The 226439-nt window shown below is 37.2% G+C and overlaps 2 protein-coding genes and 1 pseudogene across 10 annotated transcripts; 1 reads left to right on the top strand and 2 right to left on the bottom strand.

Annotated features, from left to right (window-relative positions):
- Positions 1 to 7829: 7829 nt before the first annotated feature.
- SLC25A16 (solute carrier family 25 member 16) lies at positions 7830 to 61671 on the bottom strand. Of its 6 annotated transcripts, none has more exons than XM_073240942.1 (9): positions 61412 to 61671; positions 54868 to 54960; positions 49916 to 50049; positions 48934 to 48997; positions 17573 to 17694; positions 17256 to 17322; positions 13183 to 13345; positions 10295 to 10363; positions 7830 to 8960 (listed from the first exon to the last, which is right to left on the bottom strand). In XM_073240942.1, the coding sequence occupies exons 1-9, from the start codon at positions 61533 to 61535 to the stop codon at positions 8804 to 8806; spliced, it is 993 nt and encodes a 330-aa protein (XP_073097043.1). In that variant the 5' UTR covers positions 61536 to 61671; the 3' UTR covers positions 7830 to 8803. The 6 variants fall into 6 exon arrangements, with proteins under 6 accessions (XP_073097043.1, XP_073097046.1, XP_073097044.1 ...); XM_073240945.1 differs by lacking the exon at positions 61412 to 61671 and adding an exon at positions 55044 to 55416; XM_073240943.1 differs by lacking the exons at positions 17256 to 17322; positions 17573 to 17694.
- Positions 61672 to 73316: 11645 nt separating this feature from the next.
- On the top strand, positions 73317 to 201120 carry TET1 (tet methylcytosine dioxygenase 1). 4 transcript variants are annotated; one of them, XM_037002899.2, is made up of 13 exons: positions 73317 to 73710; positions 80556 to 82570; positions 114070 to 114123; positions 148749 to 151065; positions 154525 to 154615; positions 155159 to 155252; positions 180060 to 180271; positions 184408 to 184558; positions 184870 to 184956; positions 188352 to 188441; positions 190145 to 190282; positions 192649 to 192997; positions 197432 to 201120. In XM_037002899.2, the coding sequence occupies exons 2-13, from the start codon at positions 80678 to 80680 to the stop codon at positions 198439 to 198441; spliced, it is 6486 nt and encodes a 2161-aa protein (XP_036858794.2). In that variant the 5' UTR covers positions 73317 to 73710; positions 80556 to 80677; the 3' UTR covers positions 198442 to 201120. The 4 variants fall into 4 exon arrangements, with proteins under 4 accessions (XP_036858794.2, XP_073097042.1, XP_073097041.1 ...); XM_073240941.1 differs by lacking the exons at positions 73317 to 73710; positions 80556 to 82570 and adding an exon at positions 113317 to 113529; XM_073240940.1 differs by lacking the exons at positions 73317 to 73710; positions 80556 to 82570 and adding an exon at positions 113548 to 113847.
- Positions 181530 to 182319, bottom strand: LOC140850524 (small ribosomal subunit protein eS8 pseudogene; annotated as a pseudogene).
- Positions 201121 to 226439: the final 25319 nt, after the last annotated feature.

The following is a 226439-nucleotide window of genomic DNA, read 5'->3' as shown; positions in this document are numbered from 1 at the left end:
CAGTCACTGTCCATCAGCGTAGTAAGATGCTATAGAATCACTACTTGTCTTCTCTGTATATACTGCCTTTCCCAGGTCCCACCCACTGACATGTGTGCTAATCATAATGCCCCATTTTTCCCCTTACCTCTTCCTTCCCACACACCCACCCCAGTCCCTTTCCCTTTGGTAACTGTTAGTCCATTCTTCAGTTCTGTGAGTCTACTGATGTTTTTTTCCTTCAGTTTTTGCTTTGTTCTTATACTCCACATATGAGTAAAATCATTTGGTATGTGTCTTTCTCTGCCTGGTTATTTCACTGAGCATGATACCCTCTAGCTCCATTCATGTTGTTGCAAACAATGGGATTTGTTTTCTTCTTATGGCTGAATAGTATTCAATTGTGTATATGTACCACATCTTCTTTATCCATTCATCTACCGATGGACACTTAGGTTGCTTCCATTTCTTGGCTACTGTAGATAGTGCTGCGATAAACATAGGGGTGCATCTGTCTATTTCAAACTGGACTTCTGTATTCTTAGGGTAAATTTCTAGAAGTGGAATTCCTGGGTCAAATGGTATTTCTATTTTTATTTTTTATTTAATTTAGTATCATTAATCTACAATTACATGAGGAATATTATGTTTACTAGGCTACCCCCTTCACCAAGTCCCCTCCACAAATTCCATTTCAGTCACTGTCCATCAGCATATTAAGATGCCGTAGAATTACTACTTCCCTTTTCTGTGTTGCACAGCCCTCCCCGTGCCTCCCCCCACATTATACATGCTAATTGTAATCCCCCTTTCTTTTACCCCACCCTTATCCCTCCCTTCCCACCCATCTTTCCCAGTCCCTTTCCCTTTGGTAACTGTTAATCCATTCTAAGGTTCTGTGATTCTGCTGCTGTTTTGTTCCTTCAGTTTTTTTTCTTTGTTCTTATGCTCCACATATGAGTGAAATCATTTGGTACTTGTCTTTCTCTGCCTGGCTTATTTTATTGAGCATAATACCCTCTGGCTCCATCCATATTGTTGCAAATGGTAGGATTTGTTTTCTTCTTATGGCTGAATAATACTCCATTGTGTATATGTACCACATCTTCTTTATCCATTCATCTACTGATGGACACTTAGGTTGCTTCCATTTCTTGGCTATTATAAATAGTGCTGCAATAAACATAGGGGTGCATATGTCTTTTTCAAACTGGGCTGCTGTAGTCTTAGGGTAAATTCCTAGAAGTGGAATTCCTGGGTCAAATGGTATTTCTATTTTGAGCTTTTTGAAGAACCTCCATATTGCTTTCCACAATGGTTGAAGTAATTTACATTCTCACCAGCAGTGTAGGAGGGTTCCCCTTTCTCCACAACCTCACCAACATTTGTTGTTTTTTGTCTTTTGGATGGTGGGAATCCTTACTGATGTGAGGTGATATCTCACTGTTGTTTTAATTTGCATTTCTCTGATGACTAGCGATGTGGAGCATCTTTTCATGTGCTTGTTGGCCATCTGAATTTCTTCTTTGGAAAACTGTCTGTTCAGCTCCTCTGCCCATTTTTTAATTGGTTTATTTGCTTTTTGTTTGTTGAGGTGCGTTAGCTCTTTATATATTTTGGATGTCAATCCTGTATCAGATCTGTCATTTATGAATATTTTCTCTCATACTGTAGGACGTTTTTTTGTTCTATTGATGATGTCCTTTTCTGAACAGAAGCTTTTCAGCTTGATATAGTCCCATTTGTTCATTTTTGCTTTTGTTTCCCTTGCCTGGGGAGATATCTTCATGAAGAAGTCACTCATGTTTATGTCCAAGAGATTTTTGCCTATTTTTTTTTCTAAGAGTTTTATGGTTTCATGACTTACATTCAGGTCTTTGAGTCATTTCAAGTTTAGTTTTTTGTATGGCATTAAACAATAATCCAATTTCATTCTCTTGCATGTAGCTGTCCAGTTTTGCCAACACCAACTGTTGAAGAGGCTGTCATTTCCCCACTGTATGTCCATGGCTCCTTTATCGTATATTAATTGACCATATATGCTTGGGTTAATATCTGAACTCTCTATTCTGTTCCCCTGGTCTGTGGCTCTGTTCTTGTGCCAGTACCAAATTGTCTTGATTACTGTGGCTTTGTACTAGAGCTTGAAATTGGAAAGTAAAATCCCCCCCTTGCTTTATTCTTCCTTCTCAGGACTGCTTTGGCTATTTGGGATCTTTTGTGGTTCCATATGAATTTTTGAACTATTTGTTCCAGTTCGTTGAAGAATGCTGTTGGTAATTTGATAGGGATTGCATTGAATCTGTAGATTGCTTAGGGCAGGATGACCATTTTGACTATACTAATTCTTCCTAGCCAAGAGCATGGGATGAGTTTCCATTTGTTAGTGTCCTCTTTAATTTCTCTTAAGAGTGTTTTGTAGTTTTCAGGTATAGGTCTTTCACTTCCTTGGTTAGGTTTATTCCTAGGTATTTTATTCTTTTTGATGCAATTGTGAATGGAATTACTTTCCTAATTTCTCTTTCTGCTAGTTCATTGTCAGTGTATAGGAAAGCAACAGATTTCTGTATATTAATTTTGTATCCTGCTACTTTGCTGAATTCAGATATTAGTTCTAGTAGTTTTGGAATGGATTTTTTAGGTTTTTTTATGTACAATATCATGTCATCTGCAAATAGCGACAGTTTGACTTCTTTTTTAGGAATCTGGATTCCTTGTATTTCATTGTTTTGTCTGATAGCTGTGGCTAGGACCTCCAGTACTATGTTGAATAGAAGTGGGGAGAGTGGGGATCCCTGTCTTGTTCCCAATCTTAGAGGAAAAGCTTTCAGGTTCTTGCTAGTAAGTATGATGTTGGCTGTGGGTTTGTCATATATGGCCTTTATTATGTTGAGGTACATGCCCTCTGTACCCATTTTTTTAGAGTTTTTATCATTAATGGATGTTGAATTTTGTCAAATGCTTTTTCAGCATCTATGGCAATGATAATGTGGTTTTTGTCCTTCTTTTTGTTGATGTGGTGGATGATGTTGATGGATTTTTGAATGCTGTACCATCCTTGTATCCTTGGAGTAAATCCTACTTTATCATGATGGATCATCTTTTTTTTTTTTATCTATTTTTACTTCTGTTTAGTAATATTTTATTGAGTATTTTTGCATCTATGTTCATCAGAGATATTGGTCTGTAATTTCCTTTTTTGTGGTGTCTTTGCCTGGTTTTGGTATTGATGCTGGCCTCATAGAATGAGTTTAGAAGTAGTTCCTCTTCTACTCTTTCGAAAACGTTAAGGAGAATGGGTATTAGCTCTCCAGTAAATGTTTGATAAAATTCAGCAGTGCAGCCGTCTGGTTCAGGAGTTTTGTGTTTAGGTAGTTTTTTGATTACCGGTTCAATTTCGTTGCTGGTAAATTGGTCTGTTCAGATTTCCACCACCCTACTCACGCCACGATCTTGAGCCCCTCCCTGCCAGTTGCATTTCTGTGATTCGTTTTTATAATGAATCGATGCTGAATATTGCCAAGTGCTTGTTCTGCTTCTATGAAGTATCATGTGGTTTTTCTCCTTCATGCTGTCACTACTAGAAATTACACTGTTGACTTTTGATTGTTAAGCAGATTTTGCCAATCCTTTGACAAACCCAACTTGGTCATGATATAATAAAGTTTTTATGTACTGGTGAATTTGATTTACTAATACGTAGTTAAGAATTTTTCCATCTTTGCTCTTGAAGAATTCTGATCCAAATTTTAATTATAACTTTGTCAAGTTTAGGTATCAAAGTTATACTAGCATCATAAAATGAGTTGGGAAGTGCTGTCTGTCTTCTATTTCTGAAAGTTTGTACAAGATTCTTTCTTAGATGTCGAACACTTAACTGTCAGAGCCTGGAGTTTCTTTGTGGAAGGATTTTTTAAATTAAGTTCTATTTCTTTAATTGGCTATGCAAATTTTGTTGCTTCTATGTCAGTTTTGACTGTGATTTTCAAGGCATCTATTCATTTCATCTAAATTGTTAAATTCCTTGACAAAGAGTTATTAAGAAATCTCTTATCTTTTTAATATCCATAGGCTCTATAGTGATATCCTGTTTTTCATTCTTGATATTGGTAACTTATGTTCTTTCTATTTTAGTTATCAGTCTAGCTAGCAAATAACCAATTTTGTTGATCTTTTCAAAGAATCCATCTTTGGGTTTGTTATTTTGTGTTTTTTATTTTGTTGTTATACGTTTTAACTGCAAACCACTGCTGATAAAGCAGAATTACTTCTGTAAAAACAGAATCAGACAATTTTATTCTCCTGCTGAAAATCTTCCAGGGCTTCCCATTGAGTTTAGAACAAAAGACCAAACCATTACCGTATCCTACAGAGTCCTACATGATCTGGTCCTTATCTCCTTCTCCAACTCCATTTGTTGTTCCTTCTTTATTTGCAATGCTTCATTCACACTGGCCTTATGACAATTCTTATGTTAACCCAAGCTTTTTCCTGTTTCACATGGGCCATTCTTCTCCCACAACTCTGCATGGTTGTTTCATTTTTAACCTCCATGTACCAGTTTAAAGTAGTGTACACATTCTTGGTCATTCTAAACTAGCCCCCTGTATAGCCCACAATTATTCTCTATCCTGTAATCTATTTACTTCCATAATAAGCACTTTCTACAAACGGTAATCATTTTTATTTGACATATTGACCTGTTAGAGTTTAATCTGAACAGGATACTACTCTATTGAAGTATAGCATCATGACTAGCATACTATGCTGTAAGTTTAGAGTAGCTGAATTTGAATCCTAGATCTACCACTTACTGTGCGAAGTTGGGCAAGTTGCTTGATATCCCACATCAAAAGTGCGTAAAACAAAGCATGGAACATGTAAGTCCTCAAAATATAAATGACATTATTTATCATTGATTTCCAGTGTCTCACACAGTATCTGGTATTCAAAGAATGGATGTGAGAAACTGTGTAAAGTGTACATTGCTGCATAAATATGTCAGATATCATTGGCCCAACTCTGCAAAGCAATGCATTACTCATATAATATAGGTTTTATTATTTGCCATTCATCTTGGCTCAAATTAGCAACAAGACACTTCTGTGAAACAAGCCAAATGATTTTCTTTCTAAGTTGCTCTTTCCATGGATTATGTGTGCCTCATTTCTCTGTACTAGAACATGTCTCCAAAAACAGGGACTTAGCCTTCATTCTTCTCATCAGTAAACATTACTGAGCAGCTATTATGGTGACACAGACTGTGCTTCTTATAGGGGATGACAGCATGGCTCTGCCCTTAAAAGAACCTATGGGGGGCAGAGTAAGGGGCATAGGTAAACAGGCAGTTGCCATAAACTATGGTACATACTCTATTAGGGAAATAACCAGTGTTAGATGTTATTGCACATGCAAATTGTATTGTAAATACAGCTAATGACCTCCCAAGGCAAGCTCCCCCATAGTGTTTATATAATGCCTGGCACATAATGTTGCTGAATAAATGGATGTTGAGTACCCTGGGGGTGAATAGGGTAAGATGTTATTATATATCCACTAACCTTTCCACCTCCACAGAGGCAATCATTGACAGTTAGGAGTGGTACCTCACTTTTCAATCCTTAGACTAGACCACTGTCCCATTCTACATGCAGAGGGATATACCCGCTGACAGGCAGGAAAAGAGTGACAGCAGAGATCAAAACAGAAACAAACTGTCAATCTTCAATGGATGATAACCCAGCAAGATGCACTTAGGCTACTAATCTGAAGTAAATCAGATATAAATAGTCATTATTTAAAATATTCTTCTGTTCTGACTGCTTATGTTTAGTATAACAATTGCTTTAATAATGTTAAAAGAGAATTGTCAAAATATAAATAAAACTTTCTTTTTCTATAGTATAGTTGATATACAATATTATATTGGTTTCAAGTATACGATATAGTGATTTATTATCTATATAATTAAATCTTCATTCAACTAGTGTAGAAACTGTCAACATAGAAAAATGTTATAGAACTATTGACTATATTGTCTATGCTGTACTTTCAGCCCCATGTCTAATTTATATTATGATAGAGATTTTGTCCTTTTTTAATCCCTTCACCTATTTCATCCTCCTACCCTAACCCCTCCCACATGGCAACCACCAGTCACTTTTCAGTGTCTATGAATCTACTGCTATTTTGTTAATTTGTTTTGTCTTTAGATTCCACATGTATGTAAAATAGTATGGTATTTGTCTTTCTCTGCCTGGCTTATTTCACTGAGCATAATATCCTTTAAGTCCATCCATGTTGTTGGAAATGGCAGGATTTTTCTTTTTATGGATGAATATTACATTATATATATGTACCACATCTTCTTTATCCATTCATCTGTTGACAGACACTTTGGTTGTGTATCTTGGCAGTTTAAATAATGCAGCAATAAACAGAGGGGTGTGTATATCTTTTCAAATCAGAGATTTCATTTTCTTCAGGTACATTCCTAAAGTGGAATTACTGGGTCATGGCATTTATATTTTCAGTTTTTTGAGGAACCTCCATACTGCTTTCCATAGTGGCTGCACTGATTTACATTCCCAACAGGGTAGGAGGTTTCCCTTTTCTCCACATCCTCACCAACTTGTTATTCCTTGTCTTTTGCATGTGACGATTCTGACGGGAGTGAGGTGGTATCTCACTGTGATTTTGATTTGCATTTCCCTGATTAGTGATGCGGAGCAATTTTTCATGTGCCTGTTGGCCATCTGTAGTCTTCTTTGGAAAAATGTCTGTTCAGGTCCTCTGCCTATTTTTTAATTGAGTTATTTGTTTTTTCACTGTATTTGTTTTTTGAGTCATAAGAGTTTTTTATATATTTTGGATGTTAGCCCCTTATCAGATAAATCATTTACAAATATATTCCCCCACACAACAGGCTGCCTTTTTGTTTTGTTGATGGTTTATTTTGCTGTACAAAAGCTTCTTAGTTTGATGTAGTCCTACTTGTTTGTTTATTTTGCTTTTGTTCCCTTTGCCTGGGGAGATATATCCAGAAAAAAATTACTCATGCTTATGTTCAAGAGACTTTTACCTAGATTTTCTTCTAAGAGTTATTTAACTGTTAGCATATTAATGTAAATAATTATTAACTATTAATGTAAATAATTAAGAGGAATAATTGTCTATATGAATAAATTTTTAATACCCTGTGTATTCTATAACAGACATAGAATACAAATTTTTATTTAAAAAAATACAATTCTCTTTTAATGATACCATAACTGAGATACTTATTTTATACATTTAAATTATCTTGATATTCGATAACAATATTTAGCTACAGTGTAGGCCAGAAATGATAATATACAAAACAGTTTTATGAACACATGTATTTCTACCTGTGGATACACTTATAAATCATACAAAGATAATAAAATAAAGACTTTGAAAATGAAACCAGTTCATCTAATTTTTACCAAGGTATGACAAAATTTTTTTGTGCAAAAAAATAAAAATTGAAGCAGAAGTAACACTTTTAACTTAGTTTTCTAATATCTTCAATATCACATCAATTCAGATGTTAACTAGACTTATTGTGGTGAACATTTTGCAGTGTATATAAACATGGAATCATTACACTGTACATATGAAACTAAAATATAATGTTAAATGTCAATAACTATACCTCAACTTAAAAAAATGTACTATAAAGTTAAAGCAAATAAATGTTTGCATTGGCCCCCCCCAAAAAATCATGTCACTAGAAATCACTGTTTCTGAGGCCAACTATAATTGTTCCTCTCCCATTCTGTCATGCTTATAATCAAATATAAAGAGTATCCTTAACACAATAAATGGAATTCTTACATTTTAAACCATTTTAATATGAAAGATAGCAATTCAAATCATGTTTTACATTTCTATTTAAGCTTATATGCACTAGAATTATTTTATATGGAAGAACTAGTTGATGTATCATGACACAATACCTTAGAAATATTTGACATTCACATCTATATTAATGGATATTTTACAATCCATGTAGATACATTTTCTAGCATATACCAAATCACCTAACAAAAGCAAATCTATAATGTTAACCTGTTTTGAAAACAAAGATATTCAGTACTTCTTATTACTGACTTTGGGAAATACAATGACTTTTAAAAACACATTTAATGAGTCATAGAACCAAGTGATAACATTTAAGCAAACCTGAAAATTCTTTACTTATTGTTGAGTATCTACAAGGCTAATTTTCAAATACATTTATTTTATTCAAAAAATTAAATGAAAAAGTTTGTCCTATTATCCAGTGAAGCAGAATTGAGAGAAGAGAGACAATAAGAATCATCTTCATACTGGCCTCTAAGTTATGTTTTATATAACTTAAAAATTCAGTTTTCATCATTCTGCTGTAATACAACCAAGCCTGTTTATTACAATAATAACTAATGTTAGAGTCTTTGAAAACCATAATTACAATTAAAAGCTTGGAACAGCATGATAAAGCTAATGGTAACATCTTGAATCCCATTTTAAATCAGTTCTACTTCCAAGGAACATATTTTTAAAAAAATGGTTTCAGATAATCTAAATGATTACCCAGCATCAGCTTAGGGATTTTTTTCAGTGTTCTAAGGTATAACTTTTCGCATCAAAAAGCATAGTAAGCACTTTTGATTTCTTAAGAATAAAAAAATCAAGTACTAAAATACCAGTGTTTCCTGTGATAGGACAAATAGCCCCTTCAAGTAATGTTCCCCCCAAATCAAAGTAATATTTTATTTTTCCCTCTGAAGGTTTATGAAGGAAAACAAATCACAATTTTTTTTTAGTTGAGGTGAAAAAACTGCTTCATAAGTTCATATGTTGTAAATGCCACTGCTTGAGAGGGAATGCAGCGAATGTAGTTAAGAGATAAACCACGATATAATCCTTTCCGAATTCCATGTTGTCCATAGACATACTTCATAGTCTCCCACATGGTACTGAAAGACAAAGGTTAAATGATGACATCTTTATATCCACTCATAAAGAGCAATTTCAGGATCCATAACAGCATTTTTAAAAGAAGCTAAAATGCCATCTTGAATAGCTTTGGAAGGCATGTGTTAGAACAAGCTGAAAATTCACAATAAAAGAGCAATTCATTCCAAGTAAGGACAAACATCATGCACAGAATTACAGGGCTTGTGAAGAACAATATAATTTGTTTGTATTGTGTCTGTGACATTTACTGGCAACACTATTTCATAATAATGTTTGAAATATTGATGTAGTCATTTTAAAGGATGTCCTTCAAGCTTTCACTTCAGCTCAAGCTCTGTACTATAACTAGCACATGCTTATAGAACTAAAGCTTGGAGGGCTATCAGATTTCGGCAATAAAGACTTTCTTGTTTCAAACACTGTTCTTTCCTTTCAAACCAACATTTTGAGCCTAGACTTTCCCTTAATAGGCAATTTAGACTGAAATCGCCAAAAAATCTTTTGTGTGAATAAAGGCCATTCAAGGTCCTGAACATTCTCCTCTTCCCATGAGGGAAACATCACCAGTCAAACAGAATGGTTCTAAATCTCCACAGATTATAAAAAACTCTAGAGCTGTGCTGTACAATAATGGTAGCCACTAGCCACATATAGCTACTGAGCACTTGAAATGTGCCAAGTCCAAATTGAGATGTGTTGTGACTATAAAATAAACCCTGGATTTCAAATGCTTTGTGTTAAAAAAATAAAAAGGATGGAAATATTGAAATGTTGAAGTGATGATACTTTTGATACGTTAGGCTACATAAAAATATTTTAAAACAATTTCACCTGTTTCTTTTTGTACTTTATAGAAATGTGGCAACCAGAATATTTTAAGTTACCTAAGTGCTTACATTATATTTCTGTTTAACAGAGCTGCTCTAAAGTGAACTTTTTTTTTATTGAGGTATCACTGACATAAAATCTTACATTGGTTTCAAGTATACAACACGGTGGTCCAACAGTTACCCATATTATTAAATCCTCACCCCCTCTAGTGCAGTTACTATCTGTCAACAAACGAAGATGTTACAGAATCATTGGCTATATTCACCATGCTGTACTGTACTACTAGCCCCAAGACCAACTTATATTACGATTGAGAATTTAAAGTGAAATTTTTAATAGCAGGATTAGAATTTGATAAAGACCTTATAATATTACCAAAGTAAACTATGATAGATAAAACGGAGGATCCAGACTTACTGGTGAGACCACAGTCCTCTCTCCCTATTTATTTTAAACTTAACATTTCTTAAAGAAAAAGAACAATGACAAATGGAGAACTTACAGGCACTTCTCAAATTCTGGAAGAACAGTCCCTAATTGCATTCGTCGACGAGTTACATCAAATGGGTAGCTGAAAGAAAAAAAAGGCAGAACTTAAAAATGATTTTTAGTTTTCCACTCAACAATTATTGAATATAAAGCCCTATATTTGCTAGGAAATAGTGTGTTTCTATTCTCTGATGTTTTGCCTCCTCTGGGGAGTCAGAATATAAGTACATGAATAAAAATCAAATACCAGTACAGAGATCTCCTTGCCTTTGCTTATGTGGTTCCTTCAGGAGAGATGATTTCTTCTCTCCCATCATCACAATACCAAGTTCTATTCATTCCTCAAACCAGATTAAATACCATTTCCTGAAGAAACAAACTGGGTACTTTTCATTATTATAACCCTAAGACACAGTTTCCCAATTTTGGCACTATTGACATTTTGGGTTGATTAAATTCTTGGTTTATTAATTCCTGTGCACAGTAGGATATTTCAGTGCACCCCTGCCCCCTATCTACTAGAAGCCAGTAGCACACCCCCAGCTGTGGCAGCCAAAAATGTCTCCAGAAATAAATATGTCTACTGGAGGCAAAATCACCCCCAGTTGAGAATCACTACCTTATGACTATTCATCAAGTTCCCCTGTATATAGTAGACCAACAAAATTTCCCCGAAGGCTAAAATTAACAATACAGAGAATTGCATGTAGAGACCAGAGAAAGTTCTACATTTAAAAAATTGCCTGAAACAAAATATACAAAAGTAATCTCTTTAGAGGATCTGAACAGACACTTCCTCGAAGAAGATATTCAGATGGCCAACAAGCACATGAAAAGATGCTCCACATCGCTAGCCATCAGAGAAATGCAAACTAAAGCCACAATGAGATATCACCTCACACCAGTAAGGATCGCCACCATCCAAAAGACAAACAACAACAAATGTTGGCAAGGTTGTGGAGAAACGGGAACCCTCCTACACTGATGGTGGGAATGTAAATTAGTTCAAACATTGTGAAAAGCAGTATGGAGGTTCCTCAAAAAGCTCAAAATAGAAATACCATTTGACCCAGGAATCCCACTTCTAGGAATTTACCCTAAGAATGCAGCAGCCCAATTTGAAGAAGACATATGCACCCCTATGTTTATCGCAGCACTATTTACAATAGCCAAGAATTGGAAGCAAACTAAGTGTCCATCAGTAGATGAATGGATAAAGAAGATGTGGTACATATACACATGGAATATTATTCAGCCATAAGAAGAAAACAAATCCTACCATTTGCAACAACATGGATGGAGCCAGAGGGTATTATGCTCTGTGAAATAAGCCAGGCAGAGAAAGACAAGTACCAAATGACTTCACTCATCTGTGGAGTATAAGAACAGAGCAAAAACTGAAGGAACAAAACAGCAGCTGAATCACAGAACCCAAGAATGGACTAACAGTTACCAAAGGGGAAGGGACTGGGGAGGATGGGTGGGTAGGGATGGATAAGGGGGGGAGGGCGGTGGGAAAGAAAGGAGGTAGTATGATTAGTATGTATAATGTTGGAGGGGGCATGGGGAGGGCTGTGCAACACAGAGAAGACAAGTAGTGATTCTACAGCATCTTAATACACTGATGGACAGTGACTCTAATGGGGTTGTGGGGGGGACCTGGTGAAGGGGGAGCCTAGTAAACATAATGTTCCTCGTGTAATTGTAGATTAATGATACGAAAAAAAACCCCAAAAAACAAGGGGGTAGAACAATTCGAAGGAGGGGTAAAAGAACTGAGAAGAAGCCAGTGGATCTGTTAAGAGTCAATGCGTCTAGAATATAGTTTAAGGAAAGAAGTGGGAAAGAAAAAACAGATTTTAAGGCTCTAACTTGGAAATGAGTAATAAAATAAAGGAGCAGTAAAACCAAGAAGAGAATCAAAATAACTAGAAGTGATCATGTCTCTGCAAATGAACAAGGTTCCGCAGCCAGGTTTCTAAACGTAAATGACACACCTTTTCTTCTTTACCTTCAACCTAGTATGATCTGCTCCCCCATACAAACACACTAAATATGCTTTCACAAAGGTATTCCTTAATTGTAAAACCCAATGAACACCTTACTTTTCCAAACTTATCTTACTTTGACTTTTCTTTTCCTATTAGACACTCTTTTCTGAGTCTCTGTGACATGACTACTTCCTGCTGTCTTCCTTTTTTTCAGGATACTCTTCAGTAACAGAAAGCTTTTCTTCCTGTTCCTATGAAGTTCCTGCTTCTTAGTATTTCTAGCCTCTTTATCTCTATTCAGTCACTCTTGAAGCCACTTTTCCAATTACAATATAGTAATACAAGTATCTATGTTCCCACTACAACATATATTACTATATAACTCCACTGTATTGTTGCTGACTTAATTAGAATATAGGCTTCTTAAGGTAATAGCTCTGTTTTTCCTTTAGTGAGTATCCCAATGCCTAGTACACTACATGACACAAAGGAGGCCTTCAAGATTTAGTGCAAGAGAAGTTGTGCTTCCTTACATGCATGAGCATGCACACACACATGCACACATACATACACAAAGACACAAGTAAATGGCTCAAACTGCAGAAACTTCAGATAGGGTAATTAATGAAAAATATGGATGAAGACTATACTCAGTGTTTTTAGCTTTCTTTCTTTTAAATGAACCTGTAGGAAACTAGTGGGTTCAAATTTAGTTGTCAATTTGGCACATAGTTATTTATGATATGCTTAAAAGTGCAGCACATCTGGAAAAAATTTATTAAATTAATACTTATATTTTGCAAGAGATCCTATGTTTTAATAATCTATTAGAAAAAATAAAATAATTAAACAATGCTGAAAGTCAGGATTGGGTAACTGCGATTTGAATTAAGTTGATAAAGAAACTTACGATATTGTCTGTGCTATTGCTCCAGCGACACCACCACAAAGTAAGTTTATGTGGGTTTTCAAAACTAAGACATTAGGATTGTCTGATGAAGGTCTTCCAAGAAGGGTAGGAGCATAGGAAAGCCCAACACTCTTTAAGGTGCCAAAAGTAAAAAATGAAACACCTGAAAAACAAAACGTGAATTCACCACAGTGCTTCACAGAACATGAGCTGCAAAAAGACACTATTCTGACATAATAACCAATTAACTCAAGGAACTATACATTTCCTGATTTTTGATGTTTGGCTTAATCTAAGATAAAAAAATTTAATTACTGTTTAGTTTGGCTTAATCTAAGGTAAAAAGATTTAATTACTGTTTATAAATAACCTAAACACAACAAAATTACCATCTATAAAAAATTATAGTACTAGTTTTCACACACTTATAGTTTACTTCACTGAATAAAGGCAGAAGTTGAACATAATGCCACCTTATATTGTAATAGAATTAAGAGTGTTTCAAGGTTTCACATGAATAAAAATTAAATGAATTAAAATTAAATTCATGATTAATAATTACAAGTAAATATGACAACTTGTATTTATAATAACAATGACGGTGATATGTAAGATAGATGCAAAAAGTTCAAAAGTGACAAAGCATTCTTATTTTAACTAAGTTTTTAATTTTGTCTTTAAGGAAGAGTTGTAACCATAGAAACGTTATTAGCTCACAAGACATATGGCTCTAATGAATATTGAATTAAGTTATTGATAATATGTACCTGGTGCTTGCTGAACATTCACATGATTTTATAATAGACACATTAGAGTCATACATTAAAAAAATCAAGAATAGAAGTCAAGCATTCCTATCAACTAAGCATTACTTAAGTACCTTGCTACTAAATTTTAAAAACATATTTAAAATATTTCATGCTTAAGAACAAATAAGTACTAACTAAAATTCAGCCTAGGATAATACCTCAATATATGCATTTATTCTTTATACAAAACTTTTATAATCTTATAGTATTTTGAAATGATGATATATAATTTTAGAATATTCATACACTTTAATATTTGGTAAATCTAAGGACCTAATCTAAAAAACAGAAAAAGCTCACAAGGAAATTCATAGTAAATTAAACATAAATTTTAAAAAATTAGAAATGCCTAAATGATATGGAATGGTATTTACTGAAATATGACAAATTAATAAAAATGATGTTTGTGGATGATATTCAAAAATGTGAAAAGTATTCAGGAAATGGGAAAAACTATGAAATAAAATTATACAATTGTATAACCATGTAAAAATAAATTTTAAGAACTGAAAACCAAACACAAAATTAAGAAAACTAGAAAGAGAAGAAAATACAGCCAAAAAATTAAAGAGTTCTGCTTTCAGCATAATGACAATATAGGTATTCTGTGGGACTTTGATACTGTAAACCAACTGTATCTATTGCTGGGCTTGCGAAAAGGATGAGAAGAGTTCCCAGCACCAGCACCTCCCAAAAATATAAGCTGGGGCCCACTTGGAAGTTGTGGGCCCATGAGTGAAGTAGAATAATTCTACATACTGATGCCATTAGCAGTAAAGCCATAAAGATGGATCCTGCCATTGGGACTACAGATGATGGAATCACTGGGTCAGAAACTCAGAGATTAAGATCAAGAAATGAACTCATAATTAAAGGCCAAAGAGCACAGGAGGAGGAAAATAAATGTATATATTTGTAAAACAGTAAGGATTCAAAAAAATAGGCAAGCAAGGATAAAAATAACTAAAAAGAAAAGTTACAAGTAGAAACCAAATAGCAAGGTATAGAAACAAGTCCAATATATCAATCAACACAATAAATTAGTAAGTGGACTAATTAGCAATTAAAACATTGTACAGACTTGATTTTTTAAAATATCCAGCAAGATGATGATTACAGAAGAAATACTTAAAACATAAAGACATGAAAAGGTAGAAAATAAAAGGATGAAAAAAGATATACAAAGCAAATATTAATTTGGATTTCTCCAAAAAATAATTATGAGATAGGAAGGGGCAGGATTTGAACAGTACAATATACTAGATGACATTAAGACTTTTTAAAAGTTTTATGATGGTATGTGATTTATGCTTTAAAAAAAAGCACAGAGAGCTGAATACTGAAATATTGTGCATGAAATAAAGTGGATTTTTTTTTAAAACAATTTGGGATCAGGATAGAGGGAATAATTAGGTGAGACAAAACTAATGAGTTGGCCACTGTTGAAGCTAGGTAATGGGAAAAAGTGGTTTAGGTACACTATTGTCTACTTTTGAATGTGTCTGAAAATTTCCAAATTTTAAATAAAAACAAATAAATAAAATAACTAATGGGATAGAGCTAAAGCATTATTAGGAAAAAAATGCTTACATTTGGGGGGAAAAAATCCAAAGATTGAAAATTAATGAGGAAAGAATCCAACTGAAGAATAGATTTAGGAATGGAGATAATTAAGATACAAACAAAAATCAATGTAATGGAAAATAAAGGTAAACCAGAGAAGAGGAAGAAAGCCAAAATTGTTTCTTTGCAAAATCTGGTAACTGATAAAACAGACAAAAATGAAAAAGAGGGCATGCCAGAGAGGGAAGATGTAAAAAAACATGAAGAAATAAGGAAAGTCTTTCACCAAAAAAGTTGAAAACGAACCCAAAACAGTCAAGTTCACTATGTAAAGAAAGGTATGAATTACTAAAAATGGCTCACATGGACATAGAAAACCTACCACTTAAGAAATTAAACCAGTATTTAAAAATCCTCCCACAATGAAAACTTGCAAGAAACAGATAATTCTTATCTTATATAGATTCTTCCTGAGGATGGAAAATAAATACTCTTCAGCTCATTCTGTGACATCTATATAACTTTGATACCCAAACCACAAAAAGATATTAGAAGAAAAGAAAATTAAAGCTAATCTTGCTTATGAATACAGGTGTAAAAGTTCTAACAATTATCAAATTGAATCCAACAGGATATAGAAGTATCACTATGTCATAACCAATTTGGGGTGACAGTAAAACATTTATTAATATCAGTCATTATGTTAACAGATTAAAAGAGAAAACTATATAACTCCACTGTGATTTGAATTAAATTGATGAAGAAACTTACGATATTGTCTGTGTTATTGCTCCAGTGACACCACCACAAAGTAAGTTTATGTGGGCTTTCAAAACTAAGACATTATCATCTCAGTAAATGCAGAAGAGGGTATCTGATAAAATTCTACACCAATTCAGATAAAAATTCTTACCAAAACTTCTTCAACCTGATAAATGACATATACTATAGTAAACACTATGATAGATGAAGAAATATTAGAAACAGTCCCTTTAAAATCATTGATGAGCCAAAATGCCCAGTAACATCACTTCTCTTCACTACTGCACTGCATTGTAAGTCCTTAGCTATTACAGTAAGATAAGAAAAACATAGATGAATAAGGACATAAGGATGAGAATGGAAGTTAAGAAAAATGATATTATTTGCACAGGATGTCATGGCCCACACAGGAAACCCAAAGCATCTACAAGTAACATGGTGGCCAGCTATTAAACGGACAAGTAGGATAATGACTAGCTATAAGATCACATAAAAAAATTAAATTAAGCAATAAGCTAAATGCAATTTTCTAATGGACACAAGAGCTTATAAGGTACCTATGAATATATCTAGCAAAAATGTCCAAGAAATGTATGAAATTTCATTCAAAATCCCAACAAGGATTTTTGTGCAACATCAAAAACTGATTCAAAATAGCAAAATGTCTATAGTCCTTACATTGCTGAAAAAAAGAAGCATAAGGTAAAAGGACTTGTCCTACTAAATACAAGGACTTATTATAAAATTGTACCCTATTGTTTTAAGAAGCAGCACTGCAGATCACTGGGAAAAGGAAGGACGATATAATAAATGGTCAGATGGTTATTCATACAGAGGAAAAAGTAATTCCAGATGGATTAGGGCTTAAATATAAAATGCTAAACTTTAAAAATAATTTCTAGAAGAAAATAAAAAACTTTCTGCCAAATTTGAAAATACCTGCATATGGAGCCATTCCTAATATAGTAGGCATCAGGCCTCTGTAAAATCCAAGGAAACCGCCTTCCTTTTGAGTGAAGACAAATTAGAAGTGAGATTACATTGTGCTCATTATGATAAAACATCAAAAAATAAGAGCATATATTACAATGGAAAATTTATTCTGGGACACACCCTGAAACAAAGATGTGTTTTCATTACAATTACTATTAATGTTAATAATTATAAATAAAAGAATAATTATTTAGATAGCATTCAAAATATTTTCCTAAATATAAAAAGACACATTATAGACAAGAAAAGTAAATGTGAAATACCTTTGCATAAATTGTTCTGAATGCATGAATAATTCCTGTATAAGTGTGTTCTCCTTTCACCTGGAATGCTAGGCGTACTCTAACCATGTCAAGAGGGTAAGTACAGACAACTGCTGTCATACCTGAAAAGAAAGTAGAAACTAAAATATAAAAGGAATTTACATAAAGATATATATATATATATATATATATTTCCTATCATTAGTAGCAATCTCAAATTGTAGCAATGGTGAAAATTCAACGAAATCAGAGTGCTATTACTGATATAATTTTATCATTATAATCATTAGCTGAAAAACAAACTTGTGAGTAAAAGGTCAGTTTGAAATCTTTTCAAGTTCTTCCTACTGTGAGGTTATATTGTTAGCAGCAAAATAGTAAAGTGTAAGTGGATCATGAGTATTTTTTTTCTATTCCTTGTGTATTCCTAGTTAAGACACTGAAAGGAAAAACTATCTCCATAGCAGTAAGCAAGATATTTGACTTATTATTTGTTTTCTCTAATCCTAAAATGGAGAGATGCTTTACCTCTCTATAGAATTCTTATAAAAAATAAAATAGGGGGGGCAGAGCGAGGATGGCGGCGTGAGTAGAGCAGTGGAACTCTCCTCCCAAAACCACACAGAATTATGAAAATATAATAACGACAACTCTTCCTAAAATAGAGACCAGAGGACACAGGACAACATCCAGACCACATCCACACCTGCGAGAACCAGTGCCTCGCGAAGGGGGTAAGATACAAGCCCCAGCCAGTGGGACCCAAGCGCCCCTCCCCCTGGCTCCCAGTGGGTGGAAAGAAACCGGAGCAATTTTTTTTCTTTTTTGGCGAGTGTTTTTTGGAAGCCTTAAAGGGACAGGGACCCCAATACCAGGGAAACAGGGCAGTAAGACCGGTGAGCGGGCGCCTGAGACCGGCGCCTGAGGACAAAGAAAATTGTGCGTTTTTCCCTTTTTTTTTTGGTGAGTGCTTTTTGGAAGCCTTAAAGGGACAGGGACCCCAATACTAGGGAAACAGGGCAGCAAGACCGGTGAGCGGGGGCCTGAGACCGGCGCCTGAGGAAAAAGAAAATTGCACGCTTTTCCCTTTTTTATTGGCGAGTGCTTTTTGGAAGCCTTAAAGGGACAGGGACCCCGATACTAGGGAAACAGGGCAGCAAGACCGGTGAGCGGATGCCTGAGACCGGCGCCTGCGGACAAAGAAAATCACACGTTTTTTCCTTTTTTTTTTTTTTCCTCTTTCATTGTTGCTGTTGTTGTTTTGGTTTGGAGAGTGCTTTTTGGAAGTCTTAAAGGGGCAGGACAGGACACTTAGCCCAGAGGCAAGGAATCTGGGGATCTCGGGGCACACTAACCCCCTGGGCAACAGGGAGCACAGAGGCCCATTACGGAGATAAATAGCCTCTGGGCTGCTCCCCCTCCAACGGGCTCCACCATTTTGGAGGAGAAGCCCCAGCCAGGCCACGACCACAGCAACAGCAGAGATAAACTCCATAGCAAAGGGCAGGTAGCAGAAGCCCTGTCTGCGCACAGCTGACAAGCATAAGCCACTAGAGGTCGCTATTCTCCCAGAAGAGGAAGGCCACAAACCAACAAGAAGGAAAGCTCTTCCAGCGGTCACTCGTACCAGCTCTGCAAACTATCTCTATCACCATGAAAAGGCAAAACTACAGGCAGACAAAGATCACAGAGACAACACCTGAGAAGGAGACAGACCTAACCAGTCCTCCTGAAAAAGAATTCAAAATAAAAATCATGAACATGCTGACAGAGATGCAGAGAAAAATGCAAGAGCAATGGAATGAGATGCAGAGAAAAATGCAAGAGCAATGGGATGAAGTCTGGAGGGAGATCACAGATGTCAGGAAGGGATCACAGAAGTGAAACAATCCCTGGAAGGATTTATAAGCAGAATGGATAAGATGCAAGAGGCCATTGAAGGAATAGAAACCAGACAACAGGAACGTATAGAAGCTGACATAGAGAGAGATAAAAGGATCTCCAGGAATGAAACAACACTAAGAGAACTATGTGACCAATCCAAAAGGAATAATATTCATATTATAGGGGTACCAGAAGAAGAAGAAAGAAGAAAAGGGACAGAAAGTCCCTTTGAAGAAATAATTGCTAAAAACTTCCCCAAACTGGGGGAGGAAATAATCGAACAGACCACAGAAATACACAAAACCCCCAACAGAAAGAATCCAAGGAGGACAACACCAAGACACATAGTAATTAAAATGGTAAGGAACAAGGATAAGGAAAGAGTTTTAAAGGCAGATAGAGAGAAAAAGGTCACCTATAAAGGAAAACCCATCAGGCTAACATCAGACTTCTCGACAGAAACCCTACAGGCCAGAAGAGAATGGCATGATATATTTAGTGCAATGAAACAGAAGGGCCTTGAACCAAGGATACTGTATCCAGCACAACTATCATTTAAATATGATGGTGGGATTAAACAATTCCCAGACATGCAAAAGCTGAGGGAATTTGCTTCCCACAAACCACCTCTACAGGGTATCTTACAGGGACTGCTCTAGATGGGAGCACTCCTAAAAAGAGCACAGAACAAAACATACAACATATGAAGAATGGAGGAGGAAGAATAAGAAGGGAGAGAAGAAAAGAATCTCCAGACAGTGTACATAACAGCTCAATAAGCGAGCTAAGTTAGGCAGAAAGATACTAAAGAAGCTAACCTTGAACCTTTGGTAACCACGAATCTAAAGCCTGCAATGGCAATAAGTACATATCTCTCAATAGTCACCCTAAATGTAAATGGACTGAATGCACCAATCAAAAGACACAGAGTAATAGAATGGATAAAAAAGCGAGACCCATCTATATGCTGCTTACAAGAAACTCACCTCAAACCCAAAGACAAGCACAGACTACAAGTCAAAGTATGGAAAAACATATTTCAGGCAAACAACAGGGAGAAGAAAGCAGGGGTTGCAGTACTAATATCAGACAAAATAGACTTCAAAACAAAGAAAGTAACAAGAGATAAAGAAGGACACTACATAATGATAAAGGGCTCAGTCCAACAAGAGGATATAACCATTCTAAATATATATGCACCCAACACAAGAGCACCAGCATTTGTGAAACAAATACTAACAGAACTAAAGAGGGAAATAGACTGCAACGCATTCATCTTAGGAGACTTCAACACACCACTCACCCCAAAGGATAGATCCACCGGGCAGAAAATAAGTAAGGACACACAGGCACTGAACAACACACTAGAACAGATGGACCTAATAGACATCTATAGAGCTCTACATCCAAAAGCAACAGGATATACATTCTTCTCAAGTGCACATGGAACATTCTCCAGAATAGACCACATACTAGCTCACAAAAAGAGCCTCAGTAAATTCCAAAATATTGAAATTCTACCAACCAATTTTTCATACCACAAAGGTATAAAACTAGAAATAAATTCTACAAAGAAAACAAAAAGGCTCACAAACACATGGAGGCTTAACAACATGCTTCTAAATAATCAATGGATCAATGAACAAATCAAAATAGAGATGAAGGAATATATAGAAACAAATGACAACAACAACACAAAGCCCCAACTTCTGTGGGATGCAGCGAAAGCAGTCTTAAGAGGAAAGTATATAGCGATCCAGGCACACCTGAAGAAGGAAGAACAATCCCAAATGAATAGTCTAACATCACAACTATAGAAACTGGAAAAAGAAGAACAAATGAGGCCTAAAGTCAGCAGAAGGAGGGACATAATAAAGATCAGAGAAGAAATAAACAAAATTGAGAAGAATAAAACAATAGCAAAAATCAACGGAACCAAGAGCTGGTTCTTTGAGAAAATAAACAAAATAGATAAGCCTCTAGCCAAACTTATTAAGAGAAAAAGAGAATCAACACAAATCAACATAATCAGAAATGAGAATGCAAATATCACAACAGACTCCACAGAAATACAAAGAATTATTAAAGACTACTATGAAAACCTATATGCCAACAAGCTGGAAAACCTAGAAGAAATGGACAACTTCTTAGAAAAATACAACCTCCCAAGACTGACTAAGGAAGAAACACAAAAGTTAAACAAACCAATTACGAGCAAAGAAATTGAAACGGTAATCAAAAAACTACCCAAGAACAAAACCCCGGGGCCGGACGGATTTACCTCGGAACTTTATCAGACACACAGAGAAGACATAATACCCATTATCCTTAAAGTGTTCCAAAAAATAGAAGAGGAGGGAATACTCCCAAACTTATTCTATGAAGCCAACATCACCCTAATACCAAAACCAGGCAAAGACCCCACCAAAAAAGAAAATTACAGACCAATATCCCTGATGAATGTAGATGCAAAAATACTCAATAAAATATTAGCAAACAGAATTCAACAGTATATCAAAAGGATCATACACCATGACCAAGTGGGATTCATCCCAGAGATGCAAGGATGGTACAACATTCGAAAATCCATCAACATCATCCACCACATCAACAAAAAGAAAGACAAAAACCACATGATCATCTCCATAGATGCTGAAAAAGCATTTGACAAAATTCAACATCCATTCATGATAAAAACTCTCAGCAAAATGGGAATAGAGGGCAAGTACCTCAACATAATAAAGGCCATATATGATAAACCCACAGCCAGCATTATACTGAACAGGGAGAAGCTGAAAGCATTTCCTCTAAGATCGGGAACAAGACAGGGATGCCCACTCTCCCCATTGTTATTTAACATAGTACTGGAGGTCCTATCCACGGCAATCAGACAAAACAAAGAAATACAAGGAATCCAGATTGGTAAAGAAGAAGTTAAACTGTCACTATTTGCAGATGATATGATACTGTACATAAAAAACCCTAAAGACTCCACTCCAAAACTACTAGGACTGATATCGGAATACAGCAAAGTTGCAGGATACAAAATCAACACACAGAAATCTGCAGCTTTCCTATACACTAACAATGAACCAATAGAAAGAGAAACCAGGAAAACAATTCCATTCACAATTGCATCAAAAAGAATGAAATACCTAGGAATAAACCTAACCAACGAAGTGAAAGACTTATACTCTGAAAACTACAAGTCACTCTTAAGAGAAATTAAAGGGGACATTTACAAATGGAAACTCATCCCATGTTCATGGCTAGGAAGAATTAATATCGTCAAAATGGGTATCCTGCCTAAAGCAATATACAGATTCGATGCAATCCCTATCAAATTACCAGCAACATTCTTCAATGAATTGGAACAAATAATTCAAAAATTCATATGGAAACACCAAAGACCCTGAATAGCCAAAGCAATCCTGAGAAAGAAGAATAAAGTAGGGGGGATCTCACTCCCCAACTTCAAGCTCTACTACAAAGCCATAGTAATCAAGACAATTTGGTACTGGCACAAGAACAGAGCCACAGACCAGTGGAACAGATTAGAGACTCCAGAAATTAACCCAAACATATATGGTCAATTAATATTTGATAAAGGAGCCATGGACATAAAATGGCAAAATGACACTCTCTTCAACAGATGGTGCTGGCAAAACTGGACAGCTACATGTAGGAGAATGAAACTGGACCATTGTCTAACCCCATATACAAAGGTAAACTCAAAATGGATCAAAGACCTGAATGTAAGTCATGAAACCATTAAACTCTTGGAAAAAAACATAGGCAAAAACCTCTTAGACGTAAACATGAGTGACCTCTTCTTGAACATATCTCCCCGGGCAAGGAAAACAACACCAAAAATGAGCAAGTGGGACTACATTAAGCTGAAAAGCTTCTGTACAGCGAAAGACACCATCAATAGAACAAAAAGGAAACCTACAGTATGGGAGAATATATTTGAAAATGACAGATCCGATAAAGGCTTGACGTCCAGAATATATAAAGAGCTCACACGCCTCAACAAACAAAAAACAAATAACCCAATTAAAAAATGGGCAGAGGAACTGAACAGTTCTCTAAAAAAGAAATACAGATGGCCAACAGACACATGAAAAGATGCTCCACATCGCTAATTATCAGAGAAATGCAAATTAAAACTACAATGAGGTATCACCTCACACCAGTAAGGATAGCTGCCATCCAAAAGACGAACAACAAATGTTGGTGAGGCTGTGGAGAAAGGGGAACCCTCCTACACTGCTGGTGAGAATGTAAATTAGTTCAACCATTGTGGAAAGCAGTATGGAGGTTCATCAAAATGCTCAAAACAGACCTACCATTTGACCCAGGAATTCCACTCCTAGGAATTTACCCTAAGAACGCAGCAATCAAGTTTGAGAAAGACAGATGCACCCCTACGTTTATCGCAGCACTATTTACAATAGCCAAGAATTGGAAGCAACCTAAATGCCCATCGGTAGATGAGTGGATAAAGAAGATGTGGTACATATACACAATGGAATACTACTCAGCCATAAGAGGAAAAATCCTACCATTTGCAGCAACATGGATGGAGCTGGAGAGTATTATGCTCAGTGAAATAAGCCAAGCGGAGAAAGAGAAATACCAAATGATTTCACTCATCTGAGGAGTATAAGAACGAAGGAAAAACTGAAGGAACAAAACAGCAGTGGAATTACAGAACCCAAAAATGGACTAACAGGTACCAAAGAGAAAGGAACTGGGGAGGATGGGTGGGCAGGGGGGAGATAAGGGGGTGAAGAAGGGAAGTATTAAGATTAGCATGCATGGGGGGGAGGGAGAAAGGGGAGGGAGGGCTCTACAACACAGAGAGTACAAGTAGTGATTCTACATTTTGCTATGCTGATGGACAGTGACCGTAAGGTGGTTTTTAGGGGGACCTGATATAGGGGAGAGCATAGTAAACATAGTATTCTTCATGTAAGTGTAGATGAAAGATTAAAAAAAAAAAGGAAGAAAGAAAAGGGGGATTACTCCTTGATAGGATAAATCAATTGGTAAATCAAAGATTAATGCATGCTTTAAATTTCCTTAATTTTGATCACTTAAAGGGTGTCAGATGATCAGCTATGGAGGTACTCTTTTCTGATATTATTCCTTTCTCTTAATAAAAATAAATAAATAAATAAAAAGCAGTTCCTGTGTGCTGACCTCCAATGAGTTCTACACAGTGGTATAGAGGGCATGTCAAAGTGTGGGCAAAGGGTCTGTTTGTTTCTATGCAGAAGATCAAGGCCTAGCTTGGATACCCAGAAAATGAACTAAGATACGATGTGAGGAGGAGCTTCCGGCATCAGCACTCTCTGGAGGACTCGTGCCAGGGGATGATCATCAAAAAGCCTCCACAGGGATCCGGGCGATGCTGCGGTTGTGGCTGCGTCCACCCCACCGTTTCCTGGGCTTGCCATTGGAATGAGGAGGGAGATGTCTAGGCTGGCATGTTCATACAGTGAGACAATGAATTTGACCGGATCTGTACTGTTGTATCTCAATCAGGAGTTAGGAGGGGTGCAAGTTGTAGCGCTTCAAAATTCTATGACTATAGACTATCTACGGTTAAAAGAACATATGGGATGTGAACAGATCCCAGAAATGGGCTGCTTTAATTTGTCTGATCTCTCTCAGACTGTTCAAGTACAGTTGGACAATATTCATCATATCATAGACTAATTTTCACAAATGCCTAGGGTGCCTAACTGGTTTTCTTGGCTTCACTGGAGACGGCTGGTAATTATAGATTTGCTTTGTTTATGTCACCGTATTCCTATTATGTTAATATGTGTGCACAAGTTAGTTAGTAGTTTAAAACCTATACATACTTAAGGTACTCTACAAGAAGATATGTCAAAGAAATAATCAATCCTCCCATGTTTTCTTCCATATGCTACCTCTATAGCTTTTCTTCTTCCTTCCTAATTACAACTCTTAAATAGAATTTGTGCCTCATATCGAATTTACCGAGTATCATAATTCCTCCAGGTGGTAAAGATACCTCGAGACAAGTGCTGGGCATAGAAGCCACAGGGCATAAATCTGCAAAGAAGTAAAAAGCTAACCTTTTCAAACAATATGGCTTCTCTCTCACTTACCAACTTTACGTTTCCCTGTATGGCCCCGGAAGATGACTGGTTAGCCAGAGACGGGTAAGATTCCTCAAGGGAGGAACAACCTAAGACAGGCACAGTCGCAGGGGGGCCATCAGGTGAGAAATTGGGGAACAACAGTGGTGAAGCTTAGAACCTCACCCCCCCCTGTGTTGAGAGAAAGCTTCTGCATCCATGGATGTTTTATTGCCCTTGTCTGGCTCGGATTAGCACATAGTCTACAGGCACACACCTGATCATCTACAATTGCTCTCTTACAACACTAAACTATGTTTTCTACCTTTACCTTGCATCTACCTACCACTTCAGCAGTTTATTAAAAATAAAAATAATAATAATAATAAAGGGAGAAATGTGGGATCCATGTATAAATCAAGTATAAAAATCAAACGAATATTCATATTTGACCTGATTGTTTATAGTTCATAATGCGTGATCAGAACCGAAAGTTTCTGTGATGAATGCCCTTGTACTGTTCACCATGTAAGAACTTATTCAATATGTAAGAATTCGTTCACTATGTAAGAACTTGTTCGTTATGCTTCAGAAGATTGGAGACTGACAAGAACTAGGCTTGAGATGAATTAATGATTGTGCATTGAGCATTAACCCCCCTATACAGAATTTTATTTTTGTTAACAACCATTTGATCAATAAATATGAGAGATGCCCTCTGAAAAAATAAATAAATAAATAAATAAAATAAAATAGAACTTCATTTTTTATAAGAAAACTTCAAATCATTATTATTTTCTTTTTTAGAATTTAGGTTAATTTGTCATGAATAAACATAATAAAAATATAAATGTTCAAGTTCATAGAAACAATACATTTCAGAGATGAAATCTTCTGATAAGCAAATTTAGTACTAAGTTCTAGATTTTTATCAATATGATTTCAGATTTCAAACTGAGTTGTTTTTTAATTAAAAAAATCTATTTTTTGTAAAGTATCAAAGAAATTTTCAGTGTAGAAAAATTAGAAAATACAGTCTAAAAAATTAAATACACATACTCACCCTCTAGTAAGAACTACTTAAATAATTCAAATGTTTTGATGTGCACATTTACATACATGCACATATTTATAACTTGTAATAACATAATTCTATTTTGTAATCTATTTTTCTACTTTATATTGTGAACGTCTTTCCATGTGAGAAAAATATTACCTGGAAATACCATCATTTATTAAAACAATCCTATTGGACATTTAGATTGTGCCCATAATGTGCTATATGACATTGTAATTGCAAACAATGCTTTAGAATTGTTTCTGTGAATGTCCTTAGAATTCAGTATGTTTGTGTATCATTCCCATTATGGATAAATTCCAAAAATAGAATTCTTAGGTCAAAGGGTAAAACTTTTAATAGAAATTGTCCACCAGAAAGATTGTGCAAATTTATGTCATTAAATTATAAAAGAAGTCCTATTTCTTTGACTTTTCATAAGTATTACATGATTATTAGACAGTCAGAATATTCAATTATCAGATAATTCTCCCAACATTTGATGGTCAAAAAGCATTCTCTTGTGTTCTTTTGGCTTCTCATATGAGTTTCTTTTGCTTTCTTTTTTATTTAGCAAATACATAATTTCACATCCATTTTTGTCAGCCCAAACCTAACCCTATACTAACTTCCAGAGCTTCCATTAGTCCCCCCCAAAAAATATAAATCAATTTGCCATTCCTTATAAATGAATTGGAGAAGTATGTTCTTTACATTATTATCTAGGTATCTTTCATGGCATCTCTACCTGGGTAATTATAACATTATCTTAAATAACAACTAACAGTTCATATACAGGTAATATTTTAATGTAAACACATGCAGGACCACATGGTGCAACGATACAGCATCTGACTCCAAACACAAGCAACCCTTAGTTCTCTCAAGAATGATAAAAACTCACTTCCTTTAGAAAATGAGAGGGAAGTCAGTTTGAATATGTTAAGTAAGGCAATCTAATATTAATACAAGCAATGCTTTGGTTCAAAATTAGCCTAATGATGGTCAGAACAGGTTAGACTCATGGAAGAAAGGCTGATTTATGATCAGCATATCTACGGTTTAGCTGTAAGTGGTATTTTAAACTTTCCTTTTTTAGCCTGCCCACAGAAATTAAGACTGTGTACTACATGCCAACTGCACCATACCAGATACTTTACAAATACGACCTCTAATCTTCACATGCCAAACACCACCAACAATCCTACAAGGTGGACATCATTATTCCTGTTTTACAAATAAGAAAACTGAGACTCCAAGTAGTTAAGTTGACCATACTTATATAGTTTCTGTATCACAGAGTAGGATTTAGTGCTACGTTTTCTGATTCATACCGCAACGTATGCTGCTTTCCCTATTATTCCCAAATGTTAAACATTTGCTTAGTACTTTCTAAACTTAAATTTTTAGTTCAGCAATTCCATTAGCGTCCCCAGATCAGCCAGTTTGATTGTGAGCTCCTTATTTGAACTATTTGTTTTTAAACCATTTATTTTTGAACTATTTAATGTTTTTTGTTTTCTACTTACTGGAATTCAAACCAGCCATGTCTGGCATTCAAGGCAGTGACTTTTCCAAATGGCCTCTTATAAACTGAACTTAAACTGATATAGTACAAATGTGGTGTTCCTGAGGTTTGGCAATAACCTTAAAGTCACAGGAAATACCTTATTATCCAGATATTTATGAAACTATGTATCTTTGCAGGTTGGCTTAATTTTTTGCAGCTTGTGCTTAAGAGTTTGCAAGGAAAATTTTTTTTTAAAAATTAGGAGAGATTATCTATACATTAGCTCCACCCTTAATGGAATGATTAATATTAAAAAGTTTAATAAATATCAAAGAGAGTCAAAAGGCTAACCATTTTAAGGCTTGTTCATGCTGACACAATTTGATTAAACATCAGGTTTTGCTAGGATTTTCCCAACTATCCATTTTATTTCTACAACTTCCGTAAATTTTTACAACTCCTGTTTTTTTTTTTTCTCTTCCCTCATCTGGGTCACTTTGATCTTGCCTCTCCAATTTGCTCTCTCTGGTTCCATTTATTCCTCCTCTCCTTCTCACATGTTCCAAGTCTTCTAATTGTCTTCTTAAGGGCTTCAAGAGGCTTAATATGAAATAATTGAATTAACAAAGTGGTCAAACTGACAAATTGGTAGAAAATGACTATACCCAGAAATCTGTAAAGGCAAAGGACACATTAGCTTAAAAGTTGCAAGACCATGAGTGAGGCGAACAATTGGCATAACCTAATTATACATCAGAGAATTATAAAAAATAACATAACTGATTAGTAGAATGCTGAACTCATGATCGAGTTTTGCAGCTTTACAGCCAATTTATTTCCCCATGGTTTTACATGGTATATTTCTTTTAAATTTGAACAATCAAATCTTCCTAAAGAAAAACAACTGGGCCCCAAATGAAGTAAGTAATTTGTGCTAAGCCCATGTCACCACACCAAGGCTTAATACGTAACCTAATTGCAGTGTCAACCTTCACCAGAAATCTGGTCTTAACCAGGTCAGTCTGGAATTTTCTGGTCAGTACCAATGAGGTGATCTGCACATAGACCCATTCCATCCCCAAAAGGAAGATGAGGTAATGAGGTAACCCGCTCTTTCCTTATCCCTTCTCCACTCTGCTAAAAAGCTTGCCATTTCCCACAGTTCCTCGGAGTCCTTCCTCTTGCTGGGCCAGGTGCTGCCAGATTCACGAATCACTAAATAAAACCAATTTGATCTTTCAATGTACTCAGTTGAATTTTGTTACTTAACACAAGAATGTAAAAATTACAGAATTCTTGTTGTCATTGCTCAATATTCCTAAAAGCAATTTAATAACTTAAATATAATTTTAAACCTTGGAAAGTAGGGAGAGGATTCTTAATAATTTTGCAGTCTGATAAATCTTAAAAACCACTTAATGATTTTAAATGCTTATCATTGGAATGAGAGGAAAGTAAGGAATATTTTTCTGATAATCGTATTTTACCTTTCACTCTAGGTATAAAATTATGAAGCCCTCTACAGGGCTGGATTTAGGCTATATATTAAGCTCTAAGTACAAAAAAGATGATGTCTTGCATTGTTCAAACTAAAAACAATACTACACTGTGAAGTAAGCTTGAGGATATCCAACTAAGTTCTGATATTCTTCACAATAACTCTATCAATATTTTTTTAAGATACCAAATGTCCCTGCTTTGCTGGGGACCTAAGCATGTGTGTAGTCTACCTGTCTGTAATCCAGCACTAGCATTACTTTCTCGGTTTGGTAACTTTTCTCATTTCAGCGAATTTATTTTTTAAACTATTTATTTTTGACTTGTGGTCAAAACTGGTCAAGTGGTCAAAAGAGACTAAGTGTATGGAGTCTACAGTGAGTCTAATTGAGCTCAAATTAGACTCTTACCACTAACTAGCTGTGTGACCTTGAGCAAGTTAGTTAACCTAGGTTTCAATTTCATTACCTATAAAATGGACATCATAATAGTTACCTAAAATAAGGTTTTATGAAGATTAAGGGAGTTAATATATGTAAATGCTTAGAATAATCACTGATACATAGTAAATATTATATCTGAATGCTAGCTATTATTATTCTCCCACTCTATTTTCAAGCTGTTCATTTTTAACTCTTTCGAGAACTAAATTATCTGTCACCTATTTTTACCAAAACCCTTCCATTCCCTATCTCCCTTTTCCTGCAAATCAATGCTCAAGAATTCAAATAAAAAAGAAGCATAGTCAAAGGATTATTAGAGAGGAATATGTTACAAAGTAGGAACACAGCTTAACTGCTAGTAATGAGACTAACATATATATCTGTCATCCAGAAGGTGACTGGGATTTTCAATTCATAAAGATAATGACTCCCATTTTGACCCTTTTTCCACACTTAAACATTTCCTCCTTACTATTCTAACCAGCACTGCTTTACAAAAAGGGCAAAAAAGCCCTGCATGCGCAAATAAGGGAAATCAGAAACTACTTACCTCAAATAGTGGTGGTGATAGTTTTCCTGTTTCCCCATTTTACAACTACAATCCAATATAAAGAGCAGAATATCTTCACCTACCAGGAAGCAACAAGACTCAATCAAGCTGAGATGTGCTTGCAATTTTGTGTATGTGCAAACTTCTCTTTTCGTCCCTTCATTCCAGAAACTGAGGACTTAATGATGAATCCAAACTGAGACCATTTTTTCCCTATCTTTTCACCTGATTATTGTCTATCTAGTTTAGAATCCCAGGAATTGTGGTAACCCAAGAACATACTTTAATCAGCAATTAAATTTTACTGATTTGGAAAGATTAGAAGAGCTTGATATTACCTTCACTGTATGTTTAACTTAAAAAGAAAAAAAAAATCCTCTGGTTGCATGTATTTTTCTAACCACAATACAAAAGACAGATAATCCTTGGTCATTAAAACTTTGGAGATGATATTCTGAAAATACGGCAAATATGAATTTTTTTATTCTGCTAAAGCAAGAAGCATAAAAGACTTCTTAACAAAGGAACTAACACAACAAGGAGGAGGCAGTAAAGGGAAGAGAGGAATGGATATTAGAAACTGGATAATACAGTGATAGATTAAGAGAAGCATATCTGAATCACAATACAGGTAAGTCACAGGGAAGGCAGTACAGTGCAGAGAAAACAAGTAATGACTCTACAGAATCTTACTACACTGATAGTGGCTGCAATGGGTGGGGTATGGACTTGATAATATTGATGAATGTTGAAACCACAATATTCATGTAAAACCGTCATAAGATTGTGTATCAATGATACTTTAATTTAAAAAAATAGAGAGAAGCATATCCGGACCCCATCAATTAATCTACTTCCTCCCCAACTTCTAAGAGTATGGAAGTAGATTTTAGTTTGCACAGATGGCTTCCCTCCCAGCTCACCACCCTCTTTCTCCATCTAAGGCTACTACAGTGGGAACAGTATCCAGAATTCAAGTATATACCCAAAGAGATTAAAGTTCAACAACAAAAAATGGATAATTCTAAATAAATACATTAGACAAAAGAAAGGCTCCATGCATCATAACTACAAAAGCTAAGCCACAAATTTAAGGAAATTTGTCTAGAATAGGCATCCAAGGGAGTTCAATTCTACTACATCCTGTCCTTTGGAAACATCACTACTTCAAACCTGATGATTAAATATCACTTGTAAACTACTAAAATACATCTGTCTATATCATGATAACTGAAACTAGGCTCTTAGAGAAGATTCTATGGAGAGATAATTCAAATATGACATTTGGGAGCCACATTTGCAATCCCTATTACCCAAAAGAATAACTGTGTGTGAGTATGTATGCCTTTCGCTCAGTAGTCTCATGTGGAAATCAGAGGTCTCATGCTGCATGATGTAAGTCAAAGAGCCAAAGGGCTAGAGAGCAGAGGTCTGAACATCATGCCCACCCCACCACACATAAATCAGGACTACAATCTATTAACTAAAGAAAGTAAGTTCTAAATCCAAGAATTGGACTACCAACTCAGAAGAGCAATATCTCCAAATATATTGGAAATTTGGTGTTTCTGAATTCTGGATTGGGGCTCAGGTATCAAGTAGAGGTATCTGAGAAAGGTGCCTCCAAGCATCCTTGAGATTCTCAAAAGAACATGCATCCTGTTCTAATAACTACTGGGCAGTCATTCTCACTGCTCACGTTCAGCCCTCTGCCCTGATTCCTTGCTATGCATGCTATACTGGTTGTACAGTATTTTGAGTATTACCTCTCTTTAAACTAAAATTTTCCCTGTGTTAGACAAAAGGAGGAATAAGGAATTTAGGTGGCTGGCTCAAGAGCATGTAACAAATCACTGTCATGAGAAGTTCGATAACATTCTCTCATATTTATGGAGGTGCTCAGATCTTTCAGAATGTTTTCACAGCAAGTACCTCGGCCTTTCAGAGCAACCCAGAGAGAGAGGGAGTTGAGCAACAAAAAACAGTTTAACAAATGAGAAGTGAATCAGGGAAGGCTTGAATGATCTGCCCATGGTCAAAGAGAGACATGTAAAGGAGGCTAGTGAGTATCCCAGGAAGTGTACAGTCCATTCAACCTCTAGCCTTGAGCCAAAACACCAAACTGGAGTACACCAGGAAAAGGGCAGCAAGCAGAATTCAGCTTATCACTTCTAGTTTCTAACAAATATCTTCTTTTTCCTCTTTTCTGTATGCTGTCACTCTTAGTTCCATAAGAATTGGCAGAGCCAGACTGATTACAAACAATTAAAATATACAAAAGGCAAGAAGACCTTCCTTAAATATATTTAGCTATACAAACCTTGATCCTCAGTCTCTAGCTTCTCCTTTTTCTAGCTGGCTGAAATTCAACATGTACTGGATTGTAGTTGTAGGATGAGGGAAAAGGTTGAAGCCCAAAAAAGCTTTAAAATAAGCTCTGTTGAAATGACTGTGCAATACCATTTTTTATTTTGACAAACATAAAATTTCCAAACTTACATTGAAAGGCCACCAAGGTACAGGAGCAAAGATACTAAATAAAAAATAAAATTAAACAGCATGTTCATTTCAACTACTTAAAATCATAGAAACAAGATCTAAATTATAATTCCTTAAACATGGTAATAAAAATAGAAATATTGATAATGGAAGCACTACTCTTACCCATAATTGTTAACACTTAAAAAAATTTTTTTCTTAAAAAATTAAAATTTATAATTGAAGTTCCTCTTGTTTATTATTGTTTTCTAACATCTACTAAAATATTGATGTTAACATTCTTTTATTTCAGAAAAATGAAATTAAAAACACCATTTGAATGAACATGCTATTCAATAATCTAGTGCCAAGAAAAGGAAGTAATACAAATTCTTCAGGATTTAACTCATATTCATAATCCTACTTAATCTCTCCTACAACCTTCAAAGAAAGAATTTTGATCAGTCACTTGTAAAGTTAAGTATAAGAGATAAAATTAAAAACAAAATCATAAATTTTAAGAGTTAGAATTTTTATCAAATTTCTCCTGTAAAACAAAAATACCCACAGTATTTTTTTGTGGACTATATATTCACTGACTGAAGATTACATGTCAATTGCTCAGGTCTATGTACAGTACATAGCAAGCGATTGATACATGTTAGCTACTGTTACTCACTAGCACTGTCATGTCAGTGTAAAATACTGAAATATTTCTATGCCAGTTGGCAAACAGCTGTTTCTCCAACTTCCTAAGATCTCCCCCACCATGGCTCTGGTGGCCCTCCCACCACCACTATCACGACGACCACCACGTACTATTTCATGATCCAGTCACTAATAAGTTAATTAGAAGCTTTCAGAACCTATCCTATTTGTTAGTACCTCTATAGTTGGGTTGTTAAATATTTTGAATATTATTCCTGGTTAGTTTTACTACTTATTGAACGTAGGTCAGCCAGGTAGAAGTCAAGAAGAGCTAAATAAACCTTGGATAAGGCAAAACTATAGATAAGGACTATAAATCTAGATAGACAGGTAAGGCTGAAGAGTCATTGGTTTCAGAGTCTGAGGTAGATCTGGAAAATCCCCAACATCTGTCATACAAGACCAAGCCTGTCATCTCAACAACCAGAAGATCACTGACTATGGCCATAGTGTCTCCAACATCTCTCCAAGGTTTCTGTTGCTTTTTGAGCACTACCTGCTTAACATCTGTTCCCATTTTTCTCCCCACACCACAGATGTTACACCACAAATGTAGACCTCAAAGGCTTTAGAACTATTAGAATGCTAAACTGTGCATACTGAATAGCAGAGGCCCATCCGCTCAGAAAGGCCAAGTAATCCAGATGCTCTGGTCATCCATATGTCAGTAACAACCAAAGGATATTACAGAATCTTGGTTACAGAAACCTGACATCACTACGGCGTATGTAAGAATATAACTAAAGTAACAACCGAAAAAAAAATCAGCTGAAATCCTGCAACCACTGTGCAAACCCTGACAATTGAGATTTTGATATATTACCTTCTATTTTTGCTTATTCCCATTAGCAAAAATGAAAACTGTTAACATATTGGTTTATAACTTGCAAATCTTTTTCTCTATAAATATTTATATATTTACTCTTTTTTTCAATTTTTAATTTTTTGGGATAATTAATCTACTGTTACATGAGGAACATAATGCTTACTAGACTCCTCCCATCACCGAGTCCCCCGCACAAACCCCATTGCAGTCACTGTCCATCGGCGCAGCAAGATGCTGTAGAATCAGCACTTGTCTTTACTGTGCTGCACAGCCCTCCCCGTGCCCCCCCCACATTATACATGGTATACATGCTATTCGTAATGCCCCCTTTCTTCCCCCCTGCTTGTCCCTCCCTTCTGAGCCATCCTCCCCAGCCCCCCTTCCTTTGGCAACTGGTAGTCCATTCTTGGGTTCTGTGTTTCTGCTGTTGTTTTGCTCCTTCAGTTTTTTCTTTGTTCTTATACTACACATATGAGTGAAATCATTTGGTATTTGTCTTTCTCTGCCTGGCTTATTTTACTGAGCATAATACCCTCTAGCTCCATACATATCGTTGCAAACAGTAGGATTTGTTTTCTTCTTATGGCTGAATACTATTCCATTGTGTATATGTACCACATCTTCTTTATCCATTCATCTATTGATGGGCACTTAAGTTGCTTCCATTTCTTGGCTACTGTGAATAGTGCTGCAATAAACATAGGGGTGCATCTATCTTTTTCAAATTGGGCTGCTGCCTTCTTAGGGTAAATTCCTAGAAGTGGATTCCTGGGTAAAACGGTATTTCTATTTTGAGCTTTTTGAGGAACCTCGATACTGCTTTCCACAGTGGCTGAACAAGTTTACATTCCCACGAGCAGTGTAGGAGGGTTCCCATTTCTCCACAACCTCGCCAACATTTGTTGTTGTTTGTCTTTTGGATGCCGGCCATCCTAACTGGTGTGAGGTGATATCTTATTGTGCTTTTAATTTGCATTTCTCTGATGACTAGTGATGTGGAGCATCTTTTCATGTGTCTGAACTTCTTCTTTGGACAACTGTCTGTTCAGCTCCTCTGCCCATTTTTTAATTGGATTATTTGCTTTTTTGTTTGTTGAGGTATGTGAGCTCTTTATATATTTTGGATGTCAACCCTTTATCGGATCTGTCATTTATGAATATATTCTCCCATACTGTAGGACACCTTTTTGTTCTATAGATGGTGTCCTTTGCTGTACAGAAGCTTTTCAGCTTGATACAGTCCCACTTGTTCATTTTTGCTTTTGTTTCCCTCACCCAGGGAGATATGTTCATGAAGAAGTCACTCATGTTTATGTGCAAAAGATTTTTGCCTGTTTTTTTCCAAGAGTTTTATGGTTTCATGACTTGCATTCAGGTCTTTGATCCATTTCGAATTTACTTTTGTGTATGGGGTTAGACAATGATCCAGTTTCATTCTCTGACATGTAGCTGTCCAGTTTTGCCAACACCAACTGTTGAAGAGGCTGTCATTTCCCCATCGTATGTCCATGGTTCCTTTACCGTAAATTAATTGACGTATGTTTCGGTTAATCTCTGGAGTCTCTATTCTGTTCCACTGGTCTGTGGCTCTGTTCTTGTGCCAGTACCAAATTGTCTTGATTACTGTGACTTTGTAGTAGAGCTTGAAGTTGGGAAACGAGATCCCCCCAACTTTATTCCTCCTTCTCAGGATTGCTTTGGCTATTCGGGGTCTTTGGTGGTTCCATATGAATTTTAGAACTATTTGTTCCAGTTCATTGAAGAATGCTGTTGGTAATTTGATAGGGATTGCATTGAATCTGTGGATTGTTTTGGGCAGGATGGCCATTTTGACGATATTAATTCTTCCTAGCCAAGAGCATGGGATGAGCTTCCATTTGTTAGTGTCCTCTTTAATTTCTCTTAAGAGTGTCTTGTAGTTTTCAGGGTATAGGTCTTTCACTTCCTTGGTTAGGTTTATTCCTAGGTATTTTATTCTTTTTGATGCAATTGTGAATGGAACTGTTTTCCTGATTTCTCTTTCTGTTAATTCATAGTTAGTGTATAGGAAAGCCATAGATTTCTGTGTATTAATTTTGTATCCTGCAACTTTGCTGAATTCAGGTATTAGTTCCAGTAGTTTTAGAGTGGAGTCTTTAGGGTTTTTTAAGTATAATATCAATTAATCTGCAAACAGTGACAGTTTGACTACTTCCTTATCAATCTGGATACTTTGTATTTCTTTGTTTTGTCTGACTGCTGTGGCTAGGACCTCCAGTACTGTTGAATAACAGTGGGGTGAGTGGGCATCCCTGTCTTGTTCCCGATCTTAGAGGAAAAGCTTTCAGCTTCTCACTGTTCAGTATGATGTTGGCTCTGGGTTTATCATATATGGCCTTTATTATATTGAGGTACTTGCCCTCTATACCCATTTTGTTGAGGGTTTTTATCATGAATGGAAGTTGAATTTTGTCAAATGCTTTTTCAGTGTCTATGGAGACGATCATGTGATTTTGTCCTTCTTTTTGTTTATGTGGTGGATGATGTTGATGGATTTTTGAATGTTGTAACCATCCTTGCATCCCTGAGATGAATCCCACTTGATCATGATGTATGATCCTCTTAATGTAGTTTTGAATTCTGTTTGCTAATATTTTGTTGAGTATTTTGCATCTATGTACATCAGGGATATTGGTCTGTAATTTTCTTTTTTGGTGGGGTCTTTGCCTGGTTTTGGCATTAGAGTGATGCTGGCTTCCTAGAATGAGTTTGGAAGTATTCCCTCCTCTTCTATTTTTTGGAAAACTTTAAGGAGAATGGGTATTATGTCTTCTCTATGTCTGATAAAATTCAGAGATGAAACCATCTGGCCCAGGGGTTTTTTTGGTGGGTAGTTTTTGATTACCGCTTCAATTTCTTTGCTGGTAATTGGTCTGTTTAGATTTTCTGTTTCTTCCTTGGTCATTCTTGGAAGGTTGTATTTTTCTAGGATGTTGTCCATTTCTTCTAGGTTTTGCAGCTTGTTAGCATATAGATTTTCATAGTACTCTCTAATAATTTTTTGTATTTCTATGGGTTCGTCGTGATTTTTCCTTTCTGATTTCTGATTCTGTTGATATGTGTAGATTCTCTTTTTCTCTTAATAAGTCTGGCTAGGGATTTATCTATTTTATTTTCTCAAAGAACCAGCTCTTGGTTTCATTGATTTTTTTCTATTATTTTATTGTTCTCAATTTTATTTATTCCTTCTCTGATCTGTATTACATACCTCCTGTCAGCATGGTTACCACCTTTATTTTGAATTATTTTTTGGGGAGATTGGTTAAGTCTATCTCCCCAGGTCCTCTCTTGGGGCTTGTCTGGGTAATTTTGGACTGGACCAAATTCTTCTGCCCTTTCATGGTGTTAGAGGTAGCTGTAGGCAGGTAAGCGTGTGTGTCAGCTGGGAGAACAAAGTCCTTTCCTGCTTGCTTGTCACCTTGCCCTTCTCCACTGCCTGTATCGGTTACCTGCACTCCTGGAGCAGCCTCCGAGTTAATCCCCTAAGCTGCTCTGGGCGGGGTCTCCATATGAGTAGCGCAGAGCTCTCCAGGGAGTGGCAGGCACGCCAGGTGTGCTCTCCTACGAAAGTGGCGCCCCCGCTGGGCAGCTGTGTGCTGGCTGTGGCCTTTGGGTCTGGCCCAGGCGGCTGTGCGCCAGTCTGACATTCTGGGTGGCTGCTGGCCGTATAGCTACTCCTGGGCTGTTCCTGTGCTGTCGCCACCAGCTCCTGTGGGCCACACCCAGGCCCCTCTAGTGCCAGCTCTCCTGCTACTAGGCCGGTGTGTTGGGGTCTGCGCCAGTTGGGGGAACAACTGGCAGGCTGCTTATCACTGTGAGGGGCTTCAGAGCTGTGGGGCCGCCCAGGGGGTTAGATCACCTAGAGTTCCCCGGGATTCTCAGGTGCTGGGCTAAGTGTGCCGGGATGACTTCGTCCAGCTGTGAGGTCCCTGTCCCTTTAAGACTTGCAAAAAGCGCTCGCTTTTCTTTTGTCCCAGGGACACCGGTTGCTGGGACTCACTCACAGGTTTTGCTTTTCCATTTCTCTAATATCCAGTACACCATGCACCGTGTGTCTGCACTCCCAGTGTGAACTACCAGAGCTGGTTGTTTATCAGTCCTGACCCTTCACTCCCTCCCGGCTCTGACTCCTTTCTATCCACCGGGGGGCTGGGGTTGCATTTACTTTTTAAAAATTAAATATGACTTCTAATCTTGAACATTCTCTTTTGTAATTGCTTTCTTTTTACTTATGATATGAAATATTTTTTTGCAAATAAATACAATTGTACAAAAAATATATTAACATATATGTAAAAATCTCATATTTGGATTTTTTTAAAGACTGTTTTCTTGCTACATAATTAAATTACCTTTTGGTATGATAAAACTGCAGTGAGCATCCTTGTTGCTAAATACCACTGTGTACATCCTTATTTCTCTTAAATAAATTTACTGAATTTAGTATATGCTAGAGGTAGTGCTTAAAATCAGGAAAAGAGGATAAATTATTGAATAAACAATGTTGGCATAGCTGACTAGTCATTTGGAGAAAAGCTTTATTAAATCCCTACTACATTCTGTATATAGAAATAAATATTAAAAGGATCAATATGAAAGTTTTAGTAAAAAACATGACTAGCTATTTTTATCTTAGAATGGGGAAGACATTTTTAAAAACAACACAAATTTATGAACCCACAGAGAAAAAGACTAACCCATTTGGTTATGTAAAATTTTCTATATGTGGAGAAAAAACTTTTGATTTTTCTAAAAAATCATAAATAAGGGTAAAAGACAAATCTAAAACTTGGAAATAAAATATTAGCAACAGTTGACAGGAAAAAAAAAAGTCCTAATACCCATTTATAAAGATGAATTTTTTTGAGGTTTGTTTTTTTAGGAAAAAGTAAAGATTTTAAAAAATAGGAACAACTCGAGGGCGGAGCCAGGATGGCGGCGTGAGCAGAGCAGTGGAAATCTCCTCCCAAAAACACATAGAGCTATGAAAATATAACAAAGAAAAATCTTCCTAAAATAGAGACCACAGGACACAGGACAACATCCAGACCACATCCACACCTGCAAGAACCCAGCGCCTTGCGAAGGGGGTAAGATACAAGCCCCAGCCCAGCGGGACCCGAGCGCCCCTCCCCCCGGCTCCCGGCGGGTGGAAAGAAACCGGAGCGGTTTTTTTTTTTGGCGAGCGCTTTTTGGAAGCCTTAAAGGGACGGGCCCCCGTTGCTAGGGAGGCAGGGTGGCGGGACCGGTGAGCAGGTGCCTGGGACCGGCGCCTGAGGACAAAGAATACCCCGCGTTTCTCCCTGCGGGACCGGCGGGCGGGTGCCTGAGACCGGTGCCTGAGGACAGAGGAAATCGCGCGTTTTTCCCCTTTTTTTTTTCTCTTGTTGGCGAGCGCTTTTTGGAAGCCTTAAAGGGACAGGGACCCCAGTGCTAGGGAGGCAGAGTGGTGGGACTGGTGAGCGGGTGCCTGGGACCGGCGCCTGAGGACAAAGAATATCCCACGTTTTTCCCTGCGGGACCGGTGGGCGGATGCCTGAGACCAGCACTTGAGGACAGAGGAAATCGCGCGTTTTTCCCCCCTTTTTTTTCTCTTTTCTGCGAGTGCTTTTAGGAAGCCTAAAAGGGACAGGGACTCCGGTGCTAGGGAGGCAGGGCGGCGGGACTGGTGAGCGGGTGCCTGGGACCAGTGCCTGAGGACAAAGAATATCGAGCGTTCCTTCCCTGCGGGACCGGTGGGTGGGTGCTTTTTGGAAGCCTTGAAAGGACAGGGACCCTGGTGCTAGGGAGACAGGGCAGCAGGACCAGTGAGCGGGTGCCTGGGACCGGCACCTGAGGACAAAAGAAAAGAAAAAAAAAATCGCTTTTTTTTTCCTTTTTTTTTTTTCTTTCTTTCTGTTCCCTCTCTCATTGTTGCTGTTGTTGTTTTGGTTTGGAGAGTGCTTTTTGGAAGTCTTAAAGGGGCAGGACAGGTCACTTAGACCAGAGGCAGGGAATCTGGGGACCTCTGGGCACACTAACCCCCTGGGCAGCAGGGAGCAGAGACCCCTTACGGAGATAAATAGCCTCCTGGCTGCTCCCCCTCCAACGGGGCTCCACCATTTTGGAGGAACAGCCCCAGCCAGGCCAAGCCCACAGCAACACCGGAGATAAACCCCAAATCAACTGGGCAGGAAGCAGAAGCCCTGTCTGCGCACAGCTGCCCAGCACAAGCAACTAGAGGTCGCTATTCTCCCAGGAAAAGGCTACAAACCAACAAGAAGGGAAGCTCTTCCAGCGGTCACTTGTACCAGGTCTTCAAACTATCTCTATCACCATGAAAAGGCAAAACTACAGGCAGACAAAGATCACAGAGACAACACCTGAGAAGGAGACAGACCTAACTAGTCCTCCTGAAAAAGAATTCAAAATAAAAATCATGAACATGCTGACAGAGATGCAGAGAAAAATGCAAGAGCAATGGGATGAGATGCAGAGAAAAATGCAAGAGCAGTGGGATGAAGTCCGGAAGGAGATCACAGATGTCAGGAAAGAGATCACAGAAGTGAAACAATCCCTGGAAGGATTTATAAGCAGAATGGATAAGATGCAAGAGGCCATTGAAGGAATAGAAGACAGAGAACAGGAACGTAAAGAAGCTGACATAGAGAGAGATAAAAGGATCTCCAGGAATGAAACAACACTAAGAGAACTATGTGACCAATACAAAAGGAATAACATTCGTATTATAGGGATACCAGAAGAGGAAGAAAGAGGAAAAGGGATAGAAAGTGTCTTTGAAGAAATAATTGCTGAAAACTTCCCCAAACTGGGGGAGGAAATAATCGAACACACCATGGAATTACACAGAACCCCCAACAGAAAGGATCCAAGGAGGAAAACACCAAGACACATAGTAATTAAAATGGCAAGGATCAAGGACAAGGAAAGAGTTTTAAAGGCAGCTAGAGAGAAAAAGGTCACCTATAAAGGAAAACCCATCAGGCTAACAGCAGACTTCTCAACAGAAACCCTACAGGCCAGAAGAGAATGGCATGATATACTTAATGCAATGAAACAGAAGGGCCTTGAACCAAGGATACTGTATCCAGCACGACTATCATTTAAATATGATGGTGGGATTAAACAATTCCCAGACAAGCAAAAGCTGAGGGAATTTGTTTCCCACAAACCACCTCTACAGGGCATCCTACAGGGACTGCTCTAGATGGGAGCACCCCTAAAAAGAGCACAGAACAAAACACACAACATATGAAGAATGGAGGAGGAGGAATAAGAAGGGAGAGAAGAAAAGAATCTCCAGACAGTGTATATAACAGCTCAATAAGCGAGCTAAGTTAGGCAGTAAGATACTAAAGAAGCTAACCTTGAACCTTTGGTAACCACGAATCTAAAGCCTGAAATGGCAATAAGTACATATCTCTCAATAGTCACCCTAAATGTAAATGGACTTAATGCACCAATCAAAAGACATAGAGTAATAGAATGGATAAAAAAGCAAGACCCATCTATATGCTGCTTACAAGAAACTCACCTTAAACCCAAAGATAAGCATAGAGTAAAAGTCAAGGGATGGAAAAACATATTTCAGGCAAACAACAGTGAGAAGAAAGCAGGGATTGCAGTACTAATATCAGACAAAATAGACTTCAAAACAAAGAAAGTAACAAGAGATAAAGGCCACTACATAATGATAAAGGGCTCAGTCCAACAAGAGGATATAACCATTCTAAATATATATGCACCCAATACAGGAGCACCAGCATATGTGAAGCAAATACTAACAGAACTAAAGAGGGAAATAGACTGCAATGCATTCATTGTAGGAGACTTCAACACACCACTCACCCCAAAGGATAGATCCACCAGGCAGAAAATAAGTAAAGACACACAGGCACTGAACAACAAACTAGAACAGATGGAACTAATAGACATCTATAGAACTCTACATCCAAAAGCAACAGGATACACATTCTTCTCAAGTGCACATGGAACATTCTCCAGAATAGACCACATACTAGCTCACAAAAAGAGCCTCAGTAAATTCCAAAATATTGAAATTCTACCAACCAATTTTTCAGACCACAAAGGTATGAAAGTAGACATAAATTCTACAAAGAAAACAAAAAGACTCACAAACACATGGAGGCTTCACAACATGCTACTAAATAATCAATGGATCAATGAACAAATCAAAATAGAGATCAACGAATATATAGAAACAAATGACAACAACAACACTAAGCCCCAACTTCTGTGGGATGCAGCGAAAGCAGTCTTAAGAGGAAAGTATATAGCAATCCAGGCACACTTAAAGAAGGAAGAACAATCCCAAATGAATAGTCTAACATCACAATTATTAAAACTGGAAAAAGAAGAACAAATGAGGCCTAAAGTCAGCAGAAGGAGGGACATAATAAAGATCAGAGAAGAAATAAACAAAATTGAGAAGAATAAAACAATAGCAAAAATCAACGGAACCAAGAGCTGGTTCTTTGAGAAAATAAACAAAATAGATAAGCCTCTAGCCCAACTAATTAAGAGAAAAAGAGAGTCAACACAAATCAACATAATCAGAAATGAGAATGGAAAAATCACAACAGACTCCACAGAAATACAAAGAATTATTAAAGACTACTATGAAAACCTATATGCCAACAAGCTGGAAAACCTAGAAGAAATGGACAACTTCCTAGAAAAATACAACCTCCCAAGACTGACCGAGGAAGAAACACAAAAGTTAAACAAACCAATTACAAGCAAAGAAATTGAAACGGTAATCAAAAAACTACCCAAGAACAAAACCCCGGGGCCGGACGGATTTACCTCGGAATTTTATCAGACACACAGAGAAGACATAATACCCATTCTCCTTAAAGTGTTCCACAAAATAGAAGAAGAGGGAATACTCCCAAACTCCTTCTATGAGGCCAACATCACCCTAATACCAAAACCAGGCAAAGACCCCACCAAAAAAGAAAATTACAGACCAATATCCCTGATGAATGTAGATGCAAAAATACTCAATAAAATATTAGCAAACAGAATTCAACAGTATATCAAAAGGATCATACACCATGACCAAGTGGGGTTCATCCCAGGGATGCAAGGATGGTACAACATTCGAAACTCCATCAACATCATCCACCACATCAACAAAAAGAAAGACAAAAACCACATGATCATCTCCATAGATGCTGAAAAAGCATTTGACAAAATTCAACATCCATTCATGATTAAAACTCTCAGCAAAATGGGAATAGAGGGCAAGTACCTCAACATAATAAAGGCCATATATGATAAACCCACAGCCAGCATTATACTGAACAGCGAGAAGCTGAAAGCATTTCCACTGAGATCGGGAACCAGACAGGGATGCCCACTCTCCCCACTGTTATTTAACATAGTACTGGAGGTCCTAGCCACGGCAATCAGACAAAACAAAGAAATACAAGGAATCCAGATTGGTAAAGAAGAAGTTAAACTGTCACTATTTGCAGATGATATGATATTGTACATAAAAAACCCTAAAGACTCCACTCCAAAACTACTAGAACTGATATCGGAATACAGCAAAGTTGCAGGATACGAAATTAACACACAGAAATCTGTAGCTTTCCTATACACTAACAACGAATCAATAGAAAGAGAAATCAGGAAAACAATTCCATTCACCATTGCATCAAAAAGAATAAAATACCTAGGAATAAACCTAACCAAAGAAGTGAAAGACTTATACTCTGAAAACTACAAGTCACTCTTAAGAGAAATTAAAGGGGACACTAATAAATGGAAACTCATCCCATGCTCATGGCTAGGAAGAATTAATATCGTCAAAATGGCCATCCTGCCGAAAGCAATATACAGATTTGATGCAATCCCTCTCAAATTACCAGCAACATTCTTCAATGAATTGGAACAAATAATTCAAAAATTCATATGGAAACACCAAAGACCCCGAATACCCAAAGCAATCCTGAAAAAGAAGAATAAAGTAGGGGGGATCTCACTCCCCAACTTCAAGCTCTACTACAAAGCCATAGTAATCAAGACAATTTGGTACTGGCACAAGAACAGAGCCACAGACCAGTGGAACAGATTAGAGACCCCAGAAATTAACCCAAACATATATGGTCAATTAATATTTGATAAAGGAGCCATGGACATACAATGGCAAAATGACACTCTCTTCAACAGATGGTGCTGGCAAAACTGGACAGCTACATGTAGGAGAATGAAACTGGACCATTGTCTAACCCCATATACAAAGGTAAACTCAAAATGGATCAAAGACCTGAATGTAAGTCATGAAACCATTAAACTCTTGGAAAAAAACATAGGCAAAAACCTCTTAGACATAAACATGAGTGATCTCTTCTTGAACATATCTCCCCGGGCAAGGAAAACAACAGCAAAAATGAGCAAGTGGGATTACATTAAGCTGAAAAGCTTCTGTACAGCAAAAGACACCATCAATAGAACAAAAAGGAACCCTACAATATGGGAGAATTTTGAAAATGACAGATCCGATAAAGGCTTGACGTCCAGAATATATAAACAGCTCACACGCCTCAACAAACAAAAAACAAATAACCCAATTAAAAAATGGGCAGAGGAACTGAACAGACAGTTCTCCAAAAAAGAAATACAGATGGCCAAGAGACACATGAAAAGATGCTCCACATCACTAATTATCAGAGAAATGCAAATTAAAACTATAATGAGGTATCACCTCACACCAGTAAAGATAGCTGCCATCCAAAAGACAAACAACAACAAATGTTGGCGAGGCTGTGGAGAAAGGGGAACCCTCCTACACTGCTGGTGAGAATGTAAATTAGTTCAACCATTGTGGAAAGCAGTATGGAGGTGCATCAAAATGCTCAAAACAGACCTACCATTTGACCCAGGAATTCCACTCCTAGGAATTTACCCTAAGAACGCAGCAATCAAGTTTGAGAAAGACAGATGCACCCCTATGTTTATCACAGCACTATTTACAATAGCCAAGAATTGGAAGCAACCTAAATGTCCATCGGTAGATGAATGGATAAAGAAGATGTGGTACATATACACAATGGAATACTACTCAGCCATAAGAAGTGGAAAAATCCAACCATTTGCAGCAACATGGATGGAGCTGGAGAGTATTATGCTCAGTGAAATAAGCCAAGCGGAGAAAGAGAAATACCAAATGATTTCACTCATCTGAGGAGTACAGGAACAAAGGAAAAACTGAAGGAACAAAACAGCAGCAGAATTACAGAACCCAAAAATGGACTAACAGGTACCAAAGGGAAAGGAACTGGGGAGGATTGGTGGGCAGGGAGGGAAAAGGGGGGGAAGCAGAAGAGGGTTGTTAAGATTAGCATGCATGGGGGGAGGGAGAAAGGGGAGGGTGGGCTGCACAACACAGAGAGGAGAAGTAGTGACTCTACAACATTTTGCTAAGCTGATGGACAGTAACCGTAATGTGGTTGTTAGGGGGGACCTGATATAGGGGAGAGCATAGTAAACATAGTATTCTTCATGTAAGTGTAGATTAAAAATTTAAAAAAAAAAAAAAAGAAAGAAAGAAAGAAAGAAAGAAGGAAAAGGGGGATTACTCCTTAACAGGATAAAACTATTGGTAAATCAAAGATCAACGCATGCTTTAAATATCCTTAATGTTGATCACTTAAAGGGTGTCAGATGATCAGCTATGGAGGTACTCTTTTCTGATAATATTCCTTTCTCTTAATTAAAAAAAAAAAAAAAAAAAAAAAGCAGTTACTGTGTGCTGACCTCCAATGAGTTCTGCACAGTGGTATAGAGGGCATGTCAAAGTGTGGGCAAAGGGTCTGTTTGTTTCTATGCAGGAGATCAAGGCCTAGCTTGGATACCCAGAAAATGAACTAAGATACGATATGAGGAGGAGCTTCCGGCATCAGCACTCTCTGGAGGACTCGTGCCGGGGGATGATCATCAAAAAGCCTCCACAGGGATCCGGGCGATGCTGCGGTTGTGGCTGCGTCCACCCCACCGTTTCCTGGACTTGCCATAGGAATGAGGAGGGAGATGTCTAGGCTGGCATGTGCATACAGTGAGACAACGAATTTGACCGGATCTGTACTGTTGGAACTCAACCAGGAGTTGGGAGGGGTGCAAGTTGTAGCACTCCAAAATCTCATGACTATAGACTATCTATGGTTAAAAGAACATATGGGATGTGAACAGATCCCAGAAATGGGCTGCTTTAATTTGTCTGATGGTTCAAGTACAGTTGGACAATATCCATCATATCATAGATAAATTTTCACAAATGCCTAGGGTGCCTAAATGGTTTTCTTGGCTTCACTGGAGATGGATGGTAATTATAGATTTGCTTTGTTTATGTCACCGTATTCCTATTATGTTAATACGTGTGTGCAAATTAGTTAGTAGTTTAAAACCTATACATACTTAAGGTACTATACAAGAAGATATGTCAAAGAAATAATCAATCCTCCCATGTTTCCTTCATATGCTACATCTATAGCTTTTCTTCTTCCTTCCTAATTACAACCCTTAAATAGAATTCGTGCCTCATATCGAATTTACCGAGTATCATAATTCCTCCAGGTGGTAAAGATACCTCGAGACAAGTGCTGGGCATAGAAGCCACAGGGCATAAATCTGTAAAGAAGTAAAAAGCTAACCTTTGCAAACAATATGGCTTCTCTCTCACTTACCAACTTTACATTTCCCTGTATGGCCCCGGAAGATGACTTGTTAGCCAGAGACGGGTAAGATTCCTCAAGGGAGGAACAACCTAAGACAGGCACAGTCGCAGGGGGGCCATCAGGTGAGAATTTGGGGATCAACAGAGGTGAGGCTCAGAACCTCACCCCCCCTGCTTTGAGAGAAATCTTCTGCATCCGTGGATGTCTTGATGCCCTTGTCTAGCCTGGATTAATACTTAGTCCATAGGCACACACCTGATCATCTGATCATTTACATTTGCCTTCTTACAGCACTAAACTATGTTTTCTACCTTTATCTTGCATCTACCTACCACTTCAGCATTTTATTAAAAATAAAAATAATAATAATAATAGGAGAAATGTGGGATCAACATATAAATCAAGTACAAAAATCAAACAAATATTCATATTTGACCTGATTGTTTATAGGTCATATTGCATGATCAAAACCGAAAGTTTCTGTGATGAATGCCCTTGTACTGTTCACCATGTAAGAATTTATTCACTATGTAAGAATTCGTTCACCATGTAAGAACTTATTCGTTATGCTTCAGAAGATTGGAGACTGATGAGAATTAGGCTTGAGATGGATTAATGATTGTACATTGAGCGTTGACCCCCCTATACTGAATTTTATTGTTGTTAACAACCATTTGATCAATAAATATGAGAGATGCCCTCTCAAAAAAAAAAAAAAAAATAGGAACAACTCAAGGCTGAAAGTAAAAGAAATACAAATGATCAGTAAAAGTTGCAAAAAGCTGGTCAGCCTTATTTAATTAACTGCCAAATATTAAAAATCCGATATGATCTAGTGTTGGTATTGTATTTACGGGGAAAGGCCACTGAAAGCATTATGGAGATCAGTTTGGCAAGATCTATCAAAATTTAAATACACATATCCTTTGGTAGATAATTTAAAAAAATAGGAACAACTCAAGGCTGAAAGTAAAAGAAATACAAATGATCAATATTTATTCTACAGATATTGTCATGCAAGTATAATGCGTTATTTGTGAAACAAAAACTGAAAATACCCAAAATGTTAAGCAATAAGGGTCTGATTAAATAAGTCATGGTATAGTTATACCTTAGTATATATATAACACAGGTCTTTAAAAAGATAGGAAAGATCTGTGCACTGATACAGAAAAGTCTTGAGATAATTGTAAAAGAAAAGTTCTATCCTGACGGAATAGTATTAGAAAGAAAGCATACATAATAAACTGCTAATAGTGTTTGCGTTAGGGTTGCTTTAGTGTTGCTTTCATGTTTGAAAGAGAAAAATAAACATCTCCAGAAGTAGAACTTTCAAAGGAATATATGTTTTTCACATACTTATAAGTTACCTAACTCCTTCTCCTTACCTTCTACTCTTTTTGAGTTGGTATACTAATGGTTTCTTGTACAACTGAGTATAGAAAGATAACAGATGTGTGCTGCTTAATCATGTGACACATATTACCTAAACCAAATTAAGTATTTTAATTGAAAATATAATTTGTCAGAAATAAAATATACCCATTCCTCTTACCTGCCATGGATCCAGCCATTAATCTGTGCACATGACCAGAAATTCCCAGCTTTGTGGTAATTAACTAGAAACCAAAAGCATCAAGTTAAATGAGATATTTTTTAAATACTGCCCATTTGACTGTCTAATAATGAAGACTTATTGCAAAAGAGTTACAGGGCTGATAAGAATTAAATTAGTATTTAATATGAATGAAATGAGCACAATTGCATAAAGTTGGGCAGTATTCTATCCCATCGTAAGAAAATCAGGTATTTCCTCTATAGCATCTGCTCTAATTTTGCATTTACAGAAGGAATCTACATTAGAATTGCCAAATAAACTATAGTACACATTGATGACCACAAATACTTAAAGCGTGAATAGGAGTAGCAAGAAAAATCAATGAAGTCTTCGTATACTGATGGCATCAATTATATCTGACTAGCTTAGAATATTGTTCTCATCTCTACTGCTTGCTTTTCATTTTAAAATACCATGTGTAATTTAAAATACTTAACCACTTTCTGTGTTAAGATGTTTGAGAGGATAAATTTTTGGTAGCCAGAAAAGAGAACATCAAAGAGTAGGAAGGGAAAAGCTTTTAACTTATAGTATTACTCAGAACCAGACTTTCACAAGATGATTTCACTATTTTATTTAATAAGAAAATCTGAAGCCACAGTATTCTTCTCCAACAGAGAAAAAGCATATTAAAAAGCTATTAATATTTTATGGATTTATTATCACCTTTTTGAAAGATACTTCAGCTCTTTTTTGTAAGTGTGAACATAAACAATTTACTCAAAAATGACTAACAACTCTGGATAACTCCAAAACTAAGTTATATTTAAAATTTTTTAACTATCACAAATCTTAGTCCTTTAAAAACATATCCATTCATCCAAAGTAACTTTAAAGTACAAAGCAAATGCCTCATCAACTAAGTATGATATTATATTCAAGGACACAAAAGAAGAAAAAAAGATGAAAATTCAAGTACCGTTTTATAATGCTCAAATGCCATAAACTGGATTGCACCATAGGGAAAGATTCGAATCATCATTGCACCATTCCCTTTATACAATCCAAGGTATCCCTCCTTTTGGGGAACAGCACACAATGTAGAAAATACTCCTATTTTCAGAAAGATTTTTAGAAGAAAAATATTATTGAAATAGAAAACACTATCTAATTCAAGTTTTCGTGACAATCACAGATAAAGATTACTATGCCATCATTCATGATATAATTTTGCTTGAGAAGTTACATGAACAGTAATTTCTGAATAACTGTTAAACCTACTTTAAATACATTGTAAGTCCAAATTATATAAATATACCTCATCTAAAAATATGAAAAATAGTAAAACAGATGCAAATTATAAGTAAATAAATTATATTTATAGTTATCACAGATTTTATTAAACTATAGCAGTCTAAGAAATATTAACATAAATGTATTCAAGCTCCAGGTATTACACTGCAAATGATAGACTCTATCTGGAAAGATGAAGTAAGGTTTCCCAGACTGACCCAGATACATGTACAGTTTGTTTACATAAGGAAACTGCTAAATAAAGTAAATAAATGAATAAACTACGTATCTATTACAACTATGCAAATCTGAAGACAAATTCTTACTATTAGGACACTTTAATTAGAAATACTGATAAGCAAAGCCCTGAGCTCTGATCCTCTATAGTGACATATTTATTATTCTATTAATGTCAGTTACTCACCCTATTTGCAGTACAGACTTCTCATTAACATATTACTACTACCATTATTAAACTATTTAAATTCAGGTTCCAAATTTTGCAAACAAAATTTGATCAAATATGAAAATAAACCACTAGGCTCATTTTGAATTTTAGAATGCAAGTAACCATCTGATCCCCTCCTAGAAATTAAAATCATAGGTACTTACTAACATCCAAGAAAAGATATATACTAAAATCATTTTTAATAAGTAGATATCTAAATGAACTAACAGTCTATTAAAAATAATTCTATTCTATATATTTAGCTATGTGTATAACATGTAAAGTTCTCCCAAAATATATGAATAACTAAATATATCCCCCCCCCCAAAAAAATTCTATTATAGACATCTTCTTGCTGGGGGAGGGCACAATGATTAAGCCTTGTTTAATTTGATTCAAATGTGTTTGTAACAATTTAAGGGTAATTAAATTTAGAACAATGACCACCTAGTGGGGACAGAAAGACTGATGATGAAGAAGTACGTAGGATTATCACAAATATTTTGTTAAAGATGTTTTAAGAGAAACCATTAGAAGTAAAACATAGTACTTTCAAAAAAAGGAAATCCAGGAAACAAAGTGCAATGGTGGGGGCTGGAGGACAATACAAGAAAGCACAGAAAACATAAAACATTAAGATGGTGGGTGAAAAATTATCAATTGCAAAAAAATCTAAATGACATAAATTTCTCTTTTAAAAGCCAAAGATTCTCAACTTCTGTTAAAAGGCCATATCTAACACAAGGCTTTACAAAAATCTCACCTAAAAAAAATAAGAGAAAGACAAACAGTTGAATAATGAATTTTGAATGTTTTCAAATGGCCTTTAAATACCAACTGAGATAATTATATTGTTTTTCAACCTATAGTCTATATACTACTTTTACTTTGGGAAATGAATTAAGATTTTCTTCACGGCATCACACTGGACTAATTTCTGCACATGTAAGTTTGTTTGGAAAGAATATGTATTCTCTGTAGGGTGCAAAGTTTCCTATGTTTCTGTTATATCAAATTTGTGTGTTCTTTAAATCCTTCTCTGTATCTTATTTTATCAAGCTAGGATTAGAAGGAACTAACATTTGGTAAAATATAAGCATATGATTGTGTATGCATACATTAGCTCTGAAAAGAAATGAAAGAAACTTGTAAAAATGTTTGATTCTAGGAAGGGAGTAAGGAAAGGAGAAAGAAATTTGCTTTCATACTTTTCTGAATAATGAGCTTGTGAAAATACATATTTAAAAAACTAGAAATAAATAAAATGTAAAAGCAATAAAGTTAAAAGATTTTAAAAAGAATCCTACTATAATTCATCTACCTATTTTTATATCACATCTGACTATAAAAAGCTAAATGGAGGTCAAGGTTTTCAATCTATTACAGGAAAAATAATTTACATTCATGTACCTATTTTCATACCAAATTTGACTATAAAAAGCTAAACGGAGGTCAAGGTTCTCAATATATAACAGGAAAAAATGATTTATACTAACATTGCAAATTGGGAGAAGAAATTCTAATTATACTCTGTTCATTTGGCCATAATAATTTTGATTCAAAACAAAAAATAGTTTTTGATGCCTTGGAAGTAACATCATACATTTTTCAGAAGAACATAAAGTAGAAGTTTTATCCAATAGCACATCTTAGTCATCTTTGACTGTGAAAATTCATGTTTAAAAAAGCAAAACGTTAAAAACTATCTTAAGGGGGTGGGGAAATGGATGGAAAAGGGTGAAGGGGATAAAGAGGTATAATCTACAAATTGTAAAAAGTTCGTCATAGGAATGGAAGGTCATATTCTATAAACCTATAGAATATAGAAGGTTATACAGCATATAACCCATAAACCTATAGAATATAACCAATAATTTTGTAATATCTTGGTATGGTAACAGGGGAACTACACGTACTGTGACAAGCATCTAGAAATGTATGTAATTTCAAGTCACTATGTTGTATATCTGAAACCAATATAATATTGTGTATCAACTTTATTCCAATAAAAAATAAAATATATATAATAAAGGATAAAGATATACACACACAGACACAAAAACTATCTTATGCAAGCATATAAGGAAGGTACCTAGAATAAACTGCCCAAAAACATTTTAAAAGAAACTAAAAAGCCACCAATAACTGCATTTTTTTCTTTCTCTTTTTTTATTTTGGCTTGACTATTTTAAAGACACATGAATCTCTAAATACTACACCAGGAGTTCATTGTTGCACTCCAGGAATTCCATTTCAAATTCTGCATGCCTTGTAGGGTACACTATATAACCCATGGCATGCAGCCCTGTAGAGTGTGAAATCTAATGTAAATTTGTAATCTAGTGATTACATATCAGGAAACAAAGCAATATACATCAGTATGGGGAGGAAGTTAAAGGAATAAAACAATCCCACTCAGACATTCACATGCTGGGTCACTGTAAAATACCCAAAGATATTAGGTAATATAATCTACCTCCTTTCCACCCTCAATTTGGACAACAAAACAAAATCATTCCTTTACTTTCCAGTTTTATATAATGCCTCAATAAGTTCGAAGGTCTGATTCTTTCTTTATATGAGCAGTACACAGTGAAGACACAGAATTCATTGCTAGACACAGAAGTGGTAACAATTCTCTTCTTTCAATTGTAAGTATGGACCTAGATTTAAAAATATTGACAAGAATATGAGCTACAATTAATATATAACATAAACATATCCATTCCATTTTTTTGAAAAAAAATCACATTTTAAAACACAATTGGAAAATAACTGATTTTTATTCACTCTGTTGAACATCTTTCTTATACACTGATGCTACATAGATCATGCAGAGCACATATCAACTCCTATCTATCAAAGCATGAAACTGTAAAGCAATGTAGTAGCATAAGTTAGTTGGCATGACCTAATTTCTTTCTTGGTCTCTGTCCACATTAATTTTTTTTTCTTTTAAATCTTTTTCTCTAAGTGAAAAAGTAATATGTGTTCAACATGTATTACAAATCAGCTTAGAGGGAAAAAATTTCCTATAATATCACCACTGAAAATTAACCACTTAGACTCTGCAGCATCTTACTACACTGATGGCAGTGACTGCAATGGGGTATGGGGAGGGACTCGATAATATGGGTGAATGTAGCAACCACATTGTTTTTCAAGTGAAACCTTCATAAGAGTGGATATCAATAATGCCTTAATTTTAAAAATTTAAAAATATATATATAAAAAAAGAAAATTAATCACTTAATATTTATCCTTCCAGCCTTTTGTCCAAGCACATTTATTTATATAAAAGGCAATATAATTAAACCGTTTTGTAATATTTTTTCATTTAACTAATACATTATGAACATTTTTGCTAGTCAATTAATATTCTTCCACAACTTTTTATGATTGCAAAACAGCCTATAATATGAATTTATTTATGTACTTAAGTAATGCTTATTATTTAATTTAGCCAATTCCCTATTATTGAACATTTAGGTTGTTCATTTCCCTTACTAACATAAATAATGTTTTGATCCTTTTATATATATCTTTGAGCACATTTGTGATGAATTCCTTAAACTAATCTCCTAGAAGTAGAATTGGAAGGCCTAAGAGTATCTTCTTAAGACTTTTGATGCATAATACCAAAATGCCCTCCAAAAGGCTATAAAAAATTCTTACTCCCACCAATGATCTATTACTGGAGTGTCCATGTTAATCAAATGGCTGATTTTTATGTTTGTAAGGAACAACTTAGAGTTTTTTCTTTAGCAATGCACATTTATCCATACATACTAATTGCATTCTGTTTGCCCTAAGATTTCTAGAAGGCTTGTTTAACTAAGTATTTAAAGGAATAAACCTTATCTCCATCACTAATTGGATTTTTAAAAAATCAGCCTGAGCATTATGCATGTCTGTAAAGGATGTGACTAATTAATCTCAATAAACAAATAGTACTTACTTCAGTGATTCCTAAGATTTTGGTTTAGAGAATATCAGTATACCCTAAAAATGATAATATATATAACCACTATGGCAAATGAAGAGATTAAAATGGATAAGAGGTATATGCCTTGCAAAATCTGCCCCCGACCTTGAACTCACTTTTGTGTCCTCTTTTCATCGTAATTCATAACTAAGCTAGCAGATAGATAATGTTTCCATTCATTTTATCTTTAGCGTCCACTACTCACCTAAATGTTTGTAATGGTGATTGTGAGCTTGTAATAAAACCTTCACTCGATCCAAAGGAGCAACTGTTGTTTTGGCACAGCATCCAGCAATACCTAAAAAGAAATTTTAAGGGTCAGGAAGAAATTGCATACCAGTTCTTTCCAAATTGAAATTATTGTTGGCTCAGCCAGCATACCCTCTGATTTTTGATTTGGTCTCCATGGCAGAACTGCCCAGTGGCAGGATTAAGCAGATGACAGGTCCCCATGCCCTGTAACTTAATAATGGAACATGTCAGACTTAAAAATAAGTTTGAAGAGTGTAAATCTACCCACTAATACTTGATGAACACTGGGAATCTTGCTAAATGCAATTATGGAGACAGGCACTTGACAGACTTTACCCAACTGTAGGCCTATTTGAAGGAACTGCCTCTTCTAGATGACTTTTTCATTGAAAAAAACTTTTACCCATAAAATTCAGTCATTCATTTATACATTCAGCAATTATGTATTTGGTGCAACATGTAGATGACAGTTAAGTGCTTACATGGACTTTAGCATAGGTCAGAATCCAGGCCAGCTCTACTAGCTTGGCATGCTTCTAAGGTGATAATATATAAAGGCTTTTTACTACAGATTGTGCCCTCTCAAAATTAATATGTTGAAAACTAATTCCCAATGCGATGGTATTTAGAGGTGGCTTTTTAGGAAGTGATTAAGTCGTCCTCATGAATGGGATTACTGCCCTTGTAAAAGAGGCCCCAGAGAGATCCCTAGCCACTTCCGCCATGTGAAAACACAGAGAGAAGGTTCCATAATAAGGACACAAGCCCTCACCAGACACCAAACCTGCTGGCACCATGATCTAGACGTCCCAGTTTCCAGAACTATATGAAATAAATGTTTGGAGCTTCCAGGTTGGTGGAAAAAAAAAAAAAGAAAGAAATGTTGTTTATAAGCCATCCAGATTATGGCATTTTTGTTATAGCAGCCCAAATGAACTAAGAAATTTTTGTAAAGTACCTTACATATAAGCACCTGATAAAATCAGTTGCTTCTATTATGAAAAGGTGGGTAAAAAGTCTTTGGTGTCTTTTCATGATTACTTAAGCTCTTCACCATTGCATATTCAATCTGAAAGGAATAAGAGAATTGGGATTTTGTGGGTCTCCTTTTACTGCACCCCAGAGACCAGTACAGGGCCTGGCACATAATAGACACTCAATAAATGTTTACTGAATGAATGAACACAGAGTCTTACTATACAAACTTTTTTAAAATGTAAGACAAAAATCACTCAAAGCTAACACACATTTACTTAACAGCTCAGCATATAGCTGATGTTAAAATCCAGAATCTGAGATGTCCAAAAATAAAATATCTATTTGTATTCAAATATTAAATCCACATCAAACTTTCTCTATCAAGCTTATCTTATCTGAACTAATGGAAATAACACTCATGGCTAACCAAAATTTCGGATAAGCTAAAAATAATTTTTATTTCAATATATTTGGTTTAAGAATATTTTGTTATATTATCATCTCAGTCATTACAAATTAACCATATAGTGGAATTATTTAGAATGTGTTCAATAAATAGTTTCTTTTAATAGTATCTTAATTTGCTTACCACAATACTTGATCATCACAACAGTCAATTGAGTTAGGTCAAGCAACTTTTATCTTCCTTTGAACAATTGAAGCTAAAAAAATTCACCCAAGGCCACTTAATCAAAAACAATAGTTAACAAGTACTGAGTGTTTTTACTTTGCACCAGGTACTAGGCTAACAGATTTAACTGAGGGCACCATGCCAAAGCTTTTACAGGTACAGTTGAACCTTGAACAATGTCAGGGTTAGAGGTGCTGATCCCCCCCCCCCGATTCAGTGAAAAATCTACATATAACTCTTGACTCCTCAAAAACTTAACTTCCCAATGTAATAGCCTACAATTAACTTGAAGCCCTACCAATAATACCAGCAGCTGACTAACATATATTTTGTTATATGTATTACATATTGTATTCTTACAATAAACTAAGCTAGAGAAAAGTAAATATTTTTCCAAATTGTGGCAAAATATCTAAAAAAATTTCCAATATATTCATTTTTAAAAACCACACAGTTCAAACCCTTGTTGTTTGAGGGTCAACTGTACTATCTCATCAATCATTACAACCTTCTAAAGTGGGTACTTTTATTTTCCCATTTAAAGGATGGGGAAATTGAGACACTGGGAGATTAAGCAACTTGTCCAATGGGTTTTTTTTTCATATCACTTGAACCAGGAACTCCTATACAATTGTCAAAGTTATATGTACTTCCAAAAAATCTGAAGCAGCACTTTACCACAGAGACACTATGGCCAATAAGAATATGAAAAGATGCTCGGCATCATTAGACATCAGGTAGATGCAATTAAAACTGCAATCAAACATCATTGCACACCTTTATGGAAAACAACACACACAGAGGACACGAACCTGATAATACCAACTGCTGACAAAATAGTGGGGATATAAAATGGAACAGACTTAGAAAACAGTTTGGCTATTTCTTATGAAGTAAACATACAACACTCTTTAAGATCCAGCAGCCCCATTCCTAGTATTTGCCCAAGGCAAAAAAACACATACCTACACAAAAATTTGTACAAAATTTCTCCCCCAACAAATAGCCAAAAACCAGAAAACAAAGCAAATTTTTATCAATAGATGAAACTCATCACAATAGATGAAACTGATAAATTCATGCAATGGAAAACTACTCAGTAACAAAAAGGAACACACTCCTGGTATATTCAACCTGAATGATTTCTAAATGTAGTGCTAAATGAAGGATAACACATATTGTATGAGTACATTTACAATGCCATTACTAGGGATGAGAGGCAAGGAATGACTACTAAGGGAAATGGAAATAATTGGAGATGATGGAACTATTCTATGTCTTGACTGTGATTATACATTATACAACATGTTTGCCAAAACTCATTCGCTTCAATTAAAAAAAAACTCAACTATATATCAAAAAAGAGTGAGTTTTACTTTACATAAATTATAACTTAATAAACCTGATTTTAAGACAAGAAACTATGCAAAATACTATACAAGCTTCTAAAAAACAAACAGCCTAATCAAGATTCCTTTTTAGAGTTTCCTATATTTGCTGTCTCCAATATCTTTCCTCCTTTTAACAGATTTTGTGTAATAAAGTATAAGACACATAGAGAAAAGTAGAAATCCTAAGTATATCTCTTACTGAATATCTGCAAGGTGAATAAATGGACATAAGGACCACAGAAATCAAGAAATGTAACATTACTGGCCGCCTGTAAGTCCTTCTTCTGTACCATCAACATTACTATTTGTCCTTCCTCAGAAACAATGAATCAGTATTCTGACTTATAACAACATGGATTTAGTTCTGACTGTATTTGCACTTTATACATATAAAATCTCATGGTATGCAAGTGATTTCACTCATCTGTGGAGTATAACAACAAAGCAAAACTGAAGGAACAAAACAGCATCAGACTCACAGACTCCAAGAAGAGACTAGCCATTACCAAAGGGAAGGAGATGGGGAGGGAGGGTGGGGACGGAGGAAGAAGGAGATTAAAGGGTATTATGATTAACACACATAATGTAGGGAGGTCATGGGGAAGGCAGCATAACAAAGAAGACAAGTAGTGACTTTATAGCATTTTCCTATGCTGATGGGCAGTGACTGCAATGCAGTGTGGTGGGGACTTGATAATATGGGTGAATGTACTAACCACATGTTGCTCATGTGAAACCTTCATAAGATTGTACATCAATGATACCTTAATAATAAGTAAGTAAATAAATAAATAAAATCTCACAATAGGCATTGCTTATGTCTGGCTTTTTCTGTTCAATATTATACTTGTGAGATTCACCTACACTGTTGCATGTAGTAGAAATTATTCATTCTCAGTGCTGCATAATATTTCACTGTATCATTATACCATATTTTAATTATATATTCTAGCACTCATGGCCACATGGGTTCTTTTGGTTTGGAGCTATTATGAATATCGCAGACATGAAACAGAAATAGATATATGTTGGTAAATGCTTAGGAGTGGAACTGCTGAATCCAACAGCATACAAATGTTCAGCTTCATAGATAACTGCCCAGCCATTTTTCCAAAGCGACAGTTCCAATTTACATTACTACCAGAAGCACAGGAAAGTCCTGGCTGCTATCCATGCCTACACTTAACCTGACTCTATCTCAGTGTCTTGTCAACATCACAAAATATAAGGTGACCAGAACTAAACTTCTGATCTCCCCCAACAACCTTCATGAAAGTTGCTCCAACTACAGCCTTCCCAATTCAGTCAATGAGAGCTTCATCTCTTCAGGTGCTCAGACCAAAATGAGTCATCTCTTCTTATCCCGTCTTTATTATGTCAGAAAAACCTCTTTGTTCTATCTACATCAAGATTACCACAATTTTTCACCACTCTCTGTTATTGCCCTGATTCAAGCCACCATCTGAATTACTGCAATAACCTACAAACTGGTTTCCTTTCTTCCATATTTACACTCCTAGAGTTATTCACAACAGAGCAGCCAAAGTGATCCTTCTGAAACATATATCATGTCACTTCTCTGCTCAAAACCTGCAGTGGCTCTCTACTTCACTCCAAGATAAAATCAGAATCTTTACAATGATTTACAAGCCCCTTTATTTTCTGCCCTCCCACCCTCTCCACTTTCTCTCTCCAACCTCTTTCCCCATCAGCACCACTTGGCTCCAGCCACACAGGTCTTACTGTTGTGTTTTGAACAGACAGACACACTCCTGCTTTGAAGCCTTTGCTTTAGCTTTTCTCTCCTCCTGAAATACTCCTCTTTATTCTGCTAAACTCTTCCACTTCTTCAAGTCTGCTCAAGTGTTATTCTCTTAATAAGATGTATCACAACTATCATATTTAACACTGCCCCACTCAGACTCTCCATTTCTTTGCCCCCTTTTCTTTTTACTTCCTATTGCATTCATCACCTTTTAACATATTCTATAACTCACTTTCTCATTTTGTTGTCTTTCTCCCTACAACTTCCCAATCAATGTAAGCTCCAGGATCTTTGTTTTATTCCTTGATGAATACTGAGCATGAAGCAGGCACATACCTGGCACTCAAACGTTCCTTGTATAAATGAATGAATGTCCTTTTTATCAGCAGGAGAACAAAATAATTAAATTCTTAATAGTACTGCAGCCTATAGATAATTATCTTTCTACAAGTCCTCATAATGTGGGATTTTAAACATTCCCAGCCTAAACAATTAAGTGATGACAACCCAGACAATCAATTAAGAGAGGGCAGGGATTGAAAAACCTCTTTAGGGGAAGGCAGAGGAAATTTCTGAGAGATAATATAAATCTTCTGGCTTTGCTGTCATACCAATAGTAGGGCCATACCAGTTACCTGTCAGGTAGCTGTGGCACAGTTTACTAGAATCACTGGAACTAGCTTTGGTTGTGGACAGTTTTGCACAATATCCCAGTCATCATTAAAAAGCTGACCTCCAATATTTGTTTCCTTCAAGCAAACAGCAAAATCCAATTCTACACTTGGTCACCTATTGTCTTTATAAAAGAAAGGGGTGCGCCCTATGTTTATTGCAGCACTATCTACAATAGCCAAGATATGGAAGCAATTTAAGAGCCCATCAGTAGATGAGTGGATAAAGAAGATGTACTTATACAACATGGAATATTATTCAGCCATAAAAAAGTTCCTGCTATTTGCAACAACATAGATGGATCTAGAGTGTATAATGCCCAGTGAAATAAGTCAGGAGGAGAAAGACAAATAGCATATGATTTCTCTTATTTGTGAAATATAAATACAAAGCAAAACAAAGAACAAAACAGCAGTAGACTCATAGACACTGAGAAATGACTGGTGGTTACCATGGGAGAGGGATTTGGGTGGATGGATGGGGCAGTTGAGGGGGATAAAGGGACACAAAAATTCTCAATCATAATGTAGGCTAGTCACGTAGATAGTAGTACAGCGTGGAGAATATAGCCAATGATTCTGTAACATTTTCCTATGTTGACAGATAGTAGCTGTACTAGTAGGGGTGAGGATTTAATAATATGGGTAATTGTTGAACCAATGTGTTGTATACTAAAACTAATATAAGATTGTATATCAACTATACTTCAATAAATAAAGAAAGAAAAGAAAAGGGAGCCCAGAATGTTTCACTGAAACCCTGGGGTCTCTGTAAGGGACTCTCTTTCTCTGCTACCCAACCTTGAAGAATGAATGGGTGGTTGGTCAGCTCTTGTACCTCCCCACCCGCTCCCCATACCTGAGGCCCTTCCTCCCCAGAATCCTGCTGTCACTAGTCAAGTGATTATTAGAAAGTGGCTACAGGAGGTCAGGGTAAACATGTGGCAGGGCACTGAAGCAACCGGAGTCCAGGAATGTCATTGCGGCCACATGCACCCGACCTTCCAGGGATTCTGCCCCTGCCAGCCCGGCGCAGCTGGCTCCTGTCCGCGAACACCCACCTCCGGCCAGGAAGGAGCGCAGCCAGTAGAAGTCTCGGCGGGCAGTGGTCCCTCCGGCTCCGGCCGCCTGCGACATAGCGGGAGGGGGATCGGCGGCTGCTAGGGCCGCCGCTGCCGCCGCCATCAGGACAAGGGCTGCGCCGGGAGCTTTGCTGGCTGATTCACAAACCACGGGCCGGGGCCATAGCCAGACCGGGAGGTGACAGAGCACCTACCGCCGCGCGGGCGGGGCGGAGTAACACCCGGCGGTGCGGCGCGGACTGATGGCGTCCGCCAGGGGCGGGGCCTGGGTCGGGCAGAGGGGGCGTCACCCGGTCGCGTCACCTCCTCTCACCCTGCACCCCTCACCCCACGTCCTCGCACCCCCGCTTCGCTTTCCAGGCCCTTCTGCTCAGACAGAAAATGGGACGCGTGGCCCTAGGGAAACCCACCAAATCCCTCCAAAACCCACCGCCTCAGAAAGCTCTGTTCCGTGCATTGGCTGGTATTGACCACTGACCTGTAACTGCCTATCTGGTTGTCTCTGACCTCCAGAACCAACCTTTGGTTCTTGAGTCTCTTCAGGAACCTGGAAATTGCACCATCTCCCTCCAAATCTCACAACTCCCTGAATCTCGGTTTCTGTCCTCCCCACCCCTCTAAGCTTCCACTCTGCCTCTTACCTCCTCTGCCAAAGAAATAAAGATAAAGCAGATTCTTTCTTTGGGGCCCTATGAATTAAACAAATACTTATACTTTGATAAGCCTTTCTGAATCTGCCTTCTGCTTAGCTCTGAAATTCCACCAATCTTTACTCCTGACCAGCCACAAGTTTCTGCCCTAAACTCTTATTGTGACCAAAGTTGTTCTGAACTTGTATGCTGTCTTTCAGAAATTACCTATTATAATTTTCCTCAGTACTTATTTCAACATTCCCTATTACTGATACTGATCTCCTCCTTCTCTTTCTATGAATATGCCTCTGCAAGGTTTTTCTAGCCACATTTAGTCACTAATGCTGAGTCCAGATTTAAAGTTTATTTTTCACCAAAATATACAGACCCATATAATAATATCACTATTTATATTTTATCTGTCTAATGTGAAGAATCAAAATCTCCTGAAAGTGGGGATGGTTGCACGACATTGTGAATGTAATTGATGGCTACCAAATTGTACACTTAAAAAAAATCGTTTAAACGGTACATTTTTATTTGAAATATATTTTACCACAATAAAAGAAAAAGCTTCCCAAGTTTTTTTATGTAACAGCAAAAGAAAAATGTCTACATTTTAATATGAGTAAAACTGCTCAGTTTCTAGTGCTAACAAGTATTATCCGTCTGTTCTGTAGGCTGGAGTGGAACTTGTCTCACCCATTTCCATTCTCAGTGAGATGCACCTTACAAGTTTAATTTAACACTTAATGACCCCCAACTCCAAAACTCAATCCTGGATGGAAAGTTGATATAAATGATAATTGGCAAGTTTAGTTTTCAAACATCCAATTAGAAATTCTCTATCTACTCAGTCTACAGATATTACATCCAACCCACAGATGTTATAGTGTCACAGGGTTCAGCCTGTGGGTCTCTTCTATAATGACACTCACTCTCAGAGATCTCATGTAACTTCATGGTTTTAAATACCATCTTTATGCTGATGACTCCCAGTCTCCAGCCCTTCCCACACATTCCCCAACACTATTGGTTCATATTTCCAACATCTTCACCTATATGTCTAATTGGCACCTATTTATCATTTCCAAAACTAAATTTCTCATCTTCCCTCAAAATCATGCTACTCCTGAAGTCTTCCCTCATTTTATTAAGTAGCAACTCTAACCTTAGTCCAGAAACCTTGAGTAACTTTCTAATTAGCCTCCCGGCTTTATCTAGCCCCCCACTATCTATTCTCAACATGGCAGCCAAAGCAATCCTTTAAAACCTAAACAAATCTTACTCCTTATCCCAAAACTCTTCAATGCCTTCCAACATCGCTTAAAGAAATTCTTAAAATGGTCTACTGGTTTCCTATTATGCCTCTGAACTCAACCCCTAGGGCTCCATTCAGTCACACTCACATTTTTGTTCCTCGTAAACACCAAGCATGCTCCCCACAGGACCCTTGCACATTCTGTTCTTTCTGCTTATACTGTTTTCCCCTGGACATTCCAGTAACTTACTCCATCTTTCCTCTCCTTCAGGTCTTTACACAAATGACACCTTTTCAGGGAGGCCTTTCCTAGCTGTAATATTTAAAATTACTACCCACTCCACCCTCATCCCTGCCAAATTCACTATCTCTTTAATTTTAATTTTTCCACAGCACATATCATTCCATATGTATTATATATAAGATTTAGTATATAAAATGTTTTAATTATCAATTTCCCCACACTAGAATATAAGTTCCATGAAGATAGGGATATGTTTTTTGTTCCTTGGATATGTCATTTGACATTGAATCGATGAAAGATGATGGTGGATCTACTTAAGGCCAATCCTTTTTATCTTTGTCTTCCACTTTTAGAATATCCTTTCAGAATATCTAGCACCTAGTAGCCAGAGGCTCAAAAAAAGGGGTAAAAAGAAAGAATCCCCTCCCTCAAACAATTAATGTACTATTTCACAGGATGAATGTGAATCTAATAGTGAAATATTTGTTAGCAGTCATCAGGGAAGGAGGTAATTGAACAACCCTTGGACATGGCCAAGCATAGTCCAATACATGCACACATAAGGGATCTCAATTTATTCCAAGAACAAAGAATAGTCCAGTTTCCCTATCTTGAGATCCTTGACCTCCCTTCCCTACTTTCCAACACTTACATAGTAGACCACTGACTGATAACATCAGAGAAGTAGGTCAGGGTTATATAATGAACAATTTTTTTGTGTGTGTCATAAATCTACAATTACATGAAGAACATTATGTTTACTAGACTCCCCCCATCACCAAGTCCCCTTAATATACCCCATTATAGTCGCTGTCCATCAGCATAGTAAGATGCTATAGAATCACTATTTGTCTTCTCTGTGTTGTAAGCCCTCCCCATGCCCCCCCTCCATTATGTCTGCTAATAGTTTTTTTCCCCCTTATCCCTCCCTTCCCACCCATCTTCCCCAGTCCCTTTCTCTTTGGTAACTGTTAGTCCATTCTTGGGTTCTGTGAGTCTGCTGTTGTTTTGTTCCTTCAGTTTTGCTTTGTTCTTATACTCCACAGGTGAGTGAAATCATTTGATACTTGTCTTTTCCGCCTGGCTTATTTCACTGAGCTTAATACCCTCTAGCACCATCCATGTTGTTGCAAATGGTAGGATTTGTTTTCTTCTTATGACTGAATAATATTCCATTGTGTATATGTACCACATCTTCTTTATCCATTCATCTACTGATGGACACTTAGGTTGCTTCCAATTCTTGGCTATTGTAAATAGTGCTGCGATAAACATAGGGGTGCATCTGTCTTTTTCAAACCGGGCTGCTGCATTCTTAAGGTAAATTCCTAGAAGTGGAATTACTGGGTCAAATGGTATTTCTATTTTGAGCTTTTTGAGGAACCTCCATACTGCTTTCCACAATGGTTGAACTAATTTACATTCCCACCAGCAGTGTAGGAGGGTTCCCCTTTTTCCACATCCTCACCAACATTTGTTGTTGTTTGTCTTTTGGATGGTGGCCATTCTAACCGGTGTGAGGTGATATCTCATTGTGGTTTTCATTTGCATTTCTCTGATGATTAAAGATTTGGAGCATCTTTTCATGTGTCTGTTGGCCATCTGAATTTCTTCTTTGGAGAACTGTCTGTTCAGATCGTCTGCCCATATTTTAATTGGATTATTTGCTTTTTGTTTGCTGAGGTGCGTGAGCTCTTTATATATTTTGGATGTCAATCCGTTATTGGACCTGTCATTTATGAATACATTCTCCCATACTGTAGGATGCCTTTTTGTTCTATTGATGGGGTCCTTTGCTGTATGGAAGCTTTTCAGCTTCATATACTCCCACTTGTTCATTTTTGCTTTTATTTCCCTTGCCCGGGGAGATATGTTCATGAAGAAGTCGCTCGTGTTTATGTACAAGAGATTTTTGCCTATGTTTTCTTCTAAGAGTTTTATGGTTTCATGACTTACATTCAGGTCTTTGTTCCATTTTGAATTTACTTTCGTATATGGGGTTAGAGAATGATCCAGTTTCATTCTCTTACATGTAGCTGTCCAGTTTTGCCAACACCAGCTGTTGAAGAGGCATCATGAACAGTTTTAATCTAGGGCTAAAGAGTTTAGATTTGATTCAGTGGATAATAAGCTGGTGACAGCTATTATGTTTTAGAAAAATTACTCTGGAAAGATGAATATGATGACTGGGAAGGCAGGCACTGACAGATCTGACAATAAGGAAGCCAGTTAGGAAGCTTTTGTGACAATCCAGGCAAGAGGGCTGGAGGAAGCATGAAAATATAGTGATCAGAAAGAAAATGGATGGAGGAAAAAGCACCTGCTGGGCTTGCTAAGAAATTAGATGTAGAAAGCAAGGCATAGGAGAAGTCAAAACTACTATAATTTTTTGCTAGAATGGTTAGGAGACGATGGTAGCATTAACAGAATAGGGAAGACAGAAAGATGAAATGGCTTAAGGCACAGAAAGGGCCTTTTCTCTCTAGAAATAGTATTAGATACTCTAAAATTGCAGCATCACATTTCCATGGCTAATGTGCAACAGGCTGTTGGGAAAAGTTTGTGAACATGAGGTAAAGATTAATTAGGAAAACAGAGATTTTAGGAAATGGCTTCAGATTTGTCTTATATGTTGGCTTTAGTGATCTGGTATTATAAAAAATGAAAACTAACATTTCTTCTCAACTCTTTTTGTAAAGCCCACCAAATCTGTACATTAAATTTCTAACAACACAGTATAGTGAGAAAAAACAGAAACATTGAATGTATTCTTCTCTACTTAGTAGATGAGTGGTCTTAAGGACTTACTAAATATCTGATCTTCTTCAGCTTCTAATCTGTAAAATGTGATCCCCATCAGATATGATGCAAATATCAAATAGGATCCTTTAGGCATAGGACCTACCATAGTGCTCAGCACATACTAGATGCTATATTCCTCTCACTTCCCTAGTATGTTGTACCTCTAGATCTACAGAACAGATCATTATTATTCATTAGGTAAGTACACATTTGCTGTCTACTTATTATGTGCCAGGCATCATGTTAAAGGTCAAGATATAAAAATGAGTAAGATAAAATTCCTACAAATACTTTTGTAAGAAAGCAAGTAGCTACAAAAAAAGTAAGTACAATTTTGATAGAACTCAGTTATCTATTCTATATTAGGGTATGCATGGAGTACTGAAAAGTACAAAGAGGGGAAAAACCAGTTCTACGGGGTGAGTGGAGAGATTAGGAAAAGCTGGAGACTTGAGCTGAGCCTTGAAAAATGAGCAAGTTTTCCAGGCAGTTATAGGAGAAAGAATAGTTCAGAAGAAATTTGGCATCACCTCAGTGTAGTTAGATACAGCAACGAACTAAAAATTATTTAGAGAACTGACATAATTTATTCTTTCATTTGTTCAATAGTTATTTCTTGTATAGGTGGTAGGCATCAGAGATACAGTAGTAAATAACTTGCTGCCTGCCCTTCAGGAAGCTTACAGTCTAATGGGAGAGACAGATCTTAATCAAAATAATTATAGAAATTCATGTAGAACTGAAACTGGGATAAGTACTTCGGAGGGATGGCTTGGTACATATACAATGATATAAGACCATAAAACAGCAATTTGACCTACATAAGCCTTCTTTGAGGCTTCCTCAAAGCTGAAGGAACAAAACAGCAACAGACTCACAGACTCCAAGAAGGGACTAGCAGTTATCAAAGGGAAGGGGTGGGGGAGGGCAGGTGGGGAGGGAGGGAGAAGGGGATTGAGGGGTATTGTGATTGGCACACATGGTGTGGGGGGATCATGGGGAAGACAGTATAGTACAGAGAAGGCAGATAGTGACTGTGGCATCTTACTACACTGATGGGCAGTGACTGCAATGGGTATGGGGGGGCCTCGATCATATGGGTGAATGTAGTAACCACACTGTTTTTTCATGTGAACCTTCATAAGAGTGTATGTCAATAATATCTTCATAAAAAAATAAAATAAAATAAAGAAGGCTTCCTTTAGGATGTGATCTTGAACCCAAGGGTGAAGGACAACTAGGGCTTATCTGAGGAAAACAGAAAGAAGAAACATTCTAGAAGGAAACCGAGCCTATGGTAGGAGAGTGTGGTGTCTTCAAGCGTCGGATCACATCACAACCTCTAATGCATTGCCATACTCTTTCAAGGCAGAAAATTCAAATACCTTCCAGTGATCAGGCAGGTCACTGATGTGGACAAATGTGTAAGACAATAGAGGGAGCTGCTAAGTGGAGAAGTAGAGAAAGGCTTGCCCTGCCTAAAATGAAACTTGTCTGCAAATGAAATTTACTGGTTTACAAGAGCAGAATTACTGGTTCACAAGTGCAGAAGAAAGCTACTGTGGCTGGAGCAGGAAGAACAAAGTGTTTTGATGCAGGATGAGACAGGAAAACAGGTGAAGTCTTAGAGCCACTAGCAGCCCTGTAGCCACTGTAGGAGTCTTGTTACTATCCTAAAAGCAACATGAAGTTGCCAAAGTGTTAGGCTGTGGTTGACAGAGTAAGGTGTGTGTTTCAAAAAGATCTTTTTGCTCATGGCTTGGAAAATGGCATAGGGATAAAATGTACATGAGTAGACTATTGCAAGATATGGCACTTGGTCTAGAGTAAAAGCCACAGGAACGGAGGGGAGGTGGATGGATTTGAAAGACACTGAAGTGAGAAAATGGGAGAAAATGGATGCAAGTTGGGGATGGATTCAACAAGAGGACAAGGGAGAGGGAAATGTCAAGGGTGATTCCTAGGTTCCTGGTTATCATAACTGGATGGGTTCCCTGAGGCAGGGATCACTGAAAGTGAATCAGTTTGTTGTTGGTTTAGGATGAGGTAGAAGTCAGGAGAAAGAATGAGCTGCTTGGTTGAGACATACTGAGTATGTAGAGGCGTTGAAGACATCTAGGAGGAGATATTAAAGAGTTTAATACTTCAGCTTGGGCTGAAGATATAACATTAGCAAGAGAAAAGAAAGAGAGTGAGAACCTAGAACTCAGCCTTGAATAACTATAACACTTAATGGCTAGTTAGAGAATGATTGGCTGGCAAAGGAGACAGAGAAGGAGTAGCTAGAGATGTAGGGGGAAAACAGGAGTTACAGAAGCCAATGGAAAAGAGTGTTGTAAGAGTAAGTGGTATTGCACAATGTTGCTCATGTGAAACTGAGCACAAGATTGTATATCAATGATACCTTATTAAAAAAAAGAATAAGTGGTATCGGAAATATTGAGTTTAAAAGGTCTGTGAAGGTTCTAAGTTGAAGTAGTCTGGAGCTCAAAACTGGATTGGGCCAGCGATGTAACTTTGGAAGTTTGTGGCATTTAAGTCACAACTTCAGCCATGTTTACTTAGAGGACAGAGTGTAAGGTGTAAAGATGGTACTTAATAATGGCATTTTTCACATACTTGAGCAATAATAACATTAATAGATTTATCTAGTGTTTTTCTCCCAGAAGAAAAAAAACACTTTGGACATATTATCCAATTGCTTTGTCAGTGAATATTTGGCCTGTCAGCAATATTTATTGAAGGTATTACAGTATGAGGTCCTATAGAGAGATAAGATACAAAAGAAATAAAAGATATGAATTTTACCCTGAAGTTTTTAGGTAGTCAAATAAAACATTGTACACATAGTACTAGTGAACAGTGTCAAAATTACATATTGGTGAGTACAAATTAACAAAGTTCAACATTATTCTTCATGAATGCTGATGAGGGGTGGCAATTCAGAGGTTATCTATGTTTGGTGGGGTTGTTAAAGAACAATTTCCTAGAGGATCCGAGTTGTCAATAGATTTTAAATAATAGAATTCTAAAGATGGTAAAAGTCTTAGAAATCTTCAAGGCAATGACAAATGTTTTTGAAATCCTTCTTATATATAAGTGGAGGGGATGAGAAAGGGACCCACAGAGCCCCTGCTTTGTTTGGGCCTAGTAGGTACTTTACATTTACTGTCATGTTTATAAGGTACTGTGACATTTACCAAGAAAGTAGCCTCATTTGTGCAAATATATAGAATTGCAGCCACAGAGGATAGAACTTCAGAGAGTCATGTAACAAAATTTATTGAGCTATTTGGGTGTCTGCTCTGTGCCAAGTCGTGGGAAATATAAAAATGAAAGATAAACCCTTTAGGGGTGTACAATTTGGTAGCTGGAGTGGAGTTTTATGAGACGTGTTCTGAAAGATATGGGAATAATGCAGAGGCACTGTTGAGAGAGCCATGAAGCTCCAAATTCTGCCTGGGTAATTAAAAGAAGCTTCAAGACAAGGAGATCTCTGAGCTGAGTTTTGAGGAGTGATGGTAAGTTCACGAGATTGACAAGAATAAGAGTGATACAGAGAAAGGAGAGGACAGACAGGAAGGACAAGGACATCTCAAACACCTGTATCTGTACCAACCTATCCACCCGCTCTAGGCACAAAACTGGAGAAACTACATTTGTTAGGAGGGACTCACCAGGTAATTAAGATTAAGAAAATGTCCAGAAGTAATTCAGTCAATTATTTTTAAATGCCTACTATGTGGAGGTTGCTACATGTGACATAAAGAGAAGCATCAGAGTGGAGCAGTTCCCAGAATGTCTCAGGTGAAAATGAAAGGAAAATAGATCAGAACACGGCACCTGGCTTTGGAGGTTAGAAATGATGGCTGGAGTTCCAGAGCAAAACATTCAGGGCTGCAGATTCATCTTTGGAAGTCTTCTGCTGGATCAGGAGTCCTGAAGTGCTTGCAGTGCCAAGAAAGCTCTGGAGAAGGGAGTAGCCAGAGAGGGAAGATGGTGAAGGCACTTGGTGGACACATAGGAGAAACAGGATGGCTTAGAGGTGTCATAGAATTCCAGGGAAGAGGCATTTCAAGATGAAGGGGGATAAAAGGAGGATGAAGCTGTGCTGTGAATGTAACTCAGTGGACTCAGAAATAAATGGATGTTATAGGAACGACAGCAAGAAACAGACTTTGTCATGACAGAAATAGGACTAAAGTTAGATGGGAGAGGGAGGTCAAGCAAAGGGATGATAAATGTAAAAGACTTGTCAACAGCGAAGAAGCAGCAGCTAATGAAGAAGAGACTGAAGATGCTAGAAAGAAGAGCTCATTAAAGTAGTGTGGAGACAATGGGCACAAGTTAATAGGCAGCCATATAATAGGGAAGAAGCTTCAGTAAACAGGCAGTACTACAGCTGAGGAAGGGAAGGAAAGGTAAATAAGAAATCTATTGCTTGGGGGCCTCACTTGACAGCCTGGACTATGGGCAGCTTTGGGGATGAGGAAAAATGAAGGCTTAGAATGAGCCCCATGGCAGAAAGAGGCTAAAAAGCTCCCCAAGTAGGTACTGCTGAGAAGCAATAAAGACCTCAGGCAGATTTGGGTCTCAATTCTTTGCAGTTAGTTAAGGTTCCAACAGAATTTTGCTTTTTGCAAGCAGTAAAGAAAACAGATGATGGGGATGCAGAGGTCAAGTGGGGGTGAGTCCAGGTTGAGCTTGGGAAAAGTTAAATAGACAATTAAATTAGTGGGTTGAAAAAACTACCATTGAAGTTGCTGGACAAGGCATAAATGGAGAAAATGGCCTTATCTTGTCATAGAAGTAGAAGGGCTAGGGAAGGAGTTTGCACCAACACTGGCTCACTTTGACCACACTCAGTTCTTGATTTAGGATCTGGTCCTTTTGGAAGCTGACTATAATATAAAAGATATTTCACCATCACAACTAGAATATATCTCCTGCTCTACAGTCACTGTGAAGGTATGCTAATTCTTCCACTTCCTTCCAAAACCAATTCTGGAAATCCCATTTTTTTTCTCACTCAGAACAGTAATTTGATTTCCTCTTTCTTCCACCTTCTCCACTGAGGTGTCTTTTTGTTTGTACCTACCATGTGTTGTATGTACCTTGTGTATTCTCAACAATTTAGATTTGACTTAGAAAGTCGATGTTGACAATCTTTGGATTTAATTTAGAAACTTGATGTTAGAGAGGATGTGGACAAAAGGGAACTCTTTTGCCCTGTTGGTGGGAAAGTAAATTGGTGCAGGCACTAAGGAGAGCAGTACGGAGGTTTCTCAAAAAACTAAAAATAGAAATGCCATATAACCCAGTAATTCCATTTCTGGGAATTTACCCAAAGAAAACAAAATCACTAATTTGAAAAGATATATGCATGCTATGTTCACCACAGCATTATTTAGAATAGCCAAAATATGGAAGCAACCTAAGTATCCATCAATAGATGAATGGATAAGAAGAAGTGGTACATACATACAATGGAATATTACTAGGCCATAAAAAAGAATGAAATCTTGCCATTTTTGAGAATATTAATGGGTCTAGAGGGTATTAGACTAAGCGAAATAAGGCAGAGAGAGAAATACCATATAGAAGACAAACATTGTTTGACTTCACTTATATATAGAATCTAAAAACAAACAAAGGAACAAACAAAACAAAACTTTAAAAAACCCTTTTTAAAGTTAATCATTTTAATTAATTGACAAAATCCAGGATATTGCTATTGCATTATTTCCTTTCGTTCTTTGTGGAAAATAAGTTTTGAGTCAAACTCTCCCAATGGTCTTTTCATCTAGGTCCTAGGAGATTGTTTCTGATAAGGTATTGGCAATTAGGCTTCTGGAAATATTGATTGAGAAGAGTATTTTTGCAGATAAGATTTATTTCAAATGCCACATTTTTTAACTTTCTTCACCTATAGTATTTATCTAACTGTGGCACTGAAAACACTCTGAGTGCCGTCATTAGCTTGTTCTGCTTGCAGACTTGGATTGTGTGTTCTACCTGGGAAAGAGGCAAATTTTATTCATCTCTGTATGCCTTGATTCTGGCTCAAGAAATAAATTTGAATGAATCAATCAATGAGAAAGATTGAAAGTTTACAAATATTTCTCAAAAGGACAATCTGGTTAATGACTATTAGAGCAAGTATAACAAAGAATAAAAAATGTGTGGAATAGGGTAAAATGGTGTAGAAGGCAATGATAGAATGAGTCTTTCTCTTCAGCTGGAGTCTGACTCCGAAGAAATGATTTTCTTTACTACTGGGACCCCATTACAGATCTGAATTCCCTTGTTGTGTAATTACTGACAGCTGGAAGAAACAAGTCATCAAACATTTGGGGAGAAATTCAGATGCCCAATCAGTCTGTCTTGATTTTGGCGTAAATGCCGCTAGTTATTTCTCTTAATGCTGAAATCTTACTTCTTCCTGTACCTTCATTTCTTCATCTACAAAGTGAATACGACCCCCATCAAGGTACAGAACCAAACAACTAACAAAAATGTTACGACCTTTGCAGACATTGAGCGCTGAGTCAAGGGAACATAACCCTCCTCTGGCTTCTCTTTGGTGTTCAGAGCAGTTTTACATTGCTTCGGACCCAGATATTGCTCAATGGTGTCGTCTCTGACCTGGCACCTCTTTAATGTATCTATAAACATTCACTTTAGAGACGCTAAAACTTTCTTAGTCCCAGAGTCGCTCGGAAAAAAAGAAAATGACAAGAATATTTTGATGCCTCTTCCTCTCCAATACTCTCCTTTGACCTCCACCCCCAACCCTAAAAAAATTTTTGGGAAAAAGGAGGAGGGCGAAGGGGAGGCGGAGGGGTCGAGAGGGGGGAGTCCAGCTCCAGTTTGGGGAAATCCAGCTCGCGTTTTACCTTTCACTCAGTGGTGCAGGGTCCAGCAAAGGCACAGCCCCAGCTTCACTCCCTGAGGTCTGTCCTGGGGAGACACTGCTGCTCCGGGGGGCTGACCTGGCGGGGAGTGGCAGCGCGCTCCGCTCCAGCACCGCTTTGTGCGCGCAGCCGCTGGCGCCTCTGCTCCCGGGTCTGCCCCCCGGGACACCCCCAGCCCCGCCCCAGTCATGCAGCTCTACCTGCTTCTCCACTGTGGACCTTTGGGAAGCAGCCGCCCACCCCGGGGGCTCGGGCCCTGACCCTGCCAGGCAGCCGTTTGGTTCCGCCCGGGGCCCACTCGCGCCCCTGGGGCCCCGGGCTCCGAAGTTGCGGGGACCTGCGCGAATTGGAAAGTTTGCCCGAGGGCTGCTGCAGGCTCGGAGACGGGGGACACGCTTTGCCCTCGGAGCCCGAGAGGGCCAGCGGTGAGTTGGCGCCGGAGCAGAGGTCAGGGGGACCGGGACCCGCACACTGAGATCGGGAGGGGGTGCTCGGGGCAGTGCTTGGCTGGGGCTGGAAGTGGGCCGGGGTTCGGCGTTCGCGGGGTTCTCCGGGGCGGTAGGGATGGGTCTGTACTCCACGGTGCCCCCATCCACCCCACTCCGAGCCGCTTGGGGCGCTTTTGTAGTGGTTGGTAAACAATGCCCCCGGCCGGAGGATGCGGCCGCCTGCCCTGAGGCCCTGCTGCGGCGCGGGTGGGGGCAGCCCGAGCCTTCGCGCCCGGAGCCGGGGCTCCGCTGGAAACCGGCTTGGGGGAGGCCAAGTGTGGCCTGAGGGGTGGGGGGTGTTCCTGACTGTGCCGGCGGTTGATGAGCCTCTTAGGGGAGCCGGAGGTCCGGGCGCCTGGCGATGGGAAGAGTTTGGGCAAGTTGCGAGTGGGGAGCCCGGCCTGTCTCGCGCTCAAGTGGACCCCCAAACAAGTTTTCTCCCTCCCCCATGCTTATGTAGGGGACAGGGAAATACTTATATGGGTTGGGGAAACATTTGGCGCTTGCCTCCCTGAGCGTTTAGGGGATGGAGCTTCAGGGACGAAACTTTTGGAGCGGAGGTAGGAGGCAAGTCCTGCGGGAGGCTGACCTGGAGTTACACCGATCGGGGAAGAAAGGGAACGGGATAAATAGAATCCGTGTTCTGTCAAGATGCTTTTTTAAAAAGCCCATGGGCGCCACCCGATTGCCAGACTTGGAGCTTTGCCGCTGCATCCATCCGTCTCGGTCCGAAGCCCGGAGCGGGCCCGGAGCGGGGAGGCTCGCAGAGCCGGGCGCGGAGGCCCAGCCGTGCGGCACGTGAGGGGCCGAGGCCGAGCCGAAGCGGCGACCAGGGCCGCAGCCGCTGAACCAGTCGGGAAGGGTGGGGCGAGATCTCTCCCCCACTCAGCTCCTCCTCTGTTACCCACACACCCAGCAGACTCAGTTTCTACAAAAGCGGTCAGGAGATGGCTGGCAGGCCCCACTAGCCTTTCCATTTGAATGGGAAACCCAAATGGGGCATTTCTGACCCAATAAAAATTACTATGTCCCCTAGGGAGCACATATTGCTTGAACTAGGAGCCTTTCCCCGGCCGGACTCTTCCTTCCAAATTAACCATGTTGCATAGGTCATTCAAGCGCCTCTCCCCCTCCTCCTAGGTTCCACTCTGGGGCAACATAATACAATAGTAATGAACAGTTTATGAACAAATGTTTGAAAAGTGTTTCAAGACCTTGCGGGAGGGAAAAGATTGAAGTGCCTGGTGTCGGCGGCGTGCGCTGCGCGCCGCACTGGGTAGGTTGAAGGGCGGCGCTACAGGGCAGGAACCTCAGGCTGGCCCTGAATCGAAATGTGCTCAATCCTTCCATCCTCCCCCTCGCAACAATATAAAGTAAAATAAGAACGTTGGCTTCCTTGAGCCTTAGAATGCCAAGAAGAATATGGAAAAGGCTCTTGTTAACCACGTAGGGAGAAGAATTAAGACACAGAATTTATGACTACAATTAAGGGGAATATGAAGATGGGGCATAAATAAGGACGTTGGCAGATTAGTCCATATTATTTTCAAGGACTGAAAGATTTAGGTAACATGATTTGGGGTGAGTTTCTGATTTTATTGGTACCATAGGGTAAAACCCAAGTCCTTCCCTCCCAGTTAAGGGATCTTAGGTTGGTTGTGAAACTCTGACAAATGTTTTAAAGCTCAGTTGATTTAAGGTTAAACTTCAGAATCAAAATATACTAGAGTTATTGGCATACAGCGCCCCTTTTTCTTTGCAAAGATTAGCAGCTCAGATTTACAACTCTGGGCTCACCACTTACCATTTTAATGAATTAGCCATTGCTCTCAGCTCTGGCCTTCCAGAATTGTGGGTCGGAGGTTTGGATCACCTCAGTCCCTACCCTTTGTTTCTCTTCCTCCTCCAATCTTCTTTATCTGGTTTGTCTTTCCCCTCCCCCACTCTCTTTGCGTTTTTATCTTTCTTTCCCTGTACCCTTAAATTTCTCTTTTTCCCAGTCCATCTTTCAACCTTCGGTCTTCAGCGATTTGACCCCATTTGTCTTTTTATATTCTGGCTTTACTACGATAAATTCCTTCCCCTTCCTCTGTCTTTTGGCCTCACCCCCCACCCCCCACGTTTCTAGATATTTTCTTCTTTACGCGTTTTTCTCTTCTTCCTAATGTGTTTTCTGCTTTTCTTGTTTTTGGAAGGGTCATTCTATCTCCATTTTAACTTCTCCCTTCCCTTGTCTGTGGCTCCTTTTAGTCTTTTTTTTCTTGCCCTGCAGGGCAGCAGGAGTGTTTTACATATGGAAGGAGGCTTTCAGCAAAACTGCTGGCATTCTAGTGAGTTTCCCTGAACAGCCTTTCCATGTGCCGAGGGCTCTGGCACTTCCTGTGGCAGAAAACTATCTAGGAACAGCAAGCAGCCCGCCCACCTCCTCTTCCTTTAGATGTAGAATTTAGTTGCTGGAGGAAACTAAGCCAGGTGGTGCCTTTTAAAAAGAAATGCTTTAAGTCTTGTATTTGGTAGTCAAGTGCAGTAGCCTTTAAATTAGAAGGAGCTGAATGGAATGACTATGAAACCAGTTTCTTTTGCATCTAGCTCTATGTATGCAATCATCCGCTTTTCTGACCACTGCTGGTGGTAGCAAGGATTACAGTGTAATTTTAAATGGACTGCGGGCTGGATGGTTGCATCAGTTCAGCCCGTTTCTGCCCAGGCGTGCTTCGGAGATTCAGGACGGAGGATATAGGGGGGAGACTTTCTGACATGGTACTGCCAATATCATCATCCTTTAAACACAACCGATACAGTTCAGGAAGTCTGCTTTTCACTTTCTAGGCAAGGCGATTATTTCAATACTTGTAAAAAAAGAAAGAAATTTCTTTAGGGAAAGACTAATTACTTGGTAGTGTCAAATCATATTGAGGCAAAAATCTGATCCCTTTTTTTTTTTTACCAGTTTGGTTAAGGAAGTTGAAATTATTTGTGGATAATTAGCAGATCCTCCCACAGGCCATGTTTTTCATCTTTACCTGGGGCCTGCTCTTGCCACTTCTCTGCTCTGTTCTTAACCTTATATTCTGTACTTAAGGCTGGCATCATGTCTTCTCATGTTTCAAATTATGGGTTGGCCTTTTATCTACTGGAAAGTGATGTTTGGATCCATCTCATACTCTACGGTCTCCTATGTTACAAGGTCATTTTAGGGGGAAAAATTTATTGTGGGTTAGGGGTCTTGATGCCCGCTGGTGAAAAGATTTGTTAACTAAGTAGTGTTTTGCATCCCACAATTGTTGGATTTTGTTTCACTTTGTTTCCTCTTCCAGGAAAATAACTCATAGGATAGTTTCAATGAACTGACACAATGAATTGATAGTGTCAATGAATTCCCCATCCTGGGCCTACTATATATGTGTAATAACAGGGGTACTATTATTTTCTGCTCCAGACATGTTATTCTGTAGCCATCTGTGTAGCACCCAGACTCTTGAATAAAATAGAATAAGATAGGGTAAAATAAAACTGATTTTGAGAAATATTGAAATGTAAGTTTTCATCAGAAATGAAAGATGGAAGTGGGATTAGTATTAAATTGTAAATACATTTTTGTATGACTTTTAAACAAGCACCAAAAAAGGGAAATGGAGCATTTAATAATGTTTACAAATTAATAAGGAAAATAAATTTTAGGAGATCTGTAGGGATAATTCCATATTTAAATATGGATCTACTTAATAGAGTGGACTTCATTTTTTACCCCACAAATTAAAAAAACAAACAAACTGCCTCTCCTCCTAGAGTTCAGTCCTGAGAATAACTTAGTTTATCACAAAAGAAGGTTACATTTCATCAGTGGAGCCAAGGGTGATAAAATTAGGATCTTGTGGGAGCCCTTATTTTGTTTCTGATTGTCTGTTCCTTTGGCTGGGTGGTACCCAGTGGTTTCTCCCCTGCAGTTGGGTTTTTCAGGGGTCATTGGCCTCTTTCATGATCTCATAAAAAGGCTGTTACCATTTAAAGAGGCCACAAAATTCCCAATCCATGTTGCTCATACCTTTTCTATTTCCTTGGCAGGCTCTTTTTCGGGAGATAAGTTTTGAATGGTAAACATTATCTTAATTACAAGTCTGAATTTCCAAAGCATTTCAATTAAAAAATATAAAAGAATATGTAAGAGATAGAGATCAACTTTTCAAAAGCAGATCCCTTGACACCCTCTGGCATATCCAGATTACTTGCTTACATACATGAATTTTAATTTTCATGGCTGGTTGCAATGCCTAGATTATATGCTTCTAATAATTTTTTAGCAGTGTAATCTTGTTACAAAAGATAAAGTATGCCTATACGGGTATTGTTGAATTTCTAGAGAACAGAATGGATTGCTTTCCGTTATCTGAAAAAAACATCCTTATAAAGGTTGCTGACCTTCTGGAGATTGGAATTGGAATGTCTTTTGTTTCCTAAAAATGCTAGTGCAAAAAGCAGTGGTCTTTGGAGAAAATATTTAACAGTTTTTTACAGCCAAAGAGTTAGTGTAAGCCAATTTATTTTTATTTTTATTTTTTTTTAAGGAAAGGGGGAAAGCAGTAAGCTTAGATGCGAAGAACTCTTGAAGTATTCTCTGGCCTAGTGTCTGTATTTAGCACACTTTTTTCTTTTAGTTAATGTTATCACTAATGTCTATTTAAAAAATCTTTCTTACGGGCATAATACTTTGATTCTAAATGTTGTGCTCTGGGATATTTTATTACAGTTCATGGCCTACAATGTGTTGGATAAGAACAGAAACAAAAGAACTAGATCTTGGTTTGCAGGATTTGGCAGACTGGGGGATAAAGTGGTTCTATAATAAAGACAGCTAGTATTTAGTTTATTTTCTCTTATGATTATTTTTTGTATTTTTGGAGTTACAAACAGCCTTTTGTTTGTTTAGCTCTTACTTATGAAACACTTATTATAAGCCTTTACAGATAACATCTCATTTTCGTGGTAATGCAATAGGTCAGCACGATTATGCTTCCTATTCTATTATATATAAGGAAACTGAGGAATAGAGAGACCCAGAAATTTGTCTGAAGCACATGGCTAGTAATGTGTCTTGAGTTGGAAACCGAACTCAGGTCTGCCTACTTCCCAAGTCCTTCTTACCCTACCTTCCTCTGCTTCCTCCTTCAACCTCAAGTATCACAAGGATGAAACCAGTGCCATAGGCTTTCCCTGTAGGAGCTCATTGATACCTCCAAAGAGCCTCATTTCAGATATAGAAATCTTGACTCATTTAGTAGTTTCATGAAGGACGCAGCTAGTGATCACAGATTCAAACGCAGGGCTTTCTGATGGGGCACTGTCTCTAGCCACTAAACTGGCCAGTGTGTCCCAGGATACCTGTATCAGATCAGGTACTGACAACAAAAACACCTGTAAAAGTTGAGACTGATAGAGGCCTGTCATATTTTTTACTTTGCCAGGTAATAACATTAAAAAATAAGCCTTTCCCCACCTTTCCCCACAAAAGGACTTTTATTACTCTTTTTAGAAAAGACATTTGAATGATAGAAAACAGGAAGGCATAATTTCAGAATAAAGGAGCATTGTTTAAAATGAATAAATTCAACTTTATGAAAAACTTTACTCTGCCTCAATTTTTTTCTCATTTTGCCACAGACTATTGATCACCTGGCTGCAGACCAGTTTTTGGTAATCATTCTGCATTGTGCTTTACAAATCCAACAACTTGTCAACTGTTAAAGGATCCTCACCCGGTCCATTGTCCTATTTTCATTCTGTGACCTTAGAGTCTTGATAGATTTTGTATGAGGAGCTTCATTCTTGCTCATATCTTGGTCTCATTTTGGGTCAGGGTAGGCAACCTGAGACAAAAAGACAACCGAGGCTGGCTCTTTGTCAGACCCCTTTCATTTTCTCCTCTTTTCTTGGTTATCTTTCAAATACAGTTGCTTGCCTGGTATGCTTTACTGTTCTAACTATCTTATTTTCTCTTTATTTCCAATTTCCTTGCTTAAGCATTCATCATGAGACTTTTGGGACCCTTGGTAGAAGGGATTTTAGAACCAGCAGTCTTTGGATTAAGTTGGGTGAAAGAAAGAAAAGAGGGACATCATTTCTGGGTGTGGGCAGTGCCCACCACAATGCCTTCCTTATACATAGTAGGTACTCAACAGATATTCGTTAGACCCCTGAGTCTTATTTGTAACCTAGTCTGTCAATACTAAATCCCAAGATTTTATGCCATTTTTTGTGCATGCGTAAAGCTCAAAATTTGTTGATAATTAATTAGAAAGTTGTATTACTATTATTGGGTCCCCAAGAAGTACAGTTTCTTGGATCACATAAACCACTTCTTCCTCTGGCTATATCAGCTTTTCACTCTAAACAGATGGTATCTGCCTGAGTGGTGAAGTGCTGAGGAAAGGGATTAAAAGATAATTTTCTAAGTATCTAAATTTGTAAAGATTGGGATTTGAGCTTTAAAATACATGAAATTATAATAGTTGTGGTTTCTAAAGTAAAGAAACAAACACACATGCTTACCTTATTCAAAGAACTTTGTATCAACTAAATCAGTTGTCACAGTTATTAAAGGAGCTTTATTTGTGAATCCTGCTTTTAAGGGACTCACTAGTATTTTTTTGTGTCTATTTTTCTTTTGCAGTGAACACTCTCAGTTCCCTAATTTTGATTAATAATTGCTAGTAAATATTCTATTTCAGATGGGAAAGCACATAGGAAAAAGACTTACTTCCAATTTTTTTTTTTTGTTATTTCAGACCAAAACCTTGTACAGCTGAGCTTGACCATGGTGCACCCAGATTCTCCTCAGAAGTGAGACTTTCCAAAGGACCAATGACTCTGTTCCCTGTGCCTTTTCATTTTTTCCTACTCTGTAGCTATGTCTCGATCCCGCCATGCGAGGCCGTCCAGATTAGTCAAGAGGGAAGATGTAAACAAAAAGAAAAACAGTCCCCTGAAGAAGACAGCCAAGCCAGCCAACAAAAATGTGGCATCAGTCAAGACTGTAAGCCCTGGAAAATTAAAGCAATTAATTCAAGAAAGAGATGTTAAGAAAAAAACGGAACACAAACCCCTTGTGCCGGTCAGAAGCCTTCTGACAAGAGCTGGAGCAGCACGGATGAATTTGGATAGGACTGAGGTTCTTTTTCAGAACCCAGAGTCCTTAACTTGCAATGGGTTTACAATGGCTCTCCGAAGCACCTCTCTTAGCAGGCGACTCTCCCAGCCTCCAGTGGTCATAACCAAAGCCAAGAAAGTTCCACCTCCTAAGAATTTAGAAAAGCAACATGAGTATGATTGTAAGGCAGTTACTGACATGGCAGTAAAGTACTCAGAAAACAATCCAGCCCCAGTGCAAGACCCCCTGATCCCTCCTGACATAGAGAATCTAATTGGCACACAAAATCCATCTTTAATTAAAGGTGGGAGCCAAGAGCAAACTCAGTCTTGGTCCCAAAAGGCAGAGGATCCCAAAATAAGTATTTCTACTCACAATGGCCCTTCTGCAGAGATCCTTTCTGGGTCCTTGGAAGGTATACATGGTGGTAAAGGACTATTCTCTAAAGAGACATTGAATGATATCAGCGATTCCCTTAGAATATTTGCTCAGGACACTCTGTGTGCTCCTTTGCTCCAAAGAGCAGCCTTCAAGGTTACCTCTGAAGGAAACCCCAGCATTCAGTTAGAAGATTTGGGTTCACGAGTAGAATCTCTTAAGCTATCCGATTCTTACCTCGATCCCAACAAAAGAGAGTATGATTGCTGCCCCACCTCCAGCTTTAATAAGGTTATACCTGAATTGGACCTTAGAAACTGTTTGTCTATTGGTGGACCCATATATTCTACCTCATTAATGAAACTCCTCTTGGGAGGCTCAGAACAACAAACTCTTGGTGCTAAACCAGATCAAGAGGTACTCAAAGCTACCCCAGATAAGGAATGTCCTGTTACTTTCCCTGTCCTAGGACAGGCCTTTAGTGCTGTCCCACAGCAATGGAAAGTTCCTGGTGCTAACCCAGTTCATGGAGAGGCTCTGGGTGAGACCCCAGACCCATCAGAAGTTCCTGGTGCTCTTCCAGTCCAAGCCGAGATCTTTGGTGCTATCCTGGATCAACAAATCCTTGGTATGGGTGCTGGTACTGCCTCAGATCCACCTATCTTTCCTCCTGCTCCTCTAAACCCAACTGCTACCTATAATGCTCTTCCAGAATGGCCTGAGGCCCAGAGCACTGTTTCACATGGGCTTGAGGTCCAGGGCCCTATGCAGATTTTGCCTTTGGGCTTAGATCACATTCCTCAACTATTGACCAACTCAGAGATAAGTTCTGTACCTCCAGTAATGGCTCTAAGCAATACTGAAAATGAGAAGCAGGTTCATAGGTGCTTTCTGCCAGCTAATACCCAAGGGTTCACATTAGCCCCTGAAAGAGGACTCTATCATGCTTCACAGGGCATTGCTCAACTCTCCCTGATGGGTCCCAGCAAATCAGGAAGAGGGAGCTCACAGATTAGCATGGCCAGCATGGTTGACAACATCACAGTGGTGTCTAAGCCAGTGTCACTTGCCAGTACCTGTTCTTCCTATACAACTTTGCTACCTACTTTGGAAAAGAAGAAACGAAAGCGATGTGGGGTCTGTGAACCCTGCCAGCAGAAGACTAACTGTGGTGAATGTACTTACTGCAAGAACAGAAAGAACAGCCATCAGATCTGTAAGAAGAGGAAATGTGAGGAACTGAAAAAGAAACCATCTGTCATTGTGCCTTTGGAGGTAAGTAAATACCCACAGGGCTGGGAGACGCTTTTGAGACTTAGTGGAGTCATCCTTTCCAAGACAGTTGGCTTCAGTATTACATCCTTTCACTTCGGTAAAATGTTGCTTTATGTGAATAGGCCTGAAGTATGTTTTGTGCAGTGATGCACTAGCTTATTTTTATTTTTATTTTTATTTATTGATTCATTCATTCATTCATTCATTTATTTATTTATTGTATCATTGATATATACACTTACATGAACAACATTGTGGTTGCTATATACTGCATTCCCGATGCCCCCCCTACATATGTGTGCTAATCATCATAATGCCCATTTTTCCCCTTCTCCCTTCCCACCCATCCTCCCCAGTCCCTTTCCCTTTGGTAACTGTTAGTCCATTCTTGGGTTCTATGAGTCTTCTGTTGTTTTGTTCCTTCAGGTTTTTCTTTGTTCTTATACTCCACAGAGGAGTGAAATCATTTGATACTTGTCTTTCTCTGCCTGGCTTATTTCACTGAGCATAATACCCTCTAGCTCCATCCATGTTGTTGCAAGTGGTAGGATTTGTTTTCTTCTTATGGTTGAATAATATTCCATTGTATATATGTACCACCTCGTCTTTATCCATTCATCTACTGCTGGACACTTAGGTTGCTTCCATTTCTTGGCTATTGTAAATAGTGCTGCGATAAACACAGGGGTGCATATGTTTTTTTCAAACTGGGCTGCTGCATTCTTAGGGTAAATTCCTAGGAGTGGAATTCCTGGGTCAAATTGTATTTCTATTGCATTAGCTTATTTTTAGAATGTCTCAGAAAACTAGAACATGAAGTTTTTCCATTATAGAATTTGATGAAGACATAGGGAAATTGTATGAAATGTGGTTTTGCAAAGATTTCTGCTATGCCTCATTTTGGCTAGTTGTATGTCATTTTGGAAGTTACAGAATTAAAAATTAAAAGTGTTACAAATCCATTAATTCCCTTGCAGCCTGAGAAACCACAGGGACTTAACTTTTTTTCTTTTGAAAGAATAAGACTATATGTATCCTTAATTTTCAAACTCTGCCTTGGAGGTATAGCAATAATAAAGCTTTGGTCTCAGCTTTTAGCAGGTCCTTTCTACCTGCTCTACATATTTCACAGGGGTGTTGGGATTAAATGATAATCAGAAATTGAAACTGGTTTGTAAACTCCTAAGTGATAATAAACATTAGTTCTTATTGCAGTTTATGAACCTAAGGTATTAAAAGTATTGATTGACTTAGACTTCATTTAAAGGAACTTAGGAGCTTGGTTAATGCTCAGACTTGTTTTTCAGACCTTTAAAACACTGTCAACTATGGTATTTTATGATTTTTAAATCATGCAGTTGAAGTTATATTTATTTTGTATCTACTACAAATACAGGTATAGTAGAATAGATTAATTTAAAAGCATTGGGAGGGTAGAGGGATGGGTGCATAGGTAAAAAATAAAAAAGAGAGAAAGAAAGTATTGTGAACTTAAATCCAATCAATTTTTCCTATTTCATTCTTAAATTATCTTAAATTATCTCTGCACAAATGTTGACTTCCTATTTTACCCATTGCGAACAAGAGATTAAATTTTGAACCAATCATGTAGTCACGGGCATTTAAGGTGTTCCTAAAATATTTTGTTATTACAAACCTTACTGCAATGAGTAATCTTTACTCAAGCCACTTCATACATGTCGTAGTAGATCAAAATTTGGCATGTAACTTAATGGTTTACAAACATACATCTAAAACACTTTGTAGCATTTCCTTAATAGGGAGACCTCCCTTGTTAGCTCCTGATTGCCAAATGACTTCATGGCCAAAGGTACTCTGTCTCTGATAGGTGTGAACAACTTTGGTCTCTTCCTAAACCTGCTCCTCCTCTTGAATTACCTATATGGTTTAATGATTTACAATCCGCAAGGTTACTGCAAATGGAAAATTCAGTTATCTTTGATGTCTTCCTCTCCCTCTTCTGATTCTCTTGTTCTACAAGATCTGAGCACTCCTATCTCTCCATTTCCTTGGCCACTGCAATAATTGAGGTCTTTAGCTCTTATTGGGACAATTCCATTGTTCTTTTAATTATCAGAAAGTATTTACTGACCTTATACTCTTGAGTTGTGCACTGGGGATGTGATATAATCTTGAGTGTACCAGCTAGCAGCAGAGTCGGGATGTTGAACAACAAGCCCTCCCTATGTGCAGTTCAGATTTTCTTTCTAAGACCCTGATTCTTCTATTTAAATGCATTTAGTGCTCATCTGTCTGTGTGATACATCTCACTCAAAGCAAAAATAGTGAAGCTTTCAGTACCTTCCAGTGATAGATGAAGCTTAGATTCATTACCATGCAATGTAAGACCTTCAAGATCTGGGCACAACTGACCTCCTCTGTCTTGCTGTCATTTCTCCTTACATGATACTTGAAGTTTCAGCTGCATATTTTCCCCAAGCTTACCATGCATGTTCCTGCCTCTGTGTTCATGCTTGTGGTACATATCCTTCCTTTCCCTGTCAGACAAGACTGCATCCATTCACCCACCCCTCCCTGTGCCACAACTATATACGTGTGTGTTCCCCAGGTTCCATACCAGGGGACTTCTCTTTTCTAGTGCCTGTCCAGGTTTGCCACAGTGAGAGGTGATAAATAAATCCTTGTGAGTTAAATGAAAGAGAATATATTTATAACTCTAATCATCAGCTTTATAAATTTATATATTTGCACTTGGTTTTATTTTTATTTTATTTTGGTATTATTAATCTACAATTACGTGAGGAACATTATGTTTACTAGACTTCCCCCATCACCAAGTCCCCCCCACATACCCCATTACAGTCAATGTCCATCAGTGTAGTAAGATGCTATAGAATCACTACTTGTCTTCTCTGTGTTGTACAACCCTTGCACTTGGTTTTATATGTATGAAGTTGCTCTGGCAAGCATGGCATCAGCTCCATCAGTGGGAAAAACCAGTATTTGTGAATGGATGAGTGACTACCTTGGCTATTGGCCATAACCACCTAATCACCACATTCTTTATTTAAAAATATTAACAAAAAACTTTCATTTTGACATAATTCAGATTTACAGAAAAGATGCAAAAGTAGTACAGAGAATTTGGCATATCTTTCATCCAAATGGTAGCATTTTATCATATTACTTTATCTTTTTATCTCCCCCATCTCTGTCTCTTCTGCCTCTCTTTTTCTGAACCAATTGAGAGTACATTTCTCACAGACATGATAATCATCCCTATATATAGCCATATATATATATATATATATATATATATATATATATATACCAGAGAGTATATTTCCTAAAAACAAGGTTATTCTCTTTTTTTATTACCAAAATTAGGAAATTAACATAGAACCATTATTTAATCCACAGACTTAATTGTATTTCCTCCATAAGAAAATACCTTTTTGGCTTCCTTTACCCTGGAACAGTTCCTCAAGTTTTAAAAACAACTTTATTGGGGTATAATTGACATATAATAAACTGCACATATTGCAAGTAAACAATTTGATAAGTATGACATAAATACACACTGTGTAACCATTATCGCAATCAAAATCTATCTTTGTACCACTTCATAGTCTCCCCTTCCCTCCCTGTACTCTTTCTCCTCAGGCAAGAAAAATAGAGACTGTCTTTCTTTATACATTAGTTTGCATTTTCTAGTTTGATATAAGTGGAATCATACAATATGTACTCTTCTGTTTTTGTTCTAGGACAATTCCTCAGTATTTGTCTTTTCTAACATTGCTACTTTTGCACTTATTTTGTCACTCAATTTGGGTTTGTCTAATGTTTCCTTATTACTGGATTTGGGTTATACATTTTTGTAAAAATACTTTCCTGTTGGGGGGGACATGATGTCAATTTGTTCCACTATTTGTGATCTTAATTTTGATAATTACTCCATTTTAAAGTCAGTATTTCTCACTTTGTACTTAATAAATATCCTGTAGGGAGATCGAGACTATGCAACTATTCTACTACCCCTCACACTTTCACTCCCTGGTTTTAGCATTCATTGGTGATTTTTACCTGATGGTTGCCAAATGGTGATTTCCATCATTTCTTCTAAATGTATGACTTAGCTTGAAACTCTGAGGAAGAGCTTTTCTTTCTTACCTGTTTGTTTATTTATTTCAGTATGAACTTGTAGATTTTTATTGCATTCAGTAGCTTATACTCTTTTATTATCATTATTCATTATTTTTATGCTCAGTTTGTCCCAAATTTGGTCAGGGGGTGCCTTCAACCATTCGCTGAGTAATTATTTTCTGGTGTTTTCACTTCCTCTCCTGCCCCAGACCCCAAGTCAGTTATTTATCGAAGGAAAATTGGTTCCTTTTAGTGAAGAATGATACCTAGAAACCAAGATCTTGGTGATTGGTGTGATGATTGTTACTGAAATGTCAGTGGTGTGTTCAAAAGTTACTTGATTAGTTCTGTCTCTCTGTCTCTGTCTCTCACACACACTACGTTTATCCTTCAATGTGCTTATACTGATTTGAAATACAGTTTTAATTGCTGTTTCTGATTATATTCTATTTCAAGATTCCCATAAACTTGATGAAATTAGTGTCCTCCTGCTCTCCCCCTCCCCCAAAAGATTGCCTTTATCACTGACAAAGCTTATTCTGAAGAATGTATTTGGTTGTCGTTACACTGAACTCTGGCACTAGATAGACCTACCCATCTAGTAGTGCAGAGAGGCAGAAGAGAGCACAGGGAACACTTCTCTGAGGGAAGTTCATTCTGAGAGAGCAAGAAACAGTTGCCACTCTTTTATTTCTGGTTTCTTTTGCTTAATGTTATGTTTATGAGGTTCATCAGTAATGTTGCTTATAGTTATGATTATTCTCATTGCAGTATAGTAGTCCACTCTATGTATGACTACTATATCACAATACATTTATTCACTCCGTAATTAATGAACAGTATTGCTACTATGGACATTATCATGAATGTCTTGGTGAATATATGTATACATTATTTTGAGTATATTTTTAGGAATAGAATTACTGGGTCACAAGGTATGCATATGTTTAGCTTTGGTAGATATCACGAAATAGCTGTGGTTTTTCCAATTAAGACTCATCAGCAGTGTTACAAAAGTTCCACTTGTTTCACATCCTTGCCAATGCTTGATATTTTGGATATTTTGTTGTTTTATTTTAATCATTTTGTTGGGAGTGTAGTGGCATCACTATATTGCATTTCCTCAGTAACTTAGGACATTGAGCTACTTCTCATATGCTTCTTAGCCATTTAAATAGGATCTTTGAAGATCCTAAGTCTCGTCCATTTTTAAAATGGGTTTTCTGCATTTTCATTATTTATTTCTGATAGTTATGTTTTGTTGATACAAATCCTTTGTTGAATTATGATTGCAGATATCTTTAATTATTCTATTACTTAACTTTTCACTCAATTATATTCTTTAATGAATAGAAATTTTTAACTTTTCAATGTAGTCCAACTTACTGATCATCTCCTTTACGGTAGTTTTTTATGTCCTGTTAAAGAAAATTTTGCCTGTTTATTTTTCTTGCCATTTTCAAGATCATGAAGTTCTCTTTTGCTTTCTTCTTAAAAAGTTAGTTTTTAAAACCATTTACATTTAGATGTACAGTGTATTTGGAATTGACTTTTGCATGTGATGTGAGAGAGGAGTCAAGATTCATTCTTTTTCATATAGACATATACTTGACAAGCACCATTACTGAAATGACCTTTCCCACTGCAACAGTGTCAGTGTTGTCATAAATCAGGTGATCTAATAATTCCGGATTTATTTGTAGACTGTTACGTTGGCCTTTTTGTCTATTCTAATGCTAAAGATAAACTCTTTATCATTACTAGACTTTATAACTGGTGTTGGTAACTCATTTTAAGTTCTTCAATTTTGTTCTTCCATACTGATTTAGGCTATTTTTTTGGTTCCTTGTGTTTTCATGAAAAATTTTGAATCAGCTTATAAATTTCCACTAAAAGCTGCTAGGATTTTTATTGTGATTTTGTTGAGTCTGTGTATCAGTTTGGAGGGATTGACATTTTGACAATATTGAATCTTCCAGTTAATGACCATGGTATATCTTTGTCATATTTAATTTCTTTCAATGATATTTTTGTAGTTTTCCATTTAGTTATTTCATTCATTTTATTTCTAGGTATTTGATGTTTATGAAATAAAATTTTTTCATATTAATTTGATGCTATTATCAGTGATCGATCGAAGGCCATTTACTTTGATAACTAAGAATATTGGTAAGCAAATATATTCCATGTATTTGTACCTCACATCAGAATTATTTTACTTATTATTGACAGCTGGAGTGAGAAAGAGAAAATACATTTATAGTTTTAAATTGTTATTTTTTTTTGCTAGTGCTTATATGAAACAAAACTTAGAAATAGAACTGTTAGAATTTTTTTCTCTAAAATATACTTAGCCCCCCAAAGGCATATGCTGTTTCTCAAAATGTTAACTGCTAATGTGTGGGAGAAGTAAAAACAATTTTTGATTTACCTATTTTGGTCATAGATTGCATTTTTGTCTCCCAAAATAAGATAGAATTCCTTTTAATTGTACAAGGTGGTTAGATAGTCTCCCCAGAGAGATCTTTTGGCCAAGAGATAAAAAGTTATTATTTTGCCAAGTTTAGTTCAGCTTACTGTTCTGCATATTCAGAAATACAAATAATTAAAACCAGAGACTATATAACTCATGGTCATCTACGAATTTGCTCTTGGCTAAGTATACCTCATATGTATTTGTAATTTAGCGTTTTGAGACATGCATTTATCCTATTTATTGAATAATGGTAAAAATAAAAAAAGTGGGAGGGGACTTTTTATAGACATAAAGAGTAGGTAATTTTGCCAAGCTATACTTTCACAAATAATGTTCAGTGTGTATAAAAAAGAAAAGAAAAGAAAATGCAGTTGTTTTTAGGGGTTTCTGAGGGCAGGGTATTGAATTTACATATTTCTAGCTTGATGACTTTGAAATAGTATCATGCATTTAATTAACATTAATTGAATGACTAAGTGAGCAGTTTATGAGTTGGTTGCCAAAGTTAAATACTCTCTCTTATATTTACTCCAGTTACTGTTGATTTTTCCCCCAAAATATTAAATAAAGGATTATTATATTTGGCTAAATTAAATACAGTGTACTAGATAACACTATAAAATATGCTGCTTGTTACCATGCTATCTTTGTAGCTGATGCAAATCCTACTTGGAAAAATAATACTACTTACATAGTTTGTGCTTGAAAAGCTAAAAGTTAAATAGTATTTTATGATACAAACTGAATCAGTGACTGTCTACTATTTTATGGGCAGTGTGATAACAGTCTAGTTCCAGAGATGTCATTTCAGAATTGTTTGACATACTTCTTTTCTTTTATCCATTTTAGTGGGAGTGAGATGGGATAGGTCTCTTCTGGCCGCTGCTTTTTTTGGTGTTTTCAGTCAGATCTCATTTTTGGTATATGTTATCTGTGGCATATGGAACAAATTTCTGCTATCAACTCCTTCAATTGAGGGCAGATGCTATATGTCCTTAGATGTGCCTTTAAGGAATCTCTTTGTGTCACTGTTTGAGACTTCAGTAGCTATACCTCACCAAGGAGCTGCCCATAGGAAAAACAGCCTTTGGCATCTAGGATCCTTGCACGTGTAAACCTCCGTGTATAAACAAAACCTGCTGATCTCCATTGATTCTGACCTGTGGGTATTAATTTCTGGACTCTTGTCCCTTATGGTTCAAATTTTACCCTGCCATTTTGCGCATATCATCTTATCCAGGAAGAAAAATGTGTGAAACTGCCTAACACCTTTACCTAGTGTAAGCATAATGCAAATGATACTGTTATATAATAGTAAGCACCCTAGTATGGCATGTATTTATTTTGCTACAGAGCTTAACCCCACATCTCTTTTTTTTGGTCAGTCTCTTGGTTTTTTTTTTTTATTCCAGAGTAGTAGTTTAAGAATTGATGGTTTCAAAGCTGCAAAGTCATTCTCCTTACACAGCAGCCGGTAACTGTGGCCCTGTGATGGATGGCACAACTGTTACCCGGAAGGCAAGAAGGCATGATCTTAGCTATTTACATTATTATCATACATACTAAAATAAGATACAACTGGCAAATAAATCAGACTAATCTAAGCAATTCAGGTCATTACATTGATAATGGGACTCAGTGCTCAAGTCATGGGTATCCAGAAAGTCTTGGCTAATTATCATCAGCTCTTCGTGTCTCCTATGAAAGCAACAAGAGCAATTTTGCTTTTTTCTGATTTAATTATGTCCCATTAATACTGAGTTACTGTTTAAAAAAAAAAGTACATGGTGAGAGCAATGATTAGAAGTGAGATGTTTAAATTATTTCTAAGGCCCAAACCCAGGATTTAGGGGCTTACACATAATAGTTACACAACAAATGTTTGCTGAGCCAGATGATTCAGTGAATGAAAAAATGAATAAAGTCTTATCAAAAAGTACAAGATTCAGCCTATTGCTTACATACTAATGTTTCTTAGTATGTAAGAAAACTAAAGCTTCTTAAAGTGTACTGTAAACCATTCATTATATCCTATATGTACTTAATATATCATCTTAGCAGCTAGTACTCCAAAATATTTTGGGTTTATTCTATACATGTTATTTTCAAGTACCAAAGATATTAGGATCATGGGATATCTGTAACAGAAATTCAAGTAGGGAACCCGAGAATAAGGTTTTTAGGAATGTACAGAGTGCTTTAAAAATATATGTTAAAAGCTGCTGCCTATGTTTAAAATTACTACCATTTTGTTGATTATGAGTATATCAAGATTCAAGATGCAGTTTGGACAATTCTAAATTCTTGAAAGCTCAAAACCGTCTGCTTTTTCTAATTGTAAATGGAATTTTAAAAGCCAATTCTAGAAGGATACCTACCAAACCAAACTGTTGGAAGTGTCCACCTCTGAGGATTGGATTTTTTTGGGTGGAGGAAGGGTGTATTAGAAAATAATGTGGTTTTAACATTTTGCTTTAATTTTCTTTGTGCTTTGAATTTTTACATAATGAGCCTGTGTTACTTTAAAAAGTAGTTAAAACACAACATCAGAGTAATCTAATTTGCATTTAGAAAGCTCAGAAGGAGGAAAAAAATGAACTACAATTTTTTTTATATATAGTTTAAAACTACCTAGAGGCAATGCTATGAATATTTTGGCTTACTTGATTCAAGTATTTTTTGGCATTTAAAAATAACATAATTGAAGTCAAATGAAGTAGATTTTTCTTTTCCTTTTTTCACTCAGTATATCATCAGCATTTTCCCTTGCAACTAAAACTTTGTAAAGATTTTTAAAATATGTGACAATATTCTTTTAGGTAAATGAACATAACTACCAAATTATTTTTCATGCCTAGATGCTACAGTTTCTTAAAACTTTTCATATGGTATTGAACTCTCTGTATAAATCTTGGTTTCCATTTCTGATTATTTCCTTGACTCTTGAATCATTAGCCTTTATTTCAAGCTAAAAGTATTACCATAACCAAAATATTTAGTATTTTGTTAATGAGTTATTATCTAATGATTTCTAAGTCTTTACCACTTTTAGAAAACACAAGTTTCTAGTGTAGGTATTTTTTTGGAAATTCAGATCCACTTCCTTCTTCCAAAATGAGAAACTAAAATATCTATTAAATTTTTTTAGTAAACACATATTAGTTCCCTCTCAAAGAATGTGATTGAGCCAGCATTTCAGCATATCTCCAATAACTGGATATTAGGCAGATCAGATTAGGTATTTGATGTATTTTTAGCTACCATGGAAAGAATAGAATTTTAAGCTTACTATTATTATATTATTGTTTTAGTACTGCTAAAGTTTCCACATGCTTTTTGCTTGTTAGACAAGAATTTCTGACTAATTTGATCCTAGTTTAAATGATCCCAGTACTCATCTTTCATACGATATTTCAGAAATCATAACAATAGAACTTCTACATCAGAGGTTTTTAATGTAGGAGGGCTTCAGTGCTCATCTGTGATCCCAACCCCTCAAAATTAATATGCAAATACAGTTTTTGTATACATTTTTCTGGAGAGATGGTCCATAGATTTTATTAGATTCCACAGAAATTTAAGTCACATGTTCCACTCCCCAGAAGAAAAACAAGAAATCACACCATTCTTTTAAGACTTTGAAGGAATGAAATTGACAACTGTTCCTGTGGTTAAGGAAAAACAGTTAAACTATGAGGTTGTGATATTCCCCTGCTTGGCCATTAGTGTGAGAATGGATCTATTTGTAACACTGTGACAGTCAGACCCAGGAAACAGGGAGGCCATGTGGAGCAGAGTGATGTCTATAAAGGGTCTGGCAGAGTGCCTCCTTCATTGTTGGTGCTTAAACAGGTGATTGCTGTTACATCTTTGAAGAGATTTACATATTCATTTCATTACTTTCAGCCATTTCCTTCTTGCCACTTGATTCATGTTACTTAGAAGAAAAGAACTGAAGTCCTCAGAAGAAACCAGTACACACCATTTTGCAGTATCTACAAAAGTACTTTTCCTGCCGAAGGATTAAGATGTATTATGAATGAATTGGTTTCACTGTTCCCATGTGATACAGAATTATAGTTGTGGTTTCCAGTGAGACTGCTGTACCGCAGTTATTTTCTTGTCCTTGTATAATGAGAGGGTTTTGGTGTTTCTGCTGTATCCTAGACATTTACACTACACAGCTTATTTTCATATCATATTTCATATGCAATACCATTTTGTGGTGAGTTTTCTGTTAAAGAGCAAATGTAGGATCAAGGCAGGAGGAAATGGGAAGACAAGACAATGGAAGCTCACAGTTGATCCAAGTCATGGAATTTTTGGATGGAGTTGATATAGTTTAGATTTAGAATTTAGAGAGAAATGTGTGTGTCTGCGTGTGTGCGTGCGTGTGTGTGTGTGTGTGTGTGCGTGTGCGTGTGTTCTATACTTGTAGGATTAGGTAACTTGTTTAGAAGTTAACACAGAATTGCAGGGAGATTTGTCTACTAGGCTACATAAAAATTAAGTTGACTTTTTTATTCAGCTAATTCCATTTTCTAGGAACTCTTCTAGTGCACTACGAGATTTAAAACAAAAATCAATAAAATAAGGAAAACAAAACAAAATGGTGTTTAACTTTTCTTTTTTCTTTTTTAAAGAACGAACCACCAAGGAATTCTTTTTCTTGCTGCTAATAAGGTACATGAGATTTTAACAAAATTTAAACTTCTTTGACGTGAAACACAGGAAGCTGGCAAAGGAAAAAGGAAAAAAATGAATATTTACTGAGGGTATACTATAGCCCAGACATTGTGCTCAAAGGCTTACTGTTACCATATTTGATCCTGACAGTGACCCATTAGATGTAAGTATCGATTGGGACTCTGATTTTGCACACTAGGAAAGAAAAACCACTTTTAAAAATGTGTTTTATTTCTCATGGTTAGCAAGTATTAGAGGCACTCTTTCCACTCCGATAAAGGAGCATTAAACAATTTCTTCTTTTTTAAAAAAATGGTGATATAATTCACATGTGGTAAAATTCACTCTTTTAAAAATATACAATTCAGTGGTTTTTACTGTTTTCACAAGGCTATGCAACCATTCCCACGATCTAATTCTAGAACATTTTCATTAACCTAAAAAGAAACCCAGTATAACTGAGCACTTTCCATTCTCCCCTCCCTAGCTCCTGGCAGCCACTAATTTGCTCTTTGTGTGTATGAATTTGCTATTCTGTACATTTCATGTAAATGGAATCATACAGTATTAGTGTTTTGTGTGTCTGGCTTCTTTTCACTTAGCATAACGTTTTTGAGTTTCATCCATGTCATAGCATATGTCAATAGTTCATATCTTTTCATGGCTGAATAACATTTCATTGTGTGAATAAACCACATTTTATGTAAATATCAGTTGATGGAGTTTGGATTTCCACTTTTTGGCTATTAGAAATAATGCTGTGGTAAATATTTATGTATACAGGTTTTTGTGTAGACATGTGTTTTCAGTTATTTGGGGTATATTCCTATGAGTGGAATTGCTAGGTCCACTCTTCAAGTTTAAGAGTTACCAGAATTGCCAAACTAGTTTCCAAAACAGCTGTATCATTTTAGATTAGTACAGGGTTCTAATTTCCCCATATCCTTACCCAAACTTGTTATTATCTGACTTGTTGATTACTGCCACCCTAGTAGGTGTGAAAGTGGTACCTCGTGATGGTTTTGATTTACATTTCTCTAATGATTAATGACTTCAAACATCTTTCCATGTGTTTTTTTGATCATTTGTATACCTTTGGGGAAGGGTCCATTCAAGTATATCTTACTCCTGATATGGGTTTCAGTAACAAAATACTATAGATCGGGTAGCTGATAAACAACAGAAATTTATTGCTCAGAGTTCTTCTGGAGGCTGCGAAGTCCAAGAACAAGGCAGCAGCACGGCCAGATGATGAAGGCCTTCTCCCTGGTTCATAGCTGGTACATTCTCACTGTGTCCTCACATGGTGGAAGAGGCTAGGGATCTCTCTGGACTACTCACCCCATTCATGAAGTTTCTCCCCTTGTGACTTATGCATCTCCCAAAGGCCCCACATTCTAATATTACACTGGGCATTGGGATTTCAACATAGGAATTTTGCGTGGACACAATCAGACCACAGCAAAGTCATTTGTCCATTTTTAAATTGGGTCGTCTTTTTGTTGTTGAGTTGCAAGTATTCTTTAAATGTTCTGAGTTTTAGATTCTTATCCGGTATGTGGTGTGCAAATATTTTCTGAGAGTTGTCTTGACACTCTTGATATGTTCTTTGAAACACTGAAGTTTCAATTCTATTTTATCTGTTTTTTTTTTTTTTTTTGTTGCTGTGCTTAATGTCTTCTTTTTACATTGGCATTTGAAGTTGTAAGTGAACTTTGCTTTTTACTGTGTAGAAATTTCACTGGCTTGATAGAAGAGGCTAGGATTTTTTTTTCTTGCCCTTTGTTTCCCTCCCTCTGTAGTGCCTGCCATTTGGTAGCCTCCTAACAACTGTTGCTTGAATTGAATGATACTGATCATAGATGTGGGACTGGTGTGTAGTAAACATTCATATCTGAAAGGGGCTAATAAAACTCTTATGCACTGAGTACTTACTAAGTTCCCAGTACTGTATCATGCAGGGACACGGTCATTGTCTCACTTAATCCTTAGGACAATCCTAAGAAATAAACATTCTCCCCCCAGTGTATTAAGTAAGACTTTAAGGCCTAGGAAGGCTAATAAGTAACTTGTCTGAGACCACACAGTTGGTCTGGATTAGAACCTTTGGTTTAGTTGGTATGTACCCGATTAAACCACCATAGCCCTGAGGGCAAAGCAAAATGTGAAGAACCTGGAGGATGGAGTGGAGTGGAACCAGGAGAGAGACTGATTGAAGATAATCATATTAAGGTCATTCATTGCTGCTATCTTTCAAACTTGTGAAAAAGATGTTGTGTAAGCATCTTACAGGTTCATTTTGCAAAAGTAAGTTTTTGACATGAATCAAGTATTTAAACTCTTCGAGTTTGCCAATTCTACTCCTTCTGTATTTTAATTTCAAGGTTACATTTCTCTTCAACCAACTTTTTAGCTCTTTCCCTCCATGTTTAAGTTTTACCTAATATATTGTTACCATCCCTGGACCTCATTTTCTTCTGATCTGGTCTGGTAGTTCTATATTATCATGGTATTTTTCACTACTGTACCTCCAAGCAGATGTTTTTACATTTTAGGTACCTTTACTAATTGCTTTCAGCAGGTGGGTTGTTCTAAATTATCAATTCTAGTATCACTGGAAGTGAAAGTTATGTGTGTGTGTGTGTATATATATTGCTATCATTAATTTACATGAAGAACATTATGTTTACTAGGCTCTCCCCTACCCCAAGTCCCCCCCACATACCCCTTCAGAGTCACTGTCCATCAGCATAGTAAGGTGCTGTAAAATCACTACTTGTCTTCTCTGTGTTGCACAGCCCTCCCCGTGCCCCCCCCCACACTATAGATGTTAATTGTAATGCCCCCGTTCTTTTTCCCTGCCCTTATCCCTCCCTTCCCACCCATCCTCCCCAGTCCCTTTCCCTTTGGTAACTGTTAGTCCATTCTTGGGTTCTGTGATTCTGCTGTTGTTTTGTTCCTTCAGTTTTCCTTTCCTCTTATACTCCACATATACTCCACCAAAATCATTTGGTACTTGTCTTTCTCTGCCTGGCTTATTTCACTGAGCATAATACCCTCTAGCTCCATACATATAGTTGCAAATGGTAGGATCTGTTTTTTTCTTATGGCTGAGTAATATTTCATTGTGTTTATGTACCACATCTTCTTTATCCATTTGTCTACTGATGGACATTTAGGTTGCTTCCATATCTTGGCTATTTTAAATAGTGCAGCGATAAACATAGGGGTGCATCTGTCTTTTTCAAACTGGAGTGCTGCATTCTTAGGGTAAATTCCTAGAAGTGGATTCCTGGGTCAAATGGTATGTCTATTTTGAGCATTCTAAGGAACCTCCATACTGCTTTCCACAATGGTTGAACTAATTTACATTCCCACCAGCAGTGTAGGAGGGTTCCCCTTTCTTCACAACCTCACCAACATTTGTTGTTGTTTGTCTTTTGGATGGTGGCCATCCTTACTGGTGTGAGGTGATATCTAATTGTGGTTTTCATTTGCATTTCTCTGATGATTAGCCATGTGGAGCATCTTTTCATGTGCCTGTTGGCCATCTGGATTTCTTCTTTAGAGAACTGTCTATTCAGCTCCTCTGCCCATTTTTTAATTGGATTATTTGCTTTTTGTTTGTTGAGGTGTGTGAGCTCTTTATATATTTTGGATGTCAGTCCTTTATTGGATCTGTCATTTATGAATATATTCTCCCACACTGCAGGATACCTTTTTGTTCTATTGATGGTGTCCTTTGCTGTAGAGAAGCTTTTCAGCTTGATATAGTCCCACTTGTTCATTTTTGCCTTTGTTTCCCTTGCCCGGGGAGATATGTTCATGAAGAAGTCACTCATGTTTACGTCCATGAGATTTTTGCCTATGTTTTCTTCTAAGAGTTTTATGGTTTCATGACTTACATTCAGGTATTTGATCCATTTCGAATTTACTTTTGTGTATGGGGTTAGACAGTGATCCAGTTTCATTTTCTTACATGTAGCTGTCCAGTTTTGCCAGCACCATCTGTTGAAGAGACTGTCATTTCCCCATTGTATGTCCATGGTTCCTTTATCGTATATTAATTGGCCATATATATTTGGGTTAATACCTGGAGTCTATTCTGTTCCACTGGTCTGTGGTGCTGTTCTTGTGCCAGTACCAAATTGTCTTGATTACTGTGGCTTTGTAGTAGAGCTTGAAGTTGGGGAGCGAGATCCCCCCCACTTTATTCTTCCTTCTCAGGATTGCTTTGGCTGTTCGGGGTCTTTGGCAGTTTCATATGAATTTTTGAACTATTTGTTACAGTTCATTGAAGAATGCTGTTGGTAATTTGATAGGGATTGCATCGAATTTGTATATTGCTTTGGGCAGGATGGCCATTTTGACGATATTAATTCTTCCTAGTCAGGAGCATGGGATGAGTTTCCATTTGTTAGTGTCCTCTTTAATTTCTCTTAAGAGTGTCTTGTAGTTTTCAGGGTATAGGTCTTTCACTTCCTTGGTTACGTTTATTCCTAGGTATTTTATTCTTTTTGATGCTATTGTGAATGGAATTGTTTTCCTGATTTCTCTTTCTATTAGTTCATTGTTAGTGTATTGGAAAGCTACAGATTTCTGTGTGTTAATTTTGTATCCTGCAACTTTGCTGAATTCCTATATTAGTTCTAGTAGTTTTGCAGTGGAGTATTTAGGGTTTTTTATGTACAGTATCATGTCATCTGCAAGTAGTGACAGTTTGACTTCTTCTTTACCCATCTGGATTCCTTGTATTTCTGATTGCCGTGGCTAGGACCTCCAGTACGATGTTGAATAATAGTGGGGAGAGTGGGCATCCCTGTCTTGTTCCCAATCTCAGAGGAAAGGTTTCAGCCTCTTGCTGTTCAGTATGATGTTAGCTGTGGGTTTATCATATATGGCCTTTATTATGTTGAGGTACTTGCCCTCTATGCTCATTTTGCTGAGAGTTTTTATCATGAATGGATGTTGAATTTTGTCAAATGCTTTTTCAGCATCTATGGTGATGATTATGTGGTTTTTGTCCTACTTTTTGTTGATGTGGTGGATGATGCTGATGGATTTTCGAATGTTGTACCATCCTTGCATCCCTGGGATGAATCCCACTTGGTCATGGTGTATGATCCTTTTGATGTGTTTTTGAATTCAGTTTGCTAATATTTTGTTGAGTATTTTTGCATCTACATTCTTCAGTGATATTGGTCTGTAGCTTTCTTTTTTGGTGGGGTCTTTGACTGGTTTTGGTATTAGGGTGATGTTGGCTTCATAGAATGAGTTTGGGAGTATTCCCTCCTCTTTTATTTTTTGGAAAACTTCAAGGAGAATGGGTATTATGTCTTCTCTGTATGTCTGATAAAATTCAGAGGTAAATCCATCTGTCCCGGGGGTTTTGTTCTTGGGTAGTTTTTTGATTACTAATTCAATTTCATTGCTAGTAATTGGTCTGTTTAGATTTTCTATTTCTTTCTGGGTCAGTCTTGGAAGGTTGTATTTTTCTAGGAAGTTGTCCATTTCTCCTAGGTTTTCCAGCTTGTTAGCATATAGGTTTTCATAATATTCTCTAATAATTCTTTGTATTTCTGTGGGGTCCATGGTGATTTTTCCTTTCTCGTTTCTGATTCTGTTGATGTGTGTTGACTCTCTTTTTCTCTTAATAAGTCTGGCTAGAGGCTTATCTATTTTGTTTATTTTCTTGCAGAGCCAGCTCTTGGTTTCATTTATTTTTTTCTATTGTTTTATTCTTCTCAATTTTATTTATTTCTTCTCTGATCTTTATTATGTCCCTCTGTCTGCTGACCATAGGCCTCATTTGTTCTTCCTTTTCCAATTTCGATAATGGTGACATTAGACTATTCATTTGCGATTGTTCTTCCTCCTTTAATATGCCTGGATTGCTATATACTTTCCTCTTACGACTGCTTTTGATGCATCCCACAGAAGTTGGGGCTTTCTGTTGTTGTTGTCATTTGTTTCCATATATTGCTGTATCTCCATTTTAATTTGGTCGTTGATCCATTGATTATTTAGAAGCGTGTTGTTAAGCCTCCATGTGTTTGTGAGCGTTTTTGCTTTCTTTGTACAATTTATTTCTAATTTTATACCTTTGTGGTCTGAAAAGTTGGTTGGTAGGATTTCAATCTTTTGGAATTTACTGAGGCTGTGTTTGTGACCTAGTATGTGGTCTATTCTGGAGATGTTCCATGTGCACTTGAGAAGAATGTGTGTCCTGTTGCTTTTGGATGTAGAGTTCTGTAGATGTCTATTAGGTCCATCTGTTCTAGTGTGTTGTTCAGTGCCTCTGTGTCCTTACTTATTTTCTGTCTGGTGGATCTGTCCTTTGGAGTGAGTGGTGTGTTAAAGTCTCCCAAAATGAATGCATTGCATCCTATTTCCTCCTTTAATTCTGTTAGTACTTGTTTCACATATATTGGTGCTCCTGTATTGGGTGCATATATGTTTATAATGGTTACATCCTCTTGTTGGACTGAGCCCTTTATCATTATGTAATGTCCTTCTTTATCTCTTGTTACTTTCTTTATTTTGAAGTCTATTTTGTCTGATACTAGTATTGCAACACCTGCTTTTTTCTCCCTGTTGTTTGCATGAAATATCTTTATCCATCCCTTGACTTTTAATCTGTACATGTCTTTGGGTTTGAGTTGAATCTCTTGTAAGCAGCATATAGATGGGTCTTGCTTTTTTATCCATTCCATTACTCTGTGTCTTTTGATTAGTGCATTCAGTCCATTTACATTTAGCATGATTATTGAAAGATATGTACTTATTGCCATTGCAGGCTTTAGATTCTTGGTTACCAAAGGTTCAAGGTTAGCTTGTTTACTACCTTACTGTCTAACTTAACTTGCTTATTGAGCTATTATAAACACAGTCTGAGGATTATTTCTCTCCCTTCTTATTCCTCCTCCTCCATTCTTCATATGTTGGGTGTTTTGTTCTGTGCTCTTTTTAGGAGTGCTCCCATCTAGAGCAGTCCCTCTAAGATACCCTGTAGAGGTGGTTTGTGGGAGGCAAATCTCTCAGCTTTTGCTTGTCTGGGAATTGTTTAATCCCTCCTTCATATTTAAATGATAATCGTGCTGGATACAGTATCCTCAGTTCAAGGCCTTTCTGTTTCATTGCATTAAATATATCATGCCATTCTCTTCTGGCCTGTAAGGTTTCTGTTGAGAAGTCTGATGATAGCCTGATGGGTTTTCCTTTGTAGGTGACCTTTTTTCTCTCTCTGGCTGCCTTTAATACTCTGTCCTTGTCCTTGATCTTTGCCATTTTAATTATTATGTGTCTTGGTGTTGTCCTCTTTGGGTCCCATCTCTCAGGAGTTCTGTGTGCCGCGGTAGTCTGAGCAACTATTTCCTCCCCCAGTTTGGGGAAGTTTTCAGCAATTATTTCCTCAAAGACACTTTCTTTCCCCTTTTCTCTCTCTTCTTCTTCTGGTACCCCTGTAATGTGGATATTGTTCCTTTGAATTGGTTGCACAGTTTTCTTTGTATTGTTTCATTCCTGGAGATCCTTTTATCTCTCTCTGTGACAGCTTCTATGCGTTCCTGTTCTCTGGTTCATCTATTCCATTAATGGCCTCTTTCATCTCATCCATTCTGCTTATAAATCCTTCCAGAGATTGTTTCATTTCTGTAATCTCCCTCCGGATGTCATCCCTTAGCTCTTGTATATTTCTCTGCAGCTCTGTCAACATGTTTATGATTTTTATTTTGAATTCTTTTCAGGGAGACTGGTTAGGTCTGTCTCTGCAGATCCTCTTTCTGGGGTTGTCTGAACTATTTTGGACTGGACTAAATTTTTTTGCCTTTTCATGGTGATAGCGGTGGCTGTAGGCAGGTTGCAGGTGTGTCAGCTGGGAGAAGAAAGTCCTTTCTTGCCTCCTGGATGCCTTGCCCTTCTCCGCTGCCTGTGTCAGTTACCCACACTCCTGGAGCAACCACCAGGTTAGTCCCCTAAGCTGCTGTGGGCGGGGTCTCCATCAGAGCAGCACAGAGCCCTGCGGGGAGTGGCAGGCACACCAGGTGCGCTCCTCCGCAATAGCGGCAGCCCTGCTAGGCAACTGTGTGCCAGCAGCGGCCTTTGGGTCTGGCCTGGGTGGCTGTGTTTTGGACTGGGATTCCGGTCAGCTGCTGGGAGCATGCCTGTTCCCTCTGGCTCCACTGCTGGTGCATGTGGGGCTCTCCTGCCCGGGCCTCTACCGAGCTCCTCGGCTCCACTGCCGCCGGTGTGCGTGAGCCGCACCCAGGCTGGGCTGTTCGGTTGCTGCCTCTGGGCTCACACAAGCCTCTCCTGGTCCCCACTGGCACCATTGGCGCACGAGATCTGCTCCCCGTCCCTTTTGGCACCGCCGCCCCCGGCACACGCTGCCACTCTCCCGCTACTGGGCTGGTGTGTCCGGGTCCACACCAGTTGGAAGAACGACTGGAAGGCTGCTTAGTGCCATGAGGGGCTTCAGAGCTGTGCTGCCTCGTGGCGTTTAGGGTGCCTAAGGTTCCCCAGGATTCCCAGCTGCTGGCTAAGCATGCCGGGACGACTTCGTCCGGCTATGGGGTCCCTGTCTCTTTAAAACTTGCAGAAAGCACTCGCTTTTCTTTTGTCTCAGGGGCACCGGTTGCGGGGACCTGCCCACAGGTTTTGCTTTTCCGTTTCTCTAATATCCAGCACCCTGTGCACCTTGTGTCTGTGTTCCAGATGTGAATTTCTATAGCTGGTTGTTTAGCAGTCCTGGGCTTTCACTCCCTCCCTGTTCTGACTCCTTTCTTCCTGCCGGGTTCTGGGGTGGGGGAGCATTCGGGTCCCGCCTGGCTGCAGCTTGTATCTTACCCCCTTCGTGTGATGTTGAGTTCTCACAGATGTAGATGTATCCTGGCTGTTGTACTGTATCCACTGGTGTCTCTTTTAGGAATAGTTGTATTTATTGTATTTTCATAAATATATGTTTTGGGGAGGAGATTTCCTCTGAACTACTCATGCCGCCATCTTCCCGTGGTCTGTATATTCTTTTTAACTAATAAATGTAAGATTATGTTATGGTATGGTGGAATTCACATGTCCCAACGTTAGCAGAAATCTTGTTAATGCTAGGTTTATCTTGGAGAGGTTCCAGCGTCCCAAAATACTGTACTTGAATATCTCCAGTTTTCATATTAAGTGAGCTTTAATTGTGTATTACATTTGTCTTGCCAATGGGTTTAAGCCCTGGGCAAGTTCGCTACAGATTCAATGTGACCAAAGAAATGGACAGTAAAACATTCTGGGGCTGAAAGAGTTATATCCAATTTTATTTCCAGGTGGCAGGTCAGTCACTACAATCCCATTCACTCAGAGTGAGTCTGCATGCAGCAAGCCAGTCTCTGTCTCTGGGCCCCTCTGTCCACACAGCTGTCTTCTGGGCCTCTCTGCCTGCACAGCCGTCCTCTGGGCCTCTGCACAGTTGTCCTGCACAGCCATCCACTGGGCCTCTGTCCTCGGTGCTGCCACCACTCCAGCCTCTGCTCTGCTCTCCTGCAGCCTTGCAGCCCTGCTACCATGTTGTGCCCAGAGCACTGGGTGGAGCTCTTTATACAGAGTCAACAGCGGTGTATTGCCCACAGGTGTACAGTGAGCTAGTCAACCAGGACCAGGTGAGAATCCTGGCCACAGGAACTCTCATTTTATCCACACCCCACCCCTCCAGGATTCTCTCCTTTCAATCTATGTGCCCTTAGTCCTCTGCAATGGTCCCTGTGCAAAGAAGCTCAAACATTGTTCTCCAGTCTCTCCTGCAAAAAGTCTTGCAGTGGCCAGACTCGTGGCTCTGTCTCTGACCTCTGCCTCTTTAGTCTTAATGGCTTGAACTGCTGCTCTGGTTTCAGTTGTTGCCATAGCTCCAGTAAGATGCTATTTGACTTCCCATCTAATTTCCTTCCTTGTGCTCCTGCCTATATTAAATCAACCCACATCTGGGTCCTAATAACTTTCATGGGGCCCTTTAAATTCTTCTTGTGAGTAGTATAGGGGCAGAACATAGAATGCTCCACGACCTGGGGAGGGATCTGCTCCTCTCCTTGGGGAACTTACAGCTGCTGGGTCTTTATTTTCTTTACAAACACTGTGTGTGCTTTCAATACAGGAGGGGCTAGTGCCTCCAGCACCACTCCTTCATCCTTCCCCAGCTTCTCCATTTCTGGGACTGATGGCACCTTTCTCTCCACTCCCCCAAGTGCCTTCTCTGCTACAGTGCCTTGCAACAATGCCAGCTCAGTCTTCAGAAGGTCTCTTGCCTTTAGCTCAATGCTTTGCAGCTGACATTCTCTGTCACCTCTGCCTGTGCTTCCCTCAGGAGTTCGTCTTTTTCCTTGATGGCCTCGTCCTCCTTCAGAACACCTGGCAGTGCTGCCCTCTCATCTCCAATGGCACCTTGCTGCTGGTGCTCTCGTGCTGCCTCTTGCATCAATGCCACCTCCTTCCTCAGGGAATCCACAGAAATTTGCAGCTCGTGTTCTCATGCTGCCATTTCTTAGGTCTCCTCTGTAGACTTTTTTAATACTGAGACAAGCCAACCCACAGTCCCCGCTGCCTCCCGGGCACTCTGCTTCTCAAAGGATCCACTCACTCTACCCTACTGCCTCAGGTGTCACCCCCACTTGCCTCCAGTCCTGGGGTGGGGCCAGTCCTCTGGAGGCAAGCCACCTCAGACCACATACCCATTAGGGGACAATCCACTTTCTCCCCATTCACAGGGGCAGCCCGCTGAAGCACCCCTCCTGCAAGGACAGGCTATCTTTTTCCTTGGTCAACAGTGAACCAGGCCAACTACGCCAACTGTCTTGCCAATGGGTTTCAGCCCTGGGCAAGTTTGCTGTGGATTCAGTGTGACCAAAGAAATTGACTGCAAAACGTTCTTGGGGTAAAAGGGTTGTACACAACTTTATTTCCAAGTAGTAGGTTAGTCACTAAAATCCTGTTCACTCAAAGCAAGTCTGCATTCAGCAAGCCAGTCTCTGCCTCTGGGCCCCTCTGTCTACACAGCCATCCTCTGGGCCTCTCTGCCTGCACAGCTGCCCCACACAGCCATCCTCTGGGCCTCTCTGCACAGTCATCCTGCACAGCCATCCTCTGAGCCTCTCTGCACAGTCATCCTGCACAGCCATCCACTGGGCATCTGTCCTCAGCGCTGCCACCACTCCAGCCTCTGCTCTGCTCTCCTGCTGCCTTGCAGCACTGCCACCGTGTTGCGCCCAAAACACTGGGCAGAGCTCTTAATATAGAGTCAACGGCCATGTATTGCCCACAGGTGTGCAGTGAGCTAGCCAACCAGGGCCAGGTTAGAATCCTGGCCACAGGAACTCTCATTTTATCTGCATCCGCAAAAACCACTAAAATTTTATTTATTATAATGATTAGCAAAGGCAGCCCTAAAAAAATATGAGTATATGTTCATAAAGTCAGAATCTTAATTAAAGTATCCATGAATGCAGTTTGACCTACTCTCAAATGATGTACTTGAAAGAACTGATGTTATGGGCAAGGAAAATACCAATTCCTTATAATAGTTTATAAATATCTAGTAAGAACATCAAGAACTATTTATTTATTTATTTATTTAGGTATCATTAATATACACTTACATGAGCAGCACTGTGGTCACTAGATACCCCCATTATCAAGTCCCCACCACATACCCCATTACAGTCACTGTCCATCAGCGTAGTAAGATACTATAGAATCATTACTTGTCTTCTCTCTGTTATACTGCCTTCCCTGTGCTGTGCCCCCCTACATTATGTGTGCTAATCATAATGCCCCTTCTTCCCTTTATCCCTCCCTTCCCACCCATCCTCCCCAGTCCCTTTCCCTTTGGTAACTGTTAGTACATTCTTGGGTTCTGTGAGTCTGCTGCTGTTTTGTTCCTTCAGTTTTTTCTTTGTTCTTATAATCCACAGAGGAGTGAAATCATTTGGTACTTGTCTTTCTCTGCCTAGCATATTTCACTGAGCATAATACCCTCTAGCTCCATCCATGTTGTTGCAAATGGTAGGATTTGTTTTTTCTTATGGCTAAATAATATTCCATTGTGTATATGTACCACCTCTTCTTTATCCATTAATCTACTGTTGGACACTCAGGTTGCTTTCATTTCTTGGCTACTCTAAATAGTGTTGTGATAAACATAGGGGTGCATATGTCTTTTTCAAACTGGGCTGCTGCATTCTTAGGGTAAATTCCTAGAACTGGAATTCCTGGGTCAAATGGTATTTCTATTTTTAGTTTTTTGAGGAACCTCCACATTTTTTTTCACAATGATTGAATTAATTTACATTCTCACCAGCAGTGTAGGAGGGTTACCCTTTCTCCACATCCTCGCCAACACTTGTTGTTTGTCTTTTGGATGGTGGTGATCCTAACCAGTGTGAGGTGATATCTCATTGTGGTTTAAATTTGCATTTCTCTGATGATTAGCCATGTGGAGCATCTTTTCATGTGCCTATTGGCCATCTAAATTTCCTCTTTGGAGAAGTGTTTGTTCAGATTCTCTGCCCATACTTTAATTGGCTTATTTGCTTTTTGTTTGTTGAGGTGCATGAGCTCTTTATATATTTTGGATGTCAACCCTTTATCGGATATGTCATTTATGAATATATTCTCCCATACTGTAGGATGCCTTTTTGTTCTATTGATGGTGTCCTTTAATGTACAGAAGTTTTTTAGTTTGATATAGTCCCACTTGTTCATTTTTGCTTCTGTTTCCCTTTCCTGTGGAGATATGTTCATGAAGAAGTTGTTCATGTTTATATTCAAGAGAGTTTTTCCTATGTTTTCTTCTAAGAGTTTTATGGTTTCATGACTTACATTCAGGTCTTTGATCCATTTCAAGTTTACTTTTGTGTATGGAGTTAGATAATAATGCAGTTTCATTCTCTTACATGTAGCTGTCCAGTTTTGCCAACACCAGCTGTTGAAGAGGCTGTCATTTCCCCATTGTATATCCATGGCTCCTTTATCATATATTAATTGACCACATATGTTTGGGTTAATATCTGGACTCTCTATTCTGTTCCACTGGTCTATGGGTCTGTTCTTGTGCCTGTACCAAATTGTCTTGATTACTGTGGCTTTATAGTAGAGCTTGAAGTTGGGAAGTGAGATCCTCCCTGCTTTATTCTTCCTTCTCAGGATTGCTTTGGCTATTTGGGGTCTTTTGTGGTTCCATATGAATTTAGAACTATTTCTTTCAGTTGTTGAAGAATGCTGTTGGTATTTTGATTGGGAAGAACCATTTATTTATTTTATTTTTAAACAAGAATTAGTGTGCCCATTGAATAAGTATTTGGTTATCAGTACACTCAGACTTTGGGAAAAAATTTAGATGTTCTATATTATAAATATAACAGACTCAGGGGCAAGTTGTTTGTTTTGTTGGTTGGTTGGTTGGTTTTCCCTGAGAAAACTATAATTCCTCTCTTCTCTTTACCTAAGTTAAGCTTCATGGAAGTGAATTACTAGGTCAAAGATCTCACAGGTGTTTAAGTAGTGCCTCTAATGGAGTTGGTATTCTCTATTCTATTCCTGGAATGAGTGAATGACATTCCCTACTCCAGACATCCGAAGCATCTGTCCAGGACAGAGTTAACCAAGCTGAATGGGTAAGTTATTTCTAGGCAGACATATCTTTCTTCTCCAAAGATTGTGTGAGACTCTAGTAAATGAGTTCAAAAACTAAAGAAGTTAATCCTTCTTGAATAACTGATCCCATCTCAACAAAAACCTCTTATATACACTCATTCTCAAAATAATTGTTTTTCTCTGATTAGTTATACACAGGTGTTTTCTAGTTTAAAAACAAGGGTTTTTGGCTCTAGGATAGAAAAGACCTCTCCTTAGGTCTTTTCTTGGAAAAGTAGTTAATACTTGTGATGATCAACTTAACAAAAACATCACTGTTGGTTTCTAAAGGGACCTGTCATGGAGAATTGAGGGTTGGAACAAAAAAAGCAACATTTCAAACTGGAATGAGAGAATTTAAGGTTGATTACGTCTGCTCATGCACATGCTCAGTGACCAGTTTTGTTATACGCATTGGTAGCATATCTATCTGTATGCGTTCTCCCCACAGCCGCTTCACTGACATTGAAGTGTGATCTTGAGTAGCCACAATGCTCCCAGTGTCCTTGCACAACTTGTTACCTTCATCTAGGGCACATTACTTTCTTCTTTCCCTCAAGATTTCACCAACTCCTACTTACCCATCCATAGGTTTCAGTGGAAATCTCACTGCCTCTGGGAAGTCTTCTCTGTCTTGCATACCTATATGGTTTCATCCTCGTTCTGTACCACATCATGACTGCCTGGCTGTGTCTCCCCTGAGATGGTAGGTTTGGGAGGACAGGCCCAGCACCATGTCTGCACGTTGGAGGTACCCAACATTTATTAAGTTGTTTAAAGAGTTTTGGTTATTAAATGAGGAATTTAAATGTAAGAAAACAAAATTAACAAACTTTAAAGAAGGTATTTTTGGATGTGGGGTATTTTAAGTTTGTTCAATAATTTAAAGCTTGATTTTGCTAAGCTTAGATAACTAGATGTCACTTTCTTAGAAAGATGTGTGTGTGTGTGTGTGTGTGTGTGTGTGTGTGTGTGTGTGTGTGTAAAATGATTTGAGCTTCTAAGTGAAACAGTACTTTTATGATTTTTGCTATTAGACTTGAGACAGATTATCCAAAAACCGAGGGTATAATGTGTGTAGTCAGCTATCTAGCATGAATGGCATAGAGAAGGAGTCCAAAGGTACAGAATTTCTTTAATTAAAAAAAAGGATATTATTGATTATAAAATACACAGGAAAAGCTAGCAATAATAAGAAGCCAACTTCAAAGTATCATTCATAAAAGGGGATTTTTTTTCCTAAATAGAAGCATTTTTTGTGACAAAAACCTGTAGATACTGTTATTGGATTTCTCTGTCCAAGTAGGCTTGTCAGTTTCTTTTTTTTTTTTTTTACTTATTTTTATTAAGGTATGATTGATATACACTCTTATGAAGGTTTCACATGAAAAACAATGTGGTTACTATATTTACCCATATTATCAAGTTCCCACCCATACCCCAATGCAGTCACTGTCCATCAGTGTAGTAAGATGCCACAGATCCACTATGTGCCTTCTCTGTGCTACACTGTTCTCCGTGTGATCCCCCACACCATGTGTACTAAACATAATACCCCTCAATCCCCTTCTCCCTCCCTCCCCACCTGCCCTCCCACACCCCTCCTCTTTGGTAACCAATAGTTCATTCTTGGAGTCTCTGAGTCTGCTGCTATTTTGTTCCTTCAGTTTTGCTTCATTGTTATACTCCACAAATGAGGGAATCATTTAGCATTTATCTTTCTCCGCCTGGCTTATTTCACTGAGCATAATGTCCTCCAGCTCCATCCATGTGGTTGCAAATGGTAGAATCTGTTTCTTTCTTGCTGCCGAATAGTATTCCATTGTGTATATGTACCACATCTTCTTTATCCATTCATCTACTGATGGACACTTAGGTTGCTTCCATATCTTGGCTATTGTAAAAAGTGCTGCAATAAACATAGGGGTGCATATGTCTTTTTGAATCTGTGAAGTTGTATTCTTTGGGTAAATTCCAAGGAGTGGGATTCCCGGGTCAAATGGTATTTCTATTTTTAGTTTTTGGGGAACCTCCATATTGCTTTTCACAATGGTTGAAGTAGCTTACATTCCCACCAGCAGTGTAGGAAGGTTCCCCTTTCTCCGCATCCTCGCCAGCATTTGTTGTTGTCTGTCTTTTGAATGGTGGCGATTCTTACTGGTGTGAGGTGATATCTCATTGTGGTTTTAATTCGCATTTCTCTGATGATAGGCAAGTTAGTACTAAGAATTGTTGAGAAACTGGGAGAGGTGATATTTTGGCACCATTAGTCTTTGGCATTTTCTGCGGTTCACCTCTTTGTCAACAATTCTCACTTAGCAACTGTTGAAGATCACCGCTCACTGGTTCCTGAATTCTTGCTATTGCAGATCAGTTATTTTTACCAGCAGTAAGCAGGACTGCTGGAGGGAATGGGGTAGATGCTAGGCAAACTTGGCCCCTTAGAGGGAAAAAGGGCTACTGTAGATAAGCCTCCGGGAAGGAAGTGGGGAAGGGAAGGCAGGGGAAGGCTGTGTGGGGAGATCTGCACCCCCTACCCAGACGATTATTGCTCGACTCAGTCAGCCAGGGAGATCACCAGCGTTAGACTTTCACGTTCCTATGTCACACAAGAAATAAAACCAAACTAACATTTCTCTCTTAGAATTATGAAAAATATGAGCCATCCTCTTCTTATTCTTATTGATTGGAAGTTTACTGAGATGGTAATTGGAATATCTTTACCCAGATATTGCTGCAAAAGCTATGACTCCCCCAGCAACATGTGAAAAAGAGAAATTTAGGATTTCATGGAATAGGAGAGTGTGCTAATGTTGGAAGGATTTTGTGCTGCAGAGGTGTCAAGCTGAAGGAAGAGTGAGTTAGCTACTCCTGAGATTAATTTAGAAGACCTCTTCTAGGCAGTGTTTGTATGTCTAGTTTCTTGTGGGGGCAGAGTTGTTTATGCTTAGAAAGAAAAGTAGAATTTTGAAATTACCATAAACTTATCTCTGAAGGCACACAATATATTTCTTGAAAAAGCACACCTAATGTAATGCTGATTTAAAATATCAGTGTTCTAGAAACCTGAGTTGCTATTTCTCCATGCTAAAAATGAATCTTGTGGTTTCTTTGTCTCACCAGAATTAAAATCAAACTAACATTAAGGTCTATTTTAGAATTATGAAAAGCCATCCTGGCCCTCTTGACCTCCACTTTCTCAGCTAGTAATGTCTGATTATTCTGTCCATCGAAGCTTGCTGTCACACCTAAGCCCTGAGCTAAGAACTATTCTGTGTTCAGCGAGTCCAGATCTTCATGGTTTAGTATCTGTTGGATATTTGGAGTTAATGTTAACTCTGGTCACTTTCATTAACCCTCATATTTAACTGGGATGAGCTTTCATTTTATTTATTAACTCGTTTTACAGAACACTGCACGCAGATCCTCAGTGTTTGCTTAGGTTGCCAAGCGCACTGTTGTATGGCATTGTGAGAATCCCATGCAGTGAAAAACATCTGTTCATTGGGCTGTAAAAAATGTATTTCCACCAATGTGGATATTCAGAACACTTAACACTCTGAGCCTGATTTTATTTTATTTTACTGAGGCAAACCTATGGATCACCTACGTAATTGACTAGTTTTGAATATGTAATTTTGTCTTTACATATCATGTCCACCTTACTAAATATTGAAAAATCAACCTGGAAAATGTTGATGCTTTAAAAAAAATCATACTTAAATATTCAAGGGAGGAGGCATAATCTGTAAAGGAAATAAAAGGCACTTTAAGAAATGTAGGGCTACCCTTGGGTGCATTGCTGATGGGAGTGGAAAATGGTACAGCCACCATAGGAAATGGTTTGGCAGATGCTCAAAAAATTGAAGAGTTATCATATGATCCAGCAGTTTCACTTTAAGTATATACTCAAAATTGAAAGTGGGGACTCAGATAGATACTTGTACAACCCATACTCACAGCAGTATTATTCACAACAGACAAAAGGTGGAAATAGTCAAATGTATATCAACAGAAGAATGGATAAACAAAATGTGGTTTATAAACACAATGAAATGTTATTCAGCCTTAAAGACATTCTGATACATCTTGGAATCTGGATGAACCTTGAAAACGTGCTAAGTGAAGTAAGCCAGACACAAAAGGACAGATACTATGTGACAGCACTTACATGAGAATAGAGAAATTTATAGACACAGAAAGCAGAGTAGAAGTTGGCAAGGGCTGGGAGAAGCTGAATGAGGAGTTGCTGTTTAATGGGTACATAGTTTCTGTTGGGGATGGTGAAAAGGTTCTGGAAATGGAGGGTGGTGACAGTCTACAACATTATGCACGGACTTGACACAACTAAATCATACACTTAAAAATGGTTTAAGATGGCAAATTTTATGAAAAAGGAATGAGGGTTAAAAGGTCTTGCACTCATTTTCAAATCTTGTAGTATTTGGTCCTGTTTTTCTACCTTTTTCATAGTTGCCTCATTTCACACAGAGAACTTCTTAGCGTGGGCTCTATGCTTTAAGTACTCTGGTAGATGTGGCTAGGTCAGAATCCGCTGGTTTTACTACAAGTAGGCTTGCTTTTTATTACATTTGTTAAAAATTGTGAGGCGGGGGGAGGTAGTTTAAAGTGGAAAAACTATGCATGTTGGACTTCCCATCCAGCACAGAAACGTGCTTTTGTGGCAAACCGAAAGGCTAGGAATCAAAGGTGATGAAATACAGGCCTTCCGGCCCTCACTCTGTTCCCAATTTCTTGTTGTGGGAATCTGTTCTGAATCCAACTGCAAGTGCAAAACCCATCTTTGAGCAGCCAGGGAGGCCCTTCTGCCAATCCCCAAAATGTCCTGCTGAAACTTTGGCCCTGGGAAGTAGGAGCTGAGGCTGTCTTCCCAAGATCTGTGCAGCTGTCAAGGTGACTGTGATGGGACTGTGACCGGCCTCTGCACTGCATTTTGGCAGTGACCTTGAGACCTGCTACCTCACAGCAGATGTTATGGTTCTAGCTCTCTGGCCACTGTTACACGACCTGGGGGCTAAAGAGAGGGAGCTAAACTCTGCTGTTCCCAGGGTCTGGCAAGTTCCAGCTATGGTGCCTGGTTCTCCCAGTGCCTACCTTTCACTGGGCTTGGGGACAGTCCAGGTGCGCGAACGTGGGTAGCTGCTTTTTCCACCTCTGGCTCAGATCCCAATTCCCTGGGAACTCGGTGGCTCTGTCTAATCATCAGCCTGGTGCCCAGACAGGCTCCACGTGGGGACCTGCTTGGCAGCTTTGTGGAGAGATGCTTAATGACAGGTGGTGATCCTGGGAAACAAGGGAGGGTGCCTCTTTTGTCCCAAAGGTAAGTATGAGCTGGCATTTTGGAAGGGAAGCGTTTCCTCGGGAAATGAAGGTCACCACACGCATTCTGAGCAAGAGAGAGAAATCTTTTCTCTACAGCCACTCAGTGTGGCAAGTGTATTTTGAAAACTCCTCCCCCTCTTCTTGTCCCATCCTGTCCTTTTCCTTTTAAGTGGCTTTATTATTATTTTTTAATCCGCCTTTGTCATTGGACGTTTATTGACAGAAATCAAATTGCTGTGTTTCTGGGCAAAGCGCCTGCTGCAAAGAGGTGTGGTTCCCAAGGAATGAGACACGCAGCCCAACAGCTGAGCCTACACTGTCCTCACATAACCTCCCTGCCTTAAATATCGCCAATATTTAGCCTTGCCTTATAAAGTAAAAATGCACAATACCTTCCAGAGTTTCAGCAAGCCCAAATGCCCCCCTCGGCTCAGTTATATCTCCTGTACGTTGGCGGCAGGGCCGCGCACTCCTCCCCCCGGGTAGACCTGCCCGGGGAGCCGCCAAGAGGTTACTAATAAGGGAGACTCTTGCCATCGGATCGATGGCGGAGACCTGGGGGATTTGTGTGCATTGTTTTTGCTGAAGCCTCCTGTGATTTCGGCGCGACCAGATCCTCTGCAGCGAACTCCATGTCGCAGCTTGTGGCTGCCTGTGTCCTGTGGTGAGAGCGGAGCCGCACAGGAGATCCTTTGTCTAGGAAGGCTAGGCAGAGAAGATCACTTTGGAGTTGCTAAGCTCTGCACTGCCATTGGCTGCACTCTTTGTGGGGCTGTTTTTGCAAAAGGCATGCCCAGCACGTCTACAGTGCTGGCAGGCCAGGGCTGCCTTTAAACACCATGATAATAATACCAAAAAGCAGTTTGCAGAACTGTTCCACTGTAGAGGCTTCCTCTGCAGAAGCAAGCAAGATGGCTACCTCGTGGGTTTCGCTGTGAAGAATGCAGAGGCTAATTAAGACAGACTTTAAGGGGAAAAAAGGGTATTTCCCTACTTCATCTTTATGCAAGGCTTTTTTTCAGTGACTTTTGAAGTATACATTTTACATAAGCTCTTTAGGTTGTGCCTAGCAGACATGTGGATGATTTTAAATGGTATAAGTAGTTTTATAGAGAAATAGCCAAAAAATTTTGGGTGGGGGGAGCTTTTTTTTTCCCCTTAAACGGAAGCTCATTTTGCAATTTGATTTTTTTTTTTTTTTTAGGTTATAAAGGAAAACAAGAGGCCCCAGAGGGAAAAGAAGCCCAAAGTTTTAAAGGTAATCAGCTATTGATTAAATCATATTTAATTTTTTCCCATTTCATATAGTTTTTTTCTGTCACATAGAGGTAAATTTGGAGTGCAGTGTTATTAATTCTCCTGGATTTTCAGTAGATAAATGAATTTTCACTCAACTAAAGTATTTTCTCTTTTGATGTGCTGTGTAATGTGCATATTAGCATCCTTTATTTTCCACTCCACACAATCTCCAGAAGGAAAAGTTTATATACAAAGTGTTGTGAATAAAATTTGTTTTTCTTTGTAGCTCCCTTTTTAGCATTTGCATTTGTGGTGTTGCACCAGTGTGTAAACTTAAGCTCTGAAGGAGAAAGACACTATTTGAAGTTGACAGCTATGATCCATTGTGATTTTAATACATCTCCCATTGGATACTGTTTTAAAATGGGTGAATTTTCTTTTCAAAAGAAGAGGTCCTTAGATGTTTTAGTTCAATTTAAAATGTGTAAGCCATTGAGATCTAATAGCCAAACTATAACTGCTTAACTCCAAATTCTCATTATATCATCTGTAACTTAGGCAGTCATAGAGCTGTAGGAATATACATGTTTTCTCTATTTTCAGTTTGCCTAATGAGTATTTAGTGGCAACCTAATTCGGTTATAAGCTAGCAATCTGTGTTACCAGCTTAGTAAGGTATTTAGAAGGGTTAATTTAAAAGCATATGGCATTACTAAAAGTTCAAACTAGCTTCAGTCTAGCAAACAGATGCGTGTATGTTAAAGGTTTTAAGTGGCATATTGCTATTATAAATGTAAGCATCCTGAGCAAGCAACCTTATTAATTCAAGAAGACATATTAAGCAATAAAACTACTGGTCTTTAAAATTATATCGTGTATATATATTTAAAATATTTTAACCCAATCTTAGCTTTTCTTTTGCAAATAAACTTTTAGCACTCAGAGGAACAACATGTTGAACTATGAATGTGGCAAATCTTTATCTCATTTGTTTCCCCAATTGTATACCATGAAAATGTTATTGACATAGAGAACCAAGCCTTGCATTGTTTTCTAATTTGTCTGACCACTTCGAGTTTCTGTTTCCTGTATGTATACGGCATTGCCATGTACACTTTTCATGAATTAACAAGTATTTATCTAATATTTACCACACAGTCATCAGTGTGCAAGGCAACTGTGAAATGAATGAAGTTACTTGGCACAAATTTTCACTGGGCCTGGAGAAATAGAACACAGGTTATTTTCAGGGTAAATTACACCTTGAAATTTCTTCTGTATATTGATCCACCCATCCCCTTTTACTCTCTTCCCCTCCCCCAACCTACAGAAATATTTCATTAAAAGCCCTGCTTTTATAAATGTCTTTTTACACTTTCTGTGTTGGCAATATCTATCTGAGGTGTTGTGTCTTAAAACCTTCTGGTGAGAAATAAGTTTTAGTCATGTTGTTAGAAATGGCTCTCAGATTTGTAGGGGGCATGAATGAAGGCATAGGCTAAAGGATAGACTATGTGGACAAACTAATATAGACTAAGCCTGGTAGCCAATTCATTACACACTTTTGCTAGATAGAATTGGGCTTTGGGAATCCTATTTAATTCTGTTTGTTTTGTTAGTCTGTGGGTGTCTATCACCTGAAATAAATTCCAGAAATAAATATACTGTGTTGATTTTTTGAATCGTGGCAATGGACTATTTTTAAAAATTGCCTGTGGGAGGTTGTGGCTGCCACAGCAAGCAAAATTGAATTATTCCTCACTTTCTTGTGGCTATCACAAGAGTAGGGGAATGCTCTAAAAGGAAAAAAATTAAATTTTTCTGAAGGTGGCATCTTTAAATGTTTTCTTTAATTGTCTGTTGGGCAAAGTATTTTTTGTTCTTCAAGAAGGCTTTGTTTTCTGTTCCACAGTAGAAATGCTAAAATACTTTCAGATTTTAGCTTGATATGTGTAAAATACAGTTAAAGCAAGTGTAGAATATTATATAACCCTGAAGGAGATGTTACATTAAGGAAACTAAGTCCACAATTTGTGAGGGAGGGTAGGGGAAGAGCACAACTTTCATTTAAGATTTTGTGGGTGAGGACTTAACATTCTAGCTGGCTGCTACCCAGGGAATCAATAATGAGAATCTACAAGGTGTACACCCTGGTCTCCTTTCATAATTTGATCTTTGCTTTTGGCATTGTGCCAGAAATCAGTCTGCTTCCTTTGACTTTGGCCTCTTAGATTTTCATGTCTCTTGCACCCCTTGCTGTTTGTCAGGTTGGCTGCTACAGGTATCCTGACTGATTTTATCTTCATCATCCATTGGGAAATAGTTGGGTAAATGAAGAGTCTGATTAAGGAAATTGGGTGTGGAATTAAAGCTTGTCCCATCCTACTCTGAATGTGCTAACTAAATCTGGTAGTGGAGCTGAAATTGCCAATTGCCTGGTGTGTGTCATACCTGTCATTTTTAAGCAATCTGTTATCTATATTGATAACCTGTATTCATTCTGTTCTTATTCAGAATTTAGAACTATGAATAGTGGTCTCAAATCCTGACTAGAGAGAGCATTTTCTTCTAGCTGGAATGACAGTTTCTGTCTAAAGCATTCTAATGGCCAGAATGGGTATCAGATGATAGGGGAGTGGGTCAGCACAACTCCTGGCCCCCCTGGTGGTGGAGGACCAGGTTTCTGCTCAGGCTCTATTGATGATCATTGGAGTTATTTTCATATATGTATGTATGGCAGCTTGTTAGCTGTGCTATAATTGTTTCCTTGACTCTTGAGTAAGGTAAAGGAGTGAAATAATTTGAGGCCTTGATTCATTAAATTAGACTTGTGAATGCTGTGATTTTAGAACTCTAGGTAGAAATATTTGTGTAAATAATCTCCACTATATTCTCTTTGAGAAAATCAATTTTAAGGTACTATCACTTTGTTTAGGTTGTCAGTCATTGTCCCTGGAGGAAATCAGATAGCACAGTCAGGACTATTGAGAGGAATTTAATAAAGGGATTGTTTAAAAGGTGTGGACAGGGTTAAAGAAAAAACTAGGAAGGAATAGCAGAGCATCCCAGGACTAATGATGGCAGAGCTCACCAGTCCTAGGTTTGAAGGGGCGAGGGAGTGGGAACAAGAGCCTAGTTAGAACAGTTGTAGTGAATAGAGGGAGCAAGAGCTTTTGTCTTAGCCTTTGGTGAAGATGTTTCTGTTAAAATAAAGTCATGGGGACCAGGGCAGGTATGGAAATAAATATCCTGCCCTCCAGTTTCCTACTGCTTTCATTGGTTGTGACCCAGTCAGCAGCCATAAGGATAGGGGGCCCAGCCCAGTAATGAAATACACGCTGGTCAGCCTCCTGCAGCGTGTAAGAGGGTGTTGAAGATGGAGTGTGTACTGAGAGAGGGAAATGGAATATGCTCAGCATTCACTAGTGACCACAGGGGCAGGAAGGTGGGTACTATTAAAAAATTGTAACAGAACCATGATTTTATAAGAAGGCAACATTAGTAAGGCTGGGTGAAGTGTATGTTAAGAACTATATACTGTTTCTGCAACTTAGCTGAAAAATCTAAAATCTAAAATCATTTCAAAATAAAGGTGTGGCACCCCTGAAAGAGGACTTCATTTATACATTCTGTAACTAGAATTACAGCCTCTTTCTAGGCTGGTAAAAGACATTTCCTAGCTATTTGTTAATAAAATATCATCGAAGTAGTATATGGGAGAACTGGATGAACAAATATAAAGAGATGTCAGTGGATATTAAACCAGGAAGCTGTCAACAGATGATTTAGAAAAGAAAAAATGAAAACTAAGTGATCTTGTTTGCCTCTGCACTGGCAGCCCTGCTCTTCACTGTTTCCTTCCTTCTTTGATCATGCTGATAAAGGAGAAGAACAAGTTGTGGGGAGGTGGGGGGCACAAGACTATTTCGCTAGGACAGAAGGACAAGACATCGGCACATAGCTATACTTGTGTCTTTTTGAAATGTGTTTTAAAAGGAGAATCAAATCATGAATTATATTCATAGCCTTGATTTAGATGACACAGTGACCATCAAAAATACTTAGTACCATCTTTGCCTGGCACACAGCAAATGCTCAGTAAGAATTTTCCTGAACAACACTTATTAACATTCAATAAATGTTTTTTTAGCACATGGTAAATGCTGGGGCTACTGTGGTGTACAAGACCAAAATTATGTCTGCCCTCAAGGAGATAAAATGTTGCTAAGGAAAGGCAGGCAAAAATGAAGAATGATTAAATTAAACATTGTAGATGCTTTGAAGGAAATTTTTAAAGTGCTGAGATAGAGAAAACACTGCCTTGGGAAATTTACTTGATATCTTTGAGAACTAGTCCCTTCATGTATAAATCATTACATATACTAGGGCTGACTTAAAAATACCAAATTAGATATAATAGAATTACCTTGTTTAATTTTAAAAACCATTAAGCTACAACAAATGGAAGATAACAGAGTTACTAAAGATTTTTCTCTGCACTCTTATCTACAACTTTGTTTCAGTTAGTAAAAACAAAAAATCATTGGTACCGTGACAATTTTCTTAACTCTGGTTATTATGTAATATTTCATGACTTATAACAACATGTTGAAAATTTAAGTGATAGATCAAATATTGAACTTGACCATTGTTCAGGAAAAATCATGCCATTTGATAGACCTTAATAGTCCTAAGCAACAAATCCCACACTTTTGAGTATAATGGGCCAGCAGGGAAAATATTCAGAATGGGTGGTGAGAGTATCCACAAAGGGATACAGCTTTTAAAAAGTCATATAAATTGGAAGAAGATAATCTCAGAATACAAATTCAATAGTTTACTTTTATCATTCGACATATGGTCCTATTTTTCTCATTATGTCATAAGCCAACAAAAACTATCAGATGTGTGCTCATCCATCAGTGTTTATTGACACAATCAAAAGCAAACTTGGGGCTTCTGTTTTGCATACCCAGAAATTGTAATACAGCATTTTGCTCAGAGATGATCCGACTGGTATCAGGGCTGGGTTCTCTACTAAGCCATTTCACACACAGTCAAATCATTCATTTCTCATTCGAGCACATACATTTCCGGTGACTCAAGACCCATGTCCAGTCTGTAATTTCTAGGAAGGATCCCAAACAGAATCAGTGAATAAAAGCCAAGTGGGTGGATGGGCTTGAGGAAAATTTCATTCAGGCTACAAAAAAGTCTGTCGTATTCTCCTAGCTCAGAAAAAGAGCATATGCCTTATGTCTTGAATATGTAGGCTCATCTAATACTGTGTTTGTGTTTTGGTGATGCCAGATTCATACTGTTTTCTGACTGAGGTCCACCTCCTCTACTGTGTAACTCCCCATATACTGACTAGAGTATATTCTTGAGTCAGGTAAAAAGAGCCAAATAAAAACTGTTAAATAAATTTATGTTAAAACCTTGCTAGTGTTTTAATTCATTTTCAAGTTATAATTAATTTAACCCTGGAATACCTTTCAGTGTCTAAAATATTTCATAAAAGTAATGTTAAAGATCTGATGGCAAGATTTACCCACCACAGTGGCCTAGGCAAGAGAATGAAGAAGACAGTATCTTATTTTAACCTGTTCTGATGGTTCATAGTTTTAAATACTGAGTCTTTCTGCACATGACAAATTTTAAGGGAAGAGATGCTACAATTTTATCATTGATGTTTAAAGTTTAGTGCTGTCATTTGAATTTGATTAAATTCATTGTTCTAAGGAACCAGATGTTAAACAATAAATTTATTTTAGGAACTTGGTTATTTTAAATGAATTATTTAAGCATTGTGTTATGTGTGTTTAATTTTAAATATCATATACACATACACACACACACAAGATCATAGGACTGTTCCAGAGTTAAATGTATTAATGCATATAAAGTGCTTAGGAACAGCTTGGCATATAGGAATTTCTCAATTATTAATATTTCTAAAAGTATATGCTATTAAAAATATAAAGTGAATCTTCTAGAAAATGTATTTCCTTAGCAGTGTATTTCCTTAATTGCTATTGCAATTGCTCTTCTTAATGTCTGTTGTAGAAACCCTTTTCTTTCCTTTTAAAAATGTCACTTGAAATATCCAAAATAAGACTTTAAACCTTAAAAATACTAGAGTTCTCTCTTTTCCCTTTTACTTATATCTTTTATAGAGTCAAGGATTCTGTAATAAAGATAGAATATCATCAGTATGAAAAATAATTTCACAGTTGATGGTTGGTTTGATTTCTACAACTCCTTTACAAAGATAAAGGTAGACTGGGATGAACACATCTGAAACAGGATACAAGTTACAGTCATGTTTGCAAATTATGTACCTTAAGCATGATTTCTTCTAGGGTAAGCATCACATAATAAACTTCTCACTAAATTTTTTAAAATTTACCTTAAGAAATCTAAAGGTGCTTCTTTTTAACCTTAGAAAGAAATATTTTCACTTAAATCTTGTATATTCATTCTACTTTAAAAAAAGGGAAGAAGAATTTAATAACTCTGCATTCTAATTCTTAAAATAAATTTAGAGTTATTTTAGACATACTTTCCCTCTGAAAAATATAGGAAAAATATGCCTGAAATTTTCTGAGCATTTACATTTTGATATCATGGGTATTTACAGCTTTTGGTTACTTTTCAGTTTTTATTTTTAACTGTATCTTCTTGTATCAGCAACACCCAAAGGAAGATCTGTGACCTAGAGAAATTTAACTGAGCTCTTTGACTCCATTTGCATTGTCTGTAAAAAAACAATAAATAATCCGCAAGGTTGTTTGGTAGATCATTTTTAATTTACTGAATTTATCCTGTACTTAGTGGGTGTTAAATAAGTGATAGCCATTATTATTATTATTATTATTATTATTATTATTAATATAAAATAAAATCCTTTGTGGATTATTAATGTGTTTAGACTTTGAGTTACTTACATTATTCTTTATTAGATTGTAACTTTAATGCAGCATTCAACTTTGTGTCCTGCAGTGTGTTAACACACCTTGTGCCTACAACTCAATAAATGTTAGCTGAACAAGTGATTGAATTAATACATATCAAGACCTAGCTTTTGTCAGTTAGGTCTGAACTGTAGAAATTACTGTAATGACATGTAGAAGAGAAACTACTTTATCCTTAATTCTGTCATCCAGCCTTGAATAGTCTCTAATGAACTGGTATGGAAATCAGGATACAACTCTACTACATTTATTTTAATTTGATTAATTTTCCTCTAACTTTTACTCGAAAAAACCAGACCTACAGAAGAGTTAAAAGAATAAAACATTAAACGTGTCAATTCTTTTTTGTATAGTGATGGGGAGGGGGTGCGGCTGGACCATGTGACATTTTACCTGTAAATACTTCAGCATGCCTCTTCTAAGAAAAGAATATTCTTCTACTTAACCACAATAGAGTGATAACACTGAAGAAATTTAATATTGATTCAGTCTAATCTAAGATACTGTCCATTTAAAAATCTTTTCAGTTGTCCACTATCCCTAAAAAATACCTTTCTAGCTGTTACCCTCGTGATCTACATCCAATCTTAAATCATGTCTGCATTTGGTTGTTGTGTCTCTTCGGTCTCCTTTTATCTAGTGCTTTCCACTCTTGTATGTGTGTGTGTGTCTTGCCTGACTAGTGATTTTGAATGCTACTTGCCCTTTATTACATTTTTAGAAAATCTTTTGAAGATCAAAAAGTCTAGGTAACTGATAATAAATGTCAGGTTTCAGGTAGATTGAGTCCACATTTAGCTGTGGGGTCTTTGTTGAATACTGTCCAGTGCTTCCTGGACTGGATCCCAAATTCCTAATTGGAGGAGATTAGTAGATTGAGGGCAGGGGAAATGTAGTTGGGTAAACTCAAGAGATTAAATTGATCTGTTGCATCTACACCAATTGGTAGCGGGGAATGGAAGAGAAAGGGGTACCAAATTTATTGGCTCACTGAAATAAAGGAATAAAAAAAATGAAGTAGTGGTATTTATAACGCTATGGGAAAGTACTTAAAAAGGTATTATTGGCTTAATGAAAGGGTTTTGATGACCCTTATAAAAATCGGAAGGTTATTTACTTATTAAAAGCTATTTCAAAGTGTTAGTTTTGTCACTCCACCCATGAAATCTAGTTTGTGCCCACACTTAATGGACAGTGTAAAATAGCACTGCAGGTTAGAATATTTCATTAGAAATTTAATCCAGCTGTCCAGGGTTTATTTAAAGCCAATGATATTTGATCACTTTCCTAGACCAAGTTAGGACCATCAGAAAGTTGAGTTACCTGGACCACATTTCCTAAATTACTATGCATTATGACACACAATACAGCTATAAAAGACCTTAAAGGCTAATTTGTACTCTGTGTAATTTCTAGTGAAAAACTGCTTGTGAAGATTGATTTGTGTGCTGCCCATGGTCAGAAAAAAAGACAATGTAAACAATGTGTTTTCCTATTCTGACTTTTTAGTCAGAAAACTGTAAGAGTAGTAACAGAGTATTCCCATATATCCCCCACCCAGTTTACCCAATTGGTAACATTTTATTTTGTTTGCTTTCTCTCTCTCCATGTATTTTCCCCTGAATTCTTTGAGGATAAGTTTTAGACATGATGTCTCTTTACCCCTAAACACTAAAGTATGTTTTTTATGAACAAGGACCTCTTCTTATGTAACTGTAGTACAGCAATCAAAATCAGTAAATGAACATTGGCTTAATGGTAGGTATTATTATCTAATCTACTGATTATATTTCACCACTTGTCTTTAATAACGTATATCAAAAGATAACCTCAGGTTATGCACTGCATTCAGTCTGTCTCTTTGATTTTGTTAATCTGATGTTTTCAAAGAGTATGGGTCAGTTATTTTTGTAGAATGTCCCTTAAGGTTTGGCTTTATTCAGTGTTAGTTCATGGTTAGATTCAGGGATGCGCTTTTAACAAGAATGCCACAAAAGTGAGTTTGTGTTTTTCTCAGTGAATCATATCTGGAGGCACATGATGTCAATTTCTTCCATTATTTTGATCTTAACATTGACCACTGACACTTGGTTAAGTTGGCATCTTCCAGGATTGCCAGTACCAATTTATACTCTTTTTCCTTTTGCAATTAAGTATCTTTTACAGAGATACTTCAAGACTATGTATTCTGTTAGTTCTTCCTGGTTTTTAGCTTCCCTTCATGATTCTTTTATGAATGAAATATTACTATCATGGATTCCATTTTAACCTAAACATCTTATTTTGTAATTCTTAATGCACCTTGACTATCTTTTGGGCATAGAAATGGCACATGTCTGAAGCTTTAAAGATTAAATAAATAAAATATTTAAGTAATAAGAAAAAATGCCTCTGGTTCTATTTAATGTCCCATTACACAGTTTAGCCAAATGGTTAGTTTTGGTTGAGAAAGTTGGACTCGGGGTACTACATGGTAAAACGTGGATATAGTATCTGGGATGTTGAAAAAAAAGCAGATACTAGTAGGATGAAGCTAACTAGTCGTAGAATTCCAAGGGAATATGACATAGACTTCATTCTTTCTTTATCTTGTCCTTTTCTGGTCTTATCTTCCACACAACCTGCTCTTACCAAGAACTTAATACAAAAGAAAGAAGCCCAACTCAGAGACACTCTGTGGAAGCAAAGTAAAATAAAATAACCAATCAACCAGTGACAGCCTACTCCCTCAATCTAGGACCAAGTAGCTCTGAAGAAAAGAAAAAAAGATTTGTTTCTGAGCCAAATAGGAAACAAAATACATTAAACATCCTTTGGGATGCACGCAAGAAACAAAACTCACAAAGTTACCTCTGGATGAAGTTTATAACTTACAAGCAGCAAAAGTATACTACTACACTACCTACAGTTAGTGATCCAAGGGAATAAACCAAGTGTGGTCAAAGTTTTGTTATGGAAGAAAATGCAGACATCAGTATGATTTAAAAGGAAATCCAATGAACTCACATAAAAATAGTTTTAAATTGCAAAAGAAAAAAAGAAGAACAATCTTGAAAGAAACTGAAACAGAAAAGAAATGTATGAAGGAAAGATAAAAGTCACCTGTATACTCATTGTCCCTCCCATCTTTCAACCTCCTTACTCTTGACACCTGAAAGCTAATCTTAATAGTTTTGTGGGTATTCTTCCAGATGTAGTTTTTATACATACAGGTTTATTTATAGTTACATATGTCACATATATATACATATGTATCAGCTCATTCTTTACCAATAGCAGCATTATTTTTTGAAATGTATATAGTGAAATACTCAGATCTTAAATATGTTCCCTAGCCAGTTTTGGTGAATGCATAGAAAGACACCAATCACTTCTATCACCCAGCAAGCCCCCTGGGTCTTTTCCTAAGTCAGTCTTCTCCCCCTCTAAGCAACTACTAATCTGATTTCTATCAATAGGCTAGTTTTGCCTTTTCTGTAAAGAAATTCCTATTATATGTGCAATAATATAATACAGAATATACTTTTTTTTTTTGCATCTGGCTTCTTTAACTCAACACTAAATGGGTGGATGGATAGATAACATTCTTAGATATTTTGCAAAACTATATTGAGATATAACCCATAACCTACGTAATTCACTCATTTGAAGTTTACAGTTCAGTGACTTTTAATGTATTTACAGTTGTACATGGATCACCATAATCAATTGTAGAACATTTCATTACCTAAAAATGTAACGCTTTTCCCTTAGCTGTCACTCCCAACCCCTCCATCCACTGCAGCCCTAGGCAGCCAATAATTTCAATCTCTATGGATATGCCTATTCTAGACATCTCATATAAATATAATCATACCATACATGTACATGTATAGTTGCTTTCATTTGGCATAGTGTTTGCAAGATTCATCCATTGTTCTGGCATGTATTAGTACTTAATTCGTTCCTTCCTGAGTAATTTTCTGTTGTATGTATATCTAACACATTTTATTTATAAGGGCATCATTTCTTGGCCACTTGGGTTGTTTTCCACTTTATGACTATTATGAATAATACTGCTTTGGTCATGTATAATCATGTTTTTGTGTAGACATGTTTTCATGTCTCTTGGGTACATAACCAGGAGTGGAACTGCTGGGCTATATGTTAACTTCATGTTTAACTTCTATAGGAAACGGCTAACTTTTCTAAAGTAGTGGTGCCATTTTACATTCTCACTAACAATGTATGAGAGACCCAGTTTCTGTTTTTCTGGTCAACACTTGTTATTGTCCATCTTTTTTGTTGTAACCACTCCTAGTGAGTGGGTGAAGTGTGTCTCAGTTAATGACAGTAAGCATCTCTTTATGTGCCTATTGGCCATTTCTGTGTCTTCTTTGGTGAATCATTGTTCCTTTTCTAATTGTGTTATCAATACAAGTATTATTGATGTGTAATGATACTTTACATATTCTGCATACAAGTCTCTTGTCAGTTGTATGATTTGCAAATATTTTCTTCCATACTGTGAATTATCCTATCACTTTCTTGATGTGATGTGTCCTGTGAAGCTCAAAGTTCTAAATTTTGATGATGTTCAGTTTATCTATTTTTTTCTTTGATTGTTTAACTTTTGGTATCATATCTAAGAAACCATTGCCTAATCCAAGTTTACAAAGATTTACACCTGTATTTTCTTTGAAGAGATTTATTGTTTAGCCTTTACTCTAAGGTCTTTGATCCATTTTAAGTTAATTTTTATACATGGTGTGAGGTAGGGTCCAACCTCATTCTTTTGCATGTGTATATCTAGTTTCCCCAACGCCATTTATTGAAAAGACTATTTTTCCCTCTTTGAATTGTTGTGGAGCTCATCACATTTTTTAGTTTCACTTAGGTTGTTGTGTATATCAGTATTTGTTCCTTTTTATTGCTGAGTAATATTTCATTATAAGACTGCCACACTTTGTTTTTTCAGTCTTTCATTGACGGACATGTTTTCATTTCTCTTGGATAAATAGGAGTTGAATTGCTGAGTCATATAGGGTAGGTATATGTTCAATATTTTAAGAACCAGCTAAACAATTTTCTAAAGTGGATGTACCATTTTAAAGTGAATATACTGTTATTATGAGAATTTCAGTTGCTCCACATCTTCTCCAACATTTAATTTGGCAATTTTTTTATGTAGTTATTCAAAAATTAGATACGTTATGGTTGTTACCCATCATATGGCAGTATAATAACTGCTTTAATTTATTTTTGAATAATATTCTATATATTAACTAGAAAGAGTAACAATATTAAATTACAATAACATTTTTGAAAAAACAATGTTGTCCAGGACAATTAATTGGATTGTAGTATTTCATCATTATAATTATTATGAAAGGAAATACACTTGACTGAACACAGACTTTAAAATATATAATTTATGCACCTGTCATATAATATTAAGCATGAAATAATAGTATGGAAGAAGAATAGTGAGGTGAAATGGGTTTTTTAAATTATTCTAAGGGTTGGTGGTAAATTTGGGTAATTGTATAGAGGAAAGAATCTAGTTTTGCCATTTTTCTTTAATCTTTGGATGAAATGATAATTAGAACATAGACAAGAGGAATTTAAGTTCAGGACATTTAATGATAGTCCATAAAAGCTCATGCTTAGTCTGCAAAGAGTTCAAATTTATAATTAAGATAGATGACATCCCATAATATCTATAGTACTTGGAAATAAGAGCACCTAAATACCATCAGTGATGTTTATGATGTCAGAATGAAAGGTGTCTGAAAGTTTAAAATAAAGGGAAACACTAAATGGTCAACTTTACAAAAGAGGAAATATAAATGTTCAAGAAATAATTTTTAAACGGTCAGCCTCTATAACAACCTGAAAAACCTACATTAAAATTCCACTGTTTGGGGAATTTTTTGTAATATGAATTTGGAGAGATGAAAGAACAAGGTCGGTAAGTATGGGAAATTTGAATTATGGCATGGTCTTGGTGCTCTGTCTTTCTGGGGAGAAGTTTGGATGGAGTCTTGAAAGTATGCATGTCTACTTCAGTCTTAAGAAAGGAACGAAGATTTAACAATGTATTTTTTAAGTGAAAAAATAGATTGCAAAACTGCATATGGTATAGACATCATTTTGTTTGTTTTGTTTTTGCTGTTTTGTTTTTTCTACAAAGAGAATGTAATAAAATCAAATGTCTAAAATAAAAAATACAAATCCTAACATGGTTAAAGGGCAGAATGATCAACCGAACCCACTGAGTATTGTGAAAACCATTCCCTCTGTATAAACGTTACTGTTAAGCCTTGAAGGGTGGGGGGAAGGGTCTTCAGGAAAGGAGAATGAGCTCTAGACTATGATAGGTACATATTTTTTGACTTTTTATTTGGGATTCACTTCTAATTAATAAAAATATTACAAAAGTAGTAGAGAGAATTTCTTTATAACTTTTACCCAACATCCCCAAATGTTAATAACGTACATAACTAGAGTATTAGGATCAAAACCAGGACATTAACATTGACACAACACCATATAGTGTTCTAAAACCTAATTAAAATTTGGCCTATTTTCCCACTAATGTCCTTTTAGGATCTCTCATCATATTTAGTTGTCATGTCTCCTCAGTCTCCAAACTACAGCAGTGTTTCAGTCTTTCATGACATTGGTATTTTTAAAGAATCCTGTTCAATTATTTTGTAGAATGTCACTCAAGTGGATTTGATGCACCCTCATAAGTAAATTTATGCGTTTTTGGCAAGAATCCACAGAAGGAGTGTACCCTTCTCTGTGTGTCAGATCAGGTCTCATATCTGAGCTAACTTTAATCACTTGGCTTAAGTGTCTGCCAGGATTCTTCTCTGTAAAAGTGCTGTTTCCTCTTGGAATTAACAAGTTGGGTAGATACTTGGATACGATGCAGTTAGTGTGTTTTCCATCATATTTTTACCCACTCATGTTAGCATCTATAGGTAATTCTTGCTTTGGAGAATTACTTAAGTGGTGCTTACCATGATCCTTTTCTATTTCTACCATCCCTCTCCATCTATTAATGGGAATTCTATAAGAAAGCACTGTCCCTCTTCTCCCATTCATTTATTCATTCAATTATTTCTTATATCAGTATGGACCCACAGCCGTTTCTGTTGTTCTGTGGTCTATGGTCCATCACTGCTGGATAATTGAAAAGGTTAAGGAAGACTTGACATGTTGGGTTCCAAGTATAAAAGTAGGACCATAGGTGGAGGATAGGAAGAAATGGCACAGGCTCTTTAGAGGCACTTTCCTGTTACTTTGAGCACTTAGGCCAAGGGTGATGAATCACTTAATAGAGGCAGTGCCGAGAGGGTCCGTGCTTGGCATCAGTTGGGGGACTCCATGCCTCTGAAGGTCTCTTCTAACCTTGAGATCCTCTCAGTGGCCTATACAGAAAATACAGATGGCCACTTTATAACTCACTTAACTACTAAGCTTGTGTAGTAAGGGTTTTATATCAGAGCTTGTTTAGCCCCTTGTGTATCTGTCACATAATTAGTAAAACCCAGCTGGCATCCCAGGCAAAGGATGAGGTGTATGGAACTTCAGTGTCAGTAAAAATGACAAACCTGACAGATTCTACCACTTTCACGTAGCCAGGTTCTCACTTGAACTCAATGTAATGATGTGTCAGTATAGCTCAAGGTGACTTTTTCTTGGGATGTAAAAGGAGATTATTGCATTTGCTAGTATAGCTGTGTTGATGATTTGTTGCCAACTGCCACTTCAAAACCTTTTTCAGCACTTCTTTAGAATTTCCCTTGATTTATTTCCCTCCAGTCATTTCTATTTTTTTCAAATGAATTCTGTACTTGTCTTTATTTCCATCATTTCTGAGATATTTCCACAAAGTAAGGTAATAGTTTTAATGAACTTACTGCATTTTCTTATTTTATGTTTGTTTCAGAATGTTATTGAAATGTTCTCTTTAAGTAGCTTGTAGCATTGGTCTCATTTATTACTGGCCCTAAATTTGCTTTTTTCTTTCTTTTTCAATTGATAGATTTAGATGGTCTTACATGTTATTTGAATCTCCACTAGCCAAGAACTGCTTACTCCTGGCAAGAGTCCTTTGTTTACCATATTTAATCCAGCTTTTAGTCCCTCTGATTGCTCTTTTCCAAGCTGATTTGTTTGAATCAGTTTTGCAAGTAAAATACCAAGAGGCCTTGTAGGAATTGTTTCATTGTTAGTGTCCAAATGTATAACATCTGCTGAGGTTTCTTCATGTCTGGAGCCTTGTGTTCTCATAACTCCTGTTGGTTTCCCGGGCTGTCATCTCATTTGTTAGCAAGCATCAAAATAGTTTGAGAACAGACCATAAAAGTATACCTGGCAGCTTTCCAGAGAGATGCAGAATAGGGGTATTTCAGCATCAGGTTATTACTTTGTATATCATAAAAGAGAGGTGAAAAAAATTCAGGACAAACAGAAAGCACTCACTGTTCACAGACTAGGAAACCATTTTCTCCTATTTCTGTTTATTTTTATTAAAAGCCTTACAACACAGCTATGTCAGTCTTTACAACATCTGCCTTTGCATAATACTAAAACTCAGTGATTTCCTTTTTTATGGTGTAACACTAATCTTTTGGGAACTATGGAGTTCAGTATCTTATTCCTTCTTTCTGACTTAGGTTTTTATTCTGTCTTCCTTTTTCTTTATTGAATTTGAAAAATACTCCATGATTTTAAGATGTTTATGAGGAATCTGAAAGTAGTGTATTTTCAGACTTGAATTTGTCTGTTGTAACTGTCAAAAATACTTAAAAGGAAGGGGGAAATGCAGTGCCCTCTTCTGTATGGTTTTAATGACTTACAACTTTAATAAATTTATTTATAATTCCTTCATTTTTATCTGTGGCATTTAGTTTACACTATGAAATTCATGAAATAGTGATGGCAATCCATGTACTGGTATTTTATTTCAAATAATGTGAGTCCAAGCAGGTGACATTATAGACATGTGTTATTAAGTATCTTTTTCTTTAATTGTAAATTTATTTGTTGTGGGTAATTCACCTTCTCTGACTCATCCAAGTGAACCTAGTATTAACAGTTGTCTTATATTCTTTCAAACCTTTTGTTGCATATGTAAATACATACTATAGTACTGTTTTACTATATACTTTTAAAACTTTAAAAAAATTCTGAAATATAAGTATTAGAGTGTATGTAAGACATATACAAGTTCAGAATTTTCTTATTACAAGAACATTCTTAATCAACAAATGGTTACAAAATAGAACATTACTAATACTGTAACTGTATATGTCTTCTACCATCCTCCCAACCCCCAAGAGGAAATCTATTTCCTGATGTTATCATTTTCTTGCTCTTCTTTATAAAGTTTTACTATTTCTGTATGCATCCTTGGTAATGTAGCTCTTAAGGATAAATTTCTACAGGTACATACCTAGGAGGGAAATTCCCATAGGCATGTAGTTAAAAAACATTTGTTTCTGCATAAAATATTTATCATTGTTTCTGATTATAAAAATAATCATCTTTATTATAAAATTATCTAATAAAATACCTCATTATACAAATTAATTAAACATTACAGAAATGTGTGATGCAGAAAATGAAAGTCCCTAGTTACTAACCCCATACCAAATAGCATATTTGGTTTATGTTCTTATGACTATACTAACATTTATTATTATTTTATAAAAATTAGATTGTGCTATGGAATATTATTCAGCCATGAAAAGAAAAGAAATCCTGCCATTTGCAACAACATGGATGGATCTAGAGGATATTATGCTCAGTGAAATAAGCCAGGTGGAGAAAGACAAATGCCGTATGATTTAAGTCATTTTTGGAGTATGAGAACAAAGCAAAACAATAGGAACAAAATAGTGGTAGACTCTCAGACACTGAAAAGTGACTGGTGGTTACCATGGGGGCGGGGTTGAGGTGGGTGGGTGGGGAGAGTGAAGGGAATAACGGGGCACAGATTCTCAATCATGATATACATTGGTCACGGGGATTGTAGCGCAGCATGGAGAACATAGCCTGTGATTCTGTAACATCTTCCTATGTTGACAGATAGTAACTGTACTAGTGGGGGTGAAGATTTAATAATATGGGTAATAGCTGAACCACTGTGTTGTACATTTGAAACCAATATAAGATAGTATATCAATGATACTTTAGTAAAAAATAAATGAAAAAAAGCAATGTAAACCTGAAAACCTAGTTAGATAAAGATTGGACAGTGCATTTAGGAATAAAGATACTATATGAAAGGTTAGATTGTGCTGTATGCTTTGCAGGAAGTACACCACGGTTCTTTACATACTGATTTATTAGGTACTCCTTTTTGGGTCAGTGTGAGTAGATCTCCGTTGTGATTTTCAATGCACGAGAAATACGGATTTAAGAATATTATTTAAAATATAAAAGGAATCAGTAGTAAATTTAAAATAGAGGGCATGTCTTTTAAATTAATAGTGGAAAAGAGAATAAAAAGAAAAAGAACTCATTTGCTAAAACCTGCCAGCACCAAGCATTTATTATTAAGAAAGTGTCTGTGAAATATAGTCACCTTCTGAAAGAAATGCCTCAGATTGTGTAAATAAAGCAAAGCCTAAATGAAGTGATACGTTGTTCACAAGGGACATGCCTAAAACAAAAGGAATTGGAAACTCAAAGGATAGACAAAATATTCCAAAGAAATGTGAACAAAGGTAGAGTATAGCTCTAGGTGTGTATTTTAAATTTTGATCGCCATTATCCTCTGTAAATTTTAACATGAACCAAGAGCAACAGGTTTATTACCTCTACATATTATTATCAATCATTCTCTGTCAATGTGACATTTTGAAATGGGTTACCTTACTTTAATTTTTAAATTTTTGAATTTTTTTCTGGCTTTACTGAGGTATAATTGACAAATTGAATAATTTAAAGTGCTGATATATGTATGTATACCTTGCTAATTTTGTTCACTAGCACTTCCTCATGTCACTTATTTACCTTTTTAGTGAGAACATTCAAGTTCTACTCTTTTAGCATATTTCAATTGTACAATACAGTGTTATCAACTATAGTCATCATGTTATACATTAGATCCTCACACTTTACTACTCTTACAGCTGAAAGTTTATACCCTTTTGACCAACTGTACCCTCCTCATGTCACTTATTTACCTTTTTAGTGAGAACATTTAAGTTCTACTCTTTTAGCATATTTCAATTGTACAATACAGTGTTATCAACTATAGTCATCATGTTATACATTAGATCCTCACACTTTACTACTCTTACAGCTGAAAGTTTATACCCTTTTGACCAACTGTACCCTCCTCATGTCACTTATTTACCTTTTTAGTGAGAACATTTAAGTTCTACTCTTTTAGCATATTTCAATTGTACAATACAGTGTTATCAACTATAGTCATCATGTTATACATTAGATCCTCACACTTTACTACTCTTACAGCTGAAAGTTTATACCCTTTTGACCAACTGTACCCTATTTCCCACACACCACAGCACCCCTGGCTATCACTTCTCTACTCTTCTTTTCTGAGCTTGACTTAAAAAAAAGATTAGATTCTGCATATAAGTGATATCATGTAATGTTTGTCTTTCTCATTTGACGTGTTTCATTTAGCACAGGGCTCATCAGGTTCACCCGGGTAGTTGCAAATGGTAGGATTTCCTCTTTTTTTTATTTAATTTTTGTTTTATTTTGGTATCATTAATCTACAGTTACATGAAGAACATTATGTTTACTAGACACCCCCCATCACCAAGTCCCCCCCACATGCCCCATTACAGTCTCTGTCCATCAGCGTAGTAAGATGCTATAGAGTTACTACTTGTCTTCTCTGTGTGGTACAGCCCTCCCTGTGCTCCCCCTCATTATACATGCTAATCATAATGCCCTCTTTCTTTTCCCCACCCACTTATCCCTACCTTCCACCCATCCTCCCCAGTCCCTTTCTCTTTTTTTTGTAAAAAAATCCTTCCTTCTCGGGATTGCTTGAGAATCTCCTTAGACATCTAAGGAGTGATTGAATTTGACAATTTGGAACTCACTTATAAGCTCTGGGGTAGGCATTTAAGATACTTAAATGGGGAGGTAATCTGATAGGATAATAACTTGAGGCAGATTTGGGGTCTGAAAGTTTTTTTTTGTCTTTTTGACTGAAGATAAATTGTACTGACTCATAACTCCAGAGGAAGAGGTGGGGGAATTCCACTGAATTTGGTAAGTGGGACTACATTGGTGAATCTTGGGCATGGTTCACTGAGGCAGTGGAAACATTCTCATACATGAAGTTGGGAAGTGAGATCCCTACTGCTTTATTCTTCCTTCTCAGTATTACTTTGGCTATTCAGGGTCTTTTGTGGTTCCATATAAATTTTAAAACTATCTGTTCCAGTTCGTTGAAGAATGCTGTTGGTATTTTGATAGGGATTGCATTGAATCTGTAGATTGCTAGGGTAAATTCCTAGGAGTGGAATTCAGCTTGACATAGTCCCACTTGTTCACTTTTGCTTTTGTTTCCCTTGCCTAGGGAGATATGTTCATGGAAGTTGTTCATGTTTATGTCCAAGAGATTTTTGCCTGTGTTTTTTCCTAAGAGTTTTATGGTTTCATGACTTACATTCAGATCTTTGATCCATTTCGAATTTACTTTTGTGTATGGGGTTAGACAATGATCCAGTTTCATTCTCTGACATGTAGCTGTCCAGTTTTGCCAACACCAGCTGTTGAAGAGGCTGTCATTTCCCCATTGTATGTCCATGGCACCTTTATTGTATATTAACTGACTATATATGTTTGAGTTAATATCTGGAGTCTCTATCCTGTTCCACTGGTCTGTGGCTCTGTTCTTCTGCCATACCAAATTGTCTTGATTACTGTAGCTTTGTAGTAGAGTTTGAAGTTGGGAAGTGAGATCCCTCTGGCTTTATTCTTCCTTCTCAGGATTACTTTGGCTATTCAGGGTCTTTTGTGGTTCCATATAAATTTTTTAACTATTTGTTCCAGTTGTTGAAGAATGCTGTTGGTATTTTGATAGGGATTGCATTGAATCTGTAGATTGCTTTAGGCAGGATGGCCATTTTGACAATATTAATTCTTCCTAGCCAAGAGCATGGGATGAGTTTCCATTTGTTAGTGTCCTCTTTAATTTCTCTTAAGAGTGTCTTGTAGTTTTCAGGGTATAGGTCTTTCACTTCCTTGGTTAGGTTTATTCCTAGGTATTTTATTCTTTGGGATGCAATTGTGAATGGAATTGTTTTCCTGATTTCTCTTTCAGTTAGTTCTTCATTAGTGTATCAGAAAGCAACATATTTCTGTATATTAATTTTGTATCCTGCAACTTTGCTGAATTCAGATGATTTCCTCTTTAAGGCTGAATATTCTTTCACACACACACACACACTCTCTCTCTCTCTCTCTCTTTCTCTCTTTCTCTCTCTCTCTCTCTCTCTCTTCTCTCTCTTTCTCTCTTTCCCTCTTTCCCCTTAGGTTGTTTCCTCACCTTGGCTATTGTAATGCTGCTACCTCACTGAGGTAATACCTGATGGTTTTAAGGATAACTAACACCTTTTCAAGTACCTGTATGCCATTTGAATGATCATCTTTGTAAAAATGTCTGTTTAGGTACTTAACTTTTATTTCTTTATTATTAATGAAATGAAACATCTTATAGTAGAAAGTTCATTAATACTGGAATTTGATAGATGTTTTGTGAATTAAAAGATTTTTTTTGCAGTCACATTCTTTTTTTTTTAATTTATTATTTTTTTATTAAGGTATCATTGATACACACTCTTAATGAAGGTTTCACAAGAAAAACAATGTGGTTGCCACAGGGAATTTTAAATTTTTATGCATTTAGAATTTTATAAATTTTTTTGTACAGGTAACAGATACTAGTTGAAAAAAGTTAAAATATCAAAGTGCTTAAATTTAGAAAGCCCCTGTTGTCTTTCCTCCCTTTCTTTACCCCATGTCTTACTGCTCAGCAGTAACCTCGTAACCAGCTTGTGTGTATCTTCTCAGATCTTTTAAATCTACACTTAGATCCTTCCCCCCAACCTGTTCCACATACACAAACAGAAGACTGGATTATACATTCTTTTTCAACTGCTCATTCGATGATATGTTTTGGACCTTTTGCCATTCAGTACATGATATTTTAATGGCTACGAAGAATTTCATTGTACAGATTTACACCATACTTCAGTCACCCAGCCCTGTTTTTGAAGCATTTGCTGTTATTGATGCAGCTCAAATAAGCCTTCCATAAACATTCTTGTATATATTTTTTATTTTTTAATTACAGAAACATCTAAATTTAGGAATACTTTAAAATTGTTACCTTTTTGAAAAAGGTAAGGATAAGGAGAAATTTTTCCATCGCTGTACTGTCTGTGAATATCAAAGGAAGAAAAAAGGACTAACCCTACAGTGGGAGTTTGTATTGGTGTGTAGTGCCTCTCAGCTTCATGACTCTACCTCTAAGTGCTTATCTTGGTTTTTCTTCCTGACTTGCCAGGATTGAGTCAAGAATTAAAAGAGCAGATACAGGGGGAAAGACCAGAGTTCTGTTTAAGGGGAAAGGTGTTGTATACAGATTGAGTAGTGATGGTGGGTGACACAGGAGTCAGTCCAGTGATGCTAGGTCCTGGAGATGGTTTTACAGGAAGCAAGAAAAGACTAGAACTTCATCTAAAATAACTTCTAAGAAATTCTTCCATTTAAAGTGTCTGGTTCCAAAATAGGCGCCTCCTGAAAACAGGTAATTGAAAAATGTAACATTTAGGAAGGAGAGAAGGACTCTATTCCTTTATTCTGAAATAAAATTTGCAAATAAATACAAGTAGAGTTGGAAAATCTCCCCAGTTTAAACCACCAGGCTAGACCAGTGTTTCTTTTTTTAAAAATTGATTTGTATGTGTATTCTTTATTTTATTCGTAATATAAACACCCATCTTTTTTAGTGAGTAATTTTAAGATTACAACAAGTTGAGAGAATAATATAATGAACACCCACTATTGCTGTGATTTCAATTTAATAATTTTTTTGTCTCTGAAATTTTTTTATTGAAGTATTTGCATATACAATCTTGTATTTGTTTTAAGTATACAACACAGTGGTTCATCAGTTACATGTATTATTAAATCCTCACCCCAACTAGTGCAGTTACTATCTGTCAATACAAAGATGTTAGAGCGGCTATATATTCTCCATGCTGCACTGCCGTCCCCAATAATTGTCATTTTGTGTATCATCCTTAAGGTTAAATCTCTTGGTGCGAGCATTCTACACAATCATACCATTATTACAGTTCCCTAATATGATCTCATATCTCGTCTATACTTAGATTTTCCTATTCGTCCCTCAAAAGAACAAACATTTTTGAGCCTAGAGGACACTACCAAGATCAGTGAGGAGAGAGCATTGCAATCAATTGATATGACATGTATCTCTGCAGAGATAATAAAGGAGGGCGTGTTCAGTTTTATCAGTTAGGCTGGGGGATAAGAGATACTTGATTCTACTAGCCGGGGGATTGTTAGAAAATACTTTATTTTACAGATCACCTTTCTTCAAGAAGTTCTAGGTGTTTTTTGGGCAAATTGGATGACCAAAGGGCAGTCTGAGTTGAAGTTACTACTTGAGAAAAGACAAGACTGCTTAAAATAGCTTGGAGGAAGCCAGTCTAAGGGTGGGGCTAGTGTGGGGATCCTGATGTTGCAAGAGACTTTCTGTAAAATTTGGCCAAGGCTAGGAACTGGAGGCATTTCTTCCTGGACTGAAAAGTGTGAATTTTGCTTTGGTGATCAGTCATTCCCTTACCAAGCTGCCCTTTGAATCTTTATAGGGTTTTTACCTTCAGACCTAAAAGAGCCAGGCAGAGGCTATTTTAGAATCTGTGGTTTTCTAAAATCCCCTAGGGTGATGTTGATGTTCAGCCAGGTGCGGTGTGGAATACAGCCGAAAGCAATGAGATTTACATTTAAAATGAACTCCTTAAATAACTGCATTGTCTAATACTTCAAAAATTGGGTAGAGTGACCCTAGAAACTGACTCTCTGATTTTATTTCATTTTAATTAATTTAAAATTTAAAACTGAAGTGAAGTGAAATTCCATTAAGTACAACTTTGTTTTGCTACCACTACCCTTATTTTAGCCATTGATAATTTAGCATTGAATTGAGATGCATTATGTGTAAAATCTACATTGAATTTCACAACCTTCATATAAAAAAGTAAAATCTCTGATGATCTTTGTATTAATTATATGTTAAAACAATATTTTTGGTATAGTGGCTTAATACAAATAAACATTTATTTCACATGTTCCTATTTACTTATGAAAAAATATGCCTCCTAAAAACTAACATTTCTGTAGTATGCATGGTGTTCCTATTGGACAGTGCATCCTTAGAACTACATCAAGGTTTGGGAGTGCTACATACTATAAGTCAGTCCCAATTATGAGATTAATCCACTAAGTTTTGTAAATGTTTGTTGCCTAACAGTCATTAGAATGTAATCTTCATAAGAACTGGTACATTTCTTTTCTCTCCTGTTAACCATGACTAAAGCATGTTATGGGTACTCTGTAAATATTTGTTGAAAGAATATACTGAGGCAGAAGCCGTAAGAATGGAGAACACAGGGTGAATGGAAGAAGAGGTTTTAAGATTGCTGAACTTGGTGGCTGAGTTTGAATCTTGAGTGTAGGCGGCTTTTGAGAAAGCTCATGGGTTATTAGGTGGGTTTTGAGTTTAAAACAGCCTTGCAAGGAGAAATGTAACTCATTAACTTTTAGATGTGGTTGAGTTTTAATTACCCAGTGAAGATGTTCAAAGTTGGTGGATGACTGAGTTTTAAATTTGGGAGAAAGATCATATTTTGTTGTGGAGTCATTAGCAAATAGGTATAGGCTGAAGGCAAATATGTAGGTAAAAGGAGAAATTTGAGAGAAGGCAGAGGGAAACACCATCATTTATAAGTGGGCAGAGAAGCCAGCAAGGGAGAGTGAAGTGATGGATGGAGAATTGAATGGAGGATCTTAAAGAAGTGAGCAATAGTATCAAAAGATATTCTGGAATTCCACTGAATTTAGTAACTGGACTATATTGGTGAATCTTGGGCATGGTTCAGTGAGGCGGTGGAAACAGATGCTTACAGTGGTTTGAAGAGTCTGTGATGGACAGACAATGATTGCAGTTATTTGGAGGAAATTGTAAAATGGTTCGATGAGATAGGGTGGGAGCTCTAAATACTTCTGTAAAGTTCTGTTTTCTTAAGACATAAAACACTAGAGTTTGTTATACTTGTGGGGAAGGAGCTAGAAGGGAAAGACCTACAGATTTTGAAACTTTGGCTCCAGAATGCTCTCTGATTTTTTCTTTTCGGAATGTGTAAATACCTCTGTGCATATCATCACCAGCTAAGTGCTGAATAAATACTAAGTATTCTTGGAGTTTATGTTCTTAGAAAGCCTGGACAGAAATAGACACTATTTTTTTTTCTTCAAAGGGAAACATTGGAGGAATGGACTAGAGCCCCAAGGCCACATGGACCATATGGATAGAACTGAAAGTTGAGACCTTTATTAGAGCCTTGTAGGATCATGAATTAACTAGTTATCTGATGGCCTTCTGGATGGAGTTAGGGGAGGCAAGGTCCTTGGATATTATCTTTGATCAAGAGGGAGCATTCCAGGCAGGATGACTTGATAAGAGACTAACCCTTAGTGGAAAATGGGATTTGCCATAAGACTTAATCTCCTGAAATCTTGGGGAGTATTTACTGCCATTTAAAAAAGAGATGAGGCTTTTGGAGCCTGCCTTCTATCATAAGCCTTGACAGTATGAGTGCATTTATAAAACTGGTGTGATTGAATCTTGCCTGACTGAATTAAATAATCTGCAATTTGTATGTTCTTTTAATCTTTTTTAATGTGGTAATTCATATTGGAGTATTATTTAATACCAATAAGTTTTTACTGAATCCTATTCTTATTATATAGATCTGAAAATTTTGAGGAAAAAGTTAGGAAAAAGGTAAAACAAATCATGGTTATCCTTAAATAAGGAGGGTTATAGTCCAAGGAACATGGAGGAAAAATAGACAGTGACCTCTGATCACATCCTCAAGAATCTGGATTCTAAATTGGGTTCTAATTTCACCCACTTTTCTTAATAACTGGTGTGAACCCAATATGTATGTACTGAACTTGGACATTTGATGAAATTTTTTGAATAGAAATGCTATACTGCTACAACTTATAAACAGATGAATTAAAATGGACCAGTGGGTTCAGGACGACAGTAATTCCTACAATCTAAGAAAAAAAAATATTACAGAAATTGTTTTCTTTTAAGTTCCAGCTCCAGCCATTTATGGTCATCTTAGTTGAGTAAATACTAGTAACTAATTGAGCTCATTAAACCTGTTGATACTGACTTGCTGGGATGATTACTTGTAGAATAGTGCATTGGGGTTAAACACTAGGACCTTGTTAGAGAGACCTCTATCTGGTACAACTCCTGCCTCTGAAAGAAGTTAGTTAATCTTTCTAAACCTTATCAGAAACTTCCTTACTAGAAGAATAGAGATGATAACATTTATCTCAGTAGGAAAAGCAAATAATTCCTGTAAAGTTCTCATAATGATGGCTGGCAAATAGTAAATGTGACATACACAAATAATATCTGTCAATAAATAATCTTGATTGTGGATTTGAGATTGGAATTATTAGGTTTTGATCATATGTTGAAGGATGTAGAGAAAAGGAAGAACTACCTAATACATAGTTTGTCTTTAAACAGTTCATTTCTGTACTTAGTCATTAAGATCCAACAGTATATGTAGATACATTGTTGCATTTAATCCTAAAAATAAACCTGTTCAGTAAATCCTGATTTATCTTAAGGAAACTGAGGCTCAGAGGCTCCATAGAGCAAGGACTTACTCTCCCCACATGTTTGGTAAGGGATGGAGCTGGGAGAGTAGCCAAAGTTTGTCTGATTCCAGTAAAGCTCAGATTCTTAAAAATACATGAAACAATCAATGTACACAAAAAGTAAGGAATGATACACTGAACACCAGAGTCGGTAATTAACTTTAAGAATGGATGGGATTGTTCATGAAAAGTGTGAAGAATGAAAAGTAGTGGGTTTCACTTTAGAATCCTCTAAGGAGTAGGCACAGGGGACCCATCTAAACAGCCAAGGGACAGAGACACAGAATTGTGAAGCTCCAGGGGAGACCTAGATTTTAGAGTTTCAATTGAGAATCTCCTTAGACGTCTAAGGAGTGATTGAATTTGACCATTTGGAACTCACTTATAAGCTCGGGGGTAGGCATTTAAGATATTTGAATGAGGAGGGAATCTGATAGGATAATAACTTGAGGCAGATTTGGGGTCTGAAAGATTTTTTGTCTTTTTGACTGAGGATAAATTGTACTGACTCATAGCTCCAGAGGAAGAGGTGAGGGCAAGGATATCTGTTTAGAGAGGTTTAGCTCTTACTTAGGTTAGTTTTGTATGCATTTGGAAACGATCTTCAATTTACATGTTTTTTGATTAAATAAAGTTGTCCCTCTCTCTAATAACATGCTTCCCCACTTCCTTTGCCCCACCCCCAAGTTAAAGGATGTAGTTTAGATTCTAAGACCCTGTGGCAAAATGAGGGTGGAGTTTTTGTAGCGGAGTAGAGTAAAAAAATTAGAAAAGGAGGCAGATCTGGTGGAGAGAATCAGGAAAACTTCCCGTCTCTGCAGGGAAACTTCTGAAGTCTTTTCAATGGCTCCTTTGCGGCCAAGACGTGGAAGAACCGCCATAAGGCCTTATGGCACCAAGGTAGGACAGGTTGGAACAAGTGCAGACCCAGATCCTTAGACTCCACCTTCTCTGGGCCTGCCCTACCCTGCCTTTCTATGGGCTTTGAACTCCTCATTCGTTGGTCATAAGCAAACTGGAGAAACGAGATCAGAGGCAAAGCTCAAAGAATATTAAGACTGTAAAACTTGGTAGGGTAGGTGTCCTCTGTTTACGCTTTAAAAGGAAAAAGAAATTCATGGCTGGAATTTTGAAGTAGACAATTTCTCTGCTCTAGGAGAAGGTAGCTGTTTTGCCAGTCCCCTTTGAAGGAGCGTTTGTGTGTTAAATGTTTTTTAGAATCTCTTTAGTGGATATTTGGTGAGAAGCTGATTCACCTTCCTTTTGATTTGAATTTGGTTTGTTAGCAAGCTGTTGAGGTGGGCATTGTACAGCGGTTGGTTGCAGAGCAGGGCCTGACCCCCATGCTTCCTATTAGGGAATTCGGGAGGCAAAATACATTATTGGTTATGATTGCACCATCTTAAAGTCAACATCAATGGTGGCATAAGTTGTTCTCCCTGAGTTTTTTTCTCCAGACACTCAGTTTTCAGGTTGAGAACAGATCCTGGGGTGTCACTTCTAATTAGTCATAAATACTTGATGGGCTGCTCCTTGGGTCCTATGTGTTAGCTCTTTAGATTGCTCTTTCTTCAGAGGGGGTGAAAATTAGTTAGGGGGTAAAAAAAGAAATCTTAGATATTACAGTAGGACCACAGCTCATAATAGACACAGTTTATCTATGGTATTAAAATTTCATGGGAAAGCTTTTACAGAAAAAAATGTTTAAAAAGACTCCTGGAATGGGAGGTGAAAAAGAACCTGAAAAGCAGGCTCAGAAACACTGATCAACTTGTAGTAAAGGTAATAGTCTTGTTGGGCCATGTCTCTGAACATGCTTTGAAAGACATTCCTTTTCCATGTGATCTGAGCACTCATTTCTTGATACAGGACATACAGCATGGAATGTGTGTGTTTTGGGAGAAGTTCCAGTCGGATTCTCTCCAGAGGACATAGTCATTTCAGAACAAAACACCACTTTGCTCATAGCCGTTTGAGTTCCTACAAGAGTGGGCATGGGAATATCGGGATGATGACTGTGCCCCGGGACGTGATTAAGGAGTTCAACACTCCTTCGGTTTCTGGTGGGCAGGAGGGGCCCGGGGCAACCTAGAGTCTTGGGATGGTTGCCGAAAGGAAGGCAGAGAAGTAGAGGACTTTGACTCTCTGTCTTTTAAACTATATCCTTGGGCCCTCTGGGGTAGTAGAAGAGGGGGAATGGGTTGAAGAAATGGGGGGGAGGGGCAAAGGAGGTGAAAAGAAACTGGTGGGCAGGTGGCACGAGTTTGGTGTCTCACGCCCCCCACAAGGCATACCTGAAATTTGAACCACTTTTCCAATGTTCTTGAAACACTTCACCTCCTTCAGAGAACTGGCTTCTTAAAGGGATAGATGTTAACAAATATTTTGAGATTCAAGATGGATATTTGGGAATATACTATACCTACAGAGATTAAATGCCCAGAAAAATCATTTTAAAAAAATTCATAATGTAGCCTGTAGAGCCTATACAGGTAGCGTAGTAGTTTAGATCAGTGGGCTCTGTGGAGTGATGTGGTTAGCTCCTTCCAGTTCACTGATTGTGTGCAACTCTTCCCAACTCTTGCTGAGGTGCTCACATTGATAGTTTACAGTCCACCTTGGTGGGTGTATTTACACCACAAAAATTGGCCCATACTATAAAACCAGACTTCTTCCCTCATTTTTCAAGTTGATTGGTAAACATTTTACCAGCATACCACTGAGTACAGTTCCTGTAAGCCAAATGTGGACAGTTGTGTGTAGCCTTCCTGAAATACCCCATTACAGTCACTATTCATCAGCATAGTAAGATGCTATAGAGTCACTACTTGTCTTCTCTGTGTTGTACTGCCCTCCCCGTGCCCCTCCCACTACATTATGTCTGCTAATAGTAATGCCCCTTCCTGCCCCTCTATCCCTCCTTCCCACCCATCCTCCCCAGTCCCTTTCCCTTTGGTAACTGTTAGTCCATTCTTAGGTTCTGTGATTCTGCTGTTGTTTTGTTCCTTCAGTTTTTCCTTTGTTCTTATACTCCACATATGAGTGAAATCATTTGGTACTTGTCTTTCTCTGGCTTATTTCACTGAGCATAAATATCCTCTAGCTCCATCCATGTTGTTGCAAATGGTAGGATTTGTTTTCTTCTTATGGCTGCTGAAATATTTTTAAACAAATGTTAGCAATGCACATATGCTCTGCTCCCTTTTTATTCTCTAATTTGTAATTTGATTGTTTAAACTATTCTGCACATAGCTTTTTCACTTATTATTCCCTAGAAATCTTTCCATAGAAAGCTTTATCATTTTTGGTTTAATTTCAAAGGAAATACATTTAAAACTGAAAACAGTATTTCATCCAATTTGGATCTAATAGTTCCCAGTTCCCTTCTGTTTTCTCACAAGTATTGCTCCTAACCTTTTCATAGTCACTGTTTGCATTAGTTTCTTTTATTTTCTTCTACCTTCTTTATGGAAATATGAAATGTCTTGCAAATACACAAATATCTTCACCAAACTTATAACATAAAAAGAAACATTCTATATACAGGTTCTATATCCTTTCTTTTTTTTTTAAGTAACCAAAATATGTCTCAGAAAATCTTTGCCTATTAACAATGAAATTTTTTCTTTTTCATTCTTTTTTATACCTGCAAGGTATGTAGATGTGCCATAGTTAAATTTGTCTGCTACAGGTGAACATTTGGGCATTTTCACTTTCTTGCTAAAATACACAAAGCTGTCAAAATATACATAATTATGTACAGGTATAATTATGTACAGATTCCCAAAAATGAAATTGCTGTGACAAATCAAAAACTCCAGAGACTGAGAGAGCTCTGAAATAAAATGAGTTATTGAGCCTTTGCAGATGCTGGTCAGAAAAAGGACTGAGTCCAGGAACAGGAAGTTTCTGCTTCACCAACAGCAAGGCCAGTTAATGAAAAAACTTGTCTGCCAGACTCAAGAAACAGGACATTTTTTTTTGAGGGGTCTCAAGAAAAGAAAGCTCTTTAGATAAGGAAGGTGGGCTAAGGTGATGTGGGGAAAGTCTGGGGATAGGTGGTTAGTCCCCAGAGGAAGCTCATGGATTGGTCTTTGGTGATGGTCAGACACTGTTCACACACAGGGTGATACAGTGGTTCTGGGGACCTTTTAGATAATTGTTGAAATGACATCATCCAGGAACATGAAGTTTCTAGTTAACTATGCCCACAGCTATTAACTGAGTGCTTTCCCCAGTTCTCACTCATTCTCTAACCCTTATGTCATTTAATTTTAGGACTTCTCTGAATTTTTCATATCAGCTCTATCAAAGGCTAAGTTGCATTTATGATTTTGGTAATTATCGCCAAATTGTCCTCCATAGGGTCTGTACCATTTTGCACATATCCCCCCAGCTTCCCCAGGGGCCTAGGTGGTCAAACTTTTAGATGTCTGCTATCCCAATAAATGAAAAATGTTATCTGTGTCCTTTTAATTTGCACTTCTCTTAAAGTTGAGCACCTTTTCATAGTGTCTTCAGGGTTGTAGTGAGGATTAAATGATTTCCAAGTATGGAGTTCATTATAATACAGCCAACATTCTTTGAATTATGACTACTGTAATAACATTTTTAGTGTTTTCTCAGTGATAGCTCTTAGAAGTCTGCTAATGACTTTAGTCATATTATTTCATCTAATCCCCATTCTGATCTACATCATCTCTTAAAAGTGGAAAACTAAAGTTTGGGCTAAATGGCATCTGCTGGGTCCACAACTCCAAATGATTACTCTCTTTCCATCTGCAGCTTGGTGTTCAAGATTAACCAGTAATAACAACTAGGTTGGTTTCTTTTCAACACCTCAATTTAAAAACAAATGTGGTTGTACATTATTTAGATGTATCACCTTAAAATAAGATGATGTTATATATTTTTAAAAATTGCTTTTTCATTCATCCATGCTGATTCACTTTTTTGTGTGTATGTCAGCTTTTATTAAGGTACACTTCACATACCAAACCATCCATCTGTTTTGCTGAGTCACTTATGACATGACCTGAACATGGTTTTTTTTCCCCCAATAGCAGTAGACCTGTTTTCTCTGACCAGTCAGTTTCATTGTGAACAGGAAGTAGCTGAACAAGAGATACCATTTTCTTAGCACACCTGAACACAGACACGTATACATAGATACTTAATAGAAAATGTTTGTAAGATTGCAGAGGTGATAAAAAGCTCACTATTCCCTACTGAAATCTAATCCATTAAATTGTTTTCTTAAAAAGTCTGGCGTAGTTGTTGGCAGTGTGTAGAGCATGTTTTCATCCACTTTAATAGATTAGTGATACTCCATGTTTTTAAAAAGCCATATGAGATATAACTGAATAATAAAGGTCAGTTGTTTTTAATTAAGCTCATTCATAAATGAGAGTATCTTATGTTTTTATACACATAAATCTTAAAAGGACCTCAAGATCTCCAATGAAGAATGTATATATTGAAATCTCAGTGTACTCAGATATGCATATCTATAAAATTAAAAGCATCAAGTAAAAAAAGTAAAACTCCCCTTTTCGTCTTTTCCACTTCCCAGTGGTAACTACTGTGAACATTTTAGGTTTATCCAACAGCTTTTTGTCTGTGCTGGACAAATGTTTTACATTAACAACAGTCTTTTGCATTAAAATAGCATAAACCTTTACATTTATTGTATCCTTCCAGTCTACGTTTGACTTTTGAATTTACTTATGGTAGTATTTCTCCTACCTTTTCTGACAGCTATACATATCAACAATTAAATGTATATTACATTTCAGTACACAGACACATACAAACACATACATTAAAGATTTGTATGGCAATATTTGTCTTTACTAAATATAGTGTACTCTTATTTTTCTTTACTATTCCATTTAAAAAAATGCCTGTCATAAGGACTAAATTGGGACTCAGGGATTGTGATCAGCAATTTGAAACATACTATATTGTGATGTTTTTGATTTTTAAATTGTTGATGTTATATTTGTAGTCAAAGAGGTCTGTCTTTTCCCTTTTGGCTTCTCACTTTTTAATCTTGCTTTGGAAGATTTTCTCTACTTTCTAACTTTTCTTATTCTAAGATTTCTAAATTTACTTATTCATACATATTTTTAAAATTCTAATTATTAATATATCTGGAATTTTTGTTGCATGTTATGAGTTAGAAGTCAAACTTCCCTCTTGTGTCATTATTAAGAAATTAATACTTTCTCCACTGTTTAGAAATGCCAGCATTTTGTAATAAATTATGAAGTATTCTTGAGCTTAGTCTGTTAATTTACCTACAGATGGTAAAAAAAATCATTGCTTTTTCATATTTCAAATCTTTTTATATTATTGCTCTCTTTTTAAAAAATTGGCCACTACGGTGTGTTCTTTCATATACAACAAAAAATAATGGTATGATACACAGCAGTAATAGTAGTATAACTGTTCAGGTTCCTGACCCAATTCCAGTGTGTGTAAGTATGTGGGAGAAGGTCTTCCCAAACATAAAACCAAGTAATTCTTGAACACCAGCAGGGTCAGCTCAATTGCAATGCTGTCTGCCTTGAGACAGCTCCAGGTTCCCCAGGTTAAGGACACTGTCCTACAAGACTACCCTCCACCCCCAACTCCAGACCCGGGTTGCAAGCTCCAGGCAGTTAACCTGTGCTTCTGACCTACTGGCTACAGATTGGAGGTTCCCACGGCCTTCCCCCTTTAGGCTTGATTAATTTGCTAGAGCAACTCGCAGAACTCAGGAAGACACTTACTACCAGTTTAATAAAGGCCATCATAAGGATACAGGTTAACAGCAAGATGAAGAGATACATAGGTCAAGGTCCCAAGTAAAGGAGTGTCTGTCCTCTTGGAACTTGGGGACTGTCTTGGCACAAGGAAGCCATTCTGATTCCCCAAACATGGTAACACTCTGACAGAGAAGCAGGATCCAGGAGAGTGAGAAGCTCTCCTCAGGGTTCTGGTGATACCCTTGGATGGGGTCCGAAAGCATGACAGGACACCCATTTCACCTCTAAGACTCTGCAGTGTCTTCAGGAACTGCAGATGAAGACCACCAAATATACTTGGGAAATACATATTTGGTCATATGAAAGACCAAATATGTGTTTCTTATGACTCATTATATTGTAATTTCAGATTTATTTTTTTAATTATTGAAATGTAATATGCATACAGAAAAATGTATATATGATAATTGTATGTCTTTATGAATTTTGATAAGTGAACATAATCTATATAACCTGTACCCTGATCAAGAAATTAGATATAATTTATTTCTACTAGATTGCTTAATGTTTAATTATATAATTGGATAATGCTTACATATTTTATATTCTAAATGTAACCATTGCTCTACTTTACTCTGATTCATATTTTTATTTCCTGGAGGCATTGACTAGAATGTCCATAGCCATGTTAAATGTTAGTAATATAGAGGTTATCTTTCTTTTTGCTTCTGATATCAGTCGAAATGCCCCTACTGTCTCAATTCCTGAGAACAATTTTGGATGAGCTCTTCAAAGATTAAAAAAAATAGGGGTTAGAGAGGGGAGTAGAGAGTGATTGTTATAATCACTGAATGGGTACAAGTTTCTCTTAGGGGTGATGAAAATGTTCTGGAATTAGAGGCAGTTGTTGCACAACATCATGTACTAAAAAACACTGAATCATACAGTTTTAAGTGGTAAAATGATGAATTTTGTTTATGGAAATTTCATCTCCAAAAAATAGAAAGGGGTTATGTCACTACTCACTCACCAGAATGGCCAGAGTGCAGAGCCAGAAAATACTAATCATCAAGAGGAATGTGGGACAGTTGTAGCTCTCATAATCACTGATGGGAATATATATTGATAATCACTTTAGGAATTCCTTGGCCTGTCTCCTAAAGCTGAAAATACATACACATATGCATACTCTAGGACCCAGCATTTCCACACCATCCAATGTGTATGTATTTTGGCCAAAAGATAACAGTAATGTGTTGTAGAAGTATACTTTTAATAACCAAAAACTAACAATTCAAATAGCCTTCTACAGTAGAGTCAGTAAATACACTGTAGCATATTCAGTCAATGAATCACTCTACAGCAATAAGAATAAATGGATTACAAGTATTGTATACTTAGCAACATGGATGAATCTCACAAAATTTTGAGTGGAAGGAAGTCAGTTATATAAAGTTTGGAAATAAGCAGAAGAAATCTATGATAGAGCAATGATTACTCTTTGGCAGTAGAGTGATCACTAGATGAAAATTTCTTGGTTGGGATCTGGGTACATAGGTGTTCATTTTGTGAAAATTCAACAAGCTTACCATTTGTACATTTTTTGTGTGTGTATCTTCTACTAAAGTATAGTTTGCATTAAATTAATAGATATTGGCCACTGAATGGTACCAGTGTAAAGATATGTTTAAAATTTATTTAATAAGCAAATGAATATATGTAAAGACTGATAGGCATGGGATTATGATAGTTTCTGCTTTCTTTTTTCTTTCACCCTACAAAACCTTGTGGTATATTAAGACTTCTGTGAACACATAAAAAGCAAAATAGTATTTTTTCAGGGGATTCACATGTAGTTGCTATTAAATTGTACAGTTCCTATGGCTCTTATTCAGATATTTAAATAGATAATATGAGTAATTTCTGTGTTTATTTTACAGGCAGATTTTGACAGCAAACCAGTAAATGGCCCCAAGTCAGAATCCATGGAATATAGTAGATGTGGTCATGGGGAAGAACAAAGATTGGAATTGAACCCACATCCTCTTGAAAATGTAACTAAACATGAAGAAAGTATGACAGGTATTGAGGTAGAGAAGTGGACACAAAACAAGAAATTGCATTTAACTGATCATGTCAAAGAAGAGTTTAAGGCAATTGTGACAGAAGCTGAAAAATTGAGAAACTCTGAAGATGACAGGAAAAAAGTCCTGATTACTGACCTCCTTCAACCTCAAAAATTGTTTGCACAAACTGTAAGAAATGGCATTAAAAATGTACATTATTTACCAACTGAAACAAATATGTCTTTTAAAAAATTCAGTATTGAAGAATTTGGCAAAACACTTGAAAACAATTCCTATAAATTTCTGAAAGACACTGCAAACCATGACAATGACATGAGCTCCATTGCAACGAGTACAAGCTGTGATCATCTCAAGGGAAGAAATGTTTTAGTCTTCCAGAAGCCTGGCTTTAACTGCAAGTCTTTTCCAGATCCTGCAAACTTCAACTTAAATAATCACACTAGTACACACAATGAAAGTGGTCAACCAAAATCTCTAGAAAATAGACCAAGTAAAGAACCAAAAGATGGATCTCCAGTTCAAACAAGTCTTCTATCCCTAATGAAGGATAGAAGATTAACACTGGAGCAGGTGGTGGCCATAGAAGCTCTGACTCAGCTGTCAGAAGCCCCATCGGAAAATTCCTCACCGTCAAAGTCAGAGAAGGATGAAGAAACAGAACAGAGAACAGCCAGTTTGCTAAATAGCTGTAAAGCTCTCCTCTATTCTGTAAGAAAAGACCTCCAAGACCCAAACTTACAAGGAGAGCCACAAAGCCATCATCATTGCCCATCTTTGGAAAAGCAAAGTTCATGCAACACAGTGGTGTTCAACGGCCAAAATATAATTTCCAAGTCACACAATAGCCCCGTCATTAACCAAGCATCCACAAAGACCCAGGAATGTTCAAAAGTCACAAATTCAGTATCTCTTTTTATGCCAAATTCAAATTCATCTAAAATCGACACCATTTCCCAAGGTGGAATTACTCTTGACAGTTGTTCCAAGAATTTGCAACATTTGCCACCAAGTAAAAAAGTAGGGCATTGTAACCAGTCACTGGACAGCAGTGAAAAGTTGGGCTCAAAGAATGATCCATCATGTCAAGATACAGTTCATAGTAAAATAGAAGAGGATGTTGCAACACAGTTAACACAACTTGCATCAATAATTAAATTCAATTATATAAAACAAGAGGACAAAAAAGCTGAAAGTACACCAACAAGCCTTGTTGCATATAATGTACAGCAAAAAAGTAGTCAGGAGAAGGGCTCATTACAACAGAAACCACCTTCCAGTGTGCAAAATAACCACGGCTCATCATTAACAAAGCAAAAGAACACAATCCAGAAAAAGACAAAACCTACTCCATCAAGAGATCGGCGAAAAAAGAAGCCTGCAGTAATAAATTGTCGAGAAAATGACCAGAAAAAGCAGGAACAGTTGTCATATGAGTATAGTAAGTTACATGACATTTGGATAGCATCTAAATTTCAACGATTTGGTCAATTTGGTCCACATGAGTTTCCCATTCTGTTGGGAAAAATTCCTCCCCTTACCAAAGTATGGAAACCACTGACTCAAAGGAGTTCAGCATTAGAACACAAAAAATTTTTTCCTCCACTCACTCAGATAAAATTTGAGCGATATTATCCTGAATTAGCACGGGAAAAAATGATGAAGGTTGAACCATTGGATTCTCTCCCCATATCCCAGTTCAAAACAGAATCCAATGGGCAGGCATTTACAGGAAAAGTTTATAATTCTCAGGTACAGTCAACAGTGAATGTCAATCAGAAAGCTAATCCTTTACTCCAGCCTTCCTCTCCAACTAACCAGTGTGCTAATACAATGTCTGGCAATGATCAAACACAATTCCAGCAGGATGTTAAAGACCATCTCCTGCATCAGAGCCTGCCCACATTGCCTGGTATCTCTCAAGAGACCCCTTTACCAGACCCAGGACCAATCCTCAGGAATGTAAATGTAGTGTGTTCAGGTGGAATTACAGTGGTTTCTACCAAAAGTGAAGAGGATGTCTGTTCATCAAATGTTGGAGCATCAGAATTTTCCCCAGTAGACAGTGCACAGAAAAATTTTAATGATTATGCCATGCACTTCTTTACTAATCCTACCAAAAACCTGGTGTCTACAACAAAAGATTCTGAACTACCGACCTGCAACTGTCTTGGTAAGTGCATGTATGGGCGTGCGTGCACACCTGTGTGCGTGTGTTTCTTTATTTACCTGCATTAATTGCCTCAAGTCATGACCAAATCATGCTTTGGTTTATCTTTTACATACAGCATTTTCACCTCTTTATATTCTAACCAAGGTGACTGGAAAATTTGCTGATTTCTCTCAAAGCTAAATGTCTCTCAAGTTGTTTATTGTATATGTAAGAATGAATTCCCTTAATAGTTTATTAGAGTTTATTCTTTTATTCAAAAGAACTTAAAACTGTAAGCCTTTGAAGAAAATATCTTATTGTGAGATACAGTATGCATAAAGAGAACATAAATTATACATACAACTTAGTAAAAAACTGTAAAAAGTGTCAGTGTCATTACAATCTCAGTCAAGAACTAGAACTGGTTTAATTTTCAGTGCCTATTGCCTTTGTGCTCTGTGATATAAGTGATGTATCTTGTATGTAAAAATTGAGTAATCTTGGTCAGTTGAAGAATTAGCAAACCTTTTGCAATTTTAAAGTATTAAATTATTGAATAAATAATGATTTCCTATTTGTAAAAGAAAAACCAAATGGGCTTGTGCAAATAGCTGAGTTGTGGACCAGTGTCTAATATGTGTGTGTGTGTGTGTGTGTGTGTGTGTGTGTAGCCTTAGGAGTTATTGGAAGAACATTCAGGAACTAATAATTAGAAGTTCTATCAGTGTGTTAAAAGCCCTAAGATCTTGCTGCAGTAAAGAGATCCCCAGGCAGGCCTTATGAGAAACTTATTCAACATGAAACTTATGAAAGTTTAATTTGAATCCTGTACTCACTAGTCACTGTCTAAGACCAGATTCATGTAAGTGCTCAAATATAAGAAGTTTATTTAATACAGCTGTAAAAAAATAGGAAGATTAAATTGTGTCGTTAAATATTGTTAGACTAATTGAAGCTTTTATCCAAGTTACAATAGCACAGAATTTGTGAAATAAGTATTTTGAACCCAAATAGGTTTAATTATTAAAACAGTCTTAAAATATGGCCCCAAATAACAAAGATTCAATATTTGCCTTGATCAAAGGCAGTCTTCGTACTGCAGGCAGGGGATTCGTTAGTACATTCCAGAATAGGTAGTTAAAGGATTGTCTGGAAGGATAAAGTATATCATTCTGATTTTTTTTAACCCAACAGAAAAAAATAGTGAAGTGTAGCAATGACTTCCAGTTCTTGATTACCTAAAGTACATTTGATATTATTCCTTCCATTTCTTCTCTCATCATTCAGCACACAGTTGTGCCTACTACGTGCCAGACACCAAGGGTAGGTTCCTCTGACAAGGATCTCACATTCTGGAAAAAGTGGCAATGCTGTCTGACTGGAGTTGAATTGGGAGAATGAGAGGTTCTTGGACCAAGGGCAGAAGAATGTAATAATAATGTCTCCTATTCTAGGTCTTTCACCGCAAGATACTGTGCTGTGCTCTTGACTTGTTATAGTCACAACAACCCACAAAGGAGACTTATTATCCCCAGTTTACAAATGAGGAAACTGAGTCACAGAGGGGTTCACAGATAGTAAATGACATCCCTGGATTTCAAAGACAGGCAGTTCCAGCTGCCTAGCCTGTATGTGTAACCTCCATTATCTGTTGCTTCAAAAATCTGAAGTAAAAATAAGAGACATTATTTTTCTGAATACCAAATGGAGAAAAGATCTCTAAAAATACCATTATTTATATGTCTGAGCTAGTCTTAATTCTACAGTGTGCATAGTTTCAATAGGATAATTGCCTAATATCAAGACTCTTTCCTTATACACAGTAAGTCACAGTGTAGGAGCTGAGACAGCCAATTATTCAAAGTTTATTGAGCATCTGCAGTGGACCTGGAACTGTTCGATAGATGGCCACTTACATGTTTTCTCGTAATCATCACGCATGAGGTTATTGTGCTTGTTGTGTAGAAATGGAAACTTAAACAAGAGAGAAACAAAAAAGCAGACTCACTCAGAAATCATCCCAAATCTAAGGTTGAAAGATTACCAGGGAGGTATTATGTTCTACAAAATAAGGGTAATTAACTTCTAAATCAGGATTCCTTAAATTTTTAGATTTAGATTTTTAGATGAGATATCTTCGTTGGCGGGGACCGTCTTAGGCACTGTACGCTGTGTAGTGGCAGCCCTGGCCTATAGATGGCGGTAACGCATACACACACTCTCTCTCCCCGACCTCCCCCAGCAATTGTCACAGCCCAAAATACTGCCAAATGTCCTGTCCGGAAAAATTGCCCCTGGTTAAGAACTATTGTTCTAGGTCACCAGTAGGTTAAATCTATTCAATATATCTTGCTTCAGAAGCCACAGAAGTGTAATCCTAGGTAGTATTCAATGTCTAGTCAAAATGGTTAAATAATGACCTTTTTTGATATAGGTGCACCATGGGGAGAAATGCATTCCCCAGTGATAATAGTTAGACATGATTCTATGTTAAAAAACTGTTGTGTAAGAAATATGTAATTCGCACAGAAAAATTAAAATGATACAGAAATATGATGCAGATGTCTTCTTATAGCCCCATTCTCTGAAGATAAACCTCTTTTGTAGTTTTTCTATACAAATTTACATTGTTATTGATTTTAATTTTGTTTCCAAATCTACAATACTTAGGTCTTTTAAAACATACTATTTTTGCAGCTTGCTTTTTTTTTTAATTTTTATTAAGGTATGATTGATATATACTCTTATGAAGGTTTCACATGAAAAAAACAATGTGGTTACTACATTTACCCATATTATCAAGTCCCCACCCATACCTCAGTGCAGTCAGTCCATCAGTGCAGCAGCAACTTGCTTTTTTAACAATAAAATTTTAGATTTTTTTTCAGTGTTTATAAATATTGTTGATTTAATAGCTTTATTCAGTTCTCCTATATAAACATCCCCTAATTTATTTAGCCTACCATTTATTGACAGGTGTTAATAAAAATGTCTCTTTTCTCTTTTTAATATTAAAAATGATTGTAACAAGGAACATTCTTATGTACATTTACATTTTAAATACAGAATTGTGAGAGTGTATAGTAGAATAAATTCTTAGCAGTACAATTAATTGCTGGGCTCAATTTAAATATGATTCTGAGACCAATATCTTAAGAGTAATACTCTTAGATAAGTTAGTTTTGCACCCAATTATTACAGGTTTTTTTTTTTTAAGCAGGAGATAGGAGAATAAATATGACCCACATCTTAACCTATTTTTTCCTCCTCTTATTCTTAGAGGAAGATGAATTAGAAGCAGAAAGGAAAGAACAGTTAAACTCCAGGACCTGTTTTCCTGGACTTTAATTATTAAGGCTTACCAAAATTTTGTCAAGATTTGTTGTTATGAAGTGAAAAAAACTTAGTAAAAATGGCACTTCCTTGCCCCTATGCAATTCTGTAAAGCTTTTGGGTCTAATAATCTTATTCCTTCCACAGATCGAGTTATACAAAAAGACAAAGGCCCATATTATACACACCTTGGGGCAGGACCAAGTGTTGCTGCTGTCAGGGAAATCATGGAGAATAGGTGAGGAAATATGCTTCCCTGTTGAAGTCATTATTGTGGACCTGACTCAATGCAGAGAAATGATCTCTGGGAACAAATATGAGGTGAATGGAAAAGCTTCAGGAGTATGAGGTGGATGTGTCTTAGGGCCCTGGGAGGGAACAGTGTCCTGGTATCCCTGCTGAGTCACTCATCACGAGGCATTGGACACTCAAGACACAAAGCAAGGTTATCTTTGTTAAATTTGCAAATACTTATTTTTATATTATTGTATAATGGTAGAAATAATTCAAATTACCTCTGTCAGCACTGCATTCACATTCATTCCTTCTGCTCATCTTGGAGCCAGGCTATTTTTCAAAAGGGTGATATTAAAGGATAAGTAAACAGAGCTGGGTAACAAAAATATCAGCCACACAAAAGTAAATTTTTAACAAAAGTCAATTATGAGGAGTGTTTGATTTTTGTAGTTCTGTACATCTGTATCTTATGCACATTAAGGTGCTAAAAGTGTATATTGCAGTTAATTGCAACTATTTTCCATTTATTGTGTTTTGTACTCAGGTATGGTCAAAAAGGAAATGCAATAAGGATAGAAATAGTAGTGTATACGGGAAAAGAAGGAAAAAGCTCTCATGGGTGTCCAATTGCTAAATGGGTAAGTACTTTGTATTTATACATTTTTCAAAATGGATTTATTCCACATATAAAATCATTACTTTTTCCATGAAAGTGTATACTGGAAAAATACCCACTCCCACTGTTCCCTGGGCTTTTTATGTTAAATGAACAAAAGGATACATATAGCCTTCTTAGTTGTTACCCAGTGATCTTCATCTCTCCACATCACCACTTTTACCAGTTTCTTGTGTACTTTTAGAGATCATTCAGTGTATTTATAATTAGTGAATTTGTACTGAGTCAGTAAATGGTACTAAATTACACATACTGCTTTATATCTTATTTTTATCAGTTACTCTACTTCAAAATTCTTTCCCATTCAGTATCCATTGAACCACCTTAAGGAAGATCATATAATGAAAGCAAAACCAAGTTTTTTACAACGTATTTCCAAAAGTGTTCCTATGATGCTTTGAGTTTTCTAAAAACACAGAGCTATGAGAAGAACTGGATTTATCTTCTTTAGGAAATTCTCAACTGTAAAGTAGGTTCATAGACAGACATACATGTTCAGTAGGATATTCACATCCATAGGGATATTAACCTGTTTACTTGGGATTCTTGACTGTAGAATCATTTGAGATCCATGTACTATCATTTGTTAATAATGATGATGATTATAATGATAAAATAATAACAATAACTACTTTTTATTACATTATCAGGCATTATGTTAAGAACTTGATATATATTGCCTCATAAATCCTCATGAAGGTGCTCCAGATTTTGGAAAAGGAAAGTCATTTTTTTATACCCTTTTCAGTGAAATTAAAACATTACAAATAGAGATAGGATTTGAACCTATAGGGCTTGGGTATTCCTAAAGCAAGACAGTTGCTACACCCTTAGCTCTTCAAGCTGACTGAATGTCTTGGTTACTTTTCAGCCTTTGAAAGGTGACAGCACAGGAGCTGGACACTGAACACTAAATGCTTTAGAATATTTTCAGTTTCTTCAGTCTATATGGAGTGCGTTGTCTAGTCAAAATACAGAAAAGCCGGAGATCTGGGATATACCTTGTGTAGTTAGCTATCTTCCATTTAGTAAAGTACACAGATCTTAAGTATACATATCAAGGAATTCTTCATATGTATGACACTACCTAGACAATGATGTAAATCATTTTAGCACTCTAGAAGGCTCTCTCGTGCCCCTCCCCCCAGTCAATAACTCCATGTAAATATAACCATCATTTTGACCTTTACCACTAAAAAGGCCTGTTGAACTTCACGTAACTAGAATCGTAAGGTATGTACTCTTGTGTCTGTCTCCTTTCACTCCACATTTATGGAAGCTGGGCTTAGTGGCTAGAGCTACAGCACAGCCATCTGGAGCCACAGAATGACTTGGTAGTGGATGAGATGCACCAGGATGGTGGTAGGAAGAGAGGAAGCTGAGTCCCTGGGGCACCAGTGGAGCTGCCACACCAACCCCAGGCCTTCTTAAATCTGCATTTCTTTAACATGACGGAGACTTGTTTAAAACCTGTTATGTTGTGGTTTTCTGTTATATGCAATAGAATCAACTCCCAACTAAGACACCTGTCTTCAATTTGTAACAATGTGGGTGAATTTTTGGAAACAAAAAAACAAAAAAACTTTAGAAATGAGAAAGATGAGTGACGGAACTTGTACTTACTGAGTACTTTCTATTGCCAGACCCTGGGCTAGACACTGAGGAGAGGATACAAATAAGAACTAAGACCTACTAGTCATTTTATTATTTTGGTTGGGAAGAACCTGGCCCCAAGTCACATCAGCCATCACAAACACATTTTAAGACTAGGCTTGTTTGGGGACGGAAGTTCACTCTGTCCTCCAGGAACATGAATGTTTGCTGAGGTCATTTTGCCTCTTACGAACTGAAGTTTCTAAAATGCTTCCCTAGAAGTCTAAAACTTTCTATCATGAGAATAGTTGGGGTGGAGCTAGGGGTTAGTACTTGTGAACAATTGTTTCCTCATTTCAAGGATCAGGTTCTTGTCTTGCTGGACACTAGTTTTCACACCGCATAAACTCAGCTATGAAGGTTACAGACTGTTCTCAGCTTCCACGAAACACTCACTCATGTAAGTCGGTCTCCATGTATAAGAGTTTGGGTAAAGATAAACCTAAACTGTAGCTAGAGTGACAATTATTTTTATTTTTATATTTTATTCTCTCTGTTTATATTTAAAAACAATACAGTTGATTAAAAATATTCCGAGTAGAAAATAATATACAGACTGCCCATTTTTCCATTGGACTATTGTCTTCTATTGATTTTGTGGGAGCCCCTTTAGAAAACTGTGATAAAAGTTGTAAAAATATTTCCTCAGTTTGTTATTGTTTATTTAAAAGATGAAAAGCTTTTTTCATCTTCTCTTTTGTGAATTATGTCTTCATAAGAAAAATTAGTGTTGTGTCTTAGCCAGAAAAATATTTACCACTTCTAGATTATAAATAACTCACTTTTTGGTAGTGTTTAATGACTTCACTTTTTCTACATTTTAACTATTTTATCCATTTTGAGTGTAGAATGTTAGTAACAACTTCTGTTTTTCCAGATGACTACCTACTTATCCAACCACTTACTTACTTTACTTGTTGGTCTTTTCCTTATGAATTGGTATTTCTTTACATTAGTAGATTTTTCTATTCTGTTCCATCAGTGTTACATCTCTTCTGTATGAGGACCAAATTACTCTGATTATTTAGTTTTTATAATGTTTCATATCTGACAACTAATTCCTCTTCCTTTTAATTTTTCAGAAATTTCCCGAGTGTTCTTGCCTTATTTTTTCATGAGTTCATAATCACTTTATCATATTGCAAAAGTTCTTTGGTATTTTTATTGTATCATATTACACAAAGAATTTGGAGTATGTACACCTTTTTGATATTCAGTCTTCCTGTCTTACATGCTATGTCGCTCCTTTTGGTAATGTCCTCTTTTGTCCTTCAGGGCTGTTTTAAAGTTTTGTTCCCATAGAATTTACATGTTCTTTGTTCTTTAATGTGTTTTTCTTGTGTAGCTCAGATGTACATCATGTAAGGTATAGCAATAAATTAATTTATTTCATTTAATACAGTTAATCTAACAGACTAACTCCCATTTTGTATTGCTTTAAGCAATATAAACTTTTCTCTCTTTTGTGGGTAAATCCCAGAGTTTTCTCATATGAGTATTCAAAGAATACCTGCCAGAATGCAGGGAAGAGTATTCCTATGCAGAAAAAACAGCAGATAAAAAGGTCAAGGAGGAGAGCACCTTCTTTCATAATCTGAGCCTAGTGGAGCTGAGGAGGTAGAGAATGGAACCAGGTGAGGGTGAAAGGGTAGGCAGAGCCCCAAGCATAAATGGTTTTGTAGGTCATAGTGAGGAATTTAGGTTTTAGTCTATGAACAACATGAAACGTTTGAAATATTTTAATTAGGGATGTATATCTATCTGGTTTATGTTTTATAAAGAGCATTCTAAGGAATTAGTTGATAAAATCTTCATTATTATCTATTGCTGCCTAACAGTTATTCTCAAGTTTATTAACTTGGAACAACAAACATCTCAATGAGGTTTTGTGGGTCAGGAATCTGAAGTAGGTTATCGGGGCAATTCTAGAAAAGGGTCTCCTCATGAGTTCCAGTCATCCTAAAACTTGATCTGTGGATTGTAGGGTGAAATTGGGAGGGTCCACATCCCAGGTCATTTGCAGGAGGCTTTATTTCTTGACAGCTGCTTGCTGGAGGCCTCACTTAGGACTTAAGTGTTCTCATGTGTCATGCAGCTTGTTTTCCCCCAAAGTGGGTCAAACAAAAGATAGCAAAGAGAAAGACGTAATGTCCTTTATGACATTTTCCATATAAGTCACTACACAGTGAATCCCATTCAGTGTAGAAGGGGAACTATGCAAGGCATAAACACCAGGTGGTAGTGATCACTGGGACATTCTGGAGACTGGCTATAACAAAATTAATATCTTGTCTTCACTTATAATATCAATATTTTAATGCTACACTGGTAGAGTAAAATGTACTTACTTACCTTAGCCCTATCAAATACAGCTGGTCCTTGAACAGTGTCAGGGGGAGGAGCACCAACTCTGTGCAGTCAAACATCTGCATATAACTTTTGACTCCCCCAGAACTTAACTACTAATAGCCTGCTGCTGATAGGAAGCCTTACAGATAACAAAAACGGTCAATGAACACGTATTTTGTATGTTACATGTATTATATACTATATTATAATAAAGAAAACTAGAGAAAAGAAAATGTTTTTTCAAGTTGTTGCAAATCTCTCACTTTTTTGTGGAGTGTAACAACAAAGCAAAACTGAAGGAACAAAACAGCAGGGGACTGACAGACTCCAAGGGAAGGGATTGGATTGGGTGTTTGGGGAGGGAGGGAGCAGGGGATTAACAGTCACTATAATTAGCAGTCACAATAGAGGTAGGTCATGGGGAAGGCAGTACAACGCGGAGAAGACAAGGAACGACTCTATAGCATCTTACTACGCTGATGGACAGTGACTGCAATGGGGTGTGTTTGGGGGACTTGATAATATGGGTGAATGTAATAACCACAATGTTGCTCATGTGAAACCTTCGTAAGATTGTATATCAATGATACCTTAATTCAAAAAAATTGTTGCAAATCTCCAAAAAAATTGTGAATATATTTATTGAAAAATATCCTTCAACCTGTGGATCAGTGGACCTGTGTAATTCAAACCTGTGTTGTTCAAGGGTCAATTGTATATCTGATATATAATACATCTAACCTAATCTGTCTACCTTAGTCCTATCTTCTAAATGGGAAATCCTTTAATTTATGAATCTTTTCACAAAATAATGCTATTAAACATTAACATCGTTCATTATGGAATATATGAACAGAAAATATCATAAAATATAAATGTACAGTTTAACTATAATATATAGTGAATACTCATGAAACAATTATTCAGGTCAAAATAGAGCTTTGCTAGATTCCCAGAAGCCCTGAGAACCTCCCACTCTGATTTTTATGGTAATGATTTTCTTGTTAAACCCCCCACCACACACACATGCTTACATATTTCCTAACTGTACCCTTTTGTATTGCTTTGTTCTTTTGTATCTTAACACTGCCTAATACTTTGCACATTTGCTGAAATAAATGGCTATATTGGTTCCCAGTATATGGCACTAATAGTTGATGGAAGTTCATTCATCTCATTAACTATTTCTGAATCCTGTATCTATTTGTCTATTAAGTAGCAAAAAGTGAAAATATCCTCAGGACATGGGGGCTGGCTTCTCCTAGAGTAAGTGATCCAAAAGAGAGCAAGGTAGCTCTGTTAAGTGTTGGGATTTTGGGTGATTCCTCCTTTCTGCCTTTCAATCCTTTTCTGATATAGTAACAATAATTATGCTGAGAGAGTTTTGGTGTGTATTCCTATTTTTCCTAGAGACAAGTATTAGGTCTACAGCTTGCAGATTTTGGTAGCAACTTTCTATTAAAGTCCTATTATTGGTTTAAGTATTTTTCAAGGCAAGCATTTGTAGACACAAAGAAGAGTACTTAGCATTTTCCATGAAGCAGCTGTAGCAGACTTATTTATTTTCACCTTTGCAGTACTTCTTCCAGAATAAGTAGAACATTTCAATACATAGTGTTATGTATCTGGCAATTTTGACAAATACAAAAACAATCCAGAGATAAGGAATGAAATAAAGCACAGTTGCTAAGCAACTTCCTGAAAATTTTTATTTCTACTAGTGACAATTCAAAAGTTTAATCTTAATAACAAAACAAGGAGTTAGTTGATCTTTATATGTATGATAAAGAAATAGGTCTCATAGATGATTTTCTTTGTTACAAAAATCATAATGTTAAACTCTACCTTTTGCAAACTTCTGAAGTTATCTTACTTAAAATACTCATATTTTTGTTCATTACTAGTGCCTGGAACAGTGCATAGTTTTTAGGACTTTACAAGCAGATTAATTTAAATGGCACTATCAAAATTAAGTCTTACGTATGGGTGCTTTATGAAGTGAAAAAGATCGGTAGAGGAAATGAAGATTAATCATTTAATTAATCAGTCAAAAGTAAGGACTTTAATAAACATTCAACTAGTGGATGGCATCACTCCAAATTTACTTTTCATATTGCACAGTATATATTTTTGTGAATTTGATATTAAGCACTAACCTAGGTCAAACATTTTGTGATTTTATATATATTTTTTCATCTCTGTGTGCAGATGTATGATTGTTAATAGTGGTTGAATTCTATCCTATTTTCATAGGGCTCATTTAAAGGAAACTTTCTATTCAACTATATTTCACACAAAAACACACAAGTCATAAGTGTACAGCTCAGTGAAGTTTTACTAAGTGAACACATCTGTGTAACAACCACCCAGATCAAGAAATAAATTACTACTACCACACCAAGCCCCCATGCACCCAGTCATTACCCTCCCAAAGATTGAAGTTCATTTTATTATAACATATAATGTATACTTTATATATAGTATATTTAAATGATCTTAAACAGTGGGTGGGGTTGGGGTGGCGTTGGCCACCATCATTTGTGTTGAAAATTTAAATATACTTTTCTCTCACATGATTACTGATGAACTCAAAGTGATTTCTCTTTGGTAATAACGCCCTTCACTTGCTAAGAATGTGCTCCTCGTTGTGATTCTAACCTAGTCCTTCTGTGGGGCTCAGATCTTTTGTGGAGCTGATATAGGACCCTGGTCACCTTTGGCATCTTTACAACTAAGATTGTATTACAAGGAATATTTTATTTCCTTTTTTAAAAAAGCAACGTGGTTCAATTAATGTTTATACAATCATTAAATTTAAAAGTTTTATTTATTTTTAATTAAAGTTAAATTCAAATTTAAATCAAGCTTGAAGTATCCAAGTTGAAAATTAAAACTACATTAAAATTAAATTTAAAAAATTACTTTCAGATTTAAAAACCCATCTTAATTTTACTTTTCTGAGATAATGGTGTTTCACAGTTTTGATTATGCCCAAACAAAGAGTTAGGATGCTAGAACTTTACCTTGAAAATGATGGATAACCATTTGAACATGTTTAAGCATAAGGGTGACAAGGTTAATATTACCTGCGGTAAAAACTGATAATTTTACAACTTTCTAAATTCCAGGAAAGTTTGATTAAGTAGAAGTGAGATTGTTTGGGAGTAGAATCCACTCAAGAGCTTTAGCCCGTCCTTGTATACCAAAATGGAATTCTGCATGGATGGTTTGAATCCAGTATTAGAAAGAATAAAGAAGATATCTGAGAACTTGCTTAATGTAAAAAACAAAAGTCTGAACAAAGATATATTCTTGAAAATTCTTGATTTACAATACTTGATAAACAAGTCTTGTGGTTAAAAATTTTTGATTAGAAAGAAATTTATTAATCTGGGGGTAAGATCTATTTTGTCTTTATAATGCTAGTATGTAAAAATCAGTATCTTGATTGAACTTGCATTTTAACTAGAAAAGTCTTCATATTTATTAACCCTTTGTATTTCTTCCAAGAATGCACTCTTCATAATCATTTTTGGTTTAGGTCATCTTTTGCTTCGTTAAATAAGACTTCTATCATACAGTGTGCCATTATCTAGTACTCGATTTTCTTTTTGCTTTAATGGTTGACTGTTACCTTTTTAGAGAAGCTTGAAATTTTTAGCTGGTCAAATCTGTGTCACTTCCTACATGCTTCCAGAGGTTTTTTTATCTTGCTAAGGAAAACTTTCCCACCCTGATATTACAAAAATATATGTCTCCTCATGTTTTTATAATTTTATGTATAGATTGAGTACATAATTTGATTTCTTTTTTCATCGAGTTAAAATTCTGCTTCATTTCCCACATGTCCATTTTTGTTGACATTGTTCATTGACCTATGAGAGTAGACCATTGTAAGTCTGGTACCACAATTTTTTGCTACAGCTTTAAGTAAAAGTTTTAAATTAAGAAGGACAGTTACCTCCCCAGGTGTTAAAAAATATTTTTCTTGACTAATGCTCATTTGCCCTTCCATACCAACCTTAGACACAAGCAAACTATATCTAAATGGGAAATAGGTGACTAGAATCAGTATGTTTTAATATCTTGCCTTCCATCTAGGAGCACTGTTATATTCCTCCCACTGTGCTTTCTTTTATGACCTCTTTTTTTAACATTTTTATCGAATTATTATTTATGTGCATTTTCCTTAAGATAATCCTTACTGCTAAAGATTCAAACTTTAAACCAAACCTCTGGTTATTGCTGATATATATTAAAGCTTTTGAATCTTCAGTACTTATAAGGAATCACCTGTTTTACTCTTGAAAGATCTAGTAGATTTTTCTTTGATTCTCTTAAATTTTGTAGAAAGACTATTATACCTATAAAAAGTAATTGTCTTCCAATTTTAATACCACTTGCTTCCTTTCATGTTTTTAAATCATGTCTATTGTATCTAAATTCTCACCATTAATCTTAGTATTCAAAAGCAATAGTTTGGTTAGCTTTTATGCTTAAGATATCTGCAGGTATAAGCCAATGTGAGAGTAGTAATTCTTATCTAAAAAACAAAATGCTCTTCCCTCCCTGCTTTCCCCACCCCCCCATACAAAATTATGAAGTCTATATGTACCAGTAATGGAAATAAGTGATGGTAGTGGAAAAAAATAATTAAGTGCCGATATACTATTTACTGACATTATTGTTCCTATTTTGTAAAAACAAAACAAGAATGTGTGTACATCTAATGCTCTTTGCTTTTTGGAAGTGGGAGAATTTAAAAAGCTCATTCAGTACTTTGATTTTCCATTGCTAGACAAATATACTAGGATTAGAAGCCAAATTTGCCTGCTGTAGTAGAAACACCTCTTGGTCTTTGAGTATTTCTTTAGAATGTAAAAATGCTGTTACCTACAGTTGCCATCTTAAAAATTTCAACAGTAACTTTGTTTCTCAGAACAGTCTTCTCTCTCTACCAGTTTTTATATGCTTAATAATAAATGGCCCTAAACCCCACTAGACTGCCAGGGGTTATTCAGAATATCCCAGGTTAGGCTCTTGATCCTGGTCTAACTTACCTCAAGAGCTTCCCATGGGGTTGAAATCCTGCCTTTTTTTCTCTGTGACCCAGAGTATTGGATTGTTATAGACATAAGAACAAATATTAAATATGGGAATAAGTTCTCAGAGCATGCCAATTTCTGATTATTAGTCATTTTACTTTAAGATACTTTTTATTTCCTGGGCATCTAAATTTGCAAGTGTCCTTTCTTCAGTTAACAGTACAACATGTCGAATAGCCAAAACAATCTTGAGAAAGAACAGCAAAGTTGGAAGAGTGACACTTCTCAGTTTTAAAACAATACAAAGCTGTATCATCAAAAAAGTATAGTAATGACATAAGGTTAGATATATTGACCAGTGGAATAGAATTGCCAACAAATAAGCCCTTACATTTATGCTGAAATGGTTTTCCACAAGAATTCCTTAGGGAACGAAAAATTTCTTATTCTTGAAATTCTTTGGGGAATTCTAAGACCATTCCTTGGGGAAAGAACAATCTTTTCAAAAAAAGGTGCTGAGACAATTGGGTGTCAACATATAAAAGAATGAAGTTGGATACCTAATACACAGTACAGAGAAAAATTATCTCAATGGATCGTAGATACAAATGTCAGAGCTGAAACAATGTAATTAGTCAACAAAAACATAGCTGTAAATGTTCATAAGGTTATATTACAGAGTTTTTTCCTTAGCTAAAACACCTAAAGCACAAGTGACAAAAGAAAGAAAAGATAAATTGGACTCCATCAAAATTTAAAATTTTTGTTCTTCAAAGGACTCTACCAAGAAAGATAAAAAACTAAGAATAAGAGAGAATGTTTGCTTATCAGATGTCTGATAAGGAGGTTGTATAAGGAATATGAAAAGGACTCATATCTCAATTAAAAAAGGACAATCTAAACTAAAAATGAACAATGTATTTAAATTGACCTTCAAAGAAAATATACAGATGACCAATAAGCATATGAAAATAGGCTGAATATCATTAGTCATCATGAAAATGTAAATCAAACTCAAAATGAGATACCACTTCACACTAGAATGGCTAGAACCAAAAAGACAGACAATAACAAGTGTTGTCAAGGATGTAGAGAAATTGGAACCCTTGGACATTCCTAATGGGAATGTAAAATGGTTCCTTCTCTTTAGAAAACAGTCTGTTAGTTCCTTAAAGGATAAACATAGTTATCATATGACCAAGTAATTCCACACCTAGGCATATATACTCAAGGTTAATGAAAACAAATGTCTACACAAAACTTGTTACAAGAATGTTCATAGCATCAATCATAATAGCAAAAGGGAAACAATCCAAATGTCAATCTACTAATGAATGAATAAAAATAAATGGTATGTCAAATGATTTCACTATTTGTGCAGTATAAAAACAAAGCAAAACAGAAGGAACAAAATAGCAGTAGACTCATAGACATCGAGAAGGGACTAGTGGTTACCAAGGGGCAAGGGGACACAATAATTCACAATCACAATATAGGCTGCTCATGGGGATGGTAGTACAGCACAGAGAATACAATTAATGGTTCTGTAACATCTTACTATGTTGATAGACAGTGACCACACTAGAGGGGGTGAGGAGTTAATAGTATGGGTAACTGTTGAACCAGTGTGTTGTATATTTGAAACCAACATAAGATTGTATATCAATGGTACTTCAATAAAATAAAGTGGTATGTGTGCATTGGAATATTATTTGGCAATAAAAAAGTGAAATACTGACAAGTGCTACAAATGTGAATGGACATGCTAAGTAAAAGAAGCTAGACACAAATGTCTACATGTAATAGGATTCCATTTATATAAACTCTCACAAGCAAAATCTATAGAGATAAAAAGAACAGTGATTGATAGGAGCTGTGAAAAGGAACAAGTGACATGACAGCTAAGGTACTATTTTTCAGGGGGATGAAAATGTTCTAAAATTATATAGTGATAATGGTTGGCCAACTCTGAATATACTAATAGCCATTGAACTGCATACTTTAAAAGGGTGAATTTTATGTATTTAAAGTGTATTTCAATAAAGCTGATATCAAAAAACAAGTAGATTTTTATTTAAATGGATAAAGCCATTTATTTAAAACATTTTCATTCCAACATTTGGTGTATGTTTTCAGCACAAGTACTAAAAGAATGTCTGATGTTTTATAGGATAGAACAGCTTCGCAATATATATTATAAATTGTAAATGTTTAAAATCACAGGACAGTAGTCACAAACATAACTCACACAACTTTGGATACATCATTTGCTATCTTAAGTGACTGCTGTGTGGTCCTAGCTTCAGCAGCTTATAAATTAACACATCCTTCCATTACAAAGTAATGTGATTCTTGACAAAAGTTTTAAAATTTGGGATATTTTTATCGTTAAAATCTGCTTTCAAAATTAGACTTTCCGTTTTATCAATAGTGTAATGTGTAGTTTTTGAAATTTTCAGACAATGCAACCATTTTGGGTTTTTGTGATTTTTAACTATTGATTCAACAAACCTTTCATGAGAGCCTCCCATGAGCTATATTGTGTGCTCAGGAGCCAAGTATGTAGAAATAAAGGAGATGTAAAATAGTGGCTAATACACTGTATTAGATCCTAGCTCTGTGCTACTATAGAAAGGTTAAGGAACTTGCTAGAATGTCCTGATCCAGTAAATGACTAAGCAGTTTCTGTTTTTGTTTTCAATTTAGTTACAGTACAGTTTTTACTTAACTATAACATACCTGCAGAAGACTTAAGGTCACAGAATTTTTCTAAAGTTAACATACTTGTGTAACCAGGATCGAATATTACTAGCACCTCCAAAGCACTTTTCTTGCCCCCTCTATTACTTTAGTAAAAAGACTACTTTCTTTCTTTCTTTCTTTATTTATTATTTTTATTTTGGTATCATTAATCTACAATTACATGAGCAATATTATGGTTACTAGACTCCCCACCCCATCAAGTCCCCACCACATACACATTACAGTCACTGTCCATCAGCGTAGTAAGATGCTGTAGAATCACTACTTAAAAAAGATTACTTCAGATTCCTCAAGGGAGGAACAACCTAAGACAGGCACAGTCGCAGGGGGGCCATCAGGTGAGAATTTGGGGATCAACAGAGGTGAGGCTCAGAACCTCACCCCCCCTGCTTTGAGAGAAATCTTCTGCATCCGTGGATGTCTTGCTGCCCTTGTCTAGCCTGGATTAATACTTAGTCCATAGGCACACACCTGATCATCTCATCATCTACATTTGCCTTCTTACAGCACTAAACTATGTTTTCTACCTTTATCTTGCATCTACCTACCACTTCAGCATCTTATTAAAAATAAAAATAATAATAATAATAGGAGAAATGTGGGATCAACATATAAATCAAGTACAAAAATCAAATGAATATTCATATTTGACCTGATGGTTTATAGGTCATAATGCGTGATCAAAACCGAAAGTTTCTATGATGAATGCCCTTGTACTGTTCACCATGTAAGAACTTATTCACTATGTAAGAATTCGTTCACCATGTAAGAACTTGTTCGTTATGCTTCAGAAGATTGGAGACTGACGAGAATTAGGCTTGAGATGGATTAATGATTGTACATTGAGCATTGACCCCCCTATACTGAATTTTATTGTTGTTAACAACCATTTGATCAATAAATATGAGAGATGCCCTCTCAAAAAAAAAAAAAAAAAAAAGATTACTTCAATATCCTTAAAAGTAACGATTCTCCTGCATTCTAACATTATTAATCTTGTCTGATTTGAACTTTATGTAAATGGAGCCTTACGTATTCTTTTGTATGTCTTTCACACAGCATTACAATTGTGAGATTAATCCATGTTCTTAACTGTAGATCATTCTTATTGCTCAGTAGTGTTCTATTATGAATAGTTAGAATTCATTGAACCGTTCTTCCAGTGATTAACATTTGGTTTGTTTCCAGTTGGGAATAATAATGAATAGTGATGTTATCTTCAGGAAATATAAAAATACATTTCTCTTGTTATATACCTAGAAGTGGAATTGCTTGATTGTGGGGGTATACATATGTGTATCTTCATTGATACTAACACATAATTTTCCTAATGGTCATCCTTTTTACATTCATAGAAATAATGTATATAAGTGTTCCAGTTGCTCCACATTCTTACCAATATTTAATATTTCCAAATTTTTCATTTTAGACATTTTACTTGGTGTGTAGTGCTTTTTTATAAAGATTTCTACTCTTTAGTGTGGTAACAATACTCAAAATATAAATTTCCCATCTTAACCATTTTTAAGTGTATAATTCAGTACTTTAGATATATTCACATTGTTTTAAAAGAGGTCTCCAGAGCTTTTCCATCCTGCAAATATGAAACACTATAACTAAATGACTCCCCATTTTCCCATCACACCAGCCCCTGTTAACCACCATTCCACTTCATGTTACTATAAATTTGATAACTTTAGATACTTCATATAAGTGTAATCATATAGTATTTGTCTTTTTGTTGCTGGCTTATTTTACTTAGCATTGTGTCCTCAAGGTACATCCATTTTGTAACATGTTACAGAGTTCCTTCTTTGTTATGCCTGAGTGATATTCCATTGTATGTGTATATACCGCATATTGTTTATCCATTCATCTGTCAGTGGACATTTTGGGTTCCTTTCACCTCTTAGCTATTGTGAATAATGATTCTATGAATAAGGATATGCAAATAATGTTTGAGACCCTGCTTTCAATTCTTCTGTATACTCAGAAGTGGGATTACTGTGGATCATGTGGTAGCTCTATTTTTGGTTTTTTGAGGAACCTCCATAATGTTTTATAAGGCAGTTGCACCATTTTATAACCCCATCAACATATGTAATGCTTTAATTTTTTTTTTAACTTTGCTAGATGAGTAATAATGTTGAACATATTTTCATATGCTCATCATCTAGATATTATTTTGGTTTTTGAGCCTATTCTATCTCTGGTCAATTTTCTATTTTGTTTTTATTACTCACTTAGAGAAGTTCTTTATTTTCAGTAAGAATATTTTGTCAATTATATGTATTACAAATATGTATTTTCCCACTGAATGACTTGATTTTATACTTTCTCTTTGTTTGGTTAATGTTTTTAATGAATAGAGGTTCTTGATTTTAGTATAATCCAACTTGTTAACTTTTTTCTTGATAATTATTTAATTTGGCAATCTTTTTAAATGTTTTACCCAAGGTGATGAAGACGTTTCCTTCTAAAAACTTAGCTTCTTTCATGTTTATATCTACAGTATAACTGTAGTTATAAGATTCAGATGGCCAACAGGCACATGAAAAGATGCTCCACATCACTAATCATCAGAGAAATGCAAATGAAAACCACAATGAGATATCACCTCACACCAGTAAGGTTGGCTACCATCCAAAAGACAAACAACAAATGTTGGCAAGGTTGTGGAGAAAGGGGAGCCTTTATATAAGATATAAGAGGTAGTGGCCAAGATTCTTTTTTTTTTCATGTGGATGTCTTCACAGTACCATTTATTGAAAACACTGCTTTCCGTATTGCACTGCAATGTGAACTTTGTCATAAGCCAGGTAACCATATTTATATGGATCTCCTGCATTGTCTTTTCTGTTCCACTGATTTCTTTATCTGTCATTGCACCTGTACTAGACTATGTTAATTCAGCTTTAAAGTAGATCATGAAATCTGATAAATCACTTTCTTTGTTCTTTTTCTTGTCTCTTCCTGGTCCTTTGCATTTCCATATAAACATTAGAACAAGATTGTCAATTGCCACCCAAAACAAAAGTCCAATAGGATTTTGATTGTGATTGTATCAAATCTAGAAATCATTTCAAGGGAAGTTGACATCATTATATTATAATAATGATTTTTCCACAGGTATGGTGTCTATCTCCTTTTCCTTTTTTTTTTGTTATCATTAATCTACAATTACATAAAGAACATGTTTACTAGGCTCCCCCCTTCACCAAGTCCCCACACACACACCATTACAGTCACTGTCCTTCAGTGTAGTAAGATGCTATAGAATCACTACTTGTCTTCTCTGTGTTGCACAGCCCTCCCCATGCACCCCCCCACATTATACATGCTAATCATGATGCCCCTTTCTTTTCCCCCCCTTATCCCTCCCTTCCCACCCATCCTCCCCAGTCCCTTTCCTTTTGGTAACTGCTAGTCCATTCTTGGGTTCTGTGATTCTGCTGCTGTTTTGTTCCTTCAGTTTTTCTTTGTTCTTATACTCCACAGATGAGTGAAATCATTTGGTACTTGTCTTTCTCCACCTGGCTTATTTCACTGAGCATAATACCCTGTAGCTCCATCCATGTTGTTGCAAATGGTAGGATTTGTTTTCTTCTTATGGCTGAATAATATTCCATTGTGTATATCCATTTATACATTCATCTACTGATGGACACTTAGGTTGCTTCCATTTCTTGGCTATTGTAAATAGTGCTGCAATAAACATAGGGGTGCATCTGTCTTTTTCAAACCAGGCTGCTGCATTCTTAGGGTAAATTCCTAGAAGTGGAATTCCTGGGTCAAATGGTATGTCTATTTTGAGCTTTTTGAGGAACGTCCATACTGCTTTCCACAATGGTTGAACTAGCTTACATTCCCACCAGCAGTGTAGGAGGGCTCCCCTTTCTCCACAACCTTGCCAACATTTGTTGTTGTTTGTCTTTTGGATGGTAGCCAACCTTACTGGTGTGAGGTGATGTCTCATTGTGGTTTTCATTTGCATTTCTCTGATGATTAGTGATGTGGAGAATCTTTTCATGTGCCTGTTGGCCATCTGAATTTCTTCTTTGGAGAACTGTTTATTCAGTTTCTCTGCCCATGTTTTAATTGGATTATTTGCTTTTTTTTTGTTGAGGTGTGTGAGCTCTATATATTTTGGATGTCAATTCTTTATGTCATTTATGAATATATTCTCCCATACTGTAGGATACCTTTTTGTTCTATTGGTGGTGTCCAGTGCTGTACAGAAGCTTTTCAGCTTGATATAGTCCCACTTGTTCATTTTTGCTTTTGTTTGCCTTGCCCGGGAAGAGATGTTCATGAATGTTTTGCTTTGTTTTTATGTTCCACAAATAAGTGAAAGCATATGGTACTTATCTTTCTCCATCTGGCTTATTTCACTGAGCATAATACCCTATAGATCCATTCCATATTGTTGCAAATGGCAGGGTGTCTTTTTTATGGCTGAATAATATTCCATTCTGTATATGTACCACATCTTCTTTAGCCATTCTCTTGATGGACATTTAGGTTGCATCCATATTTTGGTTATTGTAAATAATGCAGAAATAAACATAGGGGTCCATTTATCTTTTCAGATCAGGGATTGTGTTTTCTTCAGGTAAATTCCTAGAAGTGGAATTACTGGGTCAAATGGTATTTCTATTTTTAGTTTTTTGAGAACTTCACACTGCTTTCCACAGTGGCTGCACCAATTTATATTCCCACCACCAGTGTAGGAGGGTTCCCTTCTTGCCAGCACTTGGTATTTCTTGTCTTTTAGATATTGCCCATTCTGACTGTTGTGAGGTGATACCTCACTGTGGTTTTGATTTACATTTTCCTGATCATTAGTGATGTGGAGCATTCTTCCATGTGCCTTCTCCATCTGTATTTCTTCTCCAGAGATATGTCTGTTCAAGTCGTCCACCCATTTTTTAATTGGGTTGTTTTTTTGGTGTTGAGGTGTATGGGTTCTTTATGTATTTTGGGTGTCAATCCCTTATCAGATGAATCATTCACAAATATATTCTCCCATTCTATTCTATAGGTAGCCTTTTTGTTCTGCTGATGGTGTCCTTTGCTGTATAGAAGCTTTTTAGTTTGGTGTAGTCTCACTTGTTCATTTTTTATTTTGTTTCCCTTGCCTGAAGAGATGTGTCCAGGAAAAAAATTGCTCATATTTATATTCAAGAGATTTTGCCTGTGTTTTTTTTAAAAAAAATTTTTAGTAAGGTATTATTGATATACACTCTTATGAAGGTTTCACATGAAAAAACAATGTGGTTACTACATTTACCCATATTATCAAGTCCCCACCCATACCCCAATGCAGTCACTGTCCATCAGTGTAGTAAGATGCCACAGACTCACTGTTTGCCTTCTCTGTGCTACAGTTTTCCCCATGATCCCCGACACCATGTGTACTAAACATAATACCCTTCAGTCCCCATCTCTCCCCTCCCGACCTGCCTTCCCACACCCCTCCCCTTTGGTAACCATTAGTCCCTTATTGAGTATGTGAGTCTGCTTCCATTTTGTTCCTTCAGTTTTGCTTCATTGTTATACTCCACAAATGAGGGAAATCATTTCACACTTGTCTTTCTCTGCCTGGCTTATTTCACTGAGCATAATATCCTCTAGCTCCATCCATCTTGTTGCAAATGGTAGGATTTGTTATCTTTCTTATGGCTGAATAGTATTCCATTGTGTATATGTACCACATCTTCTTTATCCATTCACCTACTGATGGACACCTAGGTTGCTTCCATATCTTGGCTATTGTAAATAGTGCTGCAATAAACATAGGGGTGCATATGTCTTTTTGAGTCTGAGAAGTTGTATTCTTTGGGTAAATTCCATGGAGTGGGATTCCCAGGTCAAATGGTATTTCTATTGCTTTCCACAATGGTTAAATTGCCTGTTTTCTTCTAAGAATTTTATGATTTCATGACTTATGTTCAAGGCTTTGATCCATTTTGAGTTTACTTTTTTGTATGGAGTTAGACAATAATCCAGTTTCATTTTCTTACATGTACTTGTCCAGTTTTGCCAACACCAGTTGTTGAAGAGGCCATCTTTTCCTCATTGTGTATTCATGTCTCCTTAATTATATATTAATTCACCGTAGATGGTGTGGATTTATATCTGAGCTCTCTATTGTTTCCATTGATCTATGGGTCTGCTATTGTGTCAGTACCAAATTGTTTTGATTACTGTGGCTTTGTAGTAGAGCTTGAAGTCAGGGAGTATAATTCCTCCATCTTTGTTCTTCTTTCTAAGGATTGCTTTGGCTATTCAGGGTCTTTTGTTGTTCCATGTGAATTTTAGAACTATTCTAGTTTGTTGAAGAATGCTGTTGGTATTTTGATAAAGATTGTATTGAATCTGTAGATTACGTTAGGCAGGATGGCCATTTTGACAATATTAATTCTTCCTATCCTTAAACATAGGATAGATTTCCATTTCTTGGGGTCTTTAATTTCTCTCATGAGTGTTTCGTGGTTTTCAGAGTACAGGTCTTTCACCTCCTTGGTTAGGTTTATTCCTAAGTATTTTATTCTTTTTGATGCAATTATAAATGGAATTGTTTTCCTGATTTCTCTTGCTACTAGTTCATTGTTATTATATAGGTATACAACAGATTTCTATATGTCAGTTTTGTATCTTACAGCTTCATTGAATTCAGTTATTAGTCCTAATAGTTTTTTGGTGGATTCTTCAGGGTTTTCTGTGTATAATATCTTGTCTTCTGCAAATGCCTCTTATTTCTGTGTTGTCTGATTGCTGTGGCTAAGACCTCCAGTACTATGCTGAATAAAAATGGTAAGATTGGACATCCTTATCTTGTTCCTGATCTTAGAGGAAAAGCTTTCAGCTTTTCACCATTGAGTACATTAGCTATGGGTTTGTCATATATGGCCTTTACTAGGTTGAGGTACATTTCCTCCCTGCCCATTTTGTGGACAATTTTTGCCATGCATGGATGTTGAATTTTGTCAAATGCTTTTTTAAGCATCTATTGAGATGATCATGTGGTTTTTGTCCTTTTTGTTATTGTGGCATATTGATATTAATTGATCTATGACTATTATGCCATCCTTGCATCTCCAGAATAAGTCCCACTTGGTCATAATATATGATCCTTTTGATGTATTTTTTAATTTGGTTTGCTAAGTTTTTTAGAATTTTTGCAGTTATGTTCATCAGGGTATTGGTTTAAATTTTCTTTTTTTGTGATGACTTTGGTTTTGGTATTAGAGTGATGCTGGCATCATAGAATGAGTTTGGAAGTATTCCCTGCTCTTGTACTTTTTGGAATACTTTAAGAACAATGGGTATTAGCTTTTTAAATGTTTGTTAGAATTCAGCTGTGCAACTGTCCTGTCCTGGACTTTTGTTTATTGAGAGATTTTTATTACTAATTCAATTTCATTGCTGGTGATTGGTCTGTTCAGATTTTCTGTTTCTTCCTGGGTCAGTCTTGGAAAGTTGTGTATTTCTAGGAATTTGACCATTTCTTCTAAGTTGTCCAGTTTATTGGCATACAATTTTTTCATAGTATTCTCTAATAATTCTTTGTATTTCTGTGGTGTCCATTGTGATTATTCCTTCTTCATTTCTGATTTTCTTTATTTGTGTGCTCTCTTTTTTCTTGATAAGTCTGGCTAGGGGTTTGTCTGTTTTGTTTATTTTCTCAAAGAACCAACTCAGTTTCCTTGATTTTTTTTTTCTCTATTATCTTACTCTTCTCTATTCTGCTCTGATCTTTATTATGTCCTTCCTTCTACTAACTTTGGGTTTCATTTGTTCTTTTTCAAGTTTCTTTAATTGTGAATTTAGTCTGTTTATTTGGGAATGTTCTTGTTTCTTGAGGTAGGCCAGTATTGCCATGTACTTCCCCCTTAGAACTGCCTTCACAGCATCCCCCAGATTTTGGGCTGTTGAATTTTTGTTTTCATTTGTCTCCATGTATTGCTTGATTTCTGTTTTAATTTGGTCATTGATCCATTGATTTTTTTAGAAGCATGTTGTTTAGCCTCCTTGTGTTTGTAGGCTTTTTTTGTTTGTGTTTGTGTAATTTATTTCTGGTTTCATAACACTGTGGTCTGAGAAGTTGATTGATACAATTTCAGTCTTTTTGAACTTATTGAGGCTCTTTTTGTGGCCTACCATGTGATATGTTCTGGAGTACATTCCATGTACACTTGAGAAGAATGTGTATCCTGCTGGTTTTGGGTGGAGTCTTCTGTAGATATCTGTTAAGTCCATCTGCTCTAATGTATTGTTCAGTGCTTCTTTTCTTTCTTTATTTTCTTCTGTCTGGTTGATATGTCTATTGATGTGAGTGGTGTGTTAAAGTCTCCTAAAATGAATATTTTGCAATCTATTTCCTCCTTTAATTATGTTAGCATTTGTGTTACATATTTAGGTGTTTCTATATTCAGTGCATAGATATTTATAATGGTTACATCCTCTTGTTATACTGCCCCCTTTATCATTATGTAATGTCCTTGTGTCTTGTTAGTTTGTTTGTTTTGAAATCTATTTTGTCCAATATAAGTACTGCTACTCCTGATTTTTTTTCTATTGTTTGCATGAAATCTCTTCTTGTATCCCTTCACTTTTAGTTTCTTTATGTCTTTGGTTCTGCAGTGAGTCTCCTGTAGACAGCATATAGATGGGTCTTCTTTTTCTCATACCTTCTATGACCCTATGCGTTTTGATTGGTTCATTCAGTCCATTTACATTTATGGTAATTATTAATAGGTATGTATGTATTACCATTTTATTGTTTTCTGGTTGTTTTTATAGTTCCTCTCTGTTCCTTTCTTCCTCTCTTATATTCTTCTCATGTTATTTGATGGTTTTCTTTAGTGTTGTGGTTGGATTTCTCTTTTCTAATTTTTTGTGTATCTATTATAGGCTTTAGGTCTGTGGTTAGTAAAGGTTCACAGATAACTTCCTGACGATGTAACAGTCTATATTAAGTTGATGATTGCTGTATTTTAAACACAGTCTAAAAGTACTTTTTTCTTCTTCCTCCTGCACACTTTACCTGTTCGATGTCATAGTCTGCACTCTTTGTGCATCCCTTGATTGATTTTTATGTATAGTTGGTTTTGCTACTTTTGTTTTAATTTCATACTTGTTTGGTAATTAATTGGTCTACTGCCTTTACTGTGGGTTTATTTTCACTGGTGAAAGCTATTTAGCCTTAGGAACATTTCCATCTACAGCAGTCCCTTTAACATATCCTGTAATGCTGGTTTTGTTGTTACACATTCTTTGAGGCTTTGTTTATCTAGAAATTGTTTAATCCCTACTTCAAATTAAATGATAATCTTGCCAAGTAGAGGGTTTTTTGTTGAAGTTCCTTCTGTTTCAGTACATTAAATATTTTTTGCCATTCCCTTTTTGCCTGTAAAGCTTCTGCTGAGAAGTCTGTTGATAATCTGATGGGGTTTCTCTTATAAGTAATTTTTTTTCTCTCTGTGGCTGCTTTTGGTACTCTCTCCTTATCCTTAATCTTTGCCATTTTAATTGCTTTATTTCTTGGTGATGTCTTCCTGGGGTTCCTTTTGTTAAGGGCTCTCTGTGCTTCCATGACCTGAGTGTCTATTTCCTTCCCCAGATTGGGGAAGTTTTCAACAATTATTTCCTCAAATAGACTTTGTATCCCTATTATCCGAATATTGTTTCATTTGGATTGGTCACACAGCTCTCTAATTATTCTTTCATTCCTAGCGCTCCTTTTTTCTCTTTGTTCTTTGGCTTCATTGTGTTCCTGTTCTCTAATTTCCATCTCATTGATGTCTCCTTTACTTGTAGCAATCTATTGTTCATTCCCTCCACTTTGTGTTTCATATCAGCCACTGTATTCTTCAGCTATTGTATCTCTTTGTCAAAGTCCTCCCTCAGATCTTTAATGCATTTCTTCAGATCAGTGAGTATGTTTATGACTTTTGCTTTGAAATCTTTATTAAGAAGATTGGTGATCTCTGTTTCATTTAGCCCTCTTTCTCTGCCTTTTTCTGTAGTGTTTTTGGAACATATTCCTCTGCCTCCTCATTTTGTCAGGGTTTCTGTGTGTGTTCCTTTGTGTTAGATGGATCTGCTATGCTTCCTGATCTAGAGAGTAATGGCTTTATGAAGAAGGCATGCTGTGGTGCCCAGAATCTCAGAACTCTTTCCTCTCCAGTGCCTGCTTCTCCTTTGGATCCCCAATTGCTGTTCATGGGGAATGGGTGAGGTGGCCTTTCTGTTTATCAGCAGTGGTTTATCTCAGTCTGCTGAGGTCAGTGGTTTGCCTCAGCCAGGCCTATATGAACAGAAAAGTCTTTTCTGCTAGGATGGTTGTTGTCAGGGCTACCCTCTACCTGCCCTGCAGTGATGGCAGGGCTGCTGAGTTAATGGGGTGGGCTGAGCAAGCTGTACAATGGCAGGGTGCATAGGCTTTTTGGGGTGACAAGTTGCCTGGTTGCACAGTACTCTACAATGGCAGCAAGTCACTCAGTGGGAGAGTTCAGGTGCACTGAGGCAGCAAGTCAGGTGGTAGGAGGCTGCCAGCTGCAGAAGCAGCTAATCATTCCATGGCAGAGTGCAGCTGCTGCAATGAGTCCTGTGGGCACCCCCTAGCAGCAGCAAGATATGCAGCACCCACCTTGTCTACCCACAGGGAAGAAGGACTCTTGGAGTTGACTCCTACAGGCTTCTCCCCAGTTGTGCTGAAACAGGTCCATGAAAGCTGAGAGAGTCTCCCTCTTCCCTTCAGGCAGCAAAGTCCTATGCTGCTGGGCCCAGTGGGCTATCATATCATATCAGCAGTGGGCAGGACAGTGCCTCAGGGCTGAGCTGCAAGCGAGGGGTATAGAGTATCTAGGGCTCCCCAGAGTACCTGGCCTGTTGGGCTGAGGGAGGGCTAGGGAGGTATTGTCCACCTGCCCTTTCTCCTACAGTGATAACCTCTGTCCAACCCTCAGCCCTCTGGCCCCCCTCCCACTGCTAACAAATCTTTCAAACTGCTGCCTGTGCTTTGAATTTCAGCAGGATGGGTGGAACATGCCTGTTCTACACAAGTGGCTGGAGTGTCACCCTCCCAGAGGGCTACAACTATCCCTGGTGTCCAGTCCCGCTAATCACCAGAACCCAATGCACTGTGGACTCATGTTCCCAGAGTAGAACTCCAGGGCCAGCTGTGCAGAGTTCCTTGGTGCCTATTCCCTCCCCACTCAGTTCATCTTCCTCTCTCCTGTGAGATGGGATGGAAGAAGGGATAGGGTCCTGCTGTATCATGGCTCTGCCACTTTAACCTTTTCTGTGTGGTCTTCTCTTCTTCCCCAGGTGTGTTTTGCAGTCCACAGGTCATTTTCAGGTTTAGTTGTATTTGCTATAGTTGCTTCCTTGGTTTGTGTGGGGTAGGGGAAGGTTTCCATCTTGCCTTCCTTCTCTACCATCTTGAACCTCTGAGTCTTTGTGGAGCCTTTTTATTAAGAATGCTAATCAGACTCTTAAGGACTTCCCCCTTGTAACCGAATCATCTCCCAAAGACCCATCTCCTAATACCATTGCATTAGGATTTAGGATTTAATGTATAAATTTGGGTGGACACAATGTCCATACCCTTACAATACTTAAGTAGTTAATTAAACTTACATCTGAATTTAGAGACTTAGTATGCTTAATTTTCTACTGTTTTTTGAAGGAAATTTGGAAAATCTGGGCAGAGCACAAACACCATGAATATGAACAGCATTTTAGCATTTCCCATACGAAGAGTGGATCAATATAACTTTGTTGTTAGTTTGGCAACTTAAAAATTATCTGGTATAATTTTGTTTGATACAATATATATAATTTTGTATTTGAGCTTATTGAAAGCAAATGTGTTCTTATTGGCTATAAAAAGCCATATAAACATAGAAAAAAATTTTAATATAAATAATTGTGTTTAGGGGGAAGGTCCTAAAGCCAACTCTACTCAAGGGATGCCTTGATAGCAATGATTGTTTACCATCTGGAGTGACAGAAGAAAGTGATATTGGGTAACTAACATCTTAAGAAGTTTCACCTCAAGTTTATGTAATATTCTTAATAGCCACAAAAATAGACTATTAACAATGCTATTGGTTGCTCCATTTTAGTCACAGGGTGGGAAGTTTTACTATTTATTGATTATGTACTGATTAATGTGGTCAGTCTCTTTGCTCTAAATTTATGATATATGGAGGGAGTTTTTAACAGAATGGATGTTTTTATGTGGTATCAATATTTTTATAGGGCCACTGGGCAATATTTTAAATCCTTTTGAAGCTTTTTTAGCACCCCATGGATATAATGTAGTGTAAGATAAATGGATAAATATTCAAAATTAATTGTTGTGTTTTGCATTCGCCATGTCAACTGGACCACCTTAATCTTATGATAAAATGGGTATGATAAATCCTCATGAGAGCATGGAAAAATCACAGGAATTGCAGGAACATTGCTTTGTATAGTTTATTCCATTATAGTAAAACCATTCACTCAAGCATTTCTTGAAATGTTAAGTTTCAGTGCAGAAAGTTTATTTTAATGTTGGGAGTCCTTTGTTATTGCCATCTCACTAGATTTGTCCTGTTGCATTTGTGGAAGAACAGAGTTGTTAGGATCCTCTGTCATCTATTTTGCAATACTGTATGGACAGTGAAAGAAAACACAGACTGCTTTGGTCTGCTTTTACAAATAATAATCACATACCACAGATTTCTGTTCTGCCTGTTGTTTTTAGTTAAGTAACCTGGGATACTCTGTTATGAGTTATGTGGAGGCAGCTAGTCTGACAACTGAAGGTCTTACAGTATTACCCCTTTGAGAAATAGTAATTTAAAAAAACCTAAAATGCAATGATACAGAGCTTTGAAAGCAATATCCATTTATTCAACTTTAGGTGTCTTGTTTTCGTAAAAGACTGCATTCTGCATTTTCAGGTTTTGAGAAGAAGCAGCCATGAAGAGAAGGTTCTTTGTCTGGTTCGGCAGCGCACAGGCCATCGCTGCCCAACAGCTGTGATGGTGGTGCTCATCATGGTGTGGGATGGCATTCCTCTCCCGACGGCTGACAGACTGTACACGGAGCTTACCGAAAATCTGAAGTCGTACAACGGTCACCCCACAGACCGAAGATGCACTCTCAATGAAAAGTAATCAAACCTGTTTTGTACTGCTTTGCCATTAGGACCTCTATTATATAATGTTAAGTTGTTCTTTAACTACCAACCACGTATATATTAAATGGGAGAACAGGATTTTAGGTGTTGTGCAAATAAAGGAATGAACATTTCTTTAAAGAGAGACTTCATTTCATAGTGAGTTAAGACCATTCTAGGATGTTCTCCTTTAGAATATTCTTTTTTTTTTGCTTCCCCTTTGATACATGTTCCCACTTACCCTTACAGTCTGGAGGAAAGGGAGTTTTCCTTAAAGGAAAAGCTCCGCCATAGGGAATTGTACCATTTTGCATTTCCTCTAGCAATGTAAGAGAATACCTGTTTTCCTATGGTGTTGCCAATGGATATGCTGTCAAATTTGAGTTTTTGCCTACTTTAATAGGTGGTAATTGAAATCAGGTTACTTTTGATATATATTTTCATGTTATGAGTGAAGGATATTTTTTCATATGGTTAAGAGCCATGTGCCATTTTGTTTTGGGTCAACCATCTGTTAATTGTTCTAGCTCATATTTCTAAAAGATTGTTCACTTTTTCTCTGCTTTACATAATGGGGGCTATTAACATTTTATGATACAATTTCTAAATGTTTTTGCCAGTTTGATGTTTGTCTTTTTACTTTTGCTTTGTCATCATTTGCAAAAGTTTTTTTATGTAGTTATATCTGTCTTTTCCTTTATTTGTGTCTGAACTTTGAGTGATATATAAGAACATTTTTCTCACACAAGTTATAGAGTAATTCACCCATGTTTTCTTTTAGTACTTGTTAAAATCATAAATTTTTAAAAACATAAATCTGATATATTTAAAGTGTATGCTGGTCAATGGTGGGAACTTTATCCCACTATTATATAGAGGTCCATTTATCCCAACACTACTTACTAAAGAGTACTTCTTTTCCCCTTGATTTGAAATGCTACTTCAACAGTATACAAAAATTACATATGCAGTGGAATCTACTCAAGTTTGAATTCAGTATCATTGGCCTGGCTTTTAAGGTACTAGTATCTCATTTTTTAAAGTATAGAGGTTTTATAATATATTTTAATATTTGGTGGGCTAGCTCACCATTCTTGCTCTTTTTCAAGGCTTTCTTTTTTATTCTTTTTTGTTTGTGCTTCCAAATAAACTCTATATTCAATTTGTATGGTTCTAAGATAAATCTAATGATATTTTTAGTGAGATTGTATTAAATTAACTTACAAAGAACTGACACCTTTGTGATATTGAATCTTCCTATGCCGTAACATAGTTTCTCTTTCCATTTTATTTAAGTTTACTTTTGTGCCCTTCAAGAGTGTTTTGTATAGTTTTCTTCATATAGCTCTCTCTCTCTCTCTCTCTCTCTTTCTCTCTCTCTCTCTCTCTCTCTCTCTCTCTCTCTTTAAAACAATAAACACCTTTAATGAGCTAAGATAGGCAGGAGGAGGATTTTTTTATTTGCCTTTTTGGCACCTTGATTTTCCTCAGGGAGAACTCCAGCTCCTAGCCATCTGCTCGGCCACGCTGGCCTGGTCATAAAGCGACGCATGTAAGAAGCTTGCCCCCTGGAACTGCTCCTCCAGAATACTACTGATTTGGGCATTCTTTTTCCTTTCATCATGTTTCTTAATGAATTTTCTTCTATCTCTTGTTGTCTAAAATCTCTTCCTCCTTAGGGGTCAGTATGGCCCCCTTGTTGCAGTGCAGGGGCAGAGTGCATCATGGCACTTATATCATGGTGTGCTGTCAATGAGCACAATGTAGTTCTTCACCAAGGTCTTGGTGTGGACCAGTTCATTGTTGGTCGCATTGTAGGCAACATCAGTAATCCTCATTTTGAGTGTACTAAGCTGGATCCCCAGGAGAAGTGTCCTACATCTAGCTGAAGGCATCGTCCGTATTGTTGCCTCTCGGTGCACAGGCTGTGTAGGGGTCAGTCTTAGTGTTAGCAGCAGGGTGTCCCAGCTCATACTTTGCCTGTTTTAGTAGGACTTTCTCTTGCCCCCAGTCTTGCAGCACTTGTCCCAAGAGATGCTCATTGCCTGCGCTGGATGGAAAGGGAAAGACTTAGGTGTCTCTTTAAAAAATAAAATGTCAACAAGTGGCCATTTAATTAATTTATTTGTTTATTTATTTATTTATATGTCATTATACAAAATATAAACAAAAATGTATATCATTCCCTCTCTAATCCTTACTACACAAGATTAATTTGTATACTTTCCAGAGCATTCCTTTTTTCCAATTCCAGTAAGTGTGTAAACAGCATTTTTAATGTTTACTAATTATTTTGTTAAGTGGATACACAATAATATCTCTTGTATAAAGATGCTGCTGTAAAGGATATACATATATTTTCTTATTTAATCTTCCCAAAAATCTAGTAACATACTGTTTCACTCAGTATAGCATTTCATTTTTTAAAAATTCATATTTACAGAGAAGATGCAAGAATATGTCAGTGAACTCTTATATCTACTCCTTACCTAGATTCCACAATTGTTAATATTTTGTAACATTTACACTTACACACGTAGTCATACACACCAACTTGTGTTGTTAATTGATTTTAAAAAGTTTTTCTGGATTATTTATGAAATAGTTGCAGACTTTATGCCTTTTTCCCTTAAATAATACTTCAGAGGTTATTTCCTAAGAATGAAGACATTCTCTTCTATAACCTCTGTACACTGACCAAAATGATGAAAGTTAACTTTGATAAAGTACATTTATTTAATCTACAATTCATAGGCAAATATGACCTATTTTCCAAAAATATACTTTAATTTTCCTTACCCAAAATTTTATCTTTTTGGTCTCTTAATTTTTATAGCAGTCTTTGTCTTTCATGTCATTGCCTTTTTTTTAAGGAAAAAGGGCTAAATTTTGTAACCTATTGCTCAATTTTGGTTTGTCTGTTTCTTCCTGATTCAGTTCAGTTCAGGAATTATTGGCAGGAATACTATACTCAGTCCATTACATTAAAATTTACTTCAAGTTAATTTGTTCCATTATTGGTGATGTTGAATGTTTAAATTATTCTGTGAAAGTATTTTTAAGTCTCACAATCTTTCACATTTCCTATGAGTTTAATTTTAAATTAACTCAATATTTAAACTATATAATCTCCTTCTACTGTATTATCTCACTAACATACTTAAATCACTTATAAAAAATTTGTTGATGACTTTAATTTCCTTCTGCAATTCCAAATTTAACTCCTTTGATCCCATTTTTCTTCCTTATCAAGTTATTATAATATTTTGTTCCTTTAAAACATCTCCCATCTTTGTAAGAAAATTTAGGGAAAGTTTAAGTATTTGAAGTATTCCTCTCCTTTTTTTTAATTTCATTGTATCTTGAATGATCCTCTTTGTATTCAATACTATCTTACGTATCAGGCATTTTCCTGACTTTTGCAATTAAAAAATACTAATAATTGTAATATCTAGTTTTCTGTGTTCTTTTTGTTCACTTTTTTTATGAATGTTTTTTATTTATATTTTTAAATTATTACACAAATACTACATACATTCTAGTAGAAGTTCCAAGCATTATGCAAATAGGAACCACAAGAGTATAAATTACTTCCTTGGTTTTATATCTTTGTATGTATATTCTAATCATTGTCATTCTTACTGTAGAGCCTATTTTAGGGCTTCCGAAATGCCCCAAAGTGATAAAATACCTATTGCCCTTTAATCAGTCCTCAGGATTATATCAGTGTCATTTAACAGAGGAAGGAGCCGAAGTCCAAATCCATAAGATGCTCTCTAATTTTCATTTTTGGTAGGGAACAGATCTAGGGCTTAAGATCCAGCCCCTTTATTTCCCTTCCTCAGACATCTCCAATTCAACCAAGGTTATTGGTATTTTAGATCTGTGTAGTTTATGCTATTTATTTGGATTTATAATCTTGAACAAACATTTTAGTTAAAAATACAGTTATCTTCAAGTAAGTTAGGTTGGTGTTATTAACAATAATACTACTTTAGATAAAATAATAATAGATGTGTTAAAATCAGTTCATTAGCCATGTATACATCTAAATTTATATGAGCCTGAAATGTTCATCTAAGGTATTATCCTGCTTTATCAGTTCATTCCTTTGCAATACCATCTTACAGTCGTACCTGTACATGCCAAGGAATTGATCCAGAAACTTGCGGAGCTTCATTCTCTTTTGGCTGTTCATGGAGTATGTATTTCAATGGCTGCAAATTTGGTAGAAGCCCAAGCCCTAGAAGATTTAGAATTGATCCAAGCTCTCCTTTACATGTAAGTGTCCTTTTAACTTTTAGATTACACAATGAATATATAAGTACATTCCTTTATATTTTTTAAGTAATTAAAAATATAAATGTTAAGAAGTAGTGACCAAACAGTAAAATATATATATTTGTAAGTAAGTAGTTTAAAATTCTAAATAAATTAGGTAAAGTCTTCAACTATCAACCCAAATTCCAATTGTCCCTGGGTCCCTCCTCCTTCTCCCCTAACCCCAGAGAGAATCATTATACCCCAAGTAGTAAGAATAAATAAAGCCATTTGCCAACATTTCAAAGACTCAGAAAGTTTACTACCCACAGAACTACTATGAGAGAATTACTAAAGGACGTAATCCAGAAAGAAGATATATGAAACCGGAACCAATCTGTCCGGGACACGAGGCCATGGTGAGCAAAGAAATTAGTCAACCTTACTATTAAGTTTAAATAAGTTGAAAACTTACATTTTTTAACTTAAAATAATAAGCCTATAAGTATAATTCCATAGTATTATCATTTCAGGGGTGGGTAGGCAGTGGGAGGGGGTGGGGCACATATAGGAACTAAGTGTGGTAATGTTTGTGCTTTGTTTGGACCGTGTGGATTTAGATACTGATTAACTCTTAAGACCAGTGTTTTTGAAACTGAGCTGTAACCAAGAGTAAAAAATATTTTATATTATAAATAACTATATAGATAAATGCATGTAAGTAATTAAAACTATCAGAAAACCATACTTAGCTATATAATATGTAACAAAAATAATACTAAAACACTAAAAAGTTAATATCCAATATAGTTATTTCTATTTCTTTTTAAATGCTAATTGTGACCTATTAAACTGATTTCATCAAGTACTAATGAGTCATAACATAGTGAACACTGCTCTAGATGTTGTCCAAAAAACATATTTGAGAAAGTGTGTGTTTAAAACATTTTTAAATGAATAGAAATATAATTTATAGCTTTTGAGATAATTGTGGGGAAAAATCTTTAGAAGAAAACAGTCCATCTGTAAATCAGTGAAAGGAGTTTTTAAAAATCATTAGGAAACAGGATAAGTAGAAAACACAAAACAAGACAGCAGGAATTAATTGAACTGTATCTGTAATTAGATTGTAACATCTTTTGAAAAAGCTCAGAATTAATAATGATCCCCTTAAAGAAGTAACTAAAATTATCTAGCATTTTCTGGAGTTCCCATCTACTGCAATTAAACAAGAAAATGGCTCCAAAGAGAGAACTATCATTTGCAGATAACATCCCATAGAAGAAGTATAACACAAAGTATATTAGACCTTTAGGGGGAAAACTAAAAATTTGTGAAGGATATTTAATCTGATAATGGAAAGGTACCATATTCAGAGATCAGAACACTTGGTAATGAGATATAATGTGTTCTCCCTTAAGTTTTCTTTCCAAATATATGATGAAACAATATATAAACATGTTAATAGTATTGATGTGACTGTTAAATTTTTATTCTATAACAATAATAGTGTTATATAATTAATGAATGCGAGATCAATTTTGTTTATGGTTTTTATTAATGAGTAAAATTTATATAGTGCTTATAATACAGGAAGAAGCGTTGCTTCATTCCAGGAATTGACAGAAAGCCAAAATGGAAGTTCAGCAGGCAAGGGAGAGTGAGGCGAATGCAGCAACCTTGTGAGCCATGTCAAGAATTTTGGAAGACATTGAAAGGTCTTAAGTAGGAGAGTAATGTAATTACACTTGTTTTTTTAAAGAGGTCCTTCTGGCTGCTCCTTGAATAACAATGTGGAGTTGGCAACGAATGGGTTTAGCAAGATGATCTAGCTATGAAAATAGTCCAGGGAAGGAATAATAATGACTTGGAATATGGTTATGACAGAGGAAATGGTGAGTAGTGTTGGTCTGGAAGGATTTTCAGATTGGGGTGCTGTTCCTTTACATTGGGTATGCTGAAATAGGTCCCAATTTATAGAGGGTGGATTATAAATTCAGTTCGGATACATTGAACAGGAGATTTCTAAGGGAAATCCATGTGTGAATGTCAGGTCAATAATAAGAATCTGAAATTTGAGGGTGATCTGTGGTCCAGATGATAATTATAGCCATGGATGTGGATATGATGGTTCTAAAGATCAGGTATATGATGAGAAGAAAAGAGGAATACAGAGTTGAGCCCCAGTAGGTAAAGATCTGAATGAAGAAAACTCTGTATCTGATGTACACATCCATTCTAATGAAACAATTAGAAAGTCTGGATTTTTACTATATAAATAATGAGCTTTACATTAATAAAATAATGCCAGTAGTCAGCTCTACAAGCTTTATTTGGTTTGCTTCTATCTGCCTACTTAATTTCAACATTTCTACATAATACATGAGACAGTTCAACAAAAAAGATGATAAATTACTCAGTCTAACTTGTGACATTGGATATCTCATAATAATTCTACTGGCATTAAATTGAATTACCCAACCCAATACTTCAAATGTTAGAAAACAATCAAAATCTTTTTCATAGGTATTTAAATCATAATTCTAAAGTTATCCTTTAAATAGATGGAAGAATTAATCTGTGAATATAACAGGAAGTGTTTTTAAATTAGGGTCCGACTTTCTTGACTATACTTAAGAAGCTACGTTAAGTAACAGATACATAAATAGACAGATGAGTGGAACAAAGTGATTTAGTTAGAGACTGTGTATACATGAGTTTCTTTTTTCAGTGAAAGCATCCACATAAGTCAGCAGGAAACCAAAAGGTTTATTACTGGTGCTTTACAGTTGCCAAGATTGAGGCTTGTTAAAAGCACTCAAGAATTAACTTCCTATGTCTATGTTGCTATGTTCCTTTGACCTTTTTAATCTCGTGTATACTGGAGGTGAACTGATCCACGTGAAGGTCTTCTTTCTGTGTCCTTGGCATCCATTAAATCTCAAATGAAGCAGAAGTCACAAACTTTCTGCAGTCCCTCCTTCGTCCTTGCTCTCAGTTCCCCTTTAATTATTGTCCTCCTCAAATGTGAATGGATCATTTATCAAGTCTCAGACTTGATGTAGGATATAACCATTTTTGAAAAACTTTTACAGTGGTTTTTCAACTGTTGTTTCCAAAGCCTCCCTTGTCTGCTTCCTACCTCAGACTGTCATCTGTGACATTTTGATACTCTTGTGACAATTCTCCTTTGAAAAAGTTTTAAATGTTTCTACTATCAGTAGCAATCCAGGTTCTTGATTTGGTGGTAAGGCTCCTCATAGTCCTACCAATTCTTCAGTTTGTAGCCATTGTAGTGTAGAAAAGAAAATGCTTGTTTTGGACAACCATTTGTCCACTTAACTTCATTTAAAACTCTTAGCCAAGGATCTGATACATACAGTTGTGCCTTACGGGTGTTGCTCTGCCATCACTTTTATAGAAACTTGCTGCACTGTGTCAGAATTCTTTTCTTCGCTATAGACCCTTGTCTACAGGACCCTTGTCTTGATACACTTCCAGTGCCAGTGCTAGTGAATAAATATAAAATGTTTTTCATTTTTAGCAACATGAGCGCTTTTACAACTTACCTATAACACCAGATGGGTTTCTAATTAGCTTACAACATAGAATTTTAATGTCAAAAGACTGAAGCATAACAATGACTAATAGCTTAGTTTTTTTAATTCTCGTAATTTTCTATGGTAGATATTTTATCAGGGTATGTATGAATTGTGTATCAACCACACACATCAGAATGATTTATGATTCATTTTCATGCCTCAAATTAATATGTCATTATGAAACAATTTTTACGGACTGTTTTTTCCTATAGGAAAAAAACCTTGAGGATAATTTGCAGAGTTTGGCTACACGGTTAGCTCCAATTTATAAGCAGTATGCTCCAGTTGCTTATCAAAACCAGGTACGTTTTGGGACCTTATAAAGTGCTCTTAACATGGTTGAAATTTCTATATAAACAAAATCATTGTTAATAAAAAACCTTTCAAATTTGAACCTTAATGTATATATCTATTTATCAGATAACTTTCAAAATTATCTAGTCTTTTTTAAGAGAGTCTTCCTATTATGGCAATTAAATTAAAATTCCAGAGTGTCAGAATTATAATTTCTAGAAATGAAATACCTAAAAGCGTGAATCCATGATTAGTTCAACATATAAAATTTAATCAATAGATTATGTTTGAATAGAACAAAAGGCAAAAACCACATGATAACTCTATAGTTGTAGAAAAACATTTGACAATCCAATACTCTTTCATGATGAAGATACCCAACAAACTAGCAATAGGATATCCTCCTAAACCTGATAAAGTACAGCTGTGGAAAACCCACAGCTAACATCATGATGCATTATAAAAGACTAAACCTTTTTATCTAATATTTGGAACAAGAGAAGAATGTCTGCTCTTGCCACCTTCTTTTGAACATTTTACTGGAGATTCTAGTTATGGCAATTAGTCAAGTAAAAGAAATCCAGACTAAAGAAGAGAAAAAATTATCTCTAATAGTAGATGAAATTGTGTGTGTAGAAAATACTGAGAAATAGACACACACATGCAACTTAGAGCTAATAAGTGAGCTAAGCAAGGTTTTAGGGTAGAAGATCAATATGCAGAAATCATTGTATTTTATAGCCTAGTAATAGACAATCCAAAAATGAAATTAAGAAAAAAATACATCATCAAAATTTAAAAATGTTTTAAATTGCTTCCAATGACATCATCAAGAAAGTAAGTTGGGGTGGGGAAGGAGAGATGCTGACCAAGGGGTACAAGTTCTCAGGTGTAAGATAAGTAAGATCTGTAGATCTAGTGCACAGTGTGATGTCTATAATTAACAATGTGAATTATTTACTTCAAAGTTTTTAAGAGATCTTAAGTGTTACACTACATACACAAAATAATCACAATTGTGTGAAGGGATTGAGATGTTAACTAATTTTACTGTGATAATCATTTTACAATACATACATGTATCTAGTAAACACATTGTACACTTTAAACATACATACGTTATATGTCTGTAATCATAAAGCTGGAGGGGGACACACAAATTCCTTGAAAAGTAAAAAGACAACCAGAGAAAGTGAGAAAATATTTGCAAATCATATCAAAGTAAAAATAAGTGTAAATTTTTAAAATTTGAAACATAACCAGAGATCCATGTTTTTTGTATTTGTATTATCATGAATAGCATGCTCTCTCAAATTCTCAGCTTTTTAAAAAGTTATAAATTCACTCTTTACTGATTCACAAATATATAGATGTATATGTCTACTTTTTGTAAACATCGAAGACCCTGCATATATGATTAATGCATTGAATTAGTCTTTCTTCCTAATGGAATAATGTAAATTCCTCTTCTTGTTCACCACCACCAATAGGGATTAGTGTCCTTATCCTACTTTTAGTCATAATCCATGGTTTTTCTCTATGTGTTCTGAAATGCTTTATCTTCTACAAAGTCACTACAATAATACAGCATAGTCTCAGAAATCTCTGAAATTACAAAATGTGATTAAGAACTTTGTCAGGAAGTGATTTTTACAATTCCTGAAGCAGATTCTTTCAGTCTCTTAAAATTGTGTCATGCATTCTTTTTTAGGTGGAATATGAGCATGTTGCTCGAGAATGTCGGCTTGGCAGCAAAGAAGGTCGTCCATTCTCTGGGGTCACTGCTTGCCTAGACTTCTGTGCCCATCCCCACAGGGACATTCACAACATGAATAATGGAAGCACTGTGGTAAGTACCTGGGTGGCTTTGATTCTTAGAAGCTCCATTGCTATATGCTTAGACTGATGTCCTTAACTATGGTTATGGTGATAAATCATATTTTATGTTCTGTTCCACATAGTGTATATACAGAAAAAATATTTGTATAAGTCATAATCAAAGCACTTCCAAAAAGTTACAGGACCAGCCTTAAACAAATATTTTGTTGAAAGTCTTCAATGATATATTTAATTATACTAGGTTTGCTAGGGAGTTAGACTACATGATTATTCAAAGCACAATTCAGTGCCATCAATTGGTACGTAGGAAGTTAAGCAACTTAATGTCTCTTTTTTTGCCATCTTGTACCTCAGGGTTTTTGTAAGGGAACTGTACTACTATATTTATTGTCCTTTTTATGCATTTTGGTTCTTGATGCCAGTATATATGAAGTTACATTAATATTCCAAAATTACCAGAAATTTGTATTTAGACGTGCATACTATGCTTACAGCCATGAAAGAATCACATACCCATAGCATGAGACCAATCAAGAGATACTTAAATAAGCTAGAAGACCCCAGAAAAAATTGTGCAATATAGTCCTTTTGTAAAGGAAATGAATTTGCTTCAAAGTAACTGTCTTCTCACTGCGTAAAACAGATTAATAAAGAGCAATTGCCTCTTTTTTTGCCCTACACCAATCTGGTTGGTTGGCCCTATATAAAATAGCTACAAGCCCTAAAAGTGTGATTACAAGTGCAGACTGATCCATCAAAAGGCACCTTGCATTCCTTGTTTGGTCAGTTGATGTTTATCAGTGATAGATTAAGGAGCCAAAATAAATTTTTTGTGTATCACTCCTCTCTGCTGATGTGGACTATAGTCTTTGAGACCAATGTTATTTCTCACTATTGAAATTATATAAGCCTGGCCAGATGAATCTTAGCCAGAGAGTGGTTCATCATCATCCCTTGGCTAGTACATTTTACCTCAATTGCCTCATTACCAAATACCTGTGAAATTATGCTGGATTAGGTTTGGAGTCACTCTAGATCTGGTTCCTCTTCTCTTGTGCATGATTTAGTGATTGCTCTTGTAATGAGCCTTGTTCATAGAACCTGGCATCTCCATCTCCTGAGCCCTTGAAAATATACTGCCAACTTTCCTTGTACCCTGTTTCTCCCATCCCTCTAATTCTGCTCCTAATGTCTAGTCCTTGTCCCCTGCATAGTCTCCCTGAGGACAAATAAATTGTTGTAAACATTTATCGGTGGAAGACTCTAATTTTTAACATGATTATTTTTAAATTATTAGCAAATTCCACCCAGAGTGCTCAATATTTTTGCCTTGCTGGAAAATGTGACTACAGATGTTGAGAAAATAATGTGATCAAAACTTTCAGCTTACCTTCTTTATCATCCGTGTGCATCTAGTTCCATCAACCCTGAAAATGAATTTTGACCATTTCATTTATTTCCAACCCTATAACATCTCTGCTATCTTAGAGTTTGAAGCTCTAGGACAAATGCTTGTAATGAAAAATAATGAAACAATTCGATTTTTTTGATGGATTTTTTAATGACATTTGAAAGTTAATTACCATTACAATATTAGTTTATGAAGAAGAATATTAATATTAGGTATCAAAAGTCAGGAATTCCCTATATATAGTTCTGTATTTTCATTTCTCTACAATAAATAAAAGTAGCTTTTAAAATAAGGAAAAAGACTGAGATCAGTTATATTCAAGACAGAATTTTTTTAATATTTCCTATTTTACGTCCAAAAGAAAGATGGGCACACTTATTGATGTGCTCCTAACTAGAATAGAAGCAAAGTGAAGCAGAAAGAGAAAATTTATCAGGGTAAACTATTTGGGTTAATAATTTTAACTATTAGAATATAAGTTCTGCTAGAAAGAGAAACATCTTGCTCTTGTTTTGCTTCATTAATATGTCCATTTATTTAGTGAAGAAGGAAACATACCATCCTAACAAGGTGTGAAAAAAATTCTGTAGATAAATTCCACTTACAGGTAGAGGCGGAAAATCCTAGAGGAAAAGACAGCAAATTAGAAAATTCATCATAACTGAGCCCCTCTACCCAAGGAATATAGTATTATTTAAATCTTAAGAAATATGGTTACATATAGGCTAAAATAACATCTTCTTAATAGTTCATATTTAATATGAAGACAGTAAGTTACTAAACTGAATAGTGTTGGGTGGTTTGATATATAAGGCATTTGTCTAAAATTGATGTAACAGTAGTAACCAATGGAAAATTAAATGGGAATAAAGATTCCTTCCACAGAGGCAACAGTAAGAAGGTGGGAATAACAGTGACGCATGTACAGGACCTGTGTTTCCCATTTCATGTTTTCTTCCTATCAGGTTTGTACATTAACACGAGAAGATAACCGTTCATTGGGTGTCATTCCTCAAGAGGAGCAGCTGCATGTGCTGCCTCTTTATAAACTTTCAGATACAGATGAGTTTGGCTCAAAGGAAGGAATGGAAGCTAAAGTACAATGTGGGGCCATTGAGGTCCTTGCACCCCACCGCAAAAAAAGAACACGTTTTACTCAGCCAGTTCCTCGTTCTGGGAAGAAGAGAGCAGCAATGATGACAGAGGTTCTCGCCCATAAGATAAGGGCCGTAGAGAAGAAATTCATTTCCCGAATCAAGAGGAAGAATGATTCAACCACAAACAACAGTAAGACTTCATCGTTGCCGCTTTTAGGTGAGGCCAGTGGACCCTGCTCATTCTGTGCACAGCTTTGCTTGGCAGAAGGATTTGGACTTGACTTGGCACCTTATTTTTCCTCTCCTTTTTCTTTGCTACTGTCTTAGGAATGAGGCAGTAGGAAAAGGAAGCTTTAGATCAGAATTAAATTAATCAATTAAGTTAGCTAATTGTTCTTCACATCTCATGTTTTTAATAGAGTTTGTTTAGAGTCCAAGCCAAGACAGTATATTTCTACATACTTGCCAAAACTAAAAGTTAAGAAAAGTGACTTATCAGTATTTCTTGGAATGTTTTTCTACTTACATTTTTTTTTTTTACATGTTATTATTATTATTTGTTCCCCATCTATTTTGGAGACCCATTTCTTCTTGGCATACATGGAACAATATCACTTTCTTGAAGTCTTCCTTAATCACCTTTACCATCAATTTAAGTAAGCTAGTCAACAAATACTACTGAGGATTACTTTGAACTTTCTAAGTTCTGGAAATGTAACAGTGAAAAAGAATTCCATTTAAAAGGGGTTGTCAGAGAAGGATTCACTGAAAACTAGGCATTTGAGTAAAATCCTAAGAAGTGACAATGGGCAGTGTTTTTATTTGGAGAAATAGCATTCCAGTCCAAGGAATGGCAAGTGCAAAGGTGAGGAGACAGGAATTTACCTTGAATACTTGGTGCACGCAAGAAGGCACCAATATGGCGGGAGCTGGAACAGAACATGAAATGGGGAAAAAAGTAGGAGATGAGATCCAAGAGGTGAGAAGGGTGTCTGAGCTGCTCATCTCGGGCTTTGCAGGCGGTTGTGAAGACTTAGGCCTTTACTGTGAGTAAGAGAAAGGTTACCGGAGCTTTCAGAAGAGAAAAGGGCTATGATCTGACTCAGAATAACATTTTGGTTACTGTGTTGAAAGTTGAAGTGGGACAGAGAAGAGAAAAATTGGGTGATCATAAAGAGGCTGTCCTAAAAACTCAGGAGAGTGATGATGGATCTTGGAGCAGAATGGCTAATGAGAACATGAGAAAGGTACAGTCTGGGGCCAGGTGGAGTCAACATGATTTCAGATAGATTAGTTTTGGAGTGTCAAGGTTTACGCCGATGTTACTGGCCTGAAGAAACTGGAAAGAGATGGAGAAACCAACGATCATGAGAAATGGAGAGAAAAGAACAGATTTGGAGAGAAAGGGAGGTCAGAAGCTCACTTTTGTACATGCCAAGTTGGAGATACCTGTCAGACATTCGAGTCTAGATGTTCAAGGTGAGCAGTTGAATAAGTGTATAGTTCAGAGAAAAGTTCAGGCTGGAGGTATCATTTAGGAGGTCAGCCACATAGAGTTTGATCAAAGACAGATCCTGAGAATTCACAATTTGTAGAGGCTTCAGAGATGAGGAAGAACCAGCAAGAGAGATGTGGGAGGTCTGGTGAAATAAGAGTGAAACCACCAAACTCGGGCTTTGCAGGCATCTGTGAAGACTTAGGCCTTTACTGTGAGTTTTCTCCGGTGTTTCAAGGAGAGAGTGATCAACCATATCAAAGGAGTTCAGGACTGAGATTTCATCATTTGATCTGAAAGCTGTTGAGGTCCTGCCAGAGCAGATTCAGTAAAGTGCTAGTGAGAATGAAGTTGATTTATGGGGAAATGAGAGAGAAATATGAGAAACTCTTGTGGCTGGTAGCTGTAAAGAAGATCAGTCAAATGCAGTGAAGGTTATGAGTTGAGAGTTTTCTTTCTTAAATTGCAATTTGTAAAAGTTACAGGAAACTTTTTTAAATATACAAAGTAGTGAGTTATATAATGAATCTCACCGCATATGCACTTAGTTTAAAATTTTTTCAATACGTAGCAATTCTTATTTATACCCTGACCCAGACCCCATCCCTTTGTTTTTTTTGTAATAAATTGTAAACACCATATCATATTATCCATTGATTCATCAGTGTGTGTCACTAAAAGATAAAGAATCTTTATTACTGCAATAACCTAAAACAAAAAATAATGCATTAGTACCAATAGTGTTCAAATTGCTCCATGTGCCTCCTAATTGATGTTGCTTTTTTACATTTGGTTTGTTTAAATCAGCATCTAAACAAGGTCATACATTATATTTAGTTGTTATGTCTCCTATATATTTTTTTAAGCTCATTTTTCCTCTTTATCTTTTTTTCTTTTTTCATTATAGCAGAAACCATTGTCCTATAGAGACAAACTCAGCTTCGCTTTAAAAAGGTTACACCATGGCAAGAACACTGTCTCTGACTAGTACTCTTCTGTTTCTTCACATTAGGAAGTACATAGTGTGTCTGGTGTACATAGAGTACATAGTGCTCTTTGTGGTGTTAACACTGATCCATGAGCCAGGTATTGTCAGCCTGCTGGACTCACTGTAATGTTCCCTGTCCGTTTTTTGCCTAATGGTTTTAGAAACACTTAGCATAATTTTCTGTATTCCTTATTTCATTAGGAGTAATGAAGTCTGTCCTCTTCCATTTGTTAGTTGATCTTCTTTTAAAAAGAAATATTGTCCCTATCAAGAACTTCAATTCTGAGGTACGGTTCTAACAGAGAAATCAAATGCTTAGCGGTTTGCCTTTATTCATCAGTTTTCAGAATGCAAGTTAGTTCTCAAGTGTCTTCCAGTGTGGTCAAATTTTTTTTTTAATAGTGTCCATTTGATCTCATGGCCTTTAACATAGTTTATATTTCTAAGCATAGTAATTAGGGTTTTGTTCAATTTTTTGTTTTGCTTTGTTTTTACTAAATTTGAAAATGTTTTACAAATCCTGGTCATTAGAAACTCATCAAGCTGGCTTCTGAATTCTTTTATCAGGGTCCCAGTTGTCTTTGATAGTTTCCTAGCTTCTGTTCTGACAAGATATTTCAGGCTTATCTTATATAACCTTCCCTATATCAGCCGTTTCTCTGAGAGGTCTAAAGGAAAAAATGCACTATGTATTTATACTGATATTCAAACTTAGAATTATAGGGTATTCCACAACCTCTTTGATTTTTACATTTGTAAGAGGTGTTTTTTTGTTTTTGTAAGATGAGAGAAATAACAGTTTAGACATTTATATAGTGCTGGGAGATTCATTAAAGAGACAAGGCAGGGAGAATTATCATTTCTTTTTGCTTGTAGCTCTATTTTATAGATACTTAATAGAGGTTTATTTTAAGATTCACATATCTGGTTCCATGCTGCTTGTTAACAACAGTCATCTTTCCAACTTTGTGTCATTCCCCAGGAGCATCCTTACATGCTATTTTTTTAGTAATAAGTACCCTGTTAATACCTATAAGCACAATATTTGCCCCATAACCCTTGTCCTTTTGAAATCTCACTCATAAGAACTTTTTAATGGATGTATCCAACTCAGTAAAAGACTCATCACTCTTGTGATCTTTCCTTCCCGTGATGTCTATTCAATCAGCAGTTTAACCTCTATAATGATAACAGATGCAGCCACAGACAGTAGTAGCACAGGTTTCTTAAGGTACCACTCCTGGGCCCTGTGTCTGAGTTCTCTTCAGAGAACTATCCTGTCTCCAGGTTGTATCACCTGAGGGGAAAGTTGCAGATTTTCTGAATTAGATCAGTGTTTGCTATTATATTGCTAGTTATTTTAAAACATGGCTACTATTTCTATTTCTTGGTCCTAAAATCCACTGCTCTTGCACTTGCAAATTTTTTTTTAGAACGTCAGAACAGGGAGAATGTCCTCAAGCAAAATGATTCCATCTGATGTGTTTGTTTGAAATTGTCAGAGCAGATTACTTGCATTGGCCAGTATGATGATAATCTACGTAGTTAGTGAGAAAGAAACGAAGCTAAATGCACTTGTTATTGAGGTTTACAAATGGCTTGTTTGCAATTAAAATTTTTTATGTGACTTCCCTTTGCCTAATAATTAACTTTGCCAGTTATGATGCTTTCATTACCCAGAAATATTTATAAACTAATACCTATTTTACCTTTCAAAAAATGAGATCATACAATACCTAAAATGTATCTAAGCATCTCTTTGAGTAGTTCAGTATGGCTCTATGTAGTAATATTACCACCTGCATTGTATTCCAATGTGTGGTTTTAATATTTGCTTCATAGCCAGTGTGGTCATTTCTAATATCTTGCTGTTTGAAACAGTGGACATCCTTCTGGCTAAATCTGTGCATTTATTTGTGATTATTTCCAAAGGGAAGAATTCTTCAAAGAAAATCATTGGGTGAAAAAGCATACCAAACTACATGCAATTTTTAATGATTGTGTATGTATTTAACTCAAAGTAAATAGAAGAAAACTGGCCAACAGTGCCATCATCAGTGTCGTTACATTATTTTTGGAATGTCACATTAAAAATATTCTTTAAAGACAACAGCTATCAGAAGTTGTTTGTACGTACCCTCATATTTGGTGTCCTTTTCTCTGTTTAGGGAATAAAACCGAGACTTTGCAACCTGACATAAAAAGTGAAACTGAACCCCATTTCATCTTCAAAGGTTCGGACACTAAAACCTACTCACTCACCCCATGCATTCCTCACCCAGTCAAAGAGGCAAACTTTTCTCCAGGCTTCTCCTGGTCCCCCAAGACTGCTTCGGCCACAACAACTCCTTTTAAGACCGATGCGTCAGTTCCATACGGGTTTTCAGAAAGAAGTAGCAGCCCCACCTGCACAATGCCTTCTGCAAGACACAGTGGTGCTAGTGCAGCCGCTGGGCAGTGCCCTGGAACTGCACCGCCTGGGGGAGTGGTTCCTCTTCCCTCCTTGTCTTCTCCCCTTGCCAATTCCCTGGTTTATTATGAGCCCCCCACTGGTCCATCTGAGCAGCTAACTTCGCATCTGCCAAACCAGCAGCCCCCATTCATCACCTCTCCTCCTGAACTTGCTTCCTCTCTGGTGGAAGAAGAAGAGCAGCATTCTGAAGCAGATGAGCCTCTCTCAGACGACCCGCTCTCAGACGACCCCTTGTCACCTGCTGAGGAGAAGTTACCCCACATCGATGAGTATTGGTCAGACAGTGAGCACATCTTCTTGGATGCCAATATTGGGGGGGTGGCGATAGCACCTGCTCACGGCTCCGTTTTGATTGAGTGCGCCCGGCGAGAGTTGCACGCTACGACCCCTGTTGAACACCCAAACCGGAATCATCCTACGCGCCTCTCCCTTGTCTTCTACCAGCACAAAAACCTGAATAAGCCCCAACACGGTTTTGAACTAAACAAGATTAAGTTTGAGGCTAAAGAAGCTAAGAATAAGAAAACTAAGGCCTCAGAGCAGAAAGACCAGGCAGCTAATGAGAGTCCTGAACTGTACCCTGAAGTTAATGAATTGAACCAAATTCCTTCTCATAAAGCATTAACATTAACCCATGACAATGTTGTCACCGTGTCCCCTTATGCTCTCACACATGTTGCGGGGCCCTATAACCATTGGGTCTGAAGGCTTTTCTCCCCTTCTTAATGCCTCTGCTTTGCGCAGTGTATTTTTTCAAGGTGCTGTTAAAAAGAAGTTATGTTGTCGTTTACTATAGCTTCATCTCACCCATTTGAAGGCCGAGGTTAAAAAAAAAAATTGGGGTGGGTATTTCTTAACTGTGACTATTTTGACAATTGATAGAAGGTGCACATTTTAAGCAAAAATAAAAGTTTTATAGTTTTAAATACATAAAGAAATGTTTTGGTTAGGTGTTAACCTTGATAGAATCACTCAGTTGGTGCTTTAAATTAAGTCTGTTTACTATGAAACAAGAGTCATTTTTAGAGGATTTTAACAGGTTAATGTGCTATGATGTAAAATCAAGATGCAGTGTTAACTCTACACAGCTCCTGGTGCTTAACCACACTGACACAGTTAAAAATAAGCTGAATTATTATTTCATGGTGCCATTGTTCCAACATCTTCCAATCATTGCTACAAAATTGGCATATTCCTTTGAAATAAACCAATGAAATCTTCTTTCTCTTAATATATCTCTCCTGTATAAAGTAATTCATTATTGTTAATAATGGTTGGAGGTTGTTCATAAGTTGTAAATATATATTTTAAAAGCACTTTCTATTTTTAAAAGTAACTTGAAATAGTATAGTATAAGAATCCTATCGTCTATTGTTTGTGCATATTTGCATACAAGAGAAATCATTTATTCTTGCTGTGTAGAGTTCCATCTTGTTAACTGCAATATGTATTCTAATCATGTATATGGTTTTTTTTAATGTGTCCTCTCATTCAAATATTAGTTACGTATATAAAATAGATTGTGCAAAATGTGTTAATTATCTCTAAATTAGAATTAGAAAGCATATCACCAATATTGATTAATGTTTTATTTGGAACTTAGTAAGAGTGGTCTCTTCTGATTTACTGAGTAACAGTGGCCCCAACTTACTTTCATCCCAGCTTTCTTAATATAACTCTTGAAAGGGTTTGCCAAAGGAGAGGGACATAATAAGATTCAGAAGAGTCAAATGCTTCTAAAGTCTCAAGGTGATAAAATACAAAAATTAAGTAGCAAGAACCTCACCCATCCCAAATTGCCTTATTTGTTCTGAAATCCATTCTGATACAGAATAAGAATAAAATTCCTTTAGAAATCTTTTGAAGAAAAATTCCCTAGCATCGTCACCCCCCCCAACACACACATGAACAGTAGGAGTGGTATTATGAATATGGTTTTGTCCGTTAAGAGCCAATCTAAAGTAGTTTATCTAAGTGTTTTAGTTTTGGGGAAGTGTAGCTCATCTTCTCTGATAATTGCCTAGGTAACAGGAAAATAAGCATTCTTTTTATTTTAGTCTTCCCATTATTTTTTTCCCATTAATTGTATTGACTTACACAGAAACAAAAGGGATTGCCCAAATAAAATGTTTAGAACAAGAAGAAATTTCAATTAAATACTTGATTCCTGTTAAATGCAAAGGTGCTATAACATTCGAAGTGTCAGATTCCTTGGGAGCGTGGAAAACCTAATGGTGCTTCTCCCTTGGAAATGCCATAGGAAGCACACAACCGCTAACACTCATGATTATGGTGCAAAAGCAAATGGTTCTAGCAAGCTCTCTAAAGGAAAACTCATTGTAGCTAATACTAAAATAATATATGGTGCAAAGTATCAGTTTCAAGCTTTTGACTAATCCAAGTAAAGGAATATGAAGGGATTGTAAATAACAAATGTGCATTGATAGACCATCTTGTACAAGTAGATTTCTGCTTCTTGAATATGTAAAGTAGGGTAATTCATTGACTTGTTTTAGTATTTTGTGTGCCTTAGATTTCTGTTTTAAAACATGTATATTTTTGTGAGCCTAAGGTTTCCTAACACATATAAGTATATAAATAAGTGACTGTTTATTGTTTCGACTGCTTCAATAAGATATTTACTAGTACTAGACTATCAGGAATACACCCTTGTGATATTTCTAGAGTTTAGGCCTTAGCTCCCACTAGAAATGATTTCTTCAACAGGTTTAATGGGTAAAGTTTTGACCCTTTATCCACCCACCCATCTATCCATTCTTCCATTCTATACTTAATTGAATGTCTCCAAAATTTAAGTATTAGCTTTTGTTGTTCTTTGAATCACCACCAATGACATAACAAACTTGAAGAATTAAAATCCTAAAGGGTACTCTTTTTGAAAAATAGATTTTTCAAAGAAATACAGCAAATTTCCTTCACTACAATCTCTTGTGATACATCTGCAGTAATTCAGATCAGGCTGTCACTAACTTTAAGTAAGTTCGCTAGCAGTCTAAACTTGAAGCACCAATGTTAACTTAGGGGAATGTTGGAATTTGTGAAGTTAGTTGCAGTTTACCAAAAGAAGTCTGTGAAAATAGCCAGTCTCAACTACAAAGTTTCCATTACTTTATAATTCACACCATCAATGGCCTGCCTCAAGTGATAATCCCATGGTGGGAATCACATGAGTCCTACCTTGTTGGATTCTATTTCATAAAGTTTAACAGTTTACCATCCCATTGTCTTGTCCTGTAAATTTTTTTTAAATATGCTTATTCAATGTTCTGCAGCATTGTGATTGTATGCTGGCTACATTGCTTTTAGAATGCTCTTTTTCATGAAGCAAGGAAATAAATTTGAAATGACATTTCACTTAGAAAACTGGTCATCTAACATTATTTCTACATCTCTAATACATTTTATTATAAGGATCTTTTGTTTTACCTCCTTTAAAGCACTCAAATTGGGTTTTCAGTCTTGTGCCTTTGTTTATGGTATAATAATACAATTCACTGATAGATGATTTCCAGGTTAGCCCAATCTGTTCATAATATGTTAACAAATTTATCAACCACTGAGAGAATAACTCCTGCATGTTGTAGAATCCTACAAAATATGCATCCCTTCCAAATCCCATTTCTAATGTCTCTTAGGATAGTGTTGAAATTTTTTTTCTTGTGCTCATCATTCTCACCTATATCTTTCCAACTTATCTACAAGGTATGAAATACATTATGTCATAAACCTAATTGAAATATGTTACTGGAAAGTTAGCCTAGCTGAAAATGTATACCTGTAGGTAAAGTTTTGCAACATGTTAGCACAATGTTCACATCTTAACCTTCCAACATCTTTATTACACAATCTGCATGTGGATGAAATAATTTCATTTGTTAAATATAGAATTTCAACTAGATGAGATTCATAAGCACATTTCTTGAAACACAACCCCATTACATACTTAATTGAATGCATACCCTTCTGTAAATGAAATACCAACTTAATTCCTATGAAGTAACCTACTTTCTAATGTTCTTGCTTCAGTGGAATCCTAATGATAATCATTTATTTCACAATAGCATGTATGAAAATAACCCCCAAGGATTTAATGCTTAGTCTTTTTAAAACAAATTATAGTGAGATCTTTTATCTGGGAGAAAGTTTTGACACTGCATGACAACTTCCACCAATAGTGGGCATAGCATTACCTTTGAATATGCCACATAAATCGGTGGCTTTATGTGACCTTCAATAATATATAGCTACCCTCTGTTTCACAACTTCTAAATGCATGGAAATTTTTTTTGTCTAGTTTTAATGCAGCTGAGTTGTGAACTTCTGTAGAAATTTATGATGATAATTGTGAAAGTAATATGGCATGGCCTCTCACAGCACTGGAAGACACACCTTAGAAGTCATTGAGTTCAATCACCGGGGCCCGGAAAATAGATGTCAATGTCAGTGTCTAATTACATTTGTAATTAGAATGTAAAGTCAAAGGAAGGCCACTTTGTGCTTAGGAGGATTATAGGGGAAAAATCTTGATCTGCTCATCCACAGGGTATTTTATCACTGGGAAATAATCCTATTTTGGTACAAGGCAAAAATAAAATGTCTTTGGGTTTTTATCTGAGTGGTTCAGGGAAAGTTAAGTTAAATAGGATCAAGATTCCCCTGGCAGTTTCCTGGGCCTTGTGTAAGAAATCTGGCTGACTTTTACCTATGAAGCTGTCTTGTTTACTCATCCTGTAAGATGTGGCAAAAGTTTTATTTGCTATTTCAGTAAACAAATATCACATACTTACACAAGGCTTTTATTTCCTCTGTAACAAGGGTTAGATGTATGTAAGGAATTACAAAAGATTGAATAGTTGAAATAATTGAGGAAAGTATATTTCCATTGTATATACTACCTAGCCATGGTTGTACAGTCTATATTCATTCCTCTTGCCAAGCTGGCCTGCCAGTTAAGTCCCAGCATAGCTTATTTTGACATGGTTATTTGCTTGTATTAGAATACTGTATTACTGGGCACAGCTTCTAAACTTGCCCATAAACCTATTGAACTCATAACTTCAATATCAGTAGTATGGCACACTTAACCAAGTGGTATAATCGTTATCCTGATTCCTGAAGGAGTCTGGATTTATCCAAATTTATCCAAATCAAATTGTGCTCCATGTTGAGCTCTCTTAACAGGTTGAAAAAATAATGCCATCCATGGGTCTGGAATGCAATTCAGAAAGAATCAGTATATCCTTTGTTAGAAGCTCTATTTGTGTATTTTCTTAGAATATATTGAGATTTATTAGCTACTTTTTGCTTTTTTCTCTTGTGTATAAACTAGAAACTAAGTTCCTCTGTTAATTTTGGTTAGGGTGGAACTGACATTTTACAGGACATCACTCTTTGTCCACATTGAATTCTACAAACTTTAATTCTCAGCATTCCAGTATTTGGATGACTTTGTTTTGATCCCTGTTTCTGCTGGGCACCCAATCAAATACCACTGTTTGCTTCAAAAGGCATGTATTTTATTCCTTAAAGTATTCCAAATGTATGCCTTATTTTGCCACAAGTCCAACACTAATCTTTTCCTTTGATGGCTGTGCTCCTTTCCAATCCCTGCTTTGACATCGTGATCCTGCCTGAATTACAGATTTTCTTCTAGTTTGTTCAGCTATTGGGTCTCCTAAATTAAAATAAAAGTTAGTCTAAGGTAAGAACATTATTACCGGATGTTAAACATGAGTTGATTTAGCCCATTCATGTTTGAGTGCAACTTTGGAAACTTGATTAACAATGTAAACCTAGTTTTCCTAAAAAGAGAAATTTTGTCCTTAGCAGCTGTTAAGAAAAGCATCCTCTCTTGTCATACTCATCAGAAAAAAGTCTTGCAGCTGTCAGAAACATTTTCATTCTTGGACAAAAAGTACTGGAAGATAATCTGGTTTCTTCCCTATTTGGCTGAGTATAAACTTACAGTCTTTGAACAGAATCTGTTACTTGTTTTCTTTTCTCATTTTACTGAAGCTACAATGTCACTAAGTGTAGTTTCATCCTTTTTACAGTTTTTATCCTTTCCTCTGATTTTCTTTAAAACTCCATTGGTTTCTCTTCTTACTGTTTCCATTCCCTATGTTCCCTACACACAGACATTTGGTTCATTTTAAGAATAAGAATGATCTCGATCAAGCTGTCTTTTAAGATCATGTTTCTCAAATCCTTTTTAGGATAATACCAAAAAGAACCAAGAGCTTTTATTCAGCCCTTTTCAATTAGGGGCAAATTTGGTTTTTGAGAATAGGTCGGGGTCACAAGAACACAGGTTAGCATCCAGTGCTGTCTTTACCAATCTCAACAGTGTTTGACACTCAACTCATTTACTAGTGTTTGAGTATTTTATTAAAAATTGTATAAGAAGTTAAATATTCTAGCACTATTTCTTTATGGCTTTGCTATTTCTTGATAATGCATCATACTAATTATAAATTATCTGACCAGTGACTCGGAACCAGAAACGGGTCTGATCTATAACTAGACAGTGGTTTTCTGTGGGGTTTTTGGGGTTTTTGCATGTTTTCCTCCTTATCTCCCAATTTTGTGGATGGTATCTATCTATTAATGTCAGCGTATCCCCTGGAATTTTGTTGTTGGCAGTGATAGGAACTATAACCTGGGAGAGAGAAGTTTAAAAATGGATTGAAAGTACTTGGAAGAGTTCTTAAAAGATGGGTTGTCAGTCATCAGAAGCTCTTTTGAGCACAATAGGGGAAAATTAAAGGGCAGAAAGGGAGAAATGTATTCCTATCAGCAATCTACAACATCACTGTCAGATCAACAAAGAAATATTTCAGATATTTCACATTCAATACTGGGTTCATCTGAAAAAAGAGCAGCTCAAAATGAGGAATGATTTTGAAAGCAAATACGGTAGTAAGAAAAATTACCCTGTAATTACAATCCTGTGAAATGTTTTATGTTATCAGACTGCTAACTATGTGCTACTTTTTCTCCCCAACACTGAGGGTTGGACAGAAAACATGTTTCCCATCTTACTCATGAGGAACCTGCAGATTGGTGAAAATGCAAATTTCTGTTTTCTTGCTGCAAGTCACACAGCAGGTCATCCCATCTCAGACTAAAACATTTAATATCTGCCAACTACTAAATGCATTTCTGCACCATATTCTATGACTTAGTGTTATTGAGTAGAAATTTTGCCAGGCCTGATCTAAGAATAATATAAAGCCTACTTATTGTATACAAAACATACTTCTGAAGTATTTTGTTTTCACTATTTATTTGGCTAACCATTTTCCTATGCATACTTTGGAAGGTCTCAAATTCCCAGGATTTCTGCATTAGGACTTAGATTAATGAAGTTTTATTTCTTCCCCTGTAAAAATCTTTTTTTTAAATAAAGAATGTCCCTGTACTGCTAAAACAGAGGAAAACCTCCTAAATAACCACTGTTTAATAAATATTATTTTTAAAAAGACTAAGGTAACCAACTCATGATCAAAGTTTAATGTATTTGTTATATTGAAATGGAGGTTTCTTGAAGGGAATGTTCTGGATAAACTGACTATTTTAGTTCCTGGGCACTCATGGTAAAAAAGTAAAATTGTAGGCATCTCCAAGATATAGTACTATCTCCCACTTAATTGAATTTGTTTTGTTTTTTGTTCCACTTTCTTTCCAGCCATGTAAAATCTCTGGGTCAAAGGTTAAATGTAACTTTGCCCAGAGCAAAAATAAATGAGATGTATTTGTAAAGTTGTTGGTAGTCTCTCTATAAAGCGGTAGGATTTTTGGCTATTCCATCAGTATATTATGGCTTACAAATGAAAAACCCAGGCCAAACTGCTCTAAGTAGCCAAATAAATTCCACTTTTGATAATTCAGTCAGTAACTGCCTAATCTCACTAATGCCTGTTTGTGATGTTATAAAATGAGTGACGACACAGGACTTCACAAAAACAGTGGTTTAAAAAAAACAAAGATTAAATATTTTTTATCACTATGTACGGTCATATTTTTTTTAAACTATTATGAGATAACATTGTGATAGGTGCTTTAAGAGAAATATTTTTCCAGAAATGGTTTTATAGTAAAAATAAAGGGCAGCTTTTGCATTGTCATATGGATGGATGGTCATCTTTGGGTTACTAAGAAATCATGAAGTGTTCCCTAAAGAGAAATGGTAAAACTACTTTGCAGAAAGAAAAGCATTAATTTCAAGTTTCTTCATTTTCTCTTATGCTATATGGTGACCTATCGAGTAGATTCATATGCATATCAATACTTTGGCTTAAAGGAAAAGTCCAAGTGCTTTTCATTAGCGGGAGTAAAATAACCAAATTCTTCATGGTGAGCTACAGTAGTACTGAATTCCCAGTAGAGAAAAATCAACTTCACAAGTTAATATTCCTGTCTCTGACTTTTCCTCCTCTCTTTAGAGTGTATGTACTATTTATTTTGTACCTTTGATTATTTTGCTTTGGGGGATTTATTTTACCTATTGCAGTCCTACTGTATTAAATACCATACAATGAAATAAGTTACTAAAGAAAAGATTTTTTAAACTCCACAAATACCCATTTTTGGTTCTTAACATATGGGGAAACAGTTTCAAGAAAAAGCACTTCACCATGTAGAAGGGAAAGAGAATCTTAAAATGATTATTTCAATTCAGGATCAGCATGTAGTGCTCTTCATACAAGGGAACACTAGCAGTACTTGAAGACTTATGAGTTGGAATTGCATGTTACTTGAAAGACCTTATTAAGCTAAATTTTGGTGCACAGCAGTTGTACATGATTTCATGTTTATGTAGCAAAATGCATTGAAATGTACTAGTATTGAAATACATGTAAAGATAGTTGTGGAAATTGTCTTATATTTTCCTTGTGTGTCTCATTTATTTAGAACATAAAGTTTCTTTTTTTTAATTGTTCTAATTGAATTAAGGCTAAATGAATACTGTAATTGAAATTATATTTTAAATCTTTGTCATGAGTTTTTAAAAAAACTATTGCAAATTGTATCATTCCTGATTACACAGAACTTTGTGGGTGGTTTTAAATAAATTTTATACTTCTATTTTGCACCTGGTAGTTTAATTTTTCTTTCCTCTTCAAAATCATATTTTTTTAAATATAGCATCCAACAAAATTCACACATTTTTAACTACAAATGACTATGATTTAATATTAGGAGATGAACAAATGTATGGACTGTTTTCAAAACAAAGTCAAAATGGCTACATTTATTGAACCCTTATTATGCATTTTATGTAAATATTTAATTCCCACAGTGATGCTATTAAGGACTGATGCAACCAGATTTTACAGATCAATTCTAAAGCCTAAAGTGCTAAGTTCACACCTCTAGTAATTGGCAGAGCTGTTAACTTGGGTCTAGACTGACTCATGCCCTCCTTTAGGTTTATCATTATTCTAATAAACTCAACCCTGAACACAGATGCTAACAGTATTTTAAAGTTGATATCCTAATGTATTTATTAAAACCTGAAGTGAAAAAATACATTGACACATTGACAATAGACTTTTAGTGATATCACAGCAAATGTCACAGAATCATGTTATTCTTTTTTGTTTTGCTTTCATTCCTATGGCTAATTTATTGTATAATTGTATGTTTGTACCTCTATCCTTTTCACCTATTGAATAATACTTTAAATTCATCTAGCTTGAAACCAACCTCCTTTATTGTAGCATCCTAGTAAATCACTTCGTTCAGTAACAGGAACAATTCCATTCCCCTGCCCCACCTACTCCCCAGGTTATGCTGGGCATCTAGAGATTCTACTTCCACCTCTTTCCTGCCTGGTTAAAGGGAGATGTGCCAGGTAGTTGTACTACACAGACATGGGCAACACCCTAGAGAATGGTGAATAGCAAAAGAGAAGGAACGGGGCCCTGGATGACCTCCTCCCCTGGACCAACTATCAACTTGGTCTTTCACAGGAAAGGAAGTATTCTTTTGCATTATTATACTCTCTGTTAAATAGCTCAACCAACACGCTGACTAAACATCCACCCTATCAGACAACTATCATGTTTTCTTAATCTTCTCCAAGCCAAATATACAGTTCCTTCATTGTTCCTCTAGTGACAGGGTTTCTAGATCCTTTATTTTCTTAACGTTTTCTAGACAATGGCCTGAGTAATCTTTTAAAAACATCTTGGATCATGACATTCCCCTGCTTAGAACAGTCCATTGGCTCCCTGTGGTACTTGGCATGGAACCGAACTCCTTACTTGGTCTGCAAAGCTCTGAGTGACTGGCTGCTGCCAACCTGTCTGCTTTCATTTACCATGCTGCAGGCACTGAGCTGCTCTGGTTCCTGGAACAGGTCAGACTTCCCTATCTCAAAGCCTTTGTACCTAATGCCTGGTTCTTCCTTCAGATCCTCATACAGCTAGCTCCTTCCGTAGTTACCGTAAGAGCTCAAATGTCGTACTATTTTTCATACCTACATAGTTCAAGCACAGTAATGTTGAAAATTTTATCATTCCCTATTATTGAACATTTTTATTGTTTCCATTTTTTTACTATGATAAACACTAAAATGATGGCTTAAAGGGAATGCACTTTAATTTAAAATATTTTTATTGTGAAGACATAACACTGGTATGCAAAAAGTACAAAACACATTAGAAGGAAAAAAAAGTAACAACCTTCCTACCTCTGTTGCCCAGTGTTTATACTCAGGATGCTCTTGACCACAACTAAAAATAGATTAAAAATAAATAATGCATTTTCTGACATATCATAAATTCAGAAATTCACTGACATCAGAGTTCCAGATCTGTTTCTCAGCAATTAAATTCTCTTAGGTTTCCCTCATGATCTCAAGATGGCTGGCACTTGAAAAGTCACGACCCTTCCCAACTTTCCCTAAAAATCTTCAAGAGTGGTTTCTTCTCCAGGTTCTTTCTAGTCAGGGGTGAAACTCAGCAGTCCCCAGTGTACTTTTCCTATGCTTCATTAGGTCAAGATTTTATCACATAGCCCGTAACAGCTCAAATGTCATACTAGTATGACATTTGAGCTGCCTAAACCAATCACTAGCAAGGAGAATTAATTACCACAATTGGTTTACACCCCCATCAATATGTACCTTCAGGGGCAAAGAGATTCACTTCTGAGGTCACATCTGAACAAAATGGGGGCTCTATTAGCAAAGGAAGAAGGGGGGAGGAATGGCTGTTGAGTAAGCAACCAGTTGATCTGCCTCTGTAAGCCCTGCTGGCCAACCATCACCCACTGAATGGCCAATCCCATATGCTCTGTCCTACCCCTACTGACACAACCATTGAGTCCCCTACTTTCCTTCCCATCCTTCCAAGGAATTCGCTGGAATTCTCACTCTGTGATCAGTAAGCCATCTTTCCTGTGACTTTAACTTGATCTTTTCTTTAAATGCGTGCTTGTTTGCCTTGTATAAAATGAAATCTGGTTTTCCCTGAGAGCATTATTACACCTGGAGCCTCATAAGGGGGGAAACTTACCTCTCACACTGCACCAGCCTCTGGGTGTTCAACTTGTTTTCAAATGTCCCCCACCCTTTAAAATGTACATTAGGTAGCTCTACCTGCCTCCCTTTCTCTGTCACCTTCCCAAACACTCCTCCTGATTTATTGATTATTTTGTCCGTGACAAACATTGATCTCCCTGCCTTAATTCTTGCTATAACTCTGGGTAATTTCATTGAACAAGTAGATACTCATCCAGCACTTTCATATCTCAGTTCCTTGTTCTTATCTGGGCACCTTCTCCCCTACTTCACTAGAGCCTCCTCTTCCCACAGTCACAGAATGGAATATATCATCACTTCCAAAATCATGAGGTCAGACATCTCACATCATGACCTCAACCTCCTATCGCTCCTGTTTGTTCTGTCAGCTATTTCCACTACACTTTTCCTACCTCATTAGAATCTCCTTGATCCTTCTCCTTTCTTCCCATGCAATTTTTCCCTATCTGGCTTATTTCCTAATTTCAATTATTCTCTTGCCAACACTTTACATTCTCTTTCTAATCAGCCCCTTCTGGCTGTTTAAGGAAAAATATTTGGGCAAGTATCAATAAAAATCCCTTCTCTTTGCCAAGCAACAAATTTATTACTGGGCTATTTTATAAGGCTGTGAATGAACAGTTCAGAACTTTAAGAGACAGACATTCAGAAGCATTTTTCAACAAAGACCTCTTATTTTCTTTAGAACATTTTTTTGTTTATTAAGGCATAATTTAAACACAGTAAAATCCTCTCTTCACATGAGTTCTACAAGTTTGGACAAATGAATATAGTCATGTAATTGCCACCACAATCAAGATACAGAACAGCACTGTCCAATAGAAATATTATAAGAATTACATTTGTAATTAAAATTTTTCTAATATAGACACATTTCAAAAAGTATGAAACAGGTGAAATTAATTTAACAGTGTATTTTAACCCAATATATCCCAAATGGTATCATTTTAGTAAGTGAAAAATTGATGAGAATTTTTCCTTTTTTTGTACTGTCTTTGAAATGTAATGTGTATTTTATATTTACAGAACATCTTAATTCAGATGTTAAACTTTTACATGAAATACTTAATCTGTTTCATCAAATGTACACTTGAAAAAGTGCATACACTTACCGAAGTCTTTTATTCCAAATGTACTTATCTTTTCCAAGATGAATCAGTTGTCAGTTTTTAAGTTTAAATTTTAATTAAAATGAAATAAAATTAAGAGTTCAGTTCCTTGGTTGCACTAATCACATTTCAAGTGCTCAATAGTACATGTGATTAGTGCCTGTTGTATTGGATGGCTCAGATTACAGCGTATGCCCATCAGTCCCCCAAAGTTCCCTAGTATACTTTGGAGTTAATTTCTTCCCCACATGGTTGCCCCTGGCAATGACTGATGTGATTTATTTTGTTGAGTTTTTAACTTCTCTCAGAATGTTAAGAAAACAGAATAACTAACTTTTCTCATTTAGCATAATTATTTTGAGACTCATCCATGTCAAGACTCTATTTTCTACTAAAGACAACCTTAAATAATAATCAGATGTTACCCACACTAGTTTCCCAGCCCTCTAATGAGGTTGCCCTCCCTGAACTGTTTCATTTATCTGAGCAGAAATGGAATAAGGATTATAACAGTTTACTATATGTCAACACTGTTATAAGTGCTTCCTTATAAACCATGACATATTTAATAGTCATGTAATCCTCAGCCAGGAATTAGGAACAGGAAAGGAAGGTATCATGCCCAGCATTAACACAGCTAGTAAGAGGAGGAGTAGCCAAGATTTGAACATAGGCAGTCTGGCTCCATGGTCCTTGCTCTTAACCTCTACTTCCCTCCACCCATCCCTGCCCTCAGGTGTTACAGAGCAAAGGAACTACTCTGTGAGATAACATGGTCACTACCTCTCCATTTTGTGATGGCCTCCCAGGACTGATAATGATACACAACTTTCTTTTTTTATTTGGCTCACTGATACCTCTTTTTAGGATTTCTCTTTTTAACATAGCAATACAGAGTAGTGAGCATGTCAAAATTTTCATAACCTAGTGCATAATCATATAATCACAATTACCAGTGTCAACTGGGCCTGCAACACTGTTTCTCTAATCCATTCAATCTGTGTATACCTCTGAACCCCATTTGTTCTCAATTGGTAACTGCCTTTTTCCTCAGAGAGGAAGTAGAAACCATAGACCGAATATCTTTCTCCCTCTTTTGCTTATAATCTACCTCCACCTGCACCCATATTCTGCTTCCCATTACAATGAAGAATATGTCCTTACTCCAAACAAAGGCTAATTCCTCCATGTGTTCTCTGGCTTTCATCCCATCTAGCTGTCTCAGCGTGGGGAAGTTGGGGTTCCTATGGCCAGAATCCTCACTGAACTTAAACCACCTGATGATGTAACTGGCTGGTTGCTGGGCTGCCACTTCCACACCTTTGGGTAATAAGCTATTATTGTGCTATATAGAGAGCTCGGCCCAGTGCTTGACCTACTGCCAGGAGAACAAGCCGGGTAATAAACCCTTTCACCCCAAAGAATATTTTACTGTTAATTTCTTTGGTCACATTGAATCCATAGCAAACTTGCTCAGGGCTGAAACCCATTGGCAAGACAATTGGCAAAAGTCGGCAGGGTTCATTGTTGACCAAGGAAAAAGACAGGCTACCCTTATGGGAGGGGTGCTTCAGTGGACTGCCCCTGTGAATGAGGAGACAGTGGATTGTCCCCCAGTGGGTATGTGGTCTGAGGTGGCTTGCCTCCTAGAGGATAGGGTGCCACCCCAGGACTGGAGGCAAGTGGAGGTGATACCTGAGGCTGTAGGGGTGGTCTTTGGTATAGTAAGTAGGTCTTTTGAGAAACAGAGTGCCTGTGAGGCAGTGGGGACTGTGGGTTGGCTGCTTCTCACAGTATTAAAAAGGTCAACAGAAGAGACCCAAGAAATGGTAGCATGAGAACGTGAGCTGCAAATTTCTGTGGATTCCCTGAAGAAGGAAATGGCATTGATGCGAGAGGAGGTAGTACGAGAAGGCCAGCAGCAAGGTGCCATTGAAGAGGTAAAAAATTCCTTACAGAACAAGACAGCCACACTGCCAGGTGTTGTGAAGGAGGAAGACGCCATCAAGGAAAAAGACGAACTCCTGAGGGAAGCACAGGCGGAGGTGGCACGAGAACGAGAACGTCAGCTGTGAAGCATTGAGGTAAATAAAGGTAAGAGAGCTGCTGAAGACTGAGCTGGCATTGCTGCGAGGCACAGTAGAAAAGATAAAAGTTGTAGCAGAGGAGGCACTCGGGGGAGGGGAGAGAAAGGTGCCGTCAGCCCCAGAAATGGAGGAGCTGGGTACAGATGAAGGGGTGGTGCTGGAGGCACTGGCACCTCCTGTATTGAAAGTACGCCCAGTGGTTGTAAAGAAAATAAAGACCCAGCAGCTGAAAGTTCCCCAAGGAGAGGAGCAGCCCCCTCCCCAGGTCGTGGAGCACTCTATGCTCCACCCCTACACTCAGGCTGAGCTGGTGGATTTGGGCTCCCAGTTTAGGCAGAAGCCCTTGGAGTCAATATCCGCTTGGCTCCTGCGCGTGTGGGACTTAGGGGTAGATGGAATTGTTCTGTCAGGATCAGAGATGGGAAAGCTGTCTTCCCTGACAGTGCAGCCGCCTTGAGGCAGTGATTACAGAATGCACATCAGACCCCAGGGAGTCACTCCCTCCTCGATTGGCTTAGGGCTGCACTTCCTGCTGTGTGGCCCAATCAGGGTGATCCACCATCCTCTCCTGTTAGATGGCAGACATATGCTGAGCTCCAACAGGTGCTACGAGAGCTAGGCATAAGAAATGCCATCTATAGTCCAGAGAATTATAACCCAGATGAAGAGATTTTCACTACTGGGATGAGAAATATTGTGATTCAAATGGCTCCTACATCCCTCTTTGGGCCTCTAAGGACCATTCTTTCCCCTCACTTCGGGCAGCCCATAAGTGAGGTGACATGTACAGTAGCAGACTTAGGAGAGGCAGAAGCAATGAGAACCCAGAAAGAAATAAAACCTGTTCCTCACAAGAAGAATTTACAGGGCCCCATGAAGGTTATGAGGACCCAGATGTGGGTTGATTTAATACGGGCAGGAGCAGATGGAAGGAAATTAGATAGGAAGTCAAATAGGATCTTACTAGAGCTATGGCAACAGCTGAAACCAGAGCAGCAGTTCTGCCATTAAGACCAAAGAGGTGGAGGTCAGACACAGAGCCAAGAGTCTGGCCTGTGTGTTTGCAAGACTTCCTTCTGGAGAACAAGCCAACCTCACTTGAGCCAACACAGGAAGGTGATTGGGGAACACAGTTTGACTGAGGGGAAAGGTCAGGGTATCTGCCCTGAGATACCTGGGGGGGGGGGGGCGGGGGACGGGAGGCTACATGTTGAAGTAGCTATCCATTGGTCCCAGTGAACATATGTGTCCTGGCTCTGGTGGACACGGGGGCTGAATGTTCACTGATTCATGGTAACCCTGAGCAGTTCCCTGGGACCCCCACTATCATAGATGGATACAGGGGTAAGGCTATCAGAGCAAAAAAAGCCCAAATCCCTTTGGGAATAGGGCATGTACCCCCAAAAGAGTATACTGTGTATATATCTTCTATCCCTGAGTATATGTTGCGGATTGATATCCTGCAGGGTATTTGGTTGCAGACCACTGCACGTGAGTTCAGACTGAGAGTACGTGTGGTGAAGGCAGTTCTGAGGGGACATGCTAGGCACCCGCCCATAGCTTTGCCTGTGACTAATACCAAAAAATACAAACTGCCTGGAGGGTATAAAGAGATTGGATAAACTCTCCAGGAGCTGGAAAAGTGGTTACTATAAAGCCCACCCATAGTCCTTTCAATTCCCTAGTGTGGCCAGTAAAAAAGTGAGATGACTCCTGGCATATGACTGTGGATTATAGAGAACTGAATAAGGTCATACCCCCTATCCATGCTGCTGTCCCCTCTATTGCAGGCTTGATGGATACTCTCAGCCATGAACTAGGAACATACCATTATGTGGTAGATCTTGCTAATTCTTTTCCATTGTCATTGAACAGGAAAGTCAGGAACAGTTTGCCTTCACATGGGAAGAATGGCAATGGACTTTCACTGTCCTCCCACAGGGATACCTCCACAGCCCCACCATCTATCTATCTTGGACTTGTAGCCCAGGACTTGGCTACATGGGAGAAATTGCCAACGGTGTGGCTGTACCATTATATTGATAATGTCATGTTCACATCCGATTCTCTTTCAGATCTAGAAGGTGCAGCACCTAGACTGCTGCAACATCTACAGGAGAAAGGATGGGCTGTGAACAGTACCAAGGTTCAGGGACCTGGTTTGTCTGTCAAATTCTTGGGGTTGTCTGGTCGGGTAAGACCAAAGTTATACCAGAAGCAGTTATAGATAAAGTCCAGGCCTTTCCTACCCCTACAACTGTAGCATTTCTACAGGAGTTTCTGGGTCTTCTAGGCTCCTGGAGAGTGTTTAGACCTCACTTGGTACAAATTCTGAAGCCCTTATACCGGTTGGTACGAAAGGGCATCAGGTAGGACTGGGATGAGACATGTGCATCTGCCTTTACTACAGCAAAATAGGCAGTCAAGGCCATGCAGGCCTTGAGTGTGATAGAACCATGAAGGCCCTGTGAGCTGGATGTTCATATGACTGAAGATGGTTATGGCTGGGGTCTCTGGCAGCGGCTTGAATGAACTCGCCAACCTATTGGATTCTGGTCACAACTCTGGAAAGGGGCAGAGGTACAATACGCTTTGATAGAAAAACAACTGGCTGCCATGTATTACACCTTGCTGGCTACAGAACTCATCACTGGAATGGCCCGATAAAGGAAATAACCCTATCCCATCTTGGGGTGCGTATGAGATTGGACCCAAAAGCCAAAGAGTGGTATGGCACAAAAGCCCACACTAGCCAAGTGGTGTGTTTATCTACAGCAGTGTAGTGCCCTCTCTAGTAGCCCCTTGAGTGAAGAACTCCAACACTTCTTGGGTCTGGTAACACATACTAGTGAAAAGCAGGAAGAACTTGCTTTTGAACCATTAGTGGCAGAGAGTCCCTATTGGGAGGGAAAAGCCCCTATACCTGAAGATGCATGGTACACAGATAGATTCAGCCATGGGCAGCCCCTAAAATGGAGGGCCATAGCTTCCCATCCTAAGACTGAGACAATATGGATGGAAGGATGGGGAGAGGAAGAGCAGCCAATGGGCAGAGGTGCGGGCTGTGTAGCTTGTGATTAGCCAGGAGCCCTCCCCTATAGTTGTCTGCACTGACAGCTGGGCTGTCTATCAGGGCTTGACCCTTTGGCTACCAAGCTGGTGCCATGCCAACTGGCTGGTTGGTCACCGCCCCCTTTGAGGGCAAGAATTGTGACAAGACTTATGGGTCTGTCATCAGACTAAAATAATTACAGTATACCATGTGACAGGTCATTTGCTACTGGCATTTCCAGGAAATGATTGAGCAGATGAATTGGCCCAGATACATTGGTTAGAAGGAAAGCCTGCCTCTGATGTAGCCCAATGGCTACATCAGCGTTTGTTGCATGCAGGGCAAAAGACAATATGGACTGTAGCCCATCGGTGGGGCTTGCCATTGACTTTTGAAGAAGTTAGTAAAGCCTGGCAGGAGTGTGTTCTGTGCTCCAAAAGGGACTTACACCAAGTTCCACAGCAACATGGGACAATAGCTAAGGGGCCAATACCCCTCGTCAGGTGGCAGATTATATTGGGCCTCTACCTGTGTCCGAAGGATATTGGTATGCTATGACTTGTGTGGACACAGCTACTGGAACTTCTGGTTGCTTTTCCTACCCATTGTGCAGACCAGTAGGCAACCAAAAGAGGACTGGAGCATCTCTTTGCTGCCTATGGCCAACGACAGGTAATTGAGAGTGATCAGGGCACCCATTTTACTGGACATACACTGCAAGAATGGGTATGACAGCTGGGAATCAAATGGAAGTTTCATGTTCCATATGATCCTACCACAGCAGGTATGATAGGGAGGCACAATGGCTTGTTAAAATCCGGAGTAAAGTCAGATACCAATAGTCTGTGGGGATGGTCAGTCTGCTTATGGACCGTGCTACGGTGTTTGAATGAGAGACCCCCGCAAGGGAGCCCTGAGCCCTGTAGACATGTTAACACATATGGCTGCCTCCCCTATACAACTGCAAGTACACCATTCTTTGTGGTGAAAGGGTTTATTATCCAGCTTGTTGTCTCGATGGTAGGTCAAGCACTAGTGAGCACTTGCCCTATACAACTGCAAGTACAAGGAAGAATCTCCAAAGCTGAAGTTCGGCCACCAGAATAACATCTTGCTGCCAGCACTGACTGCCCTGACCCCCGGAGACTCCATTGAGTGGACGTGGCCTTGGACCTTTCAACACATAGACCAATGATGGCTGACTCTCCTGGCACCTTGGGGACAAGGCCTGGAAGCTGGCCTCCTGTGTATTCCTGGAATAACTGCAGAGTGACTGCCAAAGGTTAGAGTAGTATATCCTGAATAGCCAGAAGTTAGGAGCATCTTACTGGGGAGTTTTGTTTTATCATTATGGCCAGTGCATGCACCCCCAGTAGCACTATACATAGACCCTTCAGTAACCGCCACGGGGAAAGGAGTAAAAGTATGGTATACTAGACCTGGAAGGGACCCCCTTCCTGCTACCGTCCTATCACAGGACCACTCTCTTGCATGCATCCTAACTGATGGACAAGATTTGCCTATGTTGGTGTCATTAAAACATGTGTCTTATCCCCCCTAAAGTCTTTGTGGATTAGGAATCTCCTCTGGCTTGAGGATTATTATAATTTTTGTTACCTGTATCAAAATCTTACTGTATCTTAATTTTTATTATCTCTAAGTTGTTGTTATCCTCTGTTGCTATTGTGGAATCTGGTTACAGTGCTGCAGCTTTCTCACACAGGGACCATTGCCAAATATTGAAAGTGTGCAGATTGTAAGGCAAGAATCCTGGAGGGGTGGAGTGTGGGGAAATTGGGGTTCCTATGGCCAGGATCCTCACTGAACTTAAACCACCTGATGATGTAACTGGCCTGTTGCTAGGCTACTGCTTCCACACCTTTAGGCAATAAGGTATTATTGCACTATACAGAGAGCTCGGCCCAGTGCTCTGGGCAGAGGCAGAGACGCTAGTGCTCGACCTACCTTCAGGAGAACAAGCTGGATAATAAACCCTTTCACCCCGAAGAACGTTTTGATCACATTGAATCCATAGAAAACTTGCCCAGGGCTGAAACCTACTGGGAAGACACTCAGGAAATTAACTTTTTAAGGAGAGAGTTATTTCTTCTTTCTGCTGTAAATTCAATCTCAATACTGGACTCTCCCTATCCCTAAATACATTCTAGTGTCTGGCATCATAAAACAAACAAGAAATACCCTTCAACCCCACATCCCTCTCTTCGCTCCACCATTTCTCTCTCCTGCCAGTCATGATCCATTTGCAAAACAGTTTTTTGACATAAGCTCCTACCATTTTCTTACATCTGAGGCCACATCTAACCATCCAGAATTTATGAGTTTTCCAAGGATCTATGGGAATATTAAAATCCTTAAAAAAGTATTAGCTGAATATAATACAGAATGAAAAACTACAAAAATAGAAAATAGGATTTTATTATTTCTAAGCCAAGTAAAAAAATTGTTGACTTAATTAATTTCCCCATTTGTTATTTGTAAAAAATGCTACTTCACTGAAAACAATCTGTAGGTTGGATTTTTCTCACTTCTTAAGAATTCCCACAAATGCATAAAGATAGAAGAGAAATGTTACTTGATTATAAATAAAAAGAGTCACTTGTGGCAAAATCTCAAAAGCAAAAATATAAAAGTCTTTTAAAATGCATATTAAATGGGATGTTTGAGTGCATTTAAAAATGCTTACATGACACAGGGTGGGACTTCCAGTTCAGCAACTGCACTTGTTCACATCACAATGACTTCTCCCCGTAGGTCTGGTCAACTTCTCATTCCTCAGGTGTTAGATGCCACATGCTCAAGAACACATGGTATGATATTCTTGCTGAAGAAACTTGTCCCCGTTCTTACAGAATCCTGTTTCATCCTCATAGCACATGACACCATGGTGGTAAGTTAAATATTATCACCAAGTCCCATTTCTCCAGCTTGGAGTAAAAATGAAATAAAATTCCTGGTTGAATTCATGGCTGACAATAAATTACCACTAATTTAAGCTGTATGTTTAAAGAAAGCCTGCTAAAAATGTCAGTGACAGGATATTTTGGGGAGAACAATAAGACAAGCTTACTTTAAAGTTCATACAGAATAAGCAAGAATAGCCAAGAAAATCTGGTGGAGGGGGGGGGAGTGCAAAATAAAGGAGAATATTTAAGAGATACTGGTCTTACTCAATATTAAAATTAAAATATTTTATAAAACTACAGTGATTGAAAGAATATGTACTGGTGTGATCAATAATAGAGCAGTCAAACAGAAAGGAAATCCAGAAATAAACCTGAATACATATGGACATCTGCTATATTTTAAGGATGGCATTTCAAAATCAATGTGGAAATGAAGGATTATTCAATGAATAGTTAGAACAACCAGGTACTCATTCTGGAATAAAGAAACTTGGATTCTTACCTCACTCTTTACCCTAGGATGAATTCTAAATGGAACAAAAGCTTTAACTTAAAAAAATAAAATGCTAAATTTCTAGAACAATTCTAGAATTTATTTTTCATCATCTTCAAGTGGGAAAATGTTTTTAAAACATGCCACAAAAATCAGGGGCTGCCTTTTTTTTTCTCTTTTTGGCGAGTGCTTTTTGGAAGCCTTAAAGGGACAGGGACCCCAGTGCTAGGGAGGCAGAGCAGCAGGACCGGTGAGCGGGTGCCTGGGACCGGCGCCTGAGGATGGAGGAATTCGCGCGTTTTTTCCCTTTTTTTTTTTTCTCTTTTTGGCGAGTGCTTTTTGGAAGCATTAAAGGGACAGGGACCCCAATACCAGCGAAACAGGGCAGCAAGACTGGTGAGCGGGTGCCTGAGACCGGTGCATGGGGACAAAGAAAATCGCGCGTTTTTCCCAATACTAGGGAGGCAGGGCGGTGGGACCGGTGGGTGGGGCCTGGGGCCAGCGCCTGAGGACAAAGAAAATCATGCGTTTCTCCCGTTTTTTTCTTTTTGGCAAGTGCTTTTTGGAGGCCTTAGGGGGACAGGGACCCCAGTGCCAGGGAGGCAGGGTGGCAGGGCGGCAGGGCGGCAGGACCGGTGAGCAGGTGCCTGGAACCGGTGCCTGGGGACAAAGAGGGTCACGCGTTTCTCCCTTTTTTTTTTTGGCAAGTGTTTTTTGGAGGCCCTGGAGGGACGGGGACCCCAGTGCTAGGGAGGCAGGGCAGCAGGACCGGTGGGCAGGTGCCTAGGACTGGCGCCTGAGGACAAACAATATCGTGCGTATTTCCCTTTTTTTTTTTTTTTTTTGGCAGGTGCTTTTTGGACGCCTTGAAGGGACAGAGACCCCGGTGCTAGGCAGGCAGGGCATCAGGAGCAGTGAGCGGGGGCCTGGGACCGGCACCTGAGGACAAAAAAAATTGCGTGTTTTTTCCTTTTTTTTTTTTTTTTTTCTGTTTCCTCTCTCATTGTTGCTGTTGCTGTTTTGGTTTGGAGAGTGCTTTTTGGAAATCTTAAAGGGGCAAGACAGGACACTTAGCCCAGAGGCAGGGAATCTGGGGATCTCTGGGCACACTAACCCCATGGGCAACAGGGAGCACAGAGGCCCCTTATGGAGATAAATAGCCTCCTAGCCGCTCCCCCTCCAACGGAGCTCCACCATTTTCAAGGAGCAGCCCCAGCCAGGCTACGCCCACAGCAACAGTGGAGATAAACTCCATAGCAAACGGGCAGGTAGCAGAAGCCCTGTCTGCGCACAGCTGACAAGCATAAGCCACTAGAGGTCGCTATTCTCCCAGGAGAGGAAGGCCACAAACCAACAAGAAGGGAAGCTCTTTCAGCGGTCACTCGTACCAGGTCTGCAAACTATCTCTATCACCATGAAAAGGCAAAACTACAGGCAGACAAAGATCACAGAGACAACACCTGAGAAGGAGACAGACCTAACCAGTCCTCCTGAAAAAGAATTCAAAATAAAAATCATGAACATGCTGACAGAGATGCAGAGAAAAATGCAAGAGCAATGGGATGAGATGCAGAGAAAAATGCAAGAGCAGTGGGATGAAGTCCGGAGGGAGATCACAGATGTCAGGAAGGAGATCACAGAAGTGAAACAATCCCTGGAAGGATTTATAAGCAGAATGGATAAGATGCAAGATTCCATTGAAGGAATAGAAGCCAGAGAACAGAAACGTATAGAAGCTGACATAGAGAGAGATAAAAGGATCTCCAGGAATGAAACAACACTAAGAGAACTATGTGACCAAGCCAAAAGGAATAATATTCGTATTATAGGGGTACCAGAAGAAGAAGAAAGAGGAAAAGGGATAGAAAGTCTCTTTGAAGAAATAATTGCTGAAAACTTCCCCAAACTGGGGGAGGAAATAATCAAACAGACCATGGAATTACACAGAACCCCCAACAGAAAGGATCCAAGGAGGACAACACCAAGACACATAGTAATTAAAATGGCAAGGATAAAGGACAAGGAAAGAGTTTTAAAGGCAGCTAGAGAGAAAAAGGTCACCTATAAAGGAAAACCCATCAGGCTAACATCAGACTTCTCGACAGAAACCCTACAGGCCAGAAGAGAATGGCATGATATACTTAATGCAATGAAACAGAAGGGCCTTGAACCAAGGATACTGTATCCAGCACGACTATCATTTAAATATGATGGCGGGATTAAACAATTCCCAGATAAGCAAAAGCTGAGGGATTTTGCTTCCCACAAACCACCTCTACAGGGCATCCCACAGGGACTGCTCTAGATGGGAGCACTCCTAAAAAGAGCACAGAACAAAACACACAACATATGAAGAATGGAGGAGGAGGAATAAGAAGGGAGAGAAGAAAAGAATCTCCAGACAGTGTATATAACAGCTCAATAAGTGAGCTAAGTTAGGCAGTAAGATACTAAAGAAGCTAACCTTGAACCTTTGGTAACCATGAATCTAAAGCCTGCAATGGCAATAAGTACATATCTCTCAATAGTCACTCTAACTGTAAATGGACTTAATGCACCAATCAAAAGACACAGAGTAATAGAATGGATAAAAAAGCAAGACCCATCTATATGCTGCTTACAAGAAACTCACCTTAAACCCAAAGACAAGCATAGACTAAAAGCCAAGGGATGGAAAAACATATTTCAGGCAAACAACAGTGAGAAGAAAGCAGGGGTTGCAGTACTAATATCAGACGAAATAGACTTCAAAACACAGAAAGTAACAAGAGATAAAGAAGGATACTACATAATGATAAAGGGCTCAGTCCAACAAGAGGATATAACCATTCTAAATATATATGCACCCAATACAGGAGCACCAGCATATGTGAAGCAAATACTAACAGAACTAAAGAGGGAAATAGACTGCAATGCATTCATTTTAGGAGACTTCAACACACCACACACCCCAAAGGAAGATCCACTGGGCAGAAAATAAGTAAGGACACACAGGCACTGAACAACACACTAGAACAGATGGACCTAATAGACATCTACAGAACTCTACATCCAAAAGCAACAGGATACACATTCTTCTCAAGTGCATATGGAACATTCTCCAGAATAGACCACATACTAGGCCACAGAAAGAGCCTCAGTGAATTCCAAAATATTGAAATTCTACCAACCAATTTTTTAGACCACAAAGGTATAAAACTAGAAATAAATTCTACAAAGAAAACAAAAAGGCTCACAAACACATGGAGGCTTAACAACATGCTACTAAATAATCAATGGATCAATGAACAAATCAAAATAGAGATCAAGGAATATATAGAAACAAATGACAACAACAACACTAAGCCCCAACTTCTGTGGGATGCAGTGAAAGCAGTCTTAAGAGGAAAGTATATAGCAATCCAGGCACACTTGAAGAAGGAAGAACAATCCCAAATGAATAGTCTAACATCACAATTATCGAAACTGGAAAAAGAAGAACAAATGAGGCCTAAAGTCAGCAGAAGGAGGGACATAATAAAGATCAGAGAAGAAATAAACAAAATTGAGAAGAATAAAACAATAGCAAAAATCAACAAAACCAAGAGCTGGTTCTTTGAGAAAATAAACAAAATAGATAAGCCTCTAGCCCAACTTATTAAGAGAAAAAGAGAGTCAACACATATCAACATAATCAGAAATGAGAATGGAAAAATCACGACAGACTCCACAGAAATACAAAGAATTATTAAAGACTACTATGAAAACCTATATGCCAACAAGCTGGAAAATCTAGAAGAAATGGACAACTTCCTAGAAAAATACAAGCTCCGACGACTGACCAAGGAAGAAAGACAAAAGTTAAACAAACCCATTAGGAGCAAAGAAATTGAAACGGTAATCAAAAAACTACCCAAGAACAAAACCCCGGGGCCGGACAGATTTACCTCGGAATTTTATCAGACACACAGAGAAGACATAATACCCATTCTCCTTAAAGTGTTCCAAAAAATAGAAGAAGAGGGAATACTCCCAAACTCATTCTATGAAGCCAACATCACCCTAATACCAAAACCAGGCAAAGACCCCACCAAAAAAGAAAATTACAGACCAATATCCCTGATGAATGTAGATGCAAAAATACTCAATAAAATATTAGCAAACAGAATTCAACAGTATATCAAAAGGATCATACACCATGACCAAGTGGGATTCATCCCAGGGATGCAAGGACGGTACAACATTCAAAAATCCATCAACATCATCCACCACATCAACAAAAAGAAAGACAAAAACCACATGATCATCTCCATAGATGCTGAAAAAACATTTGACAAAATTCAACATCCATTCATGATAAAAACTCTCAGCAAAATGGGAATAGAGGGCAAGTACCTCAATATAATAAAGGCCATATATGATAAACCCACAGCCAGCATTATACTGAACAGCGAGAAGCTGAAAGCATTTCCTCTGAGATCGGGAACCAGACAGGGATGCCCACTCTCCCCACTGTTATTTACCATAGTACTGGAGGTCCTAGGCATGGCAATCAGACAAAACAAAGAAATACAAGGAATCCAGATTGGTAAAGAAGAAGTTAAACTGTCACTATTTGCAGATGATATGATACTGTACATAAAAAACCCTAAAGACTCCACTCCAAAACTACTAGAACTGATATCAGAATACAGCCAAGTTGCAGGTTACAAGATTAACGCACAGAAATCTGTAGCTTTCCTATACACTAACAACGAATCAATAGAAAGAGAAATCAGGAAAACAATTCCATTCACCATTGCATCAAAAAGAATAAAATACCTAGGAATAAACCTAACCAAAGAAGTGAAAGACTTATACTCTGAAAACTACAAGTCACTCTTAAGAGAAATTAAAGGGGACACTAATAAATGGAAACTCATCCCATGCTCATGGCTAGGAAGAATTAATATCGTCAAAATGGCCATCCTGCCCAAAGCAATATACAGATTTGATGCAATCCCTCTCAAATTACCAGCAACATTCTTCAATGAACTGGAAAAAATAATTCAAAAATTCATATGGAAACACCAAAGACCCCGAATAGCCAAAGCAATCCTGAAAAAGAAGAATAAAGTAGGGGGGATCTCACTCCCCAACTTCAAGCTCTACTACAAAGCCATAGTAATCAAGACAATTTGGTACTGGCACAAGAACAGAGCCACAGACCAGTGGAACAGATTAGAGACTCCAGAAATTAACCCAAACATATATGGTCAATTAATATTTGATAAAGGAGCCATGGACATACAATGGCAAAATGACACTCTCTTCAACAGATGGTGCTGGCAAAACTGGACAGCCACATGTAGGAGAATGAAACTGGACCATTGTCTAACCCCATATACAAAGGTAAACTCAAAATGGATCAAAGACCTGAATGTAAGTCATGAAACCATTAAACTCTTGGAAAAAAACATAGGCAAAAACCTCTTAGACGTAAACATGAGTGACCTCTTCTTGAACATATCTCCCCGGGCAAGGAAAACAACAGCAAAAATGAGCAAGTGGGACTACATTAAGCTGAAAAGCTTCTGTACAGCGAAAGACACCATCAATAGAACAAAAAGGAACCCTACAGTATGGGAGAATATATTTGAAAATGACAGATCTGATAAAGGCTTGACGTCCAGAATATATAAAGAGCTCACACGCCTCAACAAACAAAAAACAAATAACCCAATTAAAAAATGGGCAGAGGAACTGAACAGACAGTTCTCTAAAAAAGAAATACAGATGGCCAACAGACACATGAAAAGATGCTCCACATCGGTAATTATCAGAGAAATGTAAATTAAAACTACAATGAGGTATCACCTCACACCAGTAAGGATAGCTGCCATCCAAAAGACAAACATCAACAAATGTTGGCGAGGCTGTGGAGAAAGGGGAACCCTCCTACACTGCTGGTGGGAATGTAAATTAGTTCAACCATTGTGGAAAGCAGTATGGAGGTCCATCAAAATGCTCAAAACAGACCTACCATTTGACCCAGGAATTCCACTCCTAGGAATTTACCCTAAGAACGCAGCAATCAAGTTTGAGAAAGACAGATGCACCCCTATGTTTATCGCAGCACTATTTACAATAGCCAAGAATTGGAAGCAACCTAAATGTCCATCGGTAGATGAATGGATAAAGAAGATGTGGTACATATACACAATGGAATACTACTCAGCCATAAGAAGTGGAAAAATCCAACCATTTGCAGCAACATGGATGGAGCTGGAGAGTATTATGCTCAGTGAAATAAGCCAAGCGGAGAAAGAGAAATACCAAATGATTTCACTCATCTGAGGAGTAGAAGAACAAAGGAAAAACTGAAGGAACAAAACAGCAGTAGAATTACAGAACCCAAAAATGGACTAACAGGTACCAAAGGGAAAGGAACTGGGGAGGATGGGTGGGCAGGGAGGGATAAGGGGGGGAAGAAGAAGGGGGTATTAAGATTAGCATGCATGGGGGGGAGGGAGAAAGGGGAGGGAGGGCTCTACAACACAGAGAGGACAAGTAGTGATTCTACAACTTTTTGCTAAGCTGATGGAGAGTAACCGTAATGTGGTTGTTAGGGGGGACCTGATATAGGGGAGAGCATGGTAAACATAGTATTCTTCATGTAAGTGCAGATTAAAGATTTAAAAAAAAAGTATGAAAGAAAAGGGGGATTACTCCTTGATAGGATAAAACTATTGGTAAGTCAAAGATCAATGCATGCTTTAAATATCCTTAATGTTGATCACTTAAAGGGTGCCAGATGATCAGCTATGGAGGTACTCTTTTCTGATAATATTCCTTTCTCTTAATAAAAAAAAAAAAAAAAAAGCAGTTCCTGTGTGCTGACCTCCAATGAGTTCTGCACAGTGGTATAGAGGGCATGTCAAAGTGTGGGCAAAGGGTCTGTTTGTTTCTATGCAGAAGATCAAGGTCTAGCTTGGATAACTAGAAAATGAACTAAGATACGATATGAGGAGGAGCTTCAGGGCATCAGCACTCTCTGGAGGACTTGTGCCAGGGGGATGATCATCAAAAAGCCTCCACAGGGATCCGGGCAATGCTGTCGTTGTGGCTGCATCCACCCCACCGTTTCCTGGACTTGCCATTGGAATGGGGAGGGAGATGTCTAGGCTGGCATGTGCATACAGTGAGACAACGAATTTGACCGGATCTGTACTGTTGGAACTCAACCAGGAGTTGGGAGGAGTGCAAGTTGTAGCACTCCAAAATCTTATGACTATAGACTATCTACGGTTAAAAGAACATATGGGATGTGAACAGATCCCAGAAATGGGTTGCTTTAATTTGTCTGATTTCTCTCAGACTGTTCAAGTACAGTTGGACAATATCCATCATATCATAGACAAATTTTCACAAATGCCTAGGGTGCCTAAATGGTTTTCTTGGCTCCACTGGAGATGGATGGTAATTATAGATTTGCTTTGTTTATGTCACCA

This window comes from Manis javanica, chromosome 7 (genome assembly GCF_040802235.1).
Source record: "Manis javanica isolate MJ-LG chromosome 7, MJ_LKY, whole genome shotgun sequence".
Classification (NCBI taxonomy): Eukaryota; Metazoa; Chordata; class Mammalia; order Pholidota; family Manidae; genus Manis; species Manis javanica.
The sequence above is the reverse complement of the archived record's forward strand: the minus strand, read 5'-3'. Positions and strand labels throughout refer to the sequence as shown.

Coding starts and splice junctions, on each gene's coding strand:
- TET1 (XM_037002899.2), top strand. CDS start 80,678: ATGTCTCGATCCCGCCATGCGAGGCCGTCCAGATTAGTCAAGAGGGAA. Junction 184,957..188,351: donor GTCCGGGACACGAGGCCATG/GTGAGCAAAGAA, acceptor TTTTTCCTATAG/GAAAAAAACCTTGAGGATAA. Junction 188,442..190,144: donor CAGTTGCTTATCAAAACCAG/GTACGTTTTGGG, acceptor ATTCTTTTTTAG/GTGGAATATGAGCATGTTGC.
- SLC25A16 (XM_073240942.1), bottom strand. CDS start 61,535: ATGGCGGCGGCAGCGGCGGCCCTAGCAGCCGCCGATCCCCCTCCCGCT. Junction 54,961..61,411: donor GCGCTCCTTCCTGGCCGGAG/GTGGGTGTTCGC, acceptor ATTTCTTTTTAG/GTATTGCTGGATGCTGTGCC. Junction 8,961..10,294: donor CCAGAATTTGAGAAGTGCCT/GTAAGTTCTCCA, acceptor TTTGTCTTTCAG/TACCATGTGGGAGACTATGA.